General features: G+C 41.8%; 1 protein-coding gene across 3 annotated transcripts; it reads left to right on the forward strand.

Annotated features, from left to right (window-relative positions):
* The first annotated feature begins 27705 nt into the window (after positions 1 to 27705).
* MAMLD1 (mastermind like domain containing 1) lies at positions 27706 to 174370 on the forward strand. Of its 3 annotated transcripts, XM_053670209.1 has the most exons (5): positions 27706 to 27753; positions 115016 to 116722; positions 163927 to 164170; positions 170782 to 170866; positions 172164 to 172238. In XM_053670209.1, exons 1-4 carry the CDS (start codon positions 27748 to 27750, stop codon positions 170820 to 170822), a joined length of 1998 nt encoding a protein of 665 aa, XP_053526184.1. In that variant the 5' UTR covers positions 27706 to 27747; the 3' UTR covers positions 170823 to 170866; positions 172164 to 172238. The 3 variants fall into 3 exon arrangements, with proteins under 3 accessions (XP_053526184.1, XP_053526183.1, XP_037009278.2); XM_053670208.1 differs by lacking the exon at positions 163927 to 164170 and having other exon boundaries at positions 172164 to 174370; XM_037153383.2 differs by lacking the exons at positions 27706 to 27753; positions 163927 to 164170 and adding an exon at positions 28845 to 28960 and having other exon boundaries at positions 172164 to 174370.
* Positions 174371 to 242953: the final 68583 nt, after the last annotated feature.

Genomic DNA, 242953 nt, shown 5'->3' on the forward strand with positions numbered 1-242953 from the left:
TCACCTCTGAAAGATCCCATCTCTTAATGCTATCACATTGGGGGTTAAAGGTTTTAGCATATGAAATTGGGGACTGGACACAAAAATTCAATGCATAACAGTGCCCACGTGTGCATGGGTCCCTGTGTGTGCCTCCATGTGCACCAATGTATGTGCATGTGTGCCTGTGCCCATGTGCACCCAAGTGTTTGCATAAAGGTGCATGACTCTGCATGGGTGCACATGTGTGCATGTGTGTGTGCCAGAGGGTTGGAAGCTCTGCCAGGTTGCTGCCCTTGCTGACCCCTAAGGATTTCCTGAGTGAGATTTTCTCTTGCCTTCTCCAGATAGGCATCTGGAGCCCACTGCCCACTGAGAGTATTCATGCCCTTTCATTTTCCACGGCCATCATTCTCTTCACTTCTCCTTCCGCTAAATGCCCATTTTTCCTATAAAGTTCAGTCCCATGACCCTCCCAGGAAGATTTGCTTGTCTAGCAGTTTATAACCCAGAAGGCTGAGTCACTCCCTTGACTGAGTTCCTACAGTGCTTTACATGCATCATTCTTATAGCACTTGACAAGTGGTAATTTACACATTCTGTCTCCACAGCTACCAAGGCAGGATCTGGTGCTGGTTTGCTTTGTCTTGCTCAGCATCCGTTTGTTGAGTGACTAAGAGAGTGCCTACTGCTGTCCCATGAAGACCCAGGGACCATGCCCAGGAGGGCACAGTTCTCTGGCCAGGCCCTCCCACTGGTTATAAACCCTTGATGAGATCAAGTCATTGGAGGCAGGACTGGTCAGGAAACATTGTGGTTTCTCTCTCCATCGAAGCCAGCCCACCCCACTGGCAGCACAGGGCATAGAGGCAATCTGTGCTATGGTTGAGGGTGGGCACCTTCTGTGCCCTCCCACCCTGGCCAGGAGTTATGCAGCTCCATAAATATTGAAGTGATCACAGGCCCAAATACAAATGCCCCTCCCTGGGTTGGTGGGGATACCAAGTCCCAGAGGGACAGGACCTGACCAGAGTCTCTCAGCAACGTAGTGACAGACCTGGGCCTCAAATTCAGGGTTAACCCCTGCCCCAAGTGACACAAGAAAGGCCATGCCACAAGCCCTGTCCTGCTGCCAGGGAGCCAAGGCTCCAGGCACTTCCTTTCCTACCAGGAACATGGACATTGAATAGTGAGAGCAACCAGGTCTAAGGTTCTGGAAGTGCTGCAGCCATTCAAAGTACTGAAGCCACCAAGGAGATGAGGCTAAGGAACTCTACTGGCCACAGTCTCTAATTCTTTAATGGGATTATGAAGAATGAGTGTACTGGACAGTTATTTCCCTACCCATTACTAGCTGCATCCCTGGGAACTCAGTGAGCCTTTAAACTTCCAATTTCAGCAGACGTAGGGACTTCCAAATCTCCACTGCAGGACAGAGGAAGAGCCCCAAAATTTCCCATTTGCACTGACAGCACAGGAATCTCAGCAGAGCAACAGCCAGACCAGAAATGGCCAGGGTGGGGCAGGGTATGGGGAAGGAGACTTTGGAGGTGTGATTACTTTGTGCTTTGTGATATCTGGCTCTGAGCCCACATATTTCTTGAATACATAATAGGAAGCATGGCAAGACTGCAGAAATAAATTTTATCAACAATCAGTGCAGTCACAGACAGAGCCTTCTTTCACCAGGTTGGGTCAATTAGCAAAAGAATGCCGAACAGATTTTCATTTTAAACTATTTAATTAAAGTTTGGGTACAATGAACATGCAAGCCACCAATCTGTCTTTCAAGGCTTGTATTATCTGGAAAATGATTGTAACTTATGCTCATTTCTAGGAGTATAATTCCTTGGAAGATGCTGAAATCTTTCCTCCTGATCCTCCTCACCCATCCATTCCTGCCCCTCCCACCATAATTTAGTCAGCAGTGCTCAGGTCTCACATGGGGTTCAGTGGTTCTGGGGTTCCTTTGGGATCTGATATGCACTTGGGCTTCTTCATTCACTCAGAAAGCTGGAGGCCACCAAGCCACCTTTCCTCACCATTTGATAACACAGAGTACCAAGTGCTCCTCAAACCAGCCCCTGCTGTCTGGGGCACCAGGTTTCTGGTTGTATGCTGGGATAGCAAACAACAGCCCATTGGTTGAAATAAGTCTCCCTCACTTCATGCCCTGTTGGTCAGCATAGGCCTGGAGAGGGTAATGCTGCTCCTTGTGTAGCTGACTGGGTGGCTCCATTAGTCAGACCATCATTCAAGAAATGTCAATTGGATGTCTTCTTTGTGCTTGGCACAGTGCCAGGCATTGTGTCCTGTGGGGTTCCAGACAGGATCTCATCTCCAAGGGATCTTAGAACAAGTCAAGAGGCAATAATTTCAAGCTCTGGGGTCAGTCAAGCCTGAGTTGGAATATTGGGTCTTGGTGCCACAACTGCTGGGCCCTGTGTGGCCTTGGGTCATTGTTTTCTCATCTGTACAATAGTGACAGCTAGAAATTGCCTCCTGGGATAGGTGTGTGGATCCCAGGGGGCAAGACCCAGGTGAACTTCTTACCAAGCTGGCCATCCCTAGAGGGCAAGTGGGAGGTAGGAGCCAGTGTTGAGCACAGGACTTGGAGAGTGAGACCTCCAGGGGAGAAGCCTAAGGATGAAGTCACTAGAACAGGAAGAGGCCAGCTTGACAAGGGGCCCCAGGCCCCACTAGGGGCAGGCAGCTGGAGCCCTCAGAAGACCCTCCCCCACAGGGTAACGGAGGGACCTGAAGACCCAGGCACAGGGCTCCAGCAGTCCAGAGGTGTTCAATTGAACCAGAAACCTGGTGGTCACGATGACAAAGGAGAGTTTGAGGGTGGGTAAGGGGTTTGTCGCAGCTTCATAGTTTCTGCTCCTTTCCTAGACCCCAAAATGAAAAAACAGGGAAGCTTAGAGCCTAAAGAATTCCTCAGATTCCTCCCCTGCCAAATTTAGTCTGGAATGGACTGGGAATCTCATGGCAGAGCTGCTGAGATTTTCTGGGTAACGACTGAGGAGTGTCATTTCTGGGAGGGTTGGCTTCCTGGCCTGAAAGCAAGAGGTTTCTCACAGCAAAGGTGGGCCTTAGTGCCAGGGGTTGAGGAACTGCCTGTTAGCCCACCCTGAGGAGGCTGATGGGTCTGGTCACAGGACTGGAAGCAGGGCTTCTTGCTCCTATTGCACAAGAATGGCAGGGTGAGCTGCTGGGAGAATGGAATCCGTGTGGCAGCAAAGGGAACTGGTGCTTTAGTGTGAGGGGGCTGTCACAGACTTTCATATCTTATGTGAAATCCCAGATCCTCAGCTGGTATAAGCCAAGCCCCCACTCTGAAGGAAGGCACAGGCACAGACACCTCCATGTGAGGCAGGGAGGCACAAGAGTTTGGCTGGGGTGCCAGGTGGCTTTAGGTATGTCTCTTTCACCCTGTGCCTCCAGATTTTCTGTTGTCAAGTAATACTACGAATCAGACTTACCACACAGGGCAGACAACTGGGCAAGTGATAAGCGCAGAGCTGGACCAGGGGGCAAGGCCAGCTAATGAGGAGATTTGAATACCATTCTTAAGTGTCTAAGGTGAATGTCAGCAAGGGCAAAGCAAGAGAAGAGGGCAGCCACCATGAAGGACCCTGCAGGCAGTTCATCTAGGTGAAACAACCTAATCTAGCACTGGAAGACCACCCTGCCACCTAGCCAGTCTTGCCCTCCTGGTCTTTTCTGACACTTTTTGATGCCTTCCATACTCCCTTACACTGAGGAAACACCAGGTCCTCTTCCCTTCAAAATCCTCCAAAGCAATAGAGCACTGGGCGAGTAAAATAGATCCTAGAGTCCAATAAAGTGGGGTCTGCTCACAGCTACATCACTTACTACCCAAGTGACATTGAGCAAGCGACATTCCCATTCATTCTAAGCCTCAGTTTTCTTACCTGTAAAATGCACTCATTGCACAGAGGGGCCCAAAGTTGGTTGGTTCTTACTACATCCTATACATAATCAAAATCACACCTCTACAAAAGTAAGCCACTCTCCCCTCTCCAAGGTTCAGCCCAAAAGGTCCTGTGTCAGGTCCCTCTAACCTTGTCCCACTCCCAGGTGTCCAGAGCCCAGAGTTGAGCCTGGTGATGCCAGTAAGAATGGGATGCCAAGGAAGGTCAATAAGCTATCCTGGTTGCCATGGCCTGGCCTTCTCTCCACCTTGCCAAGAGTTTCAGTTTCATCATCTGGTTTGGCAAGAGGAAGCTAGTATAAGACCTTGCCATTGGCCAAGGTCATTAGATAAATGACAATGAATGAAAATCCAATTGGCAGCAGCTGGGGGTGAGTAGAAGAAATAAGGAGAGACCAGTGAGCAGAGATAGAAAAAGGCCTGAGCTGAGAGGTGGAATACCTAGGGTCAAATTCCTTCACCCTGCCTTGTTCTAACAATACAGTCTTGAGCATGGTGCTCCCTGCCCCCTTTAGAAGCTACAGTAGACTCTCATAGACTTTGAAACATGTAAGGTACCCCTCTTGGAAATTTTTGTTCTTTACCTATATTCCTTACAAGATAGCAAACACCAGGAGGCAAGTGATGAAGTGGATCTTGGTCACCTTTAATGCTGGCATGCAATCAGCACTTGGTAAATATGTAGTGGAAGTAAGAATGGATGGATGAATGGAACAGACAAGAATATGATTGGTAATTTGTAAGGAACTGTGCACATCCCAGGTAGCCCTCTTGTGGAAGTCCAGTGGGCCAAAAGCAGGAACAGTAATTCAGGCTTCTAGGCTATTCTTCCTGAGACAGCCCAGCCAAGAGGTGCCTTCCCAGAATGCCTTGGCTTAACCAGCTATTCCTTCTAAACTCGATGCTGGTTATAGGGCTGCCTTCCAGGGTGTCACCTGCATTCCTTAAAATCAGAGTTGAGGTTCAAGGATCACCCACCTTGGGACCCATAAGAAAAGAGACTGAAACCTGCAGTACACCCATTTGTAGTCATCTGCTTTGAGGACAAGCTGCTACTGTGGATCTGGGGCCCCAAGGTCAGCACACACTTGTACTGTGCCTTGGAATCCTGGCATTTTTCTTTTGGAATAATGGGGGAATGTGTGTTAAATGTGAGGAGGAGGCAGGGGAGGAATGCTGCTGTTTGGCCCCTTCCCCAAATGAGCCAAGAGAGCATGCCTGCTGTCCTTATTCAGCTGTTCAAGGTGACCTGTGCTTGGGGTCATATGATAGGCAGCAAGGAAGGGAGGAAAGAAAGGAAAGAAGGAAAGAATAAAGTAGAAGGGAGAAAGGAAGGAAGGAGGGATGGAGCAAAGGATGAAGGGAAGAATCTTAGAGGCTGTATGTTTCTCCTAAAGTTCCTGATACCTCCAAAGTCTAATTTGTCTCAATACTGCCATCCCTTGCCCCTATTAGAGGTTTTTGGTTTGGGGTTGTTTTATGTGAGAGTGCAAACAAGCAATGCCTAGCCACTAGCTGTCTATATCCAGGTCCACGAGACCCACCTCCGGAAAGAGTCCTAAATAGAGCCTTCTGGAATGCCTCTATCAGTACCTAGGAAAGAAAGGGAAGTGGCTTCAAATTCTGCTGTTGAAGACCAGTTTTAAGATGGTAAGGACACTAAAGATTATTCTAGTCTTCCCCTCTCATCATACAGATGGGATCACTGAGGACAAAGAGGGGGCAGGCCTCTTTTGAGGTTGCCATGTCAGGCCCAACCCAAGGAATAGTCAGTCCATCATCAGCCCCAAGCCCCAGCCTCATCTGAGCTCAAATGTCCATCGGGGTACTAGGCCTACAGTGGAATGGCCAGTATGGTCATTCATTGGCCAATAACCCAATAGCCAGCATGGAAAGCAGTTCTGGACATTTCAATAAGGCACACCCATTTGGGATATTTATAGCCCATGATCCTGGCTTGAGGTCCTAGTGGGGTATGCATTGGGACAATAGCCTGTAGTTTCAGACTTTGGGATGGCTCCTGAGTAGTGCTGCAAGCACAGGGACATTGAAGCTCTATAGACAACCAGGCAGCAAGTCTGCATCCCCATTACTCTCCTGGGCTTGACCACACATGCCTGGGAAACACAACCTGGAGATACTTCCCAACAAATAAATGGGCAAATAAAGCCCAGCATGCCTGGTACAGATAAGTGCCAAACTTATACTCCTTTTGTAAGAGCATCTCCTGTCAATAGAAAATCTTAGAGGGGGTAGGTTACAGCTCCCTCAGTCTGAGACTATGGCTGGCCTTGGGCCTCAATCCCCCAAAGCCTGACCATAGAACTAGGGGACTGCTTGCCCTGAGACCTGTGACTTTTGGTCAGCAGCATGCTCTGAGAGGTGACTTGCCATAGTATTAAGAGTATCATCTGAAATTAGGCTACTTGTGTTAATATCCTGCCTTTGCTACTGGCTAGCCCCTGCCCTAATCAGTTGAAAGGTTTTTAAGAGCAAAATTGTAGTTTCCCTGAGGAAGAAGAAATTCTGCCTCAAGGTTGCATCACCAACTCCTGCCTAAGTTTATTGCCTCCTGGACTATCCTGAAAATTTTAGAATTACCAGTGCCCACAATTACATGAGCCAATTTCTCAATATTGTCGATACATATTTATATTTTACCATCTCAGTTTCTTTAGATAACATGGCCTGATACAATGAGTAACTATAAAGTACTTGAGGTGGCAACTGGGACACAAGTAAGCACTATACATGGGATTGTAGAATAAACATCTGGCAACTTTGGCCAAGGGTGGGGTTTGGAAATGACAGTGCATGGAGTGCCTGAGCACTGATATTTGCCCTCACCCTCCATTCATATCCAAAGAAGCTCATGAGAAGGATTGAATGAAACTTCCTGAATCTCAGGAAATGGCTTCCTCTGCAAACCTGGTCAACAGAACTGTTATTCCAGATACTCTGCAAAGGAATTTCATAGTACTTTAAATATACTTGGGAAACATTCCATCTCCTTCCTGAAAATTCAAAGCCTTCATGACTTAATGAAAACTCTCATTGGTCCTAGAAAGAGAACTACTTAATCTTGTTTAACTCGGTATTTCCTAAACTTTTTTGATCTCAGAATCATTTTTCTTAGAACAGCTATTGTATTCACACCTGGTAAAACTCATGCACCATATGGCACATTTCTGGAAATATTGGACCATGTAGCTTTTAAATGACCTTCCAGCCCCAATATGTTAGGGTTTTTTAAATTTTTATTTATTTGAATTTTTAAATTGTTGTGCAAATACAGTTGTCCCCATTTTCTCCCCATTACTCTCCTCTGCCCTACAGAAACCCCACCTTCCACACTCTATCCTCCCACCCAATGTCTTTGTCCATGGGTACTTTATATATGTTTTTTGAATTTACCCTTCCCCTTATTTCCCCCATTATCCCCATCACCCCTCCTCTCTGGTCACTGTCAGTTTGTCCTTTATTTCCATGTCTCTGGTTATATTTTGCTTGCTTGTTTGGTTTGTTGATTAGATTCCACATACAGGTGAGATCATATGGTATTTGTCCTCCATTGCCTGGCTTATTTCACTTAGCATAATACTCTCCTATTTCTTCCATGCTGTTGAGAAGGGTAGGAGTTCCTTTTTTCGTTACACTGCATAGTGTTCCATTGGGAAAATGTACCACAGTTTTTTGATCCACTCATTTACTGATGGGCACTTGGGCTGTTCATAGCACTTGTCTACTGTAAAAAAAAAAACAACTCTGCTATGAACATTGTGGTATATAAGTTCTTTTAAATTGGTGTTTCAAATTTCTTATGGTATAATCCCAGCAGCAGAATTGCTGGGTCAAAAGGCAGTTCCATTTTTAGTTTTCTGAGGAAATTCCATACTGTTTTCCACAGTAGTGCACCAATCTGCATTCCCACCAAGAGTCACTAGGTTTCCCTTTTCTTGACAACCTCACCAGCACTTGTTTGCTAATTTGTTTATGATGGCCATTCCCACAGGTGTGAAGTGGTAACTCATTGTGGTTTTAATTTGCATCTCTTTGATGGCTAGTGATGCTGAGCATGTTTTCATATGTCTCAGGCCCGATGTATGTCCTCCTTGGAGAAGTGTCTGTTCAAGTCCTTTGCCCATTTTTTCACTGGATTTTTTTTTGTCTTCTTAGTATGGAGTTGTGTGAATTCTTTACATATTTTGGAGATTAAACCCTTGTCTAAAACATCCCTGGCAAATATATTTTCCCATACAGTTAGTTACCTTTTCATTTTGCTGATGTTTTCTTTAGCCATGAAGAAGCTTTTTTTATTTTGATGAAGTCCCATTTGTTTAAGAATACAAACATTTTCTTTATGTCCCTTGCTCTAGGGGACATCTCAGTGAAAATATTGCTGCATGGAATATTTGAAATTTACCTGCCTATGCTCTCCTCTAGGACCTTTATGGTGTTACAACTTATATTTAAGTCTTTTATCCATCTTGAGTTTGTTTTTGTGTGTGGTGTAAGTTGGTGGTTGAGTTTCATTTTATGCATGTAGCTGTCCAGATCCCCCAACACCATTTGTTGAAGAGGCTACTTGTACTCAATGTTATGCTCTTGCCCTCTTTGTCGAATATTACTTGACCATAGGGACTTGGGTATATTTCTGGGCTCTCTGTTTTGTTCCATTGGTCTATGTGTCTGTTCTTGTGCCAGTACCAGGCTGTTTTGATTACACTGGACTTGTAATACAGTCTGATATCAGGTATTGTGATCCCTCCTATTTCTTTATTCTTACTCAAAATTGCTGTGTCTATTTGGGTTCATTTAAGGTTCTGTATAAATTTTTGAAATGTTCATTCTGTATCTGTGAAATATGTCATTGGTATTTTAATAGCAATTGCATCGAATCTATAAATTGCTTTGGGTAGTGTGGACATTTTGATGATATTAATTCTTCTAATCCATGAACACGGTATATGCTTCCATTTATTTATGTGTTCCTTCATTTCTTTCTTCAGTGTCATGTAGTTTTCTAAATACAGGTCTTTTACCTCCTTGGTTAGGTTTATTCCTAGGTATTTTATTTTTCTTGTTGCTATAGCAAATGGGATTTTTTTCCCACTGATTTCTGTTTCTGATATTTCCTTGTTGGTGTACAGAAAGGTCTTCAATTTCTGAATACTGGCTTCATATCCCACTGTTTTTACCAAATCCACTTATTAGGTAGGTTAGGTTATTTAAAGAAAAATTTCCACAAGCCTCATGATTCTGGTTGCCTTCCTATTAATTATAATACACTCATTAGAATGGTGAGGGATGTTATGAGTCACAAATGGGATTCTGAGGAGTACAAATAAATATCTGTGGCCACAACACTCTTGGTGATGGCCCAGGGACTTGAGAACAGTAACCTTTTGACTGTCTGAATTTGACACTCTGACAGCAGGTGAGTTGTGCAGAATGGTGCAGGCCCCCTGCAGATTGTGTCCACAAAGCAACTTTGCAGCAATAGTGGTTCTGGGCTGATAGGGGGTTAGAGGTCTTTTTGAAGATCTGAGAAAAGTTATGGAACTTCTCCCCAGAAAAACACACAGAAGCCTGCACACTTGCACACAAACATGTGTACAATATCTGCATCTAAACCCAAGGGTCTTGTGAATGAGCTGAAGCCCTCCCTGACTTGCTTGCAGTGTCTGGACTTGGCTTAACGACCCCTAGAATGGCCTTGGACTCCTGGATGGGGCCAATCTTTGACCATCTTTGGGTCCCCCACCAAGGAAGTGTGTAGATTTCTTACTTTTCCATGTGTGAGGTACGGGGAGTCAGGAGACTCAGCCCCTGCCTTCAGAGCTGGCCTTCTAATGAGGGCCCTGAGAAAGGCACTTACCATCTCATTTCCTTGCATAAAGTCAAAAGTAAGAGGAATTATAAGAGTACATTGGACAAGAGGGTCAGTCTGGGGTTTCTGCTGAAAAGTTTAAGAATGGTCAGTGTTAATCACAAAGATAGCTTGTTAGAGGTGGGGCTCTATACTGATATTTAAAGAATGTGGGTTGTGACTTGGGAGGATATAAGACCATTTGTTGCTTGCACAGAGACAACTCTGCATTGCATTGCACAGAGTTGCAATGCAACTCTGTGCAATGCAAAGGCTTTGTGGTAGATAAGGGAGGTGCATTTTAGAGAGTGGGGGTGGCAGTAAGAAAAAGAACTAAGCATGTATCAAGTGGAAGGTAAGCATCAACTCACAGTAAGCCTGGCCACAGATGGCAAACCCACCCTACATTCAGCAAATACTCCAAGGCCCTCCTCTATGCAAAGTGCTTTCCAGTCTGGCAGACAAGTAGGGCAGGTGCACTCTGCCCTTAACTCAATTCTTCTGGAATTCCCCAGAGCATCTGTCTCAAGCCTTCACCACCAGCCTCCTCCAGCCTCCATCTCACCCACCTCTGCTAGCAGCAGTCTCAGCTCAGGTTTTGCAGAGAAGACCAAGGTAGTCGAATGTCATGCTTCCATCATCCTTGACAATTCAAAATCACTGCAAGCCTCCCTTCCCTCTCTCTCCTCTTCCTATTCAGTATCAGAGGCGAAAAGGGCCGCTTCTTTCTCTGTGCATGGTGACCCATCCTCTGGGTCCTGGACCTCATCTTGTCCCATTTCCTCTGAGGCCTCACTTCTTCTAGTTAGAGTGCTGTTCTGTGATTTCCTCCATATTCCCCCCACCCCCAAACCACCCCTTCTTCTAAGGCTTAAACATCCAGCAATCTTTAATGAATCCCCTCTTCCCCTTTAATACAAAAACACTTCCCCCACAAAAAAAATGGCCCACACCCATTTCTACTGATGAACTTTCTGCTCATTTTTCGTGTATCAGCTGAACTTTCATAATTTAGGGAAGCTCTCCTAAGCCCCTCCCCACAGATAACATAAGACTCCTACCACCTCCTACACACTTGCTGCACTGTGTGCAGCCTCTGTATGGGCCACATTACACCAGGTATATAAATGTTTTGTGTTTGTCTCCCTAACCTGTCTAGAAACTCAGTAAGGGCAGGTGTGTACCTACTCTCTTAGCCTGCACTCTCCAAAAAGCCAAATCAGAGGCAGAGGTTTATGTTTGAATATTTTGGGGGAGAGAGTGACCCCAGGAAGTAGGAGTGAGGAACAAGAGGAGCAATGCAGGGTAGGAGGAAAGGCAATACAAGAATATGTTTATCAAATTGGCTGCTGTGAAAGGCAACTGGCTGTTTGAATTTATGGTACCATCTAAGAAGCCATATGTAATATATCTGAGGATTATCCATGGTGGAAGAAAAGGAGAAGTAGTTATCTCATGAGGTGTTAACATACCCAAACACCAGGCGCACATGTGTGGGTGGTGAGTGAGAGCTGTTTTATTAAAGGAGAACAAACTTCTGAAACAGAAGGCATAACCTTGCTCCCAAACCTTAGAAGTCTATTCTATGACTCTGCTATTAGAGTTTGACAAAGACATCACACAGCATGCTTATCTACAACAGATAACTCCAGCACCATTGGACCTGATAAGTCATTAGTCTCAAGCGGTAGAGTAGCTTGTACTTCAGCCTGGGACCACAGCACAGCCCCCTCTTGTTCTAAACCCCATTCAAAACTGGCAACCTCTCAACAACCCAATAAATATCTTTTTTTTTAATTTTTAAATATTTTATTTATTTATTTTTAGAGAGAGGGGAAGGGAAGGAGAAAGAGTGGGAGAGAAACATCAATGTGTGGTTGCTCTCTTGAGTCCCCTGCTGGGAACTGGCCTGCAACCCAGGCATGTGCCCTGACTGGGAATCGAACCGCGATACTCTGGTTCGCAGGCCCGCGCTCAATCCACTGAGCTATGCCAGCCAGGGCCCAATAAATATCTTACAGCAAAATTCCCAGCTGCATTCTATGCTGTGTCCAAAATCCAAAAAGATCCACTAAGTGCTGTGTCTTTCTTTGTGGTAGGTGATTCAAAGTAAAATAATTTGTTTCTTTTCTTAAAGGAGATATCATAGCATGTTTTATATTATTAGTCTCCTAAAACTTTCATTGACATGGCAGGCCAAGGGGTCTGACAAGGCAGACCCCTTCTTGGGGTCTATCTCCCACACTCTTATTTGCATGTGTTTTACAAGAACAAATGAGGTGCTTGTCACTTGATGCTCACCAGGTCCAGTTAACACAATGTGAGCAATTTCATCAATAAGATGGATCAGCCCTGACTGGTGTGGCTCAGTGGGTTAAGCATCATCCTGCAAACTGACATGTTGCTGGTTTGATTCTCAGTCAGGGCACATGCCTGGATTGAGGGCCAGTTTCCTGGTTGGGGGTGTGCAAGAGGCAACTGATTGATGTTTCTCTTGCATATCGATGTTTCTCTCCCTCTCTTTCTCCCTCTCTCTAAAAATAAATAAATAAAATCTTTTTTTAAATGATGGACCAGTGTGATGATTTATAAAATATCAAAAAGATCAAGGCCCTGACAGACTACATTGTAACAAAGCAAAGAACAAGGAATTCAAATAGCTCTAGGCTAAAATAGTGAATATGTACTGCTGGCCTTCTCATGTAAAGCAAACTGCTTTTAATACCATATATTGATGAGAATTAAAATAATGTATTCTCCAGACAAATAGCCACACAACAAATGCCAAAGGATGTTCTCTTTTGCTTTAGTAAGGATAGCACATGTAGCAGTGTAGCTACAGCTGGTGCAACCACCTGGTTAAGTTTACAGTAAGTAGTCCACCATCATTTGATGCAATCTATCTGGTTTTTTACAAGAGCCATATAGGTAAGCTGAACAAGGATATGATGAGGACCAATACCCTTGCATCATTTAAGTCTTTGATAATGGAACTAATTTTTGCAATTTCTTCTGGCCTTGCTTCTGATTTACTATTTTGGCTGAGGGAATAGACAATTTCAGTGTTTTCTACTTAATTCTTCTGATCAAAATGTTCTTACTCTGCAAGTCAGGATACCAATATGAGGGTTCTCCTACTTGCTAAAATTGTCTACCTCAGTCATATAGTTGGGAGACACGGGAATGACTATGGGGTGGATTCAGAGACCCATTAGACCATTTAGCCAGAACTCCATTTACCACTTTATTTCAAAAAGTCCCCACCCTAACAAGAAAAGCATGATGGCATTTGGGGTTTCCTGATACTAGTGTAAGCTCAGGCCCTGTATCCAGAAGTTTTTGAAAAGTATAAGTAGTTTCCTCACAAATGTCCTCAGGTCCCTTTAGTTTAATATTGGGAGAATATTTGTTTTCCCATGTAATTGTGGTGGTACTGTATGATTTTTTTTATAAGGAGACTAGTCTCCCTTTCAATCTGGGCTCTGGGTTTGGGAAGTGAAGTAGATCTGGAGACCAGGTAAGGAACTGACTTTTCTATTGCGGTGGCTGACATTTGCCTTCTGCTTATAAGTTTTTGTTTTTATTTTTTAAATATTTTATTTATTTATTTTTAGAGAGCAGGGAAGGGGAGGAGAAAGAGGGAGAGAAACATTAATGTGTGGTTGCCTCTCACATGGCCCCCACTGGGGACCTGGCCTGCAACCCAGACATGTGCCCTTACTGAGAATCAAACCAGTGACCCTTTGGTTCACAGCTCACACTCAATCCACTGAGCTACACCAGCCAGGGCAATAAGTTCTTGTTTTTAAAAATTACACTAATTACACTAAGTACTGACCCATGGACTGAAAGCTTGCTGGTTTGATTCCCAGCCAGGGCACATACCTAGGTTGTGGGCCAGGTCCCCCGGTTGGGGGTATGCAAGAGGCAACCGATCAATGTATCTCTTGCACGTTAATGGTTCTCTCCCTCTCTTTCTCCATCCCTTATACTTTCTCTAAGAATAAATGAAATCTTTAAAAAATTATACTAATTAAGTGACACCCTAGTTATTTCTCCATTTATCTGCCCTGGGAACAGTGATCTATTGGTCTTCACACAGATCCAAGCAGGTATGGACCTCAGTTGCCACTGACTTTGCTTCCCATTATGACAATGCCTAAGTATTGCCACCTGGCCTCTAGAGTCACATCATCTTCATTGATATCAGGGAACCCAGTTTCATAGTGGTATCTCACACTGTAAAAGTCAACCTAGAGAGGACAGCTACCTACCAAGCTTCTCAAATATGCTAGTGACCATCTTACCAATTGCCTTACCAATTACCAAGGAAGGGAATATTCAGTGACCCACCCAAGAACACAATCAAATGGTAGGTTTTCAGGTATCATATAATAAATCTATTTTAACACCTCTCTGAAGAGTATGATTCCTTCCTTGATACTATATCAAGAAATGTATAGTAGTTCCAGATCGTTTATTACAGCGTTTTGTCATATCCGGGTTTCTCAGCAGAGTAATAGGATCCATTCTTAATGTCTTTGTCTGAATAGCAAATCCCTGGGCACAAGTGAGTGCCACTATGTCAACAAATTCTCCCTTGTCTACTCCTTGGGGTCAACATCTTCAAAATTTAATTCCCATAGGTGTTCTCACAATTCTTGTTTGTGCATATTAGCCCATTTCTGCAATTATTTTGTCAAGCAAAATACTTTCTTTAAGAACAAGAACTGTGCTTTCAGGCTTGGGCTATACTGAGATATGACCCTGGTTATCAATCAGCCTGGAGGCAATAAGAGGTAGTAGAGGTGGATCTTGAGGAGGAAGAGCATCATCCTGCAATTCAACTACATCAGGCAAGATTCTTGCAGGGTCTCCACACAGGGTCAAACTGCTCTCCTCTGGCAAAAGAAAAGAGGCCGTCAGCATGGAGCATTCTGGAGAATATGGGATCAAGATTCTCAGGCTCATCCACCCAAATGTTCCCAACCCAGATCTCAGATTCCCACTGTATTCTCATCAAGACCTTGATTTGGAAGCTGTGAATCTATATTCAATCTTCTTTGCAAACTCTATTCTTACAACTTGATGTTGGGTCTTATTTTTATCAAGTTCTCTTCCACTGCTGAGGGAGATGAGGATCCTTTCAAAAGCTTCAATATAGGCCCTCTAGCTTTCACAATCTGTTTTAAATTGATTGTCAGCTGACCCAGGCTTGCCATTTTCTTTATTGCAAGTTTCTCAAAGTAACAAAAGCTAGACAACTTCCAAACATTTATGATTACCATTGTCCCCATGCTATTTGAGTGCTACAACTACCATGTGACCACATGTTTCATAAGTGACATTTTAGACAACTGTGATGCCACTGCAGGTTATCACCAGCCATATTGTCACCAGAAATGTGGTTTGTATTACCACTTGACTGGTAGGAAATCCAGCTCCAAAATCCCATCCTTGGGATTTCTAAGGCCGTTTCTAATACAAAGTAGCTGGTTCCCAAGAAAGCAGAGCACAAGACAGAGGCTTATATGTTATTTTTATTGGGAATGTTATCCCAGAGATCAGGAGTCAGTGATGGGGTTGGGAAAAATAGGAAAGGAATAAGAGCCAAAGCAAGGCAACAATATCTAATTATGCATCTTAATGTGTGACCGGCTGCTTAAGTCCATATAACCCTCCAAGAAACCAAAACAAGTATGTGTCAGAACTAGGGGGAGAAAGGAGAAGCAGTTAATCCCTCATCTCCTTTCCCCATCTGCTGAAGTTTCCCTGTATGGTAAATCAACTCCCCTGCATGTCAGCATACCAAAAAAGTTCCCCTGCCATCCTGTGCCACAGTATCAATAGTGAACCCCACCACCACCCTCATAGAGGCATGAGATGTAAATCTGATGCAAGGTGCTGTTAAACTATACCTGCATCAAGTTTATTAGATCACACACAGAAAAAAAGTGTTTACTTCAGAGGTAGCTAAAATAAGACAGGTGATGCTAAGTGGATTGAATATGGTGTATATTCATATACAGATATAGATACATATCTATATATATTTGTATATATGGATCTATATCTATATCTATATTATATCTATATACCAGTCGTTCCTAGGGCAGATTATTTCTCAGGCAAGAGGCTGGAGCTGGGAGTCACCAAGAGTGTCAGGAAAGGAGTTGGACCACCTGGTTTAGGATTCCAGGCTTAAGAAATCTGGTGGTGGGAAAGATAAAGGCCACCAGGCAATACAGACTACTGGCCCAGAGGCTTATGCTTCCTCTCTGCCAGAGGATGGAGACCACCAATTTTCAAGCAGAGAGACAGTGGACCATTCAGAAGAACTAGGAACCTCTTAAGAGGGAGAAAAGGTGTGAAACCTTTGGGGAACAAGAGGGAAGAGTGATTCCTGGGAGGTGGGAACAGGATCCAGTAAGGCCATGAAAAAACATCATAAGATCATCCACTTAAATCTGCAGATATCTGTTTCCATCTGTAGCTGAGGCTTTAGAGGAAGTGAGATGGGGGATTCTTCAGTAGAAACTGAGGTACCAGAAGCAGCAAGAACTGCCTCTGTCTGTTTTTTCAGCAATGGATGAGCTTCTTACATCTGAGCCCATGGCCTCAAGCACATAGATGGAGATCCACAAGCAGGATGGCTTTGATTTGCTCCATCCCACAGTTCTGGGAAACCAGAATTGAAAATCAATAATCACTAATAATCGCTAGGTAATGTTACACTGACAAAATGGCCATTTCATTAGCAGGAATAAGCCCTGAGCAGAGAGCAAAAGGAGTTGGCATGGACTTTGTCAGGGGACAGCTAGTCCTGGCCCATATCTGGGGCAGGAAATGTTCTACTTGCTGTTCTACAATAAAGAAAGGTAGTTTCTCATGGCTGTAGTTTCTTCAGGCTACAGAAGCTTCTGGAGGCTTCTGCTGTGATTCCCCAAGCCTCACTGAATCTACAGAATGGCATGGTGGGGAGGTGCATGTGAGGTGCCTGTGAGGTGTCACACTGCCATGTTTGCTCTTCGGGAATAAGAAGCCAGTGTGTGGCTGGGGCTTCACAGACAGGCTCAGGGTGCAGGAATGAATGACACATCCTGGGAAGTAGGATTTCTGTGGGAAAGAGCTAGGGACAGGGGTGGAATGGGGAGGAGGCTGAGCCCTGCATGGCCACTTGTGGGAAACTTCTGGATATCTGCTGCAAGAGTCAGCATGGCACCATATCTAGCTTGTTTAGAACACCACAGCTCTAAAGCAGGGCACCGTGGCCGTCCTAGCCATCGTGGCATCTGCTGCCACTAGGTCCAAAGAATTTGATTACTAAAGCCATTTGTTTTGGCACTGATTCAATATGACACTAGCCTGTGTGGTCTGCCTCTGGGCATCTTGTTGCTCGCACACAGCAAAGAGATAGAAATTTGACTGCTGAAAGAGCTACTGATTTTGTCTTCTCTGAATCTCCTTTCTCTGAACAGCAAGGACATTTCAGTCCCTTGTAAAAGCACACACTCTTTTCCTCTTGGCAAATGTCCAGTACCATAATTTCCCTTATAGTGCCACCTTGGCAGTGTCTTAGGCAGGATCTCAGGGACAAGAAGACCACTCTGTATTCTAGGTTGTGAGGTGCTAGGGGAGTGATGAAGTGCTCAGAGATAATACACTTGGGTAGTAAAGCCTCTTCTGGCTGCACTTTTTTTCACTAAGGAGACAGGGCTGAGGAGACAAAAGTCCCAGCTCACAGGGAAGAGCAGCAAGTCACTTCCTTGCTCTTTTGTTTGGTTACGCAAATTGCACCAGGTGGCATCTATACTCAATCCTCAAGGCAGCAGGGATTCCTTGCTGGCAGACATGCTATGAGGAAGACAGGATGGGGGAGGCATAGCCATAGCTCCAAAACAACAGGCAGCCAGCCACCTATAGCTCAGGACTGGTCTCTCACCCACGAGGGCAGAATGGGGGCCCTTCTTGAAAATGCTGTAGATGGGAGGTTCATATCTGAGGGAGAGCTGGAACCTGAAGCCCAGAGAGGAAAAGGAGCTGGCCCCAGGTTCCACTCTGGGCCAGCTGCAGGACTGAGTCAAGAACCCAAGGTCTTGACTGCCAGGCCTGTCCTGTTATCATCTGATGGCACTGCCCCCACCAGACACCCTGCATCACCAGCCCTTTAGGAGCCTGCCCCCTTCCCACATACACACATTTATTCGTCCCTGTTGCCTGTTGGTGCACTAAAGTTATTTCATGTACAGGACAGATGTACAACACTTGAGAGCTGGAGAGGCGCTGTCATTGGAAGATGAACAGAGTTACATCCTCAGCAAGCATTTACAGGAACAGCATGTAGAAATAGGCTACACCTGAATAATAGCTACGATCTGACAAATATTAACTCACTGAATCCTCACTTCAACACTGTGAGGAAGTACCCCAATTAGTACTATTTTACAGATGAAGAAACAGAGGCACAGAGAGGGTAAGCAAGCTGCCCAATGTCACACAGCTGCTAAGTGGCAAAGCCTGGATTAAAATCAGGTTGGCTCCAGGCTATTTGCTTTTCTACTATGCTGTGTAATTTCCCACAGACCAGTGTGAGGGTGCAATAAGTTACTATGTATCAGGCATGAGCACCTGCTGCTAAGGGCTTCTCTCAAGTGTGGTTCATCTGTTGTCTCTAATGGTTTGTTCTTGCCCATTCCTGAAACAGTGTACAGCCCAATTCTAGTTGCTCTGGTTCATTTGGTATTGGGAAAAGGCTTCTTTGTGCAGCCAATCACTTGGACGCACTGGCATTTATATACTGCACAGCAGTTCTGGGCCCAAGCCCATGCTGGGAAGATAGGATAAAGGAGAGTATGTGCCTGGAATCAAACAGCACCTATTCTGGTGGGAGATAGTGGATCTACAATTATAGGTCAGAGACGCTAGAATGCACTGGAGTCTGCTCAGATATCAGAGGCATTTTTTTCCATAAAAAGACAGCTCCCTTCTCTTGGCCTCAGGGAAGAGGGGAATAATCAAAGGCCACACAACAGGGAACACTTCAACTGAGGCCTAAAGCCTGCATAGGAGTGCTCCAAGTGAGCTGGGAAAGCCAGGCCCTCTGCTGCTGAGGGGAACACAGTGTGCACAGCATGGAGGTGTGAAAAAACAACTTTTCAAAGCAACCAGTTGTTTGTTGTGTCCACTACAGGAGTTATCTTTGTGAAGGTTTGGGGGCAAACCTGGAGGATGACCTTAGAGCCAGAAAATTATTCTCAAGCCTTAAATTGAATGGATATTTCCCTTATTGATTACAGACTTCCTTGGGACCCACAGTCCATTTTCCCCCCTGATTTCTCACTTCTGGAATAGGAATGTCTATCCTGTGCCTTTCCCACTGTATTAGTCAGGGTTCTGCAGAAAAACAAGACCAATAGGATAGATAGATAGAGATAGATAGATAGATAGATAGATAGATAGATAGATAGATAGATAGATAGATAGATAGATGATAGATAGATAGATAGATAGATAGATAGATAATAGATAGATAGATAATAGATAGATAGATGAAGAGATTTATGATAGGTTTGGCTCACATGGTTATGGAAGCCAACATGTCCTACAATATGCCATCTGTAAGCTGGGGAACCAGGAAAGCCAGTGGTGTTATTCAGTCTGAGTCCAAAGGCCTCAGAACCAAGGGCCCCTGGTGTAAGTACAGGACTCCAAAGGTCAGAGAATCAGGAGCTCCAAAGTTCAATGACACTCTGCCTTCCTTGGAAGGAGAGAGGGAATCTGCCCTTCCCTTGCCTTTCTGTTATGCTGGGGCCTCAATGGATTGTTTGAGGGTGGATTTCTTTACTCAGTCTAGTGATTCCAATGCTAATCTCTTCCACAATCACCCTCACAGGCACACCCAGAAATAAGTATTTAGCAGCTCTCTTGGGATCACTTAGCCCAGTCAGGTTAACACTTAAAAATAATTACCATTCCCACCATTACATTTTGAAAACACAGAATGTGTTGCTTAGTTTCACAAGTAGAGAGAAATTTTGGCCCAGGGTGAATTGTACCCCAAGTCTCACCAGCGCCTGATTTAAACAACATTTGGATGAGATTTTTTGAACTGAGAGTTGCTTCTAGAATGGGATAAGACTTATGAGGATGTTGGGATGGGGTTTTGAGTATATTTTGTATGTGACAAAGACACATGAACTTTTCAGGGCTGGAAAGCAGACTATGATGGGTTGAAGTGTCCCACAAAAATTTGTATGTTGAAGTTCTAACAATCAGTACCTCAGAATGTGGCTCTATTTGGAAATGGGGTAATTGCAAATGTAATTAAGTTAAAGTGAGGTGATATTGGTTTGTGTGGGACCCTAATCTAATACCACTGATGTCCTTATAAAAAGGAGGAAATTTGGACACAGAGGTGTACATTGAAGGAAGACAATGTAGAGACAAGAAGATAGCCATCTATCAGCTAAGGAGAAAGACCTGGAACAGATCCTTCTCCCACCACCCCCAGACAGAACCAACCTTAATAACCCCTTGATCTCAAACTTCCAGCTCCCAGAACTAAGGGACCTCCAATATATTTCTGTTGTTTAAGCCCCCCAGTGTGTGGTACTTTGTTACAGCACCCAAAGCAGACTAAAAGATTTTGGTATTTTGGAGCAGAGACTTTTCCATGAGGATAATAGGGAGGCATGGAACTATTTTAAGCAAGGGAGAAATGAGGTGATATCTATATTCTAGAAATTTACCCTAGCAGCTGTGAGGAAGATGCACTGGAGGAGGCAAGACTGGAGGCAAGGAGGCTAGTTAGAACATGTTGCTGTACTGTAGATGAAAGCAGATGGCTGCCTAAAAAAAAATAGCAATAGTACTACTAACTAGTAGTAGCAGTATACTATTTTTACAGCACTAGCCAATCAGTTATACTGTGCTAGGTGATTACATGCATTATTATATTTAATACTCACAATACCCTGGTGAAGCAAGCATATTTTCATCTCCATTTTGCAGACTAGGAAACTTGCCCCAGGCCACACAGTAAGTGGTGGGGCCAGGATTTGAACCAGGGAGTGTGGCTGTAACACCTGCATGCAATGATATATTGCTACATGCTTAACACCCAGCCTTGATCTGCATCATTTTCCTATTTCCGTTGTGTAGACAGGCCCACCATGGTCAATTTCAAGCTATCAACAAGTCATCAACAGTTTCACAAAATGACTGAAAATGTAACTGTCCTTTCTTAAGGGCTGGTGAAACCAGCCAAGCCAGCTGACTAGCAAAGTTGCAGGCACAGAGCTAACAGCCTGTGAAGTGCTTGTTACTTCTCCCCTCCCTGGTGAGTTTATGTTAATGAGATTCTGTGGAGGCTGCTGAGCTCCAGACTACCTAGGACATTCAAATCTTGGTTCCACCAGTGAGTAACTATGTGATCTCAGACAAGTTACTGAACTTCTCTGAGCCTGTTTGCTCACTCTGAAATTAGTTTGTATGAGGCTTCATTGAGCTCATGGATGTAAAGCATAGGGACTGGCACTATATAGTAGGTGTGCTCCCAAGGTTTAGCTGCTTTTATTGTTACTATGATTGTGTTTTTGAAACCCAGAGCAGCTGGAGCACACTGCCTATTCTTTAGACATCAGCCTGGACGGTAGGCCTGCACAATGCTAAGCCCCTGGTTTAGATCATGTTAAACTTCTGAATGTTTGTGGTGATGATGCAGCAGTAGTAGCCTAGATGGTTGCTAGGGTGTGTGTGTGTGTGTGTGTGTGTGTGTGTGTGCGCGCGCGCGCGCTCAAAATTTAGCCACAAAATTGCAAATATTCTGAAGGGTTCTGGAATAGTGGACGGAACCTCTTCCCACGTGAGGCCTAAGTCCTGCCTGTGTTGCTGGAAAAAAAAATGTTACCGCATGAACAGTAATAATTTAGCAAGCCATCTGCATCCTTTTTCTGTATAAAGGCTTTGACAAGGTCTTTCAGTTGATGTATGGTAGAAGAGGAAAACTGGCAGCTATCTGGATTTATGTTAATTCCCTAAAATAATTCTCCAACTCTGTTAAGATAACCATTTCCTACCTTTTTGTATGCTTTGATGGCATTACCTATGCATCCTGGAAGCAGCATTCATGATATGCAAGGAGCCCCGGGAGACAAATTGACTTGTAGCCACAGAGTTCTAGTTTCATGGTGAAATCAATGCAGCTGTTCCATAGCCTCTTAATTAACTGCTCACTTACTAATGAGGGCCTTTTTCTTCTCTCTTTTTTTTCCTGAGGTCCTTTTTCTTAAACTTTCCTGCTTTTTAAATCAGTACAGTTGTAAGGAAATTATAATCAATATTTTAACAATTTCCCATTGTTTCCATTGTGATTCTCAAAAAATGCTTACCATCTCCAATATCCCTGAGAAAATTACAATTGTTTAAGAATACAATGAAGAGAAATAATTTGCCTCATTTCCTGGTAGCACTCCTCCATCCCACCTTGGCAAAATGCAGTGCGTTCCCCACAAGTGCCCCAATATGGCTCCACACCTCGCACAGACTCACCTTTTTGCCAGACATAGCAAAACGCTCACAGTTTGCCTAATATCATAAGGTGTTTGGACCTATGGGGGTGTTACTGAACAGCAATTTGGGTCCTGCTGCCCACCATCACCCTCAAGCCTAGGCAAAATTCCAGAGACAAAGTTGTGGTAATGAAGGAAAGGAGTCTTTATTCAAAGCTTCATAATTTTGGAATAACAGCTTTCCACATGAATTAGTCACTTAGGTCTAACAATTAAGGCTAAACTCTTTAACTCTTTAATTACAGCTTTAATCAATTAAACCTATCAATTAAGGCTAAACTTTTAACACCTCATTTCTCCTGGCATTCTTCCTGTTAGTTTTAATTATTTCTACAGGGTTCATTTACAAACTAAACATAAAATACAAAAGCTACACGATTTGGGGAGAATGGCAGGCTTCTGCCTCAGAACCTGTTCCCTCTAGGACACCTAAAGCATAAACTTGCCAACCTCTGCTAGACCAGCACTATCCTAGGCTGTGCCTGGAGTTCCTTCCTATCCAAAATACCGTCCACTGGGAAACACAGGCAACTGCAGCACGATCATCCAAGCATCCTTGAGGAAGAGAATTCGAGGGCCAGAGGGCCAGAGAGTGCTTCTTTTATTTCCAGTCTTCTTGCCCATAATTCCATGTGCTCTGCAGGCATTCAGCTTCTCAGTCGATCCCATCCTAGACTGTTTACCATTGCCTCAGCAAACTCCTATAGCCCCTCCCTACTCCTCCCTAGTGATCTGAACAGATTTTTCCGTTTGGGACTGGGGGACTGAGCTTTCATTCTAATATGTTTCATCTTGTTAAATTAAACATCTGCCTGCTATCTTTGGTGGTATTTGTCATAATAATCCTAACAGTAGCCTCTTCTCTGATGACTAATGACCTCTAGGCCAGGCACCCTGCCAAGGGTGGTCCTGTTCATTGAGGGACTGTATCCCCAATCACTCACCAATAGAGAAGGACCACTGTGACTCCCATTTGACAAGTGAGATATCCAAGAGTTTGGAGGTTATACAGCCAGGAGATGACAGAACCTGGATGTATACCCAATCAAGGTATACCCTGGATGTATACCTAATCTCCCAATCAAGTTGTGCTCTCTCTGCATGGGGCAGTCACCACCCTTGGCCTCCCCAGTGGCATTTATCTCTCCTGGTTCTTATTGGTTGTTGCCTCCAGCCTGCTGTGGTCAGAGAACACAGGTCACCACTGGGGTCAGGACTATATGCAGAGGAGGAGCCAACAAGTCCTGAGTGAATGCTCCTGGAATCTAGAGTTTAGAGCCTGGGCTGGGGATGGGGGATGGCCTATACATGAGTGGGGTGTGACTGATGGGGACTAGGAGTAAGGGGGAGCAGGTAGAATAGATGACCTTTAGTTGGGCACAGCCAACAGCCTCTGTACATGTGCAAAGGTGTAGGATGGGATGCCAGGCCCCATACTGAGCCCTGCCACAGTTACCACCCCATTTCCTCTCTCTGTGATCAAATTCTGCAGTCCAGAGTACACCCTGAACCCCCTCCATCCCAGTCACAGATCAGCCATGAGTTCATGAGGGAGGCTTCGGAGGAACCCCAAAAGTGTCCGGTAAGACAGTAGAACAGGAAGAGCTGAGGGTAAAGGCCTGAAGAGTCAGAGATTACAGACAGGGCCATGGATAACCAAGGACGAGGGGTATCCATGCTGCAATGGGACTCAGGCCAGGTTTCATGGAGCAGGAGGCTTTTGAGATTAGCCCCTCAGTTGGTATTCTAGGCAGGAAAAATGAATGAGCAAAGGTGGGAAAGTGGGAAGAACCAGGAACTATTTGGTGTTCGATCACTAGTCCAGCCAGGCAGGAGGCCAGAAGGAACATATAAAAGTACCAGGAGATAAAACTGATGGGGCTGGGGCCTGCCAATGGAGGGCCTTGAATGTCAGGCTGAGGGGTTGGTTGGGACTGAATGCTACCAGCAAAAGGGAGCCACAGGAGGTTCTGAAGCAAGGGAGTAACCTGGAACAGAACAATTGGATGCATGTTTCTTATCTGTAGTCAGCATGCCTATTATTGAAGGGCCTTGACCTGTGCAGGCCACACACAGAATTCCAGATGCTGAAGATAAGCCCCCAGCACACATTACATGAACTTGGGAAAACTTAATATATGTTCACAGGAATATGACTACTAATGACAGATGACTGCTGTCGTCAAGCTCCAGGCTGAGATCAGACCAAAGGCCTTGCATGGTGGCTCTGCACTCCCATAGATCAAACCCAACCCTTTGCTTGGCAGCCTCCCAGAAACAGGGCCAGGAGATTCCCACGGGAGAAGGGCAACCCCCTGAGACCTCTTCAGGATTCCCTTCCTCACCAGGACTGCACATACTAAACACAAGTGGCCACACGGAATATGCAGGAAGCCCAAGCTGTAGCCCTGGCTGGTGTGGTTCAATGGATTGAATGCTGGACTGCAAAGGAAGCCCAAGCTTCGAAGCCCAGTTGCTTGTAGGTCTGCAACTCTCAATCTGTGTGATCCTGGACATGTACTTTTACCTCTCTGAGCCTCCCATTTCCTCATGTAGAACATGGAAATGACAATGCTTAATGCCTCCTCAGGTACATGGGGTCATGCAGATAACGCACATGGTACACTTCAGAAAATGGAGAGATGTGCTGTTAGCTCAAGACTTCTTCTACATATTGGGTGACAAAAAGAGTCTCCACTCACTGTGGAGAAAGCCTTCAACCGCATCTCTGTCTCTGGCCTCCTCTCCCATTTCTCCATCAATCTCGGGGATACCCAAGATGACAACTACAAGGGAACCTCTGTTTCCAACAGCAACTGAAAGAACCATAACACATCTTGCCACGGTTATCTTTAGTGACAGGATTCTAGGCTGGATTCAAGGTACGGAGAGATCCTTGCCTGATCTCTATCCTGCTTTACCTTTATTCACATCACAAACCTCCTTAAAATGCGATGAAAGTATTGAAAAATATGAGCCCCACTCCCTGTGTCTGTGTACAATGTTATGGTCCCCAGAGTTTCTGGAAAGTTCCAAGAAAACAGAATCCTACTAACATTCACTGAGCAGACACTCTCTGCCAGGCACTGTGCTAAGAGCTGGGAATATAGCTGTGGACACAAATTGTGGGCCTCCTGGAGCCCAACATATAGTGGAGAATGGCTAGTGGTAAATTCAGGAGAGAAAACAAAGCAGGAAATGGGGGAGGAAGTGCCAGGGACGGGTGTGAATCTTTGACATGTTACACAAGGTGGCCAGGTGACATTTGTGTAAAAATTGAAGGAAATAAAGGAACCAATCCTATGGATACTTCAGGAAGTGCATTGCAACAGAAGGAACTGTGGGTCAAAGGCCTTAAGGAGGGGTGCCTGGTATGTTGAAGAAGATCAGGAGGCCTAGAGCAGAGGGAGGGAGGGCAAGAAGGAAGATGATGTCATCCAGATGGGAGGGGGCATGTTGTGCAGGGCCTGTTAAGATACTAGAAGCACTACAGTTTAACTCTAGTGAAATTGGGACCAGACAGGTGGGGGAGAGGGGTTTTGTGGAAGGTATGAAACAGAGGAACAAGTTAGGTGGCTACTGGAGTAATCCAGGCGGGAGATGTTGGTGACTGAACCAGATATCTAGGATTGAAGGAGGAGAGAAGGATGAGATGGTGGATACATATTGAAGATGGAAACAACAGAATTGTCTGCATCTCTCGATGCGGGGTGTGAGGGAAAGGTAAGAATCAAGGATGAGTCCAGGATTGCCATTTGACCTGGCAATCTGAAGAATGGAGCCACCATAAACTGAGGTGGCAGAGCAAAGAAGAAACAGGTTTGGGGGGTGGCCAGGAGCTCTTCTTGTGTCATATGGAGTTTGAGATGTCTTGTGTCCATCTAGGTGGTGATGCCATGGAGGCAGTTGACCATATGCCACAGGTACAGCTGTGATGTCACAGGCTCCCAGGATATTGTAGGGGAGTGGCATCACCCACTCTTCTAGGGAAGAAGAGGGGAAGTGACATGAGGATGGAGTGGAGATGTCTGGAAGTAGAACACCATTTTCCACCTCCTCGACCAGTGTGTTGGGGCTGGGCGGTGCATCAAATTTTGAAAACACTCTGCAATGTTCTGTGACAGACAGTTATCCCAGGTTCCAACTGCATTTTTAATAGAATACACTTCAAGACACTTCAGAGCTATCTCTAGCTCTAGGGGTGAATGGTGGCTCTAGGATGACTTCCCCTTCCTGCAGGACCCAGACAGGCCAGAGGCCAAGACTCTATCCAATATTCCAACCGAGGTCTTGTCTGGAGTGAAGGTAAGGACTTAGTTCAGTCACCAGAATGCAATAACTTCTCCCGGCCACTGGCCCCAAGCCCTTGTAGAGCAGCCCGGGCTGGAACTGGCCAAGGTGAATTCCTTCCCAGTGGAGCTGTGCAGGCCCGCCTCCCCCCCACCACACCACCCCCCACCCTCCGCGCGCCCTGGTCTCCCTGGTACTGGGCTGTGCGGTGTCCCGCAGCTGGGCCTTGAATGCTGTCCCTCAGCAGAACTTCGGGAAATTTTATAGGCTTGCGCCGGGCTGGGTGGCGCCTTTCCAGCACATTACTGGATCACGCTAAGTTCTCAGAGGGCCTGGCAAAGTCCGCGGGGGGAATGGACTTGGAGGAAGGAGGGCCCGAGTGGGTGGTGGGGCCGGCAGCTCCGACAAGTGCCATCAGATGTGGTGGTGACAGGTCGCTCCTCACAGGTGCTGGCAGGAGTGGAGAGGGGGCTGGGGCTTTGCCCTCGGAGCGCTGTTGCTATGGGACCGGCAGCCTGTGGGCAGAGCTCAGCAAAGTCCAGGTTAAGAAACGCAGATGGGGCAGGGACCCAGGAGAAGGGGCTCAGGCCAGCCCCAGGGTAGGGAAGGGCAGCCGGAGGCTTTGGAGCTGGCGAGACAGAGGGCCGGGCTCTCTGGACTGGGGGGCAGTTCACTGGGAAATCAGGTCCTGTGGAAGCTACAGGTGTCCGTCCTGGGATAACCCGGGGCCATGGGAGCGCCAGTGCAGTTCAGATAGCGTCGGGGCTTCACCGCCCCAGGCCTAGAAGGCAGGAGACTGACTGGCGCGTTAGGGCTCCTGATTGATCACTCCCCGAGGGCAGACAGCTTCCCCTTGGAGACAGCTGCGGCGGGTGGGGGGTCTTGGCGAGCGTAGGAGGAGGGGAAAGGACGAGGAGGGGGAGGGGGCGCTAGACGAGCAGGGGCAGGCCCAGTTCAGTAACTGCCACCTGAGAACCCTAGTCCTCACTGCTGTCACAGCAGGTTGACTGGGCGGTCCAGTGGGAGCCAGCCTGAGGAAACGTCGGCAGTGGGACCCTCGCTACCCACCCAGCGCCTCCCAAATGAAGGTGAGCACCCTCCCCGGTAACTAGGTCGTGTGTAGGTCTCAGCTGCGAGAGAATAGGACAGGATGAGGGACTCCAATAGGCTACTTTACAACGAGATTCCTGCCCCTGTGAACCTCCGGAGTCCTTCAGGGATCTGCCATCCTCCTCCCCCCCCCTTCCCTTCCCTGGTGTCTCTCTTCCACTCATTGCTGTCATTTTTCCTCGGTCTGTTGATGCCTCTCTCGGCCTCTGTCTCTCTCAGTCCCCGTCACTCGTGTGCACTCTCACTCTGGCCAGTGAGTGTTGGATCTCCCGCACTTCCAGCTCGCCCTCGGTCCATCAGGGACGCTCAAGCCTCACCCGCTAGTTCTACCCACTCTCTGGAAGGCTACCTGCCTCCTGCGGGTTTCCCAAGTGCAGTGGGGGGGGGGGCTCCTCCTGTGGCTCTCTGGCAAGCCCCATCCATTTGTGCCTGGAGGCACTAGGTCACCTCGCTTTGGTCTCTCCCCTTCAACACACCGACTAGGCAGTCCACTTGCTGTGTATGGCACTGACCGCCTCCTAAAACATTTGGAGCCACTAAGGTAAGTGCCCTGGTGCGCCTTCCTCCCATCCCGTCTCTCCCCAGTGGCTGAGGCTCCAGTGGACTGGAGAAAATAAGGCGACTACAGCGAAGCCAGCCTTCAGCCTCTTTCCCTTTTAAAAAGAGGCAGGAGGACCAGAGCGGCCCTTTGGGCTGCCACTGCGGTTCCGCTGCCCCTGGCCCCATTCGGGCCTGAAAACTCAGCGTTTTGGGGCTCAGAGACAGAGGGGTCGCGGGCAGGGCAATGCAGCTTCCCCTTTAAGTCCGTAGCGGCTCTTCACCGCGTGTGTGAGGGTGTGTGAGTGTGCGGCTTGCGTGTCTCCTCCTCCTTGAGTGACACAGCAGTGAGAAATGCCTATCAGTAACTTAAACCCCCGAAACTCCACCTTCCGGGCGCACCGCGCGGAGCCAGTCGGTGGGAATGGAGCTAGCAGATTAAGGCCGCCACCGCAGCGCTGGCATGAACTTGGCCTCGAGCTGAAACAGCTGACTCCGGGTGGGCGTGAGGCACCAGCCGCTAGGTAGAGGGTGTTCTGCAAACAGGCCGGGCCACTCAGCGGACGCTGGAGGCCAGGCAGCAGGCGCAGACGGCCGCCCGCCCCTGGGGCATTGCCCCCTTCGCCGCCACGGGAGCTCTGCAGCATGGTAAGGCTGAGTCGGGCCCAGGAGGTCCAACTCCTGGGTGTTCCGGGGTGCACTGGTACCCCACTAGTGACCCCCATCACAGAGGAGCCTGGGTCCAGGGGTGCTGCGAGCCGGGGGCCCCAAAGTTTCCTCCAAGCCTTCGGCCCACCTGGCACAGAGCGCTGCTTCCCTCCTCAAATAAGCCGGGCCGGGCTGAGCTCAGGTCGCATCGCCCGGGACTGAGGCCTCTTCCTGTTCCTCCACCCCCCCCCAACCTGGAATCAATCGGGGCCAGCCAAGTACCAAGGAGGAAAGGCAGAGGGTCCGAGCCACGGGGGCTCTCCTGGTCAAGCTGGATGACCCGCTGGCTCCTAGTCTGCGCCCCCTGGGCCGCTTGCCGGGTGACGCTGCCTTCGACTACCAGCTCCCTTAGCCTGGGACAGTAGGCAGTGGGCTCGAGGTGCAGGATTCCTCCACTCCACCCCAAGACTGTTTGCGGCCGCGGACAGAGGGAGTGTGGAATATGACCACACTGAGCCCTCTGCCTCGGGCTGGTTCTCCTGCCAAATCCTCCCCTGGAGAGCAGCCCCGAGCTGAGCTAGAGGCTCGAGGCAGCCCCGACTGGTCTCCTGCCCGAGCTAACGGCGAGTTCCCATGCCTCAGAGCCGAGGCAGAGTTCGGTGCGCGGCGCCTGCAAAGGCGGGTGGGAAGCGCTCCCTCCGCCCTGCGCCCCTGCAGAGCACTGCCAAATACTTTTCTTGGCCAGTTGGCTTGGGCAGGCTCCTTCTCGATGCAGCGTGTCTGAAGCCACTTGGAAAGCTGGCTAGACCGTCTGATTTTGATCTGTGATTAAATGTGGGCTGAGCAGACACTAATAAGATTAGCCTGCCAGAAAACTGCCCTGAAGTCGTCGGAACCTGACCACACAAATGTATTTCGGGCAGGGGTTTTGCCCCCACTACTCCTACTCCTGGGCGTAGTCCAACGGGACACCCCGACTGTGGATGTGTGTGCGTGTGGATGGCCAGAGGACTTGGGTACAAGGTGTGTGCTGGGGTGGCTTGGTGTTGTTATTTGGCAGCAGAAGGAATCTCAGGGGCGCCTTCCGAACCAGAGCGAATGAGCCACTTGCGAGTAGCCGACCGAGGCTCTGGGACAATGTGAGGGCGAGCAAGCCGAGCGTACGACAGGAGGGTGGCCTTGCTGTAACAACAACCAACGTCTCCGCTAGCCTGAACAATTGCGAAAGAGTTGGACGGGAAGAGGGCACAGGTCTCCCGGGGGAAATTGCCGCGGGGATTGAGCCGACCCCACAGGCTCCGGCCCCACAGCCCGGGACAATCCTGTGCCGGGGCTGCTATGAGCCAGTGCGCAGCACCAGAACGGGGCAGCCCAGTCTATTGCAGGTACCGGTAGCCGGCGGTGTGCCCACGGGTCCAGAGGGGTCAGCAGCACACCCGCAGGCGCCGCTTGGGGCTCCCGGAGGTGCGTTTTCTTCCTCCACCCCACCTCTGCTAGTCTTTCCTTGTCTTTATAGAGATCCCTCTCCTTCCCACCCCATTGCCGTTTTGGCCAACCAGCCGCTTTCTAAAAAGCCCCTTTGTTTCCCAGGAGGCTGGAGAGAGGGAAGGGGAAAAGGGACTTAAGCAGAGGGCGGGAGCAGCTATCTCCCAGTTGCTTGGAGTGGCTGGGCACTGGAGAGCATTTGTAAGCGATTGGGGAAGGGGCTGTACTTCCAAAACTCCTCCGCCGGAGCCCCAGAAGGTGTTTCCCTGACTCATGGTGCCCTTCGGGCTCCCAACCTGTCAACAGTGGACACTCTGGGCCCCGGAGGTCCGGATGGCTCAGAGGACTGACTACCAGCAAGCAGCTGCAGAGGCTAGGGGCGGCACAAGGCTCCGCAGGCTAGGCAGATGCGGCTCAACACTGTTCTCCCTGGGCACTGGCAGAGGGGACGCCCTCTCTGTTTCAATTTTCAGCCCTTGACCCTCTCCTCCTGGGCTCAAGGCAGCTGTCCCGCCAGGCGGTGTAAATAGAAAGTCCGAAACCCAGGTAGCTACACTGAGGCTCTCGCCACCCCGGGGTTATACGTTTATACGCGTCACTTCTTCCCTCACTCTCCTGCTGCCATCCCCTGCCCCCACACTAATTCCAATGCTCACTGGGACCCCTTTGTTTGGAGGCAGGAAGGGAATCAGAACCCCCACATCCTAGCTCTTGCAGCCTGGACACGACAGGCACTAGGGACAAGAATGCACCTCCGGAACTTGCGTGGGCCTTCAGCCTCTGAATGCACTAGGCGCTGGGCACTTGCTTTACCCCACAAACCTGAGGGACCCCGGACTTGCATTGAGAAATGTTTAACATAAAGTAAGAAGTAACCTTTTGCCAGTCTGTCGGCCTGCCAGGTCCTCAGTCTCCAAAGCGGTCCGCTTCTTTCCTCCTAAACTTTGTTGGGAAAGAGGATACTAGCAGGAAGAAAAGCTGACAAATAAGGAGAAGTGGGCGGAGCCCAAACTCGACTGGTGGGTCCGGCAGCTAAGGCAGCTAAGGGAGATTCGGGCGATTCAGATTCCTGAGGATATCTTGTTGCTGCAGCCTCCTCCCCCTCTTCCCATTTAATCACATGGTGACATATTATTTGTGCCTTTTTGCATCTTTCCCCTACACCACTCCCCTCCCCCGCCGTGGAGATTATTCCTAAGTGTTGGTCCGACATTTGTTCTCGGTCTTTGGAATGGAGGTGAAGCATTAACTCCCCTCTTCCCCCAACATACACATTCCAACTGCATCTAAAACCACAAGAAAGTGCTGCAAGGGTAAACCACAAGTTCTGTCTTCTCCCCACTTTGTGCTTCCCTTCTGGAGTAAGATCATTGGAAAATAAAGCTGCTGATGTGCGAGATGGAACATATGGTGCCTCCATAAGAGGGAAGCTGAAATGGCCTTGAACCTGCTGGACAGACCAGCTGTTTTCTGCCAGCTAGAGCATCTAATCAGCTTCCTCTGCTTAAAGTAACAGCCCTCTTTTCTCTTGATGACTAGTTTGCATATTAAATAGAATATTCTCCAGAAGAGAAATGTGATGAACTCCAGTATTGCTTTGTGCTTTGGTTGTTCTCCAATGCCTGTCCCCTGCTCTGGGGGCTACCTTGACTTCTCTTCACATGTGCCTCCAATGTGTGAGTGTTTCCTTCAACACAAGTCATAGTGTTGCTTACAATGGAACCTGGAAAGGGGGGGGCAGGAAAAAGGATTCCTAGATGCCAGGGAGGAAAGCTCTCTGTTTTGTTCCCACTGGCTTTTGAAAAACTAGCACTTCTTTCCCAACTTAAATGTGTCACAGAGATCTGCACCTCTCCGTATAAGATCTCCTTAAAAATCATCCTCTACTGGCTGTGATCATTTTCAGTTTTCAGGGGGGAAAACAGTTTGGCATTGGAAGAAGAAAGGCTTGAGAAGATAGAAGGAAATTCCGTGTTAGGAAATCATTAGCAAAGGGTGACTAGGTCTGTTTTCCTGCCACTGATGCTGACAATGACACAGATATGTGTTGAAACAGGAATGTCATTGAATGCTTAAAGTCTACCAGGAAATAACCTATTGCTGGGATGGAGGTGGGGGCTGTACATTCATTGCATCTTTAGGTAAGGGATTTACTGTTGTTCCTATTCACTAAGGAAAAGGAATTTTTCAAGCACGGCCAGCACATTTAATGCCATCCCCTCCACTTTTAAGCTGATCACCTACAGGCTTAAAATGCACCTGTTAGTAGATCATCTTTAGGAAACTCAAGCACTGCTTAGCCTTATAAAATGGGCAGAAATTGATCTTAGACACGTGGTTCTTTCGGGCAGTAGTTTGACTACTCTCCTTTAAAAAGGCTTCCTATCCATGGTAAACCTTTTTTTTTTTTTAAAGATTCTGATTTTTTTCTGTAGTGGTGCATTGGAGAGATAATTAACTTAGGAACTGAGAAACTTGTGTTCTAGAACACTTGCCCCACTAATTAGCAGAGTGACCTCAGGCAAGGCCCACCTGCTCCCTTGTTTCTGCATCTCCCTCTCTCATAACCTGGAAGTCTGAGTCCCTTCCACCTCTAACACTGTCATTTGTGAATGACATAGTCATTTTTCTAGGAAAGTGAAGCACTATTGGGGAAAACAGCTAGATATTTTTTAAATGGGGCTGAGATTTTTGAGGGGCAACCAGAAGAGTGAGGTATAAAAATGGGAAGCAAAACAATTTACAAGTGAGAAGTGTTCCCTCTCTTTGTGTCCTATGCCAGTGTGAACTTCTTCATGGATGGGGGTGGCTGAGAGGCAACCCTGAGGGCTTCTTGTCCAGTACCCCTAGTCAGGCGATCTCAGGGCCTGTTATTGATGGCAAGCTTCCTGTTCGTTTGGTTGCTTTGAAGATAGCGCAATCCAAACTCTGAAATTGGACTGGCATGTTTCCAAACAACTCATCTCATATAGAGTAGATTTGCTGTTTTGCAGTTATTTAGCAAAGGTTTCAAGGACAAAAGGCCTTTTTCTCTACAAACATGAGCTACACTAGAGTATGGGCTCTGAATTCACTGTTGAGCCTTTTCTTCCTAGTCCAGCTGAGTTTTTTTAAAATCATATTTCCAACTTTAAGGGTACAGCAATCATGAAGGAATATGCCATTGCCCTGCTTGATGTTAATATTGATTTTTTTAATGAATTGGAGGAGGGGTAGACATTATGAAGAAGGACCTTTTATCCTCTGAGCTCTTTGGCAATTATCTTGCTGCCATAAATGTTGATACACATATAATGGATGTAACTAAAAAATCTCCTCATCGAAGCAGAAAAGGCTGAGTGTTTGTTGGAGCAGTTACAATGCTGAGAGTATGAATAAACCAACCCAGATGTGGCTGGGGTAGGAGATAAACGAGGGAGGAACAGGAGTCGGTTACTATAGATCAGCACAATAAACCAATTCCCATCATACCTCTCATAACTCCACTGAGAATTAGCCTAGGCAGACCAGTCAACTGTATGGCAGGATTGAAGCCTTGCAAAGCTCAGCTGGAAGTAGTCTGATTTTTTAGGCATTGAGTCCTTAAACATCTTCCAAACTTTGAAAAGGGAAACTTTATAAATCTGCATGAAACTGATGGGTTTAATTGCAGTGCATACTACTGGTTTTGTCATCACTGCTCTTGTCATTTAGAACAGGAGAGTGATCTCACAGAGCTGGAGCCTGCTGGCAGTTAGTCAGGGGCCCTGTTGGGAGGGACAGGCAGAATAGCAGAGTCCTATGGGGTCCTGCCCTCAAATGACCAACCCTGGACTTCTGAAGCCTCAGGAGTATTTTCTGCAAGGGGAAGGGATGGAAGTAAAAGAATTGGGTTTCCTCCCCGCCACACCTCATTACTTTATTTCTTTCTTCCTGTTCACACAATTTCCCCTATATCCTTTGTGCCTCAAGTCTCTTCCTGAGATCTGACATCTTCATAATCTCCAAAGCAATCAGATAAGTCACAACCTACAAAGATGTCCCCTGCCCCTGTAAGGCCTCACTGGCTGTGGGCACCAAGCTGCAGGAGTAAAGGTTTCCAGAGACAGGTCCAAGAGCACCATAAAGAAAAAGCCCTTTGCAAAGTCTTTGAGAACTGTCCTGGAACCCCATCTTCAGGCTTCTTCCTCTATGCTGACCTACATGATAGTGGAGTCTTTCCTATTCTAGAGGAGGAGCCCTACCATGCAATCCAGTACTGCCCTGGTTGCCTTCTGGTCTTGCAGCGGCAATTCCCCTTTCTGAAGAGTCCAGGGTGCAGCCTCAATGCCCACCCATTTCCTGAAAGGGGAGGGACCTAGCTACCTTCCCCTCTCAGGACACTCTGCTGCTTGTTAGATCTATGCAGTAAAAAACCATTAAGTGGGCATTGGGAAGTGATGTTTTCTTAAGGCTGAGAATTGTTCCACAAGGCCTGAAGGAGGATGGGGCTAACCATCATTCCATCATGCTAGCAGGGGCCCTGGCCAACTGGCCATTGTGTTTCCCCCCTTTCCTCCATCTATGGAAGCATCTGGACACTAGGCCATCAAGACACATTCTGATGATTCTAGAAGGGGCCACTGGAGGCCACAGGGTCTGAACTAGTGAATAGCATCTGTGTCCAAAGGGCCTGGTAGCCCCAGTTTGTGCTCTGCATTTTTGGAGAGGAAGTGTGGGCCTTAGGTCACTAAAGGTAGCACACAAACCTAGTCGGCCTGAATGCTTTGGGCCATCTCAAGTCCTTTGTCCACTTGTCCTGAGTGCCACCTTTGCCCCATAAATAAATAATATGTCTATATTTTGCCCAGTGTTTGAACTTAAAACTAGTAACTCCAGCTTCTTTAAGGGCTCAGTGACAAAGAAGAAGGCAAGGGGAGAAGGAGGAGAGGATCCAGCTCTGCCTTCCTTTTGGAAGTCCCATTAGCTGGTTCACCACAGTCCCGCACATAGTTGCCCCAATGCACATAATTGCCCCAATGAGTAGTTTCAGATGCTGAAAGATGGAGAATTTTCAAGCTGGAAAAGTAAAGCCCTATGATTTTAAAGAAGAAGAAAATGAGGCTCAGAGATGGGGGCCTGACTTCTCTGAGGGGGCACAGTGGAGGGTTCTTAAATTAGAACTCTGGTTTCCACCTCTCAGTCAAGTACTTGGGTCTGGAATGCCAACTTTGCACTCAGGCTGAGGAAAAGCAAAGTAGTGAGAGGAATATTGTGAACAGAGGAGGACCATCATTACTAACTAATGTAATATAAGCTTCTCCGTGTGTGTGCTGTGGTTAGCATTGTTGAGAAACAGAGGGGCACGCTGGCATCAGAACTCCAAGTCTAGAACTCACTGAAGATTGTGGAAGATCTGAATGTTAAGAATCAGTCTGGGACTCAGGCATGGGTGCCACGGAAAAGGTTGTTTTGTTTTCTTGTATTTTCAAGTTGCTCATGGAGAGTTGGGCAACTAGCCCCTCGTAGGGCTGGGCTGGGTGGGCTCCCTTGGCAGTTGCTGATTGTTTGAGTTTTAGTCCTAATGAGATCTGTGTTAATTTCTGCCTTGGGTAGTTCTAACACCGACCTTGGAATTTTAAGTGGGACAGTAGTCTCAATGCAGTTGCCAATGTCACATGATTTGCATGTCTAATTCTGAAAGACTGGCATGCATTACACTAGGTTTAGGGAGGACAGCACAGTGTTTCTAAGCTGCTTGTCTGTCAAGGACTAATTTAGCTTCTAATTACTACATTTTCTTCTCAGTTTGCTTCATGAACATGTTGTAACGAAAGCTTAAAGAAGTATGCATTTCATTTAGCCACTGCTTTAAAATTAATTTGGGGGATATAAAGTCAAATCTGACACACTTGGTGTTAAAATAATTGTGCTGACATTCAAATTAAAGTGAATAATCTGGTTGTTTCTAGTGATTCCCCAGTGATGGGGTAAAGAGCATTATTGTGTCAGTCACAGCCACAGCCCTCAAAATGAGCCCTGATATCATGAAAGAGTGTCACTGCACTAATCCCACTAGGCAGCCAGTGCTCCCTGAACATGGTCCATGTCCTGTATGTTGCCTTCAGAGTGTAACCAATAACCTTTGTAGTGAGGCAACCTGGGACCCCTTCTTGCCTGTTAAGAGGGTAGGTAGTGAGTTCTCCTCCCACAGCAGAGGTGAGGCCATTCCAAATTGAAGCCTCTCAAGTGCCTGCTCCCAAGATAGAACCTGTTCAAAGCACAGCAACAATGAAATCGTAAGATTAAACTTCCTGGGTTTCTCCAAGCAAGCTTTTCTCCCTCCTCTTCCTCCCTGTGGCACTCATCCTAGAGAGATGGCCCCTTGGCAGGCCTACCAATCTGTTTTGATCCCCACCTACCCTAACAGCAGCACTGGTTGTGGGAGCCGTAGGCCTACTCCCCACTCTAGGGTGGCTGGGAAGTCTGGCTTCTCAGATCCTGGGCAGGAGTCCTTCACAGCATGGTTTGCTTCTATTTTGTAGTCCATGGAAGTAGACTTGTAGGATAAGGGTGACAACTAGCTTAGCCAGTCATGGGACTTTATATCTTTGCCTCGGCAGTTGTGGACAGCCAGACATCTACACTCACGCACACACATCCTTATCTCAGTGTCAGATAAGCATGATTGCTCTTCATTTCCTCCCAAGAAAGAGAGGCACTTCACCTTTTACAGTACATTTTCCTTCAGGATTTGAGAACTAGAAGCTGACATTATCTCTTATCCTCAGCACATCTTTTTTGAAAGGTGGTACCCAGATAGAAAGGGCTAGGACCTAAACACTTGTTCCCCCACACAGTTGGGAATAGGCTGTCTGGCCTTCACAGTCATGCCTTTGCAAAATCCTAAGCAAACCAAGTTCAGGTTCAGTCTCCCCACCTTGTTGTTTCTGGATCCTGGACCTGCCCATCCTCCTTCCCTGGAAAGGCACCATCCTCAGACCTCTGTGACTCTGTGACTCAGGGAAATCTGGAACCTCTAACTGAAGTTATGGGAGGCAAGAGCCACCATGCTTTGGAGAGCATCCATTCTTTAAAGCACAGGTAGGTGGTATTCAAGGGTTAGGTAGGCTTTCTTGCTCACCACCAAGTGGTACCATGCCTATAGAGTGCCCAGCAGCACCTGGCTGCCAAGGCCCTCCTGAGCTCACCTCAGGGAAGCTGACCCTAGAAAAAAAGATTCCTGTTTCTCTGAAGCAGGTGGTCTCTTTCCCTTTTGTGGATCATGGACTTACTCTGAAATCTGATGCAAGCTATGGGTCATTTTATATCACTACACAAGTATATGCAATGTTGCATCTAATTTCAGGAGCTCATAGACCCTTCTAGATGTCCATTCATGGTTCCCTTGGGGATCCTTTGACACAGGTTAAGAATGCCTCAACATGGTGTCTTAGTCTGTGCCAGATTGTGTGGTCACCTCTGGTCACCACATGGGCATAGAAATACCATGATGTGGTGAATGAACATGACTTTTGCCTTTGGCACAGGACATTAACCAGCTGTGGTATTTTAGGCAAGTTCCTAAAGCTACCTTAGCTTCAGAGTCCTCAGTTGTCAAATGGGAATGTGAGAATGCTAGCCCTACTCAGCTTAACATCATCAGAGGAGATTCAGATGAACCGGTATTGGTGAGACCATCTTGTACACACCAGACTCAGGAACCCTGTTGGGTTTCTTCCTGTGATGTCATTGGTCACTCTTCATTTTGCCTTCCTATTTGGCCTGAGAAATTTAACCAACAGAAAGCAGGTCTGTTTTGACATAACAAGCCCATTTGTCCCTTCCTTTGACATTGTGTAAGTTACACCTAGGCAAACTATCATAAAAGAGTCTCTAGCTCAAGAGGGACCTCCTTTGGCATGTAGAGTGTCTGAGGTCCGGGCAGTTCTGGAGGTCACAACTCATTAGGGGCCCTGCTTGCTCAGACCTCAGAGGTTCCCGAGTGGAGCTGGGGTGTATGTATCTGACGCATTGCCCTTGCTAACTCCTATGTTGGCCTGCCACAGGAGTCAGCAAATGGGATCTGAGAAAGCAAATGAAATGGTTTGGTTTTTGCATTCCAGTACTGTCAAATCTGCAATCAGGAGGTAAAAGTGGATCCTTAAATCTCTCCCAAATTAGTGAAAAGATTTAAGCAGCTATTTATGAAAACTGGGTAGTGGACCTGCCTCAGGATCTGTCCACCATTCTGTCCTAAGGAGGGAAGTAGCAGTTCTCTTAAGAGAAAAGCCTCAGGAGCAGCCTACAAGCACTCTGTTTGGTGGGTGGTCATCCTGGGAGGGAAGAGGCCCACTGGACTCAATTCAAATAGTCCTTCCCCACTGTCCACAACTGAACCTGGGAATGTGGCAAGACTTCCTGGTCAAGCCAGGAAGGCTGGAAAATAATAGACGAGGAAATTGAGGCCCTGAGAGGGGACTACTTTTCCAATGTCACCTAACAAGTCAGAGGCCACCCTATGCAAGAATACAAATGAGCATAAAGATATGTCTTTTGCCTTTGTTGGGCCTATCCTGCCTCCAGGTTCTCTGGCTCCTGAAAATAATGTCTTTTCACTTCTTTTAAAAACATAACCTATCTTCAGATTAATTTGGTCCTAATGAATGCTCAGGTTTTCGAAGTCAGCTTGAGACAATACAAAGAACAGGTTTGGAAAGCTCTTTGAATACTCAGAGGATGATCCTGGCCATGCTAAGCCTGCTCCTATGCAGTTCCAGAATCAAATCAGCTACATGTTTGTAGAGCAAGCCCCCTCTGCCTCCTCTGCCCTAAGTTAGGAACATTTTTGGAAAAGGATGTTTTCTAGGAGCTTGGGCTTTTCCTTTCCTTTATAAACAGAGGAGTGTTGTTTTGCTTTGAACTGGCTTGCAAGTAGATTGAGAGGTCTCCTCTTTCTTGTGTTAAACCAGTCAGATCTGCGAGAGCTGGTTAAGTGGAGATCATGTTAAAAAGAACCATTTAGTACTGGGTTATTAAACAGAGTGGTGCTGATTCCCATCATTTGCCGGAATATCTGGTCCTTAAGCTTCATTATTCTTCTGGAAAGGGAGAAATCCTGCCAATCACTTGAAAGTAGATGCCACCCAGCAATTTTAGGCATGCTCATGTAATCATCCAAACTCATAGTGCTCTGCAAATTGGGAAGTGTGGCGGTTGGCATTTGCTCTTTGGAAGAATCACTGTTTGGGACCAGCTTTCTGAGTCTGCTAGGGATTCCTAGTGCAATAGTGAGAAGAATGTTCACCTGGAGAGTCAGCTGACATGTGTTACAGGTCCAGGCTGTGAGTCTCTGTAGATGGGGAAACCTCCATCTGTACAGCGAAGGAGTTGACTAGGGGAATCTGTGGGTGCCTCCAACTTTGATGTGTCATGATTCTCAGAGTTTCAAATTAAACTCTAAGTTACTTAAAATATTTGAAAAGGGCCCTGGCTGGTGTAGCTCAGTGGATTGAGCGCGGACTTGCAAACCACATGATCGCAGTTGGATTCCCAGTCAGGGCACATGCCTGGGTTGCAGGCCAGTTCCTAGCAGGGGACACACAAGAGGCAACCATACATTGATATTTCTCTTCCTCTCTCCTTCCCTTCCCCTCTAAAGGTAAATAAATAAAATATTAAAAAATATTTGAAAAGGATAAATCATAATTTGTTATTTTGGAATTATTAGAGATATAAAACTATGAGGGTTTCATTTTAGTTTGGTAAATGGGGGCTATGACTGTTATATAGTCGAGAACAGTTATAAAAGTTTGGGGAAAGACCAACAGATTTGATATGTATTTATGTAGGACCAAAGAATGGGAAAGGGGATGTTCTCTTAGAGATCCAGTTTTTACACATGACGATAGTGGGGCTGGATTCCCCTGCAAGCCACTAGGAGCTGAGATAGTCCAGAAGTCAGATGTTCCTACTCTCAACACACCATGGGCTGTTTCTCCACCCACAGTCCACATATCCTTACAGAAGAAGAATTCAGATGTCCAGTTTTTGAGCCTGCAGTCAGCAGAGTATCAGGATGACAGATTTTTTTTATTTCTAGCTATGAAATAGTAGCTTATCAAAAAGGAAATTTTCCCCTCATCTCTACCCCCAACAACCAAGAGTTGTTCTCAGTTAACGTAAATATTTAATTTTGTTGGACTTGTACCAGTGCCTAATTTAAAATAAAGCAGATTTTCTTAAATAATGGGAGGTAGTGCTTGGGGGCTTTTTATTTGGAATTATTTTAATTTGAACGTATTGGCTGTTTTAGGTTTGACTTCATGTATTATTGTCATTTTGCAAAAACAACCTAAGCCACCCCACCCTAATTTTTGTAATGGGTAACAGTTTGTCTGGTCTAAAAGAAACTTAGTTTCTTAACTGTTTGTACCCACAGTACTTGCCATGTTTGCATATGTTTTTGTTTATGTTTAAATCATAGACATGTATTGTTCACCTATAGCTAACAAGTGCTTAGAAAATATGTCTTATTCCCAAACAGCCCCAGATTTGGGACTGGTTTTTTTTTTCTGTTCTAACACAACAGTCTCTTATCTATGCCCAGCCACCCCTCCTCAGGTTTGGAACAGAACCAGTGTCTGGGAGCGGAGCAGTCTGGCTGTCATACCCAACTCTGCTACCTCAATGTGTGACCTTGGCTAAGTCCCTCACTCCTCTGTGCCACATGGTTGCTATCATGACAGTGAAGGGGCTGGCCAAGGGTTAGAGGGCTCTCTGAGAATTTCCTCTTATTGAGGTGGATGTTATATTTGGAGGCTGTGATTTCACCAGGGGAGTATATAACCTTTAAATAGTTTCTAGAAGTAAAATTCAGTGATTGTCCAAGAAAAGTGAAACTTACTAGCACTTACTTCCTGTTGACTGGCTGCTTTTTGGAAAAATGTATCTATGTGTATTCCCTCCCCCTCATTCAGGTTTGTTAAGAGTTATAGGCTTGAAATCAAGGCAAAAATGGGGGCAGGGAGGGCAGTGCCCAAGACCTTTCTCTATAATGAACCCTTGCAAGTGATGGGACCCAATGTGCTGTCTCTCCTCTCCCATTTAGATAGGTCAGGGGTCAGTATGAAAAGAACCCGAAGTAATACAAAATTAGAACTTGGGTGCTAGTCAGGAACTGGCAAAAGTCATTTTGAAAAAGTGATGATTACACAAAAATATTTTGTGTGTCTGCTATGTGCAAGGAACTGTGGAAGGATGGATGGATAGATGGTTGGATGAATGGATAGATGGATGTTTGGATGGATGGATGGATGGATGGATGGATGGATGGATGGATGGATGGATGGTTGGAACGGCAGCTACCTGAGAGTTAAGATGCAAAAAGCTACTGAATACCCAAAGTAAAGAAGTTCTACAAATTAATGTGTCAGGGTGATGATATAAGAATGAACAAAACAAACCAAAAAATCCCTCATGAAAGGTAGTCTAGCAGAGAACAACAAAAAACAAGATTAAGAAGTAAAAAATATAGTATAATATAGTGAGTCCGAGGTGACAATTGCCTTGAAGCAAAATAAATCAAGAAAGGGAATTGGAAAATGCCATGAAAGGATGCACTTTTAAATAAGGTGGCCAGCAAGGACCTTGCCAAGAAAGTGATATTTGAGCAAAAATTTGCAAAACCATGTATCAACTAGGCCAGTGCTATCCAATAGAAATATTGGATTGGCCAAAAAGTGTGTTTGCTTTTTTTCCTGTAATATGGCACTAGTAGCGTGTAGTTGTCTTTAACTTCATTTGAAACAATTTTGTTATGTGGTATTGTGACAGCTGTCACAGCAGCTTGCATTAAAAAATATCAAAATTGGTGAATTTTTTGGTAGCCATTTTAATAGTGAAGATGGAAGAAAATACGCAACATTTTTGGCATATGTGCTTTATTGTTTCAAGAAAGGTAAAACACAACTGAAAAGCTAAGATTTGTGCAATGTACAAAGAAGGCGCTGTGACTGATGAAACATGTTGAAAGTATTTTGTGAATTTTCATGCTGGACATTTCTTGCTGGATGATGCTCCATGTTCAGGTAGACCAGTTAAAGTTGACAGTGATCAAATTGTGACATTAATTGAGAACAAGCAATATTCTATCACCCAGGAGATAGTTGACATACTCAAACTATCCAAATCAATCAATTATTGATAAAAATGAAGTATGTGTCTTTTATTTTATGGAAAAAGGCATACAGTTTTTTTTTTGTTTTTTGCCAACCCAGTATAATACAAGACATGGATTCAAGCCACACATATAATTTTAAATTTTCTAGTAGTGACATTTAAAAAGAAACAAGTGAAAGTAATTAAATAATATTGTACTTAACCCAATCTATCTAAAAATCAAAATACTAAATACTAATACTAAAATATTAGTATTTCAACATGTAATCCACTTAAAAATTAAATTACTGAGATGGTATATATTCTTGTTATCATGCCAAGTCTTCACATTCCAGTGTGTAGCTTACACTCACAGCATACCTCAATTCATATTAGCCACATTGCAAATTTTCCATAGCCACATGTGTGTCATGGCTGCCATATTGGACAGCACACAACTAGATTCTTAAAGTTAAATGTTCTGCCATGGCTTGTGTGGCTTAGTGGATTGGGTGCCAGCCTGCGAACTGAAAGGTTGCAGGTTTGATTCCCAGTCAGGGCACATGCCTGGGTTGCAGGACAGGCCCCCAGTTGGGGCGTGTGTGAATCTGATGTTTCTCTCCCTCTCTTTCTCCCTCCCTTCCTCTCTCTAAAAATAAATAAAATCTTTTTTAAAAGTTCTCATTTTAGTGGATCTCTGATAAACTACTTAGAGGGTGCTTTCTTTGCTTACTGGGCTGAAATTATTTAAAATAATAACTATTGCTAATCACCATTAATTTCCATAAATTCTTTTACTGTAGATAGCCTTTTACATCTCAACTCTTTGTGTATCTATATGTGTCTGCCTATCTGTTTGTCCATCCATCATTCCCCAAAATGGTTCTACCTGAAAGAAGTTCTCCAGTTCTCAGTTTTTCTACCTTGCAGGCTGGGTTCTGAATGCAGACCTGGAGGGATCTCAGTGGACCAGCCTAGTATCTGCCACACTGAACAAGGCTTTGAGAAGCATTGGCAAAAGGTCTTTTGTCAGAAGGAAGCCTACATTTTTTACTTGATATTTATCAATACATTTCCCTGAATGCCTGTGTGTGCCTAGAGACTTCTGTCCTGGTGCCTCTTGGAAACCTACCCATTAACTGAGAGCATTTTTTGAGGGTTGGCCTTTAAGCCTGTACTCTTTGCTTCTGCCTTGGGGTGGGGGGTATGGTGAATTGATCACTTCTAAGATTTTGTAATTTAATTTTTTAGGTTGACATAAATTCAGACTTTAAGAAAAGTTTGGAGAATAATATGAATAATTTGTGAATACTTTTCACTCAATTTTCCAAATATTAACATTTTACCACATTTTCTTTATGTTTTATCTACTTTCTCCTCTATACACACACACACACACACACACACACACAAATTTTATTTTAGTGAATTGTGTAAGAATAAATTGCAGATATAATGCTCCTTTATGCCTAAATAGCTTAATATATGTTTCCTAAAAAAACATTCTCTTGCATAAGTATAGGATGTTGATCAAAATCAAGAAGCTAATGTTGCTACAAATCAGATCTAAAGATCTTAATCTATAAACATTCACATTTTGCTGATTGTCTAAAAAATGTCTTTTACAGCAAACAAAAAAAAACCACTCAGGATCATATGGTGCATTTTGTTGTTATGCCCCTTTAGTTTCCTTTAATGTAGGACAATTCTTCAGGCTCTCTTTGTGTTTTGTAGCATTGATATTTATGAAGAGTACAGGTCAGTTATTTTGCAGAATGTCACTCATTTTGGGGTTGTCTGATGTTTCCACATGATTGGATTCAGGTTATGCATTTCTGGAAGGAATACCATGGAGGTGATGCTGTGTGCTCCACAGTGATGCAGTGTATCATATCACAAAGTGATATGCCTCATTACTAGTGTTGTTAACTTTGATCACTTGGCTAATATGGTATCTTTGAGGTTTCTCTGATATCAATTTACTATTTTCCCCTTTGTAATAATCTTATGGGTATATATTTTGAAGGTATGTTGATGTCCTGTTACTCCGTAAACTTTCACTCACTAGTTTAGCATCTATTGATGATCCTTGCCTAAGGCAAGTTTATTATGTTGGTTGCCAAGTAAAGAATTTCTAATTCTATCATTCCTTCTATATTTATTGTTTGGCTTTCTATGGTAAAAGAGTATTCCTTCCTTATGTATTTATATCAGGTGAACTCACGGATTATTGTTTTATGGATCAATGGAACTCATGCATCAATGAGTTATAATTCCTTACAATCATTATTTTTTTTAATGCTCAAATTTTCCCAGGTTTGGCCAGTAGAAGTCTCTTTATGTTGCCTCTTATGCCTTTTGTTTAAATAAAAAATAATCTTGTGGCCAATATTGTGAACATTTAAAGATATATTATTTTAGAGAGAGCAGAAGGAAGGGAGAAAGACAGGGAAGAGAAGCATCAATGTGTGAGAGAAACACCACGCAACCCAGGCATGTGCCCTGACCCAGAATCAAGAAATTGAACCAGCAACCTTTCGCTTTGCAGGACAACACCCAACCAACTGAGCCATACCAATCAGGGTACCGCTTATGTCTTTTTGACATATTCCTAATCATTCTCTGAGCATGGTCTTAATTTCTGGCATAACAAGATGCCCCAGGCTCATCTTGTACTTTTCTGCCCCAGCCATGAAAATCAGCCACGATCCCAAGGAGCCCTAGTTCTTTTAGTGGAGAATGGTACTTGGAAACCAAGATCTGGTGCCCATTTCTACAAGTGTTATTGTTAGTAGACCCCCTCAGTCCATAAAGCTAGAAAAGTAATTATTTTAATATCTCATATCTATATTGCATTATTCTATTAATTTTTATTATTGTGGTAACTTCCTCTGACCATCATATGTTCACACTGATAATGCTAAATTCCAATCCAAAAACAAAGTTTATTTTAGCTTTGTGACTTCCTTTTATGACAATGAGAAGTCTCTCTGTTACTACCCATAATATATTTGCCCATTCACTGAATCCTAAAACACACAGAAAATAGTTTGAGAATTGCTAATCCATAATTCTATGAAAAGAAGCCTGTTAACTAGAGTACAATATTTGTTTAGAATTCATTTTGTCTTTAGCTTAAGCATATATTATCCAAAGACTGTTAAAAATTACCTGGGCTACTTCTCTGTCTCTCCTCCCAATGTGGTTGTTTGAATATGGTTCAGTTCTCTTTTTCTTGTTTAGATTCCTTTGGAGGTTTTTGTTCTCATACTTAGGTATATACCTATTTATTTATTTGTATTAATTTTTTGAGGTAATATTGATTAATATCTTTATATAAATTATAGGTGTACAACCTTATCATTTTATATCTATATATTCCAAGGCATGCTCACCACCCCTAATCTAGTTTCCTTTTGATACCATGTATTTGACCCCTTTTACTCAATATAGCCTCTCACCATCACCTCTCCAATCATCATTCTGTTGTCAGGATCTATGAGTTTGTGTTTGTTTTGCTAGTTTAATTCTTTTTATTGCTGTTCAATTACAGTTGTCTCCATTTTCCCCCATTACTCTCCTCTGCCCTACCCACCCCCACCTCCCACACTCAATCTTCCCCACCTCCCACCCCATCTTTGTCCATGGGTTTTTTATACATGTTCCTTGACATTACCCTTCCCCTTCTTTCCCTGTTATCCCCCTCGCCCTGTGGTCACTATCAGTTTGTTCTTTATTTCCATGTCTCTGGTGAGCCTGTGAAATAATAACACACTTCCAAAAGTTGGAACTGCTCAAAAGTGACACTGCCCATTACTTTTATCCTTTCCATCTCATTCCATTCATCCCCTCTCAATAACCAATGTCACTGGTTCTTCTGTTTTTTGTTTCACACAGATAAGCAGGTATCTGTGCATTTTCTTATATGTCCTTTTCACAGGAAGGGTAGCATACTCTTGTGGGTTTTGCTTTTCTACATGACAACACATCCTAGTAATTACTTTGTATCAGTTCATAGAGATCTTTATCATTTCTATTTTTAAATTTTATTTATTTACTTTTAGACAAAGGGGAAGGAGAAACAAAAGGGAGAGAAGCATCAATGCATGGTTGCCTCTTGTGCACCCACCGCCAGGGACGGGCCTGCAACCCAGACATGTGCCCTAGACTGGCAAATAAACCTGCGACATTTCGGTTTTTGGTTTGCAGGCCAGCGCTCAGTCCACTGAACCACACCAGCCAGGGCAAAGATCTTTATCATTTCTTGTATTATAGCTACATAACATGACATAGTGTGGATATATTGTACATTATTAATTCACCCTCCTTTGCACGAGCATGTAGGCTGGTCCCAATACTTAAGCAATTACAAACAATGCTGCAAATCAACAACCTGGTGCATATATATTTTCATTTTGTTGGAGGTATACATTCAAGGCAGATTCTTAGACATGGAATTGGTATGTCAAAAAGTAAACATATACAGCCCTGGCTGGTGTAGCTCAGTGGATTGAGCACGGGCCTGCGAACCAGACAATCGCAGTTCGATTCCCAGTCAGGGTACATACCTGGGTTGCAGGCCTGTTCCCTACAGGCCAGTTCCCAGCAGGGGATGCATGAAAGGCAACCATACATTGATGTTTCTCTCCCTCTCTCCTTCCCTTCCCCTCTAAAGATAAATAAATAAAATCTTAAAAAAAAGTAAACATATACATAGTTTTGTTAGGTATTGCCAAATTCCCTTCCTGAAATGTTCCAATTTGCATTCCCATTAGCAATGTGTCTTTTCCCTTAAAGCCTCACAGGGTTTGCTACACTTTAAATTTTGTAAATCCGATAGATGAGAAATTGTATCTCAATAATTTTCATTAGCATTTTTCTTTTTAAAAAAGATTGTATTTATTTATTTTTAGAGAGGGGAAGGGAAGGAGAAAGAGAAGAGAAGCATTAATGTGTGGCATGCCCCCTACTGGGGACTTGACCAGAAACCCAGGCATGTGCCCTAGACTGGAAATAGAACCAGTGACCGCTGCCCAGGCCAGCACTCAGTCCACTGAATCACACCAGCCAGGACAGCATTTTTCTAATTATGAGTGACTGGGAGCATCTTTTCATATGCTTTAGAACCTTTTCAATCTGTGTGTGTGTTCACTTATCTATTCATGTCTTTCTTCTGTTCTCTGTTGAGTTTTTGATATTTTATCCTTAATTTTCAGAGTTTCTGTATTAAGAATACTAGTTTTTTAAAATCTGTATTATATGTTGCAAGTAATTTTTCCCAATTTATTCGTTGTTTTTTTAGTGTTGTTTGTTTTTTTTTTTTGCTAGGCAGAAGTATTTTTCTGTAATCAAATATCAAACTTTTATAGCATCTGGATTTTGAGTCACATTTAGCAAACCCTTCCTCACACCCATGTTAAAGAGGAATTCACCCATTTCTCTTTTAATATTTGTAAAGATTCAGGTTTATGTCAAGATTCCTAACCCATTTGGAGTTTGCTCTTGTAGATGGATTAATGGTACAGATCTTTGCATATTTTTCAAATGGCTATTCAGTTATCATAACCCTGTTTTCAAAAACATCCGCCTTTGCCCCCAATGATTTTAAATGTCACTGTATTCAATTTCCACATATATTCGAGTGCATTTCTAGATATACTGTTCCACTGGTCAATTTGTCTGTTCTTTCTCCAATACCACACTGTTTTATATAGTCCAATATCACAACCAGGACATGGGGATTGATACAATCCATCCCATTCCAAATTCCATATTGAGTTTTGAGAGTTCTACATATATTTTACATATGTGTCCATTGTCTGATATGTAATTTGAGAATACTTTCTCCCAGTTTATAGTTTGTCTTTTCATCTTCTTAAGAGGTTCTTTCCCATCAAGTTTATTTTATAGACCATACTTTTGCTGTGTAGCCTAAGAAATATTTACTATGTTTATGTCTATTTATATAGATCTTTATTTCCTTCATAAGCATTTTTTAATTTTCTGGATACTGATCCTATGCATATTTTCTTAGATATGATATCTCAGTATCATATTTTCTTTGGAGCAATTATAAATGGTACTTTTTAAACTTTTTATTTTTAAAGCTTTTATTTACTTATTTCTAGACAGAGGAAAGGGAGGGAGAAAGAGTGAGAGAAAAACATCAATCCGTTACCTCTCATATGTACCTAGTCCAGGGACCAAACCCCCAACTCAGGCATGTACCCTGACTGGGAACAAATTGGCAACCTTTCACTTTGTGGAACAATACCCAACCAACTGAGCCACAGCTGGTCAGGGCTGTATTGTATTTTTTAAACACAGTTTTATTGATATAATTCCCACACCATAAAATTAATTTAAAGTGATAAAATTAAAGTGTTCAATTTAGTAATTTTTAGTATAGTCAAAGAATTGTGCTATCATATGCAATATCTAATTTTAGAACATACTAGTTATCCCAGACAGGAACCATATACAAGTTACCAGCCATTCCCCATCCCTCTTTATCCTCAGCCCCTAGCAGCCATTAATGTGTTTTGGGCTCTATGGATGTGTCTATTCTGGAAATTATTATAAATGGAGACACACAACAGACAGCTTTTTGTGACTGATGTCTTTTGCTTACCATAATATTGTCAAATTTTATCCATGTTTTATCATGTAGTAATATTTCATTTCTTTTATTGCTAAGTAATATTCCATTGTATGGATATACCACATTCTGTTTGTTCATTCACCACCTGATAGAAATTTGGGTTGTTACTATTCTTTGACTGCTATGAATAACACTGCTATGAATATTCATGTACAAGTTTTTATAGCTTTTACTTCTTTCAGGTATATACCTAGGAGAGGAATTACTGGGTGATATGATAGCTCTGTGTTGAACATTTTAAGGAACTGCTGAAATATTTTGCAAAATTATTGTAACATTTTAGATTTCACCAACAATATATAAGGGTCCCAATTCTTCCACATTCGTGTCAACACTTGTGAGTTTCTGTCTGTTCCCTTATAGCCACTGAAGTTGATCATCTTTTCATATGTTTATTGGCCATTTGTATATCCTCTTGGGTGAAATGTTTACTCATGTTATTTGTCCACTTTTAAGTTGGGTTATTTGCCCTTCTGTTGAGTGTATGTTCTTTCTGTATTCTAGATACTACACCCTTATCAGATATATAAATTGTAAATATTTTCTCTCATTCTATGGGTCATTTTTCTACTTTCTTGATGGTATTATTTGTAGCATACAAGATTTAACGATGAAGTCTAATGTATCTAATTTTTCTTTTATCACTTATGCTTTTGATGCCATATCTAAGAAACTATCATTTAATTCAGAGTCACAAAGATTTACTGCTATGTTTCTTCCAAGAGTTTGGTCATTTTAATTCATACATTTAGGTCTGTCTTCCATTTTGAGTTAAGTTTTGCATATAGTGAAAAAGGAACCCAACATCATTTTTTTACATGTGAATATTCAGTTGCCACAGGACCATTTATTGAAAAGACTATTGCACCCTTGGTAAGGGTGCTAAATATTTAATAATACTGTGTTGAGGATTTTGGATATTTATTCATGACTGGTTTTGGTCTCCAGTTTTCCTTTTTGTTTGTTTTTATGTCAGGATAATACTAACCTCATAAAATGAACAGGGAAATGTTTCCATCTCTTTATTTTCTGAAAGAGAATGTGTGGAATTGATATTAATTCATATTTAATGTTTTGTAGAATTCACCAATGAAACCATTTGTGTTTGGTGGGGGTTTTTTGAGAGGGAAGTTTTACAATTATGAATACATATTTCTTAACAGTGATGTGGCTATTCAAAAATCTACTTTGGTAGCTCGTGGTCATTTCATCTACATTGTCAAACTTATGCATGTAGAGTTTTTTACAACATTCCTTTATTATCCTTTTTATGTTTTGTCAGGTGTATAAGTAATAGCCCCTGGTTCATTTCTAATATTGGTAATTTATGTCTTATTACTTTTTAGTCTTGCTAGAAGTAAGTTTTACTGATCTTTTCAAGAAACCACATTTTTAATTGATTTTTCTCTATTTTTCTGTTTTCAATTTCATTGATTTCTTTCTTTAAAATTTTATTTATTTATTTACCTTTAGAAAGGGGGGAAGGGAGGGGAGAAGAGGGAGGGAAACATTGATATGCAAGAGAAACAACTTGCAACCCAGGCATGTGCCCTGACTGGAAATCAGTGGGTAACCTTTTACTTTGCCTAATGATGACCAACCAAATGAGCCACACTGGCCAGGGCTCATTCATATCTTATCTTATCTTTATCATTTTTTCCTTATACTGCATTGGGTTTATTTTACACTTCTTTTCCTGGGTTTCTGAGGTATGAGCTTAGATTATTGATTTAGCTCATATACTAATTTGAGATATTTTTCCTTTTTCAATGTATGCATTTAGTGTTATACATTTTTTCATCACTGCTTTAGCTGTGTCCCACACATTTTTATAAGTTGTGTTTTCATTTTCATTCAGTCCAATTCATTTTTAATTTTCTCTGAGACTTCTTTGACCAGTGAATTATTTAAGTGTGTTAATTTCTAAGTATTTGAAGATTATCCTGATTTCTTTCTGTTATTGCTTTCCAGAGTGGTTCCACTGTGATTTAAAAAACCTACTCTGTGTGATTTCAATTCTTTTCAATTTGTTGAGATATGTTTTAGGACCCGGGGTATGGTCTATCTTGGTATAGTTCTATGGGTCTTGGAACAAATGTGTAATATGCTATTGTTGGGTAGAGTGTTATCTAGATCCTGTTAGTTGATGAAGTATTATTGAGTTTTTCATTTTGTTGTTTCATACTAGTGGTTGTAACTATTGCTGAGAATGGGGTGTTGAAGTCTCCATCTGTAGTGTGGATTTGTCTATGTCTCCTTTTGGCTCTCTCAGTTTTTGCTCCATGTGTTTCAAGATTGTTTTCTGGGGCATACACATTTAAGATTGATATGCCTTACTAGTAGATTGATTCTTTTATTATTATTATATGTATGTCTTCAATAATTTGCTTTCTTCTAAAGTCTTTCTGATATTAATATAGCAACTACTGCTTTTTTAAAATTAATGTTTGCATTGCATATCTTTTTCCATCCTTTTACTTTACCTATGCTGTTGTATTTAGAGAGACTGTTGTAATTTATGTTATAAATAGATGAAATATAGTTGGGTAATTTTTAAAAAGGTACTCTGTTCATCTCTAACTTTTAATTGGAATATTTATTACCATATAAATGTAAGGTAATTGTTGATATAGTCCAGCTTAAGGGTGCTATTTTGTTATTTGTTTTCTGTTTGTGTCCTCTGGTTTTTGTTCCTGTTTCTCTTTCCTTTCATTCCTGTGGATTGCTTTGACATAATTTAAGATTTCATTTTTATTTATACATGGTGTGTTTGAGTACCACATTGTACAGTTTTGTTAATGGTTACTCTAGTAACCTGTTAGCGTTACTTCAATAACAGTATACGTAAGTAATTTATCACAGTCTATAGTCTACATTTTATCACTTTGAGGGAACTATAGAAATCTTACTTTCATTTAGATCCCTTTATTCTTCTGACTTTTTAAATATAATCATCTTAAACATTTTTCTATATGTACTGAGTATCAAAGGTGATGATGTTATAATTTTTGCATCATTTATCAAATATAATTTAAGAAACTCACAAAGAGAAATGTTAATTATACTTACCATTATTTTTACCTAGTCTTTTTTGGGGGAAAGGGGAACCAACTAACATTTAATTGTGATATTTTAAAATTGTACACGTGTTTTGACATCTTCCCCCACCATAGTTAGCATCTTTAAAATGACAGAAAAACACCAGTCACAGGTTTAATGGGTTTAATAAGTTTACCCCATCAGTTTCTATTTACAGCACCCAATATTTCTTTGAAACACATTCAACAGTGACTGACAGTAAATTTCATACCTGCAGAGTTTTAAAATTCAGGTTCTCTGAGCATTCTCTGTTGCAGTGGCACTTCTCCAGAACTGGTATATCCCTGTAGTTGGGAAACTTTAAATGTACCAGTGAAAAGAGCCTTTTCCCCTTTAAAGGGAAGAAAAATTACTCCTTAGAACCCAGCAGATCTGGCTGTGAGGTCTTTCCTCCTGGTCCATCTCTTCAGGATTAATTTTTGCAGTGGATCAAGAGAGACCAAAATCTAACCTGAGTTACAAGAAACAAGACAGTGATGACTATAAAGGGAATGTGACCAGGAGCAACCAAGATACTCCTTTACCTTCCACATCCAATATATGTGCTTCACAGAAAAACAACAAAAATAACAGGTCCACAAAATACAAAAGCTAAAATTACAAAATCCATTCATCCAAGGGTGGTGGAAGGCAGGAAGAAGAGAGGGGAGAGTGAATAGCATAGGGAGAAAAAGTGCTTAAATTAGACCAGGCACAGGGGCTGGCAAATGCTAGAAAAGAGCTACAGAAAAACCTATGCTCCATTCAGATTCACAGGTGTTAAAAATCCACATATTGGTTTCAGGAAGATTGTGTGTTACATGCACTAGAGATGAAAAAGCCCCAATTCCTTAGAAGGAAATACACAGAGGGCTTTTAGCAGAGTGGGGCCTGCCTTCCCTGGTGGGGGAGGTGAACAGGGAAAGAACTGCACAGCCTCCTCCCAATCCCATTCATCCCCTCAGGATGGTAGGTGAGTCAGTGGCCTGTAGCAGCCTTTTGTTTGGCAAGAGACAAATGTGGTAAAGGGAACTTCTCTGAAGAGGTTGAGCTACTCTGCACAGACTGAGATGGTAGACCATCTTGTGGAAGAGTCTGTTGCTTAAGAAAACCACTAAGGAGAGATCCAAGATGGCGGAGGAGTAGGTAGAAGCTACACTAACCTCCTCCCAGGACCAGTCTGGAATTACAACTAAGTTGTAGAGAAATCATCCTGAATAACCAAAAGAACATTAGTTGGAGAGAAGCCTTATTATAATCAAGGACAGACCGAAGAAACTTCTTTACAACATGGCTGGTACAGAGTGAAGGAGACAGAGTGCAGAGTATAGGAAACAGAAGAGGGCTAACTGGGCTCCAGAGGGCAACGGCTGAAGATCTAGACGGATATTTCAGTATCTGGGGAGTTCCCCCTTAGAAGTATGTATAAACCCCAACCTGGGCTCCCCAGCGTACAGCACCAGACCTGGAAAGTAACCCAGATGACATCCAGCTGTATAAGCAGCAGGGTTTATGGCTGCTGGACAGAGATAACTAGAGATTCAGAGAGCCTCTTAAAGGACCAATAAACAAAATTTCATTTCATCCGCTTTCCCTGGGCTCTGGCAGAGGGAGGGCAAAGTGGACTAGAGACACTTGAGAGTATGGGAATGGTGGCTCTGGGGAGAGAACTGAGGGAACAGCTGCCAGGATCCCTGTCCTGAGGCATTCCTCATACCTTAGGAGCCATCTTGCTCAGGCAAACTACCCCTCCTCCTGAGGCGAAGCAGTAGCCCAGCCCACAGGAATTATTCTATCCCACACTCTGGTGCTTAAGCCAGGCTGATGATTACAGCTGGAGGCTATATCACTGATGAGTTTTAAGATAGAAAATACAAAGAAGCAGCCAAAATGGGAAGACAAAGGAACAGACCCCAGATGAAAGAACAAGAGAATTTTCCAGAAGAATTAGATGAAATGGAGGCAAGCAAATTATCAGATAGAGAGTTTTGAGTAATGATTATAAGGATACTCAACAGGATGAAAAAAGATATAGAAACCATTAAACAATGACCAGTTAGAAATAAAGAATGCAATATCTGAAATAAATAATGCACTGGAAGAAGTAGAGTAGGTTATATAAAGCAGAGGATTGAATCCGTGATCTAGAAAATAAGGTAAGAAACAACACCCAAGAATAGCAGCAAAAAGAAAAAAAGAATTAAAGAAATGAGGAGAGCTTAAGAAATATTTTGACAATATGAAGCATAACAACATCCACATCATGGGAATACCAGAAGGAGAAGAGAGCAAGCAAGGGTTTGGGAACTTATTTGAAGAAATAATGACTGAAACCTTCCCAAATCTCGTGAAGGAAAAAGACACACTAGTCCAGAAAGCTTAGAGAGTCTGAAACAAGTTGGACCCAAATGGGCCTACACCAACACACATCATAATTAAAGTAACAATGCTTAACACTGCTAGAAGCCACAAGAGAAAAACAGGTAGTTATCTACAAGGGAGCATCAAATACACTGTCATGTGATTTCTCAACAGAAACATTTCAGGCCAGAAGGGAGTGGTCTAAGATATTCAAGGTGATGAAAAGCAAGAACCTACAACCAAGACTACTCTACACAGAAAGGCTATCATGTAAAACAGAAGAAATAAGGAGCTTCCCAGACAAGAATAAGCTAAAGGAGTTTGTCAACACCAAAGCAGTACTGCAGCAAATGTTAAAGGGCTTGCTTTAAGAAGAAAAGGAAAAAGAGAAAAGAAAAAAACAGAGGAAAACAGTCTAACAATAAAATGGCACTAAATATGTATCTATCAACAGTAATCTTAAATGTACATGGCTTATACGCTCCAACCAAAAGATATAGGGTGGCTGAGTAAATAAGAAAACATGCCCCTCATATATGCTGCTTCCATGAGACCCATCTCAGATCAAAAGATACGCACAAAATAAAAGTAAAGGGATGGAAAAAGATATTTCATGGAAATGGAAAAGAACATAAAGTTTGGGTAGCAGTACTTATATTCAACAAGTAGACTTTAAAGCCAAGAATACAATAACAGGCAAAGGAGGACACTACATAATGATAAAGGGAACAATCCAACAAGATTATACAACTCTAGTAAACATTTATGCACCCAACACAGGAGCACCTAAATACAGGGTCTGGCAGAAATAACACCAGCTTCAGTGTGGTTGGTAGGTTAGTAACATGGGTGTAACAATTCATAGTTTTATTTTGAACATTTCACCTAAAATGTCATATGGTGTGCTTGAGTGTGATATTATGTTACAGAATTACATGCTTATGACTTTGTAATTTAAAAAGGAGCATTATTTGTGCCAGACTCTATATATAAAAGCAAATCTTGATGGACATAAAGGGAGAGATTGGCAGAAATAGTCATAATTGGGGGTTTTAACACCCCATTGACTTCAATACATAGATCTTCCAGATAGAAGATCAACAAGGAGACAGTGACATTAATCAGCACACTAGATCAAATTGATTTGATTGATATCTTCAGAGCATTTCGCTCCAAACCAGCAGAATATACATATGTTTTATGTGCACATGGAGTGTTTTCCAGGATAGACTACATGGTAAGACAGAAAACAAGTCTCAATAAATTTCAGAAGATTGAAATCATATCAAGCATCTTCTCTGATCACAATGCTATGCAACTAGAAATCAATCACAAAAGAACACTGAAAAACATGCAAAGACATGGAAGCTACATAATGTGTTATTTAACAATGAATGGGTCAACAATGAAATTAAGTAAGAAATCAAAAGATACTTTGAAACATATGAAAATGAGGATGCAACAATCCAAAATCTGTGGGACACTGGGAAAGCAATCATAAGAGGGAAATTCATAGCATTACAGACCTATCAAAAAAAAAAAAAGGAAAAAGCTGAAATAAACAATCTCACTTTATACTTAAAAGAACTTGAACTTGAAAAGGAACAACAAACAAAGCCCAAAGTGAGTAGAAGAGGGAAATAGTAAAGATCAGAGCAGAAATAAACAAAATAGAGTCCTTTAGAATGATACAAGAGTCAAAGAATCCAAGAGCTGATTCTTTAAAATGATAAACAAGATTGACAAACTTTTAACTAGACTCATGAAGAAAAAAAGAGAAAGGACACAAATATATAAAATCATAAAAGAAAGAGGAGAAATAACAGACACCAAAGAAATACAAAGTATTGTAAGAAAATATGAACAGCTATATGTCAACAAACTGGACAAACTGGATGGAATAAATAAATTCCTAAAAACACAATCTTCCAAAACTACATTGGGAATAATCAGAGAATCTGAATAGATAGATTACACCTAGCGAAATTGAAACAGTAATCAAAAACCTCCATCAAAGAAAAGCCCTGTAATGGATAGCTTCAGAGGTAAATTTTACCAAACATTCTCAGAACTAACACCCACTCTTCTCAAACTATTTCAAAATATTCAAGAGGAGGGAAGCCTCCCAAACTCATTGAACAAGGCCAACATTATCCTAATTCCTGCAAAGAAAGGAACAACTGCAAAGAAATAAAATTATAGGCCAATGCCCCTGATGAACACAGATACTAAAGTTCTTAACAAAATAGCAAATTGAATACAGCAATGCATCAGAAAGATCATACACCATGATCAAGTGGGATTTATTCTGGGAATGCAAGGTTCATACAACATTCCCAAATTAATAAATGTAATTCACCACGTAAACAAAATGAAGAATAAAATGATGTGATCATATCAATAGGTACAGAAAAAGCACTTAATTAAATCCAGCACCTATTTATGATAAACACTCTCAGCAAAGTAGGAATAGAGGGAACATACCTAAATGTAATAAAGGCTGTATGTGACAAACCTACTACCACCATCATACTCAAAATCTACAAGCCTTCCCCTTAAGATCGGGAACAAGAAAGGGATCTCTGTTTTCACCTCTCTTATTCAACATAGTACTAGAAATTCTAGCTAGAACAATCAGATAAGAAGAAGATATAGAAGGCCTCCAAATTGGAAAGGAAGAAATAAAACTGTCTTTGCTTGTAGATGGCATGATACTATATCTAGAGAATCCACCAAGAAGCTACTAGAACTGATAAATGAATTCAGCAAAGTAGCAAGATACAAAATTAATATCCAGAAATCAGTTGCACTTTTATGTGCCAATAGTGAACTGACAGAAAGGAAAATGAAGAAAACAATCCCATTCATAATTGCTTCAAAAAGAGTGAAATACCTAGGAATAAACATAACCAAGGAGGTGAAAGCCCTGTGCTTGGAAAAATATAAGACACTGAAGAAAGGAATTGAAGAAGATACAAATAAGTGGAAGCACATAAGTATTCATGGATAAAAGAATCAACACTGTTAAAGTATCCATACTACCCAAAGTAATCTATAGATTCAATGCAATTCATATCAAGATTTCAATGATGTATTTTGCAGAACTAGAACTAATATTTCAAAAATTTATATGGAATCACAAAAGGCCCCACATAGCAACAATGATCCTGAGAAAGATCGTTTTAGGACTCACACTAATATCAAACTATACTATAGGGCCATAGTAATCAAAACAGCATGGTTCTGACATAAAAATAGAAACATAGCTCAATGGAACAGAATAGAGAGCCCAGAAATAAACCCACACTTTTATAGCTAATTAACATTTGACAGAGGAAGCAAGCACATACAATGAGCTAAATATAGTTTGTTCAATAAGGGCTTTGGGAAAATTGGATGGATAACATGCGAAAACTGAAACTAGACCACCTTCTATACCACATAGAAGACCAAATTCATAATGGATCAAAGACTTAAATGTTAAACCCAAAACCATAAACATCCTGAAAGAAAACATATCGTCAGTAAAATGTTGGACATTTGCTTGTAGCAATTTTTTATTGGCTATATCTTCCCAAGGAAGGGAAACAAAAGTAAATATAAACAAATGAGACTACATCAAACTAAAAAGTTTTTGCACAGCAAAGAAAATATCAACAAAATGAAAACACAACCCACAGTATTGGAAAACATATTTACTGATACATCTGGCAAGGGGTTAATATCCAAAATGTATAAAGTACTTACAAAACTACACACACACACAAAAAAATTAAAAAATAGTCAAAAAACCCGAACAGACACTTCTCCAAAGAGGATGTGCAGATGGCCAATAGACATATGAACATATGCTTAATGTCACAAATCATCAGAAATACAAATTAAAACTACAATGAGAAACCATCTCACACTCAACAGAATGGCTATCATCAATATACCAACAAACAACAAGTGCTGATGAAGATGTAGAGAAAGGGGAACACTTTTGCATTGTTGCTGGGAATTCAGGCTGGTACAACCACTGTTAAAAACAGTATGGAGATAACCTCAAAAAATAAAAAATGAATATGCTTTTTGACCCAGCCATCTCCCTTCAGGGAACTCAAAACACTAATTTGAAAGAACATAAACACCCCTTTGTTCATTGGTGCATTATGTACAATTGCCAAGACATGGAAGCAGCCCAAGTGTCCATCAGTAGAAGGGTGCATAAAACAACTATGATACAGTTACACAATGGAATTCTATTCGGCTGTAAAAAAGAAGAAAATTTTATCCTTTGCCAACAGTATGAATGGATGCAGAAAACAATATGCTAAGTGAAATAAGCTAGTCAGAGAAAGACAAATACCATATGATTTCACTCATATATGGAATCATCTCCATTCTACTAATTAGCCCTTCAGTGAGTGATTTTATTTTTGTTATTTTATTTTTCAATTCTATAATTTCCATTGGTTTTGTTTATAGTTTCTATTTCTCATCTGAGATTTTCTAGTTAATATTTTTAAGAATGTCTGTAATTGCCTCTTGAGCTGACCTTACCCTGTTTGGGGGAGTGGAAGCCTGCTTGGACCTTTGACACTTCAGGACAGAAAAATCAGAGAATGGCCATCTGTTTACCTGGGACTGGAGGTGGGAGCATGAGATGGAATATCACCTTTCCAGTTTACCTATGTGAAACCATAAAAGAGGGATGGCTTTTATTTTGGTGTTTGCTGTAGTAGGGTAGAGATATTCAAGAAAGTTTTTTTTTCATTTAGTCCAATTTTTCCACAGTGCTTTGACTAGTGGGGAAATGCTTGTATTGAAGCTTTTTTTTTTTTTTTACTGTACCTGTTGGCAGATCTAGCTTGGAGGCTTCTGCAGCATCCTGTCTAGAATATATAGGAGTCAGTAAAAAAAGAACACAGGGAATTCATTGCTGTGTTATTCCTCTAGTTATAGTATGTTATATTATGTCCAGGCCTTGTTCATTCCTGCCGCTTGCTTTTTGAAATGTTGCCTTTTTAAAAAATATTTTATTTGTTTATTTTGGACAGAGGGGAAGGGAGGGAGAAAGAGAGGAAAAGAAACATCAATGTGTAGTTGCCTCTCATGAACCCCTACTGGGGGAACTGGCTGGCAACACAGGCATGTGCCCTGACTGGGAATCGAATCAGTGACCCTTTGGTTCATAGGCCAGCACTCAATCCACTGAGCCACACCAGCCGGAGCTGAAAAGTTTCTAATTGTGGTAAAATACACATAACGTGGAATTTATCATCTTAACCACTTGTAAATGTGCATTCAGTATTGCTAAGTATATTCACATTGTTGGGCAATGTGCGGGTGTCTTCATTATAAGAGGGAAGATCTGGGAGGAATGGGACTATTATCCTTCTTGGTTGGACCCAGAAGTGTCCTATATTTTCCTTGCTATTCTTGTATGCTTACATTTCCATATAAAATTTAATACCAACTTGTCTAGCAGCATTAAAAAGCTTGTTGGCATTTTTTGTCAGGATTGCATTTGATATTTATAAACTAAACTAGAGAGAACTGACATTTTTATGTTGTTAAGTCATTCTATTCAAGAGCAAAGAGTGCCTTTCATTTGTTCAGGTATACTTTCACATCTTTATGGAGGTTTTTTTTTAGCATTTGCTTCATAGAAGGTTATTTTTTAATCCTCACCTGAAAAGGTGCTTATCGATTTTAAAGAGAGGGGGCAGGAGGGGGAGAGAAGGAGAGAAACACTGATGTAAAAGAGAAACATCAATCAGTTGACTCTTGTACACACTCCAACCAGGGACTGAACCTGCAAACTAGGCATGTGCCCTGGCTGGAATTGATCCCACAACCTTTTAGTTTACCAGGCAATGCTCTGACCAACTGAGCCACACTGGCCAGGGTTTTCACAGAAGTTTTCATAGAAGTTTTATACATGCTTGTTCTGCTTCTTCCTAAGGATTTAATTTTCTTTGTTATTTTTGTAAGCAGGAATTTTTTATCGATTGTGTTTGTGTTTTATCTGTGCTCTCCCTGGTTGTTTGGGTACATAAAGCAAATAAGTAACTCCCAAATCTGTATCTCCAGATTATCACTTGAGCTCCAAACCCAGATTTGTAACAGTTTATCCTACCTGCTTACTTGGCTAGCCCTCATACCTTCAATTCAGTGTATGAAAAGATCAATTTCTCTTCTTTTCTGCTTACCCCAACCCTCACTCCAATAATACCAATACTCACCAGAAACTGTGGATATATTTCCAACTCATCCCTTCACACCCAATCAACAGCTAATTGGTCATTCACTTCTGATTCTCTAGCATTTTAGAAACTGTCATCATAAAAACCCCCATGTTAGATGGAATCATTCATATATATGTGAAATGTATATGTGTATATGTGTGTGTATGTATGTTATCACCTCCTTTCTAAAATCATCATTCTGTGCTTGTTCATCATCTACCTTGAACCCTGAACTCATGACCCTTTCTTGGACTGCTTTTTCATCTTACAATGGTTGTTTCTCACATGTCTTTGAACTTTTAATGGGTTTCTCCTACAGTACAGTTCTGGCCATGGCTCTACCAGGGTTCAGTACACACAAACTGAAGGCCAAATTTCCTTGCCTAATATCTAGGGCATTTTCTGACTTGACCCTAGTCTTCTATCCCAGCTACTCTTTTTTTTTTTTTTTTTTAAAGATTTTTATTTATTTATCTTTAGAGGGGAAGGGAAGGAGAGAGGTAGAGAAACATCAATGTATGGTTGCCTCTTGTGCATTCCCTGCTGGGAACTGGCCTGCAGGGAACCAGCCTGCAACCCAGGCATGTGCCCTGACTGGGAATCGAACCGCGATCCTTTGATTCCCAGGCCCGTGCTCAATCCACTGAGCTACACCAGCCAGGGCTATCCCAGCTACTCTTGAGTGGGGAGGAGGGAGAGGAAAAGACGAAGGAGAAAAAGGAAGAGGAGAAGAAGGAGGATGAAGAAAGAGCAAGAATACACTAGTTTTCCAAAGACCTGTATTTACATTAGTTGTGGATAGTTCTTTCCTGCTGTATCAGTAAAGAGAATTGGCAGCATCAGCATCTTAGTTAGGAAGGCTGTCAGTGATTATTACACTATGCTGATGAATAAATATAACATCAATGAACATGAATACAAATCAAAATCTAGAGTACTGCCTCCTCCATGAACCCCCATAGGGCATTTCTGTTTTCTTGAGGTATTGGTCGCTTGCAGCCTTGTGGTATAATTATTTTTAGAAACTTAATTCCTCTAGGGCAGTGACTGTCTTTGATCCATTTATGTATCTTCCACTCAGCCTTCCTTACCTCATTAGGGTCTCACTCAGACATCACTTTTTCTGTAAAGCTTTCTCCAGTCTCCTAAGTCAGAATTCATTCCACAAACATTTTCTGAGTACCTGCTCTGTGTCAGGTACTCTGCTAAGCACTGCATATGAAATTCTACTGAGGTGCACTTTTTGCCCTATGGGAGCTTTCTATCAGGTTAGGCTTTATGGCTTTTAAAGCTCTTCTGTGTTGGTGTCCAGTGCCATCTGACATGGATCATAGGTCAACCTTTGCCACTGAATACCAAGTCTAATGCCCAGCCTGGGGTAAATTCTCAAGGGGTGGATGGTTCCAAACAAAGTAATATTCAGGTTCAGAGAAAGGAGAGGCCCTATAGCTCAGAGGTCACTTGCAGTGAGGAAGTAGTCATGCTGGGCAAAAACCATCACTATAGACCTTTGCTCAGGCCCTGAGATGATGAGTTTGAAAGAAGTAGGAGGTCTAGAGGGCTAAAGACAGGACAGAGAAGGGTTGGTAAATATAGAGGACTCCAGAGGCTATGTTCTGGAACTTTCCCTATTGGGAATAGGGTACCACCAATTGTTTTGAGCAGGAAAGATGGTAAGATCAGTGATTTGGAAAGGTTGCTCTCACTGCACTTTAGAGGATAAATTGGAAAGCAGAGACTAGAGACAGAGGTGGTCCCCTGGGAAAAGGTTGTGGCAGGATTCCAGGGGAAAGTTGATGAGAATAAACCAGGGAAGTAGAAGGAAATAAACCTGACAGATGGTTCAGAGGCAGAATCAACATATATGGCTATTACTCCAAAGACAGGCTTAACTGATGTTTTACCCGTATAAAGATGTGGGCTAGAATCTGTGATAGAAATACTGTCATTAACAATTGTGCAAGGCGTTTAGTTTAGAGACTTGAATGGTATTTTTGGTTGACTTGTACCCCCACCCCAAATAATATGTCGAAGTTCTAACCCTACAACCTATGAATGTGACTGTACTAGGAAATAATGTTTTTGCACATGATATCCAGCTCAGATTATTAAGGTGGCCCCTAATCCAATATTACCAGTGCCATAAAAAGAGGAAAAGTTGGCATAGAGACATATGAAGAGGAGAAGGCCATGTGAAGACAGAGAGAGAGAGAGAGATGGAGTGATTATCTACAAGCCAAGGAATATCAAGGGTTGCCACAATAGCACCAGAAGTTAAGAGACTAGAATGGAACAGAATCTTCCTGAGAGCCTCCAGAAGGAACCATCCCTGCCAGTACCTGGATTTCAGACTTCCCAAAACTGTGAGATAATAAATTTCTTTTGTTTTAAGTCAGCCAGTTTGTGGTAATTTGTTATGGCAGCCACAGAAAACTAACACAAATGGTATAAAAGAACAATTGAACAGGCTGTCAGGAACTATTGACAGAGTGATAAGAGGACATTCATGGTGTAAAAATCTGGCAGTGGCTGTTCTGGTGGCTTAGGAAGACATCATTTTGTATTTTGTCCCCAGCTTACCCCATTTATTTTTAAAGGGGAGCATATTAGAAAAAATTACTGGGTGTTGGTCAGAAGTTGTCACATGCTATTTTCAGAGAAACAAGATCATCTCCTAAGAGATCCCTAAATTCATTCTGCCCCGTGGCTTAAGTGGTTACCTCCTGGTCATAGACTGGAAGATCCCTGGAAAGGTAGAACCCAGACCTCCCAGGAAGTGTTCTTCCTGTTATACCTCAGCACCCCTCATCTCATCCCTGATTTGTGACAATTATACAGGCTTCATCTAATATGTGTTCTAGCAGAAAATTTTGATTAAAAAGTAGAGAAAAGGCAAAAATATTGAAAGTCATTGCTATTCATGCACTGGAATGTTATTCAGAAATAAACAAGTACAAAGTCCTGGTATATGCTAGAACGTGGATGAACTTCCAAAATATACTAAGGAAAAGAAGCCAGACACAAATGATCATATATCATACAATTAAATTTACATGAGATGCCCCAAATAGATAAATCAGAGAGATGGAATGCATATTCATGGTTGCCAGGGTCTGGGATGGAGAATGGGAGATGGGGAGTGACTGCTAAAGAATCCAAAGTTAGTTTCCTTTTGAGGTGATGGAACCTAGATGGAGCTTATGGTCGCACAGCATTGTGAATGTACTAAATGCCACAGAACTACATCCAAAAAATTGATAACTTTATGTTATGAAACCTTTATCTTAATAAACAAAGTCATTGGAGGCCTCAAACTATGGTTTATTACTTGGTTTCTGACTATTGGGAGGTCAGTAATTCTATATGCGGTCCTGAGGAAGGCAGGGCAGTCTCACTATCTTCAGCTAAGCAGCAGGCAACACAGAGGGCCTGGGTGACTGTACATGCACACTCATTTGTCTACATGGAATGAAAAGCAGGGTAGCCTGGCGCTGCTGAGAATCGCCTCACAGTGCCCACATGGTAGAACAATACATGCTTCCATCTGGTTCTTGGTAAAATGAAATAAGGAGGCAAGGTGCACTGCATTCCCTCATTTCCTGTGAAAGGATCAGTCCAAACGGTTGTGATTTTAAAGAGCAATTTCCTTTATAAGGAGCTTCTGTCTAGGCTGTGGCTTCCTAAGAGCCCTCCAGAAAATTCCAATGAAAATATACTGGAGACTTTAATTCAGAAAGGTGAGAAAGCACAGGCCCATCAGAACAATGAGCATAGTGCATTGATGCATCCTATGAAATGTCTAAAACTGCTGATATTCCCATGCTCCAAGGCTCAGAGACATCACCAAAAACTGGGAACAAAGGTGCTATGGTGAGGGAACATTGATTTATTTGTGCTTTGTTGATGTATTATTCACATAGAATGAACTGCACATATAAGGTCTGTCCAGAAAAAGTCCAGCCATTTTTAATACGATGAGAATGGTTTGCAAGATATCAATGTAACCTGGCAGCCAAGGAGAGTGGACTAGAATCCACATACATGAACACTGACAACTTTACTGTACTAGTCAGTGGGGGCAGTAGACACCATTGAGTATATGTTCTGTGTGGCTGTTGCATTCAGAATGACTGAGTAGAACATGAATCTGTATCAAATTTCGCATTAAGCTTAAACATTACTCTGTGGAAACTATTTGGATGATTCAGAAGGCCACAGCTATGGGCAACTGGTGATTGGCAGCTTCATCACAAAAATGTGCCGGCTCATGCATCATGTCGTGTGCAGAGTATTTTGGCAAAACATCAAATTACCCAGGTGACTCAGCCCTCCTATAGCCTAGATTTGGTGTCCTGTGACTTCTGGCATTTCCCAAGACTGAATAAAATAACCTTGAAGGGGAAGAGATTTAGGACCATCGATGAGATTCATGAAAATGCAATGGGGCAGCTGATGGTGACTGGGAGAACCGTGTGAGGTCCCAAGGTGCCTACTTTGAAGGGGACTGAGGTGTCATTGTCCTACGTACAAGGTTTCTTTATCTTGTATCTTCTTTAATTTTGTCTCTATTTTCATATTGAGTGGCTGGATAACTTCTGGACAGAACTTGTATTTCAGGTACAATTTGATCAGTTTATAAAAATTTTTAAACTTTATTTATTTTTAGAGAGAGGGTAAGGGAGGGGCAAAGACATGGAGAGAAATATTGATTGGTTGCCTCTTGTACATGCTCCAACTAGTGGCCAAATCCACAACCTGGGCATGTGCCCTGAGCAGGAATCAAACCTTTTGCTTTGGGAGACAACGCCAAACCAACTGAGCCACACTGGTCAGGGCTAATTTCATCAGTTTGGATACATATCTACACCATCACCAGAGTCAAGATAATGCATATATATATACCCATCACTCCCCAAAGTGATGCCCCTGTTGCCCCTTAGTAATCCTTCCCTCTTGCCTCTATCCACTATCCCCAGGCAACCACTGATCTGTCTTATCTCAATTCTGAGTATATCACATTTTCTTGAGTTTTGTGTGAATGGAATCATAGAATAGAAACTGACTTTTTTGGTCTGGCTTCTTTCATTAAGCATAATGATTAAGATTCATCCATGTTGTGTATACCAATTGTTTATTCCTTTTTATTGCTGAGAATTATTCTATTCTATGGATTATGCCATGCTGTATTTATCCATTTACCTGTTGATGGATGTTTTGTGTTTTTCCAGTTTTTGGTGAATATAAATACAGCTGCTGTCACCATAAGTGACAAGTGTTTGTGTGGACATACTCTTTCTTTTCTCTTAGGTAAATGCCCAGCAACAAAATACTTGGGTCATAAGGTGTATATTTAGCTTTTCAAGAAATTCCTAAACTGTCTTTTCAAAGTAGTTGTACAATATTACATTCCACAATGATGTGATTTTAAAAATCCTTGGCTTTCTGTGGGGTTGGCAGAGGTTCGTGGTTTTTCACACATGTTCGGCAGCAAATTAGATATTGGGCTGGATCCAGAAATTACCTTTGTTCAATATTATGAAGCAAGATTGGGAGGAGGGGCAAGTGGTAAAGGGGAAACTGGATGTAGGATACAGAGATTTGAAAATAAGAAAAGGTCAGCAGGAGTCAAGCTGGTTCCTTTGAAGCGAAGACCGAGAACTGTGGGTGGCTGAGGGAGGGAGGGGACAGCCAAATGTTCAGAGCCTTCCCTGGCTGCCTGCTAGGGAAATTGAAATTCTCCGGAGAATAAATGAACAGATTTTCTGGGTACTCACTTCTAGGCTTTGGAACAGGTCTGTGTGACCATGTTATTGACCTGGATCTGGGAACCCATTGTACTGGGGAAGTGTACACTTGGCATATACCTCAGAATAAGCCAGAAAAAGAGGGAAGTTGTGCTGTTAACCTGCTTTCTACCTTTTGAGTGCTTGCTGTATTATACAGCCCTTCTTCTCTTTTCTGTTATCTCTTTAAAGGCTGATTGTGGAGAGGCAAGGTGAGGAGGAGGCTTGGATGATACCATACCTTCTCAGAGAAGTCTCCTGCTAGACTGAGGACTTTGTGTTTTTGTGACTCTCAGGACACTGCCATACCTGGAGGTAGGAGACTTCTGTTCTTAAGGATGGCTCTTCCAGAGCTATCTGGCTACTCCTTTCCTCAGGTCTTAGTGTCCCCATGTACAAGATGTGGCTAAAAATAGGTGGTCCAGGGATGACAACTTGAGCCCAGCTCCGGGGCCTCATCCTTGTCCTTGAGTTGCAGACATTTTATATCAAAAACTCTGTTCTTTGTATCTCAGATATTCATGCTAACTGCATTTAATGGAGTTTTTCCAGCCCTGATGAAATATAGTCTCCTTGGGCCATTCTTGGATTTAAAGTGATGGAATAGGATGAAGAGAAAGATCTGTTCCCCTTGTCAAGCATAGGTGCTGGATGTCTTTTTCCTCATGCAAAGATCAGTGGCAATGGCTAATTCTTACCAAGTGCTCCCTGTGAATCAGATATAGTCCTCAGGACTTTACACTTTGTGGCTCTTTTTAATCCTCGCAACACCTGAGGGATAGATTCTATTTTTATTGCCTCCATTTTACAAACAAGGACACGTAGGCACAGAAAGGGTAAAAAGTCTGTGTTACTTTTCCCTAACTAGTGAGTGGCAGCGCTCTTAAAAAGAAAAACAATTTGTGCAGGGACCTCCTTTCCCAACAAGATGCAATCAAAGTATCTCTGCAAGTTAGCAAGGGAAGGCATGCTGTCCTTGGACCTCCATAATCTTTTAGAACCAAGATAGAAATGACCCAAAACTAGTGCCACCCATCCTAAACTACACCAAATCCCAAATTCTGCAACTTTACTGTCATCATGCCCCTGGGGTCCTCTGTGTTCTTATGGAATCCCTTGATGTGTGGGGGCAACTTTGCCTGCAAAGTCCCCCCCCATCTGCCACGGATGAAAGTGGAACTACCAAGACATGATCTGCTTGGGGAGGAAAAGTGGCCAATCCCTCAAAGGGGAAGGGCCAAGAGCCCCCTGCTCAAGGGGCTTTTATTGGGTTCATTTGCACAAAAATACAGGTAAGGATCAAACAATAGATATCATTCAAAGAACTATGCGGGCTTAGTCTCAGTCGGGGTCAGATAGCTAAAGAGCTATAAAACTTTGAGAAACAAACTTCTTGCTTGGACCCTTATCATTTAAATGAGAACATTCTAAACAAAGCAGGTGTCACAGAATTTTACATATTCTTTCTTAGGCCTGATCACCCTGGGAACCCACCCTTCCCAGCACAGGGTTGCACTGCCTTCCCCATCATAGGTTTTTAGGCTTAAGTGGATTAGAGCCAGGAAGCACTTCTCTCAGATGGAAATGGGGACTCAGGCTATGTCACAATAGCCAGGGTATGAGGGTCCATCGCTCCCTCTTTGTCTGTCGCAGCCCTCCCCCGAGTCCTTCCATGATGGCCTCCCAAGTGATCGTGTCTGGCTTAGGTTGCCCCTCTCTGTGTGAGGAGTCTTACCCGTCAAGGACGTCGACAATGGAGTGGGGAGCAGGGGAGTAAGCTAAGGCAGCGTTTGCTACCAGAGACAAGGTTTGTCTCCTGTGGCTCGCATTCTGGAGGTTGCTCACTCATCCTTAGCCATCAGGGGTAGTTACAATTCCTGAAACCAGGCAGAGTGATCCCCAACATTGATGCTTAGGCCAAGAGAAGATGAGTCCCATGTTCCCTGGAAGACCCATCCTGTTACTATTTTCCCATTAAGATAGTAATTCACTTGTTCTAGAATTTCTCTGTGGTAGACATCACAGAGATTGGTTAGGTTTTGGGCCTCACAAAGGGAGACACAGGGCAAGGAGCAGAGCCACTCTGGAGTGATTGGGGCTGAGAGGAAAGGACAGAGCCCCTTTTCCATAGACCAGGGCTTCTAGGATAGCCTAGGATGGGAATCAGGGGTCTGATTCAGCTTCTCCCCTGCCTTTGTTTTCTCTGCTTCATTTTCATTTTCATCTCTGACAGCTGCTTCTTGGCCATTTCCCAGGAGCATCTGACTCATGATCCCTGTCTAATTGGGGAAAAATGTAGGAGTATTTGGTGATGAGTATGGACCATGGGCATGGCCACTGTCCAAATGGGCCCCCGCCATCCTAAATAAACACACATGGCTGTGTCTGGAAACCAGACTTGGAGCTCTCAGGAGAACCTCGTTAACTAGTCATCAGAAGACTCATTATACCTGGACATTGGCAGGGGACAATCCTTATAATACTTGTGATGAGTGCTTTTTGACCTCTACAGGGCCCAGCTAATGTTCAAACCTTCTGGGAGAGAAAAAGAGAATCACTACTGGGTTTTTCAGGAAATGACTCTTGAAGGCCAGCATTCTTTACCCTGTGTTATGGTGCCTTTGGCTTTCTGGTGAAACTTAGGGACCTTTATTAAAAAATAGTTTTTAAATGCATAAAATAAAATAATGGGATCAAAAAGATACCAGTTAGATCAAAATAGTTATATTAACAAAACAAATTAGTCATTTTCACTTAAGTACTTTTCAACATATTAAATAAGATCTAGCAGTAGGTCTCATAACTACTACAATTTCAAGGTGGTGATATTTGGAGACCCTGGCTATGACTGTAATGTGAAATATCTGTGATTTCTCTTTGTGACAAAGCCACATGTTCTGTAAATATTACTGTGGTTTGTCACCAATGTTCATAATTGAAGGAAATGCTAAATTTCATTTAGAGGTTAGTGAAAATAAAGATATGATTTTCTTCTCCATTTGAGTTATAGATTCTCTGAATTCTATCCATGAACCCTAGGTTAAGAGCCCCCTGCTAAGGCAAGACTGAAACATATGTGATTGGTTGGGATTTTCCCCCCTGATTTCTCAGTTTAGTTAAGCTGTTGATCTTACAACTTTTTCTTATATTGTACTTTCTTCTCACTGACAAAACACAAACAAGGAACTTTGGTTCCAGTCCTAGCTCCCCACTTATGAGCTGTGTGACTTTGAGTGAACTGCCAAAACTCTCTGATCATCAGTTTTCTACTCTGTCAAATGGGATTAATAATAGTATCTACCTGCCAATTATTATATTTTCAGGAATTTTGTGAGCTATTTGACATCATGTTGGCAACTTTACATTAGCCACAATGAGAGTATTTACAGCAGAAATCATGAAATGCTGCAACAGAGCTTTGACTCAGTTTTTTTCCCACCCCAGGGAGTTGTTTGTTAAACATTTAGTAGCGCACGGCAATGGGACAGGGGTTTGGGGGGGCTGCTCTTACCACAATGATGGTGGGGCAACCTATACTATATCTGGGGATATGTGAAATACCAAGTGGGGCTCAGGGGAGAAAACAAAATGTTCCTTGCAGTCCACGTTAATTTCATTTTCAGTCTATTGGTTCTTCCATCTATATAGTTTCACATTATGAACAAAACAGGTTTTTCTTGATTAATGGTTCTTGATAATTCCATTTCAGCAATTGTGTAAAAGGATCTATTTTAAATAAGGGGGGAAATCTCTATTCTTTTTATCTGCAGAGCACAATATTTTTAATTTGAAATACAATATTTTATGTACTGGTAACTTACTTTTTTCTATGTCAAGTTTTATCTATAAGATTTCAGTACATTCTTTCAGGAGAGTGTTGGAAAGTCACAAGGCAGAAAAGTGAGTTTAATGATTATGTAGCCCTGTTAACATTACTTGAGTCCGAATGTTGGCTTCAAAAATGTTTTCAGAGAGAACTCCTAAGTGGATGTTGATGTTTATATCTACAAATGGAAGCATTCAGTAGCTAGACTTGCACAGCCCATGATGGGGATTTGGTCTTGGATGGTGGTTTACTCACCCACTGGTATTTGGTTGCATGACCCGTTTTCAAATGCTTCTCTGCTAACTAGTCACCATCTACAAGCCATTTGTGTATGCTGTTCTCCACCTTTTACGTATGCTGACACATGATAGAGAAAGGAAATACAATGGGATGCCACCGAGAACTTACAACTCCAGAGAAGTGGAATGTGACAGAGAAGGGACCTCCATTTTTCCTGGCTTGCACTGGACATCATCCCTTTTGTAGGGATGCTGTGAGGTACTCCAAAGGGCAGTTGTGCTGCAAAATTCCTGCTGGCCTTGAGGAACTCCACTGAGATGTCAGGTGCCCTGCCGAGCTATCAGGCTGACACCCACCCAATGCAGTTTCTGTTGGAGTGTATCAGTTTTTATGATATGGTGCAATAAGTTTGCTGCTCCTCCTGCTGAGTCATCAGCATTATTGTGGTCCATACACCAGTTCATGTCTCTGACTTTGCCTCTTGTTAAAACCCCATTCTATTATATAATGCCTTTGGCTGGCTGTTTGGCAGCAGGTAGATACGCCATCCACACCATCTCAGATAGCTACTAATGTTGTGAGTAACCAGAGATGACAAGGAGTTAGGAATGAGGACCATGGGTGCCAAGATGGGATCTTATTTCTGGAAACAAAAGTAGTAAAAATGAACAATAAAATGATGCACACCAATTGACTAATCTGGGCTCATCCTTTTCTCTGCTCTGGTATGGTCCATGCACTTCTGATAAAGTAGCCAGCTGACCTGCCTCTCCATACAATATGTCCTCTTAGAAGCACATTCTAAAATGCCTTGTTTAAAATATATGATGAAGCCTGTCTAGAAAATGTCCAGCCATTGTCAATATATTGAGAATAGCTTGTGCGATATCTATGTAACCTGGCAGCCAAGGAGAGTGGACTGGAATGCACATGTGTGAACATGACCCCCTCACTGTACTAGTCAGTGGGGGGCAGTAGATGCTGTTGAGTGAGCACATGTACTGGGTGGCTGTTGCATTCAAAATGACTGAGCGAATACAGCAACAAATCTGCGTTAAGATTTGGATTTGGATTTGGCCTTTAACACAGCCAAAGAAACTTTAAGCTAAGGCCATCTTGAGGAGCAGAGAAGTGGACAAGTTGTACCAGAGACTGTTTAGAGGCTGTTTGTCACTGTCTGGGATGTTCTCATCACATACCACAATGCTCTGATCTCAAGATTGCCCTATCAACCTGCCTAACAATACCCTTTATTGCCAAGATCCATTTCCTTCTTTCTCAGGTCCCACCAAGCCAGCTGTTGGGAGGTCTCTGGGTTCCAGGAGCAGAAACTACACATAGGAGAGGAGCAAGCACTTTGCCAGTGAATTGAATCCACTTTATTTAACTGGTCCATTTGCTTTCCAAACCACAATCTTTTTAGTTAAATTGAGGGAGTCAAAGTTTAATGATCGAAACCATATGATAAAGAACTATATTAAAAATCAAGGATTTAAAAGTGCCCCACACAATGTTCTAAAGCTAAAATGGTGTTAGTGTCATGATACAAATTTTCATGGATGGAAACAGTCATTCATTAGGAAGAAAAAAGTTTATGTGTCAGCAAATCAACAGTACTGGGAGACCAGATAGGTACTTTTAACTCAGAAGATAACATGGGGGTCCTTATACTATAGACCTGATATCGGAACACATCAAAAACAATCATAAGTACAAGAAGGAAGCTTTCAGTTCTCTCCATGGTTTCATCATTAACTGGGCAGCAGCATGTGAAACTCTCCCTAGGCCTCCTTGTAATGTACCTTTCCCCTGCACTCTTTTCCAGGCTTCCAGTGCTCCCGCAGATCCATTTCTCCAGCTCCATCTTCAGACTCTTCCCTTCTTGGGTCCCTTCAGGTTAACTCTCTCTCTTGGCCAATTCCCTGCTAGTCTGCAATCATTTTGCATTTCTCTGGCCAGTCCTTCCCATGGTTCAGCCAGACATCTTGTTGACCATTACAGCTTAACCCAGTGGATGCCACCTGAAGTAATGAGCTTAGTCTCAAGTCTGCATGGAGTTGTGACAACTCCCCCCACTAATTTTGATTTCACAACTGTTTCATTTTCTCTCCCTCTCTCAAAAATAGGGTTATGAGTTTGTTTTTAATTAAAGTGAATACTGTTAGTTTTATTCCAGTGTTAACATTCCTTGAGCTCCCTGAGGTGTACAAACCTACATGTGGAGTTTTTGAGATGTTCAGTTCATGGTCCCTATATTCTAGTTACTGTGGGTCATCATATCACCTGTTCTACCTATTGCAGGATCTTGATAAATTATCTGAGATGTCTTTTTTTCACTGACCACTCAGTTGCACCCATTTGACTTCTCTTGCACAGTATTTCTCAGATTCTTCCCTTCAGTGTAATCATCATATGTTTCCTGTTTTGGAAATGTAGCAATTGATGTTCAGCCATCACTGGAAGGCTGTGAGCCAAGAGCAATTCAGAATAAGACCACCCTGGCCATTTGTGAGTTTCTTATGGAGGCACAGCTTTCCCCTTCCCGTGTTATCCAGGAACACTGTTTTAAAAACAGAAGATTGAGTCAGGAACATAAAAAGAGGCATGAGACAAGGCAGAGAGGAAGAAATCCCATTCCAATAGCAAAGAAACAGTCAGTTTAAAGATCATTACACCAAGAGGAAGACTCCAGACCTTCTGGAAAGGCAACAGCATCTGAGAGAAGCAGTGGAGATGCATCATTCAGGAATGGAAAGCTAGAGGGTGTGGCCCCCCAAAAGAGAAAAAGGCAAAAAGTCACTACACCCCTGGAGTCACTGGCTAGTTAGACTCATCCCACAGAGGAAGGCTCTTCGAAGAATAACTTTAGGCTTTGTGAAAGAGAACTATTTTTGGCCTGCTGGTGATGCCTTTCTGCTAGACTTGAAGACCCTAATGAATGAAAGGATTGTGAGAGGGACACTGAATGATGGCAGCCAGGACACTGAGAAAGAGAAAGCATTTGCTGACAAGACCATGAACGTTTGTCATAGATCCTTAAGGAATCATGGAGAACTGCAAAAAAGAACCACAAACGTCCGATGTGCATGTACTTCCAATTTTCCAGAGAATTTTTCCTTAAACTGTAGCATGGAATTAGGATACAAAGAGATCTTGCCAAGTTCCAAATATCTTATCTAGCTATAGTTTTTGATGTGGCTCCCTGGAAAAAAAATGTAGAACATGCTATGAGGGAACTAGTGAGTAAATGAGTGCTCAGAAAAAGAAGTCAGTAAAAAAGTGGGTCTAAAACAGAATCAGAAAGAGCAGAGAGGCCCCTTGAAGCTGCCATGGGTTCATCAAGAGCAGCTTGTGGTGTGAGAACAGCTTTCTTTTCTGTTGGAAGAGCTCATTGGGCAGGTAGGTCAGGGAAAGGCAGGCAAGTGCTTTTGGACTCCAGCAAAACATTATCAACATCTGTTGTGAAATCTTCATTTAAAACCCAGTTATGTGACTGTGTAACCATAAAGGGCTGCAAGGAAAGGCCATGGATAATGGATTAATGCCCTTTTGAAGAGGGAATTCTAGAGACAAGTCCCAGGGCTCCCTCCTAGCCTGCTTCACTTTTTCTCAATGATCTGGATGAAATAGAGAAATCACTCTTACCAAATGTGCCCCTGACAGTGTGTCAGAGGGTAAGAATTCTCTGTACCATGGAATTAGAATACAAAGACATCTTGCCAAATTTGTAACTGTCATGGGAAATATAATAAGGTTAAATGCCAGGTCTTAATATTTTGGTTCTGAAACCCCATCTACCCAAGTGTACCATGGGGGAACTGTGGCTTGAGAAAAAACTAGGGTCTTCTAGTTGACTGTGATCTCAGTATGATTCATTAGTGAGCTGGGTCTGCCAGCACTATTACTATGGTCTCAGACTACAGTTCCAGTAATCAACTGTTAGGTATGAAGATGAAGGTGCTGCTGTGGCCACCCCAGAGTCTAGTGGTCAGTTGACATCAAGTGATAATAGACAAGCACAGGTGGCCAGGCTGGTGAGAGACAGGATGATAAGGAAGCTGAAAATTACACTTATGCAGTGACCCCCAAACTGGAACTTGAACCTGGGGCTCCTGATTCCAACTTCAGAGATTTTCAGTGAACACCTGTGAAAAACCTGTAAGCACCATACCAAATAACATGCTTTGGACTTGTTTTATTCTGAATTTTCTGAGTACATTGACAGATGCTTTGAGAGTTGGAAAATGTTTTTTATGGGAAGCAAAGACCCATTCTGTGAGGGCTACCCCCTCTAACTTGCCATGCCCAGGACAAGCTCAGCAAAGAAACTTTCGCATAAAAAGCTATTCCTTAAATTAATATGAAATGAATTTTATAAACCACCAAAGGCTTTTTAACCACTTTGAAAGGTAACCATTATTGAAATGATACCTTTGGATGCACAAAGTTTTTTTTTTATTAATTTTATTTAGTTATTTTTCAAGTACAGTTTTTTGTCTATTTCTCCCATCCCAGCCTCCCCCGCCCCTTGCTCCCCACCTCCCTCCCATTTCCACCCCCCTTAGTTCTCGTCCCTGTGTCCTTCCTATTTGTTCCTCCAAATCCCTCCCCCTTTTTCCCCTTAACTTCCCTTCCCTCTCCCCTCTGGTCACTGTCCCCTTGTTCTCTATTTCAGTGTCTTTGGGTTTTTTTTTCTGCTTGCTTGTTTGTTTTGTTGTTTGGATGCACAAAGTTTTATATAGCTTATAGGACTTTACCTGATCTTCACTGTAATAAAAAATGAAAAGGTTGTCTCTTAGTAAAATAGAACCAGAAGCATAGGATCATGGAACAGAGTGAAAGCTACAAGAGGGAAAGCAAGAGTTGGGAAATGATTGAAAGAAGGTTGAAGGGATTAGTTGAAGAATATACCCGGGCATGTCCATGTCCATGGACATGGACAATCATGTGAGGACTGATTATGGAAGTGGGGTGCAGGCTGGGTGGAGAGGGGCAAAGGGAGAAAAAGTAGAATGACAGTAATAGCATAAGCAATAAAATATTTTTTAAATTAAAAATGTCATGATTTCTCTTCAACTCTCTTGTACTTTTCGTATGAGTGAAAAGAGGAAGGATGAATCAGTATGACACAAGTTCTTGATTGTATAAATAAATGAATGGCTGATTTTATGAATGAACTGGAAAGTCTTGACAAAGTGTTTATATATTTGAAGTGTTTCTTTTTTTGTTTATTTTTTTAAAAGATTTTATTTATTTATCTTTAGAGGGGAAGGGAAGGAGAGAGGGAGAGAAACATCAATGTACGTTGCCTTTCGTGCGTCCCCTGCTGGGAACTGGCCTGCAGGGAACCAGCCTGCAACCCAGGCATGTGCCCTGACTGGGAATCGAACCGCGACCGTGTGGTTCGCAGGCCCGCACTCAATCCACTGAGCTACACCAGCCAGGGCTGAAGTGTTTCTGAATTCCTAATTAACTCGATACACAGTTGAAGAATGGTAATGGATGACACTCCATTGAAGAACCTCGACCTCTGAAGGTCTGTGATGTGTTGTACTAACATACCTGTCAAGCTCTAGCTGTTTGAATCCTTAAACTCCAGAAATATATGTTTGTATTTGATCCTCAAATAGAGTTAAATATTTATTCGTGAAGGAATTAGAGCAAGAAAGACTACTAAAGTTGTGGAGGTGGTACTAATTTGGATTTCAAAGAAATCGGTCCAGAAGAAATAAATAGAGTGGACAAAGTTAACAGCTCAGGTGAACAGAGCTGGTTGGAGCCCCTGAGCAGAATGAAATAAGCCCGAAGTAGGATTCTGGTTGTTTTCCTGAAACTTCCTCTGCCTGGTAATCTAGCACACTGCACATACGGCCTCCACAGTTTTAAGATCCAACCAATGGCATAGTTTTTGTTTTTTTCTGACTAGGGAAGACAAATTTAATGAATAAAAGATGTCTAATTTGCTCCAGTATTAGCATTTGGGCTTATGAGGTGAAGTAGTAACAGCCATGAGTCAAGTGACTTAATCAAATATCTACTTGGGATTTGACAGGTTTTTCTTTTCTAATAGTTTATCACAGCAGTAGAGATCTGTGCTTGATAAATAGGTGAACTCAGTATAGGGCTGGCCATAGAAATGGACTCTATAGTTTGAGCTGTGGAAATCTGCTCTTGCTATCAACCAGAGTAGCTTACCAAAACTATGCATGTCGCTTTTCCTTTTCACCTGTTTGAGAAGCATAAGCTGGCTGTCTGCTCAACATTGATCTTGCCTGATTAGTCTTTAATGCCTGCTTGTATGCATTTTGTTGACTGTTTCCTCTAAGGTAAATGTCCAGGATCCATTTCTGAAATGAACAATTTCCCCACTGTTTTTGGAAACCAGACACATTGTTGCCAAGTCTCAATATATATCTTGAAAATTAGAGTGTTCTCTCCAAAGCTGATGGTAGTAGACTTATTTTCTTTCATTTGTGAAATAATACCTAAAGTATTTGCAAAGCATTTCCAAGAATGGATACAATGGACAATTTAAATTGTCCTAAGTACTGAAAGCACATTTGCCTCCCATCAAATGAGATTGTACATGGTGTCTTTAAGTGCAACTAACTAGGGTTTTCTCCTATTATTTGAAATCCATTTAAAGAATGGAATGCATTAAGGAAGACAACCAGAACATGAACTCTTCACAAATCTTTTATTGACTAATAATTTTCTTCATTATTTTTGTAAAAATGGCTGTTCTCTTTCTTCTTTTAACTCATTGCTCCTTTTGGCTGCTTGTTTAGCTACCCCAATCCACCCTCCTAGGTAATTTTCTTATTTGACCCACCAACGGTATAGTTGGAGACAGAAGGCTGGACTGTGGATACAGGCCTAAGAGACACCTCCTTGCAATGCCCAGTGACAACAGCCCGTATTTCTCTCCTAGCTGTGGCATTGCCTCCTCCTCACCCCACTTTCTTTTTAGAGCATTTTGGGCTCTGAGGCTAAGGAAGAATTTTTTATTATTGCCCTAATTAATAATCCAGGGCTCTGATTCACCACATTACCTTGCTTAGTATCTGGGAGGTCATGAGGCTTATGTTTAGTATCAAAGGACAGCACCCCAAACTCCACCCAGCCTCACTAGGAATCTGGAGTCACTCTAGGTTCCCTCCAGCAGCCACTGAAAGGAAGTCTGTCTGTCTGCTCTGGCTGGTGAGTCATAATAGGTGGATGACCAGAGAGGAAAGTCAACACAGATGTAGTGCCAGCTGGCAAGCTGCATAAGGTCCTCCAGGCCAAACTCTTTAGTATATTGAAAGAAAGCGAAACCCAGGAAGGTGAAACAACTGGCTCTTCAGCCGTGGCAGGGAGAGGCTGCAAACTCTATGTTGCTGGCACTTCTTTGAAGAAAGGCAGGGTCACCAGACAACCTGGGAGGCTGCCTCAGGAATTTATTAAGATTCTTCTGTCCGGTCCTTTTCAGAATGTGGGCCTGAGGGAATATTAGATCAAGTGTTGTTTCTTGTGATCCTGGAGAAATCTCTGCCTCCATTTCCCTATCTGTACAAGAAGGAGTTACCTTATAATCTCTAGTTTTCCTTTCAGGATTCTAACCAAGTTTTATTATAGATGGGGAGTACAAAAAAGGACTGCTTTCATTCAGGTCAGTTTCTGGCTCCATTTCCTACACTGCAGACAGGGGTGGTTCTCCCCCTGCACCTCTGTTACAGGGGCTTTCAGGTTCAAATTCTCATCTGACCCTCATGCAGTATAAGTGACTTGAAAGAAAAGCAAAGATCAACTCCATTTTTCAGGTGAGGAACCTGAGACTCAAAGAGGTCAAGTGATTTGTTTGAGATGGAAGTAGAAACAAAGTCTCCCAAGCTCCCGTGCTCCACCCACTCTTTCTCCTAGACCACCAGCTAAAAGTGTTTTGCAAACCTTTACTTGCTAGCTTCAGCCTACTGTTGTGGCTGGTATCTGGGCCCAAATGGCACATGTTTACAAACTATTTCTACAGCGTGTAACTGCTGAAATTGCTAAATAACCAAACCATCTCTAACGTTTTCCTCCTCCCTGGCCTAGCATTTTGTTACTCTTGTATGGTAAGTCTAGAAATAACATTGTTTAAAAAAATCACCTTGCTTGTGTGCGTGACATCAGGGCCACAGACAAGGGTGGGCAGAGACCAGGAAAGAAGATATAAACTTTATTTTCCTCCAGAATCTGAAAAGATTTTGTTTCATCCATCCTCTAAAAAGAACATCTTTCAAAACCTCCAGTTTAGATTATGGAGTGGTAACAACTTGGGCTTTATAAAAAATCTTAATTAGGATATAATTCACATACCATACAGTCATACACTTCATTATTGAAAAGTGTACAATTCAATGTGTTTAGTGTATTCACAGAGATATAGAACCATCACCACAATAAATTCCAGAACATTTTCTTCACCCTCAAAAGAAACCTTGTATTTATTAGTAGTCACTCCACATTCTCTCCCTCCTTCCAGCCCTAGGCAACCACAAGTCTACTTTCTGTCTCTATGGATGTATCTATTCTGGACATTTCTTATAAGTGGAACTTAAAACATGTAGCTTTTTTGCCTGGAAGTTTTCAGTTAGCATAATGATTTCAAGGTTCATTTATCTTGTAGCATGGGTCAACACTTCACTCCTTTTTTAAAAAATATTTTATTTATTTTTAGAGAGAGGAGAAGGAAGGGAGAAAGAGAGGGAGAGAAACATCAATGTGTGGTTGCCCCTCACATGGCCCTCACCGAGGAACTGGCCCACAACCTAGTCATGTTCAACTGGTAATTGAACTGGTGACCCTTTGGTTCACAGGCTGGCACCAAATCCACTTAGCCACTCCAGCTAGGGCAACACTTCACTCCTTTTTTATAGCTATGGTGTATTAATAGATCGGATTTCCTTATCCATTCACCATCTTAGGATATTTAGGTTGTTTCCACTTATTATGAATAATGTTGCTATGAACATTCATGCACAAGTATCTACATAATGTTTTTCAATTCTTTTGGGTATATACCCAGGAGTGCAATTGCTAGATCATATAGTTACTCTACTTTTAACATGTTCAGGAACCACTAAACTGTTTTCCAGAGTGGTTGTACCATTTTACATTCCCACCCACCAGCAATATATGAGGGTTCCAATTTCTCCAAATTACTTAGAGCTTTTTAAAAACTAAAACTTTAAGATATTGATATATTTATTAGCACAAGGCTATAATTATATGCCTTGCAGCTCTTGCATACTGCCAAAACAGTCCTTTCAAATGCACAAAGGACTATGCATTCATAAGGGCACATGGTCTCTTTAACACACCATGTCTTCAAGGCTCTAGGCTGAGGGACTTTTTCAGAGGCTTTTAGTCCAGCCCCCCATTCAAGCTTGATGACACTCTCAGATTCACTCAGATTGTTCCTGATCCCCTACTGTGTACCATGAACTCTGTGGAGTTACAGACAAATATAAGGCCTGCTTTCTTCTGTTACAGAGCTCATAGTTCATAGTCTAGAGGGGGAGCCACATGTAGATAAGTACTTCTTGCCAAGGGTGATGAGAACACAAAGGGAGTTCTTCATAGGTATCTTGTAGGAATGTTGGAGTGATCCAGTAAAATGCTCTATGTAAATCACCAAACCAAGTGCCTGGCTCATAGTGAGCACCCAATGGTAGCTATTATATTTCTCTATAGAATTTTGCATTTTACACCTGAGGAAACTAAGTCTTTAAGCTCAGGCAGCTTCCCCAGAGCCCCATAACTCATAACTGAGAAGCTAGCCTTCCTGCTTCTGGACCTGTCATTGGGCTCCAAAGCCCTAACTCTGCCGATATGTAGAACCCAGCCTTCTAAATCCTTGACCTGCCTGTTTTAGCCTGGGCTCTTATCTTACCTGCCTCTCCCAGGTCTGGCTCCTGTTGGACCAGGGCATCTACTTTACTCGTGCCCAACATAACACCCAGATTGTTAGTGCCAGATAGTAATTAGTAACAGTTAACCAGTCTCTTTTAGTGCAGGGTAAATTGTGATTAGAACTCAAAGTGGCCATGACTGATGGCAGTGAGTTGATGGATCTATTTCTCATGCAGTGTTCTCTGCCTACCAACAGCCAGACACTTCTTTCACTGCCCTTGCTGCAAGTGTGGAGGTAGGAGTGGCCTTATAGCCTCCTGGTGTGTATGCAGCCAGCCATCAAGCTATGTGAATCTTCATTAGAGGTCCTTCTTTCCCATTTCCTCATGGCCCCCAAAACACAGGTGTGTCTATAAAATTTGTAAAGCATTTTCTATGAGAAAGGGACTGTGTCAGGTACTCCAGTTCAGAGTGGCCAGGGATAGGATAATCTCTGGCTTCAGGCAAGTGGGGTGGTCAGACTAATGAGTACAGAAAATGGGTGTTCTTTAAGTACTGAGAGCCAAAGACTGCCCTAGGCTTGGAATGCTCCAGTCATCCTAAGGAGAGATGAACTTTCACAACGGAAGAGCAAGTAAGCTCAGAGTAACCAGAGAGCACACACTGCTGTGGACACAAGCCAGTCCTCACTGGCATCTGTACATTTTCTGTAGAAATATTTTTATCCCCAGTGTATTAGTCTGTTATGGCTGATATAACAAACTTCCACAGACTGGATGGCTTCAACACAGACTATTTTCTCACAGTCCTGGAATGTAGAAGTCTGAGATCAAGGTGTTAGTAAGGCTGCACTCCCTCTTACAGCACCACAGAAGGATTTGTTCCAGGTCTTTCCTCTAGTTCTTGGTAGTTCTTTGGCTTCTAACAACACAACTCCAGTCTTCACATGGCATTCTCTCTGTGTATGTGCCTATGTCCAAATTTCCCCTTTTAATAAGAAACCAGTTATACCAAATTAGGGACCCACCCTACTCCAGAATGACCTCATCTTAACTAATTATATTTTCAGTGACTCTAGTTTCAAATACAGTCACATTCTGAAATACTGGAGGTTAGGACTTTAACATATAAATGGGGAGATGCAGTATAATTTGTAACACCATTGTACATGTTTGAAGACAGATTTAAATGATTTTGCCATCAACATTACCTCTACCCAACTAGATGATAGATCCCATCCATCAGCAAGCCCATTCAAAATCTGGAGGTCTTCTGGCTTTTTCTTTGTTTGGGGGGTAAATTTCACCCTTGAAAATGAAGTCTTCTATCCTGACCAATAATATGCCTAACAATTGAGATACTTGGGCTGGGACATTATGGCACCTGTCTCCTCGCCCTCACCTCATCCAGGGGGGCTAGAGGAAGAAGTAGTTAGGATAAGGGACACACTCAGGTATGTCAGTTGCAGCTTAGAAGTAGACAACCAGCTTAGCTTCACCATGCAGCTGGCCTTTTGACCCTCCAGTATGAAGCCCAAGCTCTCTCTCCCTCTTAGTTCATTTGTCTCCCAACTGCTATATATTTTTTCCATGTATAATGTGCATTTTTGCTCAGATTTTGGGGGGGATAAGGATGCACATTTTACGTGGGTAGTAATAATTCTGTCTCTATATAAATGTTTTTAATTCTTTTCTTTATGCTTGTGCGTTAAAAGTGGAACTCTAGAAAGCAATAACAATATCCATACACAAAATAATACCCTGGAATATAATCATCAGTTGTATTTCTAAATATAAATAAATAAATAATTGAATCAAAACATTAAAACAAAAGATTTTTTCCTGAAAGTTTGGGCCAAAAGTGTAGATATGCATTATATGCGAAAAATACGATAATTTGGTAAGGTTTTGGAATGGGGTCTAGGACTCCTTTGAACTTGAAAAGATTTTAATTAGAGTTGTTTCACCAATATCCTCATGTTCCCCCTTACTCCTTTTTTAAAAATGATTTTATTTATTTATTCTTAGAGGAGAGTGGAGGGAGAAAGAGAAGAAGAGAAATGTTGATGTGTGAGAGAAACATTGATTGACAGCCTCTAGCATGCACCCTGACCAGGGACCAGGCCCATAACCCAGGCATGTGCCCTGACTGGGAATTGAACCTACAAACTTTTGCTCTTGTGGGATGACACACAACCAACTGAGCTACAGCAGTAGGGCTCCCTTTGGATCCTTTTGCCAAGTGCCTCTAATCTGGCTTCTTGTTTCTTTCTTGTGTCATGCCTGGACTCAGGAACATGGTACAGCTAGCCCCAGCTGGCGCTTTGAAATGGACATCAGGAATTTGGCAGAGTCTATGAGTTTGAGAAGCAAGAGATCTATATTAGAGGCAATGGGTAGTATGGGAGGGGTGAGCCAGTGACAACCACAGAGGTATTGGAGTGCCTTAAGAGCTCAGGCTGATAGCATCCAAAAAGTATTACACAAGTGCATTCTGGGTATAGTGGTAGTGGCTCCCAGATGTGTGCTTAGAGCCTGAAGGGGAGAGAAGGCCTGCTCACAGGCCTCTTCTCTGAACCTGAGGTATAAGTACACCCTTTGACCCCCCTCTTCCCACATGCATAAGCTACACAGCCACACAACAACACATCTCCCTGGAGCATCAGTTAAGGGTGGAGGTGTTTTTCTCTGTTTACTGAAGCCAACATGGATATAGGAAGAAATAGAAAGTTGAATTGACATGGATTTAGAAGACTGAAATTCAAAGTGTGTGTGGCAGATAGCTTTGAGTCTCATCTACAGCCCAGCTTTGCACTTGGGTAAGAAACACTGTAAGGAGGGGGGATTCTTTTTATGGGGGACATAGGCTTCCTGGAAAGGTGCTCATAGGCATTTCCAGAGGAGGAACCCAGTCAGGCTTCTGGGGTGGAAAAGTAGTGTGCACCTCTGCTGTGGACACAAGGTTCTGCCTGAAGGCTTTTGCCAAGGTCTAGATTCATGGTGTACTGAAGGTGGGAAACCCTTCTGAGTTAGACCAAATAAAGTCAGTTTCCAAGTGGGGTTTATTTCAAGTGTCCCCTCCATTGGTTGAGTTCTCCTGCCTTTGGTCAAGCTGCTACACAAGCACAGTGATGTGGTGTTGGGCTAGTAGGCTGCTACAGTACACCAGAGAATTAGGCTTTTGTTCATTTAGGAAGCTGTAGCCACTGCACTCTCCTGTCGCTTTTTGTTGGCTGCTGAGAGCCGCAAAGGGGCAGTGCAAGAAATAAGGAGAGTGATGTCTTTTAAAGACAAAGTTATATGTTTCATTGTTTCGCTTTTTGTTTTTGGCCTTTTTTCTTTAGGACTAAATAGGTAGCTCTTTTGTTGTTAACAGGTTTTGTGTTGCCAGCCTTGAAATGAGATCTGGGCCTCCATCTCTCACACAGGCTAGGGATATTGGGCAAGTGAGTTAGTGATAGCCTCGGTGATAAACAAGGTCTCTTGTTTTTCCATTTTCATTTGGGTGCATTTATATTATAGGCCATTTTGTTCTCATTGGAATGTCTCTCAGCTCTAGTATTTGAGTGAAGTGACAGCTGAGGCCTCGGGCTTGGCTCCTTAAATATGCAAGAAATACTTAAATTAGAATTGCTTTTTAAAGACTAAAAAGTTCTGTACAAACTTCTGTAAACTGCTTGAAAAAAGAATGCTACCTAAAGACATGTTCCATAACTGGCCACTGGCCACTGAAATCTTTTTAAAATAGCAGTTAGCTTCTTATTTTGAAAAAATGATGGACTCTTGGGAAGTTGCAAAGAGACTTCTGATGGATGCATCTTATACTTGTACAATATCCAAACTAGAAAATTGATATTGCTACAGGTTTTCATGTAAACATAAATTTTTATTTCACTGGTATAAATGACCTAGAATGCAATTACTGGGTCATATGATAATTACATGTTTAATTTTAGAAGAAACTACCAAACACTTTTGCAGCTTGGCTGCACCATTTTCCATTACTACCAGCAGTGTATGAATGATGTATTTTTTCCATATCCTCACCATCTTTTGGTGTTGTCACTGTTTTTTTTTTATTTCAGCCATTCCAATAGGTGTGTAGTGGTATCTCAGTGTGGTTTTAATTTCCAGTTCTCTAATGATTAATGATATTGAGCATCTTCACATGTGCTTATTTCTCATCTGTAGAAACTCTTCTATGAAATGTTCTTTTATGTCTTTTGCTCATTTTCTAATTGTATAGTTTGTTTTCCTACTGTTGAGTTTTAGGATTGTTTATATGTTTTAGATAATAGCCCTTTTGTAGATATAAAGTTTGCACATATTTTCTCCAGTAGCTTGTTTTTCATTCTATTCACAAGTTCTGCCACAAAGCAGATTTTACCTTTCATAAAGTTTAGTTTATTACTATTTCCTTTTATAGGTCATGCTTTCCCTATCAGGTCTAAGAGTGAACTTTTTGCCTAACTACATCCTAAAGACTCTCTCCTTTTTTCTGAAACTTGTGTACTTTTATGTCTTGCAATTAACACTGGTCCAGTTTGACTTAAAATATATGTAAGGTATGAGGTTAAAGTTGAAGTTCATTTCTTTTTGATCTATACATGTATAATTGCTCCAGAATCATATGTTTAAAATGGTATTATTTCTGCACTGAATTGCTTCTGTATTTTTGTCAAAAATCAGATGGGCATATTCCAGCCTCTTCCCATGCTGCACACTCTCCTAAAGTCTTTTAAAGGTCCATACACACTCCAAAACCAATGGCTGGCCTCTGCATGCCCTGTACCTCTTGCTAAGCAGCTTTAACCCTGGCACTAGTGGCAGACAGCCTCAGTTTACAGCATAATGGCTCCCAGGTGCCTTTACACCACACACAGGCAGCTACAGAACACAGTTAATTTTGTAGCTCCTATCAGGTGTCCTAGAGACAGACAGAGGCAGTGGCTGAACTTGGCCTGCACCAGAGTCCCACCCAGAAACAGCACACTTGGTGGAAATCTTCATACCACACAAGAGCACCAACCAATTAGTTCCACAAATGACAAACTCTAAGGGTAGACCTAGAAGGCACCAGAGCCCCACTAAAATAAGTCACACTCTGTGCGGTCAGCCCCTGTACTATACCTTGACCACTGTAGTTATAGCCACTCCTCACAGCCAGTTAGCCTGAGGGTCACTCCCAACCACTAACATGCCAAAACAGTAATTAAGGCTCATCAACAACAGGAGGGCACACACAACCCAACAGGGGACATCCCTAGAGTATCTGGTTCAGGTGAACAAATAAACTGTGCCACTGCACCCCACAAGACACATGTTACATAAGGCCACTCTGCCAAGACCAGTAGACATAGCATATAATACAAGCAAACTATCTCCTAATATTTTGCTGTTTCCCTAATACATACAAGCAAACACAGGGAAACAGCAAAATATTAGGGGATAAAGAAACATGTTCCAAGAACAGGACAGGAGTCCAGAAAAAAAGAACTAAAGCCTATGAAGAAAAGCAATCTACCAGATGCAGAGCTTGAAACACTGGTTCTAAGGCAGCTAAATTAACTTAGGGGGAAGAATAGATTATTTCGGTGAGAATTACAACAGAATAGGAAACATAAAAAATGGAGATAGAGAACAACAATGAAAAAAGAACCAGGTCAGAAATAATATAGTAACTAAAACAAAGTATACACTAGATGGAAGCAATAGCAGATGAGATAAAAAAGAGTATCAGATCAGCAATTTGAGTCTGGACTGGTGTGGCTAAGTGGGTTCAGAGTCATCCTACATATGGAAAGGTCACCAGTTTGATCCCTGATTAGGGAACATGCCTAGGGTGCAGGCCAGGTACTGGTCGGGGACATACAAGAGGCAACTGATGTTTCTCTTCCTTTCTTCCTCCCTTCCTTCCCTCTCTCTAAAACATAAATAAATAAAATCTTTTAAAAAAATCAACAATTTGGAAGACAAAGTAACAGAAAACACCCATTCAGAACAGGAAAAAGAAAGAAGATTTTTTTTTAATTCCTTTTTTTTTTTAGATTTTATTTATTTATTTTTAGAGAGTGGACGGGAGGGAGAAAGAGGGAGAGAAACATCAATATGTGGTTGCCTCTCGTGCACCCCCTACTGGGGACCTGGCCCACAACCCAGGCATGTGCTCTGACTGGGAATCAAACCAGCAACCCTTTGCTTCACAGGCTAGCACTCAACCACTGAGACACACCAGCCAAGGCAGAAAAAAGAATTTTTAAAAAAGAGTATATTTTTAGGGACTTCTGGGACAACAACAAGTGTAAATGCATATTATAGTAGTACCAGAAGGGGAAAGAGGGAGCAAGGAATTGAGAACCTATTTGAAGAAATAATGACTGAAAACTCCCTTAAACTGGTGAATTAAATAAACATACAAATTTAGACAGTTCAGATCATCCTAAACGAGATTAACCCAAAGAGGACACACCAAGATACATTATAATTAAATGTCAAAGGTTAAAGACAGAGAATCTTGAAAAAAGCAAGAGAAAAGCAGTTAAGTTACCTACCAGGGAGCTCCCATAAGACTTACAGCTGATTTTTCAACAGAAACTTTCCAGGCCAGAAGGAATTGGCAAGAAGTATTCAAAGTGATGAAAAGCAAGGACCTACAATCTAGATTACTCTACCCAGAAGAGCTACCATTTAGAATCAAAGAAGAAACTGAGTTTCTCAGACAAAAAAGGCTGAAGGAAATCATCACTACAAAATCAATATTGTATAAAATGTTAAATAATTTCTTTAAGAAGAAAGAAATTTAAAATATGAATAAGAAAACAAAAAATACAAAATTCTCTAACAAAAGCAAACATAATAACAGCACTGGATCAATGAACACTAACACTAGTACATGTAATTACAACAGTAAATTAAGGAATCCACACAAACATACAATACAAGTTAAAAATGATGACAAAAACATAAACATGGAAATGATTAATAAAAATGGTAGTGATTCAAGAATGTATTCAAATTTAAGTAACCATTAACTTAAAATAGAGTGCTATAAACAGATTTTGCAGGTACCACATATGACATGTAATACATGACTTGTTATATATAAAACACATGGTGACCACAAACTAAAAATCTACAAGAGATATACAAGAAATAAAGAGAAATAAATCCAAATACAACACTACATAAAGTCATTAACATACAAAAGGAGAGCTTAATAAAATGGCAATAACTACATAGCTATCAATAGTTACTTTAGTCCTCACAAGTTGGTTGGGCATCATCCTGCAAAGTGAAAGGCCACCAATTCAATTCCTGGCCAGGGCCACATGCTTGTGCTGCAGAATCATTTCCAGTGAGGGAGGCAACAGATCAATATTTCTCTCTCACAAATGTTTCTCTTCCTTTTTTCTCCTCCTCTTTCACCCTCCCTTCCAATCTCTCTAAAAATAAACAAATAAAATCCTTTAAAAAATAACTGCTTGAAATGTAAATGAATTAAATGCTCCAATCAAAAGAGGAATGGATATCTGTCTAGTTTTCCCAATATAATTTTTTGAAGAAACTTTTTATGGAATATAAAAAACAAAATAAACAAAACTAAAACTGGCTCATGGATACAGAGAAGAAAACTGATGGTTGCCAGATGAAATGGGAGTTGGGGAGCTGGGTGAAAAAGGTGAAGGAAATACGAGTACAAATTTACAGTTAACAAAGTAGTCACAGGGATGTAAATTACATCATAGGGAATATAGTCAATAATATTGTAATAAGTATGTACGGCATCTGGTGCTTACTAGACTCACTGAGGAGGTCACTTCATAAGTTATACTGATGTTTAAACACCTAAAACTGATATAGTATTGAATGTCAACTGTAATTGAAAAATTTTTAAGATTTTCATTTATTCATTTTTAGACAGAGGGAAAAAGAAGGAGAGAGAGGGAGAGAAAGATCAATGTGTGGTTGCCTCTCACATGTTCCCCACTGGGGACCTGTCTGGCAACCCAGGCATATATCCTGACAGGGAATCGAACTGGCAACCCTTTGGTTTGCAGGCTGGTACTCAATCCACCGAGCCACACCAGCCAGGGCTTGAAAATTTTAATTTAATTTAATAATATTAATTTAATATTAATTTTAAAATATTAATTTAATACTATAAATTAATAAATATTTTATTAATTTATTTAAAGACGGGGGAAAGGAGGAGAAAGAGAGGGAGAGAAACACCCATGTGTGATTGACTCTCACATGGCCCCCACTGGGGACCTGGCCAGCAACCCAGGCATGTGCCCTGACTGAGAATCGAACCGGTGAGTCTTTGGTTCTCAGCCCGAGCTCAATCCACTGAGCTACACCATCCAGGGAAATTTTTTTTTAATTTAAAAAATTATCTGTTGGGCATATTTGTGTGGATCTATTTTTGGGTTCTCTGTTGTGTGCCAATTATCTATGTGTCTGTCCTTTTGACAATACTACACAATCTTGATAAATGTAGGCATATACTAAGTAAGGAAACCAGGGAGATAGATTCACTGAACCTTTTTCAAAATTGTTTCAACTATTCTACTTCCTTTCCCTTTACATATAAATTTTAGAATAATTTTGTCTATATTCACAAAAATCTTGCTGGGATTTTGATAGAACTTTGTTAAAGCTATATATTAATTTAGGAAAAATTGACATTTTACTATGTTAGATCTTTCAATCTATGAACATGGAATATCTCTCCATTCATTTAGATCCTCTTTGATATATTTCATCACTGTTGTGTACTTTTCAGCATACAAGTTTCATACATTTGCTTGATTTTCACCTAAGCGTTTTTTGAGCAATAATTAATGGTATTGGACTTTTAAGTATATTTTATTGATTATGCCATTACAGTTGTCCTAGTCTCCCTTCATCCCCCTCCACCCTGCACACCCCTCCCCCACCATTTTCCGCCCTTTAGTTTATGTCCATGTGTCACAAGTTCTTTATATCCTATATTTTCCATACTATTCTTGCCCTCCCCCTGTCTATTTTCTACCTACCATCTATGCTACTTATTCTCTGAACCTTCTCCCCCTTTCTCCTCCTCACACTCCACTGTTGCTAACCCTCCATGTGATCTCCATTTCTATGGTTCTGCTCCTGATCTAACTGTCCTCTTAGTTTGCTTTTGTTTTAGGTGTGGTTGTTAATAACTGTGAGTTTGTTGTCCTTTCACTGTTCATGTTTCTTTAACTTCTTTTTCTTAGATAAGTCCCTTTAACATTTCCTATAATAAGGGCTTGGTGATGATGAACTCCTTGAATTTGACCTTATCTGAGTAGCACTTTATCTGCCCTTTCATTCTAAATGAAAGCTTTGCTGGATAGAGCAATCTTGGATGTAGGTCTTTGGATTTCATGACTTGGAATACTTCTTCCCAGCCCCTTCTTGCCTGTAAGGTCTCTTTTGAGAAATCAGCTGACAGTCTGATGGGAACTCCTTTGTAGGTGACTGCCCCTTTATCTCTTGCTGCTTCTAGGATTCTCTCCTTCATTTTAATCTTGGCTAATGTAATTATGATGTGCCTTGGTGTGTTCCTCTAGGGTCCAATTTCTTTGGGACTCTCTGAACTTCCTGGATTTCCTGGAAGTCTATTTTCTTTGCCAGATTGGGGAAATTCTCCTTTATTATTTGTTCAAATAAGTTTTCCACTGGTGGCTGTTCCTCTTCCCCTTCTGGTCCCCCTATAATTCAGATGTTGGAGTGTTTAAAAATGTCCTGGAGGTTCCTAAGCCTCTCCTCATTTTCTTAAATTTGTGTTTCTTCATTCTTTTCTGTGTAGTCATTTTTTTCTTCTTTCTCGTCCACTCCATTGATTTTAGTCCCAGTTTCCTTCCCATCACTATTGGTTTTCTGTGCATTTCCCTTCATTTCCCTTAGTTTAGCCTTCATTTGTTCCTCTAATTTGTGACTAAAATCAACTAGTTCTGTGAGCATCCTAATCACCATTGTTTTGAACTGCGCATCTGATAGGTTGGCTATCTCTTTGTTGCTTAGAATTATTGGCTCTGGGGCTTTGAGCTGTTCTCCTTGATCCATAATGTTTTGGTCTGTTTGCACCTGTTAAATATGAGCGGTGGAGCCTTAGTTGTTCACCAGGGCGGGGCAACCCAGTGGCTGGTTTGTGACACTATATTTGGGGGCGGGGTCAGAGAGGGGCAATGGTGCTTGTTCCAGGCTCTCTCTCAGATTTCGGTCCCCTCTGCTGCTTCCTGCAAGCAAATTGGGCCCTTCTAGTGCTAGTTTCCATATGTGTGGGCTTATGCACCCTCCAGAACCCTGTGGTCTCTCCAACAAACTCTCTGTGAGCTCAACCCCTGAAAGTTTTTCCAATTGGTGCTTTTAGGCTTTAATTCCTGGAGCTGGGGCCCTGTTTTGCTCAGTCTGTCTCATTGCTCATTTTTTTTTGCCTGGTTTATCTGCGTACAAATGTGTGAGCTTTGTCAGCCAGCCTCCTTGCACCCTCACTGGGTCCGCCTGTTGCCACCTCACACCTGGAATCTGCCAACCACCACCTTTGCACCCAGGTTGGTCTGGCCAATTTTTCCTGTGCAACCCGGCTCTGCCAGCCGCTGACTCCGCCCCTCTTACCAGGCTGGCTGAATGGTTCCTTGTTGTCAAACTTCCATACAGTTCAATTTTCTGTCTCTTTTGGTTGCGTTTTTGTTACTAAAACTTTGTTGTCTTTAAACTTGGTTGTGCTAGGAGGCACAGTGTATCCACCCACACCTCCATCTTGGCCAGAAGTCCAATGGTATTGTATTTTTTATTCCAGTGTCCATGTGTTCATTGCAGGTTTATATAAATGCAGTTGCATTGCAGATTCATATAAATGCAATTGGATTTTATATGTTGATCTTATATCCTGAGGTCCTCCCAAACTCAATTATTAATTCTAAGAGTCACTTTGTAAATTTCTTAACACTTTCATTTAGACAATCATGTCGACTGCAAATAGAGATAGTTCTGAGTTTTTCCTAAAACTTACGCCTTTTATTTCATTTTCTTGCCTTAATGGACTAACTAGAACTTCCAGTACTATGTTTTTGTTTTGTTGTTGTTGTTGCTTTAATTGAGATATATTTAACATACAATATTGTGTAAGCTTAGGGTGTGCAACATATTGATTTGATACAAGCAATGAAGACATCAGACATCCCTGCCATATTACAGATCTTAGAGGGAAACTATTCAGTCTTTATCATTAAGTGTGATGTTGGTTTTAAATTTATTATAGATGTTCTTTATCAGGTTAAGGAAAGTCCCCTCTATTCCTGGTTTTCTGAGAGTTTTTATCATGAATGGGTGATAAATTTTGTGAAGCGCTTTTCTGTATCAAATAGTATAATCATGATATTAATTAATTTTTTGTTCTGAAAGAATTATAGATTCACATGCAACTATAAAAAATAATGTAAGTAGATCCCATGCACCCTTTAATCAGCTTCTCTGGTGATAACATCTAGTGAAAGTATAGTACAGTTTCACAACTGGGGTGCTGACATTAGTACAGTCAAGGCTCAAAACATTTCCATCCCACACATTACACTTTTATGGACACATCCAGTTTCTTCTCACAGCCACCCCCTGCTTAATCTTTTGCAGCCCGTAATTAGTCTATTTCTATAGTTTTGTTGTTTCAAGAATGTTATATAAATCACACCACATGTAAGTTTTGGGGATTGGTTTTTCTCACTCAGCATAATTCTCTGCAGATTTATCCAGATCGTTGCTTGTATCAACAGTCATACATTTTTATTGCTGAGTATTATTCCAAGCTATACTGGTGTCAGTTTGTTTAAGCATTAATTCATTGAAGGACTTTTTCTGGGTTGTTTCTAGTTTGGGGCTATTATGAATAAAGATACTGTAAATATTCATTTGCAAATTTCTGTATGAACACGGGTCTTCATCTTTCTAGGATAAATAACTAGGAGTGCAATTGCGAGGTCAAAGAGTAGTTAGATGTTTAGTTTTTTTAAGAAACTGCTGAATAGTTATTCAGAATGGCTGTAGCATTTTTATTCCCACCAGCAAAGCATGAGTGATCTAGTTTCTCCTATCACATAGCCAGTATTTGGTGGTGTCACTATTTTTTTATGAAGATGAAATCTGCATAATAATGCAGTGGCATTTAATACATTTACATGGTTAAATGCCATTTTAGTGTACTAAACCATCACCTCTATCTAGTTCCTAAACATTTACATCACTCCAAAATAAATTTCCGTACTCATTAAGCAAATACTCCCCATTCTCTCCTACCCCTAGCTCCTGACAACAACCAATCTGATTTCTGTCTCTGGATTTACCTATTCTATACATTTTATATAAATGGAATCATACAACATATGACCTTTTGTGACTGGCTTCTTTCATTTAGCATAATGTTGTCAAGGTTCATCATATTGTAGTGTTTATCAGTACTTCACTCCCTTGTATGGCTGAGTAACAGTTCATGGTATGGATATCACAAAATTTGTTTAACCACTTATATATTGATGGGCATTTGTGTTGTTACAGCTTTTGGTTGTCATGAATAATGCTGCTGTGGACATTTGTGTACAAGTATTTGAGTACCTATTCTCAATTCCTTTGGGTGTGGAATGTAGGGTCAGATGATAACTTTCTGAGTAACCACCAAACTATTTTCCATAGCAGCTATAACATTTTACATTACCACATTATCAGATACATGATTTGCAAATGTTTTCTCCTGCTGTGTGGATTGTTTTTCCACTTTCTTAATAATGTCCTCATGCATAAAAGTTTTAATTTTGATGAAGTCCATTTATCTATATTTTATTACTTATGTTTTTGGTGTCATTTAAGAATCTATTGGTAAATCTAATGGGATGAAGATTTTCCTTTATGAGTTCTTCTACATGTGTTATAGTTTTAGCTCCTATGTTCAGGTTGTTGATCCATTTTGAGTTAATTTTTGTATATGACATCAATTAGCCACAGATTTACAGGTTTTTGTTCTGAAAGAATTATAGATTCACATGCGACTATATTTATTTTTTGATTCTACTAGTTCATATAGTCTGTCCTTACACCAGTGCTACATTGTTTTGATTACTGAAGCTGTATACTAAATTTTTAAATAAGAATATGTGAATCTACCAACTTTGTTTATTCTTTCCAATATTGTTTTGAGGTTATCATATGATTGTGTTGTTATTGTTGTTGTTTGCCTGTTAGTATAGTGGATAATATGGATTGAATTTGAATATTGAACCAGCCTTGCATTACTAGACTAGACCAAACTGGATCGTATTGTATAATGTTTGTCATAAATTGGTAAAACTTTGTTAAGGACTTTTGTGCCTATATGCTTGAGAAATATTAGATTGTTGTCTTCCTATTTTGTAGTCTTTGTCTTTGCTGTCAGTAACACAGTGAGATAGGAAGTGTTCCTTCCTCTCTAAAGAGATTATATAGAATTGGTGCTAATTCTTTAAACAATTAGTATGATTCTCACCCTGGCTGGTGTGGCTCAGTGGTTGAGTGCCAGTATGTGAATCAAAGGGTCAGCAATTCCCAGTCAGGGCACATGCCTAGGTTGTGGGCTGGGTCCCCAGTAGGGGTGGTGCAAGAAGAAACCACACATTGATGTTTCTCTCCCTGTCTTTCTCCCTTCCTACCCCTCTCTAAAAATAAAAAATTAAAATCATTTAAAAAATGGGTGAAATTCTTGAATGAAATTGTCATTCCTTGAAGTTTTTATTTTCTGTAGTTTTGTTAAAGTTATGAATTTAATTACTGTAATAATTATAAGTAAGGTTGGTAAAGTAATTTCATGTTGGGTGAATTTTGATAGTTCAAGTTTTAGAATAATTGGTCTAGTTCATCTAATTTCCATGTTTATGTGTGTAGAGTTGTTTGTAGCATTCCCTTACTACCTTTTACATGTCTTTGGGGTCAGTAGTAATATCCCCTTTTTTGTTCCAATATTGTAATTTATATCTTCCCCTTTTCTCTTTGTCAGTCTTGCTATAGGCTTTTCCATTTTATTTTTTCAGACAACTACCTTTTTCCATTTGGGTTTCACTATTTTTTTGTTTTCAATATCACTTCAATAACAGTATCTGATTTAAAAAAAATATTCCTTCCTTCTGTTTGCTTTGAGTTTATGTAGCTGCTTTTTTTCCTTTGGGTTTTTAGGTGGAAATTTATTGATTTTAGATGTTTTCTCATTCTGTTGTAAGCACTGAATGCTATAAATTTCCCTATCAGCATAGCTTTACATGTGTCCCACTGATTTAATATATTGTATTTCCATTCAGTTCAGTATATTTTTGTTTTAACTTATTTTAAATTATAGTTGACATATAATATTGTATTAGTTTCAAGTGTGCAATAGTGATTAGACATTTATATGTCTCATGAAGTGATCACCACAATACATCTATTTCACTGTATTATCTAAAATTCTCTTTGAGACCTCCTCTTTGACTCATGAATTTTTTTTAAGTATGTTGTTTAGTTTTCAACTGTTTGGAGATTTTCCTGTTGTCTTTCTGATATTGTTTCCTAATTTGATTTGATTATAGTTAGAGAAAATAATTATTATTTTAATTCTTTTAAAAATTTTGTGGAATTTTTTATAGTTTAAGATAAGTCTATCTTGGTGTATATTCCTTGGGTACTTGGAAAGAGTGTAATTAATTTCTATTGTCTTTTTTTAAGGTGAAGTGTACTATAAATGTCCATTAAATTCTGTTAGATGATGGTGTTGTTAAGCTTTTCTATATTTGCAAATTTTCTGTCTAATTGTTCTATCGATTATTGAGAGAGGATGTTGAAGTCTTTCCCAAATATATGAATTTTTCTTTTTCTTCTTTTAATTTTATTGTTTTGCTTCATATATTGTGTCACTTTTTGCTGCATGCATACTTGGGATTACTATGTCTTCTTGGTACATTGACTTTTTATCATTATGTAATGCTCTCTCTGTCCCTGATAATTTTCTTTGCTCTGAAGTTTACTTTATCTGATATTACTACTAGAGCCACTGCTGCTATTTTTATTTACTTTTACATGATATCATGATATATCTGTTTCCATTCTTTTACATTCAATCAGCTCATATCATTATATTTGAGGTGAGCATCTTGCAGACAGCATATAGTTGAGTCATGTTTTATTATCCACGCTGCCAATCTCTGTGTTTTGATTTCTGTAATTAGATAATTTTCACTTAATGTACATATTGATAATTTAGTGCTTAATTCTGACAATTTATTTTTGTTTATTCTCTGTTTTTGTTTCTTTTTCCTGACTTCCTGTGGATTACATGAACATTTTTTAGAATTCCAATTGATGATTCATGTAAAGTGTTTTGGCATGTATTTTTTAGTATACCATTTTTAGTGGTTGCTCTAAGTATTACATCATTTATACACAACTTATGACAGTCTACTGGTGTTAACATGTTACCAGTTACAGTGAAGTATAGACATCTTTCCTATCTTTTCACTCCTTTACCCTCTTCTGTTATAATGTAGTTGTGTTACATATTTCTTCCACATACATTTAGAACCACAATATTTAATATTACAATTGGTACTTCAAGCATTAAAGATAATTTAGAAAACTTGAGAGAAGAAAAATCTATTAACTCATATTTTTTTCTTTTTCCATTATTTTTCTTCCTTTGTCATGTCCAAAATACTTTCTTTTATCATTTCCTTTTTTTTTTTTTTTTTTTTGCTTAGAGAATTTCCTTTAGTCATTCTCTTAGGGGAGGTCTGTTTTTTTTTTCAAACAAATCTTATTACTTTTTTCTTTACCAGAGAATGTCTTAATTCCCCTTTCATACCTGAAGCTTATTTTAATTTGGTATAGAATTCTGGGTCGACAGTTCTATTACTTCAGCACTTATTTAGATCTTCTGTTTCAACTAAATTCCTCTGATAATGCTCCAGCAGGGAAGGTGGGCATCATCTCATTTCTTTTTTTTTAAAGATTTTATCTATTTATTTTTTAATTTTTTAAAAATGTTATTTAGTTATTTTTCAAGTACAGTTTTCTGTCTATTTCTCCCATCCCAGCCCACCCTGCCCCGTGCCCCCCACCTCCCTCCCATTTCCACCCCCTTTAGTTATTGTCCCTGTGTCCTTCATACTTGTTCCTCTAAATCCGTCCCCTTTTTCCCCCTTAAATTTCCTCCCCTTTCCTTCTGACATTTGGGTATAGATATCAATGTTCCCCATTTAGCCTTCATTGACACCAAGTAAGTTTGAGTTTGTCATTATTGCTGAGCAGTGGTGATAGTTTCAGATCCCCATTAAGCTTTCACTGATGCCACCATGGCTGAGATAGGTAAGAATTCCTCATTACTGTTCCCCATGTAGTCTCCACCAACATTGGCAGAGATGGGATGTGGACTCATTACCTGACTATTAGGCTTATTCTGACACTAGTAGGGACAGGGAGAGATAAATCATTACTGCCAGGTTAAAGGTGGAATCTAGGCCCCACCCCCTTTTGCTGATGGGGCTGGGGGTAAGCACACTCACTTTTTCTGGGGTGGTTAGCTGGATTAGAGCAGATCTTATATAAAAGTTTTGTGTCAGCAGGCTGCCCCTTTCCTGGACATTTGTCTAAAGAGAGCAGCTTTTTGCTGGGGTCTTCTTGTCTGTGGTCACTGACATTTTCAGTTGTAGGCTTCTTCAGGTCCATGTCTGGGATCTATGAGGCAAAAACAAAACAACACAACAACAGAGAATTTACCACTGCATTGTTCCTCAGGTCCCAAGTTTTCCATCCAGTCTATGTTTTTATATCCACCTTCTAGTGTCTTCTTACATTTGTTTTATATAGGGTATGACACAAATAATGCCCCTTTTTATCCCAAAATCTTTTAAAATTATATTTTAAATATATTTTATTGATCATGCTATTACAGTTTTCTCAATTTTCCCCCTTTATCTCCTCTCTGCCCTACACCCTCAACTCTTCAGCCTTCCCCCACCTTAGTTGATGTCCACAGGTTGTACATATAAGTTCTTTGACTTCTGTGTTTCCTATCACAAAATCTTTTATTACAAAATCATAGGCATGTAATTCTGTAACATACCGATATCACACTCAAGCACACCATATACGATTTTAGATGACATGTTAACATTAAACACACTCAAGCAGGTGTTACATCTGCCGGACCCAGTGTATAATATTTAGAGGTTTTAGTTGTACTCAGTTGGAAAATGGGAAAAGTACTTCTCCATTTTTCCAGAGCCAGAAATCTGGACATTAAAATTTTAGAGCCTGATTTTATACTGCCAAGGAGCTTCATGGGAAGTAGAGTTCCCCTTCCCATGTGAATGGCCCAGCAGAGCTCTTATTTCATGTCTATGTCATGAAAAACAAGTGAAACAAAGCACAATGTGAAAACCAGCTTTACCCCAGTTTGTACACATATGCTGATCTGTCATGGAGGGCATCCAATGTGATGACCGTGATCACAGCCTGCTTGGTTAGTTTTTTTTGTAAACTAGTGCTCTGAGATTTCATGAGCCCCTTCCAATATTCATTGCTTTGTTCCACTGACTGTCAGGTTACAAACTGCCTGCTCACATGGCTGGATGTTAACAGGGGCAGGAGTGGGAGCTGCTCTATCTATGGGCAGCCATAATGCTTACTCTAGCAGAGTTAAGAAGGCTGGCCATGAGCCATCACCTGTTCCATCCACCGAGGTTTTCATAAAAGAAAACTGTGTCAAGAACAGAAGAACCATTCCCCAGACTTCACTACATACCACACAAAAGCAAAGGCCAGCCTATAACCCACATTCCCTGCCCTTAAGCCCAGTGCTATTTTAGTTACATCAGGGTGCTTCTCTGCCTTTGCCTCAGCTCTCCAGAGAACTTTGCTCTGCCCCATGGCCAGGGACTACCATCTCATCCCAACTACCTCACCGAAGTGCCCCTCATCTCTGGGGGAAGGAGGAGCTCAGTAAGAGCAGTGCAGTGGCGAGACAGACTGGAAAAAGTGTGTGGCTAACTGCACCTAAACTTGTCCCTCAGACTGAAAGACTGTGATTCACAGGATAAATGGTCTCATCTTAATATAAAAAAGAGTGTACTTTTTTGTCTCCCTATGTAAGCCCTGTGTCTTGATCGTTGGGAAAGTATGTGGGAGAGTCAAGAATAACATTGTAGGTCACATAATGGATGACTAGAAAACTCAGCTTGTAACCAATAATATTCTTCTCCATATAGCCATGGTGGGAAATCATCAGGAGCCCAGAAAGCTCCAGGATTGGTCAGACAATGGGCTACTGGGGGATGTTTAATGCTTTTCATCTTAATCTTCAATGTAAGATTTATTACTGAAACTGTGTGCTAACTTGATGGCAGGGAACCAAGCCAAAATGTAAGGAACTAGAATCTGACATGGAAGAGATCTAGGAGATATGCTAACACTGCCCCTTGTGAGTTTCTAGAAGAGGAGGGCAAACAGTCCAAGGCTACATCTGGCTTCCCAATCCAGTGATCTCTGCACTACACCCCTTGAAATAGAAAGAGAGGAAGGGTGAGAGGGAAGAAAAGACTACCTTTTCTCTTCATAGAAACCAGGAGTGTGGGAATGACAAGCACTAGGTATATTGCATTACCAATACCACTGACAACAGGAAGCCAGTAAGTAAGGTATAGAAAGAGATTTCCATTCAACACTTTGGCCTGTTAACAGGAAGTCAGTAATAAGGTGTAGAAAAATATTTCCATTCAACATTTTGGCCTTCATGTCTTTTAAAAAACTCATTGACAAATTTCAGCTCTCCTCACTTGCAGTGTAGACATCATCTATATGTTGCAAAATCAGTTAGGGATTCTAGTGATAGATCTAGGAGCCAGGGTGATAGAAGGGATCATGAAAGTCATTGGTTAGTTGAATTTGACAATAAAAGCCTGCAAAACCACCAGTCTACCAAGATTAGCTTGGTTAGTAGGAGTTTCGGTAAAACACAATGGCTGTTATCTCAGTGTATTAGGTTTATAAATCTAATCTCTGAAATTAACAGAGCAGAAAGGAAATGGTTCTTATAGAGCCATGCGTCTGCTTCTTTCCTGTTCAGAGAAATAGGGGCTCAGAGCTCTGAGGTAATGTCATTTCACATAACAAGAGGGCCTGGATTCTCCAATCCCAAGAGCAATCCACTTTCAGTAAATCGGCTTTCCGTCTAATCTAAGATTATCGTATGTGCACAGGTGTTAGACCAGATTGTTGAAGTCTTGTTTCTCTTTTTCTCCTCATTGTCTTCTACCAATAAGTTATTGAGAATGTGGTATCAAGTTGAGTATATAGACATTTACAAAACTTTGTTTACTGGAGTTCCAGGTCTCACAGAGATGGCAGTCAGATGAGATGGCAGAGATGGAGCAGTTACCTGGCCAGCAGTCAGTCTTCCAAATCGCCAGCCTTTCTACCAGGGATCTTTTAGAAGGCAATCTTTAACCTCCATCCCAATTACTGTTTTGTTTCTTGTTTTTCCTTTATAGTCAACAACCTCTTGGTAATGCATCCAAGGTCCATGATTAGTTTTAGCATGATTTTCAGCTTTTCCTTTGCATCATACTCGTCTCCATTCCTGGGAGGAAAGAGTAGGTGAGTTGTAGTTGCAGATGTCCTTTTCCTCTTCTCAGGGACTCCACCAATATCCTATTAAAAAGTGTGGTTATTAAGTAATTGCTTTGGTTTTGGTCAAGTTAGAGCTCTACCAGAAGAGTTTTACCTAGATGGGTCCTTGGGATGGCCATCTGTGCCCTCACTCTGATGAAGAAGTTACCATTGTTCATGCTATTTCCAGTCCTGGCTTTTCTTTGTAGATGGCTGTTAGAGCCCTTTGTAAGCCTTGGCAATTCACCTGTGTTGCTTTAGAGTCACAAGTTGGATTTGAAATCAGCCCTTCTCCCTCCTCTATGACACATCTTGCTTTCTGCTTTGAGTCTAGGTCCAAGCTGCCCTAGAAGATTCTGGATTTGCCCCAGTTCAGGGGATCCAAAAAGTATGTCTCACATTCCAAAAGCATCTCTCTCAGATGAGTCCTCTTCACAGTAAAAAATACATTTGTCTTCTTGAAAGATGCATATGGTCTATTAAGAGGATGACAGTGAGCGTGTCCATTCTCTTGGCTAGGCCTGACAGGTATGTGTGAAGTGTGGCCAAGCCAGACACCTGCTACTACCATCAGCTAGCAACCAGGGAAGCTGTTAGTTTCACCGCAGCTGAATGTTTGTAACTAGTCAATCCTTGCAGCCTCAAAAGATACCCAATGCTAACATGGAGCTCTGCTGCCTGTGCTGAGGATCTCAGCATCCTGGATATTTGCTGACTAAGGAACAAAAATGGACAGATTAAAAGCAGAATATGCTATCAGTTCACCATAAAACCTGCTGTCCAAACAAGTTATTGCAGAGCCCAGAATGTGAGCAGCAGCAGGAGGTCCTTCACAGGAGCTGAGCTTGCATTTCCAGAGTGTGACCTGAGCTGGATTTCAGCTGTTTCTGTTTGCTCTCTCTCTCTCTCTCTCTGACACTTCCTAACAACCAGGGACAACACCCTGCACCCCAGATCCAGGGAACTGTATGCATGTGGAAGCACATCCTTTACACCACTCTTACCCCATCTGCAGTCATCCTTGATATGAAAATCTGATTCAGACACTGAGCTTACCTGGTTCTCTTGTTTGTTCCCCAAAAATAAACTAAAAAAAAACCCCATGTTCCAAGTCAAGGTCTGTTAATAAAATTCTGTCAATCACACAGGAGAGTTCTTGTAACCATCCCTGAGATTTTCATGTGAATTATTGGCAGCCCTCTTGTAGGAAAATGCCTATCAGATATGATGATTGTTCTTGGCTTAAGACCAGGGCTCAAGACACCTTGATTCCAGTCTTACTTCTGTGCCTAACTACATATGGAGCTTTGTGCATCTTTTGTCCTCCCTGAGGACAAATATAAAATGAACCAGGAATAAGAATAGCCACCTTTAATTGAGTATTGACTAGGTCCTAAGTACTTGCTAAGCATTTTGCAGGCATTATGTTCTGTAATCCTTAGAATAAACTTGAGATGAAGCAGTGATAGAAAACTGAGGCTCAGGGAGATTAAGCAACTTAGCCAAAGTCACCAAACATTTGGATATCCATCCAAGGTTAATAAGACATCTGATCTCTGTGGTTAGTGTATGGAGTTTTAACAGGAGGCAAAGGAGAATGTTTGGTCTTTCTCTTTGAAATTAAGATCTCCATTGCTCCCCCATATCAGTAGGTAAATTGGTTACTGGTATAAAAACCTCTAAAGCATTAGCAATTTAGATGAGAGTGCTCCAGAGCTTGCATGGAATTGGAGTCTAGTATACATATCACACATCATTTCTGTTTCAATTGATACCCCACCGCAAGTTACAAAGATTCCCCAGCTCTAAACAGCCACCTATGCTGTTCATGAGGCAGTGCCAGACAAAATGGGGTCAACTAAGACCATTGGTTGAAGAAGGAAGGAGACATTGTTCATTGTGAATTTCCGTGCCTTGTCATTAATTGGTAACAAATGGCTCACTCTATAGGTTATAGTGAGTTGGCATACCACCTATTTCTTCTAAGCTTCCCAACCATTTTCCCTCTTGATGGATGAGGGCACTAAGGTCTGAGAAATCCAATGACCTACAGAAAGATGCCTATCAAGAAGGTGGGAAGCTACATCAAGTGTCCCCATTTGGGTTGTGTTCCTAGCCTGCTTTCCACCCACAGTATAACCAAAATCAACTCCTCACCCCTTCTTATTATTACATCTAAATGCAAGTAAGCCAAAGAAAGAGGAGAGAGGAGGCCTGAGTGTAACAGGGATGGTTACAAAAATACTGGCCACTTCTATCTGGCTTTCTTCTTTAGATTGGTGAATTTAGAAATACACAGCAGGAGGAGGTCTGTTCATCTTCTACTATAGGGTCTGATAGAGTTTAAAGTTTGTATCCATCATCCTTGGGAGGATATGCTTTTCCTTGTAAACAGAGTATAGGACTCAGTAAGGAGACCTTGAATCTGATCCCGGGGCTGTAAGCAGCACTTTGTTAGACCTTCAGAAAGCCTCTTTCCTCTAGATGCCTCATTTCCATGGTTTCTTCTATGTGCCCAGCTCTGGGCTAAATCCTGGGCTCTACAGCAGTTCACATTCAAGGAACAAATTATTTATAGGCCTTCTCTACTGGGAACAACTCTTTCCTGTTCTACAGTTGTACTTGTCCTACTCTGGAACCATGAGGAGAGGATGGTTGATGGCATTCTCACATGAGCTACTTTGTACAAGTTAGCTTATCTAATACTGTGGCATGGGTATTAATAATTCTACTTCACCAGTAAGAAGACTGAAGACTTTGAGAAGAGAGGGACTTTTCTAGTATAATGGCAGTCAGTAGGCAGGGAATTCAAACAACAAACCCAGGCAACTTGAGTCCAAAGCCCTTCCCCCTCTGCTGCTTCTCCTTCCCAGTTTAGGAGCTCAGATAATTAGGCTTTCTGCAAGTTAGCATGATGCTTGGGGCCAAAACAGAGTCTCAGATTACTTGGAGATTTTATTCCACTGGCAGAGACATCCCGCAGAGAAAGAGCAGAAGCATCTTTGTTTCATACCAGTGGCTCCCTGGAACATGTTGCCCAGCGTCATTCACTACCCAGCACATGAGCAGCAAGCCAGGCTGATTAAACACCCGCCATGGGGAGGTCGGGACAGACAGCTGGGACCTGGGCTGAGTTATCTAAATAGACCACTTGGAAGCCCAGAGAAGAAACCCAGTGTCCTCTGCTCCATGCAGGCTGTGGGCATGTTGTAGATATGGCCCTACTTCCAGGCACCAGGTGATCCAGGGACCAGGTTATTGGGGAGACAGCTGTCCCTGACACTGAGATCTTGCATGAGTCTCTGGATTTCAGTCTCTGCACCAATAAAACGGGGTTTATAATCTGCCCTCTGTCCACATCAGTGTTTCTGGATAATGATGAACAAGATGTGGATGTGAATGGGATATAAACCACACAGGGTATAACTTCCATTAGCACTTTTTTTTAATGATGAGAAATTGGCACTGGCTCAGAAGAGAGATGGGAAACATTTGTCCTTGCTGTTCAAGCAGAAATACAAAGAATCCCTGAGGCTATCTCAGTCTCATCAACAGTCCGCCTACACTGAGAAGAGCTAGATTTATGGTATAGCCCTGAGCATTCTGGGTCAAGGCTTGCAGTGTGTGTGTGCCTTTTATTTTGGGATCTTCCCTATGAAGCACACATCTGTTAGCTCCCTTTGCTCTCTTCCTCCTACAGTAAGAATCCTTTCCTGCTCCAGATATCCATCCAACCAGGGTGGGCCACCTGTCAGAGATCTTGCCTTCGGATGGATCTCTTCTGCCAGGGCTAAGTGCTGCTTGGTTTGCACCACACTGCTGGGCTCTGCATCTGGGTCCTGCCTGACTAGCCCAGTTCAGCAAACCATTGCCCTGAAAATCAGTCTGTTTGAAAGAGAGGGTGCTGAGAGGAGGAGTTCTGTTTTGAAGCTGGCTTCTGCTGGCATCTGGAAGCTAGGCACTGCCTATTTCTGGACTTCCAGGAGCCTATGTTGGCCTTGCTTGCACTTCTGCCTTGCTCCTGCCCCCATCTGCTTTAACATTAGGCCCAAGATGACAAGTGTCTGGAGATTAAGCTCCCCAGAGAAGAGAATTAGACACTATTGAACCCCAGGTTACTGCTGAAGGGTAGCCTGGCTGACCTAAGGCTCAGACACCACCCTCCTCTATGGTGTATGTATGTCAACTGGGGGACCAGGCCTGGGGATGCAGGCCTGGAACTCTCTGAACTCTGGGGTGACCTGTGACAGCTGAGGCCTCTTACTTTTGCTAAAAGTCCCTAACTGGAGAGCTCAATGTGACTCTGCTTGCAGACAGATACTTGGGTCACAAGTTGCCTCTGAGGTGTCACATTCTAGAACTCAGGGTGGGGAATAGCATGTGTTTCTAAGGTCTGGGCTACAGATTCTGATTTCTACGGTCAACATAGAATAATTTGTCCAAGGCCCCCATCCTCCCCTTTTGCTACCTTTCCTTCTCTTCCTTCCTGCCTTTCCTTTCTCTTCCTGATTTTCTGCTTCCCCTCTCACCATATCTCCAACCTGCAAAGTACCAAAGTTAGAAAGACAAGCAAAAGCCATAGACTGCTGGACTTGATCACTGTGGTCCCAGACCAAAGTACCAGGCATGGCTGCCACTGCCACTACTTCCCACCATCCACCTCTCTATACAAACTTGCCTTTGTCTGCCTCTCTCCACTACTGTGGGGTTCAGTCACTTTCCTCACTCCCCATCCAGAGATGATTCTCCCTTTGGTTGCTTCCCAAGGCTGTCAAATGTCAAAGCCACTCCCATGACCCTGAGACCTCCTGCTCTTATGCTCTTCCTCCCATGGCTCAGTACATGGCACATAGTAAATCCTCAATAAGCAGTGGTTGCTATTTCCTCTTGGTCAGAAAACATCCCAGGTACCCCTTTTGTTGAACCTTCACTGTCATTAGTGAAGGTTAAACGTGGCACTTGGGAGTACTACGTACTCTTCCTAGTTCAGAATTGGTCACCTAACTTGTTTGGTGGTCTATCTTAAGTCTTTTTTTAAAGATTTTATTTATTTAGCTTTAGAGGGGAAGAGAAGGAGAGAGAGAGAGAAATATCAATGTATGGTTGCCTTTCATGAATCCTCTGCTGGGAACCGGCCTGCAATGCAGGCATATGCCCTGACTGGGAATTGAACCACAATCCTTTGCTTCGCAGGCCTGCGCTCAATCCACTGAGCTACACCAGCCAGGGCTCTATCTTGTCTTTTCAGTTCCAAAAATGTGGCCTATCACTGTCTTGTGAACAATAGGCCTATAGGCTCTTTGAAGTATGAGTAGGGCAATTTGGAAATAACTGCTTCCCTTCGGAAAGATGCACAGCTTGCGCTGTAGTCAGGTGCCCCATGAGCTAATCCCACCCACAGCCTGTTTTTGTAAATAAAGTTTTATTAGTAGTACACAGCCACACTCCATTGTTAATGTACTGCATACTGCAGAGTTGCAACAGAGGCCACGTGGCCTGCAAAGCCTAAGATATTTACTATCTGGGCCTTTACAGAAAAAGTTTGCCCTTCCCTGATCTAGGTCACTGGGCTTTGGTTAATTTTTTTAAAGGCCATAGTTTCCCCTAGTAAATGGGTACTCCCCTCTGTGCTGCTTGAGGGAAAAATCACAGATCTCATGCCTCCCCAAGTGTTCTGTTTCCTCTCCTCTGACAAAGCTGGCTCAACCCCCACTCTGGATTCTATCCCCACTCCAGAGTTTTTGCCTCAGTAACTGGTCTTTACTATTTTGCAACATCCATTTCTTCCTCTCCCATCAACATCCAGAGAGACCATTTACAGACAGATCAAGCCAGTCAGTCATTCCTCTGCTTAACTCCCCAACCAATTGCTTCCTACCACCAACAACTTACAGTCTACCCCCTTTCCCATGGCCAGCAAAGCCCTCTGAAGCTGTTTCCTGGGCTCACTGTGCATGAAGCCTACTGGCAATGTACTCTTCCCTGGAACACACGAAGAACTCTCCTCAGAGTCTTCTCATTCCTGTCCTCTAGTCTGTAAAGTTCTGCTCCAAGTCTGTCTCCTGGACTGCATTTAAATGTCCACTTAAATATCTGTATCTCAAAACAGCCTGCTGGCTACTTTGTCATATTGCTGTTTCTTCATTCCTCTGAAGAATACTGCCCATACTCTGTTCTTGCAGTTGTTGTTCACCTATTGTTTGTCTCACTGGAGTTCCAGCTCCTTCTCAGTCTGGTTCACCACTTCCCTCCCTAGTGTGTGCTCATTTTGGTGAGATTTCTATTCTGGACCTTCTACACAGCCTTGTTTAGTACAATTAGAAGCTTTGTTCCTGTAGTAGACAGAATACCAGTGCCACTCTCTAAATCCTCTATTTCTAGAATAAGTCTCAGGCACCAAAGTTGTCTAGTCTTAAGCTTGCTTGTGTGGCATTCAGAAAATCCAAATAATTTCTTGCCACTTTTCCTTTTTCAAGTCAAGCCTTTGGAGTTTAGAACAATGAACTTGGCTGATATAAAATACCTCAGGAAGCCAGCCTCCAAACACCAACACTGAACATCTGCTTTCTGAATATATGGCTTCACAGAAGTAAAAGTACTATAGCTAACTGCTGTCCATCTTTTTTTTAGCCACTTGACAGCTAAGGGATTTAGCAATGCCTTGCCCTTTCCTGTAGTTAAATCTGAAATAAAATTACTTTATTGGCAGCATTTTAACAAACAAATATCTCCTGTGTTTTCACCAGTAATTCAGATTTAATTTTCCAGGTGAGAAAAAGATAATTAACCACAAGAAGAGTGGTTCTATTAATAGAACCATCTATTAATAACACATCCAAAGCGAGTTTTATCCCTCTGGCCCAATCACCGGAGCTTCTTAAAGAGAGGTATAAAAAGAAGAACATATCCTGTAGGAACACCCCCTGATCATCAGCACCTCCTCCACCATCCTCACACCTTTCCCTTCACCGTCGCCATCACTACAACCACAACTGTCACCACCATCACACCTCTGCCTCCACCATCACCACCACCAACTTCACCACAACCACCACCACTATAAACTCTATGTCACCATTATCTCCTCCACTATCACCACCCCCATCACCACTTCCACCACTATCACCTCTACCCTCCCCATTTCTACTATCTCTACCACCTCCACCATGCCTCCATCTCCACCAGCACTTAATGAACATCAACATCACCTTCTTCCCATCTATCATCTCTGTCCAGCACAATCACTTTATCTCTATGACTTCCTTTATCACCACCACAACCACTACCACCTGCCTCCATTACCACCACACCTACCACCATCTCCATTACCACCCTCATCACCACTACCTCCATCATCACCACCAACATCACCATTATCACCACATCTACCACCATCACTATTACTATTACTCTCATCTATATTAATACCACCAGACCACCACCACTACCATCAATACATATATATATACACACACACAACACACGTAGAGGCAGGGGATATTTTTCAGGATATCTGACATGTTCCATGATGCAACCAGAGAAAGAAAGAAATATTTTTAGATTGTCATCATTTCCAATATGTAACCTACTCCTGTTGCTGTGGGCTTTGCAGATGTGGAACATCAGCATGTTTGTCACCAAAATTAAATTAGGATTTATTACAAGAAAGGCCAATATCACCAAGTGCATGCTTTTCAAAACAGATGTTTGGATGAGAGATCTTTTACTTCATAAAATGATATACTGAAGATTTCCTTTCAGTGGCAAAATCTTGTTGCATTCTTATTATGATTTAGTTTACAAAAGTTAGCTTTGCACACAGCTGTTCAGAAGTACAGCCAATGAGTAAAGGCAGATATGTCTTGAATAGCAAATGCTGCTGATAAACCATGTTACAGGCTATTTTAGAACCATCAAGAATACATGTGCATTTTCAAGAGTGGGAAGAAACAGAATATTTGGTATGTATGCCATGCCAGGCTTGTATTCACTTTACATGCATGATCTCATGTGATCTTTATAACAAATTTGTAAAGTGGACCTAACTCTCCTAATTTGGTGGCACAGCATTGGGAATGTATTACATGGCACTAAATTGTACACTTAAAAAAGGTTAATTTTATGTTCTGTGAATTTTACTTCAATTAAAAAGGTAACCTAAAACTTTTCACAATGTATGCATATATTAAATCATTACATTATACAGTTTTCGAAAAATCACATTGTACAACCTAAATATATACAATTTTTATTTTGTCAATCATACCTCAGTTAAGGTGGAAATAAAGAGGACCTAGACTGTGGGGATGTCCTCTCTGGACTGATTTGATGCTTTTAATGCCATGTTCTTTCCCAGTCTCTGCCTTATGGCATCAAAGCTCAAACAGCCTGGCTGTAAAATCTACTAACTGGGGTAGGTCCATCTGCAGCCAGAATTTGGCTTTTGGAGGGTAAAATGTACCTATTTTGTAAGCATGACTTCCAGAATACACTGAACTAACTAGGTGTCTCTGAATTCTCCCACTACACAGCTCTCAGGTGTTTTGTGCAAGCAAATTCCTGCAATGGGCTAAAGGCTTTTGCCTTTTTATTTAGTCAATTGTTGGGGCACAGGCAAATGCAAAGTCGCTTGTGCCTAAGTTTCAAGATGCATCCTTCAAACCTCCCAAGGCTTGGTACCTAATGTCCTTTTACCCTTATATTCTTTTTTATAAAGAGGACCCAGGGCTGGCTGGTGTAGCTCAGTGGATTGAGCACGGGCCTGTGAACCAGACAATCGCGGTTCGATTCCCAGTCAGGGCACATACCTGGGTTGCAGGCTGGTTCCCTGCAGGCCAGTTCCCAGCAGGGGACCCACCAAGGCAACCATACATTGATGTTTCTCTCCCGCTCCCCTTCCCTTGTCCTCTAAAGATAAACAAATAAAATCTTTATTAAAAAAAGAGGACCCCAAATCATATAAACTTCAGTCCCCACAAAGCAGAAATTTTCACCTGTGTATGTAGAAGGTACTGAGCAGTCTGCAACTGTTTTTCTTTTTTTCCCATTTAAACTGCAAGAGTTGGTGTCCTTGTGATGGAGAAGAGTGCCTCCTGGGAAGACAGGGCTGTCATTATGATTCTGACCCTGCCGTTGCAATTCAATGGGGCCTTGCTGTAAGGAGAGATATTGCTGTTGTGTTTACCCAGTTATAAGCAGAAATCTTAAAGATTTTCTGGATGGAAAGCCGGTGCTACCCAATATGGTGTGTGATCCCCACAAAGTTCAAACTACCCCTTCTGCCATCTTCACATAGAGAAATCCAGGTCTGCCCTGTGGCCTGGGCTGCCTCCAACCTCAGGTTTGTGGCCTCCAATCTCAGCTTTGCCTCCAGTTTTCCCCTTCCCTGCATGATTTTTGCCTTATCAGCTTAATGCAGGAGAAATATAGGTGACACTTGTTAAACCTGAGTCCTGCGCAGACAGAGTTTTCTGGACTAAAAGAATGCCCTTGCCTTTGATCTTCAGCTTCTATTTCAGCCCCCAGGCAGCACCTGCTTTATCTATAGGCAGGCCTTGCCAAGTCCAATCAGCCATTTGAAACAAAGTCTGTCTTTTTCTTCTCCCCTAAGTAATCATCTTTATCCCAGTAATAATGCTACATGGGAATGGGTTTGGACACCAGCTCAGGGTTTCTTCCTGTGAAGAGGTCAGACTGGGTGTCAGAGACAGTGGCCCACAGACACACCTCTTCCTAGCTCTGGATCTTAGCAGTCCTAATATGAGTAGGAGGGTCCAGCCTGTCTCTAAGGGCCTGGCATTCTGATAGCCCAGGAGTATAAGGTTAGCACTCAATAAAGGTTTGTTCAATGACAGGCTACTTCAAATCTTCTCATGGGATGGTACAGTATGAATTAAGAGCTCATTAAATCCACATGCCATATGCACCTATAGGTCTGGGGCCATTCTTACAGTTTCCAATTCTTTCAACTGCTGTATTTGCACTACAGAAAGGGAGAACACAGCTGTAGAAAATTCCCCACCCAGGCCATCTCATTTGTGCATTTGTTGGGGCTACTGTTAAGATATCTTTGCTTGAAGCTTGTCGAAGTCACAAGTTTCCAGGTTATGGTAAGTGCTGCAGACAGTGTGGGGGAACCAAGAATGGTGAGTGGTGGTGAGCAGCAGGAGGTGGAATTTTAAATGCAGCACTCCTAGCTGTTAGGTCAGTGCTGTCAGTACTTGGCCACTCATCTTCCGCCTCCCCCACATGATGCCCCACCCTAGTGGATGGGTTCTTATTTGTTAAAGAGCAAGCCAAGGCCTATTGGGGAGAGCAATATGGCAGCTTGGCAACACAGGGCCTGGAGAATAACATCAGTAACAATTACTGCTCCCAATGTGCACCCCCCCAACAATGTTGTGAGGTACACAGGGCGAACCAAGAACCTATTTTATAGAATAACAAATCGAGGCTCAGAGAGTAGGGGTGACTTGCCCGTAGTCACACAGCAAATGGAAGATCTAGGACTTAAGGTAAAGTCTTCTGGCCCTGGCCAGTATGGCTCAGTGGATTAGGTGTCAGCCTGCGAACCAAAGGGTTGCTGGTTTGATATCCAATCAGGGTACACGCCTGGATTGCAGGCCAGGTCCCCAGTGGTGAGTGTGTGGGAGGCAACCACACATTGCTGTTTCTCCTGAAACAAACTGACTCCTCTTGAAGCCAATCAGCATTCAAGGATTCCTGCCATTCACAGCTACCCTAGGATTCTCCAGGTTGCAATTCTGGAAATGCTGAAAATCCTGTTTGTTCTATAGAAAGGCCAATTTCAGTTTATGGGTACATTCTTCTGAAAAAAAAAATGCAAATGACACATATGCCCAAATATAGGGATTTATACTATATACATGGATACTGATCTGATCCTATATATATATATATATATATATATATATATATATATATATATATATATATATATTCAGGCATATTCTCTCTCTCTCCTTCCCTCCCCTTCTTCTTATCCTCTCTCTCTTCAAACCTAATCCTGATGTAGCATTGTGTTATCTCTTCTGGGGCTACCTCTGCTGTGCCCCACAATGTCTTTATTTCTTTCTTCTGAGCAACCTAGGCATCATCTTTGTCTCAGAAGGCTTGTAATCCAATGTAATTGGCTAACATCAGTTTCTAAGACAGTCACGGGGAAAAGTGGACCAGTATTAAAGTGATTGTTGATGGAGTATGGAGAGAGTTGTAAGAGAGAGAGAGACTAAGAATTAGCAAACAGGTTGGCCTGAGCTGAACTGGAGGAAACACTGGTGAGGAATAAAGGGGAGAGTAATAAACAATTTCCCCCTTTTGACAACTTTGCCCAGGGCTTATGTGCTCATAGTGAAGCAAAAGGTCACTGTTTCAATTCCTGGTCATGGCACATGCCTGGGTTGTGGGCTAGGTTCCCAGTGAGGGGTGCACAATAAGCAACCACACATTGATGTTTCTCTCTGTCTTTCTTCCTCCCTTTTCCTAAAAGTAAATAAATAAAATTTTTATAGTAAATAAAATTCCAGGACACCAACCAGACACTAAAGGCAGGACCTGTGAGGTCTCATGCTGGGAGTCAGGACACCTGGGGTGTAGTGTTGTCATTATACCCTAACTAGTTATATGACCACAAGCAAACCATATCCCATTTTATTTTGTGTAAAAAGGGGAAGGTGAGGTGTGTTCTCTAAAAATCCTGCCACTGTCTACTGATTCACTTCTTGTAAAAAGAGAAAATCTTTAAAATCTCATAGTGAGTGGGCAGGATCATGAGCAATGCATGGCCTGAAGGAAGTAGGGTTTGGCTGGTAGCTGGGACCAATATCTTGCTGTCATGGAGTCCACAGAGACTGGAAAACACCACATGCATGAAGCTGGAAGGTTTGTTTAGAAGGATCTGAAAGTTTGGTTGGGGACCTGTCACCCCCAAAGCAGAGTTGAAAGGGGAAGTTAAGAAGTAGCAAGCTATCTGGTGCTTTAATCTAAAATGGTGGCCATGGAAGTCAGTCAACACCTAGCCCAGGAAGGCACACCTCAAACCAGCACCCACTGGCCCAAGTGAGGTAGGGAAGATGTCAGTGTACATTGGCCATAGGGGACAGCCCAGCCAACTTCTTGCAATTGAGATGACTAACAGATCATGGGACTGCACAAGAGGAGGCACTGAGACAAATCTGTATCTAGGGGCAAAATTAACTGGATAATAGATTTCCACACCTCACCAATGTCTGGTGAAAGCAGATGCATTTAGAGTGAGTCTGGGTAGTTCTGTGTAAACTCAGCCAGCTTCGTTTCAGCTCAGTTAGGATTCTGGCCAGGCAATCAGGGTACTACAAATTAACTTTTGAAAGCTCTATTAGTAAAATCTCGTATGCAATGCCACATGACCTCTGCTAAAGTAGAGTCTCCTTTAAGTCCACTGGAAAAAAAAAGAGCTCAGAGAGGCTCTCATCAGCCCTTTTACTGAAATTGCAGGCTTGACTAATGATAACCCAAAGCATTCCATGAAGTGAGTGGCTGTCCAGCTACATGCAGATTTGGGACAGTGAGGGTGGCACCTACTCCAACAACTGGATCCACAGCAATGGGACTGCCATTAACGCCCCACGGGGGCCTCCTGGGGTCTGCTTTGTCATTGAGGAGCTGTTTGGGTTCCTAAATTGGAATTGAGTGGGGAACATTGGCTTGGATGCACTATTGGGTGTTTGAAAAATTGTGTGAGAGCTGAAGAACCCTGTCCTTTGTCAGTGGTTCCTAATATGACATTTAGCATCTAGGGGTCACTCCCTCTTTCTCTACCTCCTGCCACCTTAGTCCCAACAAGTTAATGGCAGACCTAGAATTAAATGAAAACTCTAGGAGCACACAGAATCTTCCAGGTATTCCAGGCCACTGTGACCCATAACCTCTGTCCTCCTTTCCTTCCCGTCCTCCAAACCCATCCCTCCCCTGCCTGGTTCTACGTAGACTTCACTATCAAACCTGTCTTGCAATCCAAGACATCAGGAACAGCACATTGGGTCCAACCACTGCTATCTCAGTCTCCCTACAGGGGGTCCTATATAAAACCGACCCTCAGTCATTCTTTCTTGATCCATTTCATACATTTCTGTTTTCAATATATTGGATTTCTTTGACCGTAGAAGAGGCCAAATTTCAGTTTGGGTTCATGACTTCTTTGTGGGATGCTCCATATTGATTGAATTAATGACCAGGAAAACATGTGGTTTGATCATTTCAAAAGGAAAGGCAAAGAAGTAGGCAAGTTTGCCTCACTCAGAGTGGTGGAGCCCCTTCTCTAGGGATGAGGCAGTCAGTGTGCTGCCCTGTGGTGGATTATAGCAGTGGGTAGGGAGGCAGCTGAGTTGTCATTAAGGGACACTACACCTGCCCTTCAGCTGAGCAACTCTGAACAAGCCCTGCCCCCTTCCTGTGTCCCAGGGTCTCTGTCTTTAATACGGCAACTTTGGACTCCCAGGACTCTTCCAGATCTGGCCTTTGTGATGCCAGCTACCAGTTAGTGAGGATCTACTACCACAGGATCTGTCCAATTCCACATGAGAGTCAGAGCAGTGTCATAGATGAGAACTACAGTTATGCTCATTTTACAAATGAAGAAACTGCATCTCAGAGATGTTAAGTGGCAAGGCCAAGACGTAGGTATGTCTGTCTAGGGACCAGGGCCCTATGCCACACTGCCTCTACCTGTGCTCCAGGTCACTGGTTCTCAACTTGACTGTCCATCTAGAATCACCCAAAGAGCTTTGCAAAATCTCAGATGCCTGAGCACCACCCCAGATGAGATTGAAGCAGTTCCTTTATGGTGGGATAATCTGGATGCTTCTAAGTGATTTTAATGTGTAGCAAGGTCTGAGATGTGCAGCCCTGGGACTTCCTTTTGATATCCAGTCTGCCACGAGAGTCATGACCACTGTTGTGCTAGCATGTATCCATGCATTTGTTACCTCCCAGTGAGCCAAACATGAAGGGACAGTACTGGGTGTTCCAGTAAGACTTCCAAAGCTAAAAGGGGGTTTCTTACATGAAAAAAAAATGCTTGAAGAGAAATATATCTGTTATAATGTTGGCATTTAGGTAATTTCCAAGCCCCTCTCTTCCCAGTCATATTCCTTCATTTCACTCCACTCCCTTTCCTTTTTACTTGCAGGTCATAGCCATTAACATAACAGCTACAGATAGATGACTGTATAAAGTGTGAAAGAGTAGGAAATACTGCATTACTGCTTTGTTCTTAAATGTATCCTTTTACAAATTGTGGGTAATTCCCCCCATGGTGCCAATTGCAGATTGAGACCTTTTCCTGTTTCATATCTTCTCAACCTGAGGATGCATCTACAGAGAGGAATTTCTTATGTAGATAGTTTTATACCTTCTGTGCATTACAAGTCATTCCCCTTAAAAACAAACAATACAAAAATGTAGAGAATAGAAAGAAATTGCCACTCCTCCCCAAGAGGTCACTATCCCAAACAGTTGCATTATATGTTCTCCCAAGTTATGTTTGTATGCTCACAGCAATAAATGAAACACAGCAACAAAGAAATAAGTATTATGGTTCCTAATATAGGCTGTATTGTAGAGTTTTGACAATTATAAGTCTTGAAACAGATATATTTTATCCTGCAAGTTTGCTGTTCATTCACTTTATTGTGCCAAGACCTTATAAAAATTTCTTGCTCTCCCTCTCTCTCAGCCACAGGGAACCATTAAGAGAAGACAGGAAGGAGACAACTTCCAGTTTCCAGGCATGGCTGACGGGGGTTACCCTAATAAAATCAAGAGGCCTTGCCTTGAAGATGTCACCCTTTCTATGGGCCCAAGTGTCCATTCCAGCACACCTTGTGCAGACCTACAGGTTCCTCCATTGACAATGAATACTAGCTCCTCAGCTATGGGAGTAGTGGGCCATTCATTACTACTTGAAAATAATCCCATGAATGGCAGAGTAATGGGCCAGCAATTTATGGTGCCACCAAATGCAGAAATGAGACTCAAAGGGCCCACTATTCCTTACTACGACAAAACCAACAGCATCATGGCTATGGAGCAGGACCAGGAACTTCAAGATCTGCTGGAAGAGCTAACAAAAATTCAGGACCCTTCTTCAAATGAGCTAGATCTTGACAAGATACTGGGGAACAATCCAGAAGAACCATTGGTCTTAGATCACTCCCAGGCAACCCTGGGCACAACTTCCAAGCCTTCAGCTAAGTTGCCACACTTGGAGAGCCTTGGTTCCAGCAAAGAGTTTGCTTCTGGTTGCAGCCAGGTCACTGGCATGTCACTTCAAATCCCACCCTCCTCTACAGGGATCAGCTATACTGTTCCCTCTGCCAATAAGCAGATGGTCTCACCCAGTTCTGTGACAACACAAGCCAAGAGCCGGGTCCAATCGATGCTCCCCGTGGATTTGCCCCCACTCCAAGTACCTCAATGGCATCACGCCCACCAGCTGAAGGTGTTGGCAGCCAGCAAACAGGGACCTGCTACAAAGCAGCCAGGGCCCACTTCCAGTTGGTCTAACCTGACTCCTCCAGGCCTCACCCCACCTTACTACCCAGGGCCATCACCACACCCACCACCTTTCAACCCACAGAGCCTCATGGTATCCTGTATGTCATCCAGCAACCTGCCAGGGAGTGCTCTCCAAGGATCTCCCAATGCCTTACTCTCAAGCATGGCATCCAGCACCAATGCTGCTCTTATGCCCACCATGTCCTGTGCTCTTGAGAAGCTCCCCAGCCCAGCTCTCAATCAGCAGCTGCAGTTCAGCCCACAGAGCTCAGTTCTTGCCAACCTAGTGTCTTCTACTATTAAAAATCCTCAAGGCCACCTGATGTCTGCTCTGCCCACCAGCAACTTGGGGCCTTCCCCACCCTACCACCCAGAGAAGCTCTCCAGCCCAGGCTTGCCACAGCAGTCCTTCACTCCACAGTGCTCCCTGACCCGGAGCCTCCCTGCCTGTAGTAATCCACTAAGCCAGTGCCAGCAGCAGCAGCAGCACCAAACAAATGCCATCTTCAAGCCCATGATCACCAACTCACCCAAGACCCTGAGCATGATCATGCAGCAGGGACTGATCAACCCAAGCACCAGAGCCCTGGAGCCATTTACTTTTGGCAACACCAAGCCTTTGTCACATTTTGTTTCTGAGCTGGGCCCCCAGAAGATGCCCTCCATGCCTGCCTCCTCTAGGCAACCTTCCCTGCTCCATTATCTACAGCAACCTATGCTGACGGGGGTGTCTTCTGCCACTGCCTCCTCCACAGCCACAGCCACCTTGCACCTGCAGCATCATCAGCCTGACCATTCTTCATTCCTTCTGCAGCAGATGATGCAGCAGCCCCAGTGCTTTCAGCAACCAGCAGCCTCGCAGTCCATGCCTCCTCTGCCGAGACAGGTAAGACAGTGTTATGTCTGGTTGGGTTCCTTCATTTTGGAAATGAGAACTGTGTTTTGTGCTATTGATAGCTGGCTTTGGAGGCACATCCAGGCTCTCTAGTCCTCTCTGAGACTGGACTTGACTCTGGAAAAGTCTATTGAAGCCAGCTAATTCTGCCTGGTTGAAGCACAGAATTAATGAGTCCAAGGTTATAGTTTCAGTTCCTGTGCAAGAGGAAACTACACCCATTTGTGCTGCCAAGGAAAGGAACTGGGGGTGACAAGTCACAATTGCACATAATTGTCTTCTCCTGCACTCAGTCATGGAGCCTGTTCCCTCACACAGGATCGGCAAAGGCCTCATAGGATGTAAGGAAATTGTACTGAAGCATTAAAATCTTGTCCCCGTTGGCAGAAGGCTAAACACTGAGCCTTTTAGAAGTGCCACAGCAGACTTACACTGAGCAGCTCTGCTCTGGATCCACTACATTGTTTACCACTGCTTTGGATGCTGAAACAGGTCCTAAATGGAAATGACAGATGCATGTAAGGTAGTCACTCTTACCATCTCCATTTTGCACACAAAGAAACAGAGGCTTATAGAGCTGAAATGACTTTTCCTGGAGTCACACAGTTAGCAGGGGACAGCAGGAACTTGAAGCCAGGCAGTCTTGATCCAGAGCCTATGCTCTTCTCCAAATTACTGTGATTTCTCTCTCCTTCATTTATACAGCCTTATCAGTCACTAAATGCTACTGATTCTGCCTGGGTGGTGTCTGTCACAGTTTCCACTTTTTATGGTTCTGATCCTTATCTGTATTAGTTGTCTATTGCCATGTACCAAATTACCCCAAAACATCTACTTAAAGCAACATACATATATTACCTCATGGTTTCTGTTGGTGGAAATCCTAGCACAGCCTAGCCGGGTCTTCTGGTTTTGAGTCTCTCATAAGCCCATAGTTACCTCAAGGCTCAAGTTCACTGCCATGGCTGTTGGCAGGAAGCAATTTCTTGCAGGTTGTTGAAGTGAAGCCTCAGTTCATCTTGAGCCATTGGCCAGAGGTCTCCCATGGTTCCTTGTCATGGGGTCTTCTTCATAGAATATCTCACAATATGGTGGCTGGCTTCCCCTAAGTGAGAAAGAGAGGCAGGGGGAATGCCAGGAACTCAGGAGTTGCAGTCTTTATAACTTAGTTTTAAAAGTGACATCCCCATCACTTTTGCTGTATTTTGTTCATTAGATGCAAGTGTGAATACCAGGAGGCAGGGATCGCTGATGTCTGCCAGAATATTGATTCCATGGTCCCTGCTTTCCATAGCTCTCATTCCTGCCAATTTTTAGGCCCGCTTGATCCTTGTTCTGAACTCATTGAGTTGACTCTTATGTTGGTTTTCCCCAGTAAACCATCCATTACTCTAAACATTATTTTGCAATAATAAAAACCTGATTCTGTTTCATATGCTCAGAAGTTTCCAGAGGCCTATAACCCTCCATCTACTTCTTTAGCAGTATTCATTGGGCCCTACCTGGCACTTCATTCAAAACCCAGAAGTGCTTGTAGCTCCTGGTCCACTCTGCATTTTTGGCCTTTACTCTCACGGTTCCCTGTGCCTGGCCTTCCCTTACCACCTTATCTTTCCTATCTTACCCTTACAGTTCCTAAGGCTCAGGCACCCCTACAGGAAGTTTTTCCTTGACTGTTTTTGGTACATCTGTCTCCCATTCTACTTTCCTCTTCTTAAAGAATTCAAGGAAAAGATGGCCATGAAGTGCTTGGTCAGGGACTTGGCCCAAGAAAAACACCTGTTGGGCTGCCTTCTTTTCTGAGGGCCCTGGATGAGTATGACTCTGCCAGCCCCTGGAGGATTGAGATGTGTCTTTTTTATCCAGGTCTCGTGAAACATAGCCAAATATAGTGTTCCACCCCAGGGAACTAGCCCTTCAATGTATGCACACAGCAAGCAGAGCTCTTGAGGGGGTAGCCACGATGAATAACAGGCCCCTGTCCATAGTTCAGGGGCCTTTGGTTTGATTTTTTTATAGGCCAGTTGCCATCTTTTTTCACTGATATTTGTGGCTGGCTCAGTGAAACACCAGTACCAGCACTGGAACTCCTACCTTAGTAGGCAAGATCCTCAGCCTGGGGATAAGTTACCATCTAACTGTGAGCCTTTTGGTTTTTTATGTCTTCAGTGGGGTACATTGTAGCCTGACAGTGTGGCCTCAGAGCTAGCTCAGAGGGAGAATTCTTAATGAAAGGGGTTATAAAAATCACACCCAACCAATTACCACATTGAGTGCAGAAACCTTTCAAAAGAAAGACCAAGCAGCCAAGCTCCCTGAAGCTAGGAAGGGCTCAGGTGGCCTCTATCAGCAGAAGCATAAGGCTGGACTCCCCAGTTAGGATGCTTGTGCTGCTAACAGCTGCCTTTCCAGCCAGCACCAGCCAGTGCCCACAGGCCAGGCATGCAACCCAGTGCTTTACCTGCCTTTTCTCATTTTAATCAGAGGTAGGGGCTGTTACTTTTAAAGCTGAGAAGATTGAGGCACAAAGAACTCACCAGAGTTACCTACAGTCACACAGCTGGTCAGGGCCAGAGCAGGAAGTTTGGCTGCAAACTTCACACTCATAACCCCATGCATAGGCTCTGCCTCTAGTGGCTGTGTTCCTGTGTTAAATTTGTAATCATTGCCTATTCTACAAAATGGGCATGATGATAGGTTGTTTGAGGATTAAATGTGTTACTTTATCCCAATTGCTTTGAACAGGGCCTGGCACAAAGTATCTGCCAAAAAAGGTTTGCTGTAACTGTGACTCAACTCCTGGACCTGAGCCTTCAGATCTGTTTTCTGGGAGCTAAGATATGACTATCAAAACTGGTGCTGTGTCAGGACAGAATATGAACAGTGTTCTCTCCAGACTCTGTGCCTTCCATGAGATTGACAGAAGCTGTGGAGCCTATTAGCCTTATGGCTTCTTCCTATTCTAGGCTCTGTCTACCTAGACAACTGCAGGCCAGGTGGAAAAAGAACAAGAGCCATCTGTGTTCAGCTGGCTTCAATTTCCCCTACATTCTTTCTGGAGCTCTCTCACAGTCTCAAACCACTCCTCTACACACAGCACTCTGTTCTGTCCATGGCATTATTCTTCTAGCCAAAATGTACTAAACAGGTCTCCAAGCTGGACACATGAACAGCTCTGCTGTTCCTTTCTCCATTCACTTGAAGGCCTAAGAATTCAGCCCTGGTCAGTCTTCTAGGGGCAAAAAAAAAAAGGAAAGAGAAGGAAAGTGTTTGAGGAAAAAAGTAGGTCACCCATGCACAGACTGACTGCAGCCTTAGTAGTAGGGAAGGACCCATTTCCTGCTTCCAGCAGAGTGAACTCATCAAATTTCACTGATGGCCAAACTGAGCCTGAGCAGACACTCCTTGCTGACTATATGGCTTTGACTAGCTCGTTGCTCTTCCATGGATGATGGTAATCACCATGGGAGGACTGAGCATTCATTTTGATCCAGATCTTGGGGTTTTTTTAAGGTGAAGTTTCTAAATGTAAGATGACCAATCAACTCATTAGTAAGCAGAAGTGCCAAATCCCACTGTCTATAGAAACCCACTCTTATTTGCAGACTAGTATTTCTCATCTTGGGAAATTTCACTTTAACAGTTGAGTGAACAATGTAATTTCAGTGAACCATTTGCTTGTACTGAAGGTAAAATCAAATGCCACCTGGCATCAGGGCAGCAGTTCAGCATGGTGGTTCACACAACATACTGGAGGCAAATAGGACTTGGGTTCAAGTCCAGGCACCAATACTGACTAGGCCCCTCAAGCCTCAACTGCATATGTGGAAAGAAATTATCCCAACTCTTAGGGCATTAGATGACAAAGGAGACATTAAATGGAAATTGCTTAGACTCTGGCCAGGTGCTAACTGTGTGCTCAGTGAGGGCCTTCTGCAGGCTCCTGGTCTTAGATCCTAGGACCCCTAGGTTAAAATACATTTCCAAATTCAAAACATCAGAGACTTTAGAAAGGTAACATGGTACATATACCAAATATCACACAACCCTCCAGTGGAATCTTGGCTGCCTTTTATTATTTTTGCAAAGAAATATGAATATTTAACTAAGTCCAGGTCAAATTTTGTCACTAAAATTACAAAAATAAAATAAGTTTTCAGAGCTTCTTGGACATGAAGTCACAGATAAAGGGGTATGGACCTGGCATTACTAAGGGAGGGACTCTTTTCAGAGTTGTGACACCCAGCTCTGGTGTGTTAGATTTTAATGGCCCCAAATATTCTCAGTGCACTCACCACCCTGCTCCTGAAGCTGGATGACATCTCTCGTTTCTAATCAAAGTCTGTTGAAAATAACTTTAGGTTGGAAAAAATCGAACTATCAGTGTTAGGACTTCACTTTTACTATAAGCCAACTTTACCACTGGCAAATTAAACTTAAAACACTGATAAGGTCCATCAAGGAGATGGGGGTGGTGCTCTGGAAGACTGGGAATAGCAAGAGGCACCCAGAGTGCCCTCAGGACACATTTGCAGAGCTGGAAATGCAACATCCTGGGGAGGGTGGCCAGTTGGAATAAGAACCAAAAAAAAAGCCTGAAATCTGATCCTTGAGGCAGGCCAAGACACCGGAGGAAGGAGGCAGCTGCAGAGAAACGGACCAAAGAAGCACATGATATTTCTTAGATTTTGAGAGAGGCAAGAGAAGGTAACAAAGTCTTCTTTGAGGAAGGCTGGACTTGGCCACTCCCAGGTTTGCTGTACTTTCTACCTTTAGCATAAGCCCTCCACCTCTTTAGCATAGGTAGCTGTAAACACCCAGCAACTGTGGGTGAATTGAGAGACCTTGCTATCTTCCTTCCTCATATTGGCTAGTTGGCCTACGATGGGCACTTAGGCAGTTAGATCTTAGGTGAAGTCTTGGGGAAGTCCTCTTGCCCAACTCACTCATGGATTCCTCTTGTCCCTGGCAAACTCAACACTCCAAAGTGCAGCACTCCCAGCACCCAGGGCTGAAAGGAGACAACACAGGGCAGGGGACACCAAGCACTTGGCCCTTGGCCCTTGGCAGGGCACAGGCCCTGGGGGCTGGGCTTGAGACCAGATTCAAGAGGGCTCGGGTTTTGGAAAACGTAGGTCCAAATCCTGGCTCTGCTTCTTTGTCATTTTGCTAGCGGTTTACTCTTTTAGGGCTTCAATCTCCCCATCTGTAAAATGGATATACTAGTATATTTATCTAGTGCGGTTGTGAGGAGGACTAAATGAGATGAGTTAGAAGTGCCTGGCACAGGACCTGTCACACAGTAATACTCCATCAGTGTTAGCTGCTACTATATCAAGAAAGGTCCTGAGCCCTGCCTGACTGGTATGGCTCAGTGGGTTGGGAGTTGTCCCACAAACTAAGAGGCTGCTGGTTAAAATGATAAACCCTGGTTAGTTAGAGCAAGACAATCCCCTAATCTTGTCAAAGTTACATCAGCTCCATTTTCCAGTAGTCAGGAGTGATGGTGGCTACTGAACCTTCTCCTATTCTCAAAATTGTTCATTGACATTTAAAAGTAAATGATCATTATCTTGCCAAAATAGTGGAGCCCCCTGGAATCAAATGTACCACAGATTGTCAAGGAAATGCCTATGACCTTGGAATGCAAGTCCTTCTCTGGCATTCCGTACTTCTCTAATTCTGAGTAAGGACTGTGAAAGAGCAATACTGCTCCCTGTGTTAAGAGAAAACTTTTTTTACATTTGTCTTTTATTAATTCTGGTGAGGAGCATCACAGATTTCTTTACAAAAGGTTAGTCCTGCTAAAATGCAAGAGCAGAGATCTCTGGAAGAAGCTCTGGGCTGCACTAAGGAAGGAAGGTGGGGGGGCAGACAATTCAGGTTTCGAAGAGCCTGTGGGTCCTGTCCAAGTGGGGTCTTGTCTTGCTCACATCTTCTCTATAAGACATGACAATATTTTACTGAACAGGCATCTTTATTTTGTACTTAAGCATGGCTTTATATACAAGCTTAGTTTTTCCTTTCTAAATAGGGCTTCAAAGAACTATTTAGCTTGGGGAAAATTTTTATAGCTGTTTTGGGAGAAGTACAACTAGACACAGTGTAACATATATTTTAAAAATTTAGGGACCAGTGTCTCAGTGTTGAACAAGCTTTGTTTTAAGCACTCTGAATTGACAGGAAATGAAACTCCATAGGCTGTTGAATTTGGGAAATGCATGCTCAGCACTTGGTACTAATTTTACCAAAAATTAGATTTTTTCCAGTTTCTTTTTGGTCTCTGAGAACCATCCATGATCCTCCACCTCAATGTTATGTTCCTTTTTCAAAAAGCATACATTTAAAATAAGCTTGTGGTCAAACAGTAACCTTTTAAACATCAACCTTTCCTTCTGTCCAATGTTGAAGAACAAGTGAGATGACATGTGGCAATGAAGTGACATTACTTTTAGGCCCTGGAGTAACCAACCATCACTCAGTGAGGTCAACACCAAAATTTACAGGGATGCAAAAATCTCCCCAATACGGATGCCTGAATAATACAAATCAATCAGTATAGTTTTGTAATTGCTTTGGAACTGATTTATGAAACCTGAAAAGGCAACCCTTTTCAGAAACCTCCTATCAAGTTTTTTGTTTGTTCATTTTGTCTTAATATACCTGAAGAGAAACACTTAACTTTTCTGAAGTTGGAGCGCCCCAAATCACACATTTTAAAAGTGAAGTGTGTAAGTTATTTTATACTAAATTCACTGAAACCACCTGCTTATTTGTCACTGTAAAACAAGGGAAGGAATCTCATTTCCATTTTGAAAAAGGAGAAGAGGGCAGACATTAATTGTTACATTGTGCTCCTTTAAACTGTAACGTTGCATGAATGTGTACAAACCCAAAGTGTAAAACAGCACAGGGAGAGGTGGCCATATTCCAGAATATGATCCCAAGTGAAAAATTAGCAAAATATAAAAACTTTCCAAGGCAGATGGAACATCACAGTGGACTTGCTCTGTTAAGCTGTGTCCCTAATGCCTACAGCCAGCATTGTCACTGAGTGAAGGAAAGGAGTGGAGGGTGCCAGAAGGGCCATGTGGGTCCAAGATGTGACCCATTCAGGTGAACAAGGGATGCAACTGAAAAGGGCTAGACTTCATCCCTCTCCTCCTTCCTGCCCCCTCTCTCCAGTTTCTCTCTCTCAAATCCACCAATGGCCCATATCACAGATTCATGAAAACCTTGCCTATGTCCATTTGTACTTGTAGCCTCTTCTGTCCCTTGGGCCTGCTGTATAAAGCAACCATGTGTGTGCTCTGGCCTGGCTACTTTAGAACATGAAGAGAATAGCAGAGGGTAGGTAAAACACTATTTAGAGTTAAAACACCCCACCTCCCAGCCCCAAAGAAAGACTTTCTGCTTTTTCCTAAGGAGTTGAAAAGTTTGGGTTTTTATTTGATCCTGATAATTTGCCCACAGTGACTGATGCTAATTTCTCTGTTTCATTGTGTTTTGTTGTTGTTAGATGAGGGCTTATCATGTTAATTCTTCCCATCAAAAGCAATTAGGTTGTTGAAAGCTAAAAGTAATGTAAAGATCTAAAAGGATCACACCCCCTTCTCAGACCCATGCTGAGAATCTGTGGACACCCCAAGTAGACCCAGCCCTGGCTCGTGACTTCCAATGGAATAGCAGCTTCTATGATAAAGAGTGGAATACAAGTGCAGCACTAATTCATTTGTTTGATATTTTTGCCCTTCTCCCATGTTAACCAAGTTTAATGTTAGATTACCAAATGTGCAGCTTGGAATCCCACAGAGTCCTCAGTCATTGATTTGGTTTTGAAGCTAAGTACACAGGTGGAAGTGTGTATTTCAAGAAATTATCATGTAGTCGTGACCTAAATTATCATACAGCCCTGAAGGTCTGAAAGATGCATACCCCAACTTCATCAGAAATTATTCCAATTCTTGCTTTGCTTTTGGGAGCTTTGAATTTGAAGCTAAATGCACAGGTTCTACCTGGATTCCTCCTGCCCTCTGTCACCTGCTACCATATTTGGCCATTCTCCATTTTTGAGAAGAGGAGGTGAGCATAGTTGTGGGAACTCAGACCTTTTTAGGCTCGTGTCTGGGTAGCACAAGAAGAGACTTTGTCAAAGCCAGCTGACCCTCTAGGCCAATAGATGAAGGTGGATTCCTCATTTGCAATTTTGAGTAGTAATTATTTATTTCCATGTGACAAAGGTTTGAAATGTGTGACATGCCCCAACCACCCTAAGTGGGCCTACGTGTGAACAATGAATGCTATGACCATTTCGTTCTATCAGGCAACACTTTCAACAATGAGCTCTGGAAAATAAGAACAAAGCACTTAAACATGGCTGTTTAGTTTTACATGCTCAAAATACAAAAATCTGACACCCATTAAAATGTACTATTTTTTAAAAAATAGAAAATAACAAGCAAGCATGTGAAATAACTGGAAACAATGTGCACCGTTAGTGGGATTTGTAAATTGGTGCAACTACTGCAGAATACAGTATGGAGGTTCTTCAAAAAAATTAAACAGAATATACCATATGACTCAACAATTTTGAAGAGGTATCTGTTCAGCCATGTTCATAGCAGGATTATTCACAATAACCTACAAGAGGAAACAACCCAAATGCCCATCAGCTGGTGAATGGATAAACAAAATGCAATATTTTCACCTTTCACCCACAGAATATTATTCACCTTTTAAAAGGAAGAAAATCCTGACACATGCACAACATGGATGAACTCTGAGGATATTATATTCAGTAAAATAAGGCAGATACAAAAATGCAAATGTTGTATAATTGCACGTCTGTCAGGTCCCTATAATAATCAAATTCATAAGAACAGCAAGCTGAATGATGGGTGCCAGGGGCTGTGGGGGAGGGAGAATGGAGAGTTATTGTTTGATGGGGACAGAGATTCAGTTTGGGATGATGAAGTTCTGGAGATCAGAGGATGTTAATGACTGCACAACATAGTGAATGTACTTAATGCCACGGAGCTGTGCACTTACACTGGTTCAAAATGGCCCTGACTGGTGTGACTCGGTAGATTGAGTGCCATCCTGTGAATCGTCACTGGTTTGATTTCCAGTCAGGGCACATGCCTGGGTTGCAGGTCAGGTCCCCAGTAGAGGGTGTGTAAAAGGAAACCACACATTAATGTTTCTTTCCTTTTCTTTCTCCCTCCATTCCCCTCTCTAAAATTAAATAAATAAAATATTTTTTAAATGGTTCAGAATGGCATATTTTACCACAATAAGTAAAAGAAAACTTGAAGTTTAAAACACTCATTAATCCTGTCATAACCAGGAACAGTACTTTTTCAAATAACATAACACCTGATGTAAAGGTGGCAGCAAGCTAAGCTTCCTGCCTGTTTTCTGTCAGAGAAAGGAGCATTATTGACTGCAAATACACTCATCATTTGTGTGGGTTTGCTGGGTGTTCTGGATATATTAATGAAATGCATGCATGTTAAAGACTCAAGATAGGGTTCCTGTGCATAGCCTTAGAAATAACTTTCCTGGTAAATTGAACACAATTTCTGTCTTTTTTGTGCATGTTGGATGACAACATGTGGGTGGGGGAAACAAAGAAATGACTGTACACAGGAAGGGACATCATCTCTATTTTTTAACGGGATGAGAAATCCCACCTGAATAAGGGGGCTAAGTAGTAATGGAAATAATACAATAATTTTTTTTAAAAAGAAACTCCACTTGTTATCATTGGTTCCCTGGTGCATCTTCAAGTCTGGGAACACTAGGATGACTCAAGTTTACTGATCAATATAAAAGTCAACAAAATAATGTCAGGAACTTCTTGTATGTGACTAGCTTTCTGTGTAAACTTTTTCTCTGGATCAAGTCCTAGGCCCTGGTGTAGAGTCCTGGAAAAGTTAAGGATCTTAACAACAATAAGAACCAGCTTCTAAGGCTTTGACACTGGCTTTCAAAGTAGAAGGCAAGAACCTCTGACCAGTGCTGTAATACCTTTTGGAAAGTTGACACACCTGGTCATTGTGTCCCTACTCATATCCCAGGTCTCAAGACCTTTGGTTCCTGCCTTTCAAGGCTTAGTTGTGTCCACTTTTTAATCAGAGTTAGTGTTTTATTTGCACCACACTTGACGGCAGACTCCTCAGGCACAGGAAGATGTCTTACCTACCCCTGTAAATGTGAACTGAGTGAATGGACCCTTTGAATGAATGAATTGAAGAATACAGGAAGGGATGCACTGATAAATGAATTGTATCTGCTAGCCTTTGCAAAATTAAGCTCTTGAAACTCTTTTGAGTGCTTTAATTATTGATTTAAACAAAACTCCTAGTATTCAATGTCTAGAGGCTGATGAACTCACATCTGGCATTGGACTGAAGGGAGAACTCTGCATCTGCACATAGGGCCTCCACCTCCTGTTCATTATGCATTTTTTGTTCCATTTGAGGCTTGTCCTTCTATAGCACTAGGAAAACACTTGCCTACCATTCTACAGGTATGATATCTGAATAAATGTGATTTCTTCAATCTCCACCAAATACACAGTTGTATCCCTGTAGTGATAATTTGCATGGGTGGTTCTATTATGGTGGTGATGGTAGTTTCATACATTTTAGACATCTGGTTGCCATTTCACATACCACAGTGACAGCAGCACATGATATAAGAAAAGCAAAAAAAAAAAAAAAACTGGCTTAGAAATTCAGGTCCCTACTTAAGCATCATTTATGCCCCTGGCTGGTGTGGCTCAGTAGATTGAGCACAGGCCTGTGATCTAAAAGATCACCAGTTTGATGCCAAGTCAGAGCATATTTTGGGGGCATGGGAAAGTCAACAAATCAATGTTTCTCTCTATCTCTTTGTCCCTCCCTTCCTCTCTCTCTAAAAATAATATAAAAATAAAATCTTTTTTAAAAAGAATCATTTATGCCACTCTGGGGCAGCACCAATATTCCTAATATAAATCAATTGATTTAAGTCAACCCTGAGAGTAGTGAACGGTCTTCATTTACACACAGTTCTTTCTTCTACTATTTCTCCTTCTTTTGACTAGCACAGTAGTAAGTGAATATGTTTTGAAGGCTGTTCAGCATATGTTTTTCTCTTGTCAGTCTTAAAATGTAACATAATAACATTTGATTGTATTTGAATAAGCTACCACTATTAGTTAAGGGATTTTTTAAAAAAGATTAACAGGTTTATTTTACTAGTTCATGAGCACAGATTTTTATATCCTTTGTGGAGATGATCTTCCAGGGGTTTTGATTTTGATTTGTTGTTTTTGTCATTTTGACAACTCTATATAGTTAGTCTCTTTTATTTGCTTTATTAACTTTTTGTTTGAAACTGTGTTCTTTAGTAGAATAATTACATCACAAGGAGATTCCTTCCCACCCCTCCCTTTGATACAGATAAAAGGAGCAGAATGTGATGGAAAAGGGAATACTCTGACAATGGCCTTGACCATGTTGATTTCCTCTAAACTTATATAGATCTAGAATAATGCAGATCTGTTTTACCTGGCTCTTTCCTCCGCAGCTTGTTGACAACACAAAACTTCTGAGCTCTGTTAATAACATCATTACCTCATACTACAAAAAATGATTATAATAGAGGACTCATTCCTTAATTTAAAAAACAACAACAGCACAAACCTATATTAGTTCACTTGTGGAATGATAGCATCACCTGGAAACTTACCAGACCCCCACTAAGTCTGCTGCAAGCAGGAAATCTGCTTGTGATTTAGAGCTAGACTAATAACCAGTTCAGCGTTTTGAATTCTTCTCCATGCCCCATTTTTTAGACAAATTACAAAATTTTGTGTTGATCAATAATCTAGTCCAGTATGATACCCAAGACTTCAGAGCACTCTAGAGATTTGAAGAAAATAATGACATTCCCACTGAGTCTTCCCTCTCCTGTCCAGCTCTTTGCCCCATTCCCAGTTGCTTGCCTCTGAACTGAGCACAAGGTATTGGAATAAGGCCCTCTGTGTGGATAAAGCTCTGACCGAAATGTTGCAGGTGCATCCACTCTGCACAGAGGAGAGCGGGAGTTCATTTCCACTGTTCCCACTAATACTGTTTGTTTCTGCCCTACCCCTAAGTCTCACTTGCAACAGTGGTAGCTGCATCCCCATCTGCCTTGCCTGAGATCATTGTCCAGGCAAACTACAGCTTCTAAGTTTCCCCTCCCAGAAGAGGTTCCTGAGGGCTAAGTATTTCTCTATAACCCTACACTTGACTGACTCATGTTTATTTCCAACTATCATGGTACATGAAGTTTTTGATATAATATTGGACTAGGGACTGAGAAAGAGAATCCTCATGACTGTTTATAAAACTATCAGTGTGCTACTCAGAAACACCTTTTACAGGCTTTTAATATTTTGTTTACAGTTATCACTTCTAAAATCAAATCTTAACTTTCTGGTATGTTCTTGGATTTTTCAAGGAATTTAAAAATTCAGGGGCTTGGTGTCAATAATCGCTTTTAGGAGCTAGCACTACCTAGTGTCTATAGATGAATTCCAGTTTGGATTATCAATTATTTTCTTCACAGAAACCCACAAAGTACATATTCACATTTGCATTGGAATTGAATATGATCTAGAAATTGTTAATGTTCTTAAGCTAGGCTATTGCTTCTAAAATGTACAGTATATCACATTCAACTAATGAAAAATAGAACATTTAAGAGCTTGAGTACCACACTTGTGATCTGAATGAGGAGTTCCAGATTGAGGTATTTGACCTGCACTAGATGCATTTGCTGGAGCACGTTGTACAGACAGGTTAGATTTGTTGAATTTCTTTTTAAATGAACTGGTCTGTGGGTAAAAGAACATGACTCAAGGCTGAGCAGGGTTCAACAGACCCCATGCTTTATCATCAAAAATAGGATGCTCCTCGATGTGAGGCTGGAGGTACAATGCAATCCTTATGAACTCAGAGGTCTGAGAGGCCAAGCTAGCTTCTTTATCAGTTGAGATGTATTGAGTTGCAAGTAGTAGAAAAAACAATCCACAATGGTTTAAACAATAAAATGAACTTATTGAGCCTGTAAGTGAAAGTCCAGCAGTTAGGCATACTTCGGGAATATTTTGAATCAACAGCTCAACAGTGTGACCAAAAATGTTTCCTTCCAGCTATATCTAGTCTGCCTTCCCTAGATTAGCTTCATCCTAAAGCTGACTCCCCCTAGTGGACACGCAATAGCTGCCAGCAATTCCTTGGGCTATAAGCCTTCTCCTGCCCTCAGCCAAGGGAGCAGGAAAAAGAGTTGCTTCCAAAAAACTCTGTCAAAAGAGTAAGGAAGCTTCTTTCTCAGAAACCCACAGGAACTTTGGGTGTAGTAGCTTGAATTAATCACATGCTACTTCTAGCTGAGCTAAGTTAAGTGCCTCATCTCTCTAGAACCCTTGGTGGAGACAGGTTTCCCCAAAGCATATAGGTAGCATAGGGCAAGTGAGGTGACTGAGGACTGAGGTGACTGAGGTGAAAACTGTGGAAGGCACCAAGAGAAGGAAGGCTAGATGTTGGCTAAGCAACCAAGTATATTTGCTACAAGCAACTTATTTGGCCATTCATATACTTACTCTCTCTCTTTCCAATACATATGCCTCCCAAAATGCCTATCCCACATAAATCCTATTTACTCAGTCCCCAAAGTGGTTCAACTCCAATCTAGAAATTCTAGGTAACATGGTGCCCTCTCAACATTACTCCTCGTGTTCCAGGGACCTCTGGCCACTGTGCTCCTGTCAGCAGAGAAAGAGCAGGAGTACAAGAAAGAACGAACAACTCCTTTTTTTGCCAAGGTAAAGCTGAAAAGCAACACACGGTAGTCACAGACCCAGCATTCAGATCATATCCCACTTGACAGGGTCAAGTGCTCCTTTCTTCTCTGAGACTCAGACTCCTATTCTGTATGAACAGAGGGTTGAATTAAATCAGTGGTTCTTGCTTCAGTATGAGCTAGAAGGCTTGTTAAAGTACAAATTACTATGTTTCACTCACAGAGTTTCTGATTCAGTAGGTCTGGAAGGGGCCCAGAAATTTGCATTTCTACCAGGTTTCCAGGGGATGCTTATTCTCCAAGAACCCCCACTTTGAGAACCTCTGGTGTAGATGACTCATACCTCCTAAGAGCCCTTCTGATTCTGACATTTAGGACTCTGACTATTCTCAGCACTCTCTTCTTCTACTTGCAACAGATTGATTTATAAATGGTACATACCCAACTCTGCCATGTGAGCAGCTAAAAACATTTTGGAGATCCTGCTTTGGTTTGTAATCTAATTTTCAACAAGCAAAACTGAAAGTGAAAGATGCCAAGAGCTGCAAGAAAGTTAACAATTTCCTTGAATTTAATAAGGAACAGAAATATGAATATTATTCATTCATCCTCACAGTCCCCATCCACTGTAGTATGGCCCTCTTTGGGATAACTCTATGTGACTCCAGAAAGCAGCCTTTTTCCATGGAGAACCCAGATTCTTAGGCCTCATTTTGCAAGTATCCTCTCTATATAATCTGAGTATCCAACAGGTCTTAGAATAGGAGTGGCACTGCGTGAAACTTTAATGGATGTAACATTGATTTGGGAACTTAGGTAATTTTCTGCCCACAGCCCTTCACCTAGCCAATATCTCTAATCATCCTGTAGGTCACTCCCTGAAGCTTAGTTCCCCAAAGATGATTCCTCTAACCATACACCCTCTCCAGCCTAAGTTCTCCTGTTATTTTTTCTCTAGTGATCTGTAATGCTCTCATACATCACTGATTGATCTGTATTGCAATTCTTGTTTAAGCACATTTCCATTATATGAATGTGCCAGCCCTGAAATGTCAAGGACCATATCCACCTTTTCCACCAATGTTATCAAACCACAGGGTCTGGATCATAACAGGTGCTTATAAAAGATGTGTTGTGTGACTGCTGTCAAATGCAGACTGAGCAGTTTCCAGCCACAGTATTTTATTACAGTGGAAAATGATTGAACAATCTACACTATACAAAGTTGAGTGCTCCAGAAGAACAAAACAGACAAGCCCTCAGAAGAAACAAACACACTGATGGAGAACCCCAGTCTCCCTGGCAACTACAGCCAACTCTTTCATAGCCCCACACCTCCTCTCTGTGAACCTGGTACATTAGGGGATCAGGATATCTCCCTACATACTGGTCACCCAAGAGCTCCTCCCTCCAAGCAGTAACCCCCTGAGCACATATAATCCTCCTCTACCACATCCATACAGTGTGTGCACAGGAACTTAGGTGAAGGCAATAGAGGGTTTTCCAATGTACAATGTGCCCCAGACAGCAGGTCCTAGACAGCTGATCTGGATGAACCTTCCCCCCACCCCATTTTCACAAGAGCTATGGAAATTCAGCAAGGCTGTGAAATAACTGGCCTGGAGCAACTGCTTGCATCTTTTGATTTCTGGCTCATACTCCAGGCTCATGCATTTTGAATCGTGAAGCAGGAAGGCAGCCTCAGATCTGGGAATTGGATTTCAGCTTCACACACTCTTTATAGTTTATCACCATTGCTGTAACTCTTTGCTATTAAAAATTATAATTAAAGCAAGCCCAACCAAACACTTAAAATAATTTATTTAGAGAAGGCAGATTATTTATTATAAAGTCCATGAAGTAACTAGAAGTATATCCTACAGATGTGTACTTTGAACACTCTGCCTAAGTTTAATGTAATTAATCAATCCCAATTTCACTGAATGGTTACACATCAGAAAGGATATCAATTTGGCCAAGCACAGTGCTTACCCTTATGATTGCCTTTTTGGTTCCCAGTGCTGGCCCTTCTTCCTTTGAAACAGACCCATGATCTACACATTTGCTGGGTTGCAAGTCCCTAATGAGGGAGACAGAGCAGTATAGTGAAAGCTAAAATCTTTTCCATAGGGCACAGTGCTGTGCTCACTAAGGACTCTTGGACTTGGGAAGGTGAAGACAGTCAGAAACCTCAATTAAAGCCCAAGTTAACCAGAAATCCTAGGAGAGTGGATTATCTAGGGTTTCCATGCAACTTGCATTGCCTTTTTTTCTTTCTTTTTTTATTGTTGTTCTATTAGAGTTGTCCCCATTTTCTCCCTTGCCCTGCCTGCCCCAGCTCCCACAGTCAATCTCCACCCTGTTGTCCATCCCATGGGTCATTGATACGTGTTCTTTAACTAGACCCTTCCCCTCTTTCCTCCCTTATCACCCTCCCCTCCTCTCTGGTTCCTTTGAGCTTATTCCTAGTTTCCATGCCTCTGGTTTTATTTTGATAGTTTGTTTGGTTTGTTCATTAGGTTCCTGTTATAGATGAGATCATATGGTATTTGTCTTTCACTGCCTGGCTTATTTCACTTGCCATAATGCTCTCCAGTTCTATCCATGCTGTCATGAAGGGCAGAGGCCCCTTCCTTCTTTCTGCTGTACAATATTCCATTGTATAAATCTACCACATTTTTTGATCCACACATTTAGTGATGTGAATTTAGACTGTTTCCAGCACTTGGATATTGTAAATAATGCCACTATGAAAATTGGGGTGCATAGGTTCTTTTGAGTTGGTGTTTCAGGATTGGTAGGGTGTATTTCCAGCAATGAAATCGTTGGGTCAAAAGGCAGTTCTGTTTTCAGTTTTTTGAGGAAGCTCATTATTGTTTTCCACAGTGGCAGCACCAGTCTACATTTCCACCAACAGTACACTAGGGTTCCTATTTCTCCACAACCTCAACAGCACTTGTTATTTGTCGGTGTGTTAATAAGGCCATTTTGACCCTTATGAGGTGGCATCTCATTATGGTTTTAATTCGCATCTCTCTGATGGCTAATGTTGCTGAGCACCCTTTCATATGTCTCTGGGCCATCTGTATGTCCTCTTTGGAAAAGTATGTGTTCAGATCCTTTACCCATTTTTTAATTGGGTTGTTTGTCTTTCTGGAATGGAGTCATGTGAGTTTTTTACATATTTCGGAGATCACAGCCTTGTACAAAGTATCACTGGAAAATATGTTTTCCCAGACAGTTGGTCCCCTGTGGGGGTGACTTTGCTCTCAAGTCCCCCTGTCCACCATGGATGAAAGCAAACACTACCAAGACATGATCTGCTTGGGGAGGAGAGGTGGCCACTTTCTCAGAGGAAAAAGGCCAGGAGCCCGTTCCTCCAGGAGGTTTTATCGGGTTGTAATACCCAGGAATACGGGGTGGCAAGGATCAAACAGTAGATAACATTTCAAAGATACCTGAGGGCTTAGTATGAGTCAGTGTCTGTCAGGAAGGGGGTTTGCAGAAACTTTGAGAGACATACTCATTTCCTGCTTGGACCCTTAACATATGAATGAAAGCACTCTTATCAGAGCAGGTTTCACAGGAATTTTAGGAATTCTTTCTTATGCCAGATTTCCTCCAGATACCGCTCTAGTGAGGCAAGGAGCTGCACCCCTTCCCATCAGGTTTTCAGGCTTAAGTGGATTAGAGACAGAAAGTGCTTCTCCCAGAGGACGTGGGGACTCGGGCTATGTCACAATAGCCGGGGGACTCAGGTCCATCGATCCCTCTTTGTCTGTCACAGCCCCCCCCCCCCCAGAGTCCTTCCATGATGGCCTTCCAAGTGATCGAGTCTGGCTTAGGTTGCCCCTTGCTGTGATGAGTCTTACCCATCACTGACTCCCAACCATGCTTTGGGGGCAAGGGGAGGAAACTGAGGCGGCATTCACTATCAGAGATAAGCCTTGTCTCCTGTGGCTTGGCATTCCAGAGGTCACTCCCTCATCCTTAGCCTCAGGGGGTAGCTACAATTCCTGAAACAAGGCAGAGCGGTTTCCAACAGTCCCCTCTTTATTTGCTGATGTTTTCTTTACTGGGCAGAAGCTTTTTAATTTGATGTAGTACCATTTGTTTATGTTTTCCTTTAAATCCCTTGCCCTAGAGGATGATGTATCAGTGAAAATATTGATGTGTGGGATATTTGAACTTTTACTGCCCGTATTTTCCTCTAAAAATTTGATAGTGTCATGCCTTATGTTTAAGTCTTTTACCCATTTTGAGTTTATTCTGGTTTCTGCTGTAACTTGGTCATTGAGTTTCAGTTTTTTGACACGTAGCTGTCCAGCTCTCCCAACACCATTTGTTGAAGAAGTTATTTTTACTCCATTTTATGTGTCTGCCCCTTTCATCAATTATTAATTGACAATAGAGACTAGTATTTCATTCTGCGTTCTCTATTCTGTTCCATTGGTCTGTGTGTCTGTTTTTATGCCAGTACCAGACTGTTTTGATTGCAGTGGCCTTTTAATATTGTTTGATAATCAGGTATTGTGATCCTTCCAACATTTCTTCTTTCTCAAGATTGCTGAGACTATCCAGAGTTGCTTTTTTTTTTTTGGTTCCATATAAATTTTTAAAACAGTTGTTCTAGATCTGTGAAATATGCCATTGGTATTTTAATAAAGATTGCATTGAATCTACACATTGCTTTGGGTAGTGTGGACATTTTGATGATGTTAATTTTTCCATTCCATGAATACAGTACATACTTCCATTTGTTTGTATCTTCTTTAATTTCTTTCTTCAGTGTTCTGTACTTTTCTGAGTACAAGTCTTTTACCTACTTGGTTAAATTTATTCCTAGGTACTTTGTTTTTCTCGTTTCTGTAGTAAATGTGATTTTCCCCCTGATTTCTGTTTCTGCTATTTCCTTGTTGGTGTATAAAAATGGCTTCACTTTCTGAATATTGACTTTGTATCCTGCTACTTTGCCAAATTCACTTATTGGGTTGAGTGATTTTTTGGTGAAGTTTATAAGGTTTTCTATGTACACTATCATGTTGTCTGCAAATACTGACACTTTTACTTCCTCCTTTCCAATTTGATGTCTTTTGTTTCTTTTTCTTGTCAGAACACTGTGGCTAGGACTTCCAATACTATGTTGAATAAAATGGTGAAAGCAGACATCCTTGTCTTGTTGCTGATATTAGGGGGAAAGCTTTTATCTTTTGTCCATTGAGTATGATGTTGGTTGTAAATTTCTCGTATATGGCCTTGATTACGTTGAGGTATGCTCCTTGTATTCCCACTTTGCTGAATGTTTTTTATTATAAGTGGATGCTGTACTTTATCAAATGCTTTTTCAGTGTCTATTGATATGATCATGTGATTTTTGTTTTTCATTTTTCTCATGTGATATATTATGTTTATTGACCTGAGAATATTATACTATCCTTGCATCCCTGGGGTGAATCCCACTTGATCATGTTGTATAATATTTTGAATGTATTGCTGGATCTGGTTTGCAGGTATTTTGTTGAAGATTTTAGCATATATGATCATGAGCACTGTTGGCCTGTAGTTTTCTTTCTCTATTCTGTCTTTACCTGGTTTTGGAATGAGGATAATACTGGCCTCATAAAAAGAGTATGTGAGTCTCCCCTCATCTTGAATTTTTTGGAAAAGTTTTATCAGGATAGGATTTAGCTCTTTCCTAAATCTTTGGTAAAATTCACTTGTGAAGCCATTTGGTCCAAGGCTTTTGTGTGCTGGGAGTTTTTTACTACTGCTTTAATTTCACTAATTGTTATCAGTCCATTTAGGCTTTCTGCTTCTTCTTGATTCAGTTTTGGAAGATTATATGTTTCTAGAATTGTCCTTTTCATTCAGGTTGTCAAATTTCTTGGCATATATTAGTTTCTTACAATCCATTGTATTTCTGTGGTACCAGTTGTAATTTATCCTCTTTCATTTCTGATTTTATTTATTTGGGTCCCCTCTCTTTTTTAAATATATTTTATTGATTATGCCATTACAGTTGTTGTATTTCCCCCCTTCATTCCCCTCCACCCTGTACACCCCCTCCCCTACCATACCCCCACTTTTGTTTATGTCCATGTGTCACAAGTTCTTTAGATTCTATATTCCCATATTATTCTTGCCCTCCTCCCTATCTATTTTCTACCTACCGTCTGTGCTACTTATTCACTGTACCTTTTTCCCCCTTCTCCTCCTCCTACTCTCCTGTTGCTAACCCTCCATGTGATCTTCATTTCTATGATTCCAATCCTTATCTAGCTGTCCTCTTAGTTTGCTTTTGTTTTAGGTGTGGTTGTTAATAACTGTGAGTTTGCTGTCCTTTCACTGTTCATATTTTTTATCTTCTTTTCTTAGGTAAGTCCCTTTAACATTTCATATCATAAGGGCTTGGTGATGATGAACTCCTTGAATTTGATCTTATCTGAGAAGCACTTTATCTGCCTTTTCATTCTAAATGAAAACTTTGCTTGATAGAGCAATCTTAGATGTAGATCTTTGGATATCATGACTTGGAATACTTTTTTCCAGCCCCTTCTTGCCTGTAAGGGCTCTTGAGAAATCAGCTGACAGTCTGATGGGAACTCCTTTGTAGGTGACTGTCCCCTTATCTCTTGCTGCTTCTAGGATTCCCTCCTTCATTTTAATCTTGGCTAATGTAATTATGATGTGCCTTGGTGTGTTCCTTCTTGGGTCCAACTTCTTTGGGACTCTCTGAGCTTCCTGGATTTCCTGGAAGTCAATTTCCTTTGCCAGATTGGGGAAGTTCTCCTTTACTATTTGTTCAAATAAGTTTTTCACTTGTCGCTCTTCCTCTTCCCCCTCTGTACTTCTATAATTCAGATGTTGGAATGTTTAAAGATGTCCTGGAGGTTCCTAAGCCTCTCCTCATTATTTTGAATTCTTTTTTCTTCATATTTTTCTGTTTGGTCATTTTTTTTCTTCCTTCTTGTCCATTCCCTTGATTTGAGTCCCAGTTTCCTTTCCATCATTATTGGTTTCCTGTGCATTTCCTGTCATTTCGATTAGTTTAGCCTTCATTTGTTCCTCTAATTTGTGACTAAAATCAACCAGTTCTGTGAGGATCCTGATCACCAGTGTTTTGAACTGTGCTTCTGATAGATTGGCTATCTCTTGGTTGCATAAAAGTATTGGCTCTGGGGCTTTGATTTGTTCTTGAGCCACGTTTTGATCTGTTTGTGCTTGTTTCGTATGAGGAGCAGAGCCCTAGGTGTTCACCAGGGCGGGGCAACTCAGTCGTTGGGTTATGACACTGTATGTGGGGCCGGGGATCACAGAGGGGCAATAGCGGTCCCCTCTACTCCTTCTCACCACTGGGGCTTGCGCAGTTTGTCTCACTGCTTGCTCCATCACCTGTTTTATCTGATTGCAAATGTGTGACGGCGGTCAGCCTGCTGCCTGGCACTCTCACTGGGTCCACCCATTGCTACCCCACACCTGGGATCCCCCCACAGTTGCCTGCACACCTGGGTTGGTCAGCAGGTCTTTCCTGCCTGACCCCGCTCCACTGCTGGCTCTGCCCCTCTTACCGGGCTGGGTGATTTGTTCGTTGTTGTCAGACTTCCCTACAGTTCAATTTTCTGTGTTTTGGCTGCGTTTTTGTTACTAAAACTTTGTTGTCTTTAAACTGGCTTGTGCAAGGAGGCACAGTGTTTCCACCTATGCCTCCGTTTTGGCCAGAAGTCCTCTCTCTCTTTTTTTAATGAATATTGTTTAAAAGCTTATTGATTTTATTTATCTTTTCAAAGAACAAGCTTCTGGATTTATTGATCCTTTCGATTGCTCTTTTAGTGTCTATGCCATTTAATTCTGCTCTCATCTTGATTATTTCCTTCAGTCTGCTCTCTCTGGGCTTTTTTCTTGTAGATGTAGAATTAGGTTGTTTATTTGAATTTTTCTCTCTTTTTTAGGTAGGCCTATATTTCCATGGACTGCTCTCTCAGGATTAAGTGTGTTGCCTTCTCTGTATTTCATAGGTTTTGGGCTGATATGTGTTCAATTTCATTTGTTTCCAGAAACATTTTGATTTCTTCCTTGATCTCATTGTTAAACCACTCATTATTTAACAGTACGTTATTCAGTCTCTATGAATTTGAGTGTTTTTGAGTTTGTTCTTTAAGGTTGGTTTCTAGTTTCAAGCCATGGGGTCTGAGAAGATGCTTGATGTGATTTCAGTTTTCTTGAGTTTGTCGAGGATTCTTTTGTGACCTAACATGTTGACTATATTTGAAAGTGTTCATGTGCATTTGAGAAGAATGTGTATTTTGCTTCTTTGGGATGAAAGGCTCTATATATATATCAATTAAGTTCATTTGATCTAGAGTGTTGTTCAGTGACACAATATCCTTCTTGATTCTTTGCTTGGAATATCTATGAACTTTTGACAGTGAGGTGTTAAAATCCCTTAGTATAAGTGTGTTGCTGTCAATATCTTTTTTGAAGTTCTCCAAGATTTTTCTTATATATTGTGATGCTCCTATGTTGGGTACATATATGACATGGGTCATATCTTCTTCATGGATTGGTCCCTTAAGTATTATCTAGTATCCTCCTTTGTCTTGTGACCTTTGTTTTGAAATACATTTTGTGTTATGTAAGTATTGGTATCCCAGCTTTTTTTTTCATGCCCATTTGCTTGGAATATTTGTTTCCATCTCTTCGCTTTTAGTCTGTGTAGGCCTTTTGTTCTGAAGTGGGTCCTTTGTAGACAGCATATATGTGGATCATGTTTCTTATTCATTCAGCTACCCTATGTGTTTTGATTGGAGCATTTAATCCATTTACATTTATGGTTACTATTGATATATACTTATTCATTGCCACTTTTTTCCTTTGTACTTGTGTTTCTCTCTCTCTTCCTCCTTCCCTCCCTCCTTCCTTTTCTTCAACTTCCTAAAGTAGTCCCTTTAGTATCTCTTTCAATGCTGGTTTGCTGGAGATGTGTTCTTTTATCTTTTGTGTGTCTGGGAAGCTCCTTATTTAGCCTTGAATTTTAAATGAGAGTCTTGCTGGGTAGAGAAGTCTTGGTTGCAGGCCTTTGCTTTTCATTACTTGGAATATTTCTTGCCATTTCCTTGTGACTTGTATTATATCTGTTGAGTGTCAACTGATAGCTTTATCAAGGCTCCCTTTTATGTTACTTCCTGTTTCTCTTTTGCTGCCTTTAATATCCTCTTTTTGTCTTTAAATTTTACAATTTTAATTATGATGTGTCTTGGAGTGTGCCTCTTTAATTCATCTTAATTAGGACCCTCTGTGCTTCCTTGATGTGTGCACTGACCAGCAGTGCCCACGGTGTCATGAATGAGACATGAGTCTTTCGGAGGAAAAGGGATGGCACGGCTACTCCCTCAAAGGGGGAGAGCCTCAGAACAGCTTGGACACCCTCTCAAGGGGAGAATGGCTTGGAGCGGCCTGGCAACTCTCTCAAAGGGAGAGAGAGAGCACCCTGACCCTTGCCTAGACAGGCTTTTATTGGTTTTGTTGCACAGGATTTCAGATACAACTTATTAATCATTGTCAGGCAGTAAACAGTAGATAGTATACAAGGAACCATTAGGGCTTCTTCTAAATCAGGGTCTGTCAGCTAAAAGGCAACAGAACTTTGGGAATATAAACTCTTTTTCTGCTCGGGCCTTTATCATTTAACTAAAAGCATTCTTAGCAAAGCAAGCTTCACAGGATTGTTAGGAATTCTTTCTCTCCAGATCACCCCGGGGGAACCTGCCATTCCCAGCACAAGGCTGCACCACCCTCTGTCATTGTTTTCAGGCTTAAGTCAGGCAGAGGAGGCAGATAGCAAAGAATTCTTGGAGACTTCTCGCAGACCAACTGAGGACTCAGGCTTCATGAAAGCTGGGGGATGAGGGTCCATCACCCCCTTTCTCCATAGTCCCCCCCAAGTCCTTCCCTGGGGCCCCCACATAATCATGCCTGTCTTAGGTCATTCCCCCCTTGGGGAATCTTACCCGTCATTGGCTAACTGATCAAGCATTGGAGGCCAGTTATAGAAAAAGGAGCAGAAGTGGTGCTCCTGCCAGGGAGATAAACTTTGTCTCCTTAGTGGCTTACGGTCCAAAGGTCGCTTACTCAGCCTTAGCCCTGGGGAGTTTCAGCTCCTGAAACCAGGCAGGGCAGTCCCCAACACTTCCTGTACCTGTGCGACTTTTTCTCACATCAACTTAGGGAAGTTTTCTGTCATTACTTTTTCAAACAGGTTTTCTATGCCTTGTTCTTCATTTTCTCCTTCTGGTATTCTTATGATGTGGATATTGTTCATGTTTCATATTATCCTGCAGTTCCCTTAACTCCTATTCATTCTTTCTGGGTCTTTTGTTTGTTTGTTTTGTTGCTCTGTCTGGGAAGTTCTTTCTATCTTGTCCTTCAGCTTGCTGATTCTATCCTCTGCTCCATCTAGCCTGGTTTTAATTCCTTTTATTGTGTTCTTCAATTCAGAAACTTCATTCTTCATTTCCTCCTGGCTCTTATTGATAGTTTCTAAGTCCTTTTTCATGCCAATGTCTTTCACAGTAAGTTCCTTGTGGCTTCCCTGTAGTTCTTTGTAGTTCTCACTGAGCCGATTGAGATCCCTTATAACCATAATTTTGAACTCAATGTCTGATAGTTTACATGCCTCTATTTCATTTGGCAGTCTTTCTGAGCATTCTTCCTTTCCTTTCGATTGGGGGTTGTTTCTTAGTCTCCCCATTTTAGTTACTCTTCTTGTTTGTTTCTCCTTCTTAGATTGGTCTGGTTTAACTTCCTGTCTTCATAACGCAACCTTCTATGGTAGGAAACCTGTGCCCTTCACTGGTACAGTCTCCTTGATCTCCTGAACTTGATGCTCTTGGGATGCTTTTATATCATTTATGTTTGCTCTCTCGTAATTGGGTTTTGGTTTTTTTGTTGGGTTATTCTTTGATGGGTCCTTCTCTCCGACTGGCTGACTGAGAATCACTCTACCCACCATGTCTTGTGTGCTGTTATTCAGGGGCACTGTTTTTTCTCTTTGTCTCTGCATTTGGTGATGTTTTATAGTGTCCCAGTCTGACCTTAGGCAGCTTGTTCAAGACTACCAGGGATCCACAGTTATGGCTGACATTTCCAGTTGTTAATCTAGTCACTCTGCACTCAGCAGTCAGGCTTAAGCACCATAAGTGGGGGCAGAGTACCTCCTGGGGACAGGGCTATTGCTTCCCCTCAGGCTGATTCCACTGGGAGCAGAGTGTTTTGGTTTAGAAAGATGGCTGTTGCAGTATGGGCAATGACCCAGTATAGTATTCCTGGTGGCTGCTCCCTCAGTTCTCTCCCCATAACCACCAACCTTCTCTAATCAAACATCTCTAATCCATTCTGGTCTTTCTTCGCTGGAACCCAGGGTAAGTGGCTGCAAATGAAGTTTTATTCATTGGTCCTTTAAAAGGCTCTCTGTGACTCCAGCCCTCTCTCCCTGGCAAAGAGGAACCCTGCTGCTTTTCACAGCTGGATGTTATTTGAGTTCTTTTTGGGCTCTGGTGCTTTAAGCTGGGAAGGTGGCTTGGGGTTTAGATCCCACACTTCTCAGGGGAAACACCCTGGCTGCTGAAATATTCCTCCATCTGGTACCCATGGGAGCCTAGCCAAGGTCTCTCACATCTCCTCTGCACTCCCTACGAGTCACATTGTGGTGAAGCTGTTTCTTCTGTCTGTGGTTATAAGGCTTCTTTCCCCATATTGTTCAGTTGTTTATTCGGGATGATTTTTCTCCAATTTAGTTGTAATTCCAGATTGGTCCTGAGAGAAGGTTAGTGTGTAGCTTCCACTTCCTCCTCCACCATCTTGAATCACCTGCATTGTCTATTTTCAAACAATCAATTCATGACTGGGGTGAAGAAGGAAAATAACAGAAAAATAAATATAACCTAAGACATCTACAAAGACTAAAATAAAGTTCAGACAAAGATATTAACTCTCCAAGCTGTGAGCCAAGTGTTTAGTGGAAGAGACAGGAGTGTGCTCATCACTCACCACTCACTCTGGACATTCACTGGGGCAGTGTGGGGAGTGGCAGAGGGGTGAGGAAAAAAGATTTTCTCTATATTTTTGGCAGAAAGAAGAACTAAGTAGCCAAGTTCTTTTTCATGTCTGTTTGGGTCTGCCAAAAAGTACAGGGTCAGATATGTAAGAAATATATTAGGGGAAAAGCTCGTGAAGGTTAAGAAAGAAAAGAGTAAGAAAAGTTGGGAGAGCCTCATACCACAGTGAAGGTGGTTTGGCCCATGGGGGACACAGGAGGATTGGGTAATAAGAGTTTTAAAACACAGTGCAGCTCCACGAAAGGTTTGGCCAGGCCAATTGAGAGTCCATGAGGTAAAGTTACTATCGGAGGATTCCTGCACCTCACAGGAATGGGCCTGCATTAGTACACCCAACATATTCAGTCACTGGTTGGGAGTAAGGCCCCAAATTCATTAACAGATTTATGAGGATGGTTTCTGGAAGGCTACCAGTCAATTACACTCCCCATGCAGGGGATCTGAGCAGCCTTTAGAACGGTTAGTACATCCTTCGTTCAGTAGCTATACCTGGGAAAGCCATTTCCTGATTCCCTGGTAGACAATAAGAAGCTACAGGAACAGAGACAGTGGGTATAACTGAGTAACTACTTTGGAGAACAAGGCCAAGACTGGTTTGATTTGTTTGTATATGGACAGTGCTTCTTCACTCAATGTTTGACTTCTTGTTTTGTTCCCTCCTTCCTCCTGTTTGTTCAATTCCCCCTCTGACTTCAGATCTAAGAAAATAAAACAATACATATTTTTAAAAGTTTAAAATTAATTAATTGGCAGGCTTTAATTAGTTTACATCCTAAATGTCTAAAGATTATTAGGCCTTAGAAGCGGGGCAGACAGAAAAGGCTAAATTTATTTGAGAAATAAAATTAATATTCAATCTTAATTATGCTAGGAAGAATCTAAGTTTCATATGTCTGGTGTCTAATCACTATTTTTGTCTTATTATCATAAAATCAGAAAGCATAAATTCTGAAAGAGACTTTGAAGATTGTCTGATTCAACTATATCATTTTAAGATGGGGAGAGCTACCTAAAGGGACAAGGTAGACCAATATCACTTAAGGACAAATTTCTAAAAATTCTCAATAAGACCTTAGCGATCCAAATGCAGTAACATAAAAAGGATTATACATTATGACCCAGTAGGATTTCTCCCAGGAATGAAAGGTTGGCTCAATACATGACAATCAATCAAAGTAATAAACTATATTATTAGAACAAAGTTCAAAAACACATGATCGTCTCAATAGACATAAAAGAGAAAGGGACTTTACTTATTTATTTATTTGTTTCCTTTTTAAATTGTTGTTTAAGTACAGTTTTCTGTCTTTTACTCCCATCCCAGCCCACGCCCCCCCAGTGCTCCCCACCTCCCTCCCATTTCCACCCCCCTAGTTTTTGTCCATGTGCCTTTTATAATTGTTCCTGTAAACCCTTCCCCTTTTCCTCTGAAATTCCCTCCTCTCTCCCCTCTGGACACTGTCATCCTGTTCTCTATTTCAGTGCCTTTGGTTATATTTTGCTTGTTTGATTGTTTTGTTGTTTAGGTTCCTGTTAAAGGTGAGATCATGTGGTATTTGTCTTTTACCACCTGGCTTATTTCACTTAGCAAAATGCTTTCCGGTTCTGTCCATGCTGTTGCAAAAGGTAGGAGCTCCTTCTTTCTTTCTGCTGCATAGAATTCTATCATGTACATGTACCATAGTTTTTTGATCTATTCATTTACTGATGGGCACCTAGGTTGCTTCCACTACTTGGCTATTGTAAATTGTGCTGCTATGAACATTGGGGTGCATAGGTTCTTTTGGATTGCTGTTTCAGGGTTCTTAGAGTATAATCCCAGCAGTAAAATTGCCAGGTCAAAAGGCATGTTCATTTTTAATTTTCTGAGAAAATTTCATACTGTTTCCCTCAGGGGATGCACCAGTCTGCAATCCCACCAACAGGGCACTAGAGTTCCCTTTTCTCCACAACCTCTCCAACATTTGTTGCTTGTTGCTTTGTTTATGATGGACATTCTGACTGATGTAAAGTGGTATGTCATTGTGGTTTCAATTTGCATGTCTCTGATAGCTAGCGATATTAAGCATCTTTTCATGTGTCTCTGGATCTTCTGTATGTCCTCCTTGGAGAAGTGTCTGTTCAAGTCCTTTTCCCATTTTTTAATTGGGTTGGGTGTCTTCTTAGAGTGAAGTCGTGTAAGTTTTTTATATATTTTGGAGATCAAACTCTTGTCTGAAGTACCATTGGCAAATATGTTTTCCCATATGGTTGGTTTTTTGTTTATTTTAATACTGTTTTCTTTAGCCGTGAAGCTTTTGATTTTGATGAGATCTCGTTTGTTTATTCTTTCCTTAATGTCCCTTGCTCTAGGGGACATATCAGTAAAAATGTTGCTGTGTGAAATGTCTGAGATTTTTCTGCCAGTGTTCTCCTCTAGGACTTTAATGGTGTCACGGCTTATATTTAAGTCTTTTATCTACCTTGAATTTATTTTGGTTTATGGTGTAACTTGGGGGTCGAGTTTCATTTTTTGCACGTAGCTGTCCAGTTCTCCCAACATTTGTTGAAGAGGCCAGCTTTAGTCCATTTTATGTTGCTGCCCCCTTTGTCAGATATTAATTGACTGTAGAGTTTGGGGTTTATTTCTGAGCTCTCTGTTCTGTTCCATTGGTCCATGTGTCTGTTTTTATGCCAGTACCAGGCTGTTTTGGTTACAGTGGCCTTGTAGTACAGTTTGGTATCAGGTATTGTGATCCTTCCTACTTTACTCTTCTTTCTCAAAATTGCAGCAGATATTCCAGGTCCTTTATGGTTCCATATAAATTTTTAAGTGTTTTTTCTATGTCTGTGCAATATGGCATTGATACTTTAATAGGTATTACATTGAACCTGTATATTGCTTTGGGTAGTATGGACATTTTGGTAATGTTACTTCTTCCAATCCATGAACACAGTATATCTTTCCATTTGTTTCTGGCTTCCTTGATTTCTTTTTGCAGTGCTGTATAGTTTTCTACATACAGCTTTGGTTAGGTTTATTCCTAGGTATATAATTTTTCTTTTTGCTATACCAAATGGGATTTTCTTCTTGATTTCTGCGTCCATTGTTCCATTGTTAGTATACAAAAATGCCTTTGATTTCTGGATATTGATTTTGTATCCTGCTGTTTTGCCAAATTCATTTGTTAGGTGGAGCAGTTTTTGGGTGGAGTCTATAGGATTTTCTATGTAGACTATCAAGACATCCGCAAACAATAACAGTTTTGTTTCTTCCTTTCTGATTTGTATGCCTTTTATTTCCTTTTCTTATGCGATCGCTGTGGCTAGGACTTCCAATACTATATTGAATGGAAGTGGTGAAAGTGGACAACCTTGTCCTGTTCCTGATCTTAGTGGAAAAGCTTTTAGTTTTTGTCCATTGAATATGATATTGGCTGTATGTCTTTCATATATGGCCTTTACTATGTTGAGGAATGTTTCCTCTATTCCCCCTTTGCTGAGTGCTTTTATCATAAATGGGTCCTATACCTTATCAAATGCTTTTTCTGCATCTATTGATATGATCGTGTGTTTTTTGTCTTTGCTTTTGTTTATGTGATGTATTACATTTACTGATTTGCAAATATTGAACCATCCTTGCATCCTTGGGATGAATCCCACTTGGTCATGGTGTATGATCTTTTTAATGTATTGTTGGATGCGGTTTGCCAATATTTAGTTGGGGGTTTTAGCATCTATGTTCACCAGCGATATTGACCTGAAGTTTTCTTTCTTTGTTGTGTCTTTATCTGATTTTGGGATTAGGATGATGTTGGCTTCATAAAGAGAGTTTGGGAGTCTTCCATCATGCTGGATTTTTTGGAATAGTCTGTGAAGAATAGGGTTAGCTCGTCCTTAAATGCTTTGTAGAATTCTCCTCTGAAACCATCTGGTCCAGGGCTTTTGTGTGATGGGAGTTTTTTGATTAGTGCTTCAATTTCATCTGCTATTATTGGTCTGTTCAGGCTTTCTGCTTTTTCATTGAGTTTTGGAAGATTATATTTTTTCTAGAAATTTGTGCATTTCGCCTAGGTTTTCAAATTTCTTCTCATACAGTTCTTCATAGTAGCCTCTTACAATCCTTTGTATTTCTGTGGTGTCAGTTCTAATCTCTCCTCTTTCATTTCTGATCGTGTTTATTTGTGTCCTCTCTCTTCTTTTCTTGACGAGCCTACTTAAAGGCTTGTCAGTTTTGTTTACCTTTTCAAACAACCAACTCCTGGATTCATTGATCCTTAGAACTGTGCTTTTAGTCTCTATGTCATTTAGTTCTGCTCTGATCTTGGTTATTTCCTTCCTTCTACTTGCTGTGGGCTGTCTTTGTTGTTGTTCCTCGAATTCTTGTAGGTGTAGGGTTAGGTTGTTTGTTTGAAATGTTTCGTTTTTTTTTTTTAGGTAGGCTTTTATTGCTATGAATTTCCCTCTCAGGACTGCCTTTGCTGTCCTGTAAGTTTTGAGTTGTTGTCAGTTCACTTTCATTTGTTTCCAGAAACTTTTTTATTTCTTCCCTAATTTCATTCTTGACCAATTCATTGTTTAATAGCATGCTATTCAATCTACATGATTTGCGGTGTTTTTGTTTTTTTCCTTTGGTGTTGGTTTCCAGTTTCTGTCCCTTGTCGTTGGAGAAAATGCTTGGTATGATTTCAATTTTCCTGAATTTGTTTTGGCTCTTTTTTAATCCTAGCATGTGGTTTCTCTTTGAAAATGTTCCATGTGCATTTGAGAAGAATATGTATTTCGCTTCTTTGGGATGAAGGGCTCTATATATATATATCAGTTAAGTCTATTTCATCTAGGGTTTTGTTCAATGCCACAATATCTTTATTGATATTTTGTTTGGAAGCTCTGTCCATTTTTGACAGTGGTGTGTTAAAATCCCCTAGTATAATTGTGTTTCTGTCAATATCTTTCTTCAAGTTCTCTAAGATTTTCTTTATGTATTTGGGTCCTCCTATGTTGGGTGCATATATATTTATGATGTTAACATCTTTTTGGTGGATTCTTCCCTTGAGTATTATGAAGTGACTTTCTTGGTCTCTCTTTATGGCCCTTTTTGTGAAGTTTATTTTGTGTCATAAAAGTATTGCTACCTGGCTTTTTTTTCCTATCCATTTGCTTGAAAATTTTGTTTCCAGCCCTTCATTTTCAGTCTGTGTGGGTCTTTTGTCCTGGGGTGGGTTTCTTGTAGGCAGCATATGTGTGGATCATGCTTTCTTATCGATTCAGCTATTCTATGTCTTTCAATTGGAGCATTTATTCTATTTACATGTAAGGTTATTATTGGTAGGTACTTATTATCATTTTTGTGTCTGTGTTCCTCTTTCTCTCTCTCTCTTTTTCTTTCCTTAAAGCAGTCCCTGTAGCGTGTCTTGCAGAGCTGGTTTGGTGGAGGTGTATTCTTTTATACTTCTTTTGTCTGGAAAGCTCCTTATTTGGCCTTCTATCTTGATTGAGAGCCTTGCTGGGTAAAGTAGCCTTGGTTGTAGGCCTCTGGTTCTCATTACTTGGAATATTTCTTGCCATTCTCTTCTTGCTTGGAGTGTTTCCATTGAGAATTCAGTAGCTAACTTTATTGGGGCTCCCTTGTATGTTATTTTTTTCTCCCTTGCTGCCTTTAAGATTCTCTCTTTGTCTTGGAATTTTGCCATTTTAATGATAATGTGTCTTGAAGTGGGCCTCTTTGGGTTCCTCTTGATTGGGACTCTCTGTGTCTTCTGGATTTGTGTGACTTTTTCTCTCACCAAGTTAGGGAAGTTTTCCCTCATTACTTTTTCAAATAGGTTTTCTATCCCTTGCTCTTCTTCTTCTCCTTCTGGCATCTCTATTATTTGTATATTATTACATTTCATATTGTCTTGTATTTCTCTTAATCCTTCTTCATTCTTTCTGAGCCTCTTTTCCTTTTCTTGCTCTTTCTGGGTGTTTTTTTCTGCTTTGCCCTCCAACTCGCTGATCCAATCTTCTGCGTCATAGATCCTGCTTTTGATTCCTTCCACTGTGTTCTTCAGCTCCGAAATTGTATTCTTCATTCCCTCTTGGCCCTTGTTGATAATTTCTGTTTCCTTTTTCATAGTGATATACTTTGAAGTGAGTTCATTGTAGTTTCCTTGTAGTTTCTGGTAGTTCACTGTGAGTTCATGCAGCTTCCTGATAGCCATTGCTTTGAACTCAATATCTGATAGTTGACTTCCCTCTATTTCATTTAGCATTGTTTCTGAGGTTTCCTCCTTTCCTTTCATTTGGGAATTGCTTTTTTGTCTTTTCATTGTTTGTGAGACTCTTCTTGTTAGCTTCAGCTTCTTAAATTTATGTGTTCTGACTCCCTGGGTTCATAGTGTGAACTTTTGTTGTAGAATGTCTGTAAGATTCAGTAGTGCATTCTCCTTCGAGTATCCTGGTGTTCACCACCTCTACCTACTCCTTTTTGTGAGCAGTTGGAGGTGTAAGGCAAAATGGTTTAAGACAACAAGAGAGTATTCTTTGCTATTTACAGTAGCAGCCAGTAAGGAAGAGATAGCAGATCCTTTGGCTATGTATTGTGTTAACTGTTATATTCTACCCAACTAGCCACTTTTTAGAAAGGATGGAAAGGAGATAAGACTCTTTTGGGGGAGGGGAGGATTGTGAGCTTGATCTAGAAAGCAGTGAAGTTGTGGGAGGTCAGATTCTAAGGTAAGGCGAAAATAAAGTTTAGTAAATAGGTGTAGTGTGTGAGAGAATAGCGTTAACCACTACAGTAATATAATTCAGGAAACCATGAAGCGGGCTGAGATCTGGGAATGGTGTTATGTAGTATTTACAATAGTATAGAACAGCTATTATGTACAATAATATTAGAGCAACAATCATATGACAGAATCTATGAGATCTTGATACCAAGAATAGGGAGTATAGGACCTTCAGTAGTGTGCTAATGGAATACAGGTGAAGTAAAGGTCAGTAAATTAGCAATACACTATTAATGAGAGGACAGGGGAAATCTGTCGTATGATACAATATAATCAGCCAAGCAAAGAAGACTAAACAGAAAGAAGAGGAATACAAAAATATTATTCAAGTAAAAAATATAAGAATATTTAAAGGATAATAATACAAATATGCAATATCTTGCAGGTTCTCTGTAATAGCAAAGCGAAATTTGTCTCTATGTCTCAGCTCTTGGGATGCCCCCTCTTTGCATCCAACTCTGGTCTTTTCACAGTTCCAGGTTTTTTTGTCTCAAATGTGGGTATTTTTTTAAAAAGCAGACTAAGCAAGATAGAAGAGATAAAATTGGAAAGAAAGGAAGAAGGAATAAAATAAGAAAGAAGGAAAGAGAAGCAAAAGGAATTGAGAGATAAAATAATAATAATTAAAAACTAAAAAATTACTTTAAAAATCAAACAAAAATCAAAAACACAAAAAAACAAAACAAAACAAACAAACAAAAGAAAACCTCTTGCTGGTTTCAAACTGGTTTTTCTGTTTTTGCTGGCCGCAGCATGCTGAGGGCTGGGTTTACAGATATGGCCGGGTCTGCTGAGGTGGTCCCCATGTTTCCAGAGGTGCTGGAGATCAGTCGGAGTTTACAGGTGCACTCTCTGGGTCTCTGGAGGTGCGAGAGGTTTCTCCAGTCCTCCGATGTGGTCCCCGGGTGTTCCACAAAGCTCTCTCTCCCCGGGTTGTAGGCACACACCCAGCCAGTTCGCTTCCAGTCACATGGGCTCAGGTGCACACTCTTCCTTCCGAGGGCTATGTGTGGGTGCTCACAGCCCCTGTGTGTTTGCCACTTAGTCTTTACTCCCCTCTCTGCTACTTCAAGCAGCCAGGTATTACCTGGTACTGCTCAAAACCTGCTTGACTGGGGAGGGAGCACCGACCCAACTCGCTCCCAATGGTCCTGTGGCCAGTCCTGGGGACCAGGCCTGGGGCTACAGCCTTCTCATTTCCTAGCGCTGATCCCTAGGCCCTTATGGTCCTGCAGCGGTCTCCTTACCATCTGGTTTTTCAGTGTCCACTACAATTTTTTATCTCCTATTTTCATATATGCTATGGTACAGTTGGCTGTCTGCTCTGTTCCTCTGTAGATCGGCCAGGTTTCTCTCCCATGTGTAGGGGGTAGTGAAATCTGTTCCCTCTTACACAGCCGCCATCTTCTCTCTCCGGAAAGGGACTTTCTCAAGCTCATAATACTAATGGCACAGCCTAGGCCACCTAACTTCCGGGCCAAAATTCTAATAGTAGTAGGGATGGGAATGAGGTGTGGGAATAGCCCTTGCACATGTGTGTACTGCACTGAGTCCCACAATGAAGACTTTCCCCTTGTCCTTCCATCTTGTCTTCCCAGCAGCCCTTGGCAGTGGACACTGTTGTTATCCCTACTTTCTGGACAAGAAAACTGAGGCTCATAGAGGTAACTTGACTTATCCGAAGCCACCCAGCTGTGAAGCACATAGAGGAGTTAAGCCTAGACCCCAGGCATTTACCTCCCCCTCTGGCACTTTCCCTTATCCTTCCTTCACTGTTCCCCTCATTGACTGGTGACACTGAATTTACCTGGTTCCATTAGTTCTTAGATCACCTACTACCCACCCAAGTAGATGGGCCTTTACCTGTGAGCTAATGGGAATATCTGTCAAATTCTCTGGGGGAAGAACTCCTTCTCTTGTGCCAGTGTGTCACAGCTCTCAGATCCCATGCTATTAACCTACCTAGGTGTAATCTGGGTAGTAGACATTTATATGTCCTAATGACTAGAACATCTGTACAAGAACTGGAGGACTTTAAAGAAGTAAGCAGCTCAGGGGAAGCCAGAAGCCAAATGGCTGGGACATGGAGGGTAGTGAGTAGAGGAATAAGGTTGTTCTTTGCTCCTGAAGGAGCTGAGGACCAGGCTAGCCTGGCCTCTGGTGGAGCCTGGTCCAGTGAGAACTCTTGTTTTCTCATAGTGCAAGAAAAAGAAGACAGACATTTCAGAGAGTCAAGAAGAGATGCAGCTGAGCCAGAATTCAGTAAAGATAGTTCTCCTTTTAGTCTCATATCTGGGCATCTTCAGACAGAGCTGTGCTGAGGGTCTGGTTAGTGCTTCATAAGGACCTTGCTCAAACCTTGAGCAGTGCTCCCAGTTAAGATTAGTGAGGTTGCATTCCAAATGACCACCTGCCTGAGATTGTAATGTTGTCACTGTTGAGTCACTGGAGAGACAGGATTCCTGATGCTTCTCCCCAGAAGGGTGTCCAGAGTCTTTGAATTGGATCACAAAAGAAGGAAGCCTAACATTTGTCTACTGTCCTTCTATCTGGTTCAATATCAAGAGGATCCCTACCTCACCCAATCTACTCCCCTATTATGATATGCCTCCAAAAGCCTTTTCAACTTCCTCAAAAATTCATTCTGGAAAGACCCACCCCAAAGCCAAGAACCAAGGCTGCAGGTTATTTCTGGAGGCACAGCCAATGAGCTATGGTGGGGGTAGAATGGCTGTCAGCAGTATGCAGAGCAGGGCTTTTCCAGCACTGGCCTGCCTATTCAACTCAGAAGTATGGAATACCCCTTCTTTTCTTCTTCTTCTTCTTTTTTTGTTATTCTAATAGCGTTGTCCCAATTTTCCCCCTTTGTTCACCCCTGCCCAGCCTGCTTCCCACCCCGCTCCCACAGTCAATCCCCACACTAATGCCCATGCCCATGGATCATTCCTCTATGTTTTTTGACTGGTTCCTTACTCTCAGTGAGAACCACAGAGAGGTTGAAAGAGGTCAGCTATGAATAATACACTCTTCCCTCCCCTTCCCTTCCCTTCCCTTCCCTTCCCTTCCCTTCCCTTCCCTTCCCTTCCCTTCCCTTCCCTTCCCTTCCCTTCCCTTCTCTTCCCTTCCCTCCCCTCCCCTGCTCTGCCCTCTCCTCCTTTTCCCTCCCCTCCCGTCCTCTCCTCTCTCTTCCTCATGCTATGTGATTTTCATAAAGATTTGATTCTACCAGTATGCACATAAAGCTGCATATTCTAGCTTCCACCCTCCTCTTATCCATTCCTGGCATTGAGACCAAAGAAAGTTGCTTCCTTTGGGATAGAGAGGTTGTGAGAAGGCACCCTGGGCTAGGAATCATGAGTGCTCAGTTCCAGTCTTCTCTGAGTTGGGGAAAAACTCCCTTCCCTACCATGAGCCTCAGTGTCCCCACCAACAAAGTAGGGAGTTTATAGCAATCATTGTTTTTCTCAGAAGGTGGTATTACAGGGGTCCAATTCCAGAAACTGAGTACCTGCAAGACAGCTGCAATAAATACTCCCTGTAGGTCGCTCTGACTCTCAGACTCTGTCTTTAACTTGCTTGATGATCTTTTTTCCCTAATTATTTTACTGTTGTAAAATACACATAACATAAAATTTATCATTTTAAGTGTACAATTCAGTGGCATTAAGTACATTCATATTGTGCAATCATCACCACTACCTATCTCCATAACTCTTTTTATCTTACAAGACTGAAACTCTGTTTCCACTAAACAGTAACTCCCCATGACCACTACACTTACCTGGCAGGGAAGAGCATATGATTAGGAAGGTGAGTTTCCTAGGGCAAAACATATCTATTGTTTGACAATCTTGAGGAAGCCAGGACCTCTCCTTTATCTATAGAGAATGGTGACTTGAGCAGGTGTTTTATCATTTCTTCTCAAATTACAAAACTTGCTAAGGTAATAAGGAGAGGTATAACCCCAGGGAGACAAAATTGGTCAGAAAACAAAATAGGTCAGAAGACAGAAGATGAAGCCTTCAATAAAATGAAAGTAAAGAATGATGCCCTGTTCCATATAGGTATGGAAGGAGGGAGACCAGGTAGGTAGCCATAAGACAGAGCAGCCATAAGAGAGATAGGTAGCTGTAAGAGAGAGTAGCTGGAAACCATGAGTTCATTTTTAGTTGGAATACCAGAATACCTGCTTATGTACCTCTGTGGACAAAATCTGGGGAAGAGAGCAGGCTCCAAATCCTGAGCCCTGGAAGTGATGGCATTCTTGATGAGGCTAAGAGTCAACACCAGGCCAACGCTAAATCCTATGAAGAATGTGCTGAGCTAGGTCCTTGCAGCCTTGACCCCACCATAATTTCCTGTGACTGTAGCATGTCCAGAAGGAGCTGAGAATGACAGGGAAAAGAAGATCAAATTCTAAAGCAATTTTTAACCTCTAAATGATGATGGTTTTATAAAAACTTGAGTTGTTCTTTGACATAGCACAATATTTTCTATTTACATGATTCTAGTTTTTTTCTAATTTTATTTCTTAAATTTATATGACACACATAGAAGAGTATATAAAACATAAAACAACAAAACCAACATTTATGTACCCATAAACCAGATTAAGAATATAACTTTTTAAATATCTTAGAAGCCTTTTCTCTTCCCAGAGACAACTATCCTGACTTCCAAGAGCCGACTCTAGGAATACAACCTAGGCTCCTTGGTGAGCTTTGAGCTCATCCTAGTTAGATCATGCACACCAATCTCTTTTAGATACTTACCTTCTGCATAGATTTCCACAGATTACTCATCCATCTATCTTGTGTTGATCCTCATTTGTTTTCATCTTAGATGGGCACCTTGTCTTTTTTAAATACATTTTATGATCTTCTCATTACAAAAGTAGTATCTACTTTTTGTAGTAAACTTGAAAATGCAGAAAACATAATTATATAACATATAAAGAAGTCAGGGATAAGTACCACTAACATGTTGGCATATAATATTTTGTTATTTTTTTCTTTGCAGAGATATATATTTCACATTATTGATTTTACATTGTATATATAGCTTTTTTCTTTTATTATGAAATATAACATAGATACAGGGTACTGCAAGGCCTGCACGCACAGTTTAAAGAAGTGTAGTTTCACCACCGATTAGGTTGCATCAGCCTCCAAGTTTGACTTTCTCTCCCTCCCCACATAAGTGATCACTGTCTTGATTCCAACATTCATTCTCTTGGATTTTTCTATAGTTTCATCACTTATCAATTACCTCTTGAGCAAACAATCACTTCATTTTGAAGAACTGAGTGGCAAGCACAATCTGGATGTATCCAAAAGCAGCAAAGTCACAGTGCCACTAGCAGTTCAAGACTTATAGAAAAAGAGATGCTGCCCCAGCTTCTCTCTTAGGGAGTCAATGGCTACAGGCTTGTTCCCTATAAAGAGAACATATGGAGCCCACAACCATCAGGATGCTGAGCAGAGTCATGACCATGGCACTGAACACACAGGCGTATAGCTAAAGAGATTGGACTGCTCTGTTTGCTTTCAATTTCTCAGTCTGCCTCCAGGACCTTCGGCTTCCAGAAGTAGGTGAAGGCAGAACACTTCTGTGGGTTAAAGAGAGCACCTCCAGGTGATTCAGGAAGCAGGATCTGTCTGGAAAATTAAAGCAGGAAATTAAGCAGCAATGGTCAAGTCAGATCTCTGCCAAGTCAAGAGAGAGGCAGACCCCCAGGACATGAAGCCAGGGAGGCAATCCAGGGATCTACCCCATTATGATGGTAACTCTGTTCACCTTACCTCCCAGTTCCAGAGACAACCTGAGGCTGCTGGACCTGAGTTTTATGAAGATTATTTCATGCAGACAAAGCTGCTTTACCACTTTCCCCTCTGCAGTCTTGTGATTTAGCTTCCCTGGGGCTGTGTAGTCAGTTGACCTTGGTGTAGCTACTTTTGAGCTTGGCAAATTATGATGTTGTTATCTTCTGGTACATTTTCCTTATCATTGCAGGATCATGTCTTTATAAACAAAACTGTACTTTCAGTGAGACCATAAGAAGGACTGGAGTTAGATGTATGCATTAGGTCTGCTGTCTAAATCCAGAAGTCTGCAAAGGAAATCCTGCTGCTCTCTTCCTCAGTTACCCAAATGTGATGGTTAGTTGGATGGCTCCTTTGGAACCCCCAGACCTGTCAGCAGTGCTTACTGTATCCAACAGAAAGACACTGGGAGAAAAAATGCGGAGAGGATGGGCATAAGCATAAGGGTTGGGCTTCAAACATTGCTTTTTTAGTATTTGTGATTAAGAGCCTGGATTTTGGAGTAACTCAGACCCAGGTTTCACTTCCAGCTCTGCCACCTACTTACCATGTAACTTTGAAAAAGTTTCTTTGCTTCTCTGAACCTTATTTTCCTGATCTATATTGTGGGAATAATAATGGTACCCATCTTTCAAGGGAAATAAAAACTACCCAGTGTTTCACTCAGTGCCTGGCACACTGTATGTGTTCAGTACATGGTAATTGTTACCATCATCATCTTAAGATAATAGCAACCTTCTGAGAAGCTGTCAGAGCCACAGTCTCTCCTGGCTGCTGAGGCTCTAGAGTCTGGAGAACCTTGATGACCTTGTCCTTTGACCCAGCCCTTGATTTTCTCTGTAGCAATGTTTTTGACCTCACCTTGTTCCCAGGATGATTCCCAGGGGCCCACCTAACCTGACCAACCACACAGTTTTCCTACCTCATGATCCAGCATTATTGATGACAGGTGCAGCACTGGGCACCCTGCCAAAGTGCCCCCAGAGAAAATGGCCAAGCTAAAGGGCAGATTGTATTGTAGACCCTGGTCTGTGCCTAGCATTGCAGGAGGGTATTCCACATTCTTTACCCCAAGGAGTTAACAGGCTATTTGCTTATTCATTGGAATGAATGGTGCAAAAAAATATTTGTTCCTTCATTCCTTAATTGATTTGTACATTATTGATTTTATCGTTTTGTGTTACTGGGTTATTTTTTTTTCTCTAGGCAAAGTAGCAATTTACCAGTTCAACTTAACCCTGTGATTACATTCCAAGTCTGAGAGCTGGTTGACCAAATGAACTTGATTTGGATACCATCAGTTATAATCAGACTTAGACATTTAAACTTTAAGATATTAAGGCTAAAATATATACATTTAAAGGGGGAAAATCCAGAAGAGTTTAAACCCTTCCAGTTCTTGCTTAGAGAATAGTCTGCTACAAGGAAACTAATACAATGCAAATTTATAGAAGAGATCCAGGAAATGGCTGGGATTGATGCTACCCTAAAAACAAAGGTTTCTGTTGGGCAATTTGGTCAAGCAAAACTCAGGACATGGACTTGAAAGTCAGACAATATCTGGGTTTTAGTCCAGGCTCTGGCACTTACTAACGAGTGACCTTGAACAAGTTGCTTAACCTCTCTGTGCTTCAGTTTCCTCATCTTTACAACACAATCATAATAGTACCTTTCCTATAAGATTGTTCTGAGTATTAATTAATTGATACCCCAAGAAAGAGCTGAGGCCAATGTCTTGCATTGAGTAGTTCTCAATAAAGGTTTCTAATGTTATCAAAATTAGAAAAAAATATCATTTTTATTAGTCTATTTTGCCAAAATATAAACAATATAATAGCCCTGATGAACTCTGTTGGCCAGACCATGCCTAGTGCAACATGTCCAATTCTACACTAACTCACATGAAATTCATAAGACAGTGCCTGGAGCATTGTAAAAGTCGTCGGTATATAGCAGAGGTGTTATTATTAAGACTATCACTAAGTAGTTTTCTGAGAAAGCATATAAGCTCTCAGAAAACTAGTTATGTTAATTTAATTAATGTTTATAATCACTCAATGAATAAGATACAACCATTACCTTCCTTTTACAGATGAGGAAATTAAGGAACAGAAAGTTTAAGGAACTACCCCACAATTACATAATTAAGAAATGGTAAACCCATTATTTAATCCCAGACCATCTTTTTCCAGAGACTGCCATTATGCCAAAGAGCTGTGCTCTTCGATATATAGCCAGCAACCACATATAGCCATTTATTTATTTGTTTATTTATTTATTTATTTGAGTTTTAGAATCCAACAGCATTTTTTCAATTACAGACATTTAATATTATTTTATATTAGTTTCAGGTGTACAGCATAGTGGTTAAACATATACTTTACAATCTGAAGTATAGTAACCATCTGGCATACATAATTATTACAATATTATTGAGAATATTCCATATGCTTTACTTCATATCCCTGTGACTGTTTTGTAACTACAAATTGTACCTCATATTCCCTTCATCTTTTTATCCAGCCCCTCACCCATCTTCCCATCACATGTAGCTAATTATACTTAAATTAATTTAAAGTAAGAGTAAGAATTCAGTTCTCCATTTCCACTAGTCACATTTCAAGTGCTCACTTGCCACATATGACTAGTTGCTACTATATTGGATAATGCAGGTATAGTTCTGTTGGACAGTATTGCTTATAGCATTTCTGGGATTCTATTTCTTACAAAATCTCAGACTTCAGTTGTGTAGTTTTCTTGTATTGTTATCAATAGACACATGTTTGTGATATATTGAAATCACATTTGCACCTGGCTGAGTAGGGTAATGGCAAGCAAGAGGCCAAGAAGTCTGAGTCACATAAAATTTTTCTGCTTTCCTAATACATTACTTAAGATTTACAAAATTGTCTCATGTCACCTCTGTTGGACAGGTAGGGGACATTTACCAATTTCTCAAAGATCCAGCTTCCTCCACAGCTCTGGCTTGACCTCTCTGGGCTATCTGCATAACATTTAGTACCTTAGCATGTTTATCTCACTAGTGACTTGAACAGTGGAAGCTGGATTCTGAAATCTGTCCAGCCCTGAAAGACCTTAGGTTCTGTGAGTCTCTGGCGCACACACGCCAAGTCTCCAGTTCCCTCTCTTGGGCTTTCTTTGCTCATCTCTGTTACACAGTTAGTAAAAACTAGAGAAAGGAAAGAGAGGAGTTCAGGGTTTATTGTCTGAACTACTGGATGATTAAGTCTAGAAGTCTACAAGCTCCCAGAAGCCAGTGGAATCATAGTTTACAACTATCCTTGCCAGTGCACGAATTCCTCCTTCTGATAATCCATGGTGAAGATTGGACCAATATCTAATCCAGGCAATAATTTACAAAATCCAAACAGTTATTATCCACATCTTGCAAAGCAGCAGAGTATCTATTGGGGTTAGCAATAATCTTAGCTTCTTGCATAAGAGTCCATCTGAACTATGGTGAAGCCATGGAATAGCCATCCAAGTAGAGCTACTCCTTGGTGAATGAAGGAAGACACCTGACCATTACTTTCAATGTGCAGAGAAGGAGCATTTGCACCTCCAAAGCCAGGAGTTGCTTAGGTTTTAGTCACTCTGTAAATCAGATCCAGGTGTGTACCCCACCTTGCCACTGTGTGTCCTGAGTAAGCCTATCTCCACTTCCTCATCTTATAAACTATAGATAGTCTCAAATGCGTATGTGCACAAAGTTCAGTTCCCAACATATAGTGAGTGCTCAAAAATGTGTTAGCTGATGTTATTTTCATGATGTGATTATGATCCTTCTATGTTCTTTCATGGATTTTATTAACATAACAGCATTGAAAAGGGATGAGTAGATGTGCTTAAATGAGGGTCAATGCTCAGTTTATCATTAATATCCAATCCAAGAAGAAGTCAGTGCAATATTCACCAGATGATCATCTCCCAAGTGCCTGGGTCATCATGCCAAACTCATAACAGAGTAAAGTCGATTGAATTTACCAAGTACAGGGGTGAGCAAAAGTAGGTTTATAGTTGCAATATAAATAAATAATATAACAATTAATAAATAATTATATAAGAATATCTGTTTTGCATACTCACAACTGTAAACCTTTTTGCCCACTGCTGTATTTGCTGAGCCCCATGCCTGTGCCAGGCACTGTTTAGGCACCAGAGAGATTTAAAAATGATTAAGACTTGGCCCAGTAGAGATATTCAGTCAGCCAGAGGTACTCAGCCACAGGAGCTGGGCCAGAGAAGACCAGAATTCCCAGAGTGTAGGAAGGAGCTGAAGTGGATACTTGGTGAAAGGCCATTCCAATCTTGGTGAACCGAGGAGCACAAGCACAGAGGGCTAAACACACATAGCAGCCTGTCTGGAAACCTCCAAGGAGACTGGTATGACTGGAGGGTAGAGTACCTGACAATATGGAACGTGAAACTTGGCTGCCAAGAGGGTGGGAAGTTGAGGAACAGAGTTTAGCACGATATGCTTCTGTCTCTAGCTACCTGCAAGCCATTGGAGACTTTTCAGAGGGAGGGATCATGGGCCAACTTAGGTCTAGCAAGCTCTCTAGTAACCATGGGAAACCCAGGATCCGAGGTGCTGAGTGGGTGTGAGCTTTTTGAAATTAGACACAGCTGTCAGACATTACCCATCCCATGGTCTAAATTCTATGAAATTTGGAATCACATGGGACCAGCCAGTCCAAGAGCTATTTAATCATGGCAACCAATTACTGACAGACTTGCTTTTCTGAGGTTTTTGTGGAGACAGATGGGTGTGCCTTATGTTTGGAAACCTCTAGGAGTAGAAATGTCCCTAACAACCCCTTCTTTGGAACTTGCATCTCACACTTTTAAAGGGTGTGAGATAAGCAGGGGCTTTTCCAAATTAAATAAAATGGAGACATCTCACAAGCACAAGCCATAAAGCTCCTAATCAGAGTCAAGACTAAATCTTATATATTTTATTATATTATTATATATATTTTAACTGAGATTAGACTGGTCTGTGAACTGCTTCCTCTTTCTGCCCCACCTGAATAAGTGGATCCAGCTGCACTCCCAATTGCTGGTGAATAGAACTGCCCACATTGTGGTGGCACCTTTTGCTGCTGGTAATACCTGTGTGCTATCTGCACTTGTTTCTGCCAGATGAACTACTGAGGTACTGTCACAGGTGGGCACAGGTAACCAGGCTCTTGGTGATTGGGACAAAGATTTGAACCGAACACCCAGAGTTTATAGTAGAGAACATGGGAGCAGGCCAACTCCAAGCAGAAACTGACCTCATGGGCTGGAGGGACTCTATTCTTATAAGACGGATCCTTCCTGGCTAGTTTTGGCAGGGTTTTACTGTGACAAGTAGTTGTAAAACTACTGCACATGGAGTCTCCCATGGTTTTCACAGATTGGCCACCAGGGAAGGGGTTCCACAACGTTACCTAGTTGACCCCCCACCTTTCCCTTCACCAGAGAATTATAGCTCCCCATGTTAGAGATTAGTGAAAAGGAATTATTTATTCAAGTTATACAGACTTAAGAGTAATGACTTAATGTCTTCATTGAAATCCCAAAGTCCCTTAAAACACCCACAAATATACACAGTCCTTTTTTCCCCCTTTGCCCAGTCCAAGGTACTGTATCTCAGGAAAAGAAATAGAAAGCCACGTGGTGATTATCTGCTAAAGCTGCATGATGATTCTTCTCATGGCTGTGGCCCCCCACAGAGGTTACAGTACACAGAGGTGTCCCCCCCCCCACTCTGGCCGAAGCCACGTAGCTCTCTCTGCTGAAGCTCTGGTGATTCTCTGTCACATGGCTGTGAGAGTCCCCATTCTGGCCAAAAACTAGCGGTTCTCTCTTCAATAGCTGCCGCGGCTGCATTTAAATCCCCCCACCAATCTTCCTCTGCAGTCCCATTTCTAACTCCTCCTGCTACACCCGCCAGGACTCTCGTATTCTCCCAGCTTTACTGGGCTGCCATAGTGAGTCTGGGCAGGCATGGCCCCATGGCATGGAGCCAATCGTCTCCAAGCTCTCATGCAGGCACTGTAACAAAGGCTGGGGAGTTGCCTCCTAGTTACATCTTGAGTGGAAGTCACTCTCTTCTCCCTGGCTCAAAGTAGGGCCACAGCTATTTAACATATCTACGAAACCACTTAAAGGTTATAGATATGTTATGGTCATATAGATATGACCATTCTAGAGGATATCTTCAAAACTGTTGCTATGCAAAAGAACTCAGTGACCCTGCTCCATGTATCCTATCCCTCCAGCTCAGACTTGTGGGGGTGAGGACATCTCATATTTTTTAGTAATTCCTGGACACCCTGAGTTCTGGACCCCATTACAAATTCTTCTTTTGGGGGCCCCCTGGCTACCCTTCTACAGTACTACATGCATCTCTATGTTAATACTGATGTTTCTTGAGCCATCACTAATATGCTACAAGTCACATGAAGCTACCAGAGATTCCTAAGCAAAAGCTTACAAGTAAATCCCTATCATTGCTCTCAGAATGTCTTTTTGAAATGGGCTGATAATCAGAACTCTAGTAGTATTTGCATTTTAGGATTGTAAAAACTTCAATGTGGCTATAAAATCATGTTTAATGATCAAGGAACTAGGTATTCAGGCATAAAGAATTGTCAATTTTAGAAAGCAGTATTTCTGCTCATGTCCCAGATGACCTTGATCCAAGGACAAAATGGTGCTTAATGCAGTGAAACTAGAGATGGCCAGTGAGCTCAGCTCTGTACTAAACCACACCAAGGGAAGGGCACTGGGCCCTCCCAAGCTGGTACACCATCAAATGGCAAGACGTTTTCTTTCCCAAAGGAATTGAGTTTACTTGCTAAGAATATTTTCTATTATTTTTGTTTTGTTTTGTTTTGGGGAATGGTATAATTTCTAAAACTTTCCAGGTATTAGATTGTTTTCCTATTCCCGTCTTTAGGCAGTTATAATTTGTTCTTTAAAAATTGTTTGGAGCCATGCCTTGGATGATGTCTAGTGGATTGAGCACCAGCCTGCAAACAAAAGGGTCGTCAGTTCAATTCCCAGACAGGGCACATGCCTGGATGTGGGCCAGGACTTCAATAGAGGACACATGAGAGGCAACCACACATTGATGCTTCTTTGTCTCTCTTTCTCCCTCCCTTCCCTTCTATCTAAAAATAGATAAATAAAATCTTTAAAAAACTGTTTAGAGCCCCTTGTAAAACCTTGCCTGTAGTTTTCTCGATGGCATATTTTAGCAGGTTACATTTCAAAACTTGTTTTTATATGGCAAGTTAATGATTTTACACACACACATACCATGGCAAACTTCATGTAGGCTTGGGAAACAGGTAAAACTGGGTTTTCATCCTGCTCTGCTGCAAACTAGCTATGTGACTTTGGGCAACTCAGTTAACCTCTATGGGCCTCATTATCCTCATTTGTAAAACAGAGATAACAATAGTTTCTGTCTCATGTACAGATTGAATGAATCCAAATATTGAAAGCACTTGGATTCATGCCTGGTGTATAGCAAATGCTCAGTAAACTTAGTGGTGACAAATTTTATTTTTGATCAATTAATGCATCCAGTTATCTACTGGCCTATCATTAACTGCAGAAATTGCCCACAGTGAATGCTTAGTGTTTATTGCAATAAATCAAATTGACTGCAAATGTTTAGCTTAGTTTGGGGAGATAACTATTTCCATTTCTACTGGGATGTTTGGTAGGAGATGCAGATGATCACTTGCAGTTTGGGTGTTAAAAACATGAGTGTGAAGAAGCTGACTCACATAAAAAGCAGAATTTCTCATCAAGGCTTGCTTTTCCCCTGTTCTTTTGGACACCACTGTTGTTTGGTGTGCTTATCAGGGTGTCAGGGCTATATTAGTAGATCATTTGAATCTTGAAGTTTTCTCTGATGTGGATATAAAATATGGGGTTTTTAATTGCCTTTAGCTGAAAGAATTAGGTCATATGTTCAATTCTGATGAAATTCCTGTCTTCCAAAACACAATGGAAAGGACAGGTCCCACCCACACACAATTCTTCAAACCTTGGGGCCCTGGCAAGGTGAAGTGCAGTAAAGACTGCAGTAAGGACTGTTGTGAGATTTTTCACTTGACTGTTTGATTTTGCACTCACCATTTGGTTTTGCAGATTTCCCAGCATGTCTACCCATATACCTACAAACCAATTTAGAACCATGTGCTCTGTTGTGGGGGGCGGGTGGGTAGGAGGGATCGAGATTAGTCAAGGTCATTGCTGGTGAACCACATATCTCACCTAGCTTTACTCCCACTTCCAACATAACAATGAACAATCAAAGCAGAGGATCCTTAACTGAGTTCTATGGATGGGTATTAAGTAGTCTAGAAAACCCCTGAAATTATATGTGTAATGTTGGTAGGCTGTAAAGGGGGAGATATCACCATAAGTGCTTTTTCTGTGGAGCGAGACAACGACTGATTCTCAAAGGAGTCTGTGACCCAAGACAATTAAAACTGCAAGTCTGTTTGGTTTTGTTGCCCCAGACCAGCTAGTATATATAACCAGAACACCCAGTAAGTGACCCAGTAAGGCACTCAGGGAAGTGACAAGATCAGTCAGAACCACTTTGTGGCCAAGCAGCTGATAGATTGTTCAATCGGTTGTTGTAGAGTCATGTAGACAAAGCCTGCAAGCTTGGGGAAACCAGTCCTCCCCAGGTCAGCCTCGGGCAACAGGCCTCATCCTACCAGGCCCTGGGGAGTGAGTTCTTCCTGCCAACCAGCTCCTTTGCTCATGAGCTGGCCCAAGTCACCTCCTCGTACAGCACCTCAGAGGCAGCGCCCTGGGGCAGCTGGGATCCGAAGGCCTGGAGGCAAGTGTCTGCTCCACTACTGCCTAGCTGCGAAATTGTGGGTAAGTCACTTCCCCTGAGCCTCGCTTTCCTCATCTGTCAACTGGGTTGCAGTTCCCTGCTCTGCCTGCCCACCCGCCTTACAGGGTTGTTGGGAGGAACACAGGAGGTGACAGCCCATAAAGCTCTGTATACCCAGGAGGGATTTCCAGTGCTTTCTCTACTGTATCCTGGCCAGTCTTTGGCAGAGAGAACAGCTAAGCAAGCTGAATGCTCTAGGTACTTCAGCTTCACCTCCTGGGAATTGAGTGGGGTTTGTCCCAGGTGCAGTTACTGGGAGAGTAACACCCTACCCTCCCTGCTGTCCATCTTCCAGCACCCCAGTTCCTTTCCTACCTGTCCCTGCAGCCAGACTGTGATCCTGACAGAGACAGATCTGCACTTCTGCACCTCGAATCCCCCAATTGCCCACCTGCTCCATAGCTAGTGGGTGCACAGGAACTGCCTCTCCCAACAGCAAACCACTGTGGACTGTGCACCCCAAGGTGTTCTTTGACCCACCCAAAATTTACACACCCTAAAAGTGGGTAGTTGGATTTCCCCATTGGAATACTGGCAGCCTGGAAAGGGCAGGCAAAAGGAATTCTAGCCAAGCTTCTCCAACATGTCTGTGAGTTTGAATCATGCTGCAGAGTCTACTTTAGGAAGGGCTTGACTTGCCCTAAAGAGTCACCTTAATGGTCATAAGAGCAAGATGGAGGACACCAGCCAGAATGGGCCTTTGCAGAGTATTTCATTTGGATTGTGGAGTTATTGTTCTGGCACGTGAAATAGCAGTGTGCATATGATATCTGCCCTGTCTGCAGAGAAGACTGAAGAAATGAGCATTGCTAAGTGATAGTGATCTGAAGAGGGTCATCAGGCTGAAAGGACCTCCAGTATTCTGGCCTTTAATGGAAATTCTGCTGTTGTACAGACAGCCTTGTTCTTTTTATCTGTCTGCCCTGGACTGGAAGAACAAGCAGTACTTTCCGTTCAAGGGGTACTGATTTTTTTCTCTCCCCCCAATTTTTTTCTGTGTACTCTCAGAGTCACGGTGCTCTTTAGCTAAAACTTGAGAAATCTTGTCCCACAAAAGCTGCCAGGGAAACAGATTTGAAAACATGGATGAGGGCATCATCCACTGAGGATGTCATTGCCTTTCCCTGTCCTCAGAAGTCAAAAAAAGAGGATCCCTGCTAGCTTGCCTATTGAATTTCTGTCCTCACCCTCCTTATGTCTACCAAAGCCAATACTTTCTACCCAGTAATGAAGGGTGGGGCAGATGCTCAGCCCCTTAATCCTTCCTACAAAACTTTGGGATTTGAGCCTAAATGGGGGTACTTTGAGGGACAAGACCTTGCCAGCTCAACCTGTGGCTCAGGAAGGCCAGACTCAGTGTGAAACAGAAGAGGCAGGCACCACAGGAGAAGCAGATGGACAAGCTGTGAAGACATTGTTTGCTCTGTCCTGGGATATTCTCAGCATTTAGACCAAACCCTTCGGGGACAAGGCAGTCCTGAAACCCTGGAGGAGACAAAAGAAGAGTTAGAATAGAGTTCATGCTATTGGAGGTCAGTGGAAAGACAGAAAATGGAGAATGAAAGAGCTGACATACAGCTCTCAGTTGTTTGCTTTTGATGCCATGGATTTTATTAAAGCCCCATTGACAGCTTCAGACCAGTTCAGACCCCAGGACAGCACCATCACTGTGAGGAAGATCCCTGACTCCTGTGCAAGGGGCCCAGAGGGGCAAAGAAAGACTCCAGCCAGGCCAGTGCTACCCTGGCTTCACTTAGCTTAGAGAAACCTGTGACAAGTCCTGATTACCTTCAGGGCCCCAAGCCCTGACCTGATGTTTCTGCTGTGTCCCCACACCCCACACACTCCTGTTCCCTTCACACATTATATTTTCCTTAAAAGATATGTAACCATCCCAAATGAGCTGTGATTGACTTACACGTGTCTTATCAGTCTCCTCTGCATTGTAAATTCCATAAAAGTTGAGAATCACAGTGCTGTCCCCATGTTTTGAAAAGATACTGGCCCAATGTAAACCCATGAGAAATATCTGTTAGCTGACTGACACAGGGACACACTGGGATGCCAAAGAAACCCTGTCTTCCCATTGCATATTTGGGCAGGTTTGTTTTGGAGGACCAGAGTCAATGAGGCCCACATCTTGCAGGCTGCATTTGGGCATGGAAAGTCATTGATCAAAGGCAACACAAAAGGGCAGGTGTTTGATATACCTCCCTCCCCCTCAAGATCTTGGCCTCAGGTTTACAGGAAGAAATGGTTTGATAGCACACACATCGCTCCCAATGGTTCAGTCTTCTCTGGAGTCATTCTGGAGAAACTAAGTCAGGGGCTCTGAGAGTCAAGAGAAACTAGGAAATGAAATTCACCTGTCATTACTATAATAAACCTCTGTAGCTTCTGAAGGAGAATTTATGCCTAAAAACAACCATACCCCCTCAAATGGGGCCTCTGATGGAAGTGTCTATGTTGCCTTCATCCATGGGCTATGCAAGTGTGTGATGTCCTCATCCATACAGGTATGGGAGCTTCCAGAATTCAGGTCTTTATTTCGCAATCTTAATGCAGAATACTGTCTTCTTGTCATCTTAAAGGAAAAGTCAGAGGCGTGGGTGGTGTTTCCAAATCTGATTTCCAAAAAATACAAAAGGTATTTTCCTAGTGGAATAATAAACAAACCCGGACACTGGGGCTTGTTGACCTTTGAACATAGCTGAGTGCCTGCTGGTGCAGGGCAAGATAGTTCAGTGTGAGAGTACTCATGAGCTACATTTGATGGGAAAAGAGGCTGGGGTTTCCTGGTGGTAGAAAACACATCTCCCCTCCTCTTCCTTTTCTCTCCTCTCCTCCTCCTCCTTTTCCTCTTCCTCCTGCTGCTCATTCTATTTCTGCTTATTCTCTCTCTCTCCCTCTTCCTTTCCTATGTCCTTCACCTTTCCCTTTTATTTCTCTCACTCCCTCTCTCCATGTCCCCTCCCTCTCTTCTTCCTTCCCTAACCCCATTTTTACTTTCCTCCTGCCCTCTCCTTTCCTACATCAATGCGTGCTATACACAGTAAGGCTTTGGACCCATTCCCTGACATACCCCAGGAGCTATTCCATTGGAATTCCCTTCCCAGTGAGAATGCCTTCCTCCTGGAAATTGCAGGGCCAGTAGCTTCAGTCTAAGTCCTGCTGAAAATCCAGGAACCCTTTGTGTGTGAGTCCTGCTAATTATCTTCCCCATCCATCCTCCTTTACTGGATTAAGTGGTTGAATCAGTCCCGAGACTATTATTCCCCTGCAGTGGTGAGAGGAAGCATCCAGGTTATTCCATAAGACTTTCAGAAGCAATTCACCTGTGATGGCTGAAAAGCAAAGCTGACACAGCAGCTGTCCTGCCTGGTCTGCTGTGGAGGGAACTGTTGGGCTCAACTGTGCCAGGGGGTAGCAGTGAGGTTTGGGCCAGCCTTTTGCATCTTTCTCCTGACTAGCACATAGATGAAGCACCAGCCCTGCCAAAGCCCCCACACATGGACCAGGACTTTGCAGCTTCCTGAACATCAGCAAGAAGCTTCCACAAAAGCAACTCTGTGACTTTGCAGGTCACCATTCTGGCTGAGACCTGTCTATGAATGTGGACCCTTGGCCCAGTGGGACTGGGAGGCTCTGTGATGGAAGTGGAAGATCCAGGGCCCTTAGTTCTCTGGAAGACTTCCTGCTGGCACCAGCCCAGGCTCATCCATGGTGATCAGCATGGGGGAAGCACACCTACACTTCAAAAGGACCCACAAACACTGCTCTGTCAATGTCATTTGGCATAATAAGGCCAAGTACCATGACGATCACAGCCTTCAAAAAATGAGTCATTTGATGACCTCCTCCATAAGCATGCTTATGAAAATCCACAGGGTGCCTGGGACATCCTTTACAAGTCTCTATCACTAAGCAGCAATTTTCAGCCATTGTTTCCTCCTGGTCACTGAAAACATTTGTCATTTCCTGTTTTCACCATTTTCCAAAGATTCTAATTGTCAGTTTCAAAAGGCAAGAACTATTTTCTTGGGGCTTATCTTCAGAGTGCATTGATTCAGAACAAAGGATTGGGGCCTCCATCTGCAAAACAAAGGAAGCATCCTCCAAGGGAGGCCTGGATAGAACACTCTGGCTGCTGGTCCAGGGACAACAGAACCAGACCCAGAGCCCAGGACTAGGATTGGCCTGAACCACCTCAGCAGTATGATAGACCCTCTTGACAGCAGTGCCCCAGAACCTTCCAGGATGCTAGAGGGCCCACCTTGTAGGCTAGATGTCAAGTGTGCCCTTCAGACTCGGGAGTTGTGTAACCATGCCCCTATCCAGGTTTCCCTTCAACTCTGGATGCTCTGGGTTTTCTGCTTCCTTGGATGAGCATTGCCAACAACCCCGTTCTTCCTATAACACTGGACTGTTTGAGGAGCACTCCCTTTTTTCTGACAAACACTATCCAGTTCCTCAACCCTCTGACTTTGATCTCCCATGCCCTTGGAGTATCTTTCCTCTCTGCTTCTTCCATTCTTGGTTCCTCTGCCCTTCCCCTGCTTCTTCTTTGATCACATTCTAGCCCATACCTTCCCCCAACCCCTGCCCTTATGCAACTGTGTTATTTGATGAAACTATTGGGGCAGCCAGTGGGGAAGGAGTTAGGATCAGTGTAGACCTAGCTGGCCATAGGAACCAGTCCCCAGAAGCAACGGGCTGGACAGGCGGAAGCACAGGATCTGCAGTTAGAAGACATGGTGTCATGTCAGTAAGCTGGAGTCTGTACATATTCTACTCTTGATCCTAGCCAAAATGCTGAGAAGTGATGAGGGGTCTGTAGATATTCTGCCCAGATCTCCTGGCCAAAGCTAATGTAAGGGTGGATGGAAAGACCATAAGTGAAAGGGCTGCCTCAGAAATGCCTGCCCATCCTGAGCATCTCAGGGAGATCCTAGCTCCGCACCTTCCTGATGGCATAGCCTTGGGAGGTCACATGGCCTCTGTGCTCCTCAGTGACCAAGTGAGTATCACTGGGATAACAACATGCATACCTCAAAGCATTGTTGCAACATTGTGTGAAGTAATAGGTGCAAAGTTCTCAGTACAGTGAGCACACATGAAGGCAGTTTTGTCACCTCCATACTTTAACAGGAAGAGAGCAGCTCTGTGGGCTGGCTGAGAAAAAGCACCTCCAGGGCCCATGCCCCAGAGGATGGAGGCAAGAGCTCGGGCAGGAAGCAGGCTAAGGACAGGATGGTGAAATAGTTTCTAATGTAGTCTGCCTGGTGCCATGTTTGTCCTCTCTGCCTTGGCAGGAACTGAGGCCAGAAACTGCTGCAGGGCCTAGGAGCTGGACATTCTCCTAAGTACTGGCCTGCCTCCATGCCACACCCCCATTTCAGCCCTCTAAATGCAGTAAAGCAGGCCAGCCCATGTTGCAAAGTCAAGTTGTCTGGCATTTAGGGTGACACAGCTCAGAAAATGGACTCAGGGAGGTTATTCCCTGATGGAGCTGCCTTGGTTGTTGGTATACTTGTGAGCAAGCTTCTTAAAAAGGGGGGAGAGATGGCAGTGGGTAAATACTGGATTGGGAATCAGACTTGGATGGGAATGGCTGAGGATCTCTGTGCAATGGGTGAGTCATGCCTCCCATGTGCCCTCATCTGTTTCTCTCTCAGCTGGCCCCTTGAGCCACTCTCACACTCAGTGCTGGGACTGCAGGCCTGAAGCTTGGCTCTTCCCCCTGCCCACCCAGCTTGGAAATGGAGACAGGAAGCTCATTCCAATTGCACATGCTGCAGCCAGTCAGGAGAATGAAGGGAAGTTGGCAGTGAGTGACTACTCCTGGTGTCAGACAGTGCATCCATCCAATGATGTGATCATCCTGCTGTCCATACCAGGAACACCCAGAACAATCCTCAGCCTTTCCCCATGACAATCCTGCAGAGGCTGGATACCCACCATCACATAGCCCAGAGTCGGCTCTGTCCCAGTCCTGGCATCCCTGGTTTGTTCAGCCATTCCTTGTCTGTGTGGTTTAGAGTCCAACCCTACCTGTCATTTAGTGTCATCTGAATGCAACCAGTTTATCTGTGTCTCCTTGATAGCTGCCATGCCCAGACTCTTGTCAGCACTTAAAGACATGGCCTGGCCAAAACAGAATAATGTAGGACTGTCACCTCCCTCATTCTACATACTCTGCTTCTATGAATGTGGCCTAATGTTACATTTGCTCTTTTGGTGACCACATCTCACTGTTGACCCATCCTGAGCAGAAGGACATCCAAAATGCCTAAATATTCTTCTTTGCACACTTGCTGTTAAGCTCTGTGTCTGCCATCACAACCTATGCTGTCGCAGTTGTTGGTTTTTTAATCCAAGTTGCAGAATCCTAATTTATTTATAAATTAGGAGTATATTAGGGGCAAAACTGTGGAGTTTTGCTTGGGAGGGTGGGGCATGCATGCAAGTTTGTGTTTGTGTGTTCACTCATGCTTTCTGCTCCACCAAAGCCAAGTCCTAGCAAATATTTGACCCCAAGGCAAATATTTCTTGGTAGCCTTGTTCTAACACATCTTTTTCATCTTCTGTTTAGCAAGAGAAACAGAGATCAGTTCGTTTGGCAATGACCCCTGAACAGCAAAGTGCATATATCACCCAACAGATTAATCAATTTCAAGGTAAGCAGTTAAGATCAATGTTCCTAAAGGGACTGGCCAGGCAGTGTGTATGTAAAGAAGGAGTGAGAATTGACCCCAGAGTAAGCAATTACTGTGGGTGTTTTTGAAAGCACTGAGGGAAAGAGGGAGGTCTACAAGTTAGTTCAGTAGCACCCTGGTTGGATTTCTCACACTGGAAACTTAAGTAGGATCCCAATTGAAGGCCATGTCTTAATGACTCTGATATCACTGTTTAATTCAACAGATTGATTAAACTCAATTAGGCAATTTAAAGAAGTTATTCTCAGAGGGAGAAGGGCACACCCCCTAGGATTTTATCAGAATAAACTGAGGGCTGCTACAACCCAAGGGTTCTGATCCTACCCTCCTTGCCCTCACCCCAGTGACCTTCTATTCTATTGGGATCATGGGCCACCTCTCAAGTGTGGGCAATGGAAAAGGGGTTGAAGCTCTGCCTTAAAGAGTTTGTGGTGGGGGCTCCCAGAGCCTCCACAGATAGCAGGAGTCCCTACCCTACCATGACAGCTATGGATGTAATCAACATTTATTAGTCAGGAGTGCAACTGTTTGGAAAAAAAAACAAAAATAAAAACAAACAAGCATTGGTCCCTACTTCTTGGCACTTGCAGAATAGCTGAAGAGACATGTGGTAAGCTATCCTTAACAGACAGTAGTGATACTGTGCAAGACCAAGGTTATTCTCAACTAGGGATGAGAAAGGCCTCTTGCCCTTCAATAGGTGGTCAACATCTTCATTTTAGGCAATACAACATTGCTCTTTCAGTCTGATGCAAAACCCCCTGTTCCTTTGGGCTTAACACCAGCTAAATATCCCACCTGCCCAGATCAGCCACACTTTAGCTGTAGAGACAGGACAAACAAGTTCCAGGAAGGCAATTCTGTCTGTCAAGGGATGGACAGTGCCACACCTGTGTACTGAGTAGTGAGTATATAAAAGCACCCCGAGACCCTGGCCTCCTGGAGTTTACAATCTACTTGAAAAGACAGAGAGATAAGCTGACATTTTCATCCAATGTTATGTATAAAACTTGGTGGGGGATAGGGGAGGTGTGTGAGCACAGACTCAAAAGTCTAGGAGAGCTCCCTAGAAGAACTGCAGTCCAAAGTGAGGGAGGAGGGAGACGGGGACTTGAGAAAAGCTGGGGAACAGGAGATGTTCAGTAGGAGCCAAGGGTAGAAGGTGAGAGATCAGTGCTGGGCTGGTAGCTCCCCACGAGCAGCTGCAGCCCAAATTGAGAGCACCTTTGGAACTGACCCCCCTTCTCTTTTTCTGTAGCCATCCAAGAACAAGTCACCTGCAAGCATAGCCAGACCAAGGCAAACTCCCCATACAGCCAGCATATGATGCCACCCACAGCTGGGTTCCTTCAGAACAATCTGAGTCCAGCAATGATCCCACCCAGGAGACACAAGACCCATGAGGGCATGATCTCAAAGACCCTGGGCAAAAAGCAGGGAGTTTTCAACCCCAGCCCCCTATTTCCCATACCGTCATATTCAGGCCAGAACCCCATGGGCAGCCTTGGCTCTGTCTGCCAGCATGCACAGATGCCCAAGGCATCCCCCTTGGGAGTGCTCCTGCCCAGGGTCAGCCAGCTCCTCACTCCCCACCAGCTCAGACAGCCCTGTGTGTCAAGAATGCCCACCATGTTCAACAATGCCACATGGGTAGCAGCAGCAATGTCAACCCCAGTGGTCTCAAGGGTCCCAACCCCGAGGCAAGCGGGTAATAGCATCCAGCAGCAATTTGACAAGAACTCAGTCTTCACCAAGGTGCCTGAGGGAGTCTCCCTGGTAGCCCCAGCCTGTCCACCACAGCAGGCAGTCAGGCCTCCTAGTCATGGGACCCCAAGAGGCAGGCCTGGCCAGATGGTGAATGCTGTCTTACCCAACCCCAACTTCTGTCTAAGACAGAGCCCAGTGCTTGGTCCTGTGCCTGTGCTGAATGCCGCCAAGTCCCTCCAGCAGGGTATAGCCAGCTTTGGTCCCATGAGTCCCATGTATGGCATTGAGCCACCGCCAAGCTATGTGGCTGCTGCTGCCACTGCCTCTGCTGCCACTGCCTCTGCTGCCACTGCCTCTGCTGCCTCCGCCATTGCTGCCAGCTTGTCTCTGGGTCCATTCAACAGAATCGGGCTTCCTCCTGAGCTGCCACCCTGTGACGTTTTGCCCCGGGCCCAGCCTCTACTAAATGATGTGATTTCATCACCTGACTCCAATGAGGTGGATTTTATTGAAGCTCACTTGAAAGGCCCCAGCATGAGCCCCGATGAAGACTGGTTGTGCAACCTGAGGCTGATTGATGACATTTTGGAAGAGCAGCATGCTGATACCCAAAATGACACAGCCCAAAATGCTGACCTAGTCACCCAGAATAGCCCCCTGAAACATTGACATCACTTTAGGGAGTGGTGTGAATCCATAGCAAATTCACAAACTGCCCCAGACAGCCACACAAGTGTTTGGCCCATGCCCAGCCCCCTCTCTACCTGTAACAAAGTGATAAGCTGGTGAGTTTTCAAAATACTTGTATATATTTGAAAATTTTATAAATGGTTTTCTTAAACATTAATGACAAAAGTATTTATACTTCATTTTGTGACTTCATAAATAAAGTGACAGCTTTTCTTTCAATACAGTTGTGTTTATTATGCATTGTTTGTTTATTATACCTAGTTACAAATATGCAGACTGTGTTGTTTACTCCAGTGATATCTTGTAAGCAAGGTGGCTAAGTCGCTTATGATTTTGATGCAACAGAAAATGTGGATATAACCAAGAGGTGTTGTACAAGCTTACAAATGCCACATAGAAAACCACTTGGCAATTTATTTCCATTTTCACTGAAAATGTGATCGCCTTGTGTAATTTTTAATCTTCTTTGCAAACCTTTCAGTCTCTACTAGCTCTTTCCTGATAAGCACATTACAGCAGAAGCTGCTTTTATTGTAAGTGCCCCACAGAGGAAATTTGCCAGGAGGCTGAGAGAGTTCTGTAGATTTTGGAGAGGTAAAGAGAGAGTATGTGAGCTAAACACTCTGAGCTATCATCCTTGGGGATCAAGAGGGTCCTCCCTTTATCATTCAGACAAGAGAACCTCAGCTTTGTACCTCTCCAGAGGCACCCTTGCAGGGTGAAAGTGAGATGTTCCTGGTTTAAAGCCTTTCAGTACTAGTTTTGATGTAAGGCTTTGTGGTTTGTGGGGGAAAGTCTGTAAACATCAATATTTGATTTTTGGTTTGTGTTTGATGGTTTGTATCTGTAGTTATCATCATGTATATTTCAGTGTCTGTTATAGAAAAAACCCAGGCCCACTGTACTGTAAACTTTTGTGTGTCCAAACTCAATGTAATCACATTTTAATTGCCACTTTGTATTTTGCCTCTATGTTTGAAATCTGTCATCTGTTTTAAGCCAGAATGTTTTTTCCTCTTTCTGTAATAAACAGCCTGGAGAAAAGTGCCTCCATTTTTATTTTTCAAGGAAGTATTCAGTACCTGCAAGCCCATGTCAGCAAAGCCAGCCAGGGCCTTTGGTTCCTTCCTGGGCTGCTGTTAATACTACACATGGAAAGATGCTGCACATAAGGGCGCAAGGTGAAAAGTTTGTGTGGGCCAGCTACAGTCAGTTTCACATCACAGCATAGAAGCTTGCCATTTTGGGTCAGAGCCTGTCATTTTATAGATGAAGAAACAGAAGGGATGGGAGGCCACTTAGGCAACTCAGCTTGAGGGTGTGGGCAGGGGAAGGCTTGCACTGAGAATATAAACTGCCCCACCATTCTCTTTCAGCTGAGAGGTTGACAGATCTAAATAATGTGCCATCTCCTCCCATGTGACACCCATGTAAAGCAGCTGGAGATGGAGGGATACCTTGAGGGACATGGCATGTCTGTTGTTCTGAAGAGTAAATATCTTTCACTTCAAAGACAACCAACAAGGCCTGGTGAAGCCACTGGGCAGCTGATCATCCCTGCAGTGCATGGTAAAGGTGGAGGGATGTTCCACCTCCCCTTCCTAAAGCCTTGATCATCCTGAGTGCTAGGGCAGGAAGAGCTCAGCAGGCTGGGCTGGGATGCAGGGACCACAGGGGTGCATGGGACAAGTCCAAGTCCCCATAGCTTAGCTTCCCGTCCAGGACAACAGCAGAAGGAGTCTTTGTTCTAGCTTGCCTGACTGTCCAAACCCTACTGAGCTCCATCCAGTCCCTTTTAACCCCATCTTACCCCACCCTCCAGCATTTGCAGCAAGTGGGTTAGCTGCTGGTTGTTTCCAATTAAAACTACATGAAAACATTCCTCTCACCCAACTCTAGGGCCACCCCCTCACAGCAATAAAGTGGCTTCTACAGAGCTTCATCTGAATTTGGCTTATGGTTAGATCTAATTTCCAGGGGGACCATAATGGGATGGCTGGGACCTGTCCCTGTCCCTCTTCCAGGGAAGTCACGAGGTGAGAGGATTTTCAGGTAGAACCAAATCTCCCCAAAGGTAGTGAGGAAGCTAGTTGGGATGCCACTTCAGGTGCTGTAAAAGCACAAATGAAACACCAGTTGGTATTAGATGTAGTCACAAGGGAGTATATCACATTTATTCCCCTAATTGGCTGGGAAAGTTTTTATACCTCATCCTCAAAGTACAAAATGTTTCAACATAATGTCATGCTTCAGGAAGCCCATGCACTGAGACAGACCTGTTCTCTCCAGCAGAATCTAAAATGCTCTAGGAAGATGCCTGCATTCATCACTCAGTGACTATGACTGAGAACAAAGATCAATAGATCTTTGCGGTAGAAGCAGGGGTAAAGCAGTCCTCCCCAGCCCATGGGCCAGGGGAGTCATGGAACTGAGAGCCAGCCCCCTTCCACTTCCTGCAGAGTATTCTTTGCAAGTCTGGGTAATGGATGTGTCCCAGGGTATATCCTTCAGCTTCAGTCATCACTCCCTATCATGGTTTCTACGTCTTTTGCCCCTGCCCCTCAAAGGCAGCTCCTCCTCAGAAAGCCTCCCAGGAGCCATCCTCACCAAGACTCTTGGCATTGCCTCAAGTGCCCCAGTGGTTCCAGGCAATAGGCAGGCCCTGGTTTTCCTCAGGGCCACACTGAAACTCTTGGGCCCACATCTCCTGTCAACTCCTTCCAGTGAGCACAGGAGCAGTGGGGGTTGGGTCAGGTGCCCTTACTTGGCTCTGTGTTGGACCCAACTGCCCAGTGACTGTTGCTCATAGCCAACCATTTTGGGTACTGAAGCCATGCCCTGTACATCTCCCAGCCCAGCCCTCCCAGTAGGGCTTCCTTAGCCTGCCATAGAGATTTGGGATCACCACTGCCCCCACTCAGTTTTGATGGTCCTCAGAGACCCCAAATAAAAGCTGAGCTTGGTCCATTGAGCTCTCAGGTTTCACTTTCTACTCCTAGAGGGTTCTCTGCACACTGCAAATATGCAGTAACCTTAAGACTAAGCCAGTGTGGACAGCAATATAGACAGCTCCCTGAACATTTTATGCCACCTGACTCCAGCCTGGCCTCACTGCCTCTCAGCAGTCCTTTTGCATCTCCATTCCCACTATGGTTGTCTGAAGTTGCTCCATCCAGGAAATGCCAGTTCCCACCTGTCTGCCTTTGTACTGTTAGCCTCTCTTTGCTGGATTCTTCCACAGAACTTTCACCTGGGCCATATTAAATATTTATAAATGACCCATGGACAAGCACAATGGCAGGGAAGGATTGAATGTGGGAGGAGGGTGGGTAGGGAAGAGGAGAGTAATGAGGAGAAAATGGGGACAACTGTAATTGAACAATAAAAAGATTTTTTAAGCCACTCAACACCACAGCCTGTCCAGCTACAGCTTTAGCTCCTGTCACCCTCCCCTCCCACTCTCTTCAACCTGCAGTAATCTGACTCCAGTACCCTCTCCTCCCAAGTATGGTGATACACTGGTCAAAATACTAAATTCTTCTTGGCCATAAAGTTTTCAATCTTCAATGGAATTGCCTCTTCAGCAGCACTAGACTCTCCCTCCCAGAAAAGTGCTGCCCTTGGCTCCTGAGACCCACAGTTCCTTGGGACTCCTTTTCCCCTCTAGCCCACAGCTTGGTCCTCTCTCCTCTTCTGAAAGTCATTCTCTCCTGCTGTTTCTATTACCTCCTTTCACTTGACTAGGCCTTCTTTACCCTCTCCTCATCTTCCAGGTTCTTTCCCTGAGCAGACAAATAGGTCCATGAGCCTGCTGCACCTCAGCACCTCAGCATTTCAGCCTGGTCAAAAAGAGCATCTGGGCAGAGCCCTAAATTTTAGTCTCCAGGGTAATATTGTTGAACTGGGGTTCACACTGGGCTGAAGACCTCTAAACCCCTGGAAAAAAAAAAGAGTGCAAGAGCTTGGAAGCTGCTGGATGTCTTCCATGAAGAGGGTTCACCATTAATTCCTGCTTCAGGCAGCAGCATTGACTGGAATCCCTCATAAGTTCCCAGTCTCTTAAAAGTCCTTCCCTGAGAGATCTGTGAGGAAGAAAGCACTCAGCTGCCAGTGGCTTTTGAGGAGCTTGCAGGAGGTACCTGAAGGCCTCTCCATAGGGGGTGAAAAAAGAACCACAATCATTATGGGGGACGTGCTTTCTCCATATTCTATCCCATCACCTTCCACACAACTTTGAATCCAGCTCCAGAGAAAATGAGAGAAGTCTCTAGGGAGGTAAATGAGACATCAGAAACTCCCTCTTCCATTAGAGCAGGTTCAGGTCCCTGGAGGTCCCACAGTCAGGGCCATGGATAAGGTATTATGTCTTGCTTGACTTTCAGCCTAAAAATTCAGGGCATCTGGAACTGGACATGGGGTTCTAAAGAAACACATAGTGTTTTCTCTAGTGTGTAGTCAAGAATGTTCCAGGCAGAGGGAACAGCAAGTATAAACTCTAGGAGGAATGGAAAAGAGGCGAGTGGGTGGGCCCAGTGAGCAACAGAAGGTGAAACAGGAGAAAGATTGCATGGGTTGGTAGGACCAGAGCATACAGAGCCCTGCAGGCTGTCTTCATTCCACGAGAGAAGCCTTGAGTCATTCTGATACTTGTGTGGAGGATAGACTCACTCTAGAATGAATGAGGGAGGCAAATAAGGAAGGCCTCTATGTCCAGGGCTTCTCTCTGCAGGCTTCCCATGGACATCCTCAGTTTGGAATGTCTAAATTGAACTCCACTTCATTCCTCCAAGTCTGACTGTCCTGCTCAGTGGTAGGCAGGTATTGCACCCCTCCACTATACTTTTAAGGCCCCAAATGCTCTTGGTCTCCAAGTCCAGAATTTGGGAGTCATCCTGGATGTTTACCTTTTTCTCATCCCTTCTCTATCCTGGAAATATGGGATATGTCCTCCAATTAATCTGCAAAATCTCTGTGATCACAATGAAAATCCGAGCAAGATTATTTTTCATAACATGACAAAATGATTCAAGGTGATTGACCTGGTGAGAAAACAAAATAAAAATAGCCAGGGAATTTCTAAAAAATTTTTTGAAAAATCAAGAAAGGGTTTTTAATACTACTAGATATTAAAGTGTATCACGAAGCTACTATATTTAAAGCACTGTGGCCCTGACACAAAAAAAGACAGACAAGTCAGTGGAAATAAATAGGAGCATGCGTGGGAATTGAGACAATGAGAAAGGTGGCAATTTAAATCAGTATTTTCCCAACACCATGTATTAAACCCAATACATGGTGTTGGGAAAACTGATTTGCCATTTGAACAATAAATCTGGATTCTCTGCCTCACCCATGATATTAAGATAAATTCAGGTGATTAAAAAATTAAAATTGAAAAAAGAGCCCTGGCTGGTGTGGCCCAGTGTATTGAGTGCTGACCTGTGAACCAAAGGATCGCCAGTTCAATTTCCAGTCAGGGCACATGCCTGGGTTGCAGTCCAGGTCCACAGTATGGGACATGCAAAAGGCAACCACATATTGATGTTTCTCTCCCTCTCTTTTTTCCCACCTTTCCCTTCTCTCTAAAATTAAATAAATAAAATATTTTTTAAAAAAGAAAAGAAAAACTCATAAAATCACCATAAGAAAACAAGGGTGGATATTTTTAGAATATCAAGGTAGATCAAGTTTCTCCAATTATAACATGGAACCCAGAAGCCATAAGGAAAAGACTGATGAAATAGTCCACATAAAATTTTAAAACTTGCATAGATAAAAACACACCATGGAAATCAAAAGATAAATAACAAATTTAGAAAAAAAACTGAACACATGACAGGCAAAGACTGCTATGCCTAATACAGATAAAAGCAGTTAATTGTTCAGAAAAAAAGAAGTACAAGAATTTTATAGCAGTTTTATTCACAGTAGCCAAAACCTGAAAACATCCCTGGTATCTGTTAATAGGAAAGTAAACAGGTCAACTCTAGTATGTTCATGCAATGCAATACTACTTATCAGTAAACAATGATAGTCCACAACAATGTAAAGCAACAGACTACTGATAGAGGCTATGACATGCATAAATTTCCCATGCATTATGCTGAAAAGCAGCCAGACACAAAAGCATATGTATGATCCAATTTATGGATATAAGAAATCCATGGTGAAAAAATCAGAACAATGGGATCCTCAGGACATAGGGAACATTCTGGGATGATGATAAGTTTACGTTAGGGATGTGGGTTACGCAGGTGTATGCATTGCCAAAACTCAGAGTATGATTCACTTAAGATTTGGACACTTTATTGCAAGTTAATTTTACCTAAAATAGAAGAATCTTTTAAAAATGTATTGAACTCCAGTTAATGATCTGCTGGAGTTAGGGGTGAAGTGTATTCATGTCTGCAACTTACTCTGAAACACATAAAATAGATGATTAATGGATGAAAAGAGGGATGAGTATACGGACTTCTGGCCAAGAAGGAGGAGTAGGTAGATACACTTTACTTCCTCCAACAACTAAAAGGACAACAAATTTGAAAGTAAACAATAACCAGAACTGTCAGAAAATCAAACTGTATGGAAGTCCAACAACAAAGGATTTAAAGAAGAAACATTCATTCACACTGGTAGGAATGGTGGAGACAATGTGTAGCAAGGCTTCAGCTGGAGAACCTGGTGGGCAAGGAGGCAGGTAGTGTATGGATATACTGGGAAGAACAACTGGGGAGTGAGACAGATCATGCAACCCAGGGGTCCAGCTTGGGAAAAAAAAATCCTCAAAACCTCTGGCTGCAAAAACCTGTGGGGTTTTTTGACAGTGAGAGAAACTCCCAATCTCACAGGAGAGATAGTTGGGGATGTCCTAGAATATGCACAAACCAGTCCACTCAGGAATCACCACCAGAAAGGCCCAATTTGCTGGTAGATAGCAGGGGAAGTGACTGAAAGTGGGGCTGAGCAAGCAGCATTGTTCCCTCTAGGACCTCTCCCCTACATACAGGGCCATAACACAGTGATATGGGTTACCCCACTCTGGCAAATACCCAAGGCTCTGTCCCTTACAACATAACAGGTGTGTTGGACAAGGAAACGTGGCCCAAATGAAAGAACAGACCAAACTCTAAAAATAGAACTAAACAACGAAGACATAGAAAACCAATCACATGCAGAGTTCAAAACACTGGTAATCAGGATGCTCACAGAACTGAGGAAAAAGTGAAGGCTATGCAAACTGAAATTAAAAATATATATACAGGGAACCAACAGTGAAGGGGAGGAAACCAGGACTCAAATCAATGATTTGCATCAGAAAGAAGAAATAAACATTCAACCAGGACAGAATGAAGAAATAAGAATTCAAAAACATAAGAAAAGGATTAGGAACCTCTAGGACACATTTAAACATTCCAACATCTGAGTCATAGAGGGGCCAGAGGAGAAGAGGAAGAACAAGAAATGGAAAATTTATTTGAAAAAAGAATGCAAGAGAACTCCCCAGTCTGGCAAAGGAAATTCACTTCCAGGAAGCTCAGAGAGTACCAAAGAAGTTGGACCCAAGCGGGGACACACCAAGACACATCATAATTACATTAGCCAAGATTAAAGATAAAGAGAGAATCTTAAAAGCAGCAAGAGGAAAGGAGACAGTTACCTACAATGGAGTTCCCATAAGATTATCAGCTGATTTCTCAAAAGAAACCTTGCAAACAATGGGCTGGAAATTAGTATTCCAAGTCATGAAAGGCAAGGGCCTACATCCAAGATTACTCTATCCTGCAAAGCTCTCATTTAGAATGGAAGGGCAGATAAAATGCTTCCCAGATAAGGTCAAGTTAAAGGAGTTCATCATCACCTAACCCATATTATATGAAATGTTAAAGAGACTTATCTAAGAAGATGATCAAAACTATGAACAGTACAATGACAGAAAACTCAAAACTATCAAGAACTGAGCCTTGCCCTGGCTGGTGTAGCTCAGTGGATTGAGCTCGGGCCTGCAAACCAGATAACCGCGGTTCGATTCCCAGTCAGGGCACATGCCTGGGTTGCAGGCCGGTTCCCTGAAGGCCAGTTCCCAGCAGGGGACTCACAAAGGCAACCATACATTGATGTTTCTCTCCCTCTCTCCTTCCCTTGCCCTCTAAAGATAAACAAATAAAATCTTAAAAAAAAAAAAAGAACTGACCCTAAAAATAAAAAGGAAAAGAAAGCAAACAACTACAACAGGAACAGAACCACAGAAATGGAGATCACATGGAGGGTTACCAGTGGTGAGGGGGGAAGGAGAGAGTGGGCGGAGGTGCAGGAAATAAGAAGCATAATTGGTAGACATAAAATAAACAGGGGGAGGTTAAGAATAATATAGGAAATGTAGAAGCCAGGGAACTTATATATACGACCCATGGACATGAACTAAGGTCGGGGCAAGGTTAGGAGAATGCTGGTTGCAGGGGATGGTGCAGGGCAGAGGAGAATAAAGGGGAGAAAAAATGGGACAACTTTAAGAGCATAACCAATAAAATATACTTTAAAATAAAAGAAGGATGAGTAGAGAGATAGAGATGTGAAAAAGAAAGTAGAGTAGCCTGCTTGTGGTAGAAACCAAGAGATGGGTCTAGAAGGATTCACTGTACATTTCTTCAAACTTTTCTGATTACTTGAAATTTTTCACAATAAAATATTGGGAGAAAATATTTTTTTAAATTACAGATGCACTTTAAAGTACAAATCTACAAATTGGAAGTGGGGAAAAAAGGCCACAGAGACCAAGTTTATATTTAGAAGGAAGAAGGAGAATGGTGTTCAATTTTCCTACAACTTCTTTTCCAGGAGGCAGTATAGGTTAGCATTAAACACAGGGAGTGAAATAGTCACTTCCTATGTGAGTCAACCAGTCATATTGTCTTATCTCACTTATTCTGACACATTTTTCAGAAACTGATCACTCTAACCACTGTTCACCTGTTTTACTCAATTGAATTTTCTCTGTATTCTCAATGTTTTAAAAATTGTTCTCTAAAGAATTTTGTATTTTCATCTTATTATCTATAAACTTAAAAAATATTTTATTTATTTATCTTTAGAGAGAAGGGAAGGGAGGGAGAAAGAGAAGGAGAGAAACATCAATGTGTGGTTGCCTTTTGTATTCCCCCTACTGGGGACTTGGCCCACAACCCGGGCATGTGCCCTGACTGGAAATCAAACTGGCCACTCTTTGGTCCCAGGCTAGCACTGAACCCACTGAGCCACACCAGCCAGGGCTCATCTTATTTAAATTACTTACCTTGATAAACATTTATTCTTTTGTATGTACTATGTAAAAAATTAAAAAACAGAGCTCCTTCAAATCACTAAGAAAAATATGAACTATACAATGAGGAGGAAACGACAAAGGACAGGAATAGTCAGTTAGTAGAAGAATTGCAAATTGCCAGTGAACATGGAGAGGATGCTAATCTGGCCTGATAATAAAGGGAATTTCAAAAACACCAACGACACTCTGCCATGGTCTCTATCAGATTGGCCCTAAATGTAACAACTGATAATAAGTGCTGTAGCTGGAGCATGGGCACACAGGCCCTTTCTTTCCTTCACTGCTGGTTGGAGGGGGAGGAGTAAACAGCATTGTTCTTTTTCAGACCCCTCCCCCACATACAGAGTAACAACCAGGCAATGTGGGTTGCCCCGCCCTATGAACACATAAGGCTCCACCCATTACTATGTAACAGGTATGCTTAGACAAAAAAAAAAAATGGCCCAAATGAAAGAACAAATCAAAGCTCCAGAAAAAATACAACGAAGCAATGAAGAGATAGCCAACCTATCAGATGTATAGTTCAAAATCCTGGTAATCAGAATGCTCTCAGATTGGTTGAATATGGTCTCAAATTAGAGGAAAAAAATGAAGGCAATGAAAAGTGAAATAAAGGAAAATGTACAGGGAACCAACAGTGAAGGGAAGGAAACCAGGACTCAAATAAATGATTTGGACCAGAAAGAAGAAATAAACATTCAACCAGAACAGATGAAGAAACAAGAATTCAAAAAAATGATGAGAAGCTCCAGGACATCTTTAAACATTCCAGCATCCAAATCATAAGGGTGCCAGAAGGAGAAGAGGAAGAGCAAGAAATGGAAAACTTATTTCAAAAAAATAATGAAGGAGAACTTCCTCAACCTGATGAAGGAAATAAACTTTCAGGAAGTCCAGCAAGTTCAGAGAGTCCCAAAGAAGTTGGACACAAGGATGAACACACCAGGGCACATCATAATTACATTATCCAAGATTAAAGATCAGGAGAGAATCTTAAAAGCATCAAGAGAAGAGGAGAGAGTTACCTACAAAGGAGTGCCCATAAAACTATCAGCTGATTTCTCAAAAGAAACCTGGCAAGCAAGGGGCTGGAAAGAAGTACTGGAAATCATGAAAGACAAGGACCTATATCCAAGGTAACTCTATCCAGCAGAGCTCTCATTTAGAATGGAAGGGTCAGATAAAGTGCTTCCCAGATAAGGTCAGGTTAAAGGAGTTCATCATCACCCAGCCCTTGTTATATGAAATGTTAAAGAAATTATCTTATAAAAAGAAGAAAAAATATGAACAGTGAAAGGACAGCAAACTCACAGCTATTAAAAACTGAACCTAAACAAAAACAAAAACAAACTAAGCAAACAACTAAGTTTTCTTAGAACAGGAACAGAATCACAGAAATGGAGATCACATGGAGGGTTATCAACAGGGGAGTGGGAGGAGGACAGAGGGGGAAAAGGTACAGAGACTAAGTAGCATAAATGGTAGGTAGAAAATAGACAGTGGGTGGTTAAGAATAGTATAGAAAATGTAGAAGCCAAAGAACTGATATGTATGACCCATGGACATGAATTAAAGGGGGAAAATATGAGTAGGAGGGGGTATACATGGTGGAGGGGAATAAAGGGGGGGAATGGGACAACTGTAATAGCATAATCAATAAAATATATTTTTTAAAAAGGAAAATCTCAGAAAGACATAGCAGCTTGTCATCCTTCCTGCTCAGAAGTGCTGGTAGAGGGCCTCAGAAACTTAACCCTCAGTCCTGGTACCAACTATTACTACCCCAACAACATAAAGACTTTCAAGAGCAGAATATTGAAGAAGAGATGCAAAAAAAGAAACCATTGTAGCAGCCATGATTACTTTGGATGTTGAAAGACTAATAAAACAGAGAGCTCTCACTCAGCACCTAGCCCTCACTCAGCATTTCCATTATCAGAGTCAACTGACACTTGAATTTGAATAACATCATTCTACTAAGTGTTCTTTAAACCTTAGAGTTGGAAAGTATACTTTCCCTACCCTCTGCATGAGTGCTAGTTAAGGGCCTCAGTTACTTAACCATCAATCCTTGTAATACCTACTAGAACAGTTCTTCCAACAGCAGAACAAGGAAGAAAAGATTCAACCAGAAAGGCATCAAAAATAGGACTTGACCGCTCTCCACAAAAGAGAAACTCCAAGGTACCCACGATTTGTGTTTAAAGGCTTGTCTTGTACATAGGATGGGGATGTAATTGAATACAGGTGTGGATATTCATGGTGCCTTGCAAAGATGCTTTGTGGGAATTGAAAACAAGGAAGAATGGGCAGAATTATGCCAAAGAATTATGCTTATTGGAATCATTGGTCATTCCTTTAGCACATTGCATGTGTCTTCAGATCCTAAAGTTCATGATAAGATGAGACCTAGTAATAAGGGTATGAGCCAAAGAATGCTGGGGCAAAGAGAAGTGGAAATAGGCATTGGTGGTTCTATATGGCAGTGTTTTGGTCAAACATGATTGCGATAAGGTAAATATTTTTCTGCTCCATACCGATTGTCTCAATTTTCAATACTAAATAAATATGCTTAAAGGAACCTACCATTAAAATTCAGTTTTGCTTTTAAAAAGTATGCAGTAGCCCTGGCTGGTGTAGCTCAGTGGATTGAGCATGGGCCTGTGAACCAAAGGATTGAGGTTCAATTCCCAGACAGGGCACATGCCTGGGTTGCAGGCCAGTTCCCAGCAGGGGATGCACATGAGGCAACCATACACTGATATTTCTCTCCCTCTCTCCTTCCTTTCCCCTTTAAAGTTAAATCAATAAAATTGTTTTTAAAAAGTATGCAGTAGGAGCCCACCAAACCCATATACTTGATACCCACTTTTATGTAAGCTTTCCCTGCTCTGCCCTGTGCAGCACTGTGCACCATTGTCTTTCAAATGATAGGAAGGAAAGTGGGTTTCAAAGCACTATTGCTTGTCCTCTAACCTACCCTAAAGCAGGGATAACTGAAAAAGCCAGGCCAGTCCCCCTGCTTGAAATTGGAGATGAGGGCTATCAGGAGAATATTCACGCATACACACACACATAGAGTGATATTTTCATGAGAGGTCTTGCTACCTGCAGAAACCTGGTCTGCCTATCAGGAAGAAAGTACACAAAGCTGTTACCATAGGTTGTCCCTGAGGTAGAGACAAGAGGGGATATGATCCCATTTTATTGTTATATTATCTGAAATGGGGGAGCTCTGCACCCAGAAGGTTTAATTTGTCCCAGAGTCACCTGACCCACATTTGAAAAGGGTTCAGGCTGAGTCTTTTCAAGAATGAGATGGCAATAGGCCTATTGATTTAGACACATGGTTTTCCAAGTGCCAGACTGCAGAAGGCTCTTACCTACCCCATCTGCCTGGCTTTGGCCCCAGCCTCCAAGCCACCTCCACAAACACAGTGAACTCTACTTCTTTTCTTTAAAGTAGATTTTCCTTTTTTTCCAACCACTCACACCTTATGGCCACAGGAGGAGGCTTCTCCATTAGAAAATCTAGAGGCTCACCATGGCTGCTAAAGTATCTGCTGGTTCTCTATAAATTGAAATCTTCTGATCATTGACATTGCAAGGCATGGGCCATGGAGGCTTTGTGGAAATATAGCATCTTCATTCCTATACTCTGTGTCACTTTGCCTTTCAATTTGATAAATCAATCTCCTCACACTCAGTAATGTAGCCCATAGCCAGCAACAAATGAGGGGAGTTGCAGGTATTTCAAAGCATCTCCCAGGGCCTTGGTTGCCCTGCTCCCATGCCCACTTAGAGCCTTGATTTCTTCTGGGTGGCTGTGGCTACAATGTTCTTCTGGGGACAAAAGTTACTGGCTTGGCACTCTGACCACTCTGACCAGAAAGCAGCAGTGAAAGGATTCCACAAGCATGGACTCAGGTCAAAGGCAAACATCTGGCTGGCTCAGGGCCTTATGAGACTTGGACACAGTCTGTAACCCAAGGCGCAACACAAAGTAGGTGTTAAACACTAGAAGTCTGGTGCCAGAGTTCCTGGGTTCAATACATGGCTCCACCATTTGTTTGCTGTGTGGTCTTGGGCAAGGTCGGCAAACCACTTAGCCTCTCTGTGCCCCAGTTTCCATATATGCTAAATGAAGATAATAATAGTATCTATACCTAATAGAGATGTTTTGAGGGATTAAAGAACCAATACATTTTTCAAAGATTAAAGCTGGAGTTACCACATCACATTTCTGGCCAATAGTCAAGAAAAATTTAAACAAACTTTCACACAAAAATTTATGCAGAGATGCTCATAGCAGCATTATTTATAATAGCCAGAAAGTGGAAATAACCCAAATGTTCACTGACAGAAAGGTGGCTAAATAATGTGGTCTCTCCATACATAGAATATTATTCACCCATGAAAAGAAATTAAATTTTGATCCATGCTACAATTTGGATGGACTTTGAAAATCTTATATTAAAGAGGGTACAAAATAATGGAGGAGTGAATGGAAGTCACACTAACTTCCTCCCAATACCAATCTGGAATTATAACTAAATTGTGGAGAAATCGCCCAGACCAAACAAGTGAACAATAATGACAGAGAAGCCTTATAACCTCAGACAGTCAGAAGAATCAGCTTCAGCACAACTTGACTGGTAAGGAATATAGTAGATACTTGAGAAGGCTGGCTGGGCACCCACAGACAGCAGCACCAGAGGGATAATTAGGCAACTGGTTGGATCCCACTGAGAAGTGTGGGATCTAAACCCTAAGCTCAGATCCCCAGCATAGAGCACCAGAGCCCCAAAAGTACACAGATAACAACCAGTGGCAAAAAACAACATGGTTGCATCTCTGCCACAGATGGCTGGAAACACAAAGAGCCATTTAAGGGGCCAAGACACAAATTTTCATTTGTAGGCACTTACCCTGGGCTCTGGCAAAGGTGGGGACAGAGTGGGCTGGAGACCCCTGAAAAGAGACTGGGGATGGAAGCTTTGGGGAGAGAACTGAGAGAGTAGATGCTGGGATCTGGGTGCTGAGTCATCACCCACACAGCAGCAGATGTTGTGCCCAGCCAGATCATTACCTTCCAAGTGGCAGCAGCAGCCTGAGAAGAATCAATAGCCACAACCCCAGGAGGGACTCTTCCTGGGCCCTGTGGTGCTTAACCCTGACTGCTATAGTACAGTGTGACTATAATAACAACTGAGGGAGTCAGCCACAGACAGTAGATATCTGGAGGCCTCTAACAGGCTGCCTAAGATCAAATGGGGTCAACACGTGACATCACCAGAGGCAGATGAAAGAAAAAACAGTGGTAAATACTAGAGGCTACTGAGACAAAATACACTGTGGCCTTCTTCATGATTTGCAATATTTTCTTTCCTCCATAGTTTTTTAACATTCATTTCTTGTCCATCAAGTTTGTATATATTAAGTCACTAGATTTTATACTATAGTTTATTTCAGTTTACATATTTTGCCCCTCCCTTCTCTTACCTCATTTTACTTTCCTCTCATTATTTTCATTTTTAATTTTGTTTTCTCTCTTACTACAACTTGTTTCCACTTTGCACTCTTACTATTTCTTCCCCACCCAGCCTCACAAATCCAATTTTCTTGTCAATGATCATCTTACATCTTCTTTTCCTGCTCGCTCTTAAAATACCTGCATTCTCTTTCCACCTTTAGCAATCCTTACATGTTGGTGGTGGATAGGGTAGTTGTTGCATTTTTTCCAATTATATCTCTAGATCTTCACTAATTTTGTATGTCAAATCTCAAATTTTACTGGTCCCCTCTCCTACTCTATTTTTGTCTCAACTTTTTAATTTTGTTCTGTCTTAGCCTCTTTTTCTGCTTTTCTTTCTTCTTTTTCTCTTTCATTCTATCCTTTTATTTTTCCTTATTCTCCTTTATTTCCTTTCACTTAAAATTTTAATTTTTCCCTGTCATAGCCTGGTTTTCCTCACTCTTAGTATTCCTTCTCTTTCTATCATTTCAAAATCACTTCCCATTCCTCTAAACATCTCTTAAGCTTTTCCTTCTTTCTTTTTTCCCTCTTATTCCCATCCCACCTATATTAATTTCAGCTCATTTGCTGTTGATAATCCTGTGGTGGATATTTCTCTCTAATGTGGCTCCCATATTTTTATTATTTATTCACTCTTTTCCCTTCCCTTTGCTTTCACTCTTTCATTTTATTTTAATTTCTATTTAAACCTAATACCATATGCTTCCCTTATCATACTCCATTCTGCCTTCTTCATACCCTTTTTAATTTATGATGTAAATTTTACTTTCTCTCTCCACATTATTCTGATGCCCAACTCTTATTAGTGCTCCTCTCTCTATCCTCACAAAATCATTTTTCTTTCAGTAGGTCATCTCATATTCACTCTTCTTTTTTATAGTAGTCTTAATCTTTTACACCCTTGCTAGTACTGGTTCATTTACTGTTGATACTGGGATTGAGGGGTGAAGTTATTTTTGAACACATGGGATTTGTTTCCTGGGCTTTGTGGTTTTGTTCTGGCAACACTTGCACAAAGAAATACAAGATGTAGTGGGCGGAGTGACTCTCAGTTGACCAGCTTAAGGGAAGGACCCAACAAAGAATGACCCAACGACAATCAAAACCCAAAGACATCTAGAGAGCCAACATAAATGGCATAAAAGGCATCCCAAGAGCATCAAGTACGGGTGATCAAGGAGACTGCATCACTAAATCTCACAGGTCTCCTAGAATAGAAGTTCACACAACAACGTCAGGGAGTCAAAACACATCAATTTAAGAAGCAGAAGCAGAAGCAAACAAGAAGAGTCTCTCAAATAATGGGAAAGCAAAGAAACAACTTCCAATTGAAAGGAAAGGAGGACTCCTCAGAAAGAGGGCTAAATAAAATAGAGGCAAGTGAACTATCAGATATTGAGTTCAAAACAGTGGTTATAAGGAAGCTCAATGACCTCAGTGAGAATTACCAAAATCTTCAGGGAAACTATGAAGAACTTACTGCAAATTATATCAGCATGAAGAAAGACAAACTATCAGCAAGTGACAAGAGGAAATAGAGAATACAACTTCCGAATTGAAGGACACAGTAGAAGGAATAAAAAGCAGGCTAGATGAACCAGGGGGTTGAATCAGTGACTTGAGAACAAGGTAGAAAAAACTCTCAGAAAGAGTAGGAAAAGAAAAAAGGACACAAAAAGAATGAAGAGGGTTTCAAAGAGCTGCAGGGCAACATGAAACATAGTAATATCCATATAATAGGGACACCAGAAGTAGAAGAGAAGCAAGGGGTAAAAAACCTGTTTGAAAAAGTAATGATGAAGTACTTCCCTAATTTGATGAGAGAAAAAGTCATTCAAGTCCAGGAAGCAGAGAGGTTCCCAAGCAAGAGGAAACCAAAGAAGGTCACTCCAAGACACATCCTAATAAAAATGGCAAAATTCAAAGACAAAGAGAGATTAATAAAGCGAGAATCTTAAAGGCAGCAAGAGAGAAACAGGGAGTAACATAAAAGGGAGCCCAGGTAAAGCTAGTAGCTGACTTCTCAACAGAAACACCATAAGCCAAAAGGGAATGGAAAGAAATATTCCAAGTAATGAAAAGCAAAGACATGCAACTAAGACTATTCAACTCAGCAAGGTTCTCAATTAAAATGGAAGGTGAAATAAAGAGTTTCCAAGACAAAAGGAGGCTAAAAGAATGCACTTTCACCAAATCAGTGTTGCAGGATATGCTAAGGGGGTTGCTTTAAGAAGATGAAGAAAATAACTTCTGGCTAAGATGGAGGCATAGGTAGATACTCTGCTTTTTCCCACAACCAAAAGAACAATAAAAATTTTAAACACAAAAACAATGGCAACTGCCAAAAAATCAAACTGTGCGGAAGTCAGACAACCAAGGATTTAAAGAAGAAACATTCATCCAGACTGGTAGGACAGGAGAAGATGGGCAGGAAGGGCAGACAGCACACATGGCTAGATGACAGATGGAGAACTGGGTGGGCAAGGAGGCATCTGGTGAACTGGATGGTCCTACACGTGTGTGCAGATAACTCAGGAGGAACAAATGGGGAGCAACCCAGACCGCACAACCCAAGGTTGGAGCACAGAGAAATAAAGCCTCAAAACCTTTGTAAAATCCACTATAAAAACCTTACAAGGTTGCAACAGTGAGAGAAACTCCTGTCCTCAAAGGAGAGTTTATTAGAGAGGCCCACAGTGGACTACTACCTACACAAACTCAGCCACTCAGGAACCATGCCCAGAAGGGCCATATTTGCTTGTGAGTAGCAAGGGAAGTGATTAAAAGCCATCCAGGAACCGAACAAGGGGCATTCTTTCCTCTTGGACCATTCCACCACATACAGCACCACAATGCAGTGATGTGGAATGCCCCAACAAAGCTAATACCTAAGGCCCCACCCCTTACAATGGGTGCACAGAGAAAAATAATACTGCCAAATTGAAATAACAGATCAAAGCTCAAAAAAATTGAACTAAATGCTGAAGAGACAGCCAACCTATCGAATGCAGAGTTCAAAACACAGGTATCAGAATGCTCAAATAAATGGTTGAATATGGTCGCAAAACAGAGGAAAAAGTGAAGGTTATGCAAAGTGAAATGAAGCTACATGCACAGGGAACAAACGGTGAAGGGAGGAAACCAGGACTCAGATCAACTATTTGGACCAGAAGGAAGAAATAAACATTCAACCAGAACAGAATAAAAAAAATAAGAATTCAAAAACATGAGGAGAGGCTTAGGAACCTCTGGGACACATTTAAATGTTCCAACATCCCAATCAGGGGTGCCACAAAAAGAGGAAGAGCAAGAAATTGGAAACTTATTTGAAAAAATAATGGAGAACTTCCCCAATATGGCAAAGAAAATAGTCTTCCAGGAAGTTCAGCAAGCTCAGAGACTTCCAAAGAAGTTTGACTCAAGGAAGTGTGCACCAGAGGACATCATAATTACATTATCCAAGATTAAAGATAAGGAAATAAACTTAAAAGCAGGAGGAGAAAAGAAGACAGTTACCTACAAAAGAGTTCCCATGAGACTATCAACTAATTTCTCAAGGAAACCTTACAGGCAAGAAGGGACTATAGAGAAGTTTTCAAAGTAATAAAAAGCAAGTATCTGCATTCAAGTTTATTCTATCCAGCAAAGCTATCATTTCGATTGGAAGTGTGGTTAAAAAGCTTCCCAGATAAGGTCAAGTTAAAAGAGTTCATCATCACCCAGCCATTATTATATGAAGTGTTAAACGGGTTTATATAAGAAAAAAGAAGATGATCAAAACTATGAACAGTAAAATGACAACAAACTCACCACTATGAACAATGGATCTCTAAAAAGTCACAAATAAAAACAAAATAAGCAAACAACTAGAACAGAAACAGAATCACAGAAATAGAGATCACATGGAGCATTAACATGAGGAGGTATAGGGAGGAGAATGGGGGAAAAGGTATAGGAATAAGAAGCATAAATGGTATGTACAAAATAAACAAGTGGAGGTTAAAAATACTATGAGAAATGGAGAAGCCAAAGAACTTATATGGAAGATCCATGGACATGAACTAAGTGAGGGACGCTGGTCGCAGGGGCAGTGCAGGGCAGAGGGGAGTAAAGGGGAGAGAAGAAACACACAATTGTAGCACCATAATCAATAAAATATATTAAAAATAGGATAAAGAAACTGTGAGAGAGAGGGGAGTATGGGTACAAAGAAAAAATTGGGAATGAATAAGTACCTATCAACAATAACCTTAAATTTAAACAGATTAATGCTCCAATCAAAACACATAGGATAGCTGAATGAAGAAAACATGACCCACATATATGCTGCCTACAAGAGACCCACCTGAGAACAAAAGATTTACACATACTGAAAGTGAAAGGTTGGAAAAATATACTTCAAGTAAATGGACAGAGAAAATTAGCCAGGGTAGCAATACTTGTATCAGACAAAATAGACTTCAAAAAAGAGCCATAAAAAGAGACCCAGAAGGACATTTCATAATAGTCAAAGAAAAAATCCATCAAAAAACACAAACAAACTTCTGGCCAAAATGGAGGCATATGTAGACATACTGCCTCCTCACCCAACCAAAAGGACAACAACAATTTAGAAACAAAAAACAACCAGTACTGACAGAAAGTTGAATTGTATGGAAGTGTGACAACCAAGGAGTTAAAGTAGACATATTCATCCAGACTGGTAGAAGAGGTGGAGTTGGGCGGCCCAGCAGAGAGAGGTTGGGGCAAAAAAAGCAGCAGCGGGTGGACCCTAGGCATGCAAGGTGGCAGCTGGCAGACCCAGTGAAATGGCAGACTATGGAGGGGCATGGCACACAAGGCAACTGGCAGACCAGGTGGTCCCACATTAGCATGCAGATAAACCAGGCAAAACTGGGGAACGAGACAGACTGCACAACCAGGGTCTAAGTGTGTGCAAATAAAGCCTCAGATTACTGATTGAAAACACCTGTCGAGGCTGAGGTGCCAGGAGAAACCCCCAGCCTCACAGGAAGGTTTGATGGAGAGACCCACAGGGTCCTGGAACATACACAAATCCACCCACCCCAGGAACCAGCATCAGAGGGCCCAATTTGCTTGAGAGAAGCAGGGGAAGTGACTGAAATCCAGCAGAGCGGAATTAGTACCATTGTTCCCTCTCAAACCTCTGCTCCACCTACAGTGTCACAACCCAGCCACTGGGTTGCCCTGCCCCGGTGAACAACTAAGGCTCCACCCCTCACTATATAACAGGCATGTCAAGACAAAAAAAAAGTCCAAACAAAAGAACAGATCAAAGCTCTAAAAAAATATAACTAAGCAACAAAGAGATAGCTAACGTATCACATGCACAGTTCAAGACACTAGTAATCAAGATGTTCACAGAATTGGTTAAAATTCATCGCAAATTATATGGGAAAAAAAAGGAAGGCTATGCTAAGTGAAACAAAGGAAAATGTACAGGGAACCAATACTGATGGGAAGAGAACTGGGACTCAAATCAATGGAGTGGACATGAAGGAAAAAAGAAACAATTCAACAGAAAAGAAAGAAGAAACAAGAATTCAAAAAAATGATGAGAGGCTTAGGAGCCTCCAGGACATCTTTAAACATCCCAACATCCGAATTATAGGGGTACCAGAAGAAGAAGAGGAAAGAGCAACAAGGGGGAAAGTTATTTGAACAAATAATAAAGGAGAACTTCCCCAATCTGGCGAAGGCAATAGACTTCCAGGAGGCCCAGGAAGCTCAGAGAGTCTCAAAGAAGTTGGACAAAAGGAGGAACACACCAAGGCACATCATAATTATATTAGCCAAGATTAAAGATAAGGAGAGAATCTTAAAAGCAGCCAGACAAAAGGAGAGAGTTACCTAAAAAGGAGTTCCCATCAGACTGTCAGCAGATTTCTCAAAAGAGACCTTACAGGCAAGAAGGGGCTGTAAACAATTATTCCAAGCCATGAAAGGCAAAGACCTACCTACATTCAAGAGTGCTGTATCCAGCAAAGCTTTCATGTAGAATGGAAGGGCAGATAAAGTGCTTCCCAGATAAGGTCAAACTAAAGGAGTTCATCATCATCAAGCCCTTATTATATGAAATGTTAAAGAGACGTATCTAAGAAAAAGAAGATAAAAAACATATATAGTAAATGACAGCAAACATGCAGTTATTAACAACCACACCTAAAACAAAAAGAAAAACAAACCAAGCAAACAATTAGAACAGGAACAGAACCACAGAAATGGGGATCACACACAGGGTTAGCAACAGGGGAGTGGGAGGAGGAGAGAGGAGGAAAATGCACAGAGAATAAGTAGCATAGATGGTAAGTAGAAAATAGAAAGGGGGATAGGAATAGTATGGAAAATGTAGAAGCTAAAGAATTTATAAGTATGACACATGGACATGAAGTAATGGGGGGAACTATGGGTGGGAGAGTGTTTGCAGGGTAGAGGAAAATGAAGGGGGAAAATGGGACCACTGTAATAGCATAATCAATAAAATATTTTTTTAAATAAATAAATTTGGAAGAAGGGAAAAATGACACAAACATTATAAATATATATGCACCCAACATAGGAGCACCCAAATACATAAACAAAATCTTGGAGGACTCCAAGAAAGCTATAGACAGCAATACACTTGTACTGGGGGATTTTAACACCCCACTGTAAAAAATGGACAGATCTTTCAAACAGAATATCAGCAAAGATATTGTGGCATTGAACAATTTCATAGATGAAATTGACTTAACTGATGTATATAGAGCCTTTCATCACAAAAAAGCAAAATACATATTCTTTTCAAATGCACGTGGAACATTTTCAAACACAGACCACATGGTAGGTCACAAAACAAGCCTCAACAAATTCAAGAAAATTGAAATCATATTATACATTTTCTCAGGGAAAAAGAGCCTGAATCTAGAAATGAACCTCAAGGAAAAAACTCAAAAACACTTAAACTCATGGAGATTGAATGACATGCTATTAAACAATGAATGGGTCAAAAAGGAGATCAAGGAGGAAATCAAAAAGTTTCTGGAAACAAATGAAAATGAACTCACAACAATCCAAAACTTATGGGACACAACAAAGGCAGTCCTGAGAGGGAAATTTATAGCTATACAGGCCTACCAGAAATAAATAGAAACATTTCAAATAAACAACCTAACCCTACACCGACAAAAACTTGAAAAACAACAACACAGACACCCCATGGAAAGTAGAAAGAAGTAATCAACCAAGATCAGAGCAGAATTGAGTGACATAGAGACTAAAAGCACAATTCTAAGGATCAATGAATCCAGGATCTGGTTTTTTGAAAAGATAAACAAAATCAACAAGCTTTTAAGCAGGCTCATCAAGAAAAAAGAGAGGACCCAAATAAACACAATCAAAAGTGAAAGAGGAGAGATTAAAAATGGCACCACGGAAATACAAACGAGTGTAAGAAATTACTATGAAGAACTGTATGCCAAGAAATTTGAAAACCTAGGTGAAATGGACAAACTTCTACAAAAATATAATCTTCCAAAACTCAATGAAGAAGCAGAAATCCTGAAGAGACCGATAACAGCAGATGAAACTGGAGCAGTAATTAAAAACCTCCTGACACACAAGACCCCTGGACCAGATGGTGTCACAGGAGAATTCCACAAAGCATTTAAGGAAGAGCTAACCCCTATCCTTCACAGACTATTCCAAAAAGGTAAGTCCAAAAAGTCCAAGAAAAGGGAAGACTCCCAAATTCTTTTTATGAGGCCAGCATTATCCTAATCCCAAAACCAGATAAAGACACGACAAAGAAAGAAAATATCAGGCCAATATCACTGATGAATAAATGCTAAAATCCTCAACAAAATATTGGCAAACCAAATGTTCCCTCTTCTTGGATTTTTTGGAATTGTCTGTGAAGGATAGGGTTTAGCTCTTCCTTAAATGCTTTGTAGACTTCTCCTGTGAAAACATCTGGTCCAGGGCTCTTGTATGTCAGGAGGTTTTTAATTACTGCTCCAGTTTCATCTGCTGTTATCGGTCTCTTCAGGATTTCTGCTTCTTCATTGAGTTTTGGAAGATTATATTTTTGTAGAAATTTGTCCATTTCACCTAGGTTTTCAAATTTCTTGGCATATACTTCTTGGTATTATTTTCTTACAATCCTTTGTATTTCTGTGGTGCCATTTTTAATCTCTCCTCTTTCATTTCTGATTGTGTTTATTTGGGTCCTCTCTCTTTTTTCTTGATTAATCTGCTTAAGGACTTGTCGATTTTGTTATCTTTTCAAAGAGCCAACTCCTGGATTCATTGATCCTTAGAATTGTGCTTTTAGTCTCTATGTCACTTAATTCTGCTCTGATCTTGTGGAGTGTCTGTGTTGTTTTTCAAGTTTTTGTCAGTGTAGGGTTAGGTTGTTTATTTGAAATGTTTCTGTTTTTTTAAGGTAGGCCTGCATAGCTATGAACTTCACTCTCAGGACTGCATTTTCTGTGTCCCATAAGTTTTGGGTTATTGTGAGTTCATTTTCATTTGTTTCCAGAAACTTCTTGATTTCCTCAATCTTCTTCTTGACCCATTCATTGTTTAATAGCATTGATGAACACAATTTTTAAAGTATATATTATTGGTTATGCTATCACAGTTGTCCCATTTCTTCTCCCCTTTATCCCCCTCCTACATGCACCCCACATCTTCCAGCATTCTCCCCACACTTAGTTCATGTCTATGGGTTGTACATATAAATTTTTGTCTTCTCCATTTCTGATACTATTCCTGAGTTCCCCTTGTCTATTTTTTGCCTACCTATTATGCTTCTTATTCCCTTAAGCTTTTCCCACATTCTCCCCCTCCTCTTCCCCACTGATAACCCTCCATGTGATCTCCATTTCTGTGATTCTGTTCCTGTTCTAGTTGTTTGCTAGTTTTTGTTTTTTAGGTTCAGTTGTTGATAGTTGTGAGTTTGTTATTATTTTACTGTTCATATTTTTCATCTCCTTCTATTTCTTAGATAAGTCCCTTTAACATTCTATATAATAAGGGCTTTGTAATGATAAACTTGTTTAACTTGCCCTTATCTGGGAAGCACTTTATCTGCCCTTCCATTCTAAAGGAGAGCTTTGCTGGATAGAGTAATATTGGATGTAGACCCTTGCCTTTCATGACTTTGAATGCTTCCTTTCAGCCCATTCTTGCCTGTAAATTTCCTTTGAAGAAGTCAGCTGATAGCGTTATGGGAATCCCTTTGTAGGTAACCCTCTCCTTTCCTCTTGATGCTTTTAAGATTCTCGACTGATCTTTAATCTTTGATAATGTAATTATGCACCCCCACATTCATTGCAGTGTTATTTACAATTTCCAAGATCTGGAAACAGCCTAAATATCCATCAGTAAATGAGTAGATAAAAAAAGCTGTGGTAGGAGAACCAAGATGGTGGTAAGTGGATGCTGTGCTAACCTCCTGTCAGGACTAATCTGGAACTAAATTGTAAAGAAATCATCCCAATAACCAACTGAACAGTAGTTGGAGAGATACCTTATAATGAAGGACAGACAGAATAAAGTACTTCACCATAATTAGACTGGTAGGGAGTGCATAAGAGGCAGGAGAGAACTGGCTGGAATTCCAAAGGCAATGGCTAAAGATCCGGAGGGGTATTTCAGTGACTGGGGAGTTCCCCATGAGAAGTGTGGGGTCAAAACCCTAAGCTGGTCTCCCAGCCTACAGCACCAGGAAAGGAACACAGATAACATCCAGCTGTGAAAAGCAGCAGGATTTCTGTCAGAGAGAGATGGCTGGAGACACAGATAGCCTCTTATAGGGCCAAAGCACAAAATTCTGTTTGTAGTTATTTTTCCTGGGCTTCAGTTAGAGAGGTCAGAGTAGAGTAAAACCATTTCAGGAGAGTATAGGGTTTGTGGCTATGAAGAGAGAGCTGAAGCTTCACCTGCCAGGATCCCTTTCTCAGTCATTTCCCATACTGCAGAAGCTATTTTTCCCTGGCAGAGCACTCCCCACCACATGGCATCAGCCTGCCACCCACAGGAATCCCTTTCTCCTAACCCATTGGACATTGAGCTGGGCTGCTGAGTACAGCTTGAAGCTATAACATTCATTAAGTTTAATCATAAGAGAAGCTCTCTGGGAGCTCTGAGAATTTGGCTGAACCTCCCCAAGGCCTGGTGTTGGTATAAGCCAGTCTTGCTCTGCAGCCTGGTTCTTTCTATACACACGAAGGCCCAATAGAGGGGACCACATGCTGTGGATTACTGATAACATAGAACATATTGACCAGGGCCAGTCGCAAACAGAGTTCAATAAAGGTCTGCACCAGCATCTTTGTAGATCTATCTAATACATAAAAACAAACACAAAGAAACAGATAAAATGGGATGACAAGGAGACTCCTAATGAAAGAACAAAAGAACTCTCTAGAAGAACAACTAGTGAAATGGAGGCAAGCAATTTTGCAGAGAAAGAATTTAGAATAATGATTATAAGGATACTCAATAGCATGAAAAAGACATAGAAACCATAAAAAAGAACCAGTCATAAATAAAGAATGCAATATCTGAAATAAATAATATACTGAAAGAACAAGCAGTAGGTTAGATGAAGCAGATGACTGAATCAGAGATTTGGAAGATAAAGTAGAAAAAAAAAGCAGAGCACCAAAAGAAAAAAATTAAATAAGGAGAGCTTAAGAAACATTCTGGACAACTTGAAGTACAGTAATAGCTACATCATGGGAATACCAGAAGGAGAAGAGAGTGAGCAAGGGATAGAGAAAACATTTGAAGAAGTTATGAGTGAAAACCACTAATCTAGTGAAGCACAAAGAAACACAAGTCCAGGAAACTGAAAGAGTCAAAAAAAAGTTGATCCCAAAGCAGCCAACACCAAGACACATCATAACTAAAATATTAAAGCTTAGGGACTTCCAGCCAAGAGGGAGGTGTGGGTGGAAACACTGTACTTCCTCGCACAACCAAGTTTAAAGACAACAAAGTTTTAGTAACAAAAATGCAACCAATACACAGAAAATTGAACTGTACAGAAGTCCAACAACAACGAACCATTCACCCAGACCAGTAAGAGGGGCAGAGCCAGTGGCTGGCAGATCGGGGTCATGCAGGAAAAATTGGCCAGACCAACCTAGTCATGCAGGCAGTGGTTGGCAGATCCCAGGCATGGGGTGGCAATGGGCAGACCCAGTGAGGGTGCAAGATGGCTGGCTGACCGCAGGCAAACATTCGAGTGCAGATAAAACAGGCAAAGGAGCAAGCAGTGAGACAGAATGCACAGGCTTCAGAGGCTTGCGGGAAGCAGCAGAGGGGAACACTATTGACACTCTCTGACCCCACCCCCACATACAGCATCACAACCCAGCCACTGGGTTGCCCCGCCCTGGTGAACAACTAAGGCTCTGCCACTCATACATAACAGTCATGAACAGACCAAAACATGGCTCAAGAACAGCTTGAAGCCCCAAAGTCAATAATTCTAAGCAGCCAGGAGATAGCCAAACTTTCAGATGCACAGTTCAAAACACTGGTGATCAGGATGCTCACAGAACTGGTTGATTTTAGTCTCAAATTAGAGAAACAAATGAAAGCTGAACTAATTGAAATGAAGGGAAATGCACAGGAAACCAATAGTGATGGAAAGAAAACTGAAACTCAAAACAAGAGAGTGGATGAGAAGGAAGAAAAAAATGACAAGAGGCTTAGGAACCTTCAGGACACCTTTAAACATTCCAACATCTGAATTATAGGGTCAACAGAAGGGGAAGAGCAAGAGCAACAAGTGGAAAACTTATTTGAACAAATAATAAAGGAGAACTTCCCCAATCTGGCAAAGAAAATAGACTTCCAGGAAATCCAGGAAGCTCAGAGAGTCCCAAAGAAGTTGGACCCAAAAAGGAACACACCAAGGCACATCATAATTACATTACCCAAGATTAAAATGAAGGAGAGAATCCTAGAAGCAGCAAGAGATAAGGGGCCAGTCACCTACAAAGGAGTTCCCATCAGACTGTCAGCTGATTTCTCAAAAGAGACTTTACAGGCAAGAAGGGGATGGAAAGAAGTATTCCAAGTCATGAAATCCAAAGACCTACATCCAAGATTGCTCTATCCAACAAAGCTTTCATTTAGAATAGAAGGGCAGATAAAGTGCTTCTCAGATAAGGTCAAGTTAAAGTAGTTATCACCAAGCCATTATTATATGAAATGTTAAAGGGACTTATCTAAGAAAAAGAAGGTAAATATATGAACAGTGAAAGGACAGCAAACTCACAGTTATTAACAACTACACCTAAAACAAAAGCAAACTAAGAGGACAGCTGGATCAGGAGGGGAACCACAGAAATGAAGATCACATAGAGTGTTAGCAACAGGGGAGTGGGAGGAAGAGAAGAGGGGAGAAGGTACAGAGAATAAGTAGCATAGATGGTAGGTAGAAAACAGACAGAGGGTAGGGCAAGAGTAGTATGGGAAATATAGAATCTAAAGAACTTGTGACATGTGCACATAAACTAAAGGGGGGAATGGTGGGGGAGGGGGTGTGCAGGGTGGAGGGGAATGAAGGAGGGAAATAGGACAACTGTAATGGCATAATCAATAAAATATATTTTTTAAATTAAAAGTAAATATAAAATAAATATTAAAGCTTAAAGACAAGGAGAAAATTCTTAAAGCCACAAGAGAAAAGCAGGTAGTTACATACAAGGGAGCACTGATTAGGCTGTCATCTGATTTCTCAGTAGAAACATTTCAGTCCAGAAGAGAGTGGCATGAAATATTCAAGGCAGTGAAAAGCAAGGACCTACAACCAAGACTACTTTACCCAGTAGGCTATCATATAAAATCAAAGGAGAAATAAGGAGCTTCTCAGACAAGAAGAAACTAGTTTGCTAACACCAAACCAGTACTACAACAAATGTTAAAAGATTTGCCTTAAGAAGAACAAGAAAAAGAGAAAAAAAACAGAGGGAAATACTCTAACAATAAAAAGGCACTAAATGCATATCTATCAATAATCACCTTAAAATGTAAATGCCTTTAATGTTCCAACCAGAAGATCTAGGGTAGCTGAATGGATAAGAAAACAAAACGTATAGACATGCTGCCTCCAAGAGATCCAAGTGAGATTGAAAGGTACACACAGACTGAAAATAAAGGAACAGAAAAAGATATTTCATGCAATGGAAAAGGGGAAAAGCTGAGGTAATGATACTCATACCTCACAAAACAGACTTTAAAACCAATGCTGTAGTAAGAGACGAAGAAGGACACTATCTAATGATAAAGGAAACAATCCAACAAGATGATACAACCCTAGTAAATATTTATGCACCCAACATGGGATCACCTAAAAATGTGAGTAAATCTTGATGGACACAAAGAGAGAGATCAACAGAAATACATAGTCAGGAATTTTAGTACCCCATTGATTTCAATGAATGGATCTTCCTGACAGAAAATCAATGAGGAGACAGCAGCCTTAAACTACACACTAGAACAAATGCATTTAATTGATATCTTCAGAGCAATTCATCCCCAAAACAATATAGAGTTTATTTTCCAGGATAGGCCATATGTTAGGGCACAAAACAAGTCTCAATAAGTTTCAGGAGACTGAACTCATATGAAGCATCTTATCTGACCACAATGCTATAAAACTAGAAATCAATCACAAGAAGAATACTGAAAAATACACAAGAACATGGAAGCTAAATAACATGTCATTAAACATTGAATGGTCAACTTCTAGATCAAGGAAGAAATAAAAAGCTACCTGAAACAAATCAAAATAATAAACAACACAACAATCTGAAATCTATGGGACAAAGGGAAAGCAATCATAAAAGAAAAATTTCTAGCATTACAGGCTTACCTCAAAAACAAGAAAAAGCTCAAATAAATTATCTAACTTTACACTTAAAGAAACTTGAAAAAAAAACAACAAAGAAGGCCTAAAATGAGTATGAGAAAGGAAATAATAAAGATCTGAGCAGAAGTAAATGAAATAGAGTCCAAAAATATACTAAAGTTCAATGAATCCAAGAGCCGATTCTTTGGAAAGATAAACAAGAATGACAAATCTTTAACATGACTCATCAAGAGAAAAGGAGAGAGGAACCAAAAAAACTAAAATAAAATCATAAATGAAACAGGGGAAATAACTACTGACATCAAAGAAATACAAAGGAGTGTAAGAAAATATTATGAACAACTATATGCCAACAAACTGGACAACTTGGACAAATGGATAAATGCCTAGAAACATTCACTCTTCCAAACGTAAATTAGGAAGAATCAGACAATCTGAATAGACAGATTACACCTAGTGAAATTGAATCAGTAATCAAAAAACTCCCAACAAACAAAAAACCTGGATTTGATGGCTTTACAGGTGAATTTCACCAAAATTTATGAGAACTAACACCTCTCCTTTTCAAACTATTTCATAAAATACAAGAGGAGTAAAAGCTCTCTAACTCATTTTATGAGGCTAGCATTACCCTAATTCCAAAACCAGATAAAGACACTACAAAGAAAGAAAATTATACACCAATATGCCTGATGAGCTAGACAGTAAAATCCTCAACAAAATATTAGCAAACTGAATACAGCAATGCATCAAAATATCATACACCAAGGTCAAGTGGCATTTATTCCTGAAATGCAAAGTTTGTAGAACATTCACAAATCAATAAATGTAATTCACCACATAAACAAATTGTAGAATAAAAATGTCATAATCATATCAATAGATGCCAAAAAAACTGGATAAAATCCAGCATGCATTTATAACAAAAACTCTCAGCCATGAGGGAACACATCTAAACATAATAAATTCCACATATGACAAACACACATCCAGCATCATATTTCAGGTGAAGAAGTACAATCATTCCAATTAAGACTGGGAACTAGACAAGGATGTCTGCTTTCACCTCTCTTCTTCAACATAGTACTGGAAGTCTAAACCACATTCAGACAAGAATAAACAAAAGTCATATGAATTGGAAAGGAAGAAATAAATCTGTCTGTATTTGCAGATGACATGATCCTGTATGTATGGAACCCAAAAGATACACAAAGAAACAATGAGAACTTATAAATAAATTCAGCAAAGTAGCAGGACAGGACATTAATATCAAGAAATCAGTTGCAACTTCCAGCCAAAATGGAGGCATAGGTGGAAATATTGTGCCTTCTTGCACAACCAAAATTAAGGACAACAAAGATTTAGAAACAAAAACACAATGAGAACTGACAGCAAACTGAACTGTATAGAAATCCAACCACCAGTCAACCAGACCCGTGAGTGGAGTCGGTGGCCAGAGGAGTGGGATTGCAGCAGGAAAAGGCGATGGCTGCCAGACCCTAGAGTGCAGGCAGCACAGGGCTGACAGTGGTCACACATTCGTGTGTGCTGATAAACGAGGCAAAAATGGGCAGCAAGACAGACCGAGCAACCCAGGGCCCCAGCAATGGGAAATAAAGCTTAAAAGCACCTATTGAAATGGTGCTGGGAGAGACTCCCAGCCTCACAGGAGAGTTTGTTGCAGAGACCCACAGGGTCCTAGAATGTACACAAGCCATGGGATACAGCCAAGGCAGTCCTGAGAGGGAAGTTTATAGCAATACAGACCTACCTAAAGAAAACAGAAACATTTCAAACAAATGAACTTACTCTACGCCTACAAGAACTCGAGGAACAACAACAAAAACAGCCCAAAGCAAGTAGAAGGAAGGAAATAACCAAGATCAGAGCAGAACTAAATGACATAGAGACTAAAAGTACAATTCTAAAGATCAATGAATCCAGGAGTTGGTTCTTTGAAAAAATAAACAAAATAGACAAGCCTTTAAGTAGGCTCATCAAGAAAAGAAGGGAACGGACACAAATAAACACAATCAGAAATGAAAGAGGAGAGATTACAACTGACACCACAGAAATAGAGAGGATTGTAAGAAATTACTATGAAGAACTGTATGCCAAGAAATTTGAGAACCTAGGGGAAATGGACACATTTCTAGAAAAATATAATCTCCTAGAATGTACACAAGCCCATCCACTCAGGAACCAGCACCAGAAAGGCCCAATTTGCTTGTGGGAAGTGGCAGAGGGGAATGAAATCTTAGAGCAGAACGAGCACTATTGTTCCGTCTCTGACCCCGCCCCCACTTACAGCATCACAACCCAGCCATTGGATTGCCCCACCCTGGTGAACACCTAAGGCTCTGCCACTCATACATAATAGGCATGAATAGACCAAAACATGGTTCAAGAACAGCTCGAAGCCCCAGAGCCAGTACTTTTAAGCAACCAAGAGATAGCCAACATGTCAGATGCACAGTTCAAAACACTGGTGATCAGGATGCTCACAGAATTGGTTGATTTTGATTGCAAATTAGATGAAAAAATGAAGGCCATACTAAGTGAAATGAAGTAAAATGCACAGGGAAGCAATAGTGATGGGAAGAGAACTGGGACTCAAATCAATGGAGTGGACCAGAAGGAAGCAAGAAACAACCCAAAAGAAAAGTGAAGAAACAAGAATTCAAAAAAATAATGAGAGGCTTAGAAACCTTCAGGACATCTTTAAACATTCCAACATTTGAATTATAGGGGTACCAGAAGGGGAAGAGCAAGAGCAACAAGTGGAAAACTTATTTGAACAAATAATAAAGGAGAACTTCCCCAATCTGGCAAAGAAAATAGACTTCCAGGAAATCCAGGAAGCTCAGAGAGTTCCAAAGAAGTTGGACCCAAAAAGGAACACACCAAGGCACATCATAATTACATTACCCAAGATTAAAATGAAGGAGAGAATTCTAGAAGCAGCAAGAGATGAGGGGACAGTCACCTACAAAGGAGTTCCCATCAGACTGTCAGCTGATTTCTCAAAAGAGACCTTACAGGCAAGAAGGGGCTGGAAAGAATTATTTCCCAAGTCATGATATCCAAAGACCTACATCCAAGATTGTTCTATCCAGCAAAGCTTTCATTTAGAGTGGAAGGGCAGATAAAGCGCTTCTCAGATAAGGTCAAGTTCAAGGAGTTCATCATCACCAAGCCCTTATTATATGAAATGTTAAAGGGACTTATCTAAGAAAAAGAAGATAAAAATATGAACAGTGAAAGGACAGCAAACTCACAGTTATTAACAGCCACACCTAAAACAAAAGCAAACTAAGAGGACACCTAAAACAGGACTGGAGCCACAGATATGGAAATCACATGGAAGGTTAGCAACAAGGAGTGGGGAGGGGGAGAAAGTACAGAGAATAAGTAGTATAGATGTTGGGGAGAAAATAGACAGGAGAAGGGCAAGAGTAGTGTGGAAAATGTAGAAACTAAAGAACTTATGGCACATGAACATGAACTAAAGGGAGGGAATGTGGATGGGAGTGGGTGTGCAGGGTGGAGGGGAATGAAAGGGGGAAATGGGACAACTGTAATGGCATAATCAATAAAATATATTTTTAAAAAGAAATTGAGGAAGATACAAATAAATGGAAGCATATACTCTGTTCATGGATTGGAATAATTAACACCATTAAAATATACATACTACCCAAAGCAATCTATAGATTCAATGCAATCTATATCAAAAAACCAATGACATATTTCATAGCTATAGAACAAATATTTCAAAAATTTATATAGAATCATAAATGACCCTGAACAGCCTCAGCAATTTTGAGAAAACAGAACAAAGTGGGAAGGATCACAATACCTGATATCAAACTATAATACAAGGATACTGTAATCAATACAGTTTGGTACTGGCATAAAAACAGACACATAGATCAATGCAACAGAATAGAGAGCCCAGAAATTAACCTGTATCTCTATGGCCAATAATATTTGACAAGGGGCATGAGCATAAAATGGAGTAAAAATAGTCTCTTGAATAAATGGAGTTTGGAGAACTGACCTGGTACATGTAAAAAAAAAATGAACCTAGACCATCAATGTACACCATACATCAGAATAAACTCAAAATGAATAACAGTCTTAAATATGTCAGAATACCATAAAAATCCTAGTGGAAAACATAGGCAGTAAAATTTCAGATATCTCATGTGGCAATATTTTCTGCCAATACATTTCATAAGGCATGGAAAACAAAGAAAAAAATAAACAAATGGGAATATATCAAATTGTAAAGCTTTGTATTGCTAAAGAAACTATCGTCAAAATGAAAAGGACTCTATGTGGAAGAACATGTGTGCCAGTCATGCATCAGACAAGGGTTTAATCTCCAAATATATAAAGAACTCATACAACTCCAAACCAGGAAGACAAACAATCCAATGGAAAAAAATGGGCAAAGGATCTGAATAGACATTTCTGCAAGGAGTACATACAGATGGCCCATAGAAATATGAAGAGATGCTCAACATAACTAGCCATCAAAGAGATGCAAATTAAAACCACAATGAGATATCCCCTCACATCTTCCAAAATGACTAGCACTAATAAATCAACAAAGAACAAGTGCTGGCAAGGATGCGGAAAAAGGGGAAACCTAGTGCACTATTGGTAGGAATGCAAACTGGTACAGCCACTGTGGAAAACAGTAGGGAGCATCCTCAAAAAATTAAAAACAGAACTGCCTTTTGACCTAGTAATTACAATTATGAGAATATGTATACTTTTCCCAAAGAATCCCAAACTAAGAATCCCAAAGCACCAATTCCAAAGAATATATACACCCCTATGTTCATGGCAGCCCTATTTACAATAGCAAAGATTTGGAAACAGCCTAAGTGCCACCCATAGATGAGTGGATCCAAAAACTATGGTACATTTACACAATGGAATTCTATACAGCAGAAAGAAAGGAGCTCCTACCCTTTGCAACAGCATGGATGGAACTGGAAAGCATTATGCTGAGCGAAATAAGCCAGGCGGTGAAAGACAAATACCATATGATCTCACCTTTAACAGGAACCTAAACAACAAAACAAACAAGCAAGCAAAATATAACCAAAGACACTGAAATACAGAACAGGATGACAGTGACCAGAGTGGAGAAGGGAGGCGGGAAAAGGGGAAGGAAGGGTTTACAGGAACAAGTATAAAGGGCACATGGACAAAAACTAAGGGGGGTGGAAATGAGAGGGAGGTGGGGAGCACTGGGGGGTGGGCTGGGATGGGAGTAAAAGACAGAAAACTGCACTTGAAGAACAATTAAAATAAATTTAAAAATATGTAAAATTAATTTTTAAAAACTATGGTACATTTACACAATGGAATACTATGCAACAGATAAAAACAAGGCATTCCTGACTTTTGAGACAGCATGGGCAGAACTGGAGACTATTATGCTAAGTGAAATAAACCAGTCAGAGAAAGACAAATATCACATGATCTCACTTATAAGAGGAATCTAATGAACAAAAATTAAACTGATGAGCAAAATAGAACCACAGACATGGAATCAAGGAATAGACTGAGAGCTGTAAGAGGGGATGGGGAGGTGGGGACTGGTTGAAAGGAGTTAAAATGATTAGTCAAAGAACATACATGAAGGACCCATGGACATGGACAATGGTGTGAGGGTTGACTATGGAAGTTGAATGGGGGCAGGATGAGAGGAGGAGAATGGGGGAAAATGGTACAACTGTAATAGCATAAACAAAAAAAATTACCCATAAAAATACAGGACATCAATTAATCTTATAATACTTTGAATTTCCCTAATTTAATCTATGGTTTAAACTCAGTTAATTGATTGATTTATATATTATATTTTATGTATGTAAATGATACTTTCGTGTCTCAATGTATTTGAACAGTGTACGTATATCTCAGGTCAAATAAAACATAAATTATTTTGGTTTTAAAAACAAAAAGAAGCCCTGGCTGGTGTAGCTCAGTGGATTGAGCGTGGGCCTGGGAACCAAAAACAAAAAGACCCTTGACTTAATTATATCTGCAAAGATCATTTTTTGAAATAAGATCACATTCATTGGTTCCAGATAGACATATTTGGGAGGGGCACAATTTAACCTCTACAGCATCCGAAATGGTTGCCCTACTCTTACTCTCCTGCCTTCCCCTCCAGTCCCTTTTCCACAATCATCAGAGTGACAATTCCCCTAGCTTACACAGCCCCACAGTCCTAGCCCCCGCTCAGTTTTCTCACTTCATCTACCACCCTGTCCACATTCATCATGCTCCAGTCACTTGGTCTTTCTTTCTGTTCCTCATTACACCAAGCTTCTCTCCACACAGGACCTTTGCACCTATTGGTCCTTCTGCCTAGAATGCATTTCTATGTCCACTTGGTGCTGGATTCTTCCAGAGTTCAGATCTCAGTTTAAAGGCACCTTGTTGAGGGCATTTCTCACCATCCGATCTACTTATTCTCTACTGCCTCACACCACATTTGTTCTTTATTTAGAACTTTCCTTTTCCCCCCTGCTTATTGTTGCTTCTGCTCTAGCACATATATCTCATTAGGGTGAGAGTTTGTGTCTGATTTGTTCACTGATGTTTCTTTGGTACATAGAACAGTTGCTGGCACACATTAGGTGCACAATAAAGATTTTGAAAGATAAATAAAGATTTATGACATTGGCATAAAGATTGGGCAAGCCCTTCATTCCTGAGTAAGCACAGGACTAATTTTCTGGGGTTTTTATCCCTTTTAAAGAAACAAAGACATTTGAGGAATGATTTAAAAGTCTTGGGAATGTTTAGAGTAGAGATGACTCAGAGCAAATGGACTCTCCTTCAAACCTCTGAGGGGCTCACCTCATTGCCCAACTGTGGTAACATGAAATCAAATTGGCCTGTATATCAAACTTGCTCTATGAACTTAGGGAGGTTCCTTTCCCTCCCTGGGCATCAGTTTCCCCACATAGAGTAAAAGGATTGGATCAAATCCTCAAGTTCTTTTAGTACCAACACTCAGTTTAGTACCAACACTCAGAATAGAATCAACACCCAATTGATTCTATTTTGTTTTTCTGGAGCTAGACTGCCTCTGTTTGAATCAAGCCATTTCCACTGTCTTACCACATTGTCTCAAAACCATTTATCTCTTCTGAGCCCTAGTATGGACATCAAGAAGATAGGCATAATGGTAAGACATGATCTGGAGGGTGGCTTCAGGGACCCAGTGAGAGACTCATAGCAAGGGAAGCAGCTGCCCCAGTGCCTAACACTTGGTCAGTGCTCAATGGATTTTAGCTGTTCTCATCTTATTATGACCGACATGTAATTGTCCTTAAATGTTCTTAACACTAAAATGATCACTGAAAATGCTGACAAACTTAAAACCTGAAGCTGCTATACAGGAGGAACAGCCTCCCTTTGTAAATCCTTTGTGAAGGATCCAGTCAAAATCGATTTCATTTTACACAGTGGCAGGACCTGGGGTTTGGAGAACTGACCAGGCACAGCTCTCCTGAGGTCTAGGGTAATGTGTCTGGAAAGAGAAGACTGTTTTCTCAGCAGCTGGGTACTTGATTAGATTGTTTTCCTGGGGAGGTTGTTTCTTGATACAAAATTGATTATTCAAATCAAGATAGTCAATGCTAAAACTGTTAAATATAAATAGAATTGTGTGAAAGTGAGGCTGAAGGAATTTTTTAAATTATTTTATTGTTCAAGTACAGTTGTCTACCTTTTCCCCCACCACTACTCCCCCAACCCAGCCATCCCAACCTCCCTGCCCTGATTCCAACTCCTCTGTGGCTTTCTCCATGTGTCCATTGTACTTTTTCCAGAAAACTCTTTTCCCTTTCCTCCATCATTCCCTCCCATTTCCCCTCTGGTTGCTGTCAGATTATTCTTACTTTCAGTGTCTCTGGTTATGTTTTGCTTGCTTGTTTGTTTTGTTGATTAGGTTCCACTTACAGGTGAGATCATAGGGTATTTGTCTTTCACTGCCTGGATTATTTCACTTAGAATAATGCTCTCCATTATGGCAAACAGTATGGAATTTTCTCAGAAAAATATAAATTGACCTGCCTTTTGACCCAGCAATTCCACTGCTAGGATTATATCCTAAGAATCCTAAAACATCAATTTCAAAGAACCTATGCACCACAATGTTCATAGCAGCACAATTTACAATAGCCAAGAGTTGGAAGCAACCTAGGTGCCCGTCAGTAAATGAATGGACCAAAAAATTGTGATACATATACACAATGGAATTCTATGCAGCAGAGAGAAAGAAGGAGCTACTACCCTTTGCAACAACATGGATGGAACTGGAAAGCATTATGCTGAGTGAAATAGGCCAGGTGTTGAAAGACAAATACCATATGATCTCACCTTTAACAGGAAGCTAAACAACAAAACAAACAAGCAAGCAGAATAAAACAAAGACACTGAAATAGAGAACAAGGGGACAGTGACCAGAGGGGAGAGGGAAGGGAATTTAAGGGGGAAAAAGGGGAGGGATTTGGAGGAAAAAATATGAAGGACACAGGGACAGGAACTAAGGGGGGTGGAAATGGGAGGGAGGTGGGGCTCACGGGGCGGGGGGGGGGGCTAGGATGGGAGAAATAAACAAAAAACTGTACTTGAAAAATAACTAAATAAAATTATTTTTTTAAAAAAGAACAATGCTCTCCAGTTCCATCTATGCTGTCACAAATGATAGGAGTGCCTTCTTTCTTTCTGCTGCATAGAATCCCATCACGTAAAGGTACCATAGTTTTTTGATCCATTCATTTACTGATGGGTACCTAGGTTGCTTCCAGCACTTGGTTATTGTAAATTGTGCTGCTATGAACATTGGGGTGTATAGGTTCTTTTGGATTGGTGTTTCAGAATTCTTAGGATATAACCCCAGCAGTGGAATTGCTGGGTCAAAAGGCAGGTTGATTTTTATTTTTCTGAGAAAATTCCATACTATTTTGCACAGTGGCTGCACCAATCTGCGTTCCCACCGACAGTGCACTACGATTCCCTTTTCTTTACAACCTCTCCAACACTTGTTGTCTGTTGATTTGTTTATGATGGTCATTCTCACTGGTGTGAAGTGGTATCTCATTGTGGTTATAGTTTGCATCTCTTTTATGGCTAGTGATACTGAGCATCCTTTCATATGTCTCTGGGCACTCTGTATGTCCTCCTTGGAGAAGTGTCTGTTCAAGTCCTTTGCCCATTTTTTAATTGGGCTGTTGGTCTTCCTAGAGTGGAGTCATGTGAGTTCTTTATATATTTAGACATCAAAACCTTGTCCAAGGTATCAATGGCAAATATGTTTCCCATACAGTTGGTTCTCTTTTCATTTTAATGCTGTTTTCTCTAGCCAAGCAGAAGCTTTTTATTTTGATTTGTTTATTCTTTCCTTTATGCCCCTTGCTCTAGGGGACATATCCGTGAAAAGATTGCTACATGGAATATCTCAGATTTCTCTGCCTATGTTCTCGTCTGGGACTTTTATCCTGTCATGACTTATACTTAAGTCTTTTATCCATCTTGAGTTTATTTTTGTGTATGTAGTACGTTGGTGATTGAGTTTTACTTGTTTACATGTAGCTGTCCAGGTCTCCCAACACCATTTGTTGAAGAAGCTACTTTTACTCCATTTTATGTTTCTGCCCATTTTGTTGAATATTAATTGACCATAGAGACTGGGGTTTATTTCTGGGCTCTGTATTCTGTTCCATAGCTTTATGTATCTGTTCTCGTGCCAGTACAGGCTGTTTTGTTTGTCATGGCCTGGTAACACAGTTTGATATCAGGTATTGTGGTTCCTCCTACTTTGTTCTTCTTTCTCAAAATTACTGCAGCTATTTGGGGTCATTTATGGTTCCACATACATTTTTGAAATGTTTGTTCTATATCTGTGAAATACGCCATTGCTACTTTAATAGAGATTGCATTGAATCTATAAATTACTTTGGGTAGAATGAACATTTTGATTATATTAATTCTTCTGATCCATGAACACGGTGCATGTTTTCATTTGTTTGTGCCTTCCTTAATTTCTTTCTTCAGTGTTGTGTATTTTTCTGAGTACACATCTTTTACCTCCTTGATTAGGTTTATTCCTAGGTATTTTATTTTTCTTGTTGCTATATCAAATGGGATTCCCCCCCCAATTTCTGTGTCTGATATTTCATTGTTGGTATACAAAAATGCCTTTGATTTCTGAATATTGACTTTGTATTATGCCGTTTTGCCAAATTCACTTATTAGGTGAGCAGTTTTTTGATAGTCTATAGGATTTTCCATGTACACTATCATGTCATCTGCAAACAGTGACAGTTTTGTTTTCTCCTTTCCGATTTGGATGACTTTTATTTCCTTTTCTTCTCTGATCGCTGTGGCTAAGACTTGCAATACTATGTTGAATAGAACTGGTAAAATCAGGCATCCTTGTGTTGTTCCTGATCTTAGTTGGAAAAATTTTAGTTTTTTGTCTTTGAGTATGATATTGGCTCTAGGTTTCTCCTATATGGCCTTTGCCATGTTGAGGATGCTCCCTCTACTCCCACTTGGCTGAGTGTTTTTATCATAAATGGGTGTTGTACCTTATCAAAAGCTTTTTCTGCATCTATTAATATGATTGTGTGATTTTTTGTCTTTTGTTTTGTTTATGTGATGTATTACATTTATTGATTTGTGAATATTGTACATCCATGCATCCCTGGAATGAATCCCACTTGGTCATTTTGTATGATCTTTTGAATATATTGCTGGATGTGGTCTGCCAATATTTTGTTGAGGATTTTAGCATTTATGTTTATCAGCAATATGGGCCTGAAGTTTTCTTTATTTGTTGTGTCTTTATCTGGTTTTGGGTTTAGGGTGATGCTGGCTTCATAGAAAGAGTGTGGGAGTGTTCTGTCTTCTTGGATTGTTTAGAATAGTCTGTGAAGAATAGGGCTTAGCTCTTCCTTAAATGCTTTGTAGAATTCTCCTGTGAAACCATCTGGTCCACGGCTTTTGTGTGATGGGAGTTTTTGATTACTGCTTCAATTTCACCTGCTGTTATTGCTCTGCTCAGGCTTTCTACTTCTTCTTCACTGAGTTTTGGAAGATCATATTTTTCCATTTGTCCATTTCACCTAGGTTTTCAAATTTTTTGGCATACAGTTCTTCATAGTAATTTCTTACAATCCTTTGTATTTCTGTGGTATCAGTTGTAATTTTTCCTCTTTCATTTCTGATTGTGTTTATTTGGGTCCTCTTTCTTTTTTTCTTTGTGAGCCTGCTTAAAGGCTCATCAATTTTGTTTATCTTTTCAAAGGACCAGTTTCTGGATTTATTGTTCCTTAGAATTGTGCTTTTAGTCTCTATGTCATTTAATTCTGCTTTGATCTTCATTATTTCCTTCCTTCTACTTGGGTGTCTGTTTTGTTGTTCTTTGAATTCTTGTAGGTTTAGGGTTAGGTTGTTTGTTTGAGATATTTCTATCTTTTTAGGTAGGTCTGCATTGCTATGAACTTTCCTCTCAGGACTGCCTTTGCTGGGACCCATAAGTTTTGAGTTGTTGTCACTCATTTTCATTTTTTCCAGAAACTTTTTTATTTCTTCCTTAATTTCATTCTTGACCCATTCATTATTTAATAGAATGCTATTCAATCTTCATGAGTTTGAGTGTTTTTGAGTTTTTTCCTTGAGATTAGTTTCTAGTTTCAGTTTCCTGTGGTGAGAGAAAATGCTTGGTATGATTTCAATTTTCTTGAATTTGTTGAGGCTCGTTTTGTGTCCTCTCATGTGGTCTTTCAAAATGTCCCATGTGCATTTGAAAAGAATGTGTATTTTGATTCTTTGGGATGAAAGGCTCTATATATACCAGTTAAGACCATTTGATCTAGGACATTGTTCAATGCTGCAACATCCTTGTGTATATTTTGTTTGGAAGATCTATCCATTTTTGACAGTGGGGTGTTAAAATCTCCCACTATAATTGTTTTGCTCTCAATATCTTTCTTGATGGCCTCCAAGTATTCCCTTATGTATTTGGGTGCTCCTATGTTGGGTATGTATATATTTACAATGATTATGTCTTCTTGATGGATTCTTCCCTTGAGTATTATGAAGTGACCTTCTGGGTCTCTTTTTATGGCCCTTGTTTTGAAGTTTATTTTGTCTGAATGAGTATTGCTACCCTAGCTTTTTTTTCCGTCTATTTGTTTGGAATATATTTTCTGGCCCTTCACTTTCAGTCTGTGTTGGTCTTTTGTTCTGAGGTGGGTCTGTTGTAGGCAACATATGTGTGGGTCATAGTTTTCTTATCCATTCAGCTACTCTATGTCTTTTGATTGGAGCATTTAATCAATTTACACTTAAGGTTATTATTGATAGGTACTTATTCATTGCCACTTTACTTCTTTCATAACTGTGTTCTCTCTCTCTCACTATTTTTTTTTTCTTGAAGCGTACTGTTTAACATCTGTTGCACTGCTGGTTTGGAGGAGGTATATTCTCTGAGGTTTCTTTTGTCTGGAAAACTCCTTTTTTTTTCAGTTATTTAAAAGGAATTAAATCATGGCAGGTTTTCCTGGAATGAATATAAAATAAACATGCATTTAACATGTAGAAATAGCGGTGATAGAAACCTCAGGCTCTGACTGCCACAGCGCACAGCAAACAAGGAGGTACATTTCCATGGAAGTGTTCTGCATGGTCCCCTAAGCATTTGCTTTTTAGAATGCTATGTGGAGGCTTCCAACAAGCCCAGAAACCTAGGCCAGAATGACTTCTCTCCCAGTCTAGAGAATGCCAGGAATGTATATGACAATTAAATGCAGTAAGGATGCCCATAGAAATTTATTCTGGTTGTCTCTAGGGACATTCTGGGACTTTAGATAGTAGACCGAGAACAACCTTTTCTGAATCTGGGTTCCTGGGCCTCCCCTTTAGAAGAAAATCTGGGATACTGAGATTAGAGCTCTAGAGCAAATTGGAGAGCTTAAATCTACCTTGAATTTGGCTTCAGGTGGGGGTGAGAAGCTTAGAAGAGGCCAGAGACCAAGTTATGTGAAACAGCAGTAGGTGGTCCTGAACAGTCATCCCAGAAGGGTTGTACTGTTGGTGATCAATCAAAATCCCCCCTCATTTCTTCGAGTGCATACCAAGTGAAGCGCTGCATCTCATTCTCCTTTGTTGTTAGGCAAATTTCGTGGCAAAATTTGGAAAGCACCAGCCTGTTGAGATAAAATGTAGTCTTTGCCATAAGATAGACTTGAATTTCCATTTCACTTCTGTTATGTGTTGAATTGTGTCTCTCCCCGCAAATTCATATAGTGAAGCACTAATCCCAATACTATAGAATGTGATCATATTTGGAAATGGCATTGTTGCAGATTGATTAGATAAATTAGGATGAGGTCACAGTGGATTAGGGGAGCCCCTAATCCAATATAACTAATGTCCTCATCATCAGGGGAAGTTTGGACACAGACATACACACAGGGAAAAGGCAGCTTTGTGAAGATGAAGGCAGAGATCAGGAGGATGCTTCTGTAGGCCAATGAGCACCAAAGATTGCCAGCAAAATATCAGAGGCTAGGGGAGAGAACTGGAACATATTCTCCCTCACAGCCCACAGAAGGAACAAACGCTGGTGATACCTTGATTTCAGACTTCTAGTGTCCAAAACTGGGAGGTAATACATTTTTGTTGCTTATAGTTTGTGGTACTCTGTTACAGCAGCCTCAGAAATCTAATACAACCTCCCTCCATAGCTTGACCTCACCATTAAGATCATTTGGACCTTGAGCAGAGCAGATGATGCTAATTCCTGGAGATGATGACACCTGCCTTAGAATCTTGTGGGAGGATGAGTGACTTAAACAAGGAAAGCAGGCCCTTTTCAGACTCCTGCTTGGGGCCATAAACCAGGCAATATACACATATGGAGATGTCAAAGTCAGCATGGGGAAGTTATCAAAATGGGCTATCAGGCTGAATCAATCTAACTTTGGGGTCATGGAGAAGCCGGACCATTGAAGGCTTACCCACAACGTGGGGTGGCCATGGAAGGGAGAGGGGAGGTACTTCTCCAAGGGTGGAAGCAGTGAATTGTCACTCTGTCCAAGGTAGAACCTTCCTGGGCTATTAGGCCCCTACTCTCCTCCCCAAAATCCCAAAGGCCCTTGGTGTTCTCCTATAGCTAGTAGAAAAAATGGCAGAAATGGGGGTAAATTGCTCAACCTGGTGCCTGGCACAAATGCAACATAGGCTCAAGAATGCCCGTAGTCCCACCAGACAACTGAAGAAAAAGGTTCTCAAAGCAGTGCTTCCCACAACATCAGGCACTTCCAATCATGTCCATGGCCAGGCATGGATTGAATAGGACTTTCTTTCTTTCTTTCTTCCTTTCTTTCTTTCTTTCTTTCTTTCTTTCTTTCTTTCTTTCTTTCTTTCTTTCTTTCTTTCTTTCTTTCTTTCTTTCTTTCTTTCTTTCTTTCTTTCTTTCTTTCTTTCTTTCTTTCTTTCTTTCTTTCTTTCTTTCTTTCTTTCTTTCTTCTTCCTCCCTTCCTTTTTTCAATTTAATCTTTAATGTATTTTTCCCATTTGCTATTTAGTCCCCTTATATCCCCCTTCCCCCCAGGAATCACCAAAATGTTGTCTATGTCCATGAGTCCTTTTTCCTTTTTGCTCAATCCTTCTATCCCCTCACCTACCCCTGCCCACTAGCTATCATCCTGCTTTCCATCTATGAGTCTGTCCCCATTTTCCTTGTTAGTTCAGTTTGCTCATTAGAATCCACATATGAGTGTAAATATGGTATTTGTCTTTCTCTGACTGGCTTATTTCGCTTAGCATAATGTTCTCCAGATCCATCCATACTGTCACAAAAGGCAAATTTTTATTCTTTTTATGGCCAAGCAGTATTCCATTGTGTAAATGTCCCATACTTGTTTTATCCACTTATGTAGTGATACACACTTGGACTACTCCCATATCTTGGCAATCATAAATAATGCTGCAATGAACAAAGGAGTGCTTATGTTCTTTCAAATTAGTGTTTTGGGTTCCTTCAGATATATTCCGAGAAGTAGAATAGCTGGGTCAAAAGGCAGATCCATTTTTAATTTTATGAGGTATCTCCATAGTGCTTTCCACAGTGACTGCACCAGTATGCATTCCCACCAACTGTGCACAAGGACTCCCCTTTCTCCACATCCTCACCAGCACTTATTGTTTGTTGATTTATTGATGATAGACATTCTGACAGGTGTAAGATGGTATCTCACTGTGGTTTTAATTTGCATTTTTCTGGTGATTAGTGACATGAGCATCTTTTCCTATGTCTGTTGGTCCTCTGTATGCCCTCCTTGGAGAAGTGTCTATTGAAGTCCTTTGCCCATTTTTTTAATGGGGTTGGGTTTTTTGGTCTTAAGTTTTGTAAGTACTTTATAAATTTTAAATATTAACTTCTGCTTTCTTTCCTTGTCTCTTGTTCTCATGCCAGCCTCTAAGGCAGACATCACTATCCCCAAGTATTATAATCACCTGCTCAATGACCCAGCAATCTAATCAATAGGCATGTCAAGCTATAGAACCACATTGCTCTTTTGATACCACATAGCTCAAAAATCCATAGGCCCTGGCCAGCGTGACTCAGTTAGTTGGAACATTGTCCTGTGTACTGAAAGGTCTCAGGTTCAATTCCTGGTCAGGGCATGTGCCTAAGTTGCAAGTTCAGTCCCTGGTTGGGCCATGTATGAGAGGCAATCTACTGATGTTTTTCTTTCTTTCTCTCTTTCTTTCTTTCTTTCTTTCTTTCTTTCTTTCTTTCTTTCTTTCTTTCTTTCTCTTTCTCTCTCTCTCTCTCTCTCTCTCTCTCTCTCTTTCTTTCTTTCTTTCTTTCTTTCTTTCTTTCTTTCCTTCCTCACTCTCTAAACTAATCAGCATATTCTTGGATAAGGATTAAAAAAGAACCCATAGGAAGCTTGCATTCAAAGGCATGCTACATCCACATTTGTTTAAATTTAATAAAATACTTTTTCTATTAATACTTAAAGTAACTATTTCCCCCAGTTTTAGAGTAAAATTGACCCTACAAGAAGACAGACTATGTGGATCCCAGCTGGAGAGGCCTGGCATTCTACCAGGCTGTCATTTGGTACTAACAAGTGTTTACCCCTTACCATTTCCCCTTTTTCCAGGAAACAGGAGATGCCTTCTTGCACACTGCCCCTAGAGTGCAGGCCAAGAGGGTCATGCCTCCCCCAGCACTTCTGGATTTCCTCACCCCCCTTCCCAGAGATGGTACCAGTTCTTCCAGCAGACCACATGTTGTCCTGGGCAAGTCATGTGTATGCTCCCTGGCCCTGTGAGGATTCAAGGCCTTGCATACCTCACCCAGGTTGAGAGATCTATGAGAAAAAAAAGTGGCTGTCTCACTGGAGGGATATTCCATAGGCCCATGTCCGTGGCAGAGAAGGTGGCTGTCATAGACTAAATATTGTGCCCCCCTCCAAATTCATATCTTGAAGCCTTACTATCCAATGTGATGGTGTTAGTAAGTGGAGCCTTTGGGGTAATTAAGATTAGATAAGGTCATGAGGGTGGAGCCTCATGAATGGAATTAGTGCCCTTATAAGAGTCACAAGATAGCTTGACTCCCTTCTCTGCTATTTGAAAATACAGTACAAAAGTGCCCATCTACAACCCAGAAGAGTATTCTCACCAGAACACTGCCATGCTGGCATCCTGATCTCAGATTTCCTGGTTCCATAACTATGAGATATAAGTATTTGTTGTTGATAAGCCCCCTGGTCTGTGGCAATTTGTTATAGCAATCAGAGTGGACTGAAACCACAGCATGCCCCAAAAATTACTCCAGGCTACAAGACACACACACACATACACAGGAGTTTTGTAAAGCAAATGCTCTCTTCCCCTTGGCCAGAGTAACTAAGTCCAAGGGATTTCAGATCCACCATGGAGAGAGGCATTGTCCAATACCTGAGTTGAGCCCAAAAGAGCTTACCCAGAGTGGCCCCAACAGAGCTCCCTGGGTCAGGACTGTTCAGCACATGTGTCTATTCCAGGACCCAGGGAAGAACCCTGGGAAATGCCTGGCAAAAGGGAAGGACCAGACCCTTCCCAGCAGAAAGTGTGAGGGCCAGAGGTACTAGGTTTCTATCCTCTGTTGAACAGAACCCTGGGGAAATGTGAATGGATTTGTCCTTTGGCACTTGGTGAGTGTAGGGGGTGACTGTGATGCTTCCCTAGTCCAGCTTTCCTGACACCAAATAATCACAACTGCACCATGAGGGAAGAGATCTTGAGTGGGGCTCTCTCTAGTGCCCAGCCCAGTGCCTGGCACATAGTAGGTACCCAGCAGATATTTGTCACATGAATAAATGGATGGACAGATACACAGATAGAGAGGGAATTAGGCCAATAAATGGCAGGTTGAGAGATGGTAAGAAGAGCTGCAGATGAAATGGAGTTGCATTCTGAAGCAGATCTGCTGCCTTTGCTGCACCCTGACTTTGGCCTCATCTAAGGTTCTTTCTCTTCAGACACAGAAACAGAATTGCAACTTTTCAGACAGTACCCTTCTGCCTATACCCATAACCCCCCAGTGAGGTCTGGGAGTTGGGGAGATGATTCCTATGTCACAGCTCACTTAAGAGATTCAGCACTGGGTGTAGCTCCTAGCACAGAACTTGGTGCTAAGAATGTACTCTGGGAACTGGCATTGTTAGCATGACCCTTGAGTATTATTAATAACCAGAAAGAGGGCACCGATGTGTGTCAAATCCATAGGTTGAGATGAGAACAGGCAAACAAAGAAGCAGTGAAGTCAGTGGCCAGGAAAGGCCAGGAGGAGAGAGGGAGGATAGGTCAAGCCTGGTGCAAGTCCAGCTGCTTACAAGAACCACACCAGGCGAACCTCTGATTACTTGGGTCTGCCTGTGGCTGCAGCTCAAGGCTTGCAGATGGGAAGAGAGCGATGGGGACTTTCAGTTGCTCACACATAGACACATCCCACCTGAGTCTGGCCTCTACATACCAGAACCAGCTTCTCCTTACCCCTCCACTTCATCCTATTCTATCTCAGGCTCACACTGCTCAGGTTTTGCACCCACCCAACCATTCATTCACTTGTTCTCTTTCATGATAATGATAATTTTCAAATAATGCAAAGCAGCTCTTCTAGAACAGGCCCTGGGGACACAGAGCACCCAAGATACCTCCCTGCCCCCCTCCCCTAGAGCTAAACAGTAGTGCTGTGACAAAGGAGGCACAGGGGCCAGGGAAACCCTGAGAATGGCCTGCTTGACTTAGCCTGAGGTTGTGGGACAGGGACTGAGCAGGGCTTGGTGACGTATACAGTTCCACACGTCAGGGTGAAAAGCAGGAACCTAGGTTTAAGCCAAAAGGCACATGGCATTTCCTTCTATGACAGTCACTGATTTAGGGGTAAGCCTTTGAACTAAGCAGGCCCATCAAGATCTCTACAGGCTGTCTTGCCCTGTGGATGCCAATGAGAAATCAGCAGCCAAAATTGTTATTAGCAGCCATATTAGGGTCACAAAAGGAATCAGTTTTTGGGTGAGTGCTATGGATGACAATGAAGAGAGGCAGAAAAAATCCGAGTGCTCAACAATATTGTGGGGCCTTCCCCATCTTTAGACTTCTGTTATAAGTTAATAACTTTCCTTATTGCTTAAAATTTAATAAGTGGGTGTAAGGACATTGCAAACTGAAACCATGAACAAACTCCTGAAAGCCATGGTCAGGGGAGGGCTCCACAGTACTGAATTGTTAGCAGTGTGACAGGGCCTAGATGGCAACTTTAAGGTGTGGCAAAGCAAAAGTCATGAGGCCCGTACCCAACCCACTGAGGGCAGTTCAGAGCAGATCCAGAGCACACCTGCTCTGGCTTCAGTCACTAAGCCTGTTGTTCTGGGGCTCAGGCCATGTCTCTGAATGGTTAGCAGCCTCTCCCCAGGAGTCTCATGCCTTTCTGGGCCCCTCCAGTCTCCAGCCTATGGCTTGCCAAGGCCCACTCCCTGCTCCTACACTCCAGATCTACAAGTTTTGGTTGGGACTCTACCAAGTCACTCTTTTGGGAGGTGGTAGCAGGGAGGAGTTGGGGAGAGTCAGGCAAGTAGTGGGAGATAAAGCTATAGCCAGCAGGATAAGTGTGAGATATGCAAATATTCTGAAATGTAGGCTAGAGAGCTTACATTTGATTCCAAAGACAATGGGGAGGTTTAAGAGATTTTTAAGCTAGGGACAGACTTGTTGAGATCTATGCTTTAGAAAAATGTCCCTGGAATCAGGAGTTGTGGTTGAAAGCAGTTCAAGATTCAAAGCAGACCTAAGCTGAGAAGGCCCCTGCTGGCCTGAGCTAGTCAGAAGAATCAGCTGGCCTTGGGAGATTTTACCTTAGGGCTGACCTAAAATTTTGGCTAGGTTCAGGCTCTTAATCAAGGTGGCCTTTTGAGGACTACATCAGCCTGAATACCCTAGGAACTTCCCTGGTAAGGGAGAGTGGGTCCTGAAAACCTAATTTTTCTTTTTGAAGTCTTCATAGGCTCCCGGTATTTCAGAAAGCCTTAGGGAGAATCAGGGCTTAGGTCAGTAGCAGCACTCATCTGAATACTTGCACACTAGTCATGCTCCTGGACTATTCTACATGCTGTGGGCCTGAAGCAGAGATCGCTTTCTTTCTTTTTTTTTTTAAAGATTTTATTTATTTATGTATCTTTAGAGGGGAAGGGAAGGAGAGAGGGAGAGAAACATCAATGTATGGTTGCCTTTCGTGTGTCCCCTGCTGGGAACTGGCCTGCAGGGAACCTGCCTGCAACCCTGGCATGTGCCCTGACTGGGAATCGAACCACGATTGTCTGCTTCGCAGGCCCGCGCTCAATCCACTGAGCTACACCAGCCAGGGCTAGAGATCGCTTTCTGAAGTTACTTTATCCATCTCCCAGAAGAAGCTGTATTTTGCTATTTTCCATTGTCAAATTGAGTGTGAGCCCTTCCACACTTTGGCTATGTGCTAGTCCTGGAAATTTCTGGAGGTTACATTCTGGAGGTTTTCCTGAATGCAGAAAGCCATAGGAGTCTCCAATCACGTATTTTCTGGACACTAGGTCACAAGGGTACAAACAATAGGCATTGATTTGGTTGCTTCTCCCAAGAATGAAAATGCCAAGGGAATTTATGGGAACAGGGCAATGGGTCCTCCTTCTGTGTACTGTGTGGGCACTTATGTCAATGCCCAATGATTCCTGGCCTGAACTTGCCTATCATTTTCTTTGTGCTTGCCTGAAACTGAACCCTGTAGATTAGCAATCTTGAGCCTTAATGTGGCATTAGATAGAGAAGGCTGCTTTAAAAAATATAGGTGAAATTTGTATAACATAAAAGTTAACAATTTAAAGTGGACATATCAGTGGCATTTAGTATATTCACAATGCTGTTTGACCAACATCTCTGCCTATTTCCAAAAACATTTCCATCACACAAAAAAGGAAACCCTGTGCTCATTAAGCCATTAGTTTGCATCTTACCCCAAGCTCCTGGCAGATAGTAATCTTCTTTCCCTCTTTGTGTATTTGCTTGTATTTCATATAAATGGAAACATACAAGGTGTGGCATTTGTATCTGATTTCTTTCACTTAGAGTAAGGCTTTCAAGGTTCACCCATGTGGTAGTATATATCAGTACTTTATTATGTTTTTAACTTAGATATAATTGACATATAACATGAGTTTCAGGTATACAACAATATTTGAACACTTCATTCTTTTTTACTTTTTAAAAATATATGTTATTTATTATGCTCCTACAGTTATACCAATTTTTTCCCTTTGCCCCCCTCTACCCAGTAAAACCCCTTCCCTCCAGCAATCCCCACCTTAGTTTATGTCCATGGGTCATGCATATAAGTTCTTTGGCTTCTCCACTTCCTATACTATTCTTGACATACCCCTGTCTATTTTGTACCTACCAATTATGTGACTTAATCCCTGTATCTTTCCGCCCATTCGCCCCCTTCCCCCTCCTAGCTGATAACCCTCCAAATGATCTCTATATCTGTTCTGGTCGTTTGCTTAGTTTGTTTTTTTAGATTCAGTTGATAGTTGTGAATTCATTGCCCTTTTAATGTTCACAGCTGTGATCTTCTTCTGTTTCTTAAATAAGTCCTCTTAACTTTTCATGTGATGATGGCTTGGTGATGATGAACACCTTTATCATCACCTTGTCTGAGAAGCACATTATCTGCCCTTCCATTGTGAATAACAGTTTTGCTGGATAGAGTAATCTAGGTTGTAGGTCCTTGCTTTGAATATTTCTTACCAGTCCCTTCTAGCCTGCAAAGTTCCGTTTCAGAAATTGGCTGACTGTTTTATGAGGACTCCTTTGTAGTTAACTCTTTTCCTTTCTCTTGCTGCTTCTAAAATTCTCTCTTTCTCTTTAACCTTTGGCATTTTAATTATGAAGTGTCTTGTTGTGGTCCTCTTTGGGTCCAAGTTGTTTGGGATTCTCTGTGCTTCCTGGACTTGTATGTCTATTTCCTTTACCAAATTAGGGAAGTTTTCTTTCATTATTTTCTTCAACTAAGTTTTTAATTTCTTGCTCTTCCTCTTCTTCTGGCACCCCTATGATTCAGATGTTGGTATGTTTAAAGTTGTCCCAGAGGTTCCTAAGTCTGAGTTCATTTTTTAAATTGTTTTTTCTTCCTGCTATTGTGATTGAATACTTTTTCCCTTCTTGTGTCCCAAATCGTTGGTTTGATTCTTGGTTTCCTCCTCTTCATTGTTGGTTCCATGTAGATTTTTATTTATTTCACTTAGTGTAAACTTCATTTCTTGCCTTATGTTTTTGCCATACTCAGTGAGTTCTTTGAGCATCCTGATCACCAGTATTTTGAACTCTGTATCTGATAGATTGGTTATTTCTGTTTCATTTGAATTTTTTTCTGGGGTTTTGTTCTGTTCTTTCATTTGGGCCATACTTCTTTGTCTCCTCAATTCAGCAGTCTCCCTGTGTTTGTTTCCATGTATGAGGTAAATCTTCTTTAGCTCCTTGTAAAGGGCACCTATAAATTGTGTGGGTTGGATCCTTAGGTAATTGCCAGGGTGGGGCAACCCATTTCACAATTTTGTGGCTCTGTGCTGGGGGCAGGGCTCAGAGAGGGGACAATGCTGCTGTCTGGCTTCTGAAGGTTTGCTTGGCACTTGCCCCATTTCCAGTCACTTCATCCACTTTCTGAATGTGACTGGTGTCCTTCCAGCAGTTGCCCTGGTGGTGAATCCCAGAGTGGGTGGGTTTCAGTATGTTCTAAGTCCTTGCAGGCCCTTTAAATGAAGTCTCTTAAAAATCCAGCAGTCTTCTGCTGCTCTAACCCCCTCTGGGTTTTACAGACAGAACTTATGGATTTATCTTCCTGGCCCTGGAACCTTGGGCTGTGCCATCTGGCCTGCAGTTGGGATTGCTTGCTCCCAAGGTATCCTTCCCAACTTTTACCCACCAAACGTGAATGTAGGACCACCAGTGCTGCTGCTGCCTCTCCACACCACAGTGTCTCCATACCTCTTTGCCCATCTCCACAAATCCACCCCTCCTACCCACATGGGCAAATGTAGCTTATTCAAATCCCTGGTTGTCAGACTTCCATACAATTTGATCTTCTAATTGGTTCTGGTTTTTATTTATTTTGAGAAATAATTGTAATTCTCTCTGCAGTTGCACAAGGGGGCACAGCGTGTCTACCTACCCCTCCACCTTAACCAGAAGTTTCTTCATTGCTCTTTATGATCAAATAGTATTCCATTTTATGGCAATATCACATTTTAGGCATTCATTCATTGATGAACATTTGGGATGTTTGCAGGTTTAGGCTATTGCAAATATAAATAATAATGCTACAAATATTTGAATACAAGTTTTTTTTAACATCAGTTATCAATTATTTTGGGTATAGACATAAGAGTGGAATTGCTGGGTTATGTGGTAACTCTATCTACTTAATATTTAGAGAAACCATTAAAATGTTTCCCAAGGGCTGCCTTTGGAAATGCCTGTGCATGTTGCTGTACCAGGGAGAAAAACCTTGACATCTCTAGGCTGTATGGAGCCCAAGCCATCCAAGATGAGCAGCCTTCAAGCTTCACTGTGCCCCATTTTAGAGCATGGAAGAGTCAAGCCAGGCAGGCAAGAAGTCTCAGTACCACCAGCTCCACCTAAGCCATCTCATTTCCCCACCAGGTAGTAGAAGGAGACCCACACCTGTGTTTGCAATTGAGGGACAATTACTGGGAGCTGCCCCTGAAGAGATACAATTTCCTAGGCCATTAGCCCAGAGACTAATCTCCAAATCCCAAAGAAACACCATGAGATGGAGAGGCAAGGCTTAAAGGAACTTACCAAGGGGCAGCTACAGAAAAAGTTCCAAGAGAATCTTAAAGATAGCAAGGGACAAAAAGGAAGTAACATACAAGGGAGCAACAATAAGGTTAGCTACTGACTTCTCACTGGAAAGACTCCAAGCAAGAAGAGAATGGCAAGAAATATCCCAAGTAATGAGAACCAGGGGCCTGCAACCAAGGCTACTTTAACCAGCAAGGCTCTCAATCAAGATAGAAGGACAAAGAAAGAGCTTCCAAGACAAAAGTAGTCTAAAAGAATATGCCTCCACCAAACCAGCTCTGCAAGAGATGCTAAAAGGACTGCTTTAAGGAAAGGAAGGAAAAGAGAGAGACAGAGAGGAACACAGGAACATAACTGGCAATGAATAAGTACCTATCAATAATAACCTTAAACGTAAATAGATAAAATGCTCCAGTCAAAAGACAAAGAATAGCTCAGTGGATAAGAAAGCATGACCCACACATATGCTGCCTACAAGAGACCCACCTCAGGACAAAAGACCATCACAGACTAAAAGTGAAGGGATGGAAACAAATTTTCCAAGCAAACAAACACGAAAAAAAAGGCAAGGGTAGCAATACTCATATTGGACAAAATAGACTTCACAAAAAGGGCCATAAAGAGAGACCAAGAAAGTCACTTCATAATACTCAAGGGAAGAATCCACCAAAAACACATTAACATCATAAATATATATGCACCCAACATAGGAGCATGCGAATATATAAAGAAAATCTTAGAGGAATTCAAGAAAGATATTGACAGCAACACAATTATACTAGGGGATTTTAACACCCCACTGTCAAAAATGGACAGATCTTCCAAATAAAATATCAACAAAGATATTGTGGCATTGAACAATGCCCTAGATGAAATGGGCTTAAATGATACATATAGAGCCCTTCATCCCAAAGAAGCTAAATACACATTTTTTCAAATGCATATGGAACATTTTCAAAGATAGACCACATGATAGGACACAAAACGAGCCTCAAAAATTCAAGAAAATTGAAATCATACCAAGCATTTTCTCCAACCAAAAGGGACTGAAACTGGAAACCAACCCCAAAGGAAAAAACCCAAAACACCCAAAATCATGGAGAGTGAATGTCATGCTATTAAACAACGAATGGGTCAAGAATGAAATTAAGGAAGAAATAAAAACATTTCTGGAAACATTGAAAATGAACTCACAACAACCCAAAACTTATGGGACACAGCAAAGGCAGTCCTGAGACAGAAGTTCATAGCAATACAGGCTTATCTAAAAAAGATAGAAACATCTCAAACAAACAACCAAAACCTACACCTACAAGAACTTGAGGAACAACAACAAACACAGCCAAGAGCAAGTAGAAGGAGGGACATAACCAAGCACAATTAAATGACATAGAGAGTAAAAGCAAAATTGTAAGGATCAATGAATCCAGGAGCTGTTTTTTTGAAAAGATAAACAAAATCCACAAGCCATTAAGTAGGCTCATCAAGAAAAGAAGAGAGAGGACACAAATAAACACAATCAGAAATGAAAGAGGAGAGATTGGACCTGACACCACCAAAACAGAAGGGATTGTAAGAAATTACTGTGAAGAATTATATGCCAAGAAATTTGAAAACATGGGTGAAAAGGACAAATTTCTAGAAAAATATAATCTTCCAAAACTCAAAGAAGAAGAAGCAGAAAGCCTGAACAGACCAATAACAGCAGATGAAATTGAAGCAGTAATAAAAAAATTCCTGACACACAAAAACCTTGGACCAGATGGTTTCACAGGAGAATTCTACAAAGCATTTAAGGAAGAGTTAACCCCTATTCTTCACAGACTATTCCAAATAATCCAAAAGGATGGAAGAATCCCAAACTCTTTTTATGAAGCCAGAATCATCCTAATTCCAAAACTAGATAAAGACAAAACAAAGAAAGAAAACTTCAGGCCAATATTGCTGATGAACATAGACGCTAAAACCCTCAACAAAATATTGGCGAATCACATCCAACAATACATTAAAAAAATTATACACCATGACCAAGTGGGATTCATCCCAAGAATGCAAGGATGGTTCAATATTCACAAATCAGTAAATGTAATACATCACATAAACAAAAGGAAAGACAAAAATCACATGATCATAACAATAGATGTGGAAAAAGCTTTTGATAAGGTACAACATCAATTTATGATAAAAACACAGCAAAGTGGGAATAGAGGCAGCATTATTCAACATAATAAAGGCCATATATGAGAGACCTACAGCCAACATCAGACTCAATGGGCAAAAACTAAAAGCTTTTCCACTAAGATCAGAAACAAGACAAGGTTGTCCACTTTTACCACTTCTATTCAATATAGTATTGAAGTTTTAGCCACAGTGATCAGACAAGAAAAGGAAATAAAAGGCATTCAAATCAGAAAGGAGGAAACAAAACTGTCACTGTTTGCAGATGACATGATAGTGTACATGGAAAATCCTACAGACTCTACCCAAAAACTGCTCAAACTAATTAATGAGTTTGGCAAAACAGCTTGTTACAAAGTCAATATCCAGAAATCAAAGGCATTTTTGTATACTAACAATGGAACAGCACAAGCAGAAATTTTTAAAAATGCCATTCGATATAGCAAAAAGAAAAATAAAATATCTGGGAATAAACCTAATCAAGGAGGTGAAAGACCTGTATTGAGAAAACTTCAAAACACTGAAGAAAGAAATGAAGGAACACATAAATAAATGGAAGCATATACAAGAATATACCGTGTTCATGGATTGGAAGAATTAACATTATCAAAATGTCCATACGACCCAAAGCAATTTACAGATTCAATACAATACCTATTAAAGTACCAATGGCATATTTCACAGACATAGAACAAACACTTCAAAAATTTATATGGAACCATGAATGACCCCAAATAGCAGCTGCAATTTTGAGAAAGAAGAACAAAGTAGGAGAGATCACAATACCTGATACCAAACTGTATTATAAGGCCACTGTAATCAAAACAGCCTGGTACTGGCATAAAAACAGGCACATAAGCCAATGGAAGTGAACAGAGAGCCCAGAAATAAACCCAAGTCTCTATGGGCAGCTAATATTCGACAAAGGGGGAAGTAACATAAAATGGACTAAAAATAGCCTCTTCAACAAATGGTGCTGGGAGAACTGGACAGCTACGTGCAAAAAAATAAAACTCAAGCACCAAGTTACACCATACACCAACATAAATTCAAGGTGGATAAAAGACTTAAATATAAGCTGTGAAACCATTAAAGTCCTAAAGGAAAACACTGGCAGGAAAATCTCAGATATTTTACACAGCAACTTTTTTACTGATATGTCCCCTAGAGCAAGGGATATAAAGGAAAGAATAGACAAATGGGATCTCATCAAAATAAAAAGCTTCTGCATGGCTAAAGAAAACAGTATTAAAATAAAAAGAGAACCAACTGTATGGGAAAACATAATTGCCAATGAGACCTCAGACAAGGGTTTAATCTCCAAAATATACAGAGAACTTACTCCACTCCACTCTAAGAAGACAAGCAGCACAATTAAAAAATGGGCAAAGGACTTGAACAGACACTTCTACAAGGAGGACATACAGAGGATCCAGAGACACATGAAAAGATGCTCAATATTGCTACGTATCAGAGAGATACAAATTGAAAACACAATGAGATACCACTTTATACCAGTCAGAATGGCCATCATAATCAAAGCAACAAACAACAAATGTTGGAGAGGTTGTGGGGAAAAGGGGACCCTAGTTCACTGTTGGTGGGATTGCAGACTTGTACAACCACTATGGAAAACAGTATGGAATTTTCTAAGAAAACTAAAAATGAACATGCCTTTTGACCCAGCAATTCCACTGTTAGGAATATATCCTAAGAATATACTCCTGAAACACCAATCCAAAAGAACCTATGCACACCAATGGTCATAGCAGCACAATTTACAATAGCCAAGAGTTGGAAGCAACCTAGGTGCCCATCAGTAAATGAATGGATCCAAAAATTGTGGTACATATACACAATGGAATTCTATGCAGCAGAGAGAAAGAAGGAGCTACTACCCTTTGCAACAACATGGATGGAACTGGAAAGCATTATGCTGAGTGAAATAGGCCAGGCATTGAAGGACAAATACCATATGATCTCATCTTTAACAGGAAGCTAAATAACACAATAAACAAGCAAATAGAATAAAAACAAAGACACTAAAATAGAGAACAAGTGGGCAGCGACCAGAGGGGAGAGGGAAGGGAATTTAAGGGGAAAAACGGGGGGGTGGATTTTGAAGAACAAGTATGAAAGACACAGGGATGAGGACTGTGGGGGGGGGATTGGAGGGAGGTGGGGAGATGGGGGGGGGGCTGGGATGGGAGAAATTGACCAAAAAAAACTGTACTTGAAAAATAACTAAATAAATTTTAAAAAAGAAAAAAAAAAGCAAATGGTGCTAGGAGAACTGGAAAGCTACATGCAAAAAAATGAAACTTGAGCACCAACATATACCATATACCAAAATAAATTCAAGATGGATAAAAGACTTAAATATAAGCCGTGACACCATTAAAGTCCTAGAGGAGAACATCGGCAAGAAAATCTCAGATATTTCATGCAACAACTTTTTTACTGATATGTCCCCTAGAGCAAGGAATATAAAGGAAAGAATAAACAAATGGGATCTCATCAAAATAAAAAGCTTCTGTGTGGCTAAAGAAAACAGTATTAAATTAGCAAGACAACCACTGTATGGGAAAACATATTTGCCAATGATACCTCAGACAAAGGTTTAATCTCCAAAATATACAAAGAACTTACACGACTCCACTCTAAGAAGACACCCAACCCAATTAAAAAATGGGAAAGGGACTTGAACAGACACTTCTCTAAGGAGGACATACAGAACATCCAGAGACACATGAAGAGATGCTCAATATCGTTAGCTATCAGAGAGATGCAAATTAAAACTACAATGAGATACCACGTTACACCAGTCAGGATGGCTATCATAAACAAAGCAACAAACAACAAATGTTGGAGAGGTTGTGGGGAAAAGGGGTCCTTAGTTCACTGTTGGTGGGATTGCAGACTGGTACAACCATTATGGAAAACAGTATGGAATTTTCTCAGAAAAATAAAAATCGACCTGCCTTTTGACCCAACAATTCCACTGCTAGGATTATATCCTAAGAATCCTAAAACATCAATATCAAAGAACCTATGCACCACAATGTTCATAGCAGCACAATTTACAATAGCCAAAAGTTGGAAGCAACCTAGGTGCCCATCAGTAAATGAATGGACCAAAAAATTGTGGTACATATACACAATGGATTTCTATGCTGCAAAGAGAAAGAAGGAGCTACTACCTTTTGCAACAACATGGATGGAACTGGAAAGCATTATGCTGAGTGAAATAGGCCAGGCATTGAAAGACAAATACCATATGATCTCACCTTTAACAGGAAGCTAAACAACAAAACAAACAAGCAAGTTGAAAATAAAAACAAAGACACTGAAATAGAGAACAAGAGGACAGTGACCAGAGGGGAGAAGGAAGGGAAGTTAAGGGGAAAAAGGGGGAGGGATTTGGAGGAACAAATAGGAAGTACACAGGGATGGAAACTAAGGGGGGTGGAAATGGGAGGGAGGTGGGGAGCAAGGGGTGGGGGAGGCTGGGATGGGAAAAATAGACAAAAAAGTGTACTTGAAAAATAACTAAATAAAATTAATTAAAAAATTTGTGGTACATATACACAATGGAATTTTATGCAGCAGAGAGAAAGAAGAAGCTACTACCCTTTGCAACAACATGGATGGAACTGGAAAGCATTATGCTGAATGAAATAGGCCAGGTGTTGAAAGACAAATACCCTATGATCTCACCTTTAACAGGAAGCTAAATAACAAAACAAATAAGCAAGCAGGAAAAAAAAAAGGACAAAAAACAAAGACACTGAAATAGAGAACAAGGGGACAGCGACCAGAGGGGAGAGAGAAGGGAAGTTAAGGGGAAAAAGGGTGAGGGATTTGGAGGAACATATAGGAAGGACACAGGGATGGGAACTAAGGGGGGTGGAAATGGGAGGGAGGTGGGGAGCAAGGGGGGGAGGCTGGAATGGAAGAAATAGACAAAAAAACTGTACTTGAAAAATAACTAAATAAAATTTTTAAAAAAGAATAAAGATAGAGTGAAGCTAAAAAATAAAAAATAAAATAAAATGGTTAATTTTATGTCATGTGACTTTCATATAAAAGAAAAACAAATATATGACTTGATTTCAGCAGTGATTAGTGCTATGTAGACACTGAAAAGGAATAAATAGGGTCAGTTGGGGTGGGTTTTAGCCAGGGAATTCAATAAAGGCTTCTCTCTGAGGAGGTGACATTTAAACTAAGACTTGAAAATATTAGCTTACCACGCTGTAGAGGACCATTCTGCATGGCATGGGCCCAGCCCTCAGTGGCAAACATTTACTGCAAAGTAACTTCCTAAAACCATGGTAAACCTTCCAAGGACCAGTGTAACTGATTCAACCACTTTTGCCTTTTCATTTGCAAATATCCCTCTTCTGTGATGTGATTACCAGCATCCTCTCCTTTGTTTTCTGTATAAGGTAACCACCTAAAGTGAACCTGTGCATAGCTAATGAGGACCTTCATGTAATGTGCCCACTAAGACAATAAAAGGTCACTGGAGTAAAGGTGGAGGCTTTTACTCCCCTTGAGAGAGATGCTTCTGGCCCTTTTTTCCCCACAGAATTCGGTAGTCCATGAGAATTTCTTTTGTTTCAGCTGTAATGCAGTGGACCCCATGCGTGAGGGTAGGGGGGTCCTCGACACCACACAAAGAGCTTGTAGAAGGCCACTTCAGGATGACAGGTGAAAAAGACTTGGACTCCATCTTCACATCCCAGTGGGGAAGACATATCTAAGAGACTGTGAAATGTACACTCTGAGGGTGATAGACACAGAGTAACTTGGGCACCCACAGGATGTCTCTGTTTGAGTAAGCATGGAGGGCAGAGAAAGACCCATGAGGAGGGGATTCCTGAACTGGGTCTTGAATAACAGGCCAGAGTTAGCCAGAGAAAGAAGGACAAAGGGAAGTTATGAACACCAATAACCATGATGTTGCCACCACTCAGAAAGAACAGCACCTCCTGCTCCTCAGCCTGGCCCAAACCAGCTCTACTCATGGCACTGCTAAGTTTCTGATGGGCAGGTATTTGGTGGCATCTATGAAGAGTCTTTACTACTTGCTGCATTGGAACAGATCTGGGAGGGAAGGGCAGAGCAAGTCTTTCAGACTTGTGCTTTCCTCTGTTCTCATGATGTCTGGGGGAGTGTGGAGTCCAGGTGGAAAGGCCAAGACCATGGTTCATAACTTTCAAGTAGGTTATGTGTATTTTTTGCACTTAGCTAATCCTACTGCCCCACTCCTATTCAGGCCTGGAGATCAACAGTTTTGTGCAACAGCACACAGACTGCACAGAAAATACTATGAGCCCTTGACGTCAGTACACACGTACAACCACCAGGCCCATGCTATGCAGGACAGGCAGTCCACCAGTTGCTGGCTAAACTTTGCAATATAAATGTTGGTCAGTTGTTTTGCTCTGGAGGAAAGAAAAAATATCTCAGAAATCTCTGTCCCTGCAACAAGCACATACATGAAAACAGTTAGTGAATTCATCTTTTTGGTGATAATTATGAAAAGAGAACCACTGGAGAGATCTTAGGGAAAACCTGTCTATCCCCCTTAATTTAATGAATAGGGAAACTGAGGCCTGGAGCAGGGTTGATCAAGCTGGCAGGCACAAGGTTTCACAGAGAAGATGTTGGAGAAGAGAGTTAGGTATTGAATTCAGAGAAAACAATTCTGAATTACAGCTTCAACTTTCACTTGCTGTATGAAACCACACAAAACATTTTCCCTGTGTGCACCCCAGTTTCCCCATCTGTAAAATGATAATAATAACATGGCCTCTCAGAGTTGTAAAGATTAGAGGTTGTTTAACATAAAGGGCCCAACACTTCAGAGGTGCTTGGGAAAATTGAACTATCCTTTTTTATAGGTAATATCTCTTCCTTAGTCTGAGGCTCAGGCCACTTGATAAAGTGGCTTTTTTTACTTGGAGCATCTGAAGAGCCCAGGAGAGCAGGGACCTCTGGAGAGACAAATGGCCACTGTGTATCCAATCTGAGTGTATTACAAATGGGAAACAAGCTAGTGGTACCAACCATTAGGTGTGTTGCAGAGAAAAATGAAAGAACCACTTGTGTAACAGTCAATGTCCCTTTCAGAATCTAGGCATGTTCTAGATCAACATCAATAGAATAAAGCAGAGAGCTAAAATTCACCGTTCTGTTTTCTTTTGAGTAACATGGAATTTTTTTCTATGCAAAAAAAAAAAAAACAAAAACCCAGAACAACCCATGTCATTGTTCTGACATCAATTCAAAGTGCTTTTGGTGGGAGCAGTTCCCTCGCACTCCACCCCTCAAGGTTGATTCCCTTCCAGTCCTCAGTGGCTGGACAAACCCTAGATTTGCCAGGGAAAATGCAAGGAGTCCAGTTACATGGGATTTTCAGATAAACAACAAATAATTGCATAGTGTAAGTATATCCCAAAGATTGCATGGAACATACAATACTTTTACTACAAAACTATTTGTTGTATATCTGACATTTAAATTTAACTGGGCATCCTGTATTTTTATTTGCTAAAACTGGAAACCCTTGCTTCAGCCAAACCAGGCAGGAGTTAGACTGGCGCCTGGGCACAAATATGGGTCACTAGGCAAATTGCAGCAGGGAATAAAACCTGCCTGAGTTCCAGACCTGTGGTTCAGACCTCCAGAAGCAGCTATCTTGTGTGTGGCACTAAAAGAAGTATACAGCCAAGTACACTGATTTCTGTCTGTGCTGGGCTGCAAAGGAAGCTAAAGGGAGTTGATCCCTCTGGACACTCAATTCCAAAAGCAGTTGGTTTTGGTGGCTGATACTTTTAGAAGTACTACCCCCAGACAGGCTAGCCCCTCCACTCCTTTCCCCATCCTCAGCAACAGCCTCCAAGCTCAGCCCTGACCAGTTTGGGAACCATTCCTGGTCAAGTATGGCAGTGAGCAGTAGCTCAATCAACATATTTTCCTGGAGTACCCACTCACAGGGGCTGTCTGCAAGATATTAAAGAAGATACAGTCCTACCCTGCAGGAGCCCAAAGATTGACATTTGCCAGGAACTACTTCTGTGTCAGATGCTTTATTATGGGTCATTGCATTCACAACAATGCCATGCTATTATGATCATCCTGTTTCATAGATGGAGGTAAAGTGGCTCAAAGATATAAGCTAGAAAGAGGAGGTGCTAAGATTTCAACTAAAGTTTCTCAGACACTAGGAGACAGGACATGTCCAGAAGTGGAACCTCAACACAATATGCAGGGGGTGTCAGGGGTGGAGGAGAGATTCGTTGCCTTTGATAGAAGAAGGCAGGATGCTTTCTAAAGGAGGCAGCATGTGAAGCTAGCCTGGAAGAACTGGAGGACTTCTAAGATGTGGAGGTATGGAGTTAGGGACCCATACTCACTCTCATGAAGTGGAGACTCCCACAGCCCTGCTAGAGGACAGTGATACTGGAAGGAGTAGACATCAGGACAAGAAGGAGCTTTGTTTTATCACATTATGCAAGACTTATCCCCACAAAGTGTGCACTGCAATTATTTAGCTTGAGCTCACCCCTCTCTAGCAAAAGAAACCAACATTGTCCTCTTCCACCACTCTGTTTTAAAAGCCACACAGTACTGAAGAACTGTCACAGTCTCTCAGATGGAGACACCCACAGTCAGGAGGCACCCTTCAAAAGGCTGGTCTTCAACCTCAGCAAGAATTGCCAGGTTTCATTCATGCATTCATTTCTTCAGCAATGAACACTCTTTCAGCACCTTGTAGGTATGAGGTCCCCTGTTAATGTGGGTGAATGGCCCAGCCCTTGTGTTGGTAGTGAAAGATAGTGGGGATCCCTCACAAACCATCCTCTAGAGTTTGGGCACCTCTCCTGCCATTTTTCAGGTTCCAGGTATGTGAGACAGAGCAAGAGAGTTCTCAAAAGCTGCACCTGGCAGAGCACAGGGTGGGGTTAGGAATTAGTGGTCATCAGAGGCCCTCCCCAGAGGTCCACCAACAGGCCTGCCTTCCCCTCTACCAGTTTCCCTCTATACTTGGCTCCAGGGGGAGTCCCACCTGTGTTCCTGGCAGTCACTCCCTTCCCGCTCCCACCCACACTGCGACCAATGGAACGCTCAGCCCCCCAAACCCTCACCTGGGGTGTGTGCCCAGGGGCGGAGTGGTGGGATGGCCCTGGTACTTCTCCCACACTGTGCACCCCCGTCACCTGCTCCTAAGGGCTGGCAGCCCCCAAGGGCTCCTGTAGTTCCCTAGGTAGTGGGCCAGGCTCCAAGCCACAGATGCTCTTAATGGCGGAGCTTGCTGCCTCCCCATTGGCCAGGCAGGTCATGTGCTCACCGCCTGTCCCCAGCCCATGACAGAATGACCACTGAACCTGGTTCTCAGGAATATCCACAGTCCGGCTGCCAGTACTGGTGTGAAGCTGCCAAACACTCCCTTTCCCAGCTCAGGGTGGCTGGGAAAGCCATCCTGCCAATGTTCAGTACTGCTGCCTTCCCTGCAGACTCTCCATCAGCCCTAGTTGGGCTTCTCAGGACTTAGCCCCCCTCCATCCCACCAAGTCACTGCAAGCCTCCCACCTCATTGAGCCCTGTCTCCTTACCCTTGTGGATCTTGTGGCCTCCTCCAGTTGCGATAGAGAAACCACCTCCCTATGTCCTCTGGTTCTTCAAACTGCTTTGCCTCTGACTCTCGTAGAGGTAGTCAATGTCAACTCATTCCTCCATGGGAGATGGCTACTAGGCACCACTGAAATGTTAATGGACTGGGCAGGATACATAATGAACACAACTGCTAATTCATGCAACAGTGTGTTTACTTGCCGGGGTCCAGCCTCAGCAGGGTTTAGGGTCCCTGAAGGATGGACGGCACAGGCGACAAATGAAAAGTCAGGCACCCAGTTGGATGCCGGAGAACAGCCAGCCTCTGTGGGTCTGACCCAACTCTCAGAGTTTGATTTAGGCTTTATTTTTATAGAGATTGTTACATAACGTTAAAGGAACAGGTGCATGGCATGATCAGTTAACCAGAAAAAAAAATACAGAGGTAACCAGGAAAAGTACAAGAATTTCCATAGTTTCAGTTATGTTAAACAAAGGTTGTTTTGACCAGGAGAGCCATTAATCAGACAATTAGAAATAGCTGTATGTACAGAGTTTAGGTATCTTATTGTTTATTAAAGTTCTTAGAATTTGGCATGGGGCAAAAGGGTGTGCGAGATTGAGCAGAGGTTAGGAAATTCATTATAAGGCCTTTGTGATGTCTAACTTAGCTATCTATGTTTCTGTCTAAAATGTTTCTTTATGTAATATGGACTCTGACTCCTTGGTAATTGTTTCTACATGCTTAGTTTGTGATAGCTAACTAGCTTCTCCTGTTTCCTTGTCTGTCTAATTCTAATTAATATATATTTCTGTCCAAGGTAGAGGAGGGGCTGTTGCTCCATCAACTTTTGGATATTCAGGAGCTATTTCATTAGGGGGGACTTTGTTCTCTGGCCAAGAAATTATTTTGTATAACTTCACTGGAATTATGCAGACCACTGGGCCTGAAATGCAAGTGTCTAAAAATCCCACCACCTATTAATTGCAAAGCCAAACATGCAAGGAGAGATAGACAGGAAATCCAGCCACAGTTGCTTCTGCTGTGCAGATGCATCTTATCCATCCTGACTGTGTCAAGGGATGACTGTTGGTCAGCTCCTGACATTTACTGTGTACCTGCTGGATATTGGGGCACTTGGTTAGTGCTGGGGATAGAATAGGGAGACAAAGAAATAAGATTCCTGCCCTTAGGGACCTGTCATTCTAGTGGATAAAGCATAACAATGCCAGGCCTTAACTTTCACAAATCAGCTCTTTTGTACTTATATGCAATCAGAGGTATTGGTTAATTTAATGCATGTGTTCCTTTAAGGTCTCCCCACCCTGTGCCCCAAATTCTGCCAGGCATCTTATAAAGGGGGAGAGAGTTGGAAACAAGAGCCAAGAATAATGAGGCCCAGCCAGCTCTCAAGAAGCTCAAAGCCCAGTGGAGAATAAGACATGAAAACCCATAATTATACTGGAAGCCAGTAAGTGCTGTGCCCAAGGCATGACTTGATGGGCACAGAGCACAATGAACAGGCCAGGCTTTTGGAGGAGAGCACAGCAGAACCTTTTACTTAGAATAATGGGAAAGCTCAAATTATTTACAAACACCACAGTCCTTTCATTTACCAGTGCAGGCTAGAAGCCTGATTTGCTGCCCTGTGTCAACCTAAGGTTGTGAGTCACTGAGCTGCCTGAAGGGGGTGTCAGGTTAAATACAGGATACCCAGTTACATTTGAATTACAGATAAGCAAACAAACAAATAGAAAAGTTATTTTAATATAAGTATATCTCAAATATTGCATGAAATATACTTATACTAAAATAATCGTTGTTTACATGAAATTCAAATGTAACTGGGTAACCTGTATTTCTATTTTCTAAGTCTGAGAACTTTGGGGAGTGAGGTGTGGCAATGCCCCAAAGAGATCTGGTCTGGGAAGAGTTGGGGGGGGGTCCTAGCAGCCAGAGTCTGAAGGATGAGGCTCCCCTCAGATAAAAATATCTCCCCAGTGTCTTGAAGCCCTGAAGCAGCCTATTGTTCCCTCAAAACTGTGTGATAAAGGAGAAGCAGCCTCCAGTGGGATAAGAGAGAAATAGAGGAATAAAAGTATGAAGGTTAGAGGTGACCTGGATATGATTTCTAAAAGGGGCCCAAACCTACACCAGACACTAAGCCTTGAGAATCCTAAGAGGCTGTGGAATTGGTCAATTGCCTCAACATGGGAAGGTGCTGGCTGGCTGTGTCCTTCCCTCTGGGTATGAGCAACAAAAAAGGGAGAGAGGCAAGAATTGTAACACTATAGTGGGTCTGGGGTCCAGTCAGGGATGAGGAGAGTATGTCAACAATTCAGGGCTCCCTCTCAGAGTGAAGGCATGGTCCCTAGGAACTGTAACAACACCTGAGGAAGATATTAGAAGACATCCCACTTGACACCCTAAGCTCCTGCCCCAGGTCGTATTCAGTCCTTGTGCCTCATCCTCTTCTTTCTCTCTGAGGCTACCTTTAAGAAAACCTGGCACACTTTCTTTCCCTCTGAGCTTTCCCTTTGCTAGTGGCAGAGCAGAATGAGAGTTCATGTCTCAAAAACAGCTGCCTGCACATTTGCCATTTTAGGGCTTCCTGACTAAGGGTCTGACATCAGAGAAACTGTAGCTATGACCACCAAATACCTAGCCTATCAGCTATCTAAACCTGGAGAATTACTGAAAATGGAGAAAAGGGGGCTTAGGGGTTTATCAGTGGGGACCGGTGTTCTATGAATATGGGTTATTCAAGGTCCGGGCCACACAAAGGGTACATAGTTCCCATAAAACCAGAACTTAATTTGGCCTAAAATAAATAGCTAGCCACTGGAAGAAAAATCAAACTAGCAATGATTTGTTTGCTTTTTCACAAGTTAGAGGCATTTGGGGGAAATTATTTTAAAGATCCAGATCTGAGAATTCTGGTCAAGATGGAGACATAGGTAGAAACACTTTGCTTCCTTATATAATCAAAAGAAGGATAACAACCAGTTTAAAAACAATAGATGACCCAAACTGCCATAAAATCAACTGCATGGAACTCTGAAAATTAAGGAGTTAGAGAAACATTCATACAGACTCACAGGAAGAGCAGAGACGGGCAGCTGGGTGGAGAGGACTGGCAGTAAGATGGTAGACTATGCAGGCAAGGCAGGGATGGCTCACCAGGAAACAAAAGTCTCAAAACCTCTAGCTATAAAATACTGTGGGGGTTGCAAAGGCAGAAGAAAGTCCCAGTCTCACAGGGGAGTTCATTGGAAAGTGGGGCTAGAGGAGAGCAAGTGAGCAGCATTTTTCCCTCTCTGAGCCCTCCCCCACAGACAGCACCACATTGCAGTGATGTGAGCTGCCCTGTCCTGGTAAATACCTAAGACCCCACCCCCTTACAACTCAACAGGTGGGCTGAGACAAAGAAATATGACCCAAATGAAAAAACGGATCAAAATTCCAGAAAAAGAGCTAAGCGACTAGGAGATACACAACCTACCTAATACAGCTTTCAAAACATTGGTAATCAGGATGCTCACGGAACTGATTGAGCTCAGTTGCAGAGTGAAAGAAGACATAAAGGCTACCCAAAGTGAAATAAAGAAAAACATACAGGGAACCAACAGTGAAGGAAAGGAAACTGGGACTCAAATCAACAATTGGGACAGAAGGAAGAAATAAGCATCCAACCAGAATAGAATGAAGAAACAAGAATGCAAAAAAATTAGGAAAGGCTTAGGAACCTCTGGGACAATTTTCAGCACTCCAGCATCCAAATCATAGGGCTGACAGAAGGAGAAGAGGAAGAGCAAGAGATTGAAAAATGATTTGAACAAATAATGAAGAAAAACTTCCCAAAACTGGCAAAAGAAATAGACTTCCAGGAAGTCCAGAGAGTCCCAAACAAGTTAGACCCAAGAAGGAACATACCAATGCACATCATAATTAAGTTGCCCAAGATTAAAGATAAGGAGAGAATCTTAAAAGCAAGAAGAAAGGAGAGAGTTAACTACAAAGGGTGCCCATAAGGCTATCAGCTGATTTCTCAAAAGAAATCTTACAGGCAGGAAAGGGCTGGAAAGAAGTATTCCAAGTCATGAAAGGAAAGAACCTATATCCAAGATTACTCTATCCAGCAAAGCTTTCATTTAGAATAGAAGAGCAGATAAAGTGCTTCCCAGAAAAGGTCAAGTTAAAGGAGTTCATCATTACCAAGACCTTATTATATGAAATGTTAAAGGGACTTATCTAAGAAAAAGAAGATGATCAAAAATATAAACAGTAAAATAACTAAATAAAATTAATTAAAAAATTAAAAATATATATATAAACAGTAAAATGGCAACAAACTCATAACCATCAACAGTGAAACATAAAAAACAAAAACTAAGCAAACAACTACAAGAGGAACAGAATCACAGAAATGGAGATCACATGGAGAGTTATCAGTGGGGAGGTGGGGGGAGTATGGGAGGAGGAAGGTACAGGGAATAAGAAGTATAAATGGTAGCTACAAAATAGATAGGGGGAGGTTACGAGTAATATAGGAAATGAAGAAGCCAAAGAATTTTTGTGTATAACCCATGGACATGAACTAAGGGTGGGGTGAATGCTGGAGGGTGGGAAGAGTAAGGTGGAGATGGATAAAGAGGATAAAAATACTGGGGCAACTGTAATAGCATAATCAATAAAATATACTCCAAAAAGTATCTGTGTAGCAAACAGTCATACAACAAATTTTTTGTGCACCTACTACATACAACTATTTCTGATAGAGTGTTGAATTGTACTTCAAACTGTACTAAATTTTTTTAAAAGATCCATAACTTTCCTAAAATAGGAAGCCCCCAAGGATGCCTGAGGAAATGCCTTCTTTTTATTTATTTATTTATTTATTTATTTATTTATTTATTTATTTAAATTATTCTTTTAAGATTTTATTTATTTTTATTTTTAGACAGAGTGGAAGGGAGGGAGAAAGGCAGGGAGGGAAACATCAGTGTGTGGTTGCCTCTCACACTCCCCACACTGGGGAACCTGGCCCTCAACTCAGGCATGTGCCCCGACTGGGAATCGAACCAGGGACCCTCTGCTTCCCAGTCCAGTGCTCAATCCACTGAGCCACACCAGCCAGGGTGAAATGCCTTCTTTTTAGCTCCCATAAATTTACTATAGAAATTGGAGGCATTGGGAATCAGCCCATCAAGTCTTAGAGATGAATATTAAAATAACAACGAAAAAATAATGGCAACTACTCAGTGGAGGTTGGAAGTATGGATGCTACTGAATCTCACCCTTTACAAAGCACATCTGAAAATGAGGTTGCAGTGAGCAACACTGTCAACATATGAGCCCTGGACTTGGTTAACCTTGGATGCCACTTAAGAGCCATGCGACCTTAGGAAAGCCCCCGAATCTCTTGGAACTTCTGTTTTCTCATCTCTAAAATGGGTATAATAATCATCCTGACTTTGCAGGGCAGTTGTGAGGATTTAATAAGCTGACATATGGAAAAATGCATTCAGGGCTCACATTTTATTGAGCCAGATTCCTCAAAAGGAATTTTTCAACAACAGCTCCCACTATTAGAACAACCCAGACCTACATGGTATGGGCTTGACTACACCCCCACTTCCTGTTGGCTTGTTGGACACCGTGAGACAGAGTGCAGAATAAATGGAGCAAGAGAAGAGTGGGGCTGCTTTGGTGAATGTTTGTCACCAATATTGTACTGCCAGTCTAGGTTAGTTAGGCTGAGTATGCAGAATGGCCAGAGCTGCTAAGGAATCACTGGGTGTAAGACATGCTTGTCTTGAGAAAGAAGGTGAGGGAGGAGCAGAAATGACCCAGAGTTGCCCTATACCCTTGTCTAGACTTCTCCTTGTCGAATTCTAGAGCTGAGGGACCCCCCATCACTCATGGTCAGCCCTTGCTCTACAGGTGAAAAAGGATGAAGAAGAGAGAAAGCAGTTTCTCTGCTCCATAGCAGGCTTAAAGGCTAGAATATACTACAAAGTGTGTGGAAACTGCTGTGCTCTGTTTCTCCTCTTCTGAGAGAAAGCTAAATAAAGGGTGAGGAAAGCCTTGATAGTAGGCCTTTCTAGAGCTCCTAGAACAAAGTACCATAAACTAAGCAGCTCAAAACAAAAATTTATTGTCTCAGTTCTAGATATTAGAAGTTCAAAATCAAGGTGATGGCAAGTTCACATTGTCTCTGAAGGTTCTAGAAGAAGATATTTCCTTATCTCTTCCAACTTCTGGTAGCCTCAGGCATTTCTTGTCTTGTGACCACCCAATCTCTGCCTCCATTTTAACATGGCTTTTTTCTCTCACGTGTCTCTCCATATCCTCTCCCATTCTTATAAAACCACTAGTAATTGGATATAGGGCCCACCCAAAGTCCAGGATAATTTCACCTGAAGATCCTTAACTAATTATATCTGCTGAGACCCTGTTTCCAAATAAGGTCACATTCTGACATTCTGGATGAACATGAATTTTGGGCAGACCCTATTCAACCCACTGCACATTCCCAACTGAATTTTTGTGGCAATGTGAGAATATCATAATTGGTCTTCATTAGATATTATTTATGATGATATTGTTGATTAAGAAAAATGTGCTTCAAAGTGGCTTCCATTACCACC

The sequence above is a fragment of the Artibeus jamaicensis genome, unplaced genomic scaffold (assembly GCF_021234435.1).
Source record: "Artibeus jamaicensis isolate MK-2021 breed Jamaican fruit bat unplaced genomic scaffold, CSHL_Jam_final contig_554, whole genome shotgun sequence".
NCBI lineage: Eukaryota > Metazoa > Chordata > Mammalia > Chiroptera > Phyllostomidae > Artibeus > Artibeus jamaicensis.

Coding starts and splice junctions, on each gene's coding strand:
- MAMLD1 (XM_053670208.1), top strand. Junction 116,723..170,781: donor TGCCTCCTCTGCCGAGACAG/GTAAGACAGTGT, acceptor TCTTCTGTTTAG/CAAGAGAAACAGAGATCAGT. Junction 170,867..172,163: donor ACAGATTAATCAATTTCAAG/GTAAGCAGTTAA, acceptor CTTTTTCTGTAG/CCATCCAAGAACAAGTCACC.